The following is a 288,358-nucleotide window of genomic DNA, read 5'->3' as shown; positions in this document are numbered from 1 at the left end:
CTTTCAATGTATTAATATATACTTTTTTTTTGGTATGCAGAGCTTACAAATGTAACATTTATTTTACGGTGCTTAATATTAATAACATGGAGGTCGGAGACAATATTTTATTTTATATGTACCTATTTAATAAAATTCGCATTATCATTCATTCCTTACCACCTCTCATAATCATTCATGCCTTACCACCTCTCATAATCATTCATGCCTTACCACCTCTCATATTCATTCATTCCTTACCACCTCTCATAATCATTCATTCCTTACCACCTCTCATATTCATTCAAGGCTTATCACCCGCAGAGATATGGTTGCAAGAATTGATCATCTACAAAGATTATAGTATTCATTTGAGGCTATACTTTGCCAGACTGCATAAACTGAGCTGGCCAAGAAGAGTAAATGTCTCTTACTGACTGAGTGAGTGACTGACTACCCATTATTAAATAGCGTAGTGGTTAGAGACATGGACTGCCATGTAGGTGACCCATGTTCAAGCCTTGCCCCGGACTGAACAAATTGTGGATTTGGATTTGTTTGGGATAGACAAAAACTTTGCTGGCTACAAGCTTCAGTAGCTACATTATAGTAAGTCTAAAATAAAACTGTTTACTGTTATATTGCGACTATTTCTGGTGGAATAGCATCTGTGTATGCTTTTTGGGGTAATAAACACCACATCCCCCCAGCAGTAAAAGGGGAGGAGTTTCCACGATTCTTTCATCTTTTCACTAGATGGAAAAGTCAGTTATCATTGCCTATATTGATCGTTACTGTATCAATGTCATTCACAAATGAAAGAAAAACGAATGTTGTGGTGCCATGAAATGAAATATCTTTGGCAGTGTAAAGTTAATCTTCAGTCTTGCTAGCAATTTTTCAATTCTTATGACTATACCAAGTAGTAAGTAGATACTAGTAAGCCTATTTTTTGCTAATGAGCAGTTAAAATGGCCAGTGGCAAAAGCCACACAGTTCATAGATGCTATTTGTTGTGGAAGTAAACTTAATAAAAACTTTAGTCAGTTTAACACAATGCTTAACGGTGTCTAGCTAAATATTCATACTTGGCGTGATGTTAATACGTGACAAAATCCTCAAACGTCGAGACGCAATTTTATAACGAGGTCCCAAAACTGGCATACAATCTTACTATATACAAAACAGTACATACTTCACCAAAATCCGCAGAGTACATACTTGCAGTATGCAATATGTAATTTGATATTCAGACATCCCTTTGATTTACATAGTAGTTCACATAGCGTAGTGGTTGGCTATTTAACGCGTCCTGTTAAATAGCCAATTTAACGCGTCCTGTTATACCTATTGTTGGTTTGGATGCTATCAAATGTAGGGAACTAGCTTTGAGAACTGTGGAATTTCAACTAATTGGTTTAACAGTGCAGAAGTATACTGACACTGCAAATGTTTAGCTTAGTGGTGTAGTGGTTTAAGACACAGCCTGTCACATAGGAGACCCTGGTTCAAATTCAGCAGGCCAACAACACTTATGTCTTTTAAGCAAGGGCCTGCTGAACTAGGCTTGCCTGGTTCCTTTTCTTGTTTTTACATTTCTTTTGTTTAAAAATGATACGAGTAAAAAAAATGCATTTACTGTTGTACCCACATTGCTTCTGATGGGGTAAGGCAGTTGAAATAATGTCATTTGGCATGAGTTATATTCTTCAACAATCAAAGGGTACCTATAATTTATTTAAGTCCAAACATAAGTAACAAATGCAGATTTGCCCTTCAACACAGACCCTAAAGACCAACTCAACAATATAAGTTGTTGATTTAAAAAAAATAGGATTACACAAATTCAAGCTTTTGTCAATAGTTAGGCTTGTACTGAAATGTCAGTTACAGTGGTGTGTTTACAAAATTTGTATGTGCTTTTTTACTTTTATTCACCTTATTCAAACTGTGTCAAGACAGATCAGAGCTACAAAATGCTTTTTTGTTTGACTTGACCTGGTCTCCCACATTGAGCACAGTGCATTTCCGGAATTTACTTCAATGGTCTAATGTGGAACTGATAGATTTTGACTGGACATAGGCTTTTTGACATGGCTTTGGTTAATTCTACAGCTGCCATGCATGAATAAAAAACAATGGGTGGTTGTACATGACAAACACAATGGATGCAGCCACAATGGCTTATATTAGATCATGAATAGAAGAAAACAATGTCATGTTTTGGATTAGCTGATGTTTTAAGGTAAGTGATATTATGTTCTATTTTTTGACAGTTGATTCCACCCCCTTGATTTTAGTGCAAAATGCACAGTGAGAAAATAGTACTGCACAGACACAACGGAAGAACAATTTATTTTGTGGTTGGTCAGTCAGGGTCACAAATCAGTCCACTGCTATGAATGGTCTAGACATCTTGCTCTAGGCAAATAACATCCGTTCAAGCTTGAGAAAGCAGAACATGTTGCTGAACAAAAAGAAACTGGATTTTAAGACAGAGATTAAAGGCAAATTCTGCCAGCTCAAAAGACACTGATTTGTTGAGTTGCTGGCAAATGAAGCGGAGATTAAACAGTGCGGCAATTGCCTGGACCTGAAGAGACTTGATCGGTTAATATTTTATCAATGTGACCAGCTGATTTCAGTCACTTTAATATGTCAGCTTTTTATCTGCCACATATTACAAATCATTTCATTCTACACCTGTGGAAGGGCTGGATTGGGGAAATTCACTGAGCTGATGTATTGATTAATCATACCATTTATAGGAGAGTGAGAAATCACTATAGCTACCTCTGTGTTGATAGAGAAGTATTGAGTTCATGTATTTAGACAGTAGGAAAATGCAAGATGGCTTAACACAGAACTAAACTAATCAAAGGAACAAGACCAGGCTGAATGAGACCATAGTCATGTGTTGTTTAAAGGTCAGTAATTTTGTGAGATGTTGTCCCACCTTCTTTCCCATACAAAAGGAGGTGTTTCTGAACAGTACGACAGACAGACTGTCACTAATCTTGAGTGTCTTTCTGTCCCTCTTTGTAAATAATACTAAACTGCATTTGTGTTAAAGTGTATTTTTCTACCGTACCTGCCTTGAATAGTTCTGACTTTAGATTTCTATCACAATTTTGGGTCTCGTCGTCCGGGATCCTTATCCTGATTATCTCATGGTCTCCTCCTAAACAGGACAACCGTACACGGCTAGAGATAGTGCCTCTGGAGCCTAAGTCCTCCCCTAAACAAGCATAGGGCGCCTGGAAAGAGTAGAAATTCGTGATTGATCAGTACAGTACAAAATTTGAACTCTAAGATGAGGACACAATACATACAGGTGCTGGTCATAAAATTTGAATATCATCAAAATGTTGATTTATTTCAGTAATTCCATTCAAAAAGTGAAACTTTTATATTATATTCATTCAATATACACAGACTGATATTTCAAATGTTTATTTATTTTAATTGTGATGATTATAACTGACAACTAATGAAAATCCCAAATTCAGTATCTTCGAAAATTTGAATATTACTTAAGACCAATACAAAAAAAATATTTTTAGAAATGTTGGCCAACTGAAAAGTATTAACATGAAAAGTATGAACATGTACAGCACTCAATACTTAGTTGGGGCTCCTTTTGCCTGAATTACTGCAGCAATGCGGTGTGGCATGGAGTCGATCAGTCTGTGGCACTGCTCAGGTGTTATGAGAGCCCAGGTTGCTCAGATAGTGGCCTTCAGCTCTTCTGCATTGTTGGGTCTGGCGTATCGCATCTCCCTCTTCACAATACACCATAGATTTTCTATAGGGTTAAGGTCAGACGAGTTTGCTGGCCAATTAAGAACAGGGACACCATGGTCCTTAAACCAGGTACTGGTAGCTTTGGCACAGTGTGCAGGTGCCAAGCCCTGTTAGAAAATGAAATCTGCATCTCCATAAAGTTGGTCAGCAGCAGGAAGCATGAAGTGCTCTAAAACCTCTTGGTAGATGGCTGCGTTGACCTTGGACCTCAGAAAACACAGTGGACCAACACCAGCAGATGACATGGCACCCCAAACCATCACTGACTGTGGAAACTTTACACTGGACTTTACAACGTGGATTCTGTGCCTCTCCTTTCTTCCTCCAGACTCTGGGACCTTGATTTCCAAAGGAAATGCTAAATTTACTTAAATCAGAGAACCTAACTCAGCAGCAGTCCAGTCCTTTTTGTCTTTAGCCCAGGTGAGACGCTTCTGACGCTGTGTCTTGTTCAAGAGTGGCTTGACACAAGGAATGCGACAGCTGAAACCCATCTTGCATACGTCTGTGCGTGGTGGTTCTTAAAGCACTGACTCCTGCTGCAGTCCACTCTTTGTGAATGGGTTTTGTTTCACAATCCACTCCAGGGTGCGGTTATCCCTATTGCTTGTACACTTTTTTCTACCACATCTTTTCCTTCCTCTCTATTAATATGCTTGGACAAAGGGCTCTGTGAACAGCGAGCCTCTTTAGCTATGACCTTTTGTGTCTTGCCTTCCTTGTGCAAGGTGTCAATGGTCGTCTTTTGGACAGCTGTCAAGTCAGCAGTCTTCCCCATGATTGTGTTGCCTACAGAACTAGACTGAGAGACCATTTAAAGGCCTTTGCAGGTGTTTTGGGCTAATTAGCTGATTAGAGTGTGGCACCAGGTGTCTTAAAAATTTATCTTTTCACAATTACATTTTTTTCTGAGATACTGAATTTGGGTTTTTCATTAGTTGTCAGTTATAATCATCAAAATTAAAAGAAATAAACACTTGAAATATATCAGTCTGTGTGGAATTAATGTATACAATATACAAGTTTAACTTTTAATGGAATTACTGAAATAAATAAACTTTTTGATGATATTCTAATTTAATGACCAGCTCCTGTACAGTGGGTAACCAAAATGAACCACACAGCATGGCAAAAATCTAAGAACTTAAATAGGGTCCCCAATTGGAGGCAACGACCAACACCTGCCTCCAATTGGGGTGACCAAAAAGGTCAAAAAGCCTCTCCTGGCTATGCCCCGAGTCCAGCGCAGAGATGGCTAGGGGCATAGCCAGGACGTGACAGTACCCCCCCCCCAAAGGTGCGGGCTCCCGACAAGACTGGGACGACAACACCCGGACAGGCGGAGGCTCAGCACCCGGAGTGCCAGGAGACGGGAGAGCCGGCGGAGTGACAGGAGCCGGCGGTGGGAGAGCCGGCGGAGCAGCAGGTGCCGGCGGAGGAGCAGGAGACGGAGGAGCCGGCGGAGGGTCAGTAGCCGGCGGAGGAGCAGGAGCCGGCGGAGGAACAGGAACAGGAGCCAGGGGAGCCGGTGGAGGGTCAGGAGCCGGCAGAGGAGCCGGAGCCGGCGGAGGAGTCAGAGCCGGTGGGAGAGCTGGTGGAGGAGCAGGAGACGGGGGAGACGGGGGAGCCGGCGGAGGAGCATGAGACGGGGGAGCCGGCGGAGGAGCAGGAGCCGGTGGGAGAACCGGCTGAGGGTCAGGAGCCCTTGAGAGCCGGCGGAGCGGATGGGACAGGCTGGGGAGGCGGAGCGGCCAGGACAGGTGGGTGCGCCGCTGAGGCCGGGCCCGGAGAGGGCGCCGCTGAGGCCGGGACCGGAGAGGGCGCCGTTGAGGCCGGGACCGGAGAGGGCGGCGCTGAGGCCGTGACCGGAGAGGGCGCCGCTAAGGCCGGGACCGGAGAGGGTGTCGCGGGACGAGGCGGCGGCTCTTGGGCAGGAGAGAGCGCCGCGGGACGAGGCGGCCAGTTGTCGGTGGGCTCGGGCGGCCAGTCCTCGGCGGGCTCGGGCGGCGGTGGCCAGTCCTCGGCGAGCTCGGGCGGCCAGTCCTCGGCGGGCTCGGGCGGCCAGTCCTCGGCGGGCTCGGGCGGCGGTGGCCAGTCCTCGGCGGGTTCGGGCGGCCTGTCGGGCGGGCTCGGGCGGCCAGTCCTCGGCGGGCTCGGGCGGCCAGTCCTCGGCGGGCTCGGGCGGCGGTGGCCAGTCCTCGGCGGGCTCGGGCTCGGGTGGCCAGTCCTCGGCGGGCTCGGGCGGCCAGTCCTCGGCGGTCTTGGGCGGCGGTGGCCAGTCCTCGGCGGGCTCGGGCAGCGGCGGCGCCCTGGGTGCGGGGCGCTGGCTGCGGCTCCTGGGCAGCGCGGGGCGCTGGCAACACCCGGCGTCTTAGGGCTGGCACTGGACGTAGGCCAGGCGTTGGCCCCGCCAAGCTGGCCGGGGACTCTCCCTCAGGTGGCGAGAACCGGTCCACCAGTCCTCACTCCGCCCAACCACCGGGAAGGCCTCCGGGGGAGGCAGCCGCGCCTCAGGGAACTCGGGCTGCCCCCATAGCACCCCCCCAGAAATTCCTTGGGGCTGACTTACGGAGGTTTTGGTACGTCTCCTCCGTTGACGACTCCTCCAATACAGCTCACCATCCAAATAACACCATTCCTACAGTAAAGCATGAAGGCGGTAATATCATGTTATGGGGTTGTTTCCCCGCAGCAGGGACTGGAGCACTGCAGCAGGGGATGGGGCAAAATACTGTCAAATTCTTGAGGAAAATCTGCTGTTCTCTGGCAGAAAGTTGTCAACGGGAAGAAGATTTACAATGACCCAAAGCACACAGCAAAACTGACCACACAGTGGTTGAAGGAGAAAAAGGTGAATGTCCTTGCATGGCCTAGTCAGAGCCCGGACTTAAACCCCATTGAAAATCTGTGGAATGACTTGAAGACAGCAGTCCACAAACGGTCACCATCAAATTTAACTGAACTTGAGCAGTTCTGCAAAGAAGAGTGGTCAAATATTGCAACGTGTAGATGTGCAAAGTTATTAGAGACATATCCCAACAGACTAAAGGCTGTAATTAAAGCAAAAGGTGGTTCTACAAAATACTGACCCAAGGGGGTGATCCTTTTTCCAACTCAGTGATTATGTTTTAGAATTTTTTTCTCACATGTTGGTGTTTATCTTTCACTTGGATGTTATACGTTGCACTGAGTAAATACAGCTGAATGAAACAAAAACTGTGTCTGTTTTCATTTCAGACTGCAAAGCAACAAAATGTGATTATTTTAAAGGGGTTGATTATTTTCTATACCCACTGTATAAATAGGGTTGAAACAGTTAACAGTACAGCGGTTAGGTCCGCTGGGGGAATTCTGCAGGGCATATGTAATATAGATCCTTGTTACTGGTGTTAGGGCACGATAAGTGTAATGTAGATCTTTATTACCAGTGTTAGGGCACATAGATTGAGTGAAAGGTAAAATATATCTTGCGTTTCTCCACTTCCTTTTACTGGGGATTTAAATATGGTTATGTACGGGACTAAACCCTTTTTTGTCCCAAAATATGATGACGGACCAGCAAAAATAATGACAGATTAATATGGGGAATGGACAGTTGTGAACAGTTGAACCTTTGGAAATCTTTGGGTTTCCCAGATAATGGTCGTTTCAGCCAGAGACAACTGTAGGTTTTAAAGGAAAGGTTGGAAGAATATGAGCAAGGTGAAATAAAGAAGCTTCAAATAGGAAAGAGGAAAGTAGACTGGAAAGCTTATGGTATGTGGAAAGAAGAGACAGATAAAAGATTTAGACAGCTCGTATGTATTACTGATCAATGTGTTTTTGGCTACTCCCTGTAGGGTTGATGAAAGCCTGGACTCTCCCTCTGGCCAACCCCCTTCCTACAATGCCGTTCCTTTAGCAGCCGCAGCTGTTCCAATGCCATGTCCGAATCGTCTCACTCCCACCCGACGGCATTACCCTTCGCTCGCGGCTGACCTGGGTGTGACGTTGCTAAGACAAGGAGTGCCACACCGTCCGGGCACCCTGAAGGTCGGTTCCCAATGGTTGAAGTGGCGAATCCAGCTGCAGGAGGAGAAAACGACGCGCCCCAGACGATACTCGTCTATCGACCATGGTCGTCTGCTGACCTGAACCCAACCCAGAGAAAGAATGGGGCGTGGAATTCAACTGGAGTACTCCTCCAGATGCTTGAACAATATAAACCCGAGTGACAATGGTAATGATGAAGGCGTTACAGTTGAAATGGGGAAGTGTAAGAATAATTGGTGTGCTGCTAATGTTTTAAATTGTTTTGGTATAATCCCGAATTACTGGTGTTTCAGTAATAATGAATGCAACACCCCTTGTAGATCACCTGCCCACCATAAAGGTAGACCCGCTAAGATATATCCCATTACAGTCCCACATACTACAACAATTTCTACCCCTGTGCAACGGCATCCTAAACCAGGTAAAGTAAGAAGAGCGCTGTTAAAGCCATAAAATATAGCCCTCAGGATAATGGTGGACTAAGCAAAGCACGGTAACATGACTAATTGTTGGATTTGCCAAAACATACCAACATCCTAACGTTCCCCAATGTTAACCCCCATTTAATTTTCTGTAGTAGACTGGCAGGCGCACGATTGGGCAGAGGTGTCTGTGCAAATGGCTACAACAGATAAGGACTGATATACCCCATTTGGCAACTCCTGTCCTGCTAACTAACGTCTATATGGTGATAGCGGAGTTTAACAACCACCAGTGTCCTATGGGAATTAACATATCTACATTGTTTAGGCTAACTTACAATGAGCAGATAGGAGCACAAGGTTATACTGTAAGGATGCGAATATCCCAGGTGCAGACAGATTGTTGCATTAGGGACAGTGAAGTTACATCAGGCATAACCTGTAATCCATTACCTTCAGGTTTTTCTATTCGTAATAATACACTGGTTAACTATATCCCGTGGGCAACATACATCAACATAGATTCAATTACCATTAATTTGAATAATTGTTCCGTTCCTGACACACCAGAGAAGTTATGATTGCGTGATTGGTCATCAATTTCTGTCTATGAGCAGGGTGGGGCAGGTTACTTTTTAAATGTAATCCGTTACAGTTACATGGGCAGTTACCTGTCCACATTTGTAATCAGTAATGTAACTTTTTGATTACTCAAATTCAGAATTGCAATATTTTATTGCAATTCAACTAATCCATAAAGCCTGCGCCTCCTACCTGCTGCAGCTGGCAGGTAGGAGGCACAGGCTGCCGCTGCTGGCAGGTAGGAGGCGCAGGCTGCTGCTCCAAGGCAGCAGGGGGCGCTGACTGCCGCTGCTGGCAGGTAGGAGGCGCTGGCTGCTGCTCCCAAGCAGCGGGGGGCGCTGGCTGCCGCTTCCGGGGGGACCTCAGTCCAGGAGGGGACCACGGACCGGGCGTTGGGCACCTCGCCCTCTTCTTCCTCCGGCCTCCCCTCCTGCGTCTTGTCCGTTCTGCCTCCTGCAAGTCCTGCAGGAGGCCTTTCACCAGCTCCTCCTGTTCTTTTGTGAGGGGCTTGACCACTCCGCACTGGTCCATGCCCCACAGCGACTCCCCGAATCCGTCTTGGGGCAACCCCCAGCATTGCTCCCCAAGGGGATCCTCCTCCACTCTCCCGTAGACGGTCTCGCCATCGTCCGAGGAGAGGGAGTCAGACCCCCAATCACCCCTCCAGGTGTACATCCTCTCTGGAGGGACTGCCTGCTGGTTACAGTTGCGGTGGATCATTCTGTAATGATTTTGTGTGGTGTAGTGTTGGCAAGGAACCAGGCGCAGGCATATATCGCGTTTGTGGGTTTAATAAACAAACAAACAAACCGAACATTAACGGAAAAACTGAATGAAACAAAAGTGAGCGACAACGCTTAACAAGAAATCTTCAAACAGTAAATACATGTAACACTCACCACGAGACGAACTGACAATAACAGCAACAATGATCCTCAATGTGGGGAGCAGAGGGAAACATTTAAACACATACAAATTAGCTAACAGGGACCTGGTGTGAACAATAATTGAAGACATGTGACAAAGAACAAGTACAGGATGCATTTGTGAGTGATGAGAAATTCAGAATATATGGCACGGTGGCGTTGCTGCTCACCGCACCATGACACAAGTGGTAATTTGAGTTACTGTTGCCTTTCTATCAGCTCAAACCAGTCTGGCCATTCACCTCTGATCTCTGCCATCAACAAGACATTTCTACACAGAGAACTGCCACTCACTGGATATTGTCTGTTTTTCTGACCATTCTCTATAAACCCTAGAGACGGTTGTGCAGGAAAATCCCAGTAGAAGTAGAGGCAGGACTATCAGGGCAATTCACCTTTCATATCTGAAAGACAAATACACAATATTTCAGTGAAGTCATTCACAACCCTGAATATATGGGACAGTTCCTATTACACAGTGTTCTGAAAATTACTTTCCATAGAATGTCCTACTAGCAATGCATTGTCAGAATTTAGGAGGATGGCATTTGACCATTTTTGTACAAAAGGCTCAGATAAATTCCAATTATAACTGATATGTTTTTCAATAATATTCTAGTGTGAGAATTGTGCTTTGCTCATAGAAAAGCTGAAGCAATGTATGATGGGTTTCTCTGGATCTCTGAGTAGGAAGGAGATGAGCAGCAAATGCACATTTGAAGGCAATGAAATGTACTTATTTTTACACATAGTAGTCATGTTTTTATGAGCTCGGGTCCCAAATATTTCTTTCTCCAAATTTGGGTCCCAGGCTGAAAAGGTTTAAGAACCCTTGCTGTAGTTAATTATATGTTGCAATTTGCAATTTATACTTGGTGTACTATAAAACACTGCAGACTGTACTAGACGTTTCAATTGAAACTGCAACCATTACATTAAAACCATTACATTTTCATCACCTGAAAATGCAATTTCAGGTGATGGTGCACCCCTGTTCAACCACTGTCATCTCAGTTCAACTCAATTGATGTGAATTAGCTACATCTTGGAGTTTAGTTTGGCATATTACACCCATAAAGACAAAGGATGATAATGATAATCAAATTTAGAGACCAAAGTATCCATTCAATCTCTGAGAGAAAACATATGGTTAGAGAACTGACCATTAGTCTTTGATTCTCTCTCATACACACACACACACACACACACACACACACACACACACACACACACACACACACACACACACACACACACACACACACACACACACACACACACACACACACACACACACACACACACACACACACACACACACACACACACACACACACACATAGCCCAAACGTTGTCTCAACAGGTACTGTACAGGTATGAAAAAAAACATCTAGTCCTACAGTATTACAGTAGACATTAGAGTAACCTTACAATACTAGCTAGCTACGTAAACATAATGTTGACATACACTGTCTAACTAAATACCGACAGTAATTTTAACTAGCTACGAAATTGTGAAGTTCGAATCGACCCGTATACAGTAAATGTATTAGTGCTAGCTAGCTAAATTAAGATGAGATGGTGGAGCTATAACCTGGCCTAACTAGCGTTAGGGTTAGGGTTCACTGGTAATAATATTTATAACTAGTCCGTTACGCTAGTCTAATAGCTACTGTAGCTAGTTAAGGTTATGAAGAAAAACAGCTGGTGAACTTTACAACACGGCACAATTAGCAGTTTGTAGCTAAGATTTTGCAAATCTGGGCTACAAACCGCTAACTAAATAGGATCGCTAACTAAATTAGTTGAATAAACCACTTTCTGGATCCACATTTTAGGATAGAACTAAATACCTTTTGTTTTTTGTTGACGACGTCTTGTCCCTCCTGTCCAGTCCATAGAAAAATAAGTCACCTCAAATCCTCACGCGGTGCGGCGGGATTATTTGACCCAGCATTTGGGTAATAATTGGGCCACTGCACGTGAGCGGTAATGTTTGGCTTGCTGGTTCAATTTACAACCCAGAATTGGTTTTAAAAATCCTGCCAGAGTGAAAAGCAACCCAATATTATAAACCAATGCTGGCAAACCAGTTGTGTCATCTAAACAACCCAGCATCTTCTACAGTGTAGCCTATAAAAAGTGTAACCCCTTTTGCGGGATGAATCAATGTTACAGTTAACATAGCTGGCCAAAAACTGAATTTGCAATTTAAATTATGGGTTACGTACAGTGCCTTTGGAAAGGGTTTCTAAACCACTGCTTTCTACTTCAATATGATGAAGCTATGTCTCAAAATTACACCTGTTAGATACAGAGTTGGGGAGTAACGGATTACAAGTAATCTGCACCCAGTGAACAATCGATGGCAGCCTGCCGGTGTTTTTCTGGGGGGACAGTTATTTATCTGGGGGGACAATTATTTACTGTGTTTAAACATCGCCGTGTCCGTAAATGGCGCTGTAGCGAATGTGAATTGCACGTAAGGCAAAACAATCGCCATTTTGCAAGCTAGGAATCCCACGTTCTAGTAATGTCAAAACTGGATCATTTCAGTGACTTGGTTCTTTAAGTCTCATTCAGGAAAAGGAACAACTCTTTTTCAAAGAGTGTAATGTATAAACTTTATGCTCTGAACTGGACAATACAACATGTCACTGTTTTACTACAATTTGATCAACTCCTGAAACAAACGCAGATAGACTGAAAATTATTGAATGCTGAGTCACCTACATAGCTGTGGTGAGTTCTGTTCTGCGTTATTATAAATAACTAAGTGTTGTTAGGTTAATGAGTAAGAATGTTATGACTGTTTTAAACAATGACTGCAATATTCTATTAACATTCAAATTCTTTAGTCAAAGTCACTGGTAGCTGAACGCAAGTTCTAAACCATTAGCGGGAAAACAAATTATAGAAAGCTTGAAAAAAAACAGCTTTGGCCTGAGATGAAATACCTACAGTAACCCTTGTGTTTCTTCGTGTGTCCACAAGTTTGGTTGCTTACTATTTTTTGTTTCTTCGTTTATCCTCAAATTCAGATGTTTTGTGCTTCTTCTCATATCAACAGTTGAACAGGTATGGTAAAATTGTTAGCTAACTTGTCTAAATCGTGTTTCTAAACTTTTCAACAAGTTAAGATGTTATCATATATGTGCATATTCCTTGTAACTCATCAACTGACGTAACGTTAGCGAAATCGTGTTTCTTTGTGTAATGTTTTCCACATGTGGATAACATTACTCTTGGCAGTAACATTAAGCTAGACTAGCTAAACCTGCACTTGTTACAATTCCGTTATTGAGGTGTCTTTGTGTATCCACATTGTTCTTAGCTAGCCTGTGTGTCTCTTATGCTGCTGGTTTTAAACCTCTTTTCTAAACATTGCTTTCAGGTCATGACATTTTCTGTAGTTTTGTTCCCGGATGAGGATGACTGTATGGCAGTAGTTCCACGCCTGGGGCTCAAAGGGGAGTTTGCTACTGGCCACCACACAGCATCACCAGCAGGAAGTCCTTCAGCCACAACAAGTTTGCCAGAACTTGTACACCGCCTGAAGACACCTGGGAGGCTCTCCCTTATAAGCTCATCAAGCATGCAGGTGAATTCGTTACGTTACCAACTAAAATATTGTGATCGGATTACATATACTTTTGAAACAACGTATGATTACTTTTGGATTACTTCAATTAAAAAAGATTAGGTTCAAGAAATAATTTCAACACATTGCATGCTTGATTTTGTTTTTAAATGTGTTGAATGAAAAAAAAAATTGCGAGATTACCAGATTAGTGACCAATGAAGCGCTAGTTTAATTTTGGTTAGTTGAGTGGCTGGTAAAAACAGAGTACAGTATATCTACGATATTATTAGCCAACCCATTTAAAATGTGATTATCTACTATCAATGCATCTTTTTTAGAACAATGATAGGCGACAAGTTTTTTCAAGGTTTATTTGTCAAATACCAGGTAGAGTTGCACGAACAACTCAGACAGAAATAGTAAAATATTTGTTAAATAGCTGTAACACGATATAATAAAACATTATATGGAATTTATCATAATATTTGAGGAGATAAGGTGTGTTGGAAGCACTCTGCTGAAGGATGATTGCATTTGATGTAGCCAACTCAACTCCCTCCATACAGGTAGGCCATGCAATTCTGCCTGCTTTGCATCTCAGATAATTCATTTTTTAGCATTGGCTGCTGCTGACTTTGACATTAAGCTAAGAGTGCAGGTGTATAGTCACAGTTTATTTCTTTCATTTATGTTTTGAAAATCTATCGCTGGTAGCCCTAATAATCACAGGTTAGGTTTGCGCGAGTAAAATGTATTTGTGTGCGGGTGTTCACGATTGCAAAGCGTGTTTTCTAATGCCTTTTAATATGAAAGTCATCTACAAATTATCAGATTACGTTACTGAGTTTGAGTAATCAAAAAGTTACTGATTACAAATGTGGACAGGTAACTTGTAACTGACAACATTTAAAAAGTAACCTACCCAACCCGGGTTAGATATTCTGTCATTCCAATTAATCCAATAACCCTTGATCTTTGAGAATCTGACATTATATCTGAACATAAAACAAAATCTAAGGATGTGTTAACCCATTCTGTTATTTGTGTTTTAGTCAGGACTGAAATGAATGCGAAGCGGAAAACAGCAAAGTCGGGTCTCAGGTGGAATTTAATGAGGAACAATAATGTCACATGAAGTGCAGTCCAACTCGAGAGACACAAGACAATAACACACCAAGACTAGGGGAGCAGAGGGAAACAGCTATACTGGAGGGAATAAAGTAAAGTAAATGAGGACCAGGTGTGCGCTAAACAAGACAAACAGTGAGATGAACTGATGATATGGGCGGTGGTGTCAGAAGGCCGGTGACGTCGACCGATGTAATAAAGCAACTACGCTTTATTTCAAAGCATAGTTGAAAAATAAATGGTAATTTCCCGAAAAGGGTATTGAAATTATTGTGTATGAAAATCAGGATATCAGTAGCTTTTCGCGTGTACACTAAATCTACAGTGGTCTGATGTTTTGTTTCACAACCACCAACATTGTCAAAACGTTGCAGAAGCGATGCATTTTCAAAACCCCAATGAAAGAAAAAAATTATGATTATACACCTGCACTCTTAGCTTAAAGTCAGTGTCGTCAGCAGCCAATGATAACCAATTAACGCAATTTTCTGAGATGCAAAGCAAGCAGACCCACATGGTCTACCTATATGGAGTGGAGGTGGCTGCATCAAATGCAAATCATCATCCTTTGGCAGAGTGCTTCCCAACACACATTTTCTCCTCAAATATCCTGATTAATTCCATAATGTTTTATCTTGAAGGCAGCGCCATGTTACAGTGATCTAACATATAGCTGCCAAATTTTCTAAACAATTCCTGTCTGAAAAAGGTAGGCCTATCGCCTATCATTGTTCTGATAAAGATGCGTTGATAGTAAATAACTAAATCACATTTTAAACGGGTAGACAAATATTGTCATTGATACACTGTTTATGTGTTAAAGAGTATTTTGACCTCTACCTTACCTACCTTAAATACAATAGTTCTGACTTTAGCTTTCTATCACAGATATCACATGCAATGACAGTTTTCCTTTAATTAGATTATATGATCAATGACCTTTAGGGCTTTGCTGGATCTGTGTGTAGACAGTACCTGGTGGCTGTATTTTTCTGGTGGACATAATGACATGTTATTGCCATCAGGGACATCAGTTGCAGATCAAAAATGACCATGACTGGGACAGAATAGTTTGCTGGATAGAATGAGATGATACTTCATTTAGAAATTGTCAGTCTGATTGATTGTGCTAGTGGCATCTTCCAGCAGGATTTCAGCCAAAACTAAAAATGCTGTACAAAGCTGTGGTGTAGTGGTAACAATCCCTGGCACGAGTCACATATTATTATATTATGATATTATGAAATTATAATTATATTATGATTCTCAAGGCCAGGGGTGTCAATCTTTGCATCCACTCTTCCCAGTGTTTAACTCCTGCTTGCCTGGTTAGCCATATGACTTCCTCACAGGCTTAGTAAAAATGAATATACTCAATTAGAAAAAGAAGAAAACAAACTGAATGTATCAGACCATGACTTTGCCAGTTTCTAAAACTCCTTCGGGATACACTGTTGCACAAATCAAAACCTTCGGAAATGTTGCACTTCTGAAAGTCAATTTTGTGTGATTTATTTTACATTGGTCATCGATACAGTGATATAGCTAACTCACAATGGAACCCATCTCTGTGGATTGCCAACAGTGCCGGCAGTAGCCCTCACATTGTTTGGCAAAGTCATCCATGAACACATTTTGATTGGCTTTTCCATTGGAGAATTTGATTCCAGGAAATGGATAGATTCAGTTTTTCCCTATTTGAATGAAAATACAAAGGAACTTGAACCTTTCAAAGTATACTATTCATCCAATTGTAATGGACAGAAACCTTTTCCTGGAATTAATTTCTCCAAAAGGCTCACTCAAAGACAGGGAACAAATTCACCAGACTGTTGTTGATGGGTTGTATTTTGAGTGGGCCTCATCTAATGACGCATGATGTCTCACTGTTTCCATATTCAATCTTGTACATGGGCACACAGTGGACACCAAAATGAGTATCACTGCATGAAAATCTCAGCTACCTATGGTCTGCTAATGACCTGTCACACTATCAGACAGAGATAAATGTCACTGTAACTCACTAGATGAAACACAGGATGTTAATTGTGTCATCATGCACAAGTATCTGAAAATAGCTGGTTGAAGATTATTAAAAAGGATGCACATGTGTAACTGATTCTAAAGGTCCACCATGAAGTAACTCTGGGTGTGAAGACAAATGCAATCAAGATATTTATTTCTTACTTTAAATGTTTCCAGAAAAATAACAAACAAACTGTTGTTTATAAGGCACTGTATAATCCCTGCAGTGTTTTCTCATTCTAAGTTGTCTAAATGGGACAGTTTGTATTATGCCCTATGAAGGCAAAATACCTTGACTGAGAAAAATTACTTTAAAGTTTTGTTTTGTTGTCCAGCCAAAAGGCAGAATATTGTATATAATATTGAATATTTTTTCTACATAAAAAAGTTGAGCTCAAACTTGATTGCATATGGAAGCAGTTTGGTTTTGTTTGTGAAGTAGTAAACCTAAACAAGCTAATACTAGCTCACACTAGCTAGCTAGCTAACAAGTAATTTCAGTAGATTGCTGATCTATGTACTGTATCTTTCTCGGTGCCTAATCTTTCTTGCCTTGATCTTGGTGTCCGTGTTTCAAAGCCATTTTTATCAGAGTTGTAGTGGAGGGTAAACACCGTTTACGCACTTTATTTTGGTGAAATAGCGTTTACTCACAATTTAATTTAATTAATAATAATTTACCTACTTAATTACTATGTTCCCAGCATTGCTCAGGCACACAAAGTATGCTCGTTATGTTTGCCTGCGCATGCTTGATTTGCACTGTGCACTGATCTATCCAACAAAAAACACTGCTCATACACTGACAATGTAGTGTAGAACTACCCAACGGTTTAGAACCAGTGAGCGCTGGCGGCAACAATAGGTCTCACTCATAGGTGACAGGCATATGGAACTTTTTGAAATGTCCATTAACTCCTGCTACTTCCTTGTCTTCACCTCCCCGGAAAAAACACAAGCTCTTGATAAGGAGATGTCAAATGGTAAATAAAATATTGTAGTTTCTGATATTTCAGTTAGTGGGCTAGCCACCTACAGTAGTTAACCAAATGCAGTAGCTCTGTTTATCTAGCTAGTTATTAAACTGGCTAGCTACTGTACATGTGAGAGACAGAAAATATGGCGTTTTTGTAAATCCCCAACATCAAATAATATAATTGTCTATTTATTCAGTAACTATAATTATCATGCAAATACATTATAATTTAAAACATTGTTTCACAGAGTAAAGAAACGGGAAGAGAGAGCACAATGGGGCAGAAAGAGAGGAGAGAGATAGTTGTCCTATCTCTCTCCTAAATATTTACAGTGGGGAGAACAAGTATTTGATACACTGCCGATTTTGCAGGTTTTCCTACTTACAAAGCATGTAGAGGTATGTCATTTTCATCATAGCTACACTTCAACTGTGAGAGACGGAATCTAAAACAAAAATCCAGAAAATCACATTGTATGATTTTAAAATAATTTGTTTGCATTTTATTGCATGACATAAGTATTTGATCACCTACCAACCAGTAAGAATTCTGGCTCTCACAGACCTGTTAGTGTTTCTTTAGGAAGCCCTCCTGTTCTCCACTCATTACCTGTATTAACTGCACCTGTTTGAACTCGTTACCTGTATAAAAGACACCTGTCCACAAACTCAATCAAACAGATTTCAACCTCTCCACAATGGCCAAGACCATTGGCCAGAGAGCTGTGTAAGGACATCAGGGAGAAAATTGGAGATTCTTAAAAGCTAGATGCAACATTAGTAAAAACAACCACTGCAACACTATTGGGGTGTCTAGCTTTTGCCTTTGCATGGCAGTATTGTTCAGTGGAGTTAGGCCCAGTTGTAATTTCATAGCTCTTGAAATACTGACAATGGAGGACAAAATGTGAAGGCCACTTGGCTGTGATGAGTTTCTGTGGTTAACAATACCTGAAGTCCTTGCAAATCAATACTCACCATTCTCACCTAACATTGCTAGCTGAACTTTTAAACGTGCTTGTCCTCAAATGCACAAGCAGGTGTTGTATCTGGCATGTTTCAAGTTGCGAAGTGTAGAACATAATAGTACATAAAAAAACATAACATAAAAATAGTTACCGTAAATGGAAATAACAAGCTGTGCTTTCTTTTTGGATGTGGCTGTTAAAACAAAAACACACCCCCAACAACACTTATAATCTTTCACGTGTGTACAGTCATCCTGGAAGGGTTTTGAATTCAGAGGCTGCTAGCTAACAATAAAACAGCGGTCAGCAGTAACGCCTTATTGAAGCATTCACTCACTCAGAATAAGAAAACAAGCCTATTATCTAGTGAGGCATTGAAATATTTGAAAACCGTCCTTCGTCTGTGTGAAAACCCGCAGCTCACCCTGGACCGTAGCCTGCAGAGCCTTTATCACAGTACAGAGATGATGAAGGGGTTTATTTGGCAAAGCTCGTCTTGATACGTATTCATCGGGAAGCATAGGCAGCTCTCAACATGATTCAATCAATCATGCATGAATGTAACACGCTGTGTCACGGGCTCAGCCTGGCTCAGACAGTAGTGTTTGGTGAATCAGTGTTTGTAAACTGTCTAGGGCTGCTTTGACTGTTAGTGTTTTCTGTTTATCTGTAATCCTTTCTGAAATTAGTTGGCAGACTAGAGTGCGGCAGTCATAATGCCAGGGTGGTAGCGTTGATTCCTGGGACCACCTATATATGAAATGTGAATAAAAGCATCGGCTGAATCGAATTTGGCTAAATGTTTTTATTTTTTAAATGCTGCCTGGATAGCAACACCTGTTATACCCCATTGGCTGAATCTCTCTTATTGCCTTATCTGTGAAGCAATGATAACGGAAAGCCAGATTCAAGACAAGATCAGTCTGTGAAGGTAACATGCATCTTTCACTCGTTCATCTATCATACTAAACTTAGTATCAGAGTAAACGTACTGACATACTAATGGTCCGGAATACTATTCTTGAATGATCACCCTAAGACAAGTGTTAAAAGAGAATGTTCACGCCCATGTATCAGTCAGAAGAGGGTGTTTCGTCCTGTTTCTGCATTGGTCCCAGTCGTTAAGGACAGGGCATTGGGGAGGCACGTTTGACATCAAACATGTTAAAATAACACACTTTTTACTTACAAAATGCTCCAAAATATTTATGGAACATATAAATCATACATTGGGTCTCGATGAACGAAATACACTGCTGAAATAATATCAGGGAACAATGAAATCACACATCGGATCTCAGTGAACAAAATATAGTAACAATAAAAATCCACCTGCAAAACCATTCCCTTTCTGGGAGTTGTCTTGCTGTTGCCTCTCCAGTCACCGGTTGTCACATTCATTTGCACCAAAACAAGTGACATTGATTCACAATCTCTTATGCTTCCTAACTGGACCGATTGATATCCCTGAAGTTTAACTGACTTGGTGTTATACTATGATGATAATGCGTTCCTTTAATTTCTTTGAGCAGTGTTGTTTGTTGGTGCAATGAAATTATTTTTCCTATGCTCTTAGTAAAGGGGAATTTAGTGAAAGGTTCTTCCTAGACAGGTTTTCCCCCCAAGCCTGCAAGCACTGAAAATATATAAAATATACATTGATAAATAAAAGCCCTTAAAAGTGTAGTGCAGTACCTGGGGGACCCAAGTGGCACAGCGGTCTAAAGGACTGCATAAAGGTTCTCCTCAAAGTGCTTGTTTTTGCACTTTTGTTGGTGTAGTTGTCCACTACAGCCAGGGTTTGTGTCTTGCTTGTGCCACATACTGATATGTACCCAGGAATCCCAAAAGGCTGTGTTTTTTTTCCAGCAACACACAGTGTTGGGGGGGGGGGGCATTGCAACTGTATGTTGAAAAATTGCAGATGATACTAGTGCTTTGCAAAACCAATTAAATTCAAGAATTAGTCTAATCCTTTTAGGCAGGTTTAAGCACAGCCTTGTGCTACCAAGTAGTAAAATAAGGCAGTGTTGAAAATGAGGCTTATTATAATTACTTTAAAATGTATTATTTGTGAATAAATTACTTTAATTTGGTGGTAAATTAATTACAGTTAATATAATAACAGTCTAATGTACATTTCTTTTAACTTTTACATTTAAATTTGAAATTCAGAAGTGAACTTAACTCTTCAAGAACCTAAAAGAGTCCTGTGACAATTCAGAACTGTCACAGGGTTTACGTTCATTTCAATATACTGTAATGTGTTCAATAAGTTCAATAAGTAGTTTAAAGGTTGCTAGACTGCATCCCAGAGCCATGGACAAAAATCGATTGCTCATCCCTTAAACAAGATGTCTATCACTAATTGCTCCTGTAAGTCACTTTGGATAATAGCATCTGCCTCTTATTGACATGCTAGCTAACATTTGTATGTCACTAAAAATCATCAGGAACACAGTTACAAAACTGTGCGTGTTTCACGTATTCATGTTTGTTTGGGTTTTAATTTAATGTATTGCAACGTATTCTGTTCAGAGGAAGGGAGAGCCAGTTGTTAAATTTTTCTTTTTTAATTTAATGACTTTATTCTGAGGTGAATGGGCTAATGACTAAATCTGTTTTTGAAATGATTTAGAGAAATCTCACTTAGAAACAGAATATACTTTATATATATATATATTAATTTACTATAAACTGTATTTGACAAAGGTATTTTGGCTACATAATACAGCAGTTTTTGTGACTTTTGTTGGTGCTGAATGGATGAAGACAGAATGGACTTAATTTAGATAAAATTTAAGTCATATTAGGTCAGTGTCTAACACAGACTATGAGACAGGTATGCCTTTAGCCCACTTTGACCAAAAATAACCTTATTTTGATAGATTTTACACCCATTACTCTAAAAATACATGGTGAAAATATGTTTTGGGGAGTATGCCCAGACCCCCCAAAACAAGGTTTAACCCCCCATCCATGATTTTCTAGTGATGTCCCTGGGCCACAGCATCTCCAATCCCCCGCGTCTCAGTCCCTAGTTTTATGCTGTAGTAGTTTGTGTCAGGGGCCTGGGGTCAGTCTGGATTCTATGCTGAAGTAACCTCCTGGAACTAAGGACTGCTGTTTTTTTCTCTGTGGTCCTTTTGAATGTTCGGAGGACCTGATTCCTTGGACCATGTCTAAGGACTGCCTGGCCTTGTAACTCCTGGCTGTCCCTGTCCAATGTCCACCTGATCCTGTTGCAGATTTAGCTTCTGCCTTACAATTCCGCCTGTCACTGCCCACATCCCACCTGGTTGTCCCTTCTTGTCCATCTGGTTGTGTAGCTGATCTGAATTTTGCCTTACAAATACACAGCCCACCTGTATTTATTGACCCACTGGACTTCTGAACATGCAAAAATACTGACTTGACCCAAAAGGTCATGTACACTTGTAATCTCCACTTGGCACTGCCAGAACAGAACTGGCCACCCCTCAGAATCCGGCTCCTCTCTAAGTTCCAGTTGCACCAAGGAGTTTTCCAAACCATAAAATCAGTTTGTTTTATTGATGAAGAGAGAGACAGATACTGTTTGTACTCTCAGGCAGACTGGCAGGCGGACAGTCTTTTTATTTTTACATAACAGGTTATTGAATATTGAACAGGTTTGAATATGTTGAATACCTTTTGTCAGTACCATGTTTTTAAAATGTCATTCATGGGCTGCAAAATTACTGGAGTCCTTTTTTTATTCAAAAATAATTTACCTAGATTTTACTTTGGGTATGATTATTACATTGACTGAATCATTAACATGAATGGGATCCTTTTCTATGTCTTATGCATTTTTACTAAGCGTGATCCTGGTAGATATCTTCGGAAAAACTGGCCCCGATAAAACATTTGTTCATTCATTCACCTTGATATTGTGCCTTAGGGGAACAGGAGTAGTGGGGCATTACAACCCTGCGCAATTCAAACAAAGCACTCCATGAGAATGAAGCACATGTCTGGCTTCAGCAAAACCAGTCTGACAATCTATAAAAAATATTTTAAAAAATCTAACTATTGGGAAAAAGAAGAAAATAAAGAAGAACAATTATTTTTTGTGCTTCTGGTACCACTAAAGGCCCTATCAGTCAGGGCACTTGAATATGTGTTGCCATCCAGGCGCATGTTACAGTTCATATGACACAGAAATGATGATAAATGAATCGTCTACTCATGTTAGCATTCACCCATGTTAGCATTCACTGCATAGGGCACAGAACAATTCAACCTTTATTTTTTTTTATTGTAATTTATTTGGAAATTCACACAGAATATTTTGTTAATTAGCTCGATTCCTGTGGTTTATCAACTGCTGTGTAAGGTATGGAAACAGTTTCTTCCAGGGTATATAAAAACTGTCTCAGAATAAGGACAGAATAAGGACATAGCATTGACAATCTCAAGACTACGCGTGTATATTCAGGGACCTTGACTTTCTGTTTCCACTGTATATAATGTTATCAAGACATTTAAGGACCATTTCACTGTACAGCAGCCATATTCCCTTGATGGGGTCACAAGAGATTACCATTATAGAAGATTGCAGCAAAGGATTATTTGAATGCTGGAGAAAGCACTTTGATGTACTAAATAAATTCAAGACCTTTCTGATACTAAGAATGACCGTTTGAACTTACTCCATCTATCTTCAACTCAGTAAAAGGGGGTTTTATGGAAGGATAACCATTGCTGATAGAGAAGTGCAAAAAAGTGACTACAATTTGCACATCCATGGCTATGCACTTTATTGCAGTTATTTTGGCCAGTGGCTATGCTAAAATATTTGGGTCGAGCATGTCAACATTTGTTTGTATTGTGATTGAAAATGATGTATTAGGTTTTAAAAAAAAAAGATTCTGTAACATTTACAGGGAACATAGAGGGAAAAAGTAAAACTTGTGGAGACCAAATACTTTGGTCAATTTGAACATGTTTTCAGTTATTATAAGTTGCAAAGTTGCCAATAATTTGGGCCATAACTGTATAGTTAAATACATACAGATACAGTTAAGTCTGGAAATAATTGTACACTGACAAGATTTGTTATTTGTTAAACTGAATGAATGTGGGCTTAAAGTGCTGTCTCTCAGCTTTAATTTGAGGGTATTCACATCCAGACTGGATGAAGTGTTTAGGAATTGCAACTATTTATTATGTACCCCCTTCTTTTTCAAGGTAAATGGAAAACAGACTCAAAAGCGGTTTTATCGACAGGTGTGGGCTATTCCTTCATTATTTCTTCATCAATTAAGCAGGTAAAAGGTCTGGAGTTGATTCCAGGTGTGGCAGTCGCATTTGGAAGCTGTTGCTGTCAAAGGAGCTCTCAATGCAAAGGGAAACAGACCATATTTAGGCTGCAAAAAATAATAATCCACCAGAGAGCGAGCAGGAACATGGCCAAATCAACAGTTTGGTACATTCTGAGAAAAAAAGAATGCACTGGTGAGCTCTGCAACACAAAAAGGCCTGAACGTCCACAGAACACAACAGTGGTGAATGATTGTAAAGAAAACCCCTTCACAACATCCAGCCAAGTGAATAACACTCTCCATGAGGTAAGCATATGATTATCAAAGTCTACCATAAAGAGAAGACTTCACAAGAGCAAATACAGAGGGTTCACCACAAGGTGCAAACCAAGCCTCAAGAATAGAAAGGCCAGATTAGAATGTGCCCAAAAAACATGTAAAAAAGCCAGCCCAGTTCTGGAACACCATTCTTTAGATGAAGCTAAGATCAACGTGTACCAGAATAATGGGAAGAAACAAGTATGGAGAAGGATTGGAATGTCTCATGATTCGAAGCATACCACATCATCTGTAAAACATGGTGGAAGCAGATGGACAGTAACCCAAAACATACTATGAAAGCAACCCAGGAGTTTAAAGCAAAAAAGTGGAATATTCTGCAATGGCCGAGTCAACCCGATCGAGCAAGCATTTCACTTGAAGACAAAACTTAAAGCAGAAAGACCCACAAACAAACAACTGAAAAAAGTAGCAGTAATCCGCTGGCAAAGCATCACAAAGGAGGAAACCCAGTGTTTGGTGATGTCCATGCGTTCCAGACTTCAAGCAGTCATTGCCTACAATTAACGACTTGAGACAATTTACTGGAATGGAGGAACACACAGCACTTAAAATACTATAGTAAAATGCTTGTGGACAGGAAACCACATCAACAAAAAATGTTCTGTTCTCAAAAGGTCAAATCCCAATGCCCTAGGGTGGTAAAGGGGACATTGCCTTGCATAGGGTGCAAGGCAACCTTCCAATTCACTCATTCTTCCGCTGTCCTCCCCAGTGACAAATTAATAAATTGTAATGTACTATACCTATGCAGTAAAAAATGTATGTAAGTCAGTCTGGATGACAGCGTCAGCAAAATTACTGAATAGTAAATTGTTAATTTGTGCCACAAGAGATCAGTGTGTTCTGCCATCATTTCTGTGGGTGATATCATGGGCGACAAGGTCCACCCAAGAGTGGTGGATGAACCCGTAGAGCCTCGGCAGAGGTGCAGCCACCGTGTCAGAGAAAGCTCCAGTCTTGGCACTAGAAGCTAAATTATATCCCTAATGCCCTGCAGGATCCAGATGTCCGAAAGCCCTGCAGGAACCAGATGTCCCAATTTCATGCAAAATGTAGACGTTCTTCTGCATTCTGATGTCCAAGGCTTTAGGACTGTTACGGCTGTAGGGAGGCAGGACACGAAGCGCAGAGCAAGTGTAGGATATCATCCTTTTAATATCTTACTTCCCACTAACAAAAGTAGCATTACAACAGGGAACTGAGGCAAACAGCACTAACACTGAGCCACAAACTAAGGTAAAACAACAACTTAAATAGGGTCCCCAATCAGAAACAACAAGGTGCAGGTGCGTCTGATTAGGGAGAACAGAAACAGTAACGTGGAGATGCCTAGAGGCCCCCTTCCAGGACCTGACTTTAACCCCCCCAAGGCGTGGCCTCCCAACCACAAGACCGGAACATCCGAGGGGGGAAGTGTGGGGCGCCAGGTGGTGGCTCTGGCCCCGGAGCAGGACACAGCACCGGGACAAGAAGAGGCTCCTCCCCCAGAGTAGGTGTACCGGGCTGGGAACCAGCACTGGAGCCCCGGTGAGGGGAACCGGCTGGGGGGGAGGCCTGGCTAGGTGTTGTCTCTTCGCTCGCTGACACGTCAGGAAACCGGGGCCTCAGCCATTCCCTCCTTTTTTATTCCGCTTGTTTTTTACCCATTCAAGGAGGCCGGTGCAGATCTGGGACTTCAGATTTTTCTGTGGATTCATCAGTTTGATGTTAAACGGCCCTGCATTAAAAGTCTTTGCTGGAGCTAGCAGTATATAAAAATATTAATAAACCTTTGTGTCCCAAAACGACCACTGCATCCCAATCAATGTGTTGCCAGTCGCAAATAAATTATACAACTTCACATACCGTAGTATTTCTATAATCCTATATGTATTTTTAAATTCCTATAAGAAGAGTACTAATTTAATTGGCAACTTTTCAATTAGGGCCTAAAAGTTTCAGGAAATAACTGGTTTTATTATGCAGCTTATAAAACAATAATGCACATAATCAGAACCTCTAATGCCCACTATCTTTTCTCTGCAACAACCCCTCCCCCTTTGCTTACTCTCCTATGACCTTATTGCCTTTACTCTCTCTAAGCTGACTTGGGTTCCTGCTCATTCTGAATGTCCAGGATGTCTCTGAGACAGAGGACACTGCAGTGGTGTGCCATTATGGATGAGGAAACCATGACAGGAAGTGTAACGTGATGCCCTTGCTACAGTGCCTCATCCACAATAGTGTACCAGTGCCCAGCAATGTCCTCTCCACCCTCTATTCCTGTGCCCATTGGTGGTGTCTTCACCTACTGATAGCACAGTAAAATGTTTAGATCCTGTACAAAAAGCTGGATTGGGAATAATAATTGACTTTGAGGGCTAGTATATATTTTTTTGTCAAACAAAATGAAATACTTTTGGTCACTTTGTAAATCAATAATATGAGAGAATTGCACAGGGTTTTGAATACTTTTAAGGCAATGTACTATAATAAACTGTAGACAGCTCCGGAAAAAATGAAGAGACCACTGCACCTTTTTCTTTCCTTTCCAAAAAAGTTGAAAAGGAATGTTTTGAGTGAGGAACAGAAGCTTCAATTTACAGTGGTCTCTTAATTTTTTTGGAAAAGAAAGAAAAAGGTGCAGTGGTCCCTTAATTTTTTCAGGAGCTGTGTACACAGGTATGATATCTAAACTTCAACCAAGCAGAAAAACAAAGTCAGTATCTACTCAATATTTTATCATGGAGATATGTAATGTAAGGGATAAACACCAATGTTCTGTATATTACCTGGGAGATAATGTTCAGAGGCATAGGAAATGTACAGAATGGAGGTGTTTATCCAGCTTTTACCACAGTTGCCAACAAACAACAATATAAGCAAACATAAAAAAAAAAATTAACACAGGATTTTGTGTGAGTAGGCCTGGCTCAGAAATGCAATTTAATATCAGACCTGCCATCTTCCATATCCAGCAATTCTAGTTTAAACCAGTCAACACACACAATGCCGCATTTAGAGAGAGGAAATGCAAACGCTATTACTTATATTTATAGATTTGCTATGTGAGTAATTCTGTTGGAAACCAAGGCTCCTGGAAGGGGCAGCATTATGCTGTGTGCACACTGCCTGCTTGCTCAACTGGTAAATCACTCATTTCCGGCAAGCTGTCACTAAGCCCTTCCTTGCGTGCGCACTGCCCACTCGGGGGGGGGGGGGGTCTTCCTAATTAATGCCAGCGACAACCAGTCAACCAGTATAGGGGAAACATCAGTCTGCGCAATTATTAGTATTTATTATTTGCGTGACTCCACTACTAAAAATGTATTACATATCAACACGAAGTTACTGATTTATCAATGTTCAAATAGCAATTTACTTTAATTTTACGTTATGCATGTATCACTCATCTTTGATCCCTAGATCTCTGAAACCTTCCATGCATCCATTTTTAGAATGATATCTCTGTATGAAGCTAGAGAAGCATCATATAAAATTGGGAAAGCGGACACCGCAATTATAAGATTCTTGTCAACATCCACCCTGCCCTTGGCAGTCACTGAACTCTCTCACTGCCCGCCTGCTGGACATTAGCATAAAGTTTAACATTTCTCAACTGTCGCTGCCGCTGGGAATTTCATCTCAGATAGTTGCTCCGCCCAATGTCGCCATGATTTGATGGCTCTCATTGGAAATGAATGGAAGCGTGCCTCTTTGTAGCGCTTGCAAGCAGGCAGTGTACACAGGGCTTTAATGATTTCAATGGCCTGAGGCAGAGGCCAGTCTGATTCTCTTCACCAACCACATCCAAAATCAGTACTGTATTACTGAGCAATCTTCTTGATCTCAGACCTGTGCCTAAGGATGGACTACTACCCAAGATGCAATGCTCCTGACCTCTATCTACATGCATAACCCAGTCTATTTCAGATTAAGTCAATCATAAGTGCCACTGATTCTAGCTCAGTGTTGGGCAGGGGAAAGGTTCTACTAGTCACTTGACATCCCTAGCAATAAAATCAGCACCAGCACTGTGAGCAAAGGTCATTCTCTACGGATGTTGTAGAGCATGCACTTGCAGGAGTATGCATGTGCAGGTCTACAAACCTTCCCTATCTCTGCTGACACAGTAAGCTGAAGAATACCTATTCAGCATTCAAAAGTTTAGAATAACACTTGTTGAATGCTTGCCTCCAAACCCTGACCCCTGTGTCTGGACATCACCCTTTACAAATGGATCCTGAACTAGGGACAAACACAGAGTGTAAGGATTGGAAACCACACATTTACATTTTTAAAAATAGCAGACACTCCTATCCAGAGCGACTTAAAATAAGAGCAATCTTCTTAAGGTGTCTTGGAAAAACAATATCTGACAATCATAATAAGTACACTTTCCTTCACTGAAGCCATTACTTGGCAAAGTCAGTGCCAGAGAAATCAAAGTTAAGTGCATGTTTTTTTTTTTGGGTGGTGGAGGGATACACAAGTTAATGCAGATACTCATTAAAGAGTTCGGTTTTCAGACAGGTCCTGGTGTCAGGTCCTGGCTATGAGTAGGCTCCTAGACATCTCTACACTGGCTGGGGGCCATAGTCAGGACCTGGCAGGGAATCGATGCCTCTAGGCATCTCCGTGTTTTGTTTCAATTGTCCCCAATCAGAGGCAGCTGGCCTGCGTTACCTCTGATTGGGGACCCTATTTAAGTTGTCCTGGTTTTCAATGTGTTGTTGGTAATTGTTTGTCCTTGGGACACTGTTAGTTTGCGTGCTGTTCCGTTGTAATTTGTTGGTCCAATAGATCTGCCTTTTGATACACAACCCTGCCTGCCTTTACTTCCACCCAACAAACCAGGTTCCAAGACAGAAGAGTTTTGTCCTGGCTGAGCGGGAGCTACCCAACCATGAAGGTTGGGTGTCCAAAAGACATGAAGTGGCATATCAGCGTGCACGGGTAGGTAGGTATAAGTATAGCCTGCAGTTCCCTTTGTTGCTTAACAGGCAAGCACCATGGTCTTGTAACGGATGCAAGCTTCTACGGGAAGCAAATGGAGCTTGCAGAGGAGAGGGGTGACATGGGTGAATTTGGGAAGGTTGAACACAAGACAGGCTGCAGCGTTCTGGATAGGTTGCAGAGGCTTGATGGCACAAACAGGGAGCCCAGCCAACAGTGCATTGCGAAAGTCCAGATGGGAGATGACAAGTGACTGGATCAGAAACTGAGCTGCTTCCTGTGTAAGATTGGTGTGAGGTGCGAGGGTAGAGTCCATAAAAGTGAGGCAAAAATGGAAAGAAGAAAATGACATGAAGAACAACGTTTCTATACTTTCATCATAAATACAGACAAAGGCTGCACAGTCTCAAAAAGAACTGCACACAATTACCCGTGAGGTGCGAGTGACAAACAGAGCATAAATAACCCCATAATAACTGATGAGGGGCGGGTGTGTCAGTGGGGTGTGCTGCTGCCATCATCTCCCGGCGAGGTGGAGCACCGGAGAAGGTGTGCTGCGCCAGGCAGTGCAACTGGCACAATAGGGTGGACTTTAGCGGATGTTGTAAAGCAGAGGTCTCAAACCGGTTCCACGGAGGGCCGAGTGTCTGCAGGTTCTCTCTCTCACCTTGTACTTAACTGACTAATTAGGTCACTAATTGGTTCGTTTCTACCACCACCTGGTTGTTTAGGTCTGAACTGGGAACCAATTTAAAGGAAAACCCAAAAACCTGCAGACACATGGCCCTCCGTGGAACTGGTTTGAGACCTCTGTTGTAAAGCATTAATCTACAGGTACCCCATTTCCCCAAAAAATTTGAACTTGCATAAAATAAAAAAGAATGCAATGATGTGCAACTCATTTAAACCCTATATTCAACAAAAAATTGTACCAAGACAATACCAAAATGTTGAAACTGAGAAATTTTATTGTTTCTTGGAAAATACATGCTCACTTTGAATTTGATGCAAGCAACAAACTTCAAAAAAGCTGGGACAGAGGCATCAAAAGACTGAAACTGTTATGCAAAAAAACTAAACCTGGTGGGATATCACACAACTAATTAGGTCAACTGGCAACAGGTCAGTAACATAATTGGGTATTAAAAGATAATTTCAGAGATTATGGGCCTGTCAGAAGTGGGGATGGGGAGGAGTTCACCGCTCTGTGAAAGACTGCGTAGGCAAATAGTGCCATAATTCAAGAATAACGTATCAACGTAAAATTGCAAGGACTTTGGGGATCTCATCGTATACAGTACATAATATCATTAAAAGGGTCAGAGGATCAGGCGTAATCTCTTTACACAAGGGACGAGGGTGTAAACCAATGGATGGCCCTGATCTTTTGACCCTCAGGCAGCAATGCATTAAAAACAGTCATGATTCAGTAGAGGAAATCACTGCATGGGCTCAGAAACACTTCCAAAAACCATTGTCTGTGAACCCAGTATGTCGCAGCATCCACAAAAGCAAGTTAAAACTACCAAGCAAAGGAGAAACCATGCATAAAAACCATCCAGAAATGGTAGTGCATTCTCTGGGCCCAAGCTCTGTTTAGATGGACTGAGGCGAAGTGGACAACTGTGGTCTGACAAATCAAAATGTTGATTCTTTTAACATATGCTGCCATCCAGAAAAAGTATTTTTCAGGGAAGGCCTGCTTATTTCAGCAAGACAATGTCAAACCCCATTCTGCACGTATTATAACAGCATGGCTCCCTAGTAAAATACTCAGGTTCTAAACTGGTCTTTTTGCAGTCCAGACCTGTCACTCACTGAAAATATTTGGCGCATTATGAAACAATATGACAAAGGAGACCCCGATTTGTTGAGCAGCTGAAATCCTACATCAAGCAAGAATGGGAAAACATTTCAATTGTAAACAAACAATTGTAAACATGCCCTTGTCTCAACTATTTTTGAAACATGTTAAATTTTATAGTGCCAATTTTTTTTCTAAATTAATGCAAGAAAAAATTTAATCTATCAACATTTGATTTGTTGTCTTTGTACAACCGAAAAATCCCAACCCAAAAACATTGGGACGCTGTGTATAATAGAAATGAAAACATAATTCATCATCATCATCATTTTCTTCCGCTTATCCGGGGCCGGGTCGCGGGGGCAGCAGTCTAAGGAGGGATGCCCAGACTTACCTCTCCCTAGACACTTCCTCCAGCTCCGGGGGGACACCGAGGCGATCCCAGGCCTGCCGTGAGACATAGTCCCTCCAGTGTGTCCTAGGTCTTCCCCGGGGTCTCCTCCCGGTGGGACGGGCCCAGAACACCTTCCCAGGAAAGCATTCCGGAGGCATCCAAAACAGATGCCCAAGCCACCTCAGCTGACCCCTCTCGATGTGGAGGAGCAGCGGCTCTACTCTGAGCTCCTCCCGGGTGACCGAGCTTCTCACCCTATCTCTAAGGGATCGCCCAGCCACCCTGCGGAGAAAGCTCATTTCGGCCGCCTGTATCTGGGATCTTGTCCTTTCGGTCATGACCCAAAGCTCATGACCATAGGTGAGAGTAGGAACGTAGATTGACCGGTAAAACGACAGCTTCGCCTTGCGGCTCAGCTCTTTCTTCACCACGACAGACCGATACATCGACTGCATTACTGCAGAAGCTGCACCGATCTGTCTGTCAATCTCCCGTTCCATCCTTCCCTCACTCGTGAACAAGACCCCTAGATACTTAAACTCCTCCACTTGAGGCAGGCATTCTCCACCAACCTGAAGTGGGCAAGCCACCCTTTTCCGACTGAGGACCATGGCCTCGGATTTGGAGGTACTGATTCTCATCCCCACCGCTTCACACTCGGCTGCAAACCGTCCCAGTGCATGCTGAAGGTCCTGGTTTGAAGGGGCCAACACGACAACATCATCCGCAAAGAGCAGAGACGAAATTGTGTGGTCCCCAAACCTGACACCCTCCGGCCCCTGGCTGCGCCTAGAAATTCTGTCCATAAAAATTACGAACAGAACCGGTGACAAAGGGCAGCCCTGCCGGAGTCCAACATGCACTGGGAACAAGTCTGACTTACTGCCGGCAATGCGGACCAAGCTCCTGCTTCGGTTGTACAGGGACCTGACAGCCCTTAGCAAAGGACCCAGGACCCCATATTCCCCAAGCACCCTCCACAAGATGCTGCGAGGGACACAGTCGAATGCCTTCTCCAAATCCACAAAACACATGTGGATTGGTTGGGCAAACTCCCATGAACCCTCCAACAGCCCGTAGAGGGTATAGAGCTGGTCCAGTGTTCCACGGCCCGGACGAAAACCACACTGTTCCTCCTGAATCCGAGGTTCTACTATCGGCCGTGTTCTCCTCTCCAGAACCCTGACATAGACTTTCCCGGGGAGGCTGAGAAGTGTGATCCCCCTATAGTTGGAACACACCCTCCGGTCCCTCTTCTTAAAAAGAGGGACCACCACCCCAGTCTGCCATCCCAGAGGCACTGTCTCCGACCGCCACGCGATGTTGCACAGGCATGTCAACCAAGACAGCCCCACAACATCCAGAGATTTGAGGTACTCAGGCCGGATCTCATCCACCCCCGGTGCCTTGCCACCGAGGAGTTTCTTGACTAAATCTGTGACTTCATCCTCTGCTTCCTAAATGGAAGACGTGACGGCGGGATTGAGGAGATCCTCGAAGTACTCCTTCCTCTGCCCCGACGACATCCCCAGTTGAGCTCAACAGCTGCCCACCTCTACTGTAAACAGCGTTGGTAGGGCACTGTTTCCCTCTCCTGAGGCGCCGGACGGTTTGCCAGAATCTCTCCGAGGCCAGCTGATAGTCCTTCTCAATGGCCTCACCTGAACTCCTTTTGCCTCCACAACAACCCGGGCTGCAGTCTGCTTGGCCTGCTGGTACCCGTCAGCTGCCTCAGGAGTCCCACAAGCCAACCAGGCCTGATAGGACTCCTTCTTCAGCTTGACGGCATCCCTTACTTCCGGTGTCCACCACCGTTTTCGGGGATTGCCGCTTCGACAGGCACTGGAGACCTTACGGCCACAGCTCAGAGCGGCCGCTTCAACAATGGCGGTGGAGAACATGGTCCACTCGGACTCAATATCTCCAGCTTCCCTCGGGATCCAGTCGAAGCTCTGCCGGTGGTGGGAGTTAAAGATCTCTCTGACAGGAGACTCGGCCAGACGTTCCCAGCAGACCCTTACCCTTGGGCCTGCAGAGTCTGTCCAGCTTCCTCCCCCGCCATCGGATCCAACTCACCACCAGGTGGTGATCAGTTGACAGCTCCGCCCCTCTCTTCACCCGAGTGTCCAAGACATACGGCCGCAGGTCAGATGAAACGACAACAAAGTCGATCATCGACCTGCGGCCTAGGGTGTCCTGGTGCCATGTGCTCTGATGGACACCCTTATGCTTGAACATGGTGTTCGTTATGGACAAACTGTGAATAGCACAGAAGTCCAATAACTGAACACCGCTCGCCCCTTATGGTCCCTCCTGCAGGTGGTGATCCCCAACCCCGGCTCCAGGGTGGGGCCCCGGCTGCGCCATGCTGGGCAACGTCACATAATTCAATGATGTGCAATTATAAAGTAGAGCTGAAACGGTTCCCATGGTTCGGTACAATATGGTTCAGTGGTGTCACGGTTTGGTACAGTTTCAATTAATAAAAAAATGCCAGAGAAATATATAATTGTATTCAGCTTATTCATTTATTATAATAAACATGGGTATCTTGAAACAAAGGACAACAGCAGTGCATGCCATATAACATGATTATTATTTTTTTTTATTTAAATCAGAACTTCAACAAGAGTGCATAGTCCAGCAGCATATATCAAAATTAAGTCACATAGCAGTGCCACAAAATAGGACCACTTCCAAAGATTGTTTAACATTTTTACCTGATCATTTTCCATGGTCTGATTTCTCTCCCCAGCACAGAATAAAATATAATAGTAAAGACATTGGTCATCAGATATTGCACTTTGGTGGGCAAACCAAGTAACACTGCTACCCATATATGCCTCACAAACTGTACAGTGCCTTCCATAGTATTGTGACAGAAGAGTCAAAATTGCTATTTTAGCTGTACACTCATTGCATATGAAAATGTGATTAAACAATGAATGAGAGGCATAAGTACAGAATGTCACCTTTTATTTCTGTTCCTGTCAACATTTATACATTTTACCAATTAAGAACAACAGCACTGTCAGAGTTCCATACCCCCATTTTATGCAAGCATACACCAATCAGCCAAAACAAGACCACTGAAAGATGAAGTGAATAACACTGATAAGGACCAAATTGTGATGGCTAGACGACTGGATCAGAGCATCTCCAAAATCGCAGCCCTTGTGGGGTGTTCCTGGTCTGCAGCGGTCAGTACCTATCAAAAGTGGTCCAAGAAAGGAAAAGCGGTAAACCGGTGACAGGGTCATGGGCAGCCAAGGCTCACTGATGCATGTGGGGAGCGACGGCTTGGCCGTGTGGTTCGATCCAGACGAGCTACTGTAGCTCAAATTGCTGAAAAAGTGAATGCTGGTACTGAAAGAAAGGTCTTGTCTGATGAATCACTTTTCCTTTTATATCACATGGATGGCCGGGTGCGTGTGCATCGCTTACCCGAAGAACACATGGCACCAAGATGTACTATGGGAAGGAGGCAAGCCGGAGGAGGCAGTGTGATGCTTTGGGCAATGTTCTGTTGGGACACTTGGGTCCTGCCATTCATGTGGATGTCACTTTGACATGTTTTACCTACCTAAGCATTGCAGACCATGTGCACCCTTTCATGGCAATGGTATTCCCTGATGGCATTGGCCTCTTTCAGCAGGATAATGCGCCCTGCCACAAAGCAGGTTCAGGAATGGTTTGAGGAACACAAAAATGAGTGTTGACTTGGCGTCCAAATTTCACAGATCTCAATCCAATCGAGCATCTGTGAGATGTGCTGGACAAACAAGTCTGATCCATGGAGGCCCCACCTCGCAACCTACAGGACTTAAAGAATCTGCTGCTAACATCTTGGTGCCAGATAGCACAGCACACCTTCAGAGGTCTAGTGGAGTCCATGCCTCAATGGGTCAGGGCTGTTTTGGCGGCAGTAGGGGACCTACACAATATTAGGCAGGTGGTTATAATGTTATGGCTGATCACTAAGTATTGGGACATTTGGTTCACAGGTGTTTCTAATTGATCAGGTGTTTCCTTTTGCATTGATTGTGTGTTCTCAGTTCCATTATTTGCTTTTGCATTTTGTGTCAGTAGGCATTATCCAACATGAAGGCTAGGGAGCTGTCTATGACAGAATTGCAAGTGATTTCAATACTAATTTAGAACCATAGCTCAGAAGTTGGGCACAACCAAATCAGCAGTTCGGAACGTCCTGAAAAAGAAAAAAACTGCTGGTGTCTTCATCAGTCAGCAACAACCAGGATGTCCAAGGAACCCAGCAGCTGTTGATGACAGAAAAAAATAACAGAGCTGTGAAAAACAACCCTACAATAAGTGTCAGTAAAATCACAAATAACCTCCAGAATGCTTGTGTGAAAGTGTTACAATCTATTGTTCACACAAGACATCAGCAGCAGAATTAGTAAGGCTACACTGAAACACAAATCTCTGATTACCACCTAAAACAGTAAGGCCAGATTAAAATGTTCAAAAAATTACAGATATCAGCTAGTTAAATTTTATGGGCAGGCGAGATGAAGGTGAACCTTTATCAAAGTGTTGGGAGCTGGAACTAGAATTTGACTTGTTTGAAAGATGATTCAATAGTGTCAACAAATCAATGTAACAGGGGAATATTTAGCCTGTCATGTAATGTTAAAGAGTAGGAAAGAGAGTCTCCATTTTCCCTAATTGGTGTGCAGAATGTATATGAGTGTAGGGCGTTTTGACAAAGACCTGTTTTGGGGAGAACCCCTGCAGGAGCCAGAGACAGTGTCATGGTGATTCTTTTGTTAGTAGCTAAATTCAGTCCTCCTGCTGTGCCATTTGCCCCTATTGGAAACCTTTAGATACTCAGGCCTAGATATTCTGCCTTCTTGTCTGGGATATTACAGAAAGTGATGTGTATTTCTTTATATGGGCTCCTGCTAAGGTCCCTGCTAGGTCTATTCTTTGGACTTTGCTTTCCCCTAAATGTGTTGTTGGAGTGTGGCTGCATTGTAAGTGTGTTTACGTGTGGTGACATCAGGTCTCTTTGATCACTCTGTTCGGCTGTTTAAGTCCATTTCCAGGCTGTCCCTGTGGATTCTAGACTCCACAGAAATCACCAGTAGGCTGACTAGGGTTGCGGCTATCATACTGAGGCAGCAGAGTAGGTCACCTGATTGCCTGCCAGTTTTGTTGACTCTTGATGTATGTCCTTCTTTGCTGGAGGGTCGTGGTCCGTTCAGCAGTGGTTAGCCTGGATCCATGTTTCCTTTCCTAAGATGTTGAGCTGCCGTGTTGTTCATTGGGGCCAACTACTAAGGCCTGTTGTCAATCAGTTTTCTGTATTAATGGCATCAGTTACCTTTACCGCTGTTTTCCTGGTTGGCAGGAATTGTTTGAGCTTTCCCATGGAGTCTTTCCATTTTCATCCGGTAGAATTTTCGTTTCAGTCATTCAATGTGTCATTACCCATCCCGATTTTAACTTCACTCCCATTGGATTTTAATTTAGCTAGTATGTTCTAGTTACAAGTTACAATACTCATGTATTTGTCTTCCCTTAATAATAATAGGAAGAATGTATTAATATTAGCAATCTCTAAGGCAACATTTCCTCCTACAATGTACTAGGACAAACAAAATGTACTTCATTACGACAAATGAAAAGGTTCATAGAACTGTGGCTCCTCTCTCTTACTGATACTAGTCTAAGTGTTTACTGTTAGGGCCTACATTTAGTCCTTCCCAGTGCTCTGTCTGAAACCGAAACCTGAATGTGTAAATAAAATACGCTCTCTAAAAAATCTAAACAGAGGCTCTACTGAACAAGGCTGGGTCATAAAGACAGAAGAGAATAGGTGGAGAGGTTTTATTTTTCTCTGCACTGTTGAAGGCTAAATTATAGTAGTGGGATTAATGCAAAATTATTGATTATTGCTATCACAATGTATACTTCAACCTATAAGGACGACTGTCCTGCTTTTAGAGAGTTTAACCAAATGCATGGATCGATTGTGGCGACACCAATATGGTTAAATAAGGAAACTTTACCATCTCCGTAGCGCCTCCAATGTTGGATTGATAAGGACATCACCACAGAGATAACCACATACTGCTTCTTAAGACTATGTGTTCCTTCTAATAAGGCCATCCGCTCGTTCTAACAGTACCAGCTAACCCCTCTCCTATTCTTATAACCAGTCAGGCGCATTGGCGCCATGTGCCCTGGTGAAAAGGAGAAACTAGTCAAATGCTTCCCCGGTCCCTTCATCAGTCCGGCGCATTGGCGCCATGTGCCCTGGTGAAAAGGAGAAACTAGTCAAATGCTTCCCCGGTCCCTTCATCAGTCCGGCGCATTGGCGCCATGTGCCCTGGTGAAAACCGGTGGGGACAAACTTGTCTAACATAGGGTCTTCCAATTAAAACTTAGTCTTGGATGTTATTAGCCTCTTTTGTACATGGTGAGTCAGTGCAGGTGTGGGTGTGTATCAGGAGGTGTGTGTGGATAATACAGATGATGTTTATTAATTTGAGAGTTAATAAGAATTGTACAGGCTGTTTATTAAAATAACTTGACATATGAGAGTATTTTTAACAAAGGGCGAATCATTTTAATCTGTATACTTTCTAATTAGTTTAAACCTATTTTTTTGGGAAACATGCCGAATAGCATGTAACAAATCGCTGACCTGTATGGAGTTATTGATATGTACACCTGTGGAAGTTAAAAGCCCTTGGCGCATCCAGAGGAGGCCGAAGTCACTGGCCACACCATGTACACTGATTTCTGGGAAGCAAGAACACATGCTCTGGTTAGTGCAACAAGTTCAATTCTCTGATATTTGGCATATATATCGATGGATAAATTTGCTAAGCAAATGTCTGTTTGTATTTGGATGTTTTGGGTGTTTGGATCTATTTGTGCCCTTTTTATTTCATAGATATAAGACCCCCTGTCATGTGGGTCTTGCACTATTTTAACCCAATCGGGACCCAAATCAATGCTGTTTTTACTAGTACAAGAGTGCTTTAAGTGCTTGACCAGAGAGCTAATGACAAAGACCATATGTTTTTTTTGTGTGTGTGTTTTCAATCGATAGAGAACTGATGTAAACATGAAACAAAATAGTAATATTAATAAAACATTTAAAAAACAGTTAGCCAATAGCTATTAGTTTCTTGCCTATAGTTTACCCCAAAAGAAAAGAGTCTGTCGTCTTAACCCAAAACAAATAACCAGGACGACTGAATGGTTAGAGAACCAATAATAACCAAAAGAATCTGTGTTCTGGGTGAAAATTACCAGCATATATGGCATATGTATGGCCATACAGGTTTTCATTCGGAGGTTATAGGGAACTTAGCAGGGAGTGTAATTTGATCAATAAGGCACTTGTAAAATACAGTGGGGCAAAAAAGTATTTAGTCAGCCACCAATTGTGCAAGTTCTCCCACTTAAAAAGATGAGGCCTGTAATTTTCATCATAGGTACACTTAAACTATGAGAGACAAAATTAGAAAAAAAAATCCAGAAAATCACATTGTAGGATATTTAATGAATTAATTGGTAAATTCCTCTGTAAAATAAGTATTTGGTCACCTACAAACAAGAATTCTGGCTCTCACAGACCTGGAACTTCTTTAAGAGGCTCCTCTGTCCTCCACTTGATACCTGTATTTATAGCACCTGTTTGAACTCAGTATAAAAGACACCTGTCACACTCAAACAGTCACACTCCAAACTCTACTATGGCCAAGACCAAAGAGCTGTCAAAGGACACCAGAAATAAAATTGTAGACCTGCACCAGGCTGGGAAGACTGAATCTGCAATAGGTAAGCAGCTTGGTGTGAAGAAATCAACTGTGGGAGCAATTATAAGAAAATGGAAGACATACAAGACCACTGATAATCTCCCTCGATCCGGGGCTCCACGCAAGATTTCATCCCGTGGGGTCAAAATTATCACAAGAACGGTGAGCAAAAATCCCAGAACCACACGGGGGGAATGACCTGTAAAGAGCTGGGACCAAAGTAACAAAGGCTACCATCAGTAACACACTATGCCGCCAGGGACTCAAATCCTGCAGTGCCAGTACATGTCCAGGCCCATCTGAGGTTTGCTAGAGAGCATTTGGATGGTCCAGAAGAGGATTGGGAGAATGTCATATGGTCAGATGAAACCAAAATAGAACTTTTTGGTAAAAACTCAACTTGTCGTGTTTGGAGGAGAAAGAATGCTGAGTTGCATCCAAATGTGGCGGCACGAGAGCTGAAAAAACCAAACACAGAGAATTAGTTTGTATCACAACTTCAATATAATGCTTAGGGACACACAGGTCAGTTTACAAGAAGGCGTCAAAGACGAGGTTCAATTTTCAAAATTATACATTTTTATTACAAAATCAATAGTTAAAAACAATCTATTAAAAAATACCTTTGCACCAAATAAAAAAAAAAATAATTAGGGCTGAGGCTTACCAGTGGAGGGGGAATGGGGAACAAGGACGGGACAGGATCTCAGGAAAAGTCACCCGTGACCACGCAAACAAAATCAGTGAGAACAGCAAATGAAAACGGAGAGGCACAGCACACAGGAAGGGAGACACCACCACCTTCAGCTCTCAGCCACTAAAAATGGGGGGGGGGAATGGGAAACACACAAATAAAGAGGGTTCACTCGTCAACAATAAATTCAAAACAATATTAAACAAATGAAAAGAGCAAACTGAAAAAAAACAACTTCATCCACTCTTCATGTAGGTGGGCAAACCCACAACATTCATACACTTAAAAACTGGGACCTACATATCAACGGCCCCACAGCTACAACAGCGGATGGTTGGATCATGTGCCTCAACAATAGACCACATTTCAAATAGTAGTCTATATTAACATCATGCGGCAAAACAGACAGCTGGTGGTTGAGATGCTCGACGGCTAATAAGAATCTCCGGCAGCTTCAGTCCAAACCCTAATGTTTACAAAAAACAAAAGTTAACACCAAATAAACCTAAAGAAATAACTCACCACAGTCGCTCCAGAAGGAAGACGCTCCAAAAATGCAACTTGCACAGACAACTATCAGTGCTACTCGCTTTGCATTACTGTGTTACTTCGGCGAGGAGGGGAGGGGGGATGAACCTGCTAGCCGAAGATCTACAAACGTTTAACACAGTAAAATAACGGCCGCAAATGATTAACAAAATTGAGCGCAGAGGCAGCCAAACCACCACCTTACCAGACGCTCGAGCAGACAAATCACAGCAGTCACAAACCGCAAGTGCAGCATGCTCCAGTCACCAGCGAGCCAGAACGGCAGTGGGAGGACTACTAGCTGTTTTTATACGAGGCTCCACCATTGTGATTGGCCAAAAACGCACATGTAGTTATGAGCTAACACTCATACTGCTACACAAAGAACACCATACCTACTGTGAAGCATGGGGGTGGAAACATCATGCTTTGGGCTGTTTTTCTGCAAAGGGACCAGGACGACTGATCCGTGTAAAGGAAAGAATGAATGTATCGTGAGATTTTGAGTGAAAACCTCCTTCCATCAGCAAGGGCATTGAAGATGAATCGTTGCTGGATCTTTCAGCATGACAATGATCCCAAACACACTGCCCGGGCAACGAAGGAGTGGCTTCGTAAGAAGCATTTCAAGGTCCTGGAGTGGCCTAGCCAGTCACCAGATCTCAACCCCATAGAAAATCTTTGGAGGGAGTTGAAAGTCTGTGTTGCCCAGTGACAGCCCCAAAACATCACTGCTCTAGAGGAGATCTGCATGGGCCAAAATACCAACAACAGTGTGTGAAAATCTTGTGAAGACTTACAGAAAACTTTTGAACTCTGTCATTGCCAACAAAGGGTATATAACAAAGTATTGAGAAGAAATTTTCTTATTGACCAAATACTTATTTTCAATCATAATTTACCAATAAATTCATTAAAAATCCTACAATGTGATTTTCTCATTTTGTCTCTCATAGTTGAAGTGTACCTATGATGAAAATTACAGGCCTCTCATCTTTTTAATTGGGAGAACTTGCACAATTGGTGGCTGACAATACTTTTTTGCCCCACTGTATAACAGTTCAAGTTAGCAATTTGTCGTTCCAGTTTTAAAACATGGTTTCTAAACTTCCCTGAAATGAACACCAGATTGCGCTAAATGAAGAAATAGGGAGCCGTAATATAACCTTTAAAATAAGAATGTCTGGCTATTTCCTTATGTTATAACAAGAAAATGCGTTGAATAAAATCAGTGTGTCAGAATCAATTGTTTATAATCTAACATATGCCTGTTGCTACTGTCTTTTGTTGGAACACAGATCAAAGAAACACTAGTATGGTTGGGCATTTTAGGTAAAATTCACAATTTTAATGAGATGACACAACCCAATCATTACTATACCTGAGCACACACAGAACTGTGCTTCCGTGCTTCTCTCTCTCACACTCATTCAAACACCCATTCAATGCCGTCCATTCAAACATCAGCATAGAGATTTTCTTTTAGCCCCTCACCTTAATGCTTTAGTGGTTCTTGGGTATCCTCAACATAGGGTCTCTTGGATATAACAGATTTTAATTTGCCAATTTCTTTAATTTTGGACCTTGGCTTGGCACATAGCGGTCCATTAACCACCGCTACAGCAACCCACCTAGGGGAGTAATATGCCCCCAAAGTCCTACACCCTTGAAGAAACAATGAGTATTTCTCTGTTGTATCGAGAATCGCACACCTGTCAGAACCAGTCGGGTTCCCCCACGTGTAAAGCTTCTTGGGAATCTAATTAGATATTCTTTCACCTGTAATAGGATTTTGAACCTCGAATTGGTTAAACTACTGGCATAGATTGTGTTCTCTCTGTCAGTGATAATTTCTTTCCTATTTTTAATCTCATCTTTCTGTTTTTAACTTCTTATTGAAGGGTTTAAGTTTTAGATAAATACACGTTTACAACATTATAACAAGATAATAAAACATGTAGCTTCCATAATCAACTGTTGTTTTGCATATATAAATTGGACTTTGTCACTTCCCGCTCCGGTGCCAACAATTCAACTCTGAAAACAAACTGATATGAACTATTGCGAAAATTTCACTTACCTCTATTGGGCACGTATTTCAGTCAGCCAGAGAGAATTGAAAAGCAAACACCATTTTGGTGAAGATATTGAAGTCCCATCTGGGGTGCCAAATTGTGGAAGATGGAAAATGCTTGCAATTTATTATGCAAAGAGACTCAGACATTTGTATAACGGTTGATTATTTCTGTTAAATTACGTGGATCCACGGGAACAAATCACAATTGTTCTGATCATACATTATTGCTTTCACCGCTTTATACCCCTCCTTGGGGTATAAAATATTCTCTCTGATGCTATAAAATACATTAAAAAAAAGTATTCATACTAATTGGAAAACAAGATAGAACCCTACATTGTCATGGCAACCATAGTTCTAGGTCATAGTTAGACCTCCCTCTCCTACGCAAACAGAAGAATACAGAAGAGACACAGGCAACTTCACCTTGGAGCCAACTAAACAGGGCCATAGATAAGATAGGTTCGAGGCCTGGCGTTTTGGTTGTGGCAATAATCACTTCTAACAGGGCATGCTGACCTAGGGCTTCTATCTGTGGCATACATAAACAGTCTAAAGCAAATTCAGGCCTAGTCAAAAACAGTCCATTTATTATAGTTAATTTTCAGAATAATGGATAAATAAGGATATGGTAATAAATTAATCCTTTACAACCACAATGTCAAATTTCACTGTTATGCTGATGACACACAGCTATACCCCCAAAATTAGCTACCTTGGAAGCATGTGTTTCAGATATTAATACTAATAAACTCAAGAAAAACAGAAACGCTCGTTTTAGGACCCAAGAAACAAAGAGCTTTGTTGGCAGATCTCACTGTGAACCTCGATGGCTGCATGGTCGTATCCCAAAAAACTGTAAGAAACTTTGGCGTTTCCCTTGATCCTGACCTCTCCTTTGATGAACATATAAAATATGTCTCGAGAGAAATGTCTCAAGAGTTGCTGAAACTCATTACAACTTTTCAAGTGTCTACTAAAGACTCATCTCTACAGCATGGTCTATGATTAAGTGTAGTCTAGCCCAGGGGTGTGAAGGTGACCAGAAAGGCTTGTTACTGTCCACCCTTGCTGTCTTGCCAGGTGGGCTCTCATCGCCACTGGGATGCCCTCCCTCCAATGCCCTTTGGGGGCGGATTCACTGGCTTGTTGTTGTCTCTCTGTTGCGCACATGTGCATTCAGGGTGGTTGCGGTTGGTGGGTGTGCCTTTGGTTGATGCTTGGCAATGTGGGTGGATTGATTTCCTGCCTGTTGGGCCCTGTCCGGGGCCTCCCCCAGATAGGGCCACAGTGTCACTGGACCCCCCTGTCTCAGCCCCAAGGTCTTACACTGCTATATTATTGTGGTGGGGGAGTAGGGTCAGTTCACCTTCTCCACTATAAGTCCTTGTAGATCTAAGGAATGCATTTTCAAAATGTTCCCTGTTTCCTGCCGTTTTAAACTTAGGAGGACATGAGGTCTTGGCACATAACTGCGGAGTACCAGGCTTGAAAAACTTGTTGCTGTCCCTGTCCAAATTCCTGATTGTGTTGCAAATCAAGACCATAACTGACAATTTCAGCTGCCACTCTTCTGAACCCCCTTCTTAGGGAGTTTTTCCTAGCCACTGAAATTCAACACTACTGTTGTTTCCTCCTTGGGGTTTAGAAAGGCGGTTTCCATAACTCGCTCTGGCTTAAACCTAAACATTTAAGTCAAGAAGGTTAGATAGCTAACAAAGAAAGATCCCAGGACTAGTCCTGAAGAATACTCCCTCGTATCATCTAGGGACACATTTCAATCTATGCTTCCTGGTGCAATACCATAAAACAGAGTGGTCTAAATCATGATTCAAGCTTGGGAAATAAAGTAACATATTAACATTTAATTGATGGCTTATGACCAGACATGTGGGTCTAGGCTAGGGCAGAAACTCAGTACATATAAATAGCTACACTAAATAATAAAGTTTATTTTAATAAGTAAATGTGAAGGGCATGGGAGGGCAAACATGGAGAAAAAAGGAACTGCAAATAATCCAAAGCATACTACCTGTAAAGCATGGTGCAGGCACCGTCATGGCCTGGGCATGCATGGCTGCCTTTGGAACTTCATTGATGGTGTAATGAATGATGGCAGCAAAAGTGTTCAGAAACACACTGGCTACCAAAGTACATGAAAATGCCACTAGACTCATTGGGTGGTGCTTCACAATGCAACAGGACAATAATCCAAAACACACTGCTAACTCAACCAAGGAAGAAACAGTGAAACATTTTAGATTGGCCAAGTCAATCTTCCAATAGAAAGCCGATTGACCATGCATATCTCTTGCTGATGAGGATACTGAAGTCAGAAAATCCCAGCCAAGATGGCAACAGCTCAAGATGGCTGCAGTAAAGGTTTGGCAAAGCAACTCAAAGGAGTTTGGTCATGTCAATAAATCTCAGACATACTGCTGTTGCGTCATGCAAGGGATTTGCAACTAAATACTACCTTGTATACTTCTATATGCTTTAAGTTGATTTGTCCAAATACATATAATCACACTAAATGGGATGGAACTCTGAACTACCATTTACTAAAAATAAAATGAATACCGTTCAAAGGTTTTTGGGTCACTTAGTGTCTTAGTTTTCTATGAAAACATACATGGAATGAATTTGTAAGAAATATAACAAAATGGATTGGAAATGTGAATTGACAAAGAAATAATGATTTAGAAATAAAAATAATGAAATAAGGATTAATTGAAATACACTCCATGCTTCCTAAAGCCCATCCCAAGTTGGATTGGCTTGATGGGCACTATTAAGTTGTTGCTGTTCCCACAATAGCTCAAGAGGGTTGAGATCTGGTGACTGTGTTGGCCACTCCATTATCGACAGAATGCCAGCTGACTGCTCCTTCCCTGTATTGTTCTTGCATTGTTTCTAGCGGTGCTTTGGGTCACTGTCCTGTTGTAGGAGGAAATTGTCTCCAATCAATCATCGTCCACAGGGTATGGCATGGCATTGCAAAATGGAGTGATAGCCTACATTCTTCAAGATCCCTTTTACCCTGTTCAGATCTCCCAATTCACCACCACCAAAGCACCACCATCTCATTGCCTCCATCATGCTTAACAAATGGTTTCAAGCACTCCTCCAGCATCTTTTCATTTGGTCTGCACCTCACAAATGTTAGTCTTTGTGATCCAAACACCTCAAACTTAGATTTGTCTATTCAGTATATGTGTTCTTTTGCCCATCTTAATCCTTTTCTTTTAACTGGCCAGTCTTATTATATGGCTTTTTCTTTGCAACCTTGCTTTGAAGGTTAGCATCCTGGAGTCGCCTATTCACTTTTGACATTGAGACTGGTGTTTTGTGGGTACTATCTAATGAAGCTGCCAGTTAAGGACCTGTGAAGTGTCTGTTTCTCAAACTAGATACATAAATGTATTTGTCCTCTTGCTCAGTTGTGAACTCCTCTTTTTATTTTGGTTAGAGCCAGTTTGCACAGTTCTATTTCTTTGCAATTTCTTGAATGGAATAGCCTTCATTTCTCAGAACAAGAATAGACTGAAAAGTTATTTGTTTTTGGCCATTTTGAGCCTGAAACCCACAATCGTTGATGCTCCACATACTCAACTAGTCTGAAGGACAGTTTTATTGCTTCTTTAATCAGCATAACATTTTTCAGCTGTGCTATTTTAACTGCAAAAAGATCAATTTCAAATGATCAATTTAAAAATGTGGAACTTTAGCAAACACAACGTGCCATTGGAACACAGGACTGATGGTTGCTGATATTGGGCCTCTGTACACATACAGTATGTAGATATTCCAATAAGAAATCAGACATTTCCAGCTACAATAGTCATTTACAACACTAACAATGTCTACACTGTACTTCTAATCAATGTAATGCTATTTTAATGGACAGAAAATGTGCTTCTCTTTCAAAAGCAAGGAAATGTGTAGGTGACCACAAACCTTTGAAGAGTAGTGTGTTGAAATATCTATACATTATTGGTGACATTCTGCACTTAGTCTCGTGTATCTTTTAAATGTATTCATCTGCTTTAAGTGTACAGGGAAAATTGTGATTTTTATTTTACTGTCCTAATACTTTGAGCACACTGTATACCTTCTTGCTACACACATCGTAACTGCTGCTACCAGACTTGAACTTAGGATGATCTTGATATTTAGCAATACTAAGAGAGATAATGTGAGTTTGTCAGTGACGGAACTGGATTTTGCAAGAAAGCAAGTTTATTTATATAGCACAATTCATACTTAAAAACAATTCAATGTGCTTTACATTAAAAAGAAAAATATAAAAATGCAATAGAATAAAAAATGGTCAGGTTGTTACAATTCTCTAAACACCCTCCAGGGGGACTCCCACACCAGCCACACCCTCCCGGTAATTCAGTCCTTGCACTCCATCGACGTCTGAACAGCAGCACAAGAACTCGCATCATCCGTCATCAGCAGATTGTTACAATAACACAGGTAATTCCTCTGAAAGCATCAGAACTTGCATTACAGAAAAACAGTTATATTTTCCTATTTCATGACGATGCTAAAAAAGCTGTAAGGATGAACAGTGTTAACTTTAAGCGCTCAGTCATAGGCGTGTAAAGAGAAGTGTTTTTAACCTGGATTTAAAGTTTATTCCAGTATTGAGCAGCCTAGCTGCTAAACACAGTTTCGCCATGTTTAGTTTGGACACTGGGCTCTACTAGCTGATCTGAGTTAATAGATCTAAGAGCCCTGATCAGTTTGTAATCTTCAAACATATCAGATATGTATTCAGGTCCTAAACCATTCAGTGATTTATAGACTTAAAGCACAACTTTGTGCTCTGTTCTCTTGGTCCTGGTTAACATTCTAGCAGCAGCATTCTGAATGAGCTGTAGCTGTTATACAGTTTTTTTGGGCCTACAGTTAAGAGGCCATTACAGTAGTCAACCCTACTAGAGATAAAAGCATGGATGAGCTTCTTTTGGTCTTTTTGGGACACCAAGCCCTTGATTAGCAAACACATTAGATAAAGTATGAGTTTTTCTAAACTACTAACAATTGCTAGGTATAGCGACAATATACTCAATAGACATCGTCTATGATAAGTACATGATAATGCTTCCTGGCTTATGTGAGCTTGGCGGTGGTCAGTAGATTTCACCCGGGAATCGACCCAAAAGATTTATACAAAAGCTATACAATTTACTAGAGCTAATGGGCAATCAGATTTTGAGGGAACCATGTATTGTTAATCCTAGTATGTATGCAATGTTTCTATTTTTTGTGATTCAATTACTATATGATTGTAACTGAACAATCTACAACAAGTCAGCTGTGTGTGCCTGTTCAGCATATGGTAACTGGGTGGGACATATGGAATGGACACAGAGCCTAAATACCTCCGTTGATGAGGTCCCAATGGGAGGTGGCTGTGCAGGGGCGGGGCAGACTCTACTGGCTGCTCCTGGAAGATTCTGGAAACTGCCAACTTTGGGGGCGGTTGTGTAACACTTATATGGCAGGAGTGAGTTCTCCCCACAACAGACATTGCTTATACTATGAAGAGCTATTTATTCTGATATCCACCAGAATGACTGATTAAATAAACAGACAAACCAGTAAAGGCCTTTATTTGCATGACATGATGGTGGACTGTAGGTCTTCCATAAAGTGTTTGCCTTCTGTACATTTGGTAATTGCGGCTCACAGCTCGCACACCAGAGATTGGGGTACACACTAGGCTACTCCAAGATGAATTTGGTTCTAGATCAGATTATCTTTAGACTCAGATTGTTGCCCTGGTTTACAATTCAATTACTTTGGATGAAACAATGGACCTGATGAATTGCCTTGGTCAGAAAAGCTGCCAATGTCATCACATTGGCCCTCATTTATCATTCTTGCGTAGAAACGGGCGTATATGTTGGCACAAGATTTTGCTTACACTCCTCTCACCGCCTGATTTATGAAGCTGTGCTTACCTTTAAAACCCAGGTGTACGCAATACCTGCCCTTGATAAATGCCGCGGCTGAAAACGATCGTCATTAGAATAACACGCCCCTATATATTCAAGTCTCTGCTTCCCCCACGCCCTCATTTTACGCCATGGACACACGGAAGACGGCAAAAAAGAGAAACTTCTCTGACGTGGAGATTGAGACGAACACCAGGGAGGTAGAAAGAAATAAAATTGTTTTATTTGGCAGTTTAAAAAGTGGAATAAAAGGCGCCCACAAAAACAAAATATGGACCCAAATTACGAGTGCTGTTAATAGCGTGGGGTTGAGAAGCGCACTCCAGCAGAGGTAAGAATGTTTTAATGCTTAATACAAGCTAAACATGAGTTCTTTATTGCTTAATATAGACAAATCAAGTTAAGCATGAGTTTTTTTGTTTATTGTAGGTGGAAAAAAAGTGGTCCGATTCAAGGATCGCCATAAAGAGGAGCCAGAGTCAGACTGGGGGAGGCCCACCGGATCCAAGTCTCCAGCTGACACTGAACGAGGAGCGGGTGGCAGCCCTCATCTGAACGTTGTCTTTGGAAGGTATCACCGGTGGGGGAGATACCGACGACATTCATGGCAAGTAAACTTAAATTTGATAGACCAATAATGATTAAAAAAAAAGTCCATTGTTAACTCGTTTTATTTAAATTGTGCTCTTGTTTTGCAGATGGCACTGCAGGCCCCAGCACTCTCGAGGCATCTCCCCCTCAGCCCATCCAGGAGCCTGAGCCTATCCTTGCGCCAGAGCCTGAGCAGGTGCAAGCGGGGGAAGCCGAGTCCCGTCCACCAGCCTCCCGTGCGCCACGGCCAAGGGTCCTGACAGATGAGGTCCTGGAAAGACAGAAATTTATAGACTACTGGTCGAAATTAACCATTCATTAGTGTCAATAAATACGACATTAAAGCAAATAAATGAAAACGAAGTCTGTTATTTTTAACTTACCCTTAAAACCTCCGAACAAGGTCCCGTCTGAGCTGAATAGCTCCTAAAGCCGGTGGTGCTGCCCACTGCTGCACTGGCACTTCTGGGTCTGGGGCCAGCGCGTCAAATGGCACACGGTTTACCTCAGCCATGTTGTGCAAGACGGCACATGCCAAAATGATTTTGCACACCTTATTTGGCGAATAGAGCAACGTGCCCCCCGCATGTGCCAGGCAGAGCCATCTACCTTTTAGGAGCCCCACGCAGCGATCCACAGTGGCTCGTGTTTGTGCGTGCGCGTGGTTGAAGTTGCGCTCCTGATGTGTCACAGGATTTGGCACAGGGTGATCAAAGAGTTTAAAAGAGGATAACCCCTGTCACCTAAAGGGGAAAAGAGAGGTTAGGAAACGAATATATTTTGCAAAATAAATTTGCTCTTAGTACTCACCTAAGATAACCATGACCAATGCGCCCTCCTGCAGCCGCCTGCGCACGCTGCTGTGCTAAAAAATGAAGGCATCGTGGGTGCCTCCAGGCCATCGTGCCACAACATTTAATAGGCAGAGTCTGGCATCACAAATAATTTGCACATTGACTGAATGATAATTTTTGCGGTTGATGTATGCATAATCATTAACAGATGGTGGTTTCAGACGCACGTGGGTATAGTCAATTGCACCTATGACATTTGGAATCCCAGCAATCTCATAAAACCCCCTTTTAATCATTGTTTGCTGGGCATTGTATATTAGTGTGGAATTGTATGTAGTGTGGGATGAGAGTCCTGATGGCAGCCAGCACGGATGACAGCACGCGGCTCATGGTGGGTTGGGATATACCAGACCTGTCAGCAATCTCCTGTTGAAAGGTTCCAGTGGCCAAGAACCCCAGTGTGGAGAGAACCTGGACTGGAACAGGTAAGGCCCTTGACCGCCGGGTCTCACGTTGGAGGTAGGGCTCCAGGTTATTTCACGGCTCCAGGAGAAGATGCCTTGGAAGACGGAATCTGCTCATCAGCCATTCATCCACTACATTCAGAAGATCTCGCCTATCTTGAAATACTCTCCCTTCTCAAGGGTGCATAGGAGTCTTCTAAAACCGCCAGGTCAGCCATCATTGAGAATTGTTTTACGGTGGAAATCCAGTTTATAAAGCTGTTTGGATGAGCAAATGACCTATCACAATGCATTTTACAGCACGCGTTTGAAACAATTAGCATTTCATTTGGTATCACGTCACATGTATTGGTGTTCAATAATGATGATGATATGATGTGGAGTACCATTCATTCACATTAATAATTGCATGACAATTTGTAATATTCATCTTATTATTTTATGATTTTTATTATTAATGACGTTTATTGTTTAGAAGAAGAATGTCGTTATTATTATTATTATTATTTAAAAGAAGAAGAATGTAATTTCTATTATTTTGTCAGTCTGAATTATATTTGTCATTAAAAGCCTTTTATTACTGAACCCAGTCTGTGCGCAACTGCCAGGCCTAACCCTGAAACGTCATGTAAAGCGCCTGGCTCGCATCTGAAGGAATACATAAATCAAATGCTTTGGTAAAGTCACACAAATTAAACATTGAAGTCCATGTTGCACAAAAATAAACACTGAAGTTTATAATTGTTGTTTTTTTTACAGTGGGTCATAATATATCATATCTTTTAGTTTGTCAGTGCGACAGGATTTATTTTTCTGTGCATTTCCGCACTAACTCAAAACGGGCGTACACCACCTCCTGAGCTGGCGTAGGATTTGAGAGTGCCGTACGCCAACGTCCATATTGATAAATCTCAAAGTCACCATGGTTTTGGGTGTACGCACTTTTGATAAATGAGGGCCATTGTGAGGTGTGAATAGTGATATCAAACAAATTTGTATGTGTTGTGAAGGTCAAATAGGCGAGATAGCAGGAATTTAGAAAAATCCCAAATGTGGTGAACTTAATGTTAGACTAATAGCATGTGAAGGTATTGTGTACACAATGAGAATGTTTAAACACGGCCTGCTGGGCTGTGAACAGAAGATGTCCATTGATGAATGAAATGGAACTTTACAGGGTTTACCTGGGAATGTGGGGATAATGAATAACTGCTATTAGTCAGTCAGAATTCAAACATTACACTTTGTAATTGAACAGTAGTTTTTTGAAGAGTAATGTATTAAAATGATACATTACACTGACACTGACTGTCAGATACATTTACGATTGACTGATTATTTTTGCTAAGTGTACAGTACTTGTAGTGGTATTAGTAGATTGCTGGATGAAACCAAGGTGTGATAGACCAATAACATGAGGTTTTCAACAATGTGCCGTTAAATATATATATTTTTTTATACATGCTTCATAATGTTGAAGACTTAAGAGCATTTGGTGCAAATGCATGGGCACAATTTACAGCCAAGAACAGGTTTGTTGGACATTTCTCGCTTTACACTACCCACCCACCAACAGCTGTTCCCCTGCGGTCATCCCAGGATGACGACATGAACCCGCTTATGCATCAACACCTAGTTTATTGTCTGCCATTTTGTGGAAGCATGTTTTCCAACCAGGCCTGTGGACGTTTGATGTTCCATGGGCAATTATTGCTTGGGACAGGAGGTATGACTCCATATAAGGATCTCAATTTGCTTACTCACTGAGAAGGGAATTGTATTTTCCTTGCATCCACTCTCCTCTCTTTCTCAAAACCCATTGGATGAGAAAGGTCCCGCTGCAACCTCTTTCGATCATTTTTAAAAGGATAAGGGAAGAGACGATGTGAGGAGTATGCATTTGAGATCTTCCGTTTGTATCCTCTCCTCGGTTCTTTCTCAAATTAGAGGTGAAAGCTGGGGTCCCTCCTTTAACCTTCCAACAGGTTTGAAATGGAAGATGAGTAGGAATACACAAAACTGATATTCAGGTCTCACCCCGGTCTTCTGGAGTTATGTGTAGGAAAAGTAATATTACCTTACACACCCATTGTATAGTGCGCATATGACAAATACAATTTTTTAAAGTAAAAATTCTCCTTGGAATGTGAGTAAATTATTGTATCTGGGTTATTACTTCAAAATAAGCATCTTTACATAGTTTGTCTATTGCTGTGGTGTTATGCTGCAACATGAGTCATGCTTATATAACCATCCTTGACTATCAGTAACATTTTCTTCAGTAACTTTCTTACCCAAAACCTTTATCCTAAACTTAAATTCTTAAATTTTACCTTAAACTTCTAGCTAACCCTAACCATATCAACAGTCAAAGGTTATTGATAGTTTTACTTTCTATAGAACATCTACAAATGGAAATAGTGGAACCTAGGATTTTCACTTGCCTAGAAACGCTTGACGCATAATGACAACCTGAATGCAACTGGTGCACCAAACGTGGCAGGTAGTTGTCGTGGGGGACAATTTGTTGTTAGACTTAATTAAGCAAATGCTTTTCAGGCCTGGAATATCTGACAACTTTCATATTGTAATTATGGAAGTTTGAGATATTTTCCCCCCAGGCTTTCCGTGCATTTGGCAGGTGTCTGGGTATGAGATTAGTTAGGCTCAGAGCAGGATGGGAGGTTGAGCCATCCAAGAACGGGGACAGTGGGAGTCATTGGAGGATCAAAGTGAGGAGAGTATGGTCATAGAGGTATTGTCAGGAGGTGGAAGGGAGTTAAATTCAGCAGAAGGGGTTGGTGATACTATAGAAGAGTAGGATGTAGTTGGAGATTGGGATAGGGGCTTAGTGGGTTTTGTTAGCGGACAGATGCAGAGATAAAAAAATAACTTGCAGTGAGATTAGAATGCAAACTAACTCTGGTAAAGTTGAAATAAAGCTACTTGTGAGGGAGAGGAAACTGGGAAAGGGTGAGATCAAAGTATGCAAAGAGAAAGAAAGAGGTGGAATTTAACCAGTTGACTTGGGCCAATTGGACACTGATACCAACTCATAACCCTCTGACAGACTGATGATCCTTTGAGTTTCTCGGAGGAACAGTCAAGCAGGTTAATGTGTTTATGGCCCATGGAGGGCTAAAATCAGGAAGGACATTACAGGGCAATAGCTACTCTTTGAAAAACAGGTGTTTGAAACACAGGTAGAACAGTGTTGGCAGGTATAGAAAGGCATCAGGTCAAGACAGGGTTACTTTGAGTGTTAAATCTTTGTAGTTTGATCCTGGATGTGACACTAATACTGAATGCATACAAACTGTTAGTCTTTGCCCCCTGCTTGTCTACTCATAATGAATACAGTGATCTATGGAAGGAATTTGACAAAGTTATTTAACAGAAAAAAGATTGTGAAGTGATGTAAAAAGACCTTGATAGGGATTGTGTACACAACTAATATGACTGGATTGAAATGTGATTGATTTAAAGTAACAAAAAGATTGTATATGCTGTGGTAATAGACTTGTATGTCCCTGGCAGCACATTAACTGTCACCTGAAAATTATTGGCGCCCTCAATAAAACAAGCAGAAAGTGTTGGAAAAAAAACAATGTGAGGTTCTGTTCCCCTTTATTGGTGTTCTGTCTCTGCCTGTAGCTTGTTGTGTTTGGTTTTCTTTCGTTTCTGAATGTGTTCTATCCCTTCTGTCCTGATTGATTTCTCATTGCTCCCTATAAAGTTTGCCCTCTTTCTTTTGCTCAAGGATTGAGTAATATTTACAGTATACATTTTTCACAGCTAGTTTATAATTTGTAATGTTTTCTATACTGTATGTTGGGACCTTGTCTCCTAATGACACGGAGCATTTAAAATATATAGGAATTATTTTGGGACCACTCTTTCATACAGAATATTTTCTGTATAGTGCAACAATTTAAGAATAACGGTTTCAGTGTAAAATTGCAAAGAGTTTTGGGATCTCAATCTACAGTACATAATTAAAACATTTCAGAATGCAGAGAAATCACTTTATGCAAGGGACAAGGCCGAAAAACAGTATTGGATGGCCGTGATCTTCGGCCCTCAGGCAGCACTGCATTAAAAACAGACAATTCTGTAGTGGAAATCACTGCATTGCTCAGGAACACTTCTGAAAACCATTCTCTGCGAACACTACCTCACGGCATCCACAAATGCAAGTTAAAACTTTACCATGCATTCCTTCTCTGGGCCCAGGCTCATTTAAGATGGACTGAGAGACTGTCCTGTGGTCAAAATCTAAATGTGAAATTATTTTTGGGAATCATGGACACCGCATCCTCCAGACTAAAGAGGAGAGGAACCATCCAGCTTCTTATCAGCACACATTTCAAAAGCCAGCATCCGTGATGGTATAGGGGTGCTTTTTTTGGGGGGGGGGGGGGCAGATCAGCTGTGATACATCAGACATCAATTCTCTATTTATATATCATCACCAGTAGAATCACTTCTCCCTAACCCCTTTCATTTTCTGTATATTGCGCGAGAACTCACCCCCTTCACAATAAACACTGCACGCACATATAGACATACAGACAGTCAACCTCACAGAACGCACACACTCATCATTGGACAGCTCCACAAGGGCAATAGATAAATTTTGGTCCCTGGAATCACACTCAAGCGGAGGACCAATCATTGGGCCGTGGCACATTTTTCACTACAACACTGATTACTCATTATTTCAACAATCTGTGTTCTATGATTCAGCAAACTGTACTTGTATGCTGTGCCAATCTTAGGTTGTCCTGTTGTCAATGTGGGATTGTACCAGTCCTTGGCTATCCAGCCCTCTTCACTGTCCATGTTTTCGATGCTGCACACAGAGATAGATTGAGGTACCTTAAGTGTGAATAGTATGTGTAGATTAATAATACCATATTTCCACCCTCTGAATCCTCAGTGATATCAATTCCAGTGTCCCGCCAATTTGAGTTCTCAAGTATGAAACTAGTGACCACCAGGGACCCTTGAGCCACAGCCAGAGCCATCCACACCCATACTGTATGCACATACTCTATCCACAGACACACATTCTTTCAGACAAGATGCACATTTCAGTATATACTTCTGTGCAACCTGCTCATCTCTCCATACCTACCGGAACATGTGATCCAAAGCTAGACCCAGAACATACACTACACCCTCACTATGAAATAGGGGTCGACCATTTATCAGCCTGGCCCATAACTGGATCCCATATTCAAACTTTTTCAAAATGTGTCTGATACAACTGCTGATAAAATACTTTAACACCTAGTTTTGAATGTGCTTCCCTGGTATCTGCATCTTTGTGACAGACATGGAGGATAAAAATGCAGACAGATGCATGGTGGAGAGATAAGAATGCAGACAGATGCATGGTGGAGAGATAAGAATGCAGACAGATGCATGGTGGAGAGATAAGAATGCAGACAGATGCATGGTGGAGAGATAAGAATGCTGACGTTGCTATAAACATCACAAAAATCTAAACTGACACTGAAACAAACATTACCCTCATTATGATCTATGATGACAATACCCAGTCAAATTTTTGGGGGACTAACATTACTCCACCGAAAATGCCTGAACTAATGTGCAAATACCCCAGGATCACTTCACTATATTACAGTCCAATCTAATGTCTGCAACAAGCATTTGACCAAAGACCAGCTAGTTCAGGGCTGCCCAACCCTGTTTCTGGAGATCCGCTGTCCTGTAATTGCGCAGTAAAAGAGGGGTTTCCACGATTCTCATCTTTTCACTTGATGAAAGTCAGTTCTCTTTATCTACATTGACAGTTGTTGTATCCATGTCCGTGAGATATCACGATATTCTGTACAGTGTTTGTCATGTAACTCACTGTGTTCTGTAGTGTTTTTTCGCTTGTGATTTAGGACCTGTATCGTGAATTAAGACACATTTAACAACAAAACTTCAAGGAAATGTATTTATTCTCATTATACAAATCCTTTTGTGATCAGTGCGCCTAATAGCAAAATATGTACTTAAAATGTTCATTTTTACTGGAAATGTATCTCGGTTCCAAATATTGGTCACCAGTCTCCTTGATCACTAATAATCGATATCGGAATCGTATATGAAAAAAACATATCGGTCAATCCCTGCTATGAAACCTGTTTTCCTATTTCAAATCCTTCATAAATGTAGACAACATCCCTGAAACCTTTTATAAATCCAGCAACCCATTCCCAACTGCCAAAGCAGCACGAAAGCCCCACTCTCTTCCTACCAACTAGAGCTACAAAAAATAAAAAAATAAACCCATGAACAAAATATACCAATACATAAACAATTATAACAATTTAGAGTCAGGTTGTTTTAGCTCCATTCCCACAGAGATTTAACCATATATCCCAATACACTACCAAGCTTTCATTTCCATCTGCAATATCACTGTCTTACTCAGATTCTTTACAAGGAATTTGAATTTCTCTAGTTGTAGCATTTTAGATCTATAAACTTATATTTTGATGACCCTGTAAACAGCACTGAACATTAATCCAGAAATCTGCGGCCATTGGACAGTACCAAAACAGATGATCTATTGATTCTGTTTCTATATGACAAAACCTGCGCAGTGCTGAGTGTTCAATTCCTCATATATGAATCATTTTCTTGATTTTACATAATGTTTATATAGTTTGATACTATCAACTCTAAGCATCTCTTTCCACAGTAAACAGTTCCCTCCTGCCAACGTCCCTTCAGACCCTCCACCGAACTGGGCAGTATAAGTGTTCCTCTAAGATTCATGACATCCACCAGCACATACTTAATCACAGTACTCTAGTCCATGACCTTTCCTACATGACCACCATACAGGGTAAGGCTTACACTACTTTACATCCAAGACTTGTACAAAAATCCAAATCCACTTCAATTGTATTCAGTGCCCACCAATCTCAAAGTCTGCCTGCCTTCTATCTCTCCCTTAATCACTAATATGGTTAACTCCTCCCTCTCCACTGGCATTGTACCATCCCCTCCCAAGATTGCTGCAGTCACCCCTATACCCAAAAAGCCCAATACTGATCTTGAGGACCTGAGTAACTTTCCCCATTTCAAACCTCCTATTTGTCGCCAAAATACTGAGTGGGTGGTGGCTAATCAACTTGAGCACCATCTTGACTGCAATAATCTATGAACAATTCCAGTCCAGTTTCCAATCTAAACACAGCACTTAAACAGCATTGGTCAAAATCACTAATGACCTGCTCCATACCACTGACTCAGGTCTTTTGTCAATCCTCATCTTACTTTACCTCAGCGCAGCTTTTGATACCATCTCACATCAACTTCTCATAACGTCTGCCAGGTATCGGTATCACGTGTATGGCCCTCTCCTGGTTTTCCTGTTTCCCTTTTTTATTCTCTGAAGTGAAAAGCCTCGGTGTAACTCCAGATAGTTCCCTTTCATTTGAATCACACAAAACCAATTACCCAGACCTCATTTTCTCCTATGCAACATCTCCAGGCTCAGACCCTCTGTCACACGCCAGCACTAAAACACTCATACATGTCCTTGTCACTTCTCAACGCAATTACTGCAACTGTACACACCGGTATACCCCAAAAACTCACCAACAGCCAGAATCCTCACAAAAATCTGAACACATTACACCCATTCTTATCAGTCTTTACTGGCTTCCTGTGCTCTACAGAGTTGAATTTAAGACCTTACTCCTTACCCACAAAGCCCCCCATAAGCTTGCATCTACTTACCTCTCTGACCTCCTCCCCTCTCGCTCCCGCCACTCTGCCTCTGCTGGTTCTCTTGTCATTTAAAACAGTGTTGTAGTCTACTACTATAAGGATATAATAATTTTCAGCTTTTAAATTTAAGAGATTATTATACATGTTTTTAAAAGAAAATGGTGGATCATCCCTGTTTGTGCCATAGACACTAATAATACAACATTTTGGTTGATCATTATCCTCACTCTGAATTTCTTAGGCCATGACAGAAATATGTCTCCCCCCCACTCTTTTCCATCTAAACTCCATTATTGCAGAATGGGTTTCCTGTGAACAATATATGCTATATTTCTTTTCTTGTAGCCTGGTACAAACTGCTGTTCTTTTTTTAGTCTCTACTAAGCCATTACAGTTGTAACTTGCTATACTAATATCACCAACTACCATAATATCATTCTTTACCTATTTATTTTATTCCAAAGCACTTTTTCTAGAATAGTTACAGCCATGGGGGGGATGTGTTGCATTAGTGCACATTGGATGGGTGACTTGCGCATCTGTGATTTAATGCTGAGCAATATATACAGGTTTTGGAGCGACATATGCTGTCATCCAGACAACATTATTTTCAAAGAAGGCCTTGCTTATTTCAGCAAGACAATGTCAAACCGCATTCTGCACGTATTACAACAGCATGGCTCCATAGTAAAAGAGTCCAGGTGCTAAACTGGCCTGCCTGCAGTCCAGACCTGTCACCCATTGAAAACATTTGACACATTAAAACGTAAAATACGAAAAAGGAGACCTCGAACTGGTGAGCAGCTGAAATCCTCTATCAAGCAAGAATGGGAATACATTATAAACATGCTTTTTTGAAAACATGTGGCATATATTAACAGTAAACAGTGTTATAAAACCATTCTGTAGTTCATAGGCAACTGTTACTATTAGCATTAAGTGGATATAAGGATATTAAGGTTATGTTGACAGAAACAGGTTATAGGTACAAACATCATTTTCTGTTACTTCCACCATGCCATTGGCATGGAATCAAGAGGTAAACATAATCAATTGGTTGCTGCCATTAAAATGGTAATGAGAATGGTAATTAGAACAAACACAATCTTCAGTCAGCTACTTGCCAGTAAATCACAAAGTAAACACAATAAATGCAATTGCTACAATTTTTCTTTTTCCACTTAGAAACAAAACTAACATGTTTGTATTTGCATTGTTGTTTCCTTGTCTTCTTAAATATATTTTTATAGTGCTGTAAAACAATTCAAATAATTAATTGTTGGCCTGGTGTGGTCCCGCTGCCTTCAGCGCATGTTCTGTTGCAGCGTGGGTACACATTTGACATACTGTTCTTTCTCCAAAAACTCTCTCCTTTATCTTTCACTAGTTTCCTGTGCAATAAAGCATAAAATGCCCTAAAAAGTGCTATAGTGTGTGGGTGTGTGTGTGTGTGTGTGGGGGGGGTGAATGAAGTTTAACTCCAGGGTCACCGTAGCCATAGAAACAAGAACCCATGGAAACAAGAACAGATCTCAACATTCTCCAACCTCTCAAGATTTAAAACTTCAAGGATGCTTGCAAACATCAATGGCCACGTGTATGGACAGACACAGGTACGCGTGTACTCAGAAACACACAAAGTGCCACTGAATAAAAGCATGCACGTGTCCACTTACATTACATTTCCCATGGTTACAAAGATCACTGAGTCATTGAAATGTTGCTCTTTCAAACAAAACATGCTGTTGACCAGGACTCCACTGTATACACACTCAAAGACAAACGCATTCATTCAACTCATCACTGACTTCTGCTCTGAGATTAATGATAGCAAATGTGACAGCTGAGCTGATGCCAAACTAAGAGGCGGTGAAGTTTATGTCACAGTAGGAACGACTATGAACCCCTCAGGTAACACTTAGCCCCACTTATCACCTAATTTCATGTGGCAATGACAAGGAGTTCCAGGCCATTGATGGATGATCACTTGAGTGAAAAGGGACAGGTTGTTGCCATTTCTGTAAAGGGCCGAGATAAACTTGATGATTTGCCTATGGTCGGATTTTTTGAAGAACTTGATTTATGAGACCTAACCATCTCATAATAATTCCCTATCCTCCTCACAGCCCTAATCACACTCCCACTGGAATAACAATGAATAGCTTGAGGAAAGGATTTAGACCCGCTCCCATATTTGACATGTTTCCCTGGCTTGAGGGGGATTTGATTCCCCAGATGTTGGAGGAAAAACAAAAGCAGTGTTTGTGTGTGTTTGAGCATGTGAGGGGGGAAGATAGTTAGAGATTAAACGTAATGCTTCGAATACTGGAGTGTATTCCTAGAACAAACATTGTCAAATAATATTATATTTAAAGATTTAGAACACTGAAATCACATGTGTTCTGAGAAAGAGCTGTCCTTAAGAGAACCGTTTGATGGATTATTGATGTTCCAGAGTATATGCTTCTGAGCATACAGTGCTCAGATATATTTGTGCTATGTTTCTTAAATCTAGTTAATGTGTGTGTTACATCTACTCATTTACAGTCTATATTTATCATATAACACCTGAATTGGAGGAGATAAACAGCTACACTGAATGCTGTTTGTGTGAGAATCCCAGTTCTCTGTGTGGGCCTGGGTTAAAATGGCATCAGCTTCTCCAAGCACAGCACAAATCATTTCATTGGGCCCTTGACATTTTTGAACACTCCAAAAACAAGAGACAAGATAATTAATACGGGATTTTAACAAACCTTACATGAATTTGAACAAAAATTTAAAGCCAAATCCATTTAGTTCCAGTACACAGCCTTAAACGATATGATAATAACAAGCATTTTGCATTTGAATTATTCTATTGGACCCTTATTATTTGAGCTTTGCTCCAGCCGTGTACGTGGTGAAGAGTGTGTGATGACTGGGTAATGTTAGAGCCTTCTGGGTAATATTAAGGCTCCCACTGCTCAGCCTTTCCCAGACCTCCTGTGGTGTGAAGTCAAAGATGTTTGCGCATGAGAATGTGGCACTTGGAGGCAACGCCTGCTGCGATGGAATGAAGTCCTGCTGAGACTGGGTAACCTGGTCTCTGGGGATTACACAGACTTCTTATCTTATGTAAATCTTTGACAGCCGAATTCATAAGATATATTACATTAAATAAAGTAATGTCAGAGTAATAATCCAGAAATGTTTCAAACTTGGTCCTTCTGCTCTGCAGACAGATGCTCTACCCACTGCTCGAAACAGGAACTTCCTGTAATAGGAGGTGAGTAGTGGTGTTACAACATCAGTATGTTATGAGTGAGTTTCTTTCTAACCCAAACCTTACCCCTAACCTTAAACCTAGTGCTGTGTTACCTAACCTTACATCAAACTCTAACCTGAACCCCAGTGCTGTAATACCTAACCCTAACCAAACCTTAACCTAACCTTTTTTGTTTTCTAACCTTACCCCAAACCTTAACCCTAAGCTTAACACCAGCGCTGTGATAACTCACATTAACCCTAACCTTAACCACATTGCTCTGATAACTCACATTAACCCTAAGCTTAACCCCAGCGCTGTGATAACTCACATTAACCCTAACCTTAACCACATTGCTCTGATAACTCACATTAACCTACAGTGGGGAGAACAAGTATTTGATACACTGACGATTTTGCAGATTTTCCCACTTACAAAGCATGTAGAAGTCTGTAATTTTTATCATAGGTACTCTTCAACTGTGAGTGACAGAATCTAAAACAAAATTCCTGAAAATCACATTGTATGATTTTTAAGTAATTCATTAGTATTTGTAGTATCAGAAAAGAAGAAATTAATATTTGGTACAGAAACCTTTTTTTGCAATTACAGAGATCATATGTTTCCTGTAGTTCTTGACCAGGTTTGCACACACTGCAGCAGGGACTTTGGCCTACTCCTCCATACAGAGCTTCTCCAGATCCTTCAGGTTTTGGGCTGTCGCTGCGCAATACGGATTTTCAGCTCCTTCCAAAGATTTTCTATTGGGTTCAGGTCTGGAGACTGGCTAGGCCACTCCAGGACCTTGAGATGCTTCTTACAGAGCCATAGTTGCCCTGGCTGTGTGTTTCGGGTCATTGTCATGCTGGAAGACCCAGCCACGACCCATCTTCAATGCTCTTACTGAGGGAAGGAGGTTGTTGGCCAAGATCTTTCAATACATGGCCCCATCCATCCTCCCCTCAATACGGTGCAGTCATCCTGTCCACTTTGCAGAAAAGCATCCCCAAAGAATGATGTTTCCACCTCCATGCTTCACGGTTGGGATGGTGTTCTTGGGGTTGTACTCATCCTTCTTCTTCCTCCAAACACGGCGAGTGGAGTTTAGACCAAAAAGCTCTATTTTTGTCTCATCAGACCACATGACCTTCTCCCATTCCTCCTCTGGATCATCCAGATGGTCATTGAAAAACTTCAGACGGGCCTGGACATGTGCTGGCTTGAGCCGGGGGACCTTGCGTGCGCTGCAGGATTTTAATCCATGATGGCGTAGTGTGTTACTAATGGTTTTCTTTGAGACTGTGGTCCTAGCTCTCTTCAGGTCATTGACCAAGTCTTGCAGTGTAGTTCTGGGTCGATCCCTCACCTTCCTCGTGATCATTGATGCCCCACGAGGTGAGATCTTGCATGGAGCCCCAGACCGAGGGAGATTGACCATCATCTTGAACTTCTTCCATTTTCTAATAATTGCGCCAACAGTTGTTGCCTTCTCACCAAGCTGCTTGCCTATTGTCCTGTAGCTCATCCCAGCCTTGTGCAGATCTACAATTGTATCCCTGATGTCCTTACACAGCTCTCTGGTCTTGGCAATTGTGGAGAAGTTGGATTCTGTTTAATTGAGTGTGTGGACAGGTGTCTTTTATACAGGTAACCAGTTCAAACAGATGCAGTTAATACAGGTAATGAGTGGAGAGCAGGAGGGCTTCTTAAAGAAAAACTAACAGGTCTGTGAGAGCCAGAATTCTTACTGGTGGGAAGGTGATCAAATACTTATGTCATGCAATAAAATGCAAATTGATTATTTAAAAACCATACAATGTGATTTTCTGGATTTTTTTTTTTTATTCCATCTCTCACAGTTGAAGTGTACCTATGATAAAAATTACAGACCTCTACAATTTTTGTAAGTAGGAAAACCTGCAAAACCTGCAGTATATCAAACACTTGTTCTCCGCACTGTAACTGTAACGTTAAAATGCATTTATTACATAATGTTGCGATCTTGTTAAGGCCATTATATGTCCCTTAATATCCATAAGCCCTGTGTGGAGCAATGTGTAGGGTGTCTGCCTTCAGATCTGAAAGCTGATATGAGACACAGCTTGTTCATTTTGTGCAAATTCGTAATGAATGATACGTTTTTGTACCGTTCGTAAAATATGATACGTTGATAATGTTACGTTTTAGCCAATTTGTTATGTATTACACATTTTGGTAGCGCATTGTAATGTAACCTAACATAACATAACATATCATATGAAATTGGGTGACATGGATTTATGTAAAATAGTCTGATATTAGGACAGGCATGGCAATGGTATAATGGTGTAATCAACGATAACAGACAAAGATCGTAATGAATAAATCAATGATTTTATCTGTATTCACACAGTTTGTACTTCAAATAACAAAATAAGGTGCAGTGGTCTCTTAATTTTTTCCGGAACTATATATAAAAATATATTTGGAGGTAATGGCATTGTCTGTCTGAACTTCTGTGGAGGGAGGGAACTTCGTAATCAGGCTATACCAAGTGCCTGACTAAGAGCTATATTTCTTAACTGCATACTGTACTGTCTTCACAACCTTGTCTCACTGTAAAAATTGTAAATAAGCAATTGCTTCATGAAAATGTTTTCAGCAATTAGCCTCTCATATTAAAGAGATAACAAGAGGGTTGTAGAATTGGTATTCTTTTGAGTTTCATTTAAATTCCTTTGACAAACTTGTTTTTCATCCACACATTTCAATTACTTGAACCATATATAGAACCATATATGCTAGGAACTTTCTACCCCCGATTCTGTTGAAAAGAATGACATATGGCACATCTTTGAATGAAAATGACAGCCAGAGATATTCAACCCCTGAGCCACCCAATCACCCCCGCCTCTCCAATGGCCCCCTAACACTGTTATACTCATTCTCATGATCTCCTGGGCAATTCCAATGTGATGTCTATACTCCAGAATGTTATGGCTTTACATTTTTTTATTAAACATGTTTTTTTAACAAATGTCCATCATGTCACACTATAGCTTATATAGGTGTCTGACTAGGTTAGTTCATACATTCCATTCTACTATAAAGGAAGACAATTTTGAAGTCAAAATGTCCAAAATAGTGCCAGATGGAATTTAAAAAAACTTTTACCTTTAGGGGGTTGTAATTGTTCACTGACAAGATGTCATGCATGCTCTGTGCATTACTGTCTCAAATGAACAAAAATGAAACACTGTCTAATTGGAACATAGGCACATGCCCTTTGAATATTCACTGTTTGCTGGGTAGTTATCAGTCGAATATGCTGTTTATGACTTTCAAAAATATTTTTGGGGGGCTGAATGTGTAATATGTTTTTTTGTGTTTGCATGCTCAATAAATATAATCACTATCATACCTGAGATAGCCCTGACATTCCAGGCAATTGGTTTTGATGACCTGGTGTACATAAATGACATACATCACTTCACAACCAGCATTTTTAACTGGACTGTTCAAGTATAATTTCATTGATGTTTAAGTGTTAATTTGCTTTTCAATATAGTTGTCTTGGTGTGGGAAAAAATTATAATTTTAATGTCAGTACTGTATTAACATTGTTGAGCCCTGCCACTTAACAGATTGAATTTTGCCGTCCAGCTTTTAAAATCCAATGAACATTAAGAACCTAAAAAGGAATACATAGACAATAGCTGACATTAGTGGGAGCTGTAACTTAAAGGAAGAGTGAATTCTGACTGATCAGACATCAAAATCCAACCAACGTTAGGGATTGAGAGTCGATGGAAGTGACCGGGGGCAGTGCAAATAGATGTCACTCTAACCAAATGACAGTAGCATCGACTGTACACTCTAAACTCAGTGTTCATTTAGGAAGCTCTGCTGAAAAATATATATCCTGAGAGCTTACAGGAGTGCTATTGACATTGCAGTGCATGCAGTACAGCATGTGTATACAGTGATAGATCAGAAATGTGTTTTATTTTATTACCCCAATCCTCCACAGCCCAGATTCATTTTAACGCCTAAATGACACCATTTCCTGCCATGATTAAAGGACTCCTTGGGGTAATCAACATGTCTCTGTCTGGTGCTGTATCTGAGTGCTTTACGGCCAACCACTAAGTGGAGCTGACTTAAACCCAAATCAGTCCAGTTTCATCGCTACTGTAGCTGACTTTGCTGTATTATGCTGATAACAACATGCATCATTCATTCATCATCTCTTTTGCCTTTGACAAATTTAGCTAAATTTTGTCTTCAACAACAATGCTTTCATCAATTTATAAATGTCTAGATCAATTAATGTTCATGTACCCTTTTCCAAAACGTCTAATAGTGGTGGATGATGATATTTGTCCCTATTTCACATAATCTGCAATGAGTACTATGGGAAAGTATTTTGTTTCTGCCATCATACTCTCCCTGAGACACCCTCTGCGAGGGCATCCACAACTGGTTCCTCAGAGTGTGTGCCAACCAGCTTGTGGGCATCTTCACAGACCCCTTCAACTGCTCCCTGTCCGAAACTGTAGCCTCTACATCATCATCCCAGTGCACCAAGGTAACTTATGACTATGCCCCTGGTGCAAAGGTAGTTTGCCTGGAGGAGTGGACTGCAATTTGCCTACAACCACACAGTAGCAGGATCTACACAGAATGCCTTCTATTGCTATTCACACAGCCCGGAGTAAATGGAATGTATTTCGGCATTCCATCTTCACAGAGGTGAAGGGTGGAGAATAGTATTGAATTATGGTCTCTGGCATGGGGCATCATATGTGCATGGAGCTGGGAGTGTTCCCCCTTGACCACGGCTCCACACCCCCAGAATTGTTTTGCAAGTTGACATTTGTGCAGCTTGGGTGGTATCAATTAGACAAGTACTTTATGTCCACGATGTGTGCTTTGTTTTAATTGCACCCAACCTGTTTCCTGCAGGGTAACATGAAACGGTAACGGAGCACCACCTGTTTCCTGCAGGGTAACATGAAATGGTAACGGAGCACCACCTGTTTCCTGCAGGGTAACATGAAATGGTAACGGAGCACCACCTGTTTCCTGCAGGGTAACATGAAACGGTAGCGGAGCACCACCTGTTTCCTGCAGGGTAACATGAAACGGTAGCGGAACACCACCTGTTTCCTGCAGGGTAACATGAAACAGTAGCGGAGCACCTTCTGTTTCCTGCAGGGTAACATGAAATGGTAACGGAGCACCACCTGTTTCGTGCAGGGTAACATGAAACGGTAGCGGAGCACCACCTGTTTCCTGAAGGGTAACATGAAACGGTAGCGGAGCACCACCTGTTTCCTGCAGGGTAACATGAAACGGTAATGGAGCACCACCTGTTTCCTGCAGGGTAACATGAAACAGCAGTGGTGCGGAACAGCAGCTTTATTCCCTGAAGTGACTAAAGGAGTTGGGAATGCCAACCTGGGTCCTATAAAAATAGAACCACTGCTCCATTGAGAGCATCCTGACTGGCTGCATTCGGCCTGGTATGGGAACTGCTCCACACGGTTCTACAGCGCCCTACAGCAGGTAGTTAAGATAGCCCAATACATCACCAGGGCCAAGCTTCCACCCATCCAGGATTAACTATCCGAAGCTGTGCCTGATGAAGGCCCAAGGTTTATCAGGGATCCCACACACCCCAGCCATGTGCTGTTCATCCTCTTATCATCGAACATATGGGGTCTGTATCAAAGCATGAGACCCCATACCGACAGGCTCAGAGTCAGTTTCTATTTGCCAGTCATTAAACTGTCAAACACAAACAAGATTGGCAAAACACAAGCACTCACCAGGACACACATATAGTCCTGTCACAAGCACACTTCATAACTGCTTCTGACAGTCTCCTTTTTACTATTTACAAATGCACAATTTAAAAAATCCCCACTCCCCTGCTTAATACACATATAAATACTGTAGTCGCCACTTTACTCTTAACCTTACCATCATTCACATTATTATGTTTATAAGTTGTGGCCATTTTACATTTCTCTTTTAATTACTCTTCATTTACTCTCCTTTTTAGTTGCACTGTTGTGAAGAAACCGGCATGTAAGCATTTAGTTTAATGGTCCATACAGTGGGTATCCTGTTCATTTTGAAATAACATTTGAAAGCTGTGAGTGATGGGTGTGCTTTTTGAAGTACTCAGACCACTCTGAACACAGAAAATAATCTTAGAATTCCATTGTTTATGCCCTGACAAATGTGTTTTCTGGTTCTGTAAAGTGATTTCCCTCCTCCTGTATTGACTGGCTGATTTGCATTACATGCGCTTGATCTCCTTGTCCCTGAAAAACAATGGCACTCACAGGTTCTTTGTCTGCATGAACAATTGGCCTTTCTGCTCATTTCTTCCACCCGCTCTGACATTTAAGAACCGTACGCTTTGCTCAAAAGCGGCAGGTTCAGTGTTCATCATTCAGTCTAGCGGAGGTTCCCAAAATATTGCGTAAACTATTGAAAAATCCTTCACTTAAACGGCATTCTTCTAATACCATTCATCAGACTATTATCCCATGTTACTTACTTAGTACAGTATGTGCATTCATTAAATAAAATGGATGCTGATTGGATAAAACATCCTGGCATTACAGGTACGGCACAAACATGTTTTCTGTTTCATAAAAATATCATTATAGATACATTGAAATAAGAAAAAACCATGTGAGTGTTTAATAGTAAACAGCTAATACACCACTGTGGTATATTGATCATGTACCACAACCCTCCAGGCCCTATTGATTACATAAACAATGTGGCCTCTATTGCTTTATGTCAGTTATGTCAGTTAATATTATTCCAACACAACACCAATCCTTTCAAATTATTGTGCTGTATATACTACGTTTCTACAAAATATTTACTAACAAATAGAATGATTGAAATAATATTTTGCCCATTTTCACAAGACACTTTAACCACTCAGTGCATAAGGAATCGTCACTTTATCTGAATTAAGACATTAATGTGGCCTCACCAGGATGTGAACCAATGACCAAGAGGCAGATTTTCAAGTTATCAAACTGTATTACACCCAGTGGATAGGAAAACACGCATAGAAACAATTAATAGAACAGCAGTCAGCATTCAAGACAATGACAAGTACTTTCTAGTAATTCTGTTTCTTCACATTTAATTCCATTTGTACATTTTGGGTAGAAGACTTGAAAAACTCACCTTCACTACAGTATAATGGACAGTGTTTAGAGCAACAGTGCCCTCTCATGGAATGGTAGCAGAATTACAGAACAGATCTATTTTACTGAACTCACTTTTGGAGCTTGTAACAGCTCCATATTTTGATACAGTCCTACTTATGAAATTATTGTTATAAGACTGCCATTGCATTGTTGCATAGTGAGAAAATCTAAAGAAAAATGCATTGCCATTTGGGTTTAATCCCAGAAAGAAATTAAGGTACAGTTAATAATTCCCCTCATACACAAATTATACACTAACTCATACATTTTTCCAGAAAAGGAATGTATTCCTTAGACATTATTATAAAATGTATTATTTGCTTTATACATTTCCTTAAAAACATACATACATAAATCATTACATCAAACTTAATTTTTCCACATAGACCTAAAATTGCAGTATTCCAGTTATAATGAGTTTAGTTAATTAAGACAGCAAAACAAATGTATATATGGAAAAATATTCTTCTCAAGTTCTAGAGGGACATTTTTCCAGATTATATATCTCACATTTTCCAGAAAACCTTGATATCCAGCCCCCTGGTTCTGTCATGATGAAATAAACAACTTTAAGTAATCCGGTTGGATGTACTGCCAAATTCTCTGAAACACCTTCGGAGATGGCTTATGGTAGAGAAATGAACATTCAATTCACAGGCAACAGCTCTGGACATTCCTGCAGTCAGCATGCCAATTGCACACTTCCTCAAAACTTGCGACATCTATGGCATTGTGCTGTGTGATGGAACTGCACATTTTATTGTGCCAGCCTAAGGCCCACCTGTGCAATAATCATGCTGTCTAATCAGCATATTGATATGCCACACCTGTGAGGTGGATGGATCATCTCGGCAAAGGAGAAGTGCTCACTAACACAGATTTAGACAGATTTGTGAACAATATTTGAGAGAAATAGGCCTTTTGTGTACACAGAGAAAGTCTTAGATCTTTGAGTTCAGCTCATGATAAATGGGGGCAAAAGAAGTGTTGCGTTTATAATTTAGTTCAGTATACACACACACACACACACACACACACACACACACACACACACACACACACGATTTAAATGAACTAATGTAAAAGGTGTGCAGAAATGTAAAAAAATTAAACACTTTACATAGTTTAATTTTAAACACAGTATTTTCAATATAGTAATGTATTAGTGGTGCTATTGAGCAGATTTTGTGCTCTGAAATGAGCAAGCATATCAAACATCTTTATCAAGAACATGAACAATATTTAATTTTTTTTAATAATTAACAGCGGCATGATGTTCTCTCAATATACATTAATGGCTACATCTACTGTCAATGTAGCAGAACTTGCTTTCCAAATAGCATTTAGGCAATAAAAACTGTGAAAAGTTGTGATGGAGACAACCTGGTTCAATTTGGGGCCTGAGGCAAAATAGTAGCAAAACATGTTTCTACAGAAAGCACAAACAGTTGTCAGGTTGTGGTTTGCTTCTTCTGTATGTTTTCTTCCATCTGGTTCTTACTGAATATATTGGTTTGAACTGTAAAGTCTTCAAGATGCCAGTCCCTTGGCTCAGTCATCAGATTCAGTAACACACTGCTCCACAATGTCCCGCAGGTTGGGGTTCTCCATGGCAGCTGCTACTCTCTCCTTGTCATTGATCTGTTTGTTAACTAGAGGCAAACAGTTCATCACAGTTTCAAACACTGGTCGTGTGTACTCCACAAGTCGTGTTATGCCACTGAACTAAAGCCTGAAGGTTTGTAATATATGTGACCAAAAGGCAAGAAAATGGGTCTCAGAAGTACCAGTTTCAAAAGTTACATTTTTGTGGAGCTTGTACCAGGAGATTAAATCTATCCATGTCTACATTTAACCTTTTTTTAAATAGCATGGAGATGTGGACAGTGTTTTCGTGGGTAGTAACACTTACTATCTTCCTCTGTAGAATGGGTTCCTTCAGAAATGTAAATTTCCAACTGTGGAATAAGAACAGATAAAGTAAACATTAAAAGAACAATGAACTTGATTGTGAAAACAAACTTGGTGTGAGTGTGTTCCCAAAGACAGATCTAATCAGGAAGAAAGGCTGGAGGTTAGCGCATCACAGCCAGAGCCAGCAAACCACCAGACAATGCATTCTCATAGAGCTGGATCTGTTCCAGAGGCATCTCATTATAAACAATGTTTTCCATTTCATTGTGGGCTTCAGAGACAAGGCTTGAATTAAATTGACACACAGCACTATGACATCAAAGGTTTGAAAGGCAGGAAATATTTGAGAACTATATAATTGGATAGAAAAAAACATTTCCAATTAATGCACACATTTACATTAACGTATTAAACTCTGATTTAAGGACTGACAGGATGATAACGTTGATATTCTGAAAAGACTAGTCCCCGAAGGCTTACCTTGTGTTTAAATGGCAAGCATCTCTCCAGTTTAACTTGTAAGCATAGGCCTGAAACACACATTGCAAATTACCTTTACATTAAAGTCATTGAGCAGTAGTTCTTATCCAGAAATACTTACAGTCAGTGTATACATCTTCATAAAGCCAGGTAGAATAACATCAGTAGTATGTACATTCAACACTTTTTTAGTTAATGTCAGAAGCTTGAGGTGAAGAGAATATACATAATAAACATAGTAGGTGTTAGTTCATGATGGCCAAGCAGTAATTTTAGGTAGTCTTTGAAAAGGTAGGGGAATGCTGATTTTATATTGAACTCTGAAGTAGACAGTTTGTAAATGCATACAACATCTGCAGAACACAAACCTCACTGGAATAATACCTCTCTCTACAGAAAAAAATCAATTTGAAAGAAGCACAATGAAACATGTGGGTTTTTCTGAGACTGGCAGTTATTATAAGCCCCCTTCTGAGTATGGTTGGGAATGTGTGTAGACAAAGTATTTCTTAGCAGATCAATGCAACGTTAAGTTACTTGACAACTTTGTGGAAGTACTGAAACACTCTGAAGTAGAAATGCTAAGTCAGTTACATTTCACACAAGCATTTAAATTGCAGAGCATGTATCTGCTGGATAAAGTTTGGACAGTGCCTACTTTTGTGCTTCACACAGCATCTCTTTCAAAGACCACCAATGCCATTCAACATTATCATAGTATTTTAAAATGTCCTATTTAGCCCTATTAAAAGAATAGGAGCTTTGATATAGACAATGTTCTAGAGATACTCTTAGCCTGACTGCTTGTGAGGCTATGAGTGTCATTATTTGGTTTTACAATGACTGGAATCGAGCTGTAATGAGCACTAAGTGTTCTGGGACCAGGCTATGAGTATGCCACTAGGGCATTCCAAAAAACATTGTATCAGTAGTCATGATGTTTTAGTCAGTTATGAACTGTGGTTTCTTATCAGGTGAATCGCACCGATTAGTGTTGCCAGAGAACAATGTGGGACAGTTGGAGAGAACTTAATAATGACAAGGTATTCGTCTTCTCCAAGCTCTTGGACCTCAACACATTTCTCCGTTACAACATCCAGTTCCTCTAGCGTGTTAGGCTTCTCAGGGTCCCGGATAGTACGAATAACATCTGGGGAACGAAACAGGGGTTACATTGAGGTGAAAAGGCAATACATTTAAACATTCAAATTAGCTTTCTGACTGACACCTTGTTAGATTAAGTTTACATATAAAACCAAGAGTACCCAGACTTTTGAAATCTGATGTACGGCGCCTTATCCACCCTGGTGCCAGTTTACAGTACATCGGGATTAAACTAAAATCATTCTACCTTGTGACTCAAACTTTCTCCCACTCAAAGCTTCCTGGTCCTCATTGTCTTAAAACAGCACTTAACCTAACAAACCCAGCTAGCTGACGTAAAGTATCAGTCTTTTCAAGATACAAATACATATATTTACCGTATACTTCTAATGCTTTCTCCTCCATGTTTTTGGTCCTTGGTGCATTGTCTGACAATCCGAGAACTTCAAAACCTATCCTTGGTGACTGAGACAGTTTAAGAACAATTATAAAAGCGTTATAATACTGGTTATGTGAGTGTGTTTGACATCAGTGAATTCACACGCGGCTAAACTGGACCGTGTTTGTAAAGCCTAATAAAAATGCTAGCACATAGATCGCCTCACTAATATGTGTTTTACTTGGAAAATGAGAACGAAGAGAGTCTTCAGTACAAGTCTGCGTTAGCTGGTCACTTCCTCCTTTTCCGTTAAGACAAAAGCAATCGCAGCAAGATCCACTTTGGATATATTGCTTTGAAAAGAAGGATTACATTATTATTTAATGCATCCATAAAATAACATTATTTGGAAATATCAAGATTTCAACATTAAAAATGTGTTTGTTGACAAGCATTTCTACAGATTTTCAATGATTTCTTTTTTTACTCCTTCCTCTATTGGGCAATCGCTAATCAGCTGATACAGAGAAATATGATGTCATGTGATGTTGTGTCAGGAAGCGCTTGGTTAGAATATTTTTATGATGGAAGGTGTTAGTGTTTGCTTTTTATTGTTTTCCCGGCAATTCGACAGATGAGTATGTTGCAAACTGCTAATTGTAAAATACAGATTAGGTAGTAAAAATATTTGCAACAAGTTCGACATGATAAAGATGTTACACAGATCTGAAACTCGAGATAACTGTGCATTAGAAGTTGCTCTCATCCCGGAGGGTAACCTCTCTAAAAATGTTGTGGACGCAGCAAAAGCCAAAATGGCTCAAGGATGCACCTTGCTCTGCTACTTGAGTGGTACTGGCGAGATGATTGTCGGCGACATTTCAAAGAGCAAAGCACCGGGAAAAACAGTGAAGGGCAAATATACGGAGTGAGTAAATGAAACTAAAAGACAAAACTGTCATGCGTTTATGTGCACATTAATGATAGTAGTAGTAGTTCACACTGTGTGTGTGTGTGTGTGTGTGTGTGTGTGTGTATTCAGTTAACTGTTCATTAACTGAATACATTCTTCCTTGTCTGTAGTTTCACTTGGGAAGAGGTGACGTCTCACAATGGAGCCTGTGGTAGCTCTAGACTGCTGGCTGTTACCTCAGAGTGTGAGCTGACACTGTATGAGCTGGAAGCAGAGGGCCCCTCCTCCACCACATTTGTCTCTGCCTCTGAGTTTTCATTAGAGAATCTAATGCAGCTGGTCAAGGAAAAAGACCTGGGTATGTCACCCTAATGTATTTGTCATTATCTGTTGAATTCATATTAGTGAATAATGTTTCACTTTTGGACCACATTACATATGGAGGAATGACCTAAAGTTATACTATCTTTGTAATTGTTCTGCATTTACATCAAGTCCCATTTCATTCTATCTGCTTGAATTTATAATCCATACTAAATTCCTTTTCAAAAAGCTATATATTGATCAATGGGTACGTTTTTATTTAGACCATAGTTATTTAGCAGACACTTATCCAGAGTGTATTCCCTCTTCACTTTTCTCAACATGAGTGCATACATTTTCTCAATTTACTTATCATCGGTTTTACAGTATAGGTTACAAAATCTGACATTTGGATATAATGCATGTTAGAGAAAGATCTAAAAATTCTACATTTCAGTAATTCAACAGACACTTTTATCCAGAGCAACTTACAGTAAATGTTTGTACTTGGGGCCCCCCATGGGTATTAACGCTGCAACCCTAATCAATGCAGCCCCATATTGCACCAACTAAGCTGTGCAGGACATAATAACCTAAAGAAGCTGAATGTAATTATCGCTGCACTTGTACGCGGTCTTGTATAAAGTGTTTTGTGCAAGCTATGTGGGTGACGACTGTGCTTGCACTAACTTGCACCAATGCCATTTCGATTGTGCAGGTGTGTCTGAGGTGCTGTCCCTGAGGATATTGTCCTTGGTGGATGCCAGGTGTTTCCTCCTGCTCAACTCCAGTGCTGTGGTGCAGCTGCGGTGGATACAGGGGGCGGAACCAGAGGTCCTGTCCTGCTCGAGCATTGCTCTGCCTCCCGAGGTACCACTGGACCAATGTGCTAACTACCAGCTCTGCAGAGGCACCCTCTTTGTGCTGACCACAGCTGGAGTCATATGTATCCTTCATCTGACCTCTGATCAATGGTTCAGCTATTCGGCTCATTTTACAACAGTCGCTTTGATTGATTTTGCGTGGATTATTTTCGTGTGCGACACGGAGAGCAGTGTCGGTGGTGTTGCACTGGTGCTGAGCAGTGAGTTGTCGTTCGACAATCAGGAACCAGGTAGACATTTTCTGTCATCTCTCAGGACTGAGTGGAAATATCTTACTCTGTCCACGGTTGTCATTAAGTCAAATCTTTAATTCACTGCTCCAGATGTGTTTGACAGTGCTGAGGGTAAGCAGCTGGCCACGGTCGACTTGCCCTCATATCACACAGCTTGTCTGGGGGAAGATGAGCCGGTCCCTTTGCTGGAGTCCTTTGGCTTTTTCCATGTGTCCCCTGACCTTTGTACTGTTGTTGCTGCCACTCAGTCCAACACTGCCTTGGCTGTTGACCTCAACCACTACTTCAGGTAACTAACAGGAAACTTGGAAGAACAACCATCAAAATCGACCAAATGGTTTTACTTGTGATTTGACCTGTTCAGTTCGGCTTGGTAACCAACATTGTGTCTTTTCTTCGCTAGTCATTTCGTTTTCTCTTTCCTTGTCACCTTCACAAGAGCATTCAGCTAGAGGTTCTCTCGCCACTTCTTATTCAAAGCGTTCGAAGAAGGCAAGGAGAGCGGGTGTGAGCAGTTGAGAAACAGGGAAAGGGTTTTAGATAAGGCCTGTTCTCTTCCGACTGACAGATGTTGTTGTTGCTCTTTCATGTTCTGGTAGGATGTACCCAGCGCATCTTTTGTGTAGGCTGGTCCCCAGTCGTCCTCCATTCAAGCCCCAGGAACCCTGGAATCAGGACAGCTTATTAAGCTCCACCTACAGCCACACAGTGCTAGGCACCTCCTTCAGCACTGACTGGTATGAGGAACTAAATTGAATACAACTTATTTTCAATGATAATACAAAAACAGTAAAGTAACAGTAGAGTAGCATTTTATGTTTTTATCTTCGTAGACCTGAAAGGCCTTTTTGGGTTCTTTAATCTGTCTTACTCCTGCTTATCTCTAGGTCCTGGGAAGCTCGGCTGACTTCCCTGTATAAGAAGGCTAAGGCTTCACCTTCCTCATCACCTCAGACTCTGGGGAGCCCTTGGTTTAAGGACTTCCCCCACTTTGAGTGTACACAGGCAGCCGCTGCTGCCAAGACCTCTAAGAGCAGTGTCCCATCAGGGGGTCTCACCATGCACTTTTCTGTCCCAAACAACGCTGCCCCAGTGCTGCTTTCTGTCTCTGAGTTCTCCACTGTGGTAACCTTTGTCTGCCCCGGGAACGGCGAGACTGCTGTGGCCTTCTGGGATCTGCAGTCCCAGACCGTGACCTACCACCGACCCACCTCTCCCAGCGTGCCTGTCCAGCGTACTGCAGAGGAGCAGCTCTGCCTCTTTCTCAAGAGTGAGTCTGTTATTGTATACAGAAATGAGGTCATACATGTTTATGCACTTTCTATAAATGTGTTGGCAGTATTTTGAGGGGTTCTAAAAAGTAATCCACTGAAAAACATTCATATGACATACATGGCTAAATAATGCTAATACCTACTATATGTTGCCGTCTTTTCTGCAGTTTGTAATAGGCAGTATTATGTTTTTTGATGAAATCGGTTGAGACTCAAGTTAACTATAAAACCCACAATGCAACGCTCTCTCTAGGTAGGCTGGCATATTACACTAATTTATAGGTATGTTGAAAACATAGAAATCTACGCAATATTGCCAAAGTGAAGGTCTGCCTGGGAAGTATTGTTACAGTAGTAAAACCTCATAAGCAAAATGCAGTTTTGTACCATGTCGATTTGGTGATCTGAAGTATGTAATTGTTAGGAATTGTAAGCAAATGTGATAGAAGACATTACTGACGCATTGCTACTGGTTTTCCTTGTCTCAGAGAAACTTCTTTTTTGTTTCTGTAGGTGGATTACCCCTTCATAGTTCCTTCATACAATTTAGCACTTAGTAAATATACAGTGCCTAGTTGGTTATGTAGATTTAATTTTAAGGTAGGAACAAAAATATAAAATGGTGCTTAGGGGTGTGTATGCTTTTATTTGACACTATGCTTTTGTTATTTCCGCGTGTGTGCGCACTAGTTTGTGTGGATATTGACGTAAGGCTTTGTATATTGCAGCGTCAGGCCTATACCTGGTGCTGTTTGCTGTGTCACAGGAAGAGCTGCTCAACCGACTTATGGTGTTTGGCAGCGCAAGCACTGTTGACTCTCTGTGCCACCTGAATGAATGGGGCCGATGCTCCATCCCTATTCACGCCCTGCAGGTCGGAGATCTGTGACTTGTTCAGTATTTTTTCCCTATAAATAGTTTGCTTGATTTTAAAGATGGAACAACACATCTTTCTCTTGTATCTGCAGGCTGGTCTGAAGAACCACCAGTTGGACACAGTGGACTTTTTCCTGAAGAGCAAAAAGAACATCCTGAGTCCCCCTACGGGTTACACTCTGTCTGACCAGCCAGCTGCTGTCTCAACCCAAAGCCAGCTGAAGAGTGAGGCATTTACAAAACATAATGCTTTTCACGTACGGTAGAATTCTATTATGTATGCTTAGTATTGTCATGGTAATAGGACCCTGTTTTCAAAAACATTGGGACAGTGTGTAAAATGCATATAAATACAGAATGCAATGATGTGCAAATCATTTATCATACAAAGTACAAGCCAGTAATACAAAGACAACATATCAAATTCTGAATCCGAGAAATGTTATTGTTTTTGGAAAAATACATGCCCATTTTGAATTTAATGGTTTAAAAAAAAAGTTTTTTCTTCTTTTAACAATACTCTGGAAGTGTGTGGGAACTGAGGAGACCAATTGCTGTAGTTTTGAAAGTGAAATATATTCCCATACTTGCTTGATATACCTGCTCAACAGTAATACATACTTTGTTGTATTATTCGTTTCGTAACGCGCCAAATGTTTTCAATGGGTGACTGGTCTGGACTGCAGGCAGTTTTACTATGGAGCCATGCTGTTGTAATATGTGCAGAATGTGGTTTGGCATTGTGCTGAAATAAGCACGGCCTTCCCTTAAGACTAGAACCACTAGGCCTTTCAGACCCCCAGTATCCGCCAGAGCCAAATGCCGTTCGGCTTCATTAGCATACTAATCGTCCCTGTTAGCATACACATTCTCCTCTGCACCATCCAGCCAGAGCATCAGTTAATCAACTGGGTCGTTATCAAACTATATAGAATACAAAAAAAGGAAAGTTTATTAGGCCCTACAAATGTAGAAAATGAAAATTACACAGCTAATCTATAGGTGACATAAGTTATCTAAAAACCAAGTTATTAGAAAAAGATGACATCCAAAGTGAATAGGCTATGTGAAGTAATTACATTTTTGAATGGTCATGGAAATCCTGTATTTCATTTGTAAGTTTTGAATTGAATTCAACCAATTGACCTAAATAGTTGTGTGATATTCCACCAGGTTTAGTTTTTTAGCATTACATAACTTTTCCAGTCTTTTGGTGTCTCTGTCCCAACTTTCTTTCAAAGTGTTGCTGGCATCAAATTTAAAGTGGGCATATATTTTCCAAGAAACAATAAAATGGCTCAGTTTCAACATTTGATGTTGTTGTTATACTATTTTCTATTGAATAAAAGGTTTAAATGATTTGCACATCATTGCATTCTGGTTTTATTTACATTTTATGCCATGTCCCAACTTTTTTGATAACGGGGTTGTAGAATGGCATAGTAATTTAAGTACCGTACCAGTTAAAAGTTTGGTCACACCCATTCACTTGAAATTATTGGAATAACCGTGGATGAATTTCACACTGGTTCGTTTAGTTCACATTAAGTTCCCTAGTCGTCACAAGCATAGCATACATTGTCTGTGGTACGTTTAGCTACGTGTGCAGTTATGTTATCTCTAACCTAATGCAGCCTGTAGGATGAAATGTGTGAATACTTCTTGATTTTATGATATACATTGGTAAAAGTAATGAAAGGTATTGGCATTGATAATGCGTGCTGGACATACGTGAATGTTATTATTCCTGTGTGTGTTGTGGATGCATCGTCATACTATATTGCCTTTAGTGGGTTGTTGATGTCATGCTTGGTTTTGGACTTTTTAATATTGATATTATTTTTCACATCCTTTATTTTACCAGTTAAGTTGACTGAGAACACGTCTTTTATAACTATGACCTTGAAACAATTACCTTTAACCGGCTTTGCTTCATTATATTTTTTTAACGGCTCATTGATTCGATCTAGCAACCGTTTAGTTGCAGGTCAAATGCTCGAACAGCTAGGCCTCCTGTTGCCTCAAAACCTTGGATATGCAAACGCTAACACCTCTTTCATCATATAAGTTTGTTACATTATTACCTGCAAGGATTTTCATAGGTATAATGTATCTCTTGACCATACTGGTAATATGAACCTAACATACTGCACACTGCACAATAATCTGCTCAAGATTTGACAGTTTGATTGATTGTTTTTCTCTGTTCCTCTAGATATCCAGGATTTAATTCCGTCTTTGGACCTTCTGCGTTGTGCCATTAAAGAGACCCACATAGAGGCCCAGAGCCGACAGTTCTCAGAGCAGCTTCTCAGCATCACCCTGGCCTTCCTCAACACACAAGTCAGGGTCGTCCTATCAGCCACAGAGGGTAAGACACTACCCTCGCCACTTTCCCCATTGCTTTACAATTAATTGCTACATAGTTCAATACGATCCTGGAGGTTGCTAGAGTTAAAAATAAAATTTGTAAAGTAAAAAAATAAAATTTTGTGGTAACATTTGTGTAAAGAAAACATTCATGGGACCTCCCAGCCTTTATATCTCTGAAATGCAGCTGCTCTATCAGGAGTGATGCACTAAGGCTGCCTCACATCAGAGTGGTGGGGGCTCAAGTACTGTAACCACAGAGAGACTGGGCTTCAATCCTTTTGTCCATGTGGGCTGCCATGCATCTTCCTAATCCATTTTCCACTTCTGTTTCTCAGCTCTCTGAAAATGAATGCACTAAACTCTCAAATCCCTTCTGTTCTTTTAAAGAAAAAAAATAGACTCTTGTAAAAAGCAATCAGGCGTGGCTGCCATGAAAACACCTGAGGGATATTATATCAACCTACATAGTTGCCAACTGTAGAGAAAAGAATAAAGGATCTGATTGCGGCTTCAGTCTCTTGGCATGTTATTTAGGTCTATAGTAATAGAAATGGAAACTCCAGTGCACTGGTGACCTTAGAAATTTAGTAGATCTTACATTTTGGCCAAAATAAACTAGGGGTTTTCAATAGGTACTGCAGGTTATCCGCAATTGCTAGTATTATAATTTTTTAACCATTGCCAATATTAATATCTGATGTATATTTTGACACTGCAGATAGTCCCAATAATATTGGCTTTCATCGATTACTTTCACTGATACAGTGTAGATATGTTTTGTTAAACATATTCCCTGTCTCTGCTTAAGTGGTCTCTGGAATAATATGTTTTGGTAACTGTTGAAATAAACCACCATTGTGGATCTTGTACTGTTTTGTGTTATCTACAGTATCTCACAAGAGTACACCCCTCACATTTTTGTAAATATTTCATTATATCTTTTCATGTGACAACACTGGGGAAATTACACTTTGCTACAATGTAAATTAGTGAGTGTACAGCTTGTCTAACAGTGTAAATTTGCTGTCCCCTCAAAATAACGCAACACACAGCCATTAATGTCTAAACCTCTGGCAACAAAAGTGAGTACACCACTAAGAGAACATTTCCAAATTGGGCCCAAAGTGTCAATATTTTGTGTGGCCACCATTATATTTCAGCACTGCATTAACCCTCTTGGGCATGGAGTTCACCAGAGCTTCACAGGTTGCCACTGGAGTTCTCTTCCACTCCTCCATGACAACATCATGGAGCTGGTGGATGTTAGAGACCTTGCACTCCTCCATCTTCAGTTTAAGGATGCCCCACAGATGCTCAATAGGGTTTAGGTCTGGAGACATGCTTGGCCAGTCCATCACCTTTACCCTCAGCTTCTTTAGCTAGGAAGTGGTCGTCTTGGAGGTGTGTTTGGGGTCGTTATCATGTTGGAATACTGCCCTGCAGCCCAGTCTCCGAAGGATCATGCTCTGTTCAGTATGTCACAGTACATGTTGGCATTCATGGCTCCCTCAATGAACTGTAGCTCCCCAGCACTCATGCAGCCCCAGACAATGACACTCCCACCACCATGTTTGACTGTAGGCAAGACACACTTGTCTTTGTACTCCTCCCCTGGTTGCCGCCACACATGCTTGACACCATCTAAACCAAATAAGTTTATCTTGGTCTCATCAGACCACAGGACATGGTTCCGGTAATCCATGTCCATAGTCTGCTTGTCTTCAGCAATCTGTTTGCGGGCTTTCTTGTGCATCATCTTTAGAAGAGGCTTCCTTCTGGGATGACAGCCATTCAGACTAATTTGATGCAGTGTGTAGCGTATGGTCGGAGCACTGACAGGCTGACCCACCCACCCCTTCAACCTAAGCAAATATTGAAATGTGAGGGGTGTACTCACTTTTGTGAGATACTGTATGCGAAATGATGATATGGTCTGTATTTCCAAGCGTACAATAACACTTGTCATATTTTCAACTTTTCCGCTCTACAGAGCTGGATGAGAACCTGCGGGAGTGTGTGGCTATATTGGATCGTTACATCTCGGACCTGCGAACATTCATGAAGAGGTACCCTTGGCAAACAGGGCCCGACACCTCCACCCCGATCCCATCTCCCACACCTGCACCCGAGGAGTTGGAGTACGAGGACTGGAAGTCCCTCTCTATGGAGGTCCGGTGAATTGCAAATGCCTTTTCTTATTACTTTTTTAAAGACCCACGGTTACAAACTCACTCCCTTTTTCACAAACACAGCACAACTCCAAACAACACTAGAATGAAAGTGGCTAATATTTACTCCACAACACTACTTGCATCCAAGCACTTTACGCGTTGTGCGTTCAACAGGAGGTGGTTCAGCGGGCAGTGCTCACCAAGCAGATCCCGAGGGCCCAGGCCTACCTGCGGAGCCGGAGTCATCCAGAACAGCAGCTGGAGGCGTTGAGGAGCACAGGGTTGCGTCTGGCCTTCTCCTGCCTCACACGCAGAGACCTGGAGCAGGCCACAGCACTGCTCAGGAACATGGTGAGACAATGGCTCTTGTCAGTTCACTTTCACCCATCCAGCCATGTCAGATTGGTGTTTACCTTTAGGAAGAGAGAGAGTCTTTTACCAGGGCCTGTCTTGAAAAACAAAATGTCATAAATGTAACCAGACAAAATCAGATAATGATGAGTAGTGAGTGGTTGGACAATATAAGAATACTTCAGCCAACTGGACAGAGACAGTTTTCTGTTATTGTGCTCACTTGCATTCCCTGAGCAAACAAGAATATTACAATGGCTAAATTTGGATTTATGTGTCTAAAATGGGGCGGAGTATTCTTGAGTTTTTATCTACTGTGTGAATAAACCAAAGTTGACCTTGGACAAAAATTGGAAGTAAGGCTCCATACTGTGGTTAACAGACCCTAATGCCAGACTTTTTTTTTTTTTTACAGGGTTTCAATGTAAAGAAGCAACTTCATAACATATGCCTCTACACAGACGACCGGGACCTTAGGGACTTTGTAGTAAGACAACACTTTTGACCAAATGCAATATTACGTCTAACACTGGGATTTTTCTGTTTGATGTCTTTGATTCAAAAAAGAAAAAAAAAAATCTCCCGGGGACCCCACTGAGGCTGGTTCACTTGGCCAGCACCATCTGGGTTTGGGGTTTTGTAACTGAATATAGTTGCTTTGCCTGCTTCCGGCATATACAGAGTTTCTGCAATGAAGTGGTAAATCACAAATATTATATCACAAAATTGGGGAGGAAGATGGGGTAAAAGATGAAAATGACTGGGGAGAAAAGTGGGGTAAAATATGAAAATGATCTTAATGATGATGATTGATGAATTTCAACGGGCTCCCGAATGGCATAGGTGTCTAAAGCATTACATCACAGTGGAGTTGTGTGCTTTTAACCCGTGTTATACTGATCATGCCCAGAAGCCCTGTAAAGGGCAGCGCAAATTAGTCTTTTTGTGGGAGGGAAAGTAAAATGGGATTCCACATCATGCATTGTGAATGTCTTGTTTCCTCCTGGTCCTCTGGTACTGTAGAAGCAAGACCATAATTAGAACTCGGACACCACGAAATTGTTTGAGAAGGTAAAATTGGGAGGGGAAGAAAGCGCCACTCACAGAAGTGGCTACACTGCATTGCGTTTCAACATCTACTTATGCTATCAACTTAACTCTGTAAACTTAACTCAGTACCTTTTGACTGCTTCAAATGTTTCATTATTCATGTGTACAGGTGGAGGAGTTGTCACAGCAAAGCTATTTGTCTGATGAAGAGGCGCAGAGGGTGGACTTCATCAGACAAATTGAGGGTTTGTGTGCTATACCTCAGACTCGCTGTACAGACCCTGTGGGAAGCAGACAACGGTATGAGATAAAACTATATTTTCTACTTCATTTGTAGAGTTTATTTCCAAAATGACATATCCATTTTCAGTAGTGTATGTCAATTGTCTATAATTATATAAAATACACATTTTGAAAGAAAGAGCTTTCTTATTTTTTTCACCTAGCCTTGACATGGTTTACTTTAGTAATAAGACAAACATTATTTTGTTTAAAATATATTAAAAGGTCATTTTATTTTAGAGAGCATGTTTAATCATATTTTTTGGCAATATCTTTTTAGCTGCAGCCACCTCAAATAAAAGAACTCCAATAGAAAATGTACCCTGGTTGATTTAAAAAAAAAAAAGATACATATTAAATAAGAATAAAGATTCAATAATTAAGACTTAACTATGCCCATTTCATCATAGGGTGAACCAAGAAAAAAATCATTTTTTGTTGTTGTTATTTTTATGTATGATAAATCAATGGGGTGTTTTGGATTTGAATATATTAATATTCAATACCTATAAAACTCTACATTCCCTTAATTTTTTCTTCACATTTTCTTGTCTCTGGGCCGTATACATTTAACAAAATATCACAATATAAGGCAAATCTTTTTAATATTGTGAAATGGCATTATCTATTACAAATACAAAGCTACAATATTGTTAGTCACCAATGTCCTTCGTTAACTTTGGCAATTGTTATCAAATCAAATTGATTTTAGAAAGCCCTTTTTACATAAGCAGTGGCCACTAGTGATTTTACAGATACCTAGCCTGAAACCTCAAAGAGCAGGCAACAAGAATTAATGCACAGTGGCTAGGAAAAACTCCCCAGTAGGGGCCAAACTTAAGAAGAAACCTAAGAGGAACCAGACTCCCAGGAGTGGCCAGTCGTTGGCTATGCCGGTTGAAGTTTATAGAGTTTTTTGGAGTACATGACCTTTAGGGACGTAATTACAGTCTCTACCAGAAGTGCGCCCACTTAACACGATTTTGTGACTACCATGCTTCACAGTAGGGATAGTGATCTTTGGGTACTGAGCCTTTAAAAGCTTCTAGCCTAGGCTAAGTTGCCATTAAAGCCTCCTTTCTTTTCTAATCTGTCTTCTACTTGCTCATTCATCCAGTTTGGAGAGACCAGCTGATATAGAGAGTTTTATGGTGGTTACATAAACCTTTCATTTCTTAATAATTGCCCAGCGCTTTGAAATCATTTCATCCCCATCCCCTGATGTCTTACCACATCTTTGTCCCATAGTTTATTCCAACAGAAACCGTTAAATCATTCTGAAGTCATGTGAAACACCACAATTTAACTCGATAGTGCCTAGAAACCGTTAAATCATTCTGAAGTCATGTGAAACACCACAAGTTAATTCGATAGTAACAGATAGTGCCTATTAGTTTCAGATTCCAGAGATTAGTTTAATGTCTTGCAATATTGTTTTTCTTTGCCAACAGTCTTACAATAACACCATTTATCACAGTAAACATGTTTTTATTTAAATGTTGCTCTACGTCAGTGTTCTTCATGTTTATAAGTAGTATACTTTACTGTGCATTTGGTCTTTTTTTGCACGCAGGGTTCCTCAGATGGCCCAGACAGAACCAGGTTCTACGAGCCTCTTGGAAGAGCTGGTAGGCCAGAGAGGCTCCCGGTCGGAACAGCCACTTTGGAGCTTGCTGCGTCTAGACTGGGCCCGACAATGGGATCACAACACCCAGAAAGTTATTGTGCTTTCACGTCTACAAGACTCAGGTAGGATTTTTTTTTTCTGCGCATGAGCTTTACTAGTTAATCCTGCCATGATAATACCTTCTGGGTTAATCAGTGATTTTTATTGGAGAAGCAGTTTCTTGCATTGTTGATAAAACATTGTGTTTATGTTTGACCAACAGCTGTGAGTTCCTCTGATCCTGGGGTCCTGTGGTCGTACCTCACCTCCCTCCATGATGAGCAAAGGGTCACCAAGTGGATCGAAACCCTGGCCACTCAGAATGGAGACCCATCCAGCACCACCCAGTGGCCCACCCTTGCCGCAAACGTGGTCAACAACAACACCCATTGCAGCGCCCACATGAGGGACCACATACTGCACATGTTGGCCAGGTATATCCTGTTCTGGGATCAGCTTTGTAATTTTCATAGAAAATTTGCAATCTATCCATCTTTCTAGGAAAATCCCAAATGCAAGGCTGGCTGAAGGTCAAATCTGACCCTGGAACTGGTATTGAGATGGTCACCACTCAGATAGGGCTTCTCCAGAGTCAGTATGCTGCTAGCTTGTGAGCTGCTAAGCTACAAAGTTAGTGTTAATCTTATGGGGACTGCTTGTAGAAGAAGACTACTGAAGCCAAAACATGAACATAAAAATAAGTTTTATATACGTGCTTGGTTCTTGACTAAGCTTATTTGGCAGATGTATCTTCAACAATACAAACCCACCATAGTTGAACAGAGTAGCAACCTCCCCACTTGAATAAAATCGAATGGTATGGTTATTGCACCCTTAACTCTGCTTATTGGTTATAATATGATTAATATGCAAAAATTGCCAGAATGTGCTTGTCACATTAGAAAGCTGTGTTAGTCGCTAATCTCCATAACCCACCACTCTCGTTTCAGGAGAGGATTATTCACTCAGGCTGAAATAGCTGACTTTGAGCAGTTGTTGTGGAGGCTAGGCCAGGCAGGTGGGGTAATGCAGGCCAACCCACCGGTGCCCCACTATCGCTCACCACAGGGACATGACTTTCACACACGCTTCATCCACCACTGCCTGGACAACAGCCTTCACTACCTCCTCTACACATACCTGGAGCACTACAGGTAAATTGACTTAAAGCAACCAATCAATATGTCATGAATATTTGCCAGGAGAATGTCTCTGGTGTTGTAGATTGTGGTGTATAATTGACCCCAAATGGGTAGATTCCTCAAATTCCTCAAATCCATCCTGGTAATTTAAAAACCATGGAAATCATTACCAGTGTAGGCTACTGATTAACCTAGAATTATTTGATTATTCAAGATTGTCAGATCCTTATGCAATGGTAATCAATTACCCACTTTACTTGGGGTGTATGAAAACCGATATGTACCTGTACTGCAGCAAATTCTACAGTTTGGTCCATTTTATCAAAGTCATAGATGTGTATCAATCCCATGGCATGCATTTTGAGAGTAAGGTTGTCAGCCCATTGTCCTAGGCTGGCTACATTTTCAATTTGTGCCTATTCCCATCATGGCCACCCTCCACATCAGAGATGTCAAGAAGTATTTAGAATGTTCCTTAAGCAAAGGGAGAGTGATGGTCTTGGTTTTGAAAGTTGGAAAACAGCAAACCTAATGATTTTCTTAGCAAGTTAGCAGCCATTGTCAAGTAGCAAATGTTAGTTTGCCACAGTTTACCTGACTATGGAAAACAGCAAACCTAATGATTTTCTTAGCAAGTTAGCAGTCATTGTCAAGTAGCAAATGTTAGTTAGCCACAGTTTACCTGACTTGCTAGCTTAAAGTTTGGTTATTTTCTGTTTTTAATTCCTATTTACAAACTATTTACAGTTGAATGCTAAAGTAGGTGTCTAGTTAGTTCTCCAGGAATGTTTTGTAGGCTGATTGAGTCTTTTACTGAGTGTCTTATTACTAATATCCATTGCTAAATTGTCCGTCATCTACATGTTTTTATTGTTAATGCAGCTGGCTCTCAAACATTCCAAGAGATGCAGTTTTGTTGATAAAACATTACATTGTTGCCACTGGCACATTGTCGACATATGACTACAGTTTGCATTGAATTGTGGGTGATATCACCCCGCAAATGAACAAAGTTGTTCACTTGTCCCCTCAAGCTAAATAAAGGGCTTTGGTAAATTTGACTGCCACTTGAGATGGCAATCAACCTGCATTCTGTTTCAACATGGAATCTCCAAAGGGAAAAATGTGATTACACTGCAGCCCTAATCATCCCTGGCATCCAACTGCCTGATTCATCCTCTCTCCTACCCTGTACATTCTATTACAAATGCAATTAATAATGTATGTAGGATGCTCTGGATCAGAACATCAGCTAAATTCATATTTTTTTTACTCTCTATCAGGTTAACACCCAGGAATTGCCTTGCTCTAGCTGATAAGAGTCTGTATGAAAGTCAACCGTGGTTTGAAATGATGGTGAAAATTCAGGAGATTACCAGAGACCTATCAGGTATTTCAGTTTTTTCAAAAAATGTAAAGAAACAACAAGTGATGTTTTTAAAAATATATTTACAGTACAATTCAAACGTTTGGACGCACCCATTTAATTGACCCATTGACATTGTAGATATGGAATCATATACAGTGGGGAGAACATGTATTTGATACACTGCCGATTTTGCAGGTTTTCCTGCTTACAAAGCATGTAGAAGTCTGTAATTTTTATCATAGGTACTCTTCAACTGTGAGTGACGGGATCTAAAACAAAAATCCAGAGCATTGTATGATTTTTAAGTAATTCATTTGCATTTTATTGCATGACGTAAGTATTTCATACATCAGAAAAGCAAAACTTAATATTTGGTACAGAAATCTTTGTTTGCAATTACAGAGATCATACGTTTCCTGTAGTTCTTGACCAGGTTTGCACACACTGCAGCAGGGATTTTGGCCCACTCCTCCATACAGACCTTCTCCAGATCCTTCAGGTTTCAGGGCTGTCGCTGGGCAATACGGACTTTCAGCTCCCTCCAAAGATTTTCTATTGGGTTCAGGTCTGAAGACTGGCTAGGCCACTCCAGGACCTTGAGATGCTTCTTACGGAGCCACTCCTTACTTGCCCTGGCTGTGTGTTTTCAGGTCGTTGTCAATCCATCTTCAATGCTCTTACTGAGGGAAGGAGGTTGTTGGCCAAGATCTCGCGATACATGGCCCCATCCATCCTCCCCTCAATACGATGCAATCATCCTGTCCCCTTTGCAGAAAAGCATCCCCAAAGAAATATGTTTCCACCTCCATGCTTCACGGTTGGGATGGTGTTCTTGGGGTTGTACTCATCCTTCTTCTTCCTCCAAACACAGCGAGTGGAGTTTAGACCAAAATGCTCTATTTTTGTCTCATCAGATCACATGACCTTCTCCCATTCCTCCTCTGGATCATCCAGATGGTCATTGGCAAACTTCAGACGGGCCTGGACATGCGCTGTCTTGAGCCGGGGGACCTTGCGTGCGTGGTGTGTTACTAATGGTTTTCTTTGAGACTGTGGTCCCAGCTCTCTTCAGGTTATTGACCAGGTCCTGCCTGGTTCTGGGCTGATCCCTCACCTTCCTCATGATCTTTGATGCCCCACGAGGTGAGATGTTGCATGGAGCCCCAGACCGAGGGAGATTGACCGTCATCTTGAACTTCTTCCATTTTCTAATAATTGCGCCAACAGTTGTTGCCTTCTCACCAAGCTGCTTGCCTATTGTCCTGTAGCCCATCCCAGCCTTGTGCAGGTCTACAATTTTATCCCTGATGTCCTTACACAGCTCTCTGGTCTTGGCCATTGTGGAGAGGTTGGAGTCTGTTTGATTGTTTGTGGACAGGTGTCTTTTATACAGGTAACGTGTTCAAACAGGTGCAGTTAATACAGGTAATGAGTGGGGAACAGGAGGGCTTCTTAAAGAATAACTAACAGGTCTGTGAGAGCCGGAGTTCTTACTGGTTGGTAGGTGATCAAATACTTATGTAATGCAATAAAATGCAAATAAATTATTTAAAAATCATACAATGTGATTTTCTGGATTTTTTAAAATATATTCCGTCTCTCACAGTAGAAGTGTACCTATGATAAAAATGACAGACTTTTACATGCTTTGTAAGTAGGAAAACCTGCAAAATCGGCAGTGTATCAAATACTTGTTCTCCCCACTGTGTGTGTGTGTGTGTGTGTGTGTGTGTGTGTGTGTGTGTGTGTGTGTGTGTGTGTGTGTGTGTGTGTGTGTGTATTGACGTATGGATGCATGTATGCATGTATGTATGGATGTGTGTATTGATGTATGGATGCATATATGTATGGATGTGTGTATTGACATGGATGCATATATGTATGGATGCATATATGTATGGATGTGTGTATGTATGGATGTGTGTATGTACAGCTCTGGATTAAAAAAGTTCAAAGACCACTGCACCTTTTTTCTTTCCTTTCCAAAAAAGTTGAAAAGGAAGGTTGTGAGTGTGGAACAGAAGGATTAAAATAAAGAGACCAATGCAAATTGAACACTTCTGTTCCTCACTCAAAACTTTTCTTTTAAATGTTTTTGGACAGGAAAGAAAAAGGTGCATCGGTCTCTTAATTGTTTCCAGAGATGTATGTATGGATGTGTGTATGTATGCATGTGTACAGTACAGTGGATATAAAGTCTACACACCCCTGTTAAAATGCCAGGTTCTTGTGATGTAAAGGATGAGACAAAGATACACTCACCTAAAGGATTATTAGGAACAAATGTCTCATTAATGCAATTATCTAATCAACCAATCACATGGCAGTTGCTTCAATGCATTTGGGGGTGTGGTCCTGGTCAAGACAATCTCCTGAACTCCAAACTGAAAGAAAGGTGATTTAAGCAATTTTGAGCATGGCATGGTTGTTGGTGCCAGACGGGCCAGTCTGAGTATTTCACAATCTGCTCAGTTACTGGGATTTTCACGCACCACCATTTCTAGGGTATACAAAGAATGGTGTGAAAATGGAAAAACATCCAGTATGCAGCAGTCCTGTTGGCAAAAATGCCTTGTTGATGCTAGAGGTCAGAGGAGAATGGGCCGACTGATTCAAGCTGATAGAAAAGCAACTTTGACTGAAATAACCTCTCGTTACAACCGAGGTATGCAGCAAAGCATTTGTGAAGCCACAACATGGACAACCTTAGGGCGGATGGGCTACAACAGCAGAAGACCCCACCGGGTACCACTCATCTCCACTACAAATAGGAAAAAGAGGCTACAATTTGCACAAGCTCACCAAAATTGTACAGTTGAAGACTGGAAGAATGTTGCCTGGTCTGATGAGTCTCGATTTCTGTTGAGACATTCAGATGGTAGAGTCAGAATTTGGCGTAAACAGAATGAGAACATGGATCCATCATTCCTTGTTACCACTGTGCAGGCTGGTGGTGGTGGTGTAATGGTGTGTTTTCTTGGCACACTTTAGGCCCCTTAGTGCCATTTGGGCATCGTTTAAATGCCACGGCCTACTGACCATGTCCATCCCTTTATGACCACCATGTACCCATCCTCTGATGGCTACTTCCAGTAGGATAATGCACCATGTCACAAAGCTCGAATCATTTCAAATTGGTTTCTTGTCTGAACTTTTTCCACCTTTAATGTGACCTATAATGTCCATCCATCCATCTTCTTCCGCTTATCTGGGGCCGGGTCGCGGGGGCAGCAGTCTAAGCAGGGATGCCCAGACTTCCCTCTCCCCAGACACTTCCTCTAGCTCTTCCGGGGGGACACTGAGGCGTTCCCAGGCCAGCCGGGAGACATAGTCCCTCCAGCATGTCCTAGGTCTTCCCCGGGGAAGGCGTTCCGGAGGCATCCGAAACAGATGCCCACGCCACCTCAGCTGACCCCTCTCGATGTGGAGGAGCAGAGGCTCTACTCTGAGCTCCTCCCGGGTGACCAAGCTTCAACATCATCTGCAAAGAGCAGAGACGAAATCGTGTGGTCCCCAAATCTGACACCCTCCGGCCCCTGACTGCGCCTAGAAATTCTGTCCATAAAAATTACGAACAGAACCGGTGACAAAGGGCAGCCCTGCCGGAGTCCAACATGCACTGGGAACAAGTCTGAATTACTGCCGGCAATGCGGACCAAGCTCCTGCTTCGGTTGTACAGGGACCTGACAGCCCTTAGCAAAGGACCCAGGACCCCATATTCCCGAAGCACCCTCCACAAGATGCCACGAGGGACACAGTCGAATGCCTTCTCCAAATCCACAAAACACATGTGGATTGGTTGGGCAAACTCCCATGAACCCTCCAACAGCCCGTAGAGGGTATAGAGCTGGTCCAGTGTTCCACGGCCCGGACGAAAACCACACTGTTCCTCCTGAATCTGAGGTTCTACTATCGGCCGTATTCTCCTCTCCAGAACCCTGGCATGACCTATAATGTGAACAATTCAATTGAAAAACTGAAATCTTTGAGAAAACAAATTAACTCACATTAACCTGGTTGCATAAGTGTGCACACCCTTAAACTAATACATTGTTGAAGCACCTTTTGATTTTATTACAGCACTTAGTCTTTTTGGGTAGGAGTCTATTAGCATGGCACATCTTGACGTGGCAATATTTGCCCACTCTTCTTTGCAAAAGCACTCCAAATCTGTCAGATTGCGAGGACATCTCCTGTGCACAGCCCTCTTCAGATCACCCCACAGATGTTCAATTGGTTTCATGTCTGGGCTCTGGCTAAGCCATTCCAAAACATTAATCTTCTGGTGAAGCCATGCTTTTGTGGATTTGGATGTGTGCTTTGGGTCGTTGTCATGCTGAAAGCTGAACATCCTCTTCATCTTTAGCCTTCTAACGGACGCCTGAAGGTTTTGTGCCACAATTGCCTGATATTTGGAACTGTTCATAATTCCCTCCTCCCTGACTAAGGCCCCGGTTCCAGCTGAAGAAAAACAGCCCCAAAGTATGATGCTGCCACCACCATGCTTCACTGTGTGTATGATGTTTTTTGGGTGATGTGCAGTGACCAAGATCAACGTATTTGGTTCAGATGATGACACACAGCGTGTGTGGCGGCAACCAGGTGAGGAGTACAAAGACAAGTGTCTTGCCTACAGTCAAGCATGTTGGTTGGAGTGTCATGGTCTGGGGCTGCATGAGTGCTGCCAGCACTGGGGAGCTACAGTTCATTGAGGGAACCATGAATGCCAACATGTACTGTGACATACTGACGCAAAGCATGATCCCCTCCCTTCAGAGACTGGGCTGCAGGGCAGTATTCCAACATGATAACGAACCACAAACACCCCTCCAAGACAACCACTGCCTTGCTGAAGAAGCTGAGGATAAAGGTGATGGTCTGGCCAAGCATTTTTCCAGACCAAAACACTTTTGAGCATCTGTGGGGCATCCTCAAATGGAAGGTGGAGGAGTGCATGGTCTCTAACATCCACCAGCTCTGTTATGTTGTCATGGAGGAGTGGAAGAGGACTCCAGTGGCAACCTGTTAAGCTCTGGTGAACTCCATGCCCAAGAGGGTTAAGGCAGTGCTGAAATATTATGGTGGCCACACAAAATATTGACACTTTGGGCCCAATTTGGACATTTTCACTTAGTGGTGTACTCACTTTTTTTTACCAGCAGTTTAGACATTAATGGCTGTGTGTTGTGATATTTTGAGGGGACAGCTGTTTACAAGCTGTACACTCACTACTTTAGGTTGTAGCAAAGTGTCTTTCTTCAGTGTTGTCACATGAAAAGATATAATGAAATATATGCAAAAATGTAAGGGGCGCACTCTCTTTTGTGAGATTTTGTATGTGTATATGCATGTGTGAGTGTGTGTGTGTGTGTGTGTGTGTGTGTGTGTGTGTGTGTGTGTGTGTGTGTGTGTGTCTATAATAAATAAATATATAATGTAGTGGTAAAATAAATGTGTCCCTCTCCTGTAGATCCAAATCGTGTGTTCCAGGCCAGTCTGACAAGTGCCCAGGTCCTCATCCAAGGCAGCCAGGCCACAGTTAGCAGCATGCTCTTGGAGGGACACAGCCTCCTGGCCCTCGCCACCATCATGTTTGCCCCAGGTGGCATCGACCAGGTCTGGATTTTTCTCTAAAGCCTTGTTTTGTAAATACTTTTCGAATTGCACCAGAGAATGTAATTACTTGTTGCCAAATCATAGGATTCAATTAAAGTTAAATGCTCGGATTCAGCTATGTCCAAGGAAGTAGCAACTGTGGAATAGACTTTTCATGCATGATTTAAGTTAATTGCATTTCCCTGTGCCATTTTTGGAATGCACTGATCAGGCTGGTTCCACTAGTGACTAGAATAATGGCCACAAGGCTAACTGCTCTATCAATGCCAAGTAAAATCCTGTATTAATGAGTTTCACTTCCATCATTTTGTCATGTCATTGCCGCTGTTATCAATATTCTACAGATGCCTAAGGCATGTTAATGCCAAATCGATTAAATGTCCGGTCTTTCGTAATGGGGGTTTTCAACTCTTTCTATATTATACTATTGTGGCTTGGAAAAATAATTACATATTTTTGCAGCTAATAACTAGCAGTACAAAATTATATAATAATATTTTCCTTAAGTTTAATTTTAGGCCAGATGCACTTTATGGTCTAACCAATCCAGGGAATCAATTTATGTTATATTTTGGCGGTAAGAAAACATACCTGTATACATACAGTAGGGTGGTGTTGCTCACCAATGATAACGTTGTCATTCATTGAATTCTCCTTGCCAATGCAAATGATCTCGTTTTAACATGCCAGAAATTTAGCTAACATCGATTTTACTGTTTCTGGCGTTGTCCGGTCTTTTTAAAAAAAATAGTTCAGTATATTTCTTTTATCTTTTTTGCTAACTACTGATGTGCCGTGTTTGCTAGTACTGTCCTTCCATGTTTTTCACTGCGCGGGGATTCACTGCTGTAGCTGTTTTTTGACAGTTGCCGTGGGTGATTATTTATGTGTGAGATCGAAGTATTATTCATATTAATGAGGATTAAGTACACCCCAAATATCGGCTGAAATGTGCACGGAGACTCAGTGCTTTCCAAATTATTCAAACCATTGACCAATTCTATCATATTACTGAATTGTAAATGGTGCTATATATTGACATGTTGTTCTGTTTGATATTATATTTTAAAACACTGACACTCAAAATCTGTTCTTGTTTGGTGACATTGGTTAATGTTGGCATGGGTTATGTTTGGTTTGCTCTACATGCTTTCAGTTTTTGCCTAAGTGTCTTGAATTCATCTGAACCCACAACCTTTTACAACATCGCTGTTGTGTCACTCATGCATTCAGATGGGACTTTTTGAGTAATGGCATTTTTCTTTCCAACCTCTACTTGGGGCTAGTTTTACGCAGAGCTATTGACATAAACATTGCTCCACTCCCAGCCAGTAAATGATGTAATGTATCTCCTTCAAAATGATTTTGTATCTCTGTGGCTTCTCTAACAAATCTTCCTGTTTGAGCACTGAGTTTTGCTTGCTTTTTGTTGGCAGTACCTGGGTGCTGTGATAGCTTCCACATCCTGATTATTGACCCAGCAGCTCAGCGGGATATCCAAGCACTTGGATATTATGTTGTACCCTTTTCCTTTTCTATGTGTTTTTAAAACATTTTGATGAATACAAAATCTCTGTTTCATGCCGCGCTTATGGTAATTCACCCTTTATTCTTTCTAATACAGTCAGGGTAATTTTTAATATCACATGATATATCCAACTTTGGGTCTTGCTAAGATAGTGACAAACCTCCTTGTTCTTATTAGTGTGAATAATTGAGATTTTATTCCTCAGAGGTGAAATATTGACCTGGTGTGACGACACTGTCACAATTCACTTAATTTGTGCAAACCCATTTGAGAGTTTCTGTCTTTTATTGTTTAGGTGGTCAGTCCGGAGGAGAGGGCTGGGAGCTCTGTCTCTAAGGTTGACCTCCAGCTACTAAAGATGGCTCTAAGCCCCTACCCCAAACTCAAGGCAGCACTCTTCCCAGTGAGCGGACTCAGAGGGACACCCGCCACCACCTCCGATGTCTCTGTCTATCACCTCATGCAGGTACCCCGTCCCTACAGTCCTGCGTATCCAGCCCTGTTTGCTAAATGTCTTTCATGCATGCCTAATGGCTCTCAGAGTAACTCACCACATGCATTATGGAGCTGAATAAACAGGCTTGGGTACTGTGTACACATTAGTGTTCAGCTCATCACTGATCACACAAAGGCCTGGAGTTGTAATAATAGCATTACAGAGAACCGCGCTGCCGCTCTGCATTCACGACATGGCACTCAACACACTACCCTGCTTCTGTGGTCAGTCTTTGTCAGATTTGAACCTAAACAGTGCATTTGACAGGTAGCTTGTTCCTGGTCTTGCTCCCACTTAGTTGCTGCGTTTAAGTAATTGCTTTTGCCCCAATCCTCCAATCTTTTCTATATTGATTTGGAACCATCCTTAAAAAAAATCTTAAAGGTGCACTGTGTGTTTACTTCAGGAAAGCATCTGAATTTTTTTTAAATTGAAAGTGGAGGTCTAGGTCTGTTGAACTTAGCGAGCGATAAAGCTCTTAAACACTAAACAGCTACCACTTGGACAGCTAGCTACCCCTCAGGCTACATATATTTAATGATGGATGTGCCTGCATCAGTTGTTTTCCTCTTGAGATATAAACCTACAATTATTTTTTTGCATTAAACTACATTGAGTACTGTGAGTCAGTCCATTCAATTTCCAGGTAAACTCTGTATTAGAGTCCATTACAAGTCAAGTTGATTTCATTTCCTCCTACCATTTCAAGAGGAAAGAGGCTGGTGGAATTACTGAGCCATGCACTTATTAATGGCAGTATTGTATGTCAAAAACAGAATATTTTGACCACATTTGTTGTGGACTATGCACGAATAGGAATGTAAATGAAGATTTCATACACAGCTGAAGTACTTCCATTACTTCTCTGTCATTGCAGTCTTTACATCCCTTGGATCTGTCTCGACTTTTCGGATGGCAGTCTGCCAACACGCTTGGCTCCACCGGTAGGTATAGGTTTTCTTGGCAGGTTTTCTATTTCACGTGTTTGTTAGTCCAACAAAAAGCTGAAGTAACTCAGTTCTTGAAAAAAGTGAATGTCAATTACATTCTTATGTGTGTATGTTAAAGGAACCTAGGAGCTCGCTATGGCTATGGATAGTTTTGGTAGTACTTTGTGTGTTTGATGAATTGTGTGATGTCATGTGAATACCCCTTTTATTCCTGTTAGAGACCTCAGTGGAGCTGCCTCATTTCTCCAGCCCACAGCTCGTTGGCAAATATGCCCTCATCGAGAACCTCAACTTCCTGTACTATCTGCGTCATGGGCGGCCGTCCTTTGCCTACGGGACATTTCTTGTCCAACATTTAGCAAACTCCAATGATGTGAAGTCACAGTGAGTATATCAGACTCTGTTAGGATATGTAAATTGATGTCAAAGTGACCTACAGATTGATCTAGAAAGCACAGGCTGCAAAGGCAATTAGTTTGGGATGGCTACTTAAAAATGTCTTGAGGATAGAATGATGGTCCCAGAAAATGATTTGATGTTTGCAATGATCTTAATAGTTAATTATGGGGCAAACTAACAAATGGCTTCCTTTGTGCCTTTAAGACACAACACAGGGTAATTAGAATCCGCTTGAAATAGTACATTGAGCATGAGAACTAGAAGCTTTTTTTATGCAAGCGCTTAGTTTTGCATTTCTTATCAGATTCACTCTGTTCTCATTCAGCCTGTAAGGTTTTTGCTTTATGTTATACAAGTTTGGACAACAGTATATTTAATTGTAATTTGTGGTGTCTTTTCTCCCTGGTTCAGGCTGAGCCTCGCTGCGGAGCAGGCCTACAGCCTGGCGATGATGCATTTCAGCGTTCCCTCTGTGGCCGCTGCTTGTGTTTGTTTCTGCGAACTCCTGGGCGTGTGTAGCCTCAAGCTGCGAGTGGACATCAAAGTCCTCAATCTGATTCTCAGACACTGGAGTCAAGGGCCTGGAGTGACCGGCACATTCTCCCTCAAACAATCATTAGGTACAGTCATGGCCAAAAGTATTTGCACTCTTATAATACAATCCATTTATTAATTTTTTTTCAAAAAAGTTGGGACGCTGGGTAAAATGTAAAGAAAACAAAATGCAATGATGTGCATATCATGTAAACCCTACACTGATCAGCCATAAGTGTGACCACTGACAGGTGAAGTGAATAACACTGATAATCATGGCACCGGTCAGTGGGTGGGATATATTAGGCAGCAGGTGAACATTCTGTGCTCAAAGTTGATGTGTTAGAAGCAGGAGAAATGGGCAAGTGTAAGGATCTGAGCGACTTTGACAAAGGCCAAATTGTGATGGCTAGACGACTGGGTCAGAGCATCTCCAAAACTGCAGCCCAGTTTTGGAGATGAAGGCAAGTTGGTGGTGACAGTGTGATGCTTTGGGCAATGTTCTGCTGGGAAACCTTGGGTCCTGCCATTCATGTCGCTGTTACTTTGACAAGTACCACCTACCGAAGCATTGTTGCAGGCCATGTGCACCCTTTCATGGCATCGTTATTCCTTAATTGCATTTGCCTCTGTCAGCAGGATAATGCGCCCTGCCATAAAGCAGGGTCAGGATCGGTGTGTATTCAATAGAAAATAGTACAAGACAACACATCAAATATTGAAACTCAGAAATGTTTTTGTTTCTTGAAAATTACATGGCCACTTTTAATTTGATGCCAGCAACACGTTTCAAAAAAGATGGGACAGGAGCAACAAAAGACTGGAACATTTGACTGGATCTGTTTTTTGGAATACAAAAAACAGATCAGAAACATGATTGGGTATAAAAAGATGATGGGTCTTTCAGAAGTTATGATACATCATTACCACATCATTATTAATGCAACAATTTAAGAATAATTATTCTCAATATAAAATGTCAAAGAGTTTGGGGATCTCATCATCTATGTTATGTAATATCATTAAAAGGTTTAGAGAATCCGGAGAAATCTCTGTACACAAGGGACAAAGCCGAAAACCAATATTGGATGGCCGTGATCTTCAGACACGATTCTGTAGTGGAAATCATTGCATGGGCTCAGGAACAATTCCAAAAACCATTGTCTGTGAACACAGTATGTTGTTGCATTCACAAATGCAAGTTAAAACTGTACCATGCCATGAAGAAGACATTGCCAAACCACATTCTGCATGTATTACAACAGCATGGCTCCATAGCAAAAGACTGGCCTGCCTGCAGTCCAGACCTGTCACTCATTGAAAATATTTGGTGCATTATGAAACAAAAGAATAGGACAAAAGAGATCCAAGAACTGTTGTGCAGCTGAAATCCTATATCAAGCCAGAATGGGAATACATTTCACTTTCAAAACTACAGCAATTGTTCGATAATGACTTTTGTAACTCCAGTTCTATGAGTGGAGCGTCGCCACATGACAGGGAATCACCGATGACTGCATATCTAAACCTTTCTCGTGAGGAAAAAAGGGAGACAGAGCAGAGTATGACAACCTCTTTTATAGCCATGGGGTAGATGGCCATGAGAAGTGTGATTTGCATATTAAAATTTTCAGTGACTGCAGAGGGGTAAACCAATAAGAGCGAAGCCCCGATGGGCAAAGCTTCACGATATAGAACTCCTCAGTTCCCAAAAGCTTGCCAAGTGTTGTTAAAAGAAGAGGTGATTCAACACACTGGTAAACATGCCACTGTCCCAACTTTTTTGAAACGTGTTGCTGGAATCAAATTCAAAATGTTTTTTTTTTTTTCCCAAAACAATAAAATGGCACAGGCTGCAATGCTGGTGACTGGTGTTTGAGCCTCGCCACATTAAAAACAAATTTATGCATAGGGATTTTTTCAGGATAGACAAAAACTTTTCTGGCTACAACCTTCAGTAGCTACATTAAAGTGAGCCTAAAATAAAACTGTTTACGTTTATATTGCGACTGTTTCTTGTGGATTTCTGAAGTACGCATCCATGCATGCTTTTTGGGGTAATATACAGTAGATAACACCAGCAAAAAGTAGGTGTTTCCACCATTCTCTCGTCTTTTCACTTGACGGAAAAGTCAGTTATCACCTATATTGATAGTTATTGTAACAATGTCATTCAAGAATGAAAGAAAAACTAATGTTGTTGTGCTATGAAATTAAATGGCTTTGGTGGTGTAATATTCATCTTCAGTATCGCTAACAGTTGCTCAATTCTTATGACTATTCCAAGTAGTAAGTTAGTAGATACTAGTAAGGCTATTACCGGCTAATAAACACTTAAAACTGCCATACAGTTTATTGATGCTATTTGTGGTGGAAGTAAACCTAATGAGAAACGTTAGCCAGTCTTATCTTGAGACACGATTCCGACACTCAGCGCACGTATAGCTTAGTGGGGTAGTGGTTAACACTAGAACCGCCAGGCCTTTTTGACCCCCAGTATCCGCCCGAGCCAGACGCCGTTTGGCATTATTAGCATACGAATCGTCATGGATTCGTATGCATGGATACTCTCCTCCACAGCACCAAATTCCAGCCAGAGCATCAGTTTATCTACTAGGTTGTCATCAAACTATATAGAAGTAAAAAAATAATGAATTACAGAATTTGTTTTAAATGGTTAATTAATTTGAAAAATACATGAATGTCTAGTTTTTCCTCTAAAAAAAGAATAAATAGAAAAAGTCAAGGTCCGAAATGAATAGGCTGTGAATGACATGTCTTTGCAGGTCTCTCCCGGGAGTTGTAGTGGGGCTATCAAAATGACTTCAAGACCAATGGATATATCTAGTATCCTAGATTGCTGGCATTTAAGATTTTTCTATAGGTGACATGGTTATCGAAAAACCGAGAGGAATTATTCGAAAATAGATGAGGTGCGAAAACACATTTAAATTATTTAGCCTAATACATTTGTAGAATATTACACTTCAGTAAAATTAGCCGAGAAAATTCAAAGAGAGACGATAGGATGTGTGTGCGATTTAGCTTCTCTTTCCCTCCTGAATTAATGTAGATTTAAATTTTTTATTTACATTTAGTGAATTAGCCTACACAATAAGCTGAATCTCCTATTGAAAAACGATAATGTGTGATAAGTAGCTTTGTATTATGTTTCAATAATAGCCTAATAAAGTTTTTGAATCCAGCGAGGGCAACAACATTAATCACTTCTTTTGTAACTTTGTGTATTGTCTGATAAACAAAATTTGGGAGGCAGAATTAAAATCTATGAGTACTGGAGTGGTATGTAGGAGCGGATCGAAACTGCCAGTGCAAAAGTGCAGTCTCATCCATGGCTATAGAAGTCTTTTGATTACAGTTATTTTGGCCAAAGACTGTGCTTCAAAATAACAAGTCTGGGGTATCAATAATTTTGGCAATGCTCTTCCTCTACACACATCATGCTTACATTGTGTTGTTCTTTCTTTGTCGTCAGCTGCTAAAGGCAGTAAGCTTGTGGAGGTTGAGAGGGAGGCTGAGGAGGAGCTTCTTGTTTACTTGGAGACAGCAGTGAAGGATGGTGTGGAGAAGAAGGGCATCGGCAGGTTAGTTATGTCCCTAATCGACCATGGAGACCAACACTGTTGGATCTGAGAGCAGCTGATGGATTGAAGGAACATGGTGAAACTTCAATCAAGCCTATCAGAAGGAAATGTTAAGCTATGGTAAATAGCTTAACATTACCCTCTGAAATACGCAGGTCTCAAAAGGTAATTCAGATATTTTGTGAAAGTTTTGAGACCTGCATATTTCTTTCGGATCTCTAAAAGAATCTGTGTCCATGGCATTCCAGATCACTTTTTTTTTTTTAAACATCTGGTTCAGAAATATTTAAACATTATTTAAAAAATTTAATCATATGTATCATTATTCTATTAAAATGTTATGTATGAATTGGCTTTTTACAGGAGGCTATGCAGTAAGACCTTTACATTTCCACTTGACATTTCCCTACCAAGAGTTTTTCTTTTAAATGTATACGACCGTTTAAATGTTTGGGGTCAGCTAGAAATATATTAGTTTTCAATAGAAAAGCAATTTTGTTTGTCCATTAAAATAACATTAAATAACATTTATAACGTTAATGTTCTAAATGACTATTGTAGCTGGAAACGGCAGATTTAAAAAATAAATAAATGTACAGAGGCCCATTATCAGCAACCATTAGTCCTCTGTTCCAATGGCGCTTTGTATTTGCTAATCCATGTTTATTATTTTAAAAGGCTATGTGATCATTAGAAAACCGTTTAGGAATTTTGGTAGCGCAGCTGAAAACTGTTGTGTTGATTAAGGAAGCGGTAAAACCGGCCTTCTTCAGACTAGTTGAGGATTTAGAGCATCAGCAATTGTGGGTTTGATTACAGGCTGAAACAAAGAACTTTGTCCATGTGAGAAATTGCCAAGAAACTGAATATCTCATACAACGTTGAGTACCACTCCCTTCAAAGTTTGAGAAACCGATGCCTCACAGGTCCTCAGATGGCAGCTTCATTAAATAGTACCCAGCAAACACCAGTCTCAACATCAAAAGTAAGGAGGCGACTCCAGGATGCTGGCCTAGGCAGAGTTGCAAAAAAACCAGCCATATCTCAGAATGGCTAGTAAAAAGAATAGATTAATATGTGTAAAAGAACACAGAAACTGGACAGAGGAAGATGGATAAAAAGGAGGTTCTCCTCTCTTCCTTCAAGCAATGCTCAAACCATACATCCCTACCCAGGCTATCACATGGCAGTTGCTTCAATGCATTTAGGGGTGTGGTCCTGGTCAAGACAATCTCCTGAACTCCAAACTAAATGTCAGAATGGGAAAGAAAGGTGATTTAAGCAATTTTGAGCGTGGCATGGTTGTTGGTGCCAGACGGGCCGGTCTGAGTATTTCACAATCTGCTCAGTTACTGGGATTTTCACACACAACCATTTCTAGGGTTTACAAAGAATGGTGTGAAAAGGGAAAAACATCCAGTATGCGGCAGTCCTGTGGGCGAAAATGCCTTGTTGATGCTAGAGGTCAGAGGAAAATGGGCCTACTGATTCAAGCTGATAGAAGAGCAACTTTGACTGAAATAACCACTCGTTACAACCGAGGTATGCAGCAAAGCATTTGTGAAGCCACAACACGCACAACCTTGAGGCGGATGGGCTACAACAGCAGAAGACCCCACCGGGTACCACTCATTTCCACTACTAATAGGAAAAAGAGGCTACAATTTGCACGAGCTCACCAAAATTGTACAGTTGAAGACTGGAAGGTGGTGGTGGTGGTGTAATGGTGTGGGGGATGTTTTCTTGGCACATTTTAGGCCCCTTAGTGCCAATTGGGCATTGTTTAAATGCCACGGCCTACCTGAGCATTGTTTCTGACCATGTCCATCCCTTTATGACCACCATGTACCCATCCTCTGAAGCTCGAATCATTTCCAATTGGTTTCTTGAACATGAACAATGAGTTCACTGTACTGAAATGGCCCCCACAGTCACATTCTAAAGAATGCTTTCAGCACCTTGTTGAATTAATGCCACGTGGAATTAAGGCAGTTCTGAAGGCGAAAGTGGGTCAAACACAGTATTAGTATTGTGTTCCTAATAATCCTTTAGGTGAGTGTATAATATTAATACGCTTTGGCACTTGTAAAGCTACAAGTGCCTTTTGGAGAAGGCCTTTTTATGGCTTTTGTTAAAATTTAGTAAAATGTCTTGACAAAGCGGAATTATTTCTTTTAACATGAACTCACTCATAAAATTAGCAGGTCTCACTTTTCGTGAGAAGTCTTTCTCCTGTCATGTCTTTTAGGTGTTTTGAAATCTCACAGTTACAGCTTTTGCTGTGCTTGTAAGATAGTTTGTTAAACTCCATTTACCCTGTGTTCAACTATCCAGGTCATCCTTCGAGGCAGGTCAGGAGTGGGCTCTACCGGTCCAGTTTTGCCAGCAGCATGCCCTGCCCCTGAGCAGTGTCTACCCGCTTGACTGTGCAGCTGACGGCCAGTGGCTACACTTCCTACTTTTTGTTCAGCTGCATAGCTACCCACCTCAGCAGGTACATCTCTGCCTCTACTTCCAAATACACTATTTATTATTATCATTACTATAATTAATAATTTCACCGCTTTATGACCTCAAATTCATTATCTTCAGCACTGTACCCGTATCCACGATTCTATGTTTAATAGTTACAAAATATTTTTGTGAACATTTTGAAGATTTGTGCCATGTTTTGAAAATGATTCTTAAGGAACTTTGAGTAGCATTTTGTATGGTCTCATTTCTGTCTATTAAGTGCAGGTACATGTCATTGTCCCGTGTATATGGTAACAGTAGTATGGTGCTGGATATTCTAAATCTAAGTGGAAAGGTGGTGGCATTTCCATTTAAGTGTCAGGCAAAAACTACTGTGAAATGGAATGAAAACTGCCCTGTGGTTTTATTTGTCTGTTAACTTTGTCTTTTGTCAAGTTCCCTGTCAGGAACATGTATTATTTTAATTGAGTCATATAGCTACAGGGGCCTAACTGATTGTAATCTTTAGATGACTGTTTCCCTAGTCTGTGTTTCTGTAGCTACATTGAGTTCTTCCCTCCTTCAATTCTTTTGATTGACAGGTGAGGACTCTGGTGGCCCAGTTTAACCGGGCCCTCCAGGCCCACCTGACCCTGGCCTTCCACGACCTACAATTTAGTTCTCCGTGGAGTTCGGGGGAGGTGGAGGACCAGCAGGCCCAGGGTCAGATCACCGTATCCAGTGAGGAGGTCCCCGACCCCCCCAGAGAGCTGTTCCAGGTGCTGCTGCAGAGTCAAGAGCAGGCCAGTCCCTGGAGATACCTGCTGGGGAAAGCCCTGGGTCAGCACTGCCCAATGCTCACCATACTAGCTGCCTGTCATCAGGTGGGGTTCTACCTATGAGGATTTGTGTTTAAGGAATTAGCATAAGAATCTGTAGGCAAAGATCAGAGGTGTATTGACTTTTGCATTGCTATTTGTCATCCATAAAATGTATGTGTGTTAAGTTTCCCTTTACATAAACTTGTATTTTTTGTTTTTTTATTGACCTAACTGTGGATGTGCGTTTGTGTGTTTTTCTATACGGTCTGGCGTGGATTTGACTGTCAGGACGCCGACTTGCTTCAGTGTCTCTGCGTCTGGGTCCTGACCTCAGTGAATGAGGTCATTTCCACAGAGGCTACCACCCACCTGGATGAGAGCCTGCAGCATCAAAAGTGGAACCTTCACGACCTGTCAGTCATCTGGAAGACAATGCTGAAGAAATGCAGGATCAGGCCTCTCATACGAGGCTTCCAGCTCTTCCAAAGGGTAAGCCAATAGAATGTGATGATGATGATACAGTGTGTCATTGTACTCCTGGTATTTGTTGACAATGAACTTTGAAAAACAATGAAAACAACTGTGTACAGCTTTCTGTATAGTTTTAAATGCCTTCTAAATTTATTCAGAGCTTTTCCCTTTCTTCACATTTTGCTGTGGTATGGAATTCATTCATAATTGATCAAATATGTTTACATCAGTCTACACACAATACCCCCCATTGACGAAGTGAAAATATATTTTTTTAAATATAAATATTCAGACCCTTTCCCATGTCATTCCCAATTAATTTCAGATGCATGCTGTGTCTTTTGATCAACCTTCACATGTGTCTGGATTAGAGTGTACCTGTGGCAAAATCAAATTATTGGACATGATTTTGATCTTAGGCCTGTGGCATACACCTGTCCACACACCAAGACAGGAACTCCCAAAAACTCTTCTTAGAGCTTACTGACCGGCCAAACATACCGTAAATCCCTGTTTATAACCCGCACCACGTCTTAACCACACCATTAATTTTATATCTTTGTGTGTACACAAACCCAAGTATTAACCACACTATGATACAGCTCTGGAAAAAATGAAGAGACCACTGCACCTTTTTCTTTCACAAGTTTAAATCTTTCACAGGTGATTGCTTGATGACGTACGTCTCGATCATAGCAAATATGATACAATTGACGTTAAATGGTTTTCAAAAACACATTTTATTCTCCAACAAATGAATTTGGTAGCACCCTATGACAGATTTTTAATATTAATGTGCAATATATGAATGAGTCATCATTGACCTTTTGCAAAAGCCACACCTATTTTAATTACTGTTGCTACGCCTGTCAGGCTGCGCTTCTTTGTAACCGACAACTACTGTAAACTGCCAAGCACAGAGGGGAATAGTAGCATATTACCGGCCAGTGTAAGTTATTCTTTTTGGAGTAATATCCTCCAGATCTGTGATATCCTCCAGATCGAGGCATTGCAATATGCAATCAAGGGATTGCAATATGCAGTGGAAGGATATGTTCACAATATTCAGATAGAAACGGAAGGGGACACAATAACTAAAACAACAATACAGAACTCAATCAAAGAATGAGAAACCCCATGCCATGAACTCAAATGCGACCAGCACAGCCTTGTTAACCAGTCATGCTCTTGCCCTGCCAAGTAAGTTCTGTTTATACAGCTATTATTGAACTCTTATCCTATCAACTCCTGCAAAAAGTCACATGTTAAAGTTAAGCCTATGAGGGCCCTGACGTAACAAGCTAATAGAGGTAGCTAGCTGTCTAGCTAACGTAGTAGTAGCAAGAAAGACATATGGTGACGATAGCACAAATTACTGTAACGTCTGCATTAGATAACATTGTTGTTTAATGAATAATGATGTATAAATGTTGACTTAAGCATTTCACAACCCAAGAAAAGTCACTTTAAATGACTCCTCCTTCTAAACTTTTCGGGTACCTGCTGTCGGATTTGCTGCAGGTCCCATAGCGAAGGCACACCGTTTCAGTATTTTGAGCCTTAACAACGAAAGCTTAACGGACCTTATTCAAAAAGTTGGAAAGGAAGGTTTTGAGTGAGGAACAGAAGCATTTAATGTGCAGTGGTCTCTTAATTTTAACCCTTCTGTTCCTCACTCAAAACCTTCCTTTCCAATTTTTTTGCAAAGGAAAGACAAAGGTGCAGTGGTCTCTCCATTTTTTCCAGAGCTGTATATACTGCATTTGCCCAGAGAATTGACCTTTTGCAAAACCCCTCCCCCAAACAGTCCTTGTCCAATCCTGGGCAACTCGTTGCTCCTTGAATAAGGTCTAAGCAAAAATTTAAACTTGTGTATTAGCCACACACATGTATTAACTGCTATGGTTGAAAATGTGCGACTTATACACTGTAGTAATTGGGCAAGAAGAGCCTTGGTCAGGGAGGGGACGAAGAACCCAGTGGCCACTAACAGATCTTCAGAGTTTTACTGCAGAGATGAGAGAACCTGCCAGAAGGACAACCATCTCTGCGGCAGTTCATCATTGTAGAGTGACTAGATGGAAAGCCCTCCTGATTAAAAGGCTTACTGATAGTATGAGGAAAGAGATCCTCTGGTTGGATGAGATCACAATAGAAATGTTAGGCCTAATTGCCAAGCACTATGCCTGGTGAACACAAGGTACTGCTCATTACATGAAGCATACTGATGCGAGCATCATGCTATGGGGATGCTTCTTATCAGCAGTGACTGGGAGATTGATTGAGATTGAGGGAAGGATGAATGTAGCAAAATAGAAAGTACCTGATCCATAGCACACAGGACCTCAGACTGGGTTGAAGATTCATCTTTCATCACTACAATTTTTTTAGTTTTTTTTTTAGTTGGCTTGGCAATAACCACTCCCTGCAGCAGCAGACAAACCCAGGAGCAGAGGTGTGGAGAAAATACATGACTGAGAAAACAAACAATTATTTATTGTATTCACAGAACGCAATGAAAGAATAGCTATACTTTCAAAGAATTATTGAAACTCTTTGTTGGATTCATTTCACTGTCCAATAACTGTCACACAAAATGCCTGGACCTGTTAGAGCCCTATCAACAGTGCAATGTTTGGATTCCAGGTGAACCATTATGTCTTTACTTCTGTCATGCCCATTGCACATTTTCTTCAAAGTGTTCACTTTTATTGTCACCAAGGTTCTGCATATGCTTATATTTCTTCTGCCAGAAAGATGTAAATTTTTCTCTATTTGTACAGACCAATTCCCCTGAGGGTAGCGGGTTAATTTCATTCAAGCCATTAAATGCACGCAGATGGTTTCTTGGCTATCCAGTCTCTTATTATTTGGCATTATTTATTTGTTTCCATCAAGCCCAGTCCTTAGTGTCAGGTTTCATTACAACCCCGTTTCCAAAGATGTTGAGGCATTGCGTGAAATGCAAGTAAAAACAGAATGCAATGATGTGCAAATCATTGAATCCCTATATTTAGTTCTAAATCGTACACAAATAACAATTGTTGAACCAGAGACATTTTGTAGTTTTGGGGAAAACATATGCTAATTTTGAATTTGATGTCAGCAACATGTTTCAAAAAAGCTGGTACAGAGGCATGTTTATTACTGTGTTCTGTCCCCTCTTCTTTTAATAATACTCTAGGTGTTTGGGAACTGAGGAGAGCAATTGCTGTAGTTCTGAAAGTGAAACGTTTTCCCATTTTTGCTTGATATAGGATTTCAGCTGCTCAACAGTTCAGGGTCTCCTTTGTTGGGTTTCGTTTCATAATGCACCAAATGTTTTCATTTGGGGGACAGGTCTACACTGCAGGCAGGGCAGTTAAGCACCTGGACTGTTGTACTGCGGAGCCATGCTGTTGTAATACGTGCAGAATCTGGTTTGGCAATGTCTTGCGGAAATAAGCAAGGCCTTCTCTGAAAAAGACAGCATATGTTGCTCCAAAGCCAGTTTATATTGTTCAGCATTAACTGACTGTGTTCTGTGATGGTAATTCCATTGATAGACACTCTTAAAGGAGTAAGTACTTACACAAAATTCTCTTGGCACAATTAACAGTTTATTTGGAAATAGAGAGACGCATCAAAAGCTTACAGAATAATTGTTTTGCGCTATTTGCCTGCAGGGTTTTTCACAGAATTGTGCATTAAACATTTCCAGTCTTTTTCTTATCATTACACGTTTCCAGTCTTTCTTAACATTGCACGTTTCCAGTCTTTTTCTTAACATTACACGTTTCCAGTCTTTTTCTTAACACTACACTTTGCAGTCTTTTTCTTAACACTACACGTTTCCAGTCTTTTTCTTAACATTACACGTTTACAGTCTTTTTCTTAACATTACACGTTTCCAGTCTTTTTCTTAACACTACACGTTTCCAGTCTTTTTCTTAACATTACACGTTTACAGTCTTTTTCTTAACATTACACGTTTACAGTCTTTTGGTGTCTCTGTCCCAGCTTTTTTGAAACGTGTTGCTGGCGTCTAATTCAAAGTGGGCATATAATTTTCAAGAAACAGTAACATTTCTCAGTTTCAACATTTGATATTTTGTCATTGTACTATTGTCTATTGAAAATAGGGTGTAAATGATTTGCACATCATTGCGTTCTATTTTTCTTTACATTGTACCACAGCGTCACAACATTTTGGGAAATAGGGTGGTACATTACTAGTACTTGCATTGCAGCATCCCCCATTTGAAGTGACCCGGATAAAATGTCCTTGGCGGTATGCATAATCTTCAAACAGCTAACAGGCCAAATCATGGGAGGGCAGTATTTGACAGTTCTGCTTCATCTATTATGTCTGTCACGTCTGCCTCTGCATTCGTTTGGTTGGTCTTTTATCTTCCTTTGTCATTACTCTCCCTTTCCCCCTCTTCCTCTCCGTCTGTCTGACAGGACTCCCCCCTGATCCATGTGCTGCTCATGTACGAGCTGTGTTACGACTACAAAAACTACCCTGAGGCCAAGAAGAAACTTATTGAGTTCCAGAAGTGCCTGATCAATGTAAGCTCCTTCGCCTCTCTGTCTCATTCTCTCCTACCGTCTCTCACACTTAGTAGCTCTCCCCAAAAAGACTCCAACTGACTCTAAAGGTCTTTGAAAATCTAAAGCCACCAGCCTTGGAACTTGGGCATGATCTAGGGGTTTGACAACTTTGAATTTGGCCGCGAACCAATTCATGTTTTCTTAATGGAAATGAAAATGGGTTGTGTGCATTGTGCTGTAACTTAAAGGGATTTTTATGACCTACGTCTCTGCTGACTTTCTCTAGAAATGTAGGATGTTTCCATGTCAAGCCCCTTTAAGTCTGACATGTTGGTTAAAGAGGGAAATGGATGCCCCTCCATTGTCAGGGCGTGGGGAGTAATGATGTGTGTCTGACCGAGCCACTGGGTCCACAACGCCGATTATATTGAGTCATATTATTAAGTGTCTCACCCCTTGTACAATACAGGATATGCTTTACTTTTTGATAAGGTGTGTGTATTCTGACATGTTGCCTAATCTCCATTCTCTTCATTCTTTCATCTCTCCCTTTGCCTCTCTTTCGTTCTAAACCTGCAACCCCACCTCCACCTGTCAGATGAGGAGTAGTGTCAAGGCGCCAGCAGGCATCCCTCTCCAGTGGGTGGAGTGCCAGGCCTCGGTCCTCCTGTTGACCATGATGCAACAGTGCGCCACACCGTACGAGCTACGCCAGCTACTGCAACTCCTCGCCGACATGGAGCGCCTGCTAAAATCTAACGGTGAGACCTCCACTCTGGTAAAATCAAGTCCTCAGTTTAGCTAATTAGCAGTGAATTTGGAAAGATTTCCCCTTAATGACTTTAACAAGAGGTTAGTCAATACTACCACACTGTTGTGTTGTGTATTATTGGTCTGGCTGGATTTATTTTCTTGAGCAACAATCTGTTTTTTGTAAACCTTGTTTCTCTTCATAAAACTTCATAAACAAAGTGTTGCATAACCAAACTGAAACCGACAGACCATGTGATTACCACTGACTCCTACAGGTATGGTTGATGTGGCTGTGTGTAATGATTTCACGCTACGGATTTGAATCACTGTCTTATGCTTGTGTGAGATGTTCAGCCTTGTATAATATTTTCTATTGCATGTTTCTGACTCAGGCACCTGCTTCCTTAAGGAGCTGTGAATGCAATATGATAAACTGTCTTTTTGAGTCTTTGTGCACTTGGTGCCTGACCACTCTACGGTGTGTTTCTTTTCCTGTGTTTTGACAGGCCCGGATTTCAAGAAGCTCAGCCTTCTCAGCAAGGTGCTCCAGGATACGTCAGTGTCCCTTCCTCCCAGGCTGCTGGAGAACTATTCCCCTGATGTCCTGCGGAGCGAATGCCAAAGCATGCTTGAGCAGCTGCAGGCCCGCGGCCTGTTCCCCCCGGCCCGCCAGGTGGCTGAACTGGCAGGGTTACCCATCGATGGCCTGGTCATTAGTGAGGTAAGGCCATGGGTCCTCATCCAGGCACAGGTGTCTGTGTAGTCACCCTTTGTCTCATACCATTTTTTGTTGACAAATTGTTGATGACAGGAACAATTTGATTGTGGCAACAACATTTGTGATGTGACTGGATTTGATATCTCTCTTTTGATAAAGTTACTCCAGGACCTCAGTGCCCTGAAAGCCAAACGACAGTGGGAAAGGAGGGAGACGCGTGTGTCCTTCTGGAGAAAATGCCACGAACAGTTCCGAGCTAGCAGTACTGATCCCGAGGCCAGCTCCGAGTTCTTCATGGCCCAGGCAGTTGTGGCGGAGCCTCCCCGGGGATCTGTGGCCGAGACTGAGATGCTGTGTGTCCAGGAGAGGTGCCTCCTCCTCAGCCTGGCCGGATACTGGCTCTCACGTCTGGACCCAGTCCCCTTGCCGCGTCTGGAGGACCTGGAGAAGCAGCTGTGGACCACATGTGTGCGTCAGCAGGTCCTACTCACTGCCATGGAGAAAGAGAGCATGTTCGCCCTGCCAGCATCCACCATGGCCCCTGAAGAGAACTCCTACGAGGCCCTGGTCAGGGAATTCTCTTTTTCCAAAATGGTAATACTCAACGAACCCAGGTACCTGAGCTTAGATGGCCTTCCCAGCTCCTCGTCTGAAGGGGAGAAGACTAAGTCTGAGGAGCAAGGGGCTCTAGCAACCCTGGTGGGGCAGCTGTTGGATGAGGGCTGTATCCACGAGGCTAGCCGTGTTTGTCGCTATTTCTCTTTCTACCACCGTGACATGTGGGTGGTGCTGCGTTGCCGAAGCCTGGCATCAGGTGAGCTCCAGGCCGGGCTACAAGACAGGATCACCTCTGACATCAAGCCCAAGAAAAGCTTTCCCAGTTGTAAGCCCCTTACATCTTTACTAGATACTCCCAAGAGACACATTGCACACATTAAAGGTCACACGTTAGCACATTTCACTATATCAACATTTCAACTGAAATGTACTACAACTTTAAACAACATGTCAGTGATTCTGATGCATTCCATTTCACTGGGATGCTGCGCTAAAGGAAACATGAAAAAAATTACTTGCCGAGAAGCAATTTGTAGATGCCAATACATTTCATGTTTAAATTTCCTTGGTGGGTAAAGAATACAAATATTCAGGAAGCCCCTTTTATTTTACTGTTTACCTTTTTCCTATGGGAACAAATGTTTCCAGAAGAAACACTCACTAACATGAACCCAAACAACACGTAAACAATAAGTCAGTCACAGTCACAACACCAGCTTAGTTTGTGTCTGGCCTTGTGCATAATTAACAAACTCTTTGAACTGTGTCCACCTGTGAACACCCCCATTCCAGCCGCCAGTTTCAGCAGCCTTTCCTCATTCGTGGTAGTCCCCTCCCCTGAGGACCAGACGGTGACTCAGCTTCAGATGTTGGTGGATGAGTCTCGTCACGGAAAGAGCTACTGCAAGCAGGTCCTAAGTCTCTATGAGCTCTCTAAGGTAGGCTCTAAAAAAAAAATGTATGACCAGGCATAGTCTGAATAGTCTAAAAGGTCAGCAGCTTTGATTTTTTTAGCAACTTCCCCATACTGAAAATGGCTGACTTTAACAACAATTTTGTTCAATGTAAGGAAAGTGAGGTCGTGTGGAGTGTCTCCGTGCGTTATTGTTTAGGAGATTTTCATGATGTGCAGGGGGTGGACAAAATAACAGAAACAACACATGGAAAATAACTGTTACTTTGAGGTAACTAAATCACAATTACAAACGCAGCAGAATAGGTCTGACAATGACCATTTTGATATTAGGGTTTTCAAAGGAACATGAGGCAACTAACAAAGTTCCAAAGAGGCCTAATAGTCTGATCCAAAATTGCAGGTGCATCGGTCACAAGAATTGCTAAATTATTTAATGTGTCTAGGGGTATAGTTTTCAGAAATCAAGATAGCATATGCATAACATGGACAAATCGCATCACCAAATAGACAGTGGTCACAACTGGAAGCTGATCAACATGGATAGACCGACACTTGACAGGAAAGTGCCGCAACTCCCAAAGACGCATAACTGGATAGTAAGGAGCATAAACCAAAAGGCCTCATTTATCAATATTGTGTAAAATCTATCCTAAAATCTAATAATGAATTTAAGAAGGTGCGTATGCATAAAAGAAATGGCATTTATCAAACAAGGTTACGTCAGACTCAGTGCTTGTTCAAAATCATGACTATTTGCATTTCCCTAATTACCCATATGTGGTCAACATCATCCCTTCAAGCCTGTGGGAAACACCATCCTGAACATGAAATACAACGATGCAACCCAAAATATATTTTTGGGCTTACAAGTATACTGTAAATGCTTAAGTGTCACATTGAATGCACACCACAATTACTTTTTTGCTTCACGTTGTTTCTCTCTTGACTGGGACAACAAAGATAGGACTGTTAGGTCAATGTAACTTTATTCAGCATTGGGAAATATGTTGTTCTTAAATTTGTGTTCAACAATCACCAAGAATCCTCCCATCCATAGCAGTTCACTCCAGTATCCTATACAAATGCCCTCATTGTAGTTCTGGAGTTTGAACATCTGTTCCACTTGCTGCCTTCACTTTCAATAGCCCCTTCTGTTCACATACTATTTTTGGGAGGGATCTTTTTTGTCGATCTCAGTGCCGTCTGTTCCCCCAATAGTTTTAAAAAGTGATAAATATCAGATAAACCAATAGACTCCTTGAGTTTAAACCTATTGAGCGACTGTTCAAGGAAACTGTATGAAACAATGTTTTTTTTCCTTCCATCTGTTAGTTGCCTCATTCTTGGTGAGATTCCAATTAACAAGATACTATTGAAAAGTATTTAACATTTTCTCTGTCTGTTATAATAATTCAACAATGGTTTTACATGAGGATTCTGGTCTCATGTTAAACCATTTCACAAATGACTACTTTATATGGATTTGCTGGTGTGGTCAAATGACATGCAATATCGTTGCCTGTTAAGTGACATTGCTTAAAAGGTGCAGTGAAAAAACAGGGTAATAGATTTTTTTTCACAAAGTTTAATTCACACATTTCAAAAGTATATTCCACATTAACTACAGAACTTCTCAGAAGTTCCCTTATTCTACCACTTGGCACTGCGTACCCCTGGTCAGAGCGGTAAGTAAATGTATGAACATTCTCAAGCAAACCTTCCTATTGATAAATGCCACATTTCCATATTAATGATCACTCGCTTGGTTTACCCACTGATTTGTGCTTACGTACGCTTAAAGAATAAATAAACCTGCAGGACCGCTGATTTATGGAAAAAGTTATATGGTCTGATGTAATATGATCATTTCTACCCTATTTCCGACATCCAGACGGGTTTTCTTTCGGAAAAAAACCAAAGGATGCCCTCAACCCATAATGTCTGCTGCCAACACATGGTGGGGAATCCATGATGGTATTGGTGGCGACCTCGTGGGACTCAATGGGACCAATAACTGCTATCATTTTATAGGACAAGGTGCACCTCATGGTGCAAACAAAGTTGTGTCATGATGTTCCAATATTGCAGGATGAAAATGCCCCCATACACAAAAAATTGTTTCATGAACACCAGGATGACGTCAAACAACTTATATGTACTCTCCAGATCATTGAACTTCATTTAAACTTTATGGAAAGTAGCGTTCCACCTTCATCGCTCAGAGAAATTTAGGCTTTTCTCCTTGAAAATGTTGACACTACACACAGTTCAGAACTTGTAGGACAACATTCCAAGATGTTTGGGGCTGTTCTGAAGGCAAAGGCCATTGATATTAATATATTGCTAGGTGTTTCTGTTTTTTTGTCCACACCTGTTATTCATGTGAAAATAATATGTATTGTAATTACTAATATTTATCATGCATATTTGTATCTTGTGTTTTGTTTTCTTTGTATTCCTGACACCCAAATTATTTTTTTTACGTTTTGGAAAAATAACATCTGCTAATCTTATTAGACAAGAAACTGTTAGTTCCTTCCTGTTTTGTTTTGTTTTGTGAACATACAGTAACATACAGTAACTCTGATCACGGCAACCATTTGACCTTGTTACCTAGGAGCTGCAGTGTTCCTACAGTGAGATCTCCGCTGAGGAGCCCCAGGCTGTTCTGTGTAAGGTGCTCCTGTCCCAGCAGCCAGAGCGCTACAAGAAGGCCCTGGCCTTCATCAGTGTGCAGGGCCTGCAGCCAGACACCGTTGCCCAGCTGGTCTCTACCGCTGTGCTCCAGGGCCTGCTGCTTTCCACACAGGGTGGAGAGACTGGTGAGAGGCCAGAATATTTTTTCAGTCACTGACATGTTATGCTTTATTGGACAGAAAAGTGATACAAATGTGATAGTTTTTTTGCTTAAAGAACAGTAGCTTGGACTCAAAACCACACTGTAGCACGTTCACCACAGGCAGCAGACTAGGCAATGATCAGACTGAGTTTTAGCCTTGTGTTTGAGGAGATTTATAATCATAACTCCGATATTTTGTGACAGAGCCAATTATATGATATCTTTGCATTAGGACTTAACATTTTTTTATATTACTGTAATATTGAACCCAGAGTCAGACTACAGTAATTGTTGCATTTCCACACCAGAGAAGCTCATTTTCAGTCCGGATGATGGGAAAGAGTCCTTCCTGCAGCTGGCCAAATTGTGTGGGGACCCCAACCTGGTGGGCATCAAGCTCCTGGACCAAATCCCCACTGTGCCACTGGGAGAACTGCGCTGCAGTAAGATTAACTCAGATCATTAGCATTGACAGCAAATGGAAAATATATAGGCTATAAAAATAGACTAGACTATAAAATAGACTATGTCATCAAAGAAAGTGAGAAATTCATGTTTATTTAGTTAGCGTGGTAAAAAACAGTGTAAAGAATGTTTTTACCAGACCGCGTAAGAGGAGGCGGCCAAGTAGAGCGAGTGTCTCTTACTGAGCAAGCGAGCTATAGGTCCCGCGATCGAATCTCCACAGTCAAAACAAAGCACGCATTTGGATTTGTTCCCGATAGACAAAAATGATGCTGGCTATAACCTTCAGTATCTACATTATAGTAAGCCTAAATTGTTTACGCTTATATTGTGACTGTTTCAGGTACGTTTTCGAATTGCGCATCCGTGCATACTTTTTGGGTCTGGATAGACAAACACTTTATAGTAAGCCTTAACACTGTTTACGGTTATACACAGAGGCGTCGCTAGGATCACAGTACATTCGGGGCTTAGTCCACCGCCCTGCCCGGGACAGAAAATACAGAGTTTTGTCAAATAATTCTGCGACTCACAAAGTTAATTTGTGTCAGGGCCGGCATTTGAATACGCTTGTATCCAAGGCCTATGAACAGAGATGCATTAATTTGGTGTAAGGAGCGCATAACCTTGACCCCTGAGCAACAAATAAAATGCCGTAATACAGTCTGATGCATCCTCTTTCACTCTAAACATTAACACCTGGTTTCATGTTATAATTAACCCCTTTTCAAAAAACTAAAACAAATTGCTATTCCTGAGTTGAGTAAACTTTAATTTAAATAACGTTTTAATTTATGTCTGCAGAGATTTGTTTTTGTATTATTTTATCACTGATACTTGAGAGTGAGGACAAAACATTATTTATTATCTCAGCTATCAATTTAATAAGGAGTAACATTTTCTTTGAAAATTAAAGGGATAGTTCGTCCCAAAAACCATATTTCGGTGACAGTCCCCTTACTACCAGTTGGTCCTTCAGGCACTTAGAGTCATTTTTGCCGAACCACGTAAGCAGAGCCGGCCAAGAAGAGGGAATGTCTCTTACTGAGTGAGCAACTGACTACCCCTTGTTAAATAGCATAGTGGTTAGGGACATGGCCTACTATGCAGGGGATTGACGTTCAAGCCTCACAGCAGACAAATCAAATTACGCATTGGATTTGTTCAGGATAGACAAAAACTTTGGTGGCTACAACCTTCAGTAGCTGTGTTATAGTAAACCTAAAATAAAACTGTTGAAGGTTATATAGTGACTATTGCTGGCATCAATGCATGCTTTTTGGGGTAATACACAATAGATCAAAACCCCTTGTGCAGCAAAAAAGTAGGTGTTTCCACAATTCTCCCGTCTTTACACTTAATAGTTATCTTCACCTATATTGATTGATAGTTTTTGTATCAATGTCATACACGAATGAAAGAAAAATGTATGTTGTGCCATGAAATGAAATAACTTTGACAGAGTAAAGTTCATCTTCATTCTCGCTTGCAATTGCTCAATTCTTATGACTTTTCCAATTAGTAAGTAGATACTAGTAGGCCTATTACTAGCTAATAAAAGCCATACAGTTCAAAGATGCTATTTGTGATGGAAGTAAACTTAATAACAAATGTTAGTCAGTTTTTCACACAATGATTAATGGTCTAGCTATATATTCAAACTTGGCGTGATGTTAATTTGTGACAAAATGATCGAATGTTGGAAGTAATTTTTTTGACATGGTAGTATGTCACAATCGGTCACAATACTGGCATTACTAGCTTAATATATACAAATCAGTACGTACTTCACAATCGTCCGCGAAGTTCGTACTTAAATTGCGATTTGAGATTCAGCCAATGCTTTCAATGTCCTTGTGGTTCACATAGCGTAGCGGTTAGCTATTCAACTGTTATTGTATGGACTATCATCTACAGTGATCTTTGTACAGGAGTACATTTTATTTCTGTTGCTAACGTTATTTCAGCAAGAATGTTATTTCTGGGATAAAAGTTGCATTTGGAGACGATACGGAGGAGGACTGAATACTAGTAAACCCTGTGGTCTTGTGGGATCATCCTTGACCTTCAATGTTTTGACCCCGGTTCAATTCCTCTCTCAGATGTTCCAATTTTTGTCTCACAGAAATATTTATCCACTCTGCCATGAATCTCATATTTAAGAGAATAATTGTATTACGTGACCCTTATATACTCATGTACTTGTTTTCTAATTAAATGAACCAGCCATGGAGTGATTGGAGTCATTGTTTTCGTTAAAAGTAGGCTGTATAGCTATTAGTTAGCCATCTACAGTAATATTTGTACAAGAGTACACTTTAGTTCCGTTAATTTACATTCTGTTGCTCACATTATTTCAGCAAATAATGAAATGGCTGAGGTAAAAGTTCGATTTTAGAGACGATACAGAGCTGAACTGAATACCAGCAAGCTGTGTGGTCTTCTGGGATCATCCCCTACCTAGCTTCATGGTTAAAGGCTTAACAACAGTAGGCTTGCCTAGTTCCTTTTCTGGTTCCAGTTTGTTTAGCTAGTTAGTCTTATGTTTCTATGTCTCTAACGGTAGAAATTGTTCACGCCAACAAGTAAACAGTCTGTCAATGATGTCTTGGTGTCTTTTTACCAAATATGGACCTCACTTTCCTGACGTCCTTTTGCTGTTCAGCGGTGGAGTTGTTGATTCTGGCGCACGACTGCTTCAGTCTGACCTGCAACATGGAGGGTATTGTGAGGGTGCTGCAAGCTGCACGCCACCTCAGCCATGCGCACCTAGCCCACAGCGACCACTACAGTTTACTGGTGAGTCATTTGGCCTAGTCACACAGGGCCTACTTGCCTACCATAATATTTGCAGTGACATCATATTATACTGTATAATACCATTGGAACTCATCTTTAGTTTTTTTTATTGATTTCCCAGTGAGATTTTATATCTATCATTATTATTATTATTATCATTATTGTTGTTGTTATTCTATCTATATGAATGTGTCAAAATTGAAGGACTGAAAACATGGTTGCATTGTGATTACTGTTTTTCTGTTGTGTGTGTTGCTCACTTCAGGTGCGCCTCCTAACCGGTATAGGCAGGTACACTGACATGACTTACATCTTTGACCTGCTCAACCAAAACCACCGCTTCGAGATGCTCCTCAGGAAGAAAGTGGAGTCGGTAAGAGGCACAAACACATATAGCGATATCTCACCTGACAACAAGCATTCCCAAAGCCAGATCTGTTAAAATGAACCAAGTCTGGCAGAACACCAACTGCTAAAAACAGACACTAGAAACCTGCCAGACAGAGGGTTCTTCTAGTTGTTGTATTTCAGTAGAGATGGGATTGCAGCGCCTCACAAGGTTCATCTAGGCCTACGGTTTTCTGGCACCATCACGCATATGACGTGTGCAGCTGTAGCCGTAAAATTAGACCCCCTTGGACTTAAGTAGCTCCCTATTTATGAATAAATAATAAAGGAAACATTTTAGCCCAGATCCAAATCACATCCCAAACTTATTGCGGGATCTGCAAAATGCTGTTGCTGAAGGGCACCTCTCAAACATTGAGGTATTACAACAGTATGCTCTTGAAAATGGGCTATTTTGTGAGTAGATACAGTAAGCTCATTAATGTCTGCAGTCAATAGCTGAAGGCTGTGGAACTAGCTCAGAGTTTGATTTTGTCAGTGTAATTTTTTTCTTTTGTATACTAACATCTTTATATGAATTGTTAAAGAATTGCTTTGTTGTACATTTAATAGTATTCTAGAAGAAACAAAAATTATTTAAAAGAAGTGAAGAATGTGAGGATGAAGACTACTAACTTTGAGTGTTAGAGTCTCATAGTACCAGAATGAATGCAAGATATTTTCCTTTCATATTATGCTCTCCAGCAAAGCTGTGTACCCGTCTGATACAGCCCCCTTTGATTCAATTGGCATCAGTAATTTGTGCTAGTCCACTTGTGTATACACATACCTGTATTTAAATGTCTTGTGTGCTTTCATTCTTTACAGAACTCCAGGTTGAAGACGGCCCTGCTAGACTACATTAAGCGTTGTCTGCCAGCGGACAGTGAGAAGTACAACATGGTGGCCCTGTGCTTCAGCATGTGCAGAGAGATCGGAGAGAACCTTGAGGGAGCCGCCCGCGCCCAGCTCAAACTCATCGAATCCCAGCCATGGGGTGAGTTAGTCGGATGGGTTGGGATGTCTTCCAGAACCGTTTGGTTCTAGGGTTGGGGTGGATTCAGTTTTCAATTCAGGAATTGAATTGGAGTTGATTTTATGTTTTTTTTTTTCCTGAACCATAGGCCATTTTTCTTTTTGATTTAATTTGTTTTTAATCAAGAACTGCACTTCAACTGGCTTGGGTTGAGCACCAACCCTCTTAAGGATTGTGTTCTTCAAGGATTTTGTGTCTGTCATGGTGAACAGAGGACAACTTCTGTAAATTGATTTTTGCAAAGTTTTGTTGGTTGCCTATCTTCATTCATCATCACCTTAACATACCTGTTTGAGTCATAGACACAAAAAAAAGTGAAGGGCTATGGGGCTGCTCTTCTGTCTTGACACATTTGTGGACGTGCAGTGTTTTCACTCCCTGTTTATCCCTAAACAGCTGTGACCCCTGAACTGAAAAGTTCCTTGATAAAGGTTCTTACTCTCCTGAAGGATGCTGCAGAGAGTTATTCCAAGGTATTGTTAGTCCTTCTCCAGTGAAACACAGGGCATTGTTTTTGTGTTCCATAAATATGAAGGATATCCTGAAGTGGAGATCCAGACCCACTGAGCATGCGCGTGTGTTTTCCCCTTAAGGACTCCTGTGTTCGCCAGGCGGCACGATGTGTCAAACTGGCGAAGCTGGTTACACTCCAGCTGTACTTCCTGAACCACGAGCAGGACCAACGCGTCATCAACTTGCACCAATCAGATCTCATTGGTGTCATAGTGGCTCTGCCTCGTTGTTACCAGGTAACAGGACTAAACATTACCTCGATGGACCAAATCAGTTAATGTTAGCCTCGAGAAACCAGTAGTTGTCAAGAAGAAAGCGTTGTGGAAGGTTGTACTTAAATATAAATGTATTGACATTGCAGGTCCCAGTGTCTAATGAGATTGTATGAGATTTAGCAAAGATAAGCGACATATAGCCTGTTTTTTACCATCCACGTCTAGGCTTTTGTGCTGTCAGAAGCCTACGACTACAGTCCCGATTGGGCCGAGGTATTGTACCAGAAGGTCATCCTCAGTGGAGACTTTGCTTACCTAGACGAGTTCCGACTACACAGGACCCTCCCTGCGTCCCTGTTTGAAGAAATATCGATCAAGTAAGCCACCACATTGACAAACTTTTGTTGTTTGTTTTCTGTAAGTAATAAGATGATGTCAGTTGAAGGTCAGGCACCAAAATGGCTGGTCATCCCAGAAATAGTAGAGTGCCAGCAGGTTTTTTGTGTCATCCATAGCAAAACGGTGAGCTAGTTGTATGTGTTTTCATGTATTATTTTATTAAATGTATCTATGTGCTTCCGAGTTCCATTTTTGCCGTTCACAGGTTTGTCCAAAGCTGCTTAAAAAATATCAGGAATAAGGAGATCAGAAGCATTAAGGGAGTTGTCTAAGTTAAAATGATGAAACCAGTATCTCAGAGAAATCAGGAATTTTGAAGCCAAATCGTCGGGTTTCTTCTGCCTGATGTTTATAATTGATCTGATCCTACCTTTCAGATTGACTCACAACACTCCTCCAAGCAGTGCGGGACAAAACCTGAAGAGGCTGCTGCAACACTGTGAGGACGTTTACACCTACTACAAGCTTGCCTACGAGCACAAGTTCTTCGACGTGGCTAACATGTTACTGCAGGACTCCAAAACTAGCAGTTACCTAAATGACAGGCTAGGTACTAGGTAGCTGATTAAATCAGTACCGACGCTGCCAAAGTCCTGCAGACACACATACGGGGAGTTGTGTAATAAATATTTCCTATGATGTCTTCCTTGGAAATAGATAGTTTCCCAAAATCATTTATATTTTCTCCACCCAAAATCATTAACTGAATAAATCTTGATTTATTTGAAGTTACTGACTTCTGTTTTCACTCAAGTCATCCATTATATAGTCATCCATAGAGGTTATGTTCTTGATTGCAAAGCAAGTTTGTTTGTATAGCACATTTCATACAAATCAAGGGCAAACCAGACCAGACCCTGATGACCTGAGGGGTCTAGAGGGTTCATACTGAAATAGAAGGTCAGAGATAATTTGGCTCTGAAGCATTCCCTGATTTATAGATGAGTAGTAAAAAAAAGGGTTTATCCACTAAAACAAACTAGTCAGTTTATTGTAAGTCTATACATTATAAGTCCTGCTTTTGCCACCAAAACAGCCCTGACCCATCCAGCGTGGACTACACTAGACCTGTCGTTTCTGGCACCAAGATTAGCAGCAGATCCTTTAAATCCTGTAAGTTGTGAGGTGGGGCCTCCATGTACTGGCAAAATCCCACAAATGCTCGATTGGATTGAGATCTGGGGAAGACCTTGAACTTGTTGTATTCTTCAAACCGTTCCTGAGCCTGCTTTGTGGCAGGGCGCGTTATCCTGCTGAAAGGGGCCAATGCCATCAGGGAGTACCGTTGTCATGAAAGGGTGTGCATGTTCTGCACCAATGCTTTGGTATGTGGGACATGTCAAATAAACATCCACATGAATGACAGGACCCAAGGTTTCCCAGCCGAACAATGCCCGAAGCATTACACTGCCTCCGCCGGCTTGCCTGCTTCCAATAGTGCATCCTGGTGCCATGTGTTCTCCAGGTAAGAGACGTGCACACAACCGGCCATCCACGTGGTGCAAAAAACATGATTCCTCAGTCACCTTCTTCCATTGCTCCATGGCCCAGTTCTGATGCCATTGTAGGCACATTCGACAGTGGACGGGTCAGCATGGGCACCCTGACTGGTCTGCAGCTTAGCAGCCTCATACGCAACAATGTGATGCACTGTGTGTTCTGACACCTTTCCGTCAGTACCAGCATTAACTTGGACCACTTTTGATTGCTACTGACCACTGCAGACCGGGAACCTCCAACAAGGGCTGCAGTTTTGGAGATGGTTTGACCCAGTCTTCTAGTCATCACAATCTGGCCCTTGTCAAAGTTGCTCAGATCCTTGCGCTTGCCTATTTTTCCTGCTTCTAACACATCAACTTTGAGGACAGAATGTTCACTTGCTGCCTAATATATTCCACCCACTGAGAGGTGCCATGATAACGAGATTATCAGTGTTATTCACTTTACCTGTCAGTGGTCATAATGTTATGGCTGATCAGTGTCTATCAGTGGAAGTAACCTTTTCACCATTATTTAACTTCTAAGTGGCCCATCTGCCAATCTTAATTGTTGTCCTATGTGCTTCATTTAACTAGGTATATCATGGGAATGTGAGGATTACTACTTTTAAAACCGATTTTGCCATGTATCATCGCTGATGTAACCTAACTACACAAAATCAATAACCAAACTACTGACTTGGTAAGAATGCAGAGTCACACTTTGAATTACCAGTATTGCCTTGGACTCATATTGGCATTCTTCAAAATCAATGGATCCTGCAAAACATGCATGTATGTTATCCAGTGGTGTTAGACACACCGCCTTTGTTGACACATTGCCTTTGTGGTACTCTACTCTTGACCAGAGCCCTGGGAGTAAGTAGTGTTCTGTAGGGAATGGCTTGTATTTGGATGAACCTCTGATCTCCCCCAGTGAGGCATGGATAATTCCCCACATGGCATTTGGTGTATGACATCTCTATGGCCAAAAGACCATCATGAATAAACATGGCGTGTCTTCTCTCGAGACTGCTTCGTCATTGAGAAAACTAATATAAACGAAGTCAGTGTGCTGCCAGTGACTAATCCTGCAAGGTTGGAAGAAGTCAGTTCCTATTTTGATTAATAATGACCATTAATGGGGGTGGATTCTGCAGTACTCGTCCTGGTCACTAGGTGCCACTCTGGTGGAGTCGTAGCTCAAAGCAGGGAGTTCCAACTGTTCACACCAATACTGTCATCAATGATGGTTTTATTATTGATAAACAGTTTTGGTGCATTACATTGTATTTCAATGGATTAAAATGCACTGATGTTGTGTTCTTTTTTTTTTTTAACAGAGTGAGTCTGTCTCACATATTTTTGTTGATTAGACAAAGGTAAGATTGTAAGAGAGAGACGAGACTGCTCTAATAGCAGTAGGCTGTGCTTTGAACACACGCCTAAACAGAATACATTCTCTGGAATCTGCCTTGACTCTTAGAATACACTTGTGAATGCATTTGCAACTGTTCTATGATCATACTTAGTACACTTTTTGTCACTATAATAACAAATTACATTCTGTTGGTTTATTGATCTCAGCCTTACATGAGATGGAAATTATATAAAAGGAGTACATACTGTAGGGTTAAACAAGCTTATTCTTTGACACTGCGTGTTTACAATTAAAATGCTTAATCATTAAGAAGATAATTGACACTGATTCTGTTATTTATCACACATACTTTATTAATATGTTTGCACCAGGAGGACTCATTTAATCCAACCTTTAATCTGTTGCTTAGCAACACTTTGACAATATCAGCCTACATGCCGTTGCTTAAACTTTCCTTTGCAGGTTTGTTGAAGAGCCTGGCGTTGTGGCAAGAGAGTATAACTGAAGGATTTTTTTTTTTCTCTTTGTGTTTCAGAAGATATAGACCTTGTTACATTTTTTTCTGCGCCAGATAGACCAATTGTCTGAGGATCAAACATCAAGGTTTATTTATTTATTGTTATGCAGAAGACTACTTTATACAAGCAGCAACATCCTTCCACTTTGGTTGCAAACACATTTGAATTGAAATAACTGTAAACTTAAACTGTCCAAAATATGTTTAGCATTAAGTAATTAGCATCCAGTATATTAACTGTGTTAAAGAGGCACTATTAATGTGTAGGTTTTCTTGAATAGACCTGTCTAAAATTATCTTATTACTTAATTTTTTCTGCACATGGTTATTTTTATTATATTAAATTGGAATTAAATTCATGCTTAAGCACTTTTTTCATCACAGCAGCCGCAAGACAATCAATCACATCTCGCCAAACCATTTTGCTGTGGGCCCACCAAAATGACTTGCTAGAGCCCCACCTGACAAGATGAACATTTCTGTCAATCCTGCCACCAAACCCGGACTGTGGTTAGCACATTTACTGACCTCTGGGACACCCAGGATGAGAACCTATTTCGCTATGACAAAGCGGAACTGGGTGGCATTTACCGCTGACTTCACCACTGTACAAGTGACCGCAAGATTATTAAATTCAGGCTAGTCAATTGTTATGACCAAAGAACTCAAAAGACAATAGTTCAACTCAGATAATTGTTTATTATATATTTTCTCCCAATTTTTTATCAAAGGTGCCAATCATATTTTAGAACGCTATGTGCATGAGGCTTTGTAGATGTGTTGATTTTACTATAATGTACTGCATGTTTAGTTAACTATTGGGGACATTACAAAAGAAGAACTTGTGAGCACAGCAATGCTAAATGTTTGGTATACCTAGGAATACCTCTGGATTTCTCACCGTAATAATGTACATTTAAAAATAATTCTAACATCAGCTACATTCTCCAGGAAGTACACTAGAGTGTCAGACCCTACTATTTGCAGAGGACGTCACCAGCCAAACTACAGAAGCTATTTTATTAATGGAAAAAAAACGGGTTTTAAAAACTCAATAGTGGGTGGTTTTAAAATAACTAAGGTAGATAAGTTATACAGGGTGGTCAAAAAGAATAATTTGGCAAATAGAAATTATTTGCAAATATATGAATAATGTATTGTGTCCTTATGTAGGGCATTTTAACATATAAAAATAATACAATATGCACTACCATTCAAAGGTTTGAGGTCACATAGAAATGTCCTGGAAAACATACAGTATTTCATGACATTTCTAAATTTATGTGGATGCTACCATTATTACAGATAATCCTGAAGGAATCATGAACAACATATAACAGTTGCATTCAGGCATTTTAATGAGAGAATAATTTAATGAACGCAAAGTACAATCATTCAGTGTCATTTGTAAAATTAGGTTAGGTTTATTTGTCAACAGTTTCAAACTGTTACAGATGCATACTGTATGTCAAAAAATTATAATAAAGACAACTTTCTATGGGGTGTACTTACTTTTTCCACATGAATGTACAGTGGGGAGAACAAGTATTTGATACACTGCCAATTTTGCAGGTTTTTCTACTTACAAAGCATGTAGACGTCTGTAATTTTTATCTTAGGTACACATCAACTGTGAGAGACATTTTTTTATAATTAATTTGCATTTTTTTGCATGACATAAGTATTTGATCACCTACCAACTAGTAAGAATTCCAGCTCTCACAGACCTGTTCATTTTTAAGAAGCCCTCCTGTTCTCCACTCATTACCTGTATTAACTGCACCTGTTTGAACTGGTTACCTGTATAAAAGACACCTGTCCACACACTCAATCAAACAGACTCCAACCTCGCCACAATGGCCAAGACCAGAGAGCTGTGTTAGGACATCAGGGATAAAATTGTAGACCTGCACAAGGCTGGGATGAGCTACAGGACAATAGGCAAGCAGCTTGGTGAGAAGGCAACAACTGTTGGCACAATTCTTAGAAAAAGGTAGAAGTTCAAAATGACAGTCAATCTACCTCGGTCTGGGGCTCCATGCAAGATCTCACCTCGTGGGGCATCAATGATCATGAGGAAGGTGAGGGATCAGCCCAGAACTACACGGCAGGATCTGATCAATGACCTGAAGAGAGCTGGGACCACAGTCTCAAAGAAAACCATTAGTAACACACTACGCCGTCATGGATTAAAATCCTGCAGCGCACGCAAGGTCCCCCTGCTCAAGCCAGCGCATGTCCAGGCACGTCTGAAGTTTGCCAATGACCATCTGGATGATCCAGAGGAGGAATGGGAGAAGGTCAACTAAGGAGTGGCTCCGTAAGAAGCATCTCAAGGTCCTGGAGGGGCCTAGCCAGTCTCCAGACCTGAACCCAATAGAAAATCTTTGGAGGGAGCTGAAAGTCTGTATTGCCCAGCGACAGCCCCAAAACCTGAAGGATCTGGAGAAGGTCTGTATGGAGGAGTGGGCCAAAATCCCTGCTGCTGTGTGTGCAAACCTGATCAAGAACTACAGGAAACGTATGATCTCTGTAATTGCAAACAAAGGTTTCTGTACCAAATATTAAGTTCTGCTTTTCTGATGTATCAAATACTTATGTCATGCAATAAAATGCAAATTAATTACTTAAAAATCATATGATGTGATTTTCTGGATTTTTGTTTTAGATTACTTATGATAAGAATTACATTGTAAATGAATTGAAAAATTCTACATGCTTTGTAAGTGGGAAAACCTGCAAAATCGGCAGTGTATCAAATACGTTCTCCCCACTGTATCTTTTAAGATTTCAAATGGTCATTTCTAACTTGAATGGTTTCAAAAGGTTATTTTGCAACATTAGAGAAACAATACATACAAGTTTCATTGATACATTATAATTGTATTGCTACTTGGTTATCTCAACTAGCCGCATATTACTTGTGCAGAGAAAGAAGCCAACCAAGCTAAATATTTTTACAACTTATTTTCCATGCAGGAGCTGGAAAACACTATCCTGTCCCCACGTACAACACCTACTCCATCTATTCTTCAATGCAGTGACTCAGCCTTCGAAGAAACATTACAGTTGGTTCAAGCTAAATTGCAAGACCTAGAAAACATCATATACAGAAGCCAACTGTTTGGGGTAATTGTAATTATTTCACAATTTTTCCTTCACTCGATGACCTTTCCTCTTTTCTTGTCCACTTTCCATCCTTCCTCACCTTGCTCATATGATCAAAAATGTCTGGTGTGATATTATAAACAGTTTTCACTCCTTTAATAAACTACTCATCTCATCTTTCAAAAGCCCTTTTACCTTTAGCTGAATTCCTAGATCAGCTGGAGTATTGCCAGCACTTAGATGGAAGAGCTATGTCCGTAAATGCATGCCTTCAAGAACATGGGTGGAACAACTGGGACCTCTGAATTAACAATTTGTATCTACCAATTTTACATTAACATTGTAATTTTATTGACACAAATGATTTAGCTGTCTATTTAGCAGACACTTTTGAAGATAATTTGTTTTTAAATCAACACTACTGTTTCATTTACACTTGTATTCTCATTTACCTTAGGTGTTCAGATGAGAGAATAAATGTACATTTCTTTCTGATTATAAAGATGTTTGTTTGCATTACTTTATCTCAATGCAATGAGTACATTACACAATTAACTCAATATTAAACTGCTTATTGCAGTAAGCATAGTATGATATTAGTTATGTTAACACATTTCTTTGCTTGTCTTAATCAGGGTAAGATCATTATAAAGGTAAGCATACACTGATTTAAAACCCCTGATTCTCTTAGCATATCTTTCTAATTATTATGTAAACAATTTAATCCGATTTCCAGCTGTGTATTGGGTCTGCGCATGCACCAGCAGCACACCTCCCTTGCATACATAAGTGAATGGAGTCTGGAAAAAGTGGATATATGCATCTTACAATTTTTATTCACATTAACAAAGTCCCATTGCAGATGTGTCCACGTAAACAGGATCAGTTCTTCACACAGCTTGTAAATGTTTTTATCTGACTACCCACAAATATTTGGGGTAAGCAGTCTACACAATGCTGTCTACGGTCTTGTCTTGAGTTGTTTTCTTCTTGTCACGTCTTCCATGGCACACTTCCGGGGACAGGAGATGATGTCCCTGAGCTTGCCTCTTTTGCCATCCTTGGATCTTGGACACTGTTGTTGCCTGCCATGTCTCCTCCATTCTGTAGGTTGCTAGGAGGGAGGAGTGTGCCAGTAAAATAAATCAGTCAATCTTACGTTTGGTTCATGAGCTTCATCCTTGGGGAAAAGGTGGTTGTGGGAGGCCAAACATGACTTCACAATATCTTCAACATTCTCTGAGGTACAATCGATAGGCTGACTAAGAATCCTCATCGTTGCCGACATGATGCCCGAAAGCTTTCTCAATGACTGCGGCATTGACAGTGGCAGTAGTTGTAGGTACGGAAGGATTCATTTTGATGTACACTTGTAAATGAGCGGTGATAGAGAATATATGTCAGATATACAATGTAGCATACTTGGCCAACAAAAAAACACTAAACATTTAATATCAGCATATGGGCGCATGGATATGGGCACATCAGGCTCATATTTTGGGGGAAAGTTGCATTTCACAGGAAAACAAAAGAGCTTCAATATCATTGAAATGGCAAGCTGACATCCTGAAGTAGACAAAATGCTTTTCCTCATCGTTGTGCATTTATGGGACCACAACTGCATATCATTGTTCTTTGTTGAGTGCTCACACTGACCATCTTCTCTGTGTCTCTATACATCAACTTGCTGTGCAAACAATTTTATTCTCCCAATTGTCTCTTCCTTGTATTCATGTATTTACTTGTATGGTGTGCCCTCATTTCCAAGTATACTTTTATCAATAATGGCTAAACATTAGCAATTATATTTTTTGTAGAGTTGATTGGAGAAATATGTTGATTAAATTTATAGGGTTATCAAAAAGCTGAGGTAAGCCTAAACGAAACACAGACCTTATTTGAAGCATTCTAAAATTACTTATGGGAATAATAAATGGTGAACTGCAAAAACTACCAGTTTCAAATTTTGCTGCTAAGTTTCACAGGAATTATGGACTATTTTAGTTTATTCCCTGTTGCAGATTTACGTATACTAAATTACGTATTCCCCCGAGACTAGGTTGATTATTCATGATTTATTCATGTGTCCATGGTAGCGTTCTGAAAGTATTATATTTTTATTTAAAATATAACATCTACAAAAAAAGATTTTAATACGCATATTGTGATTTTTTAAAATAGTTTTTAGTCAATGAATTGAATGACTTTACAAAAACTTTGTAATAATTAATCTAATGTAGTTTAAAATCCGCCAAATAAAATATACCCTTTTATTTAAGATGACGGTACAGGCCTACGTAAATAACCACATGAAAAAATTTATTTGCACTGTCCAAATATTTTTGGACCTAACGGTATAATTGTGTACGCTTCCAGAGCAGTCGTTATCCTAATTATTAACACTGAGGGTAAAATCACTTTTTATGCAGGAAATATGTGTGGTTGTTATTCAATGAGGTGCCTGCCGCTCTAAGCACAGCATGACTAGTTTATGTCACAGTGAGACATGTGAGTTCAGTGCTGCGAATCCCATTTTCATTTTGGAGGGCTTCAGGGAGGAGCACCCGACAACCCCCCGAGCACAGTACAAATCCGTTTCTTCGCCCGTCAGTCTTCGTTATCAACTGTTTCAACCAGTGTGCGGTTTATTGTCCGTGACTCGCAGTGACTTTTTGGCGTGTTTTTAATTTACCTGTGACTGTCCAATATAACGGGGGTCTTGGAACTGTCACTGGGTATCTTAGGAGGAATTTCTGGTCTGTCATGCGATGGAGGCTCGGATTTTTACCTTGTACTTATTAACCATCGCCTGCCTGCTCCAAGGTACGTTGTGCATGCGCTTTAATGTTATTTTAACAGAGCGATTTTGGAACCTTAAGGTCAGGTGTTCTCTGACAATTTTTCAACAGACAGGGCTTGCTGTTATTGGTAGTGTGAGAAACTTAGTGTAGAATACTTTTGTTTTATTCTAAAATAATCAACATAAGTTAAGCATGTGATCAGTGGTTGGCCATCCGCAATTTGACAATTAACCTAATCCAACATCAACGTTCTTCACCTGTGCGCACCATTTACCTCCAATGCCCTTGCCATTTAGAAAATGTTAAATATACATTTTCTTTGGCTATTGTTTTAACTTTTCATTTGCTACTACATTGATTGTAGCTGTGTGTAAGGAGAATATTTGGAGTGTTCCCTTTTCATAGTCATGAGGCTTACACTTTCATCAAGTTTAAAAAAGAAATATATTTTTAACATCAGTTTAGATTAGAACATAATTAATTGACTGTATGATCAATGGAAGATTCTTAAATAATTGTATGCTTATTGATTGTACCCAGGCCAATGGCCTTCACTTTGAACAATTTCGTTTTGGCAAGTCATTGTTTAACAGGCTTGTAGTGATGTCAAAAATGATGCTTAATTTGCATAAAACACTTGTCTAAAGACACTTGGGTTTTCTTAAACTATTTAGAATGGTTGAAAGGGAAGAAAAAAATTTAATAGTGAAAACATGAGGACTGTTTATGAGGAACAGTCAATTTGCTTTACAAATGGGGAAACCAACTCAACAAAAACATACCTTGGCTTAGAAAGTTTATTTGTATCTGAAGAGACACTTGTATTGTTCACATGGGCTCCTGTGGTATTAGCAGTTTGACATCTTTATCTCTAGACACCTCAATCACTCACTCATCAAACTGTCTTTACTCTGTCTGTCCTCCCACACCCACTCCCCTCCTTCCCAGTTCCACTTTTAGATTTCTTGGTCAGCACTATTTCTATCTCATCACCATCTATATTGGTTGGTTGTAAAGTTGGATGACGTAATTCAAGTAAAACTGAAGCCTTGGATGTTACAGTTTGCATGAATCTGTGCAGATTTTTCTACATAGAGCATCTCAGCATCTCAAGAGGAAACAGGGCTGTATAAAGTGAGAACCACATAAATGTTAATGATTTGTTGTGACCTTTGATGATTGACACTTGACCTATTATAGCCATACCTAAACAAGGCTTTCTATGTATGCTTCCAGTAAATGCATTAATGCAAATTGTTAAACCTATTTTACTCTTTGCTAAGCCCACTTGTGCTGACTTGTACTCTGTCCTGATGATTGAGCTTAGTTTTCTACTGAAAAAGTCACCAGTACACCTCAACCTACCCTTCAGTGACACCACTGCAGATCAGCGTAGCCAACCCAAGTTCCCATTACCCTCACTTGTAGAGAAACAAATGCTGTCACTACCTCACTTTCAAACCTAAGTGAATAAACAATGGAGCAAACTGAGGAGAAAGACATTCACCAACTCCTCTTGACTCAGCGGACGTTTGGTTGAAGAAACAGTTCCAGTGTATCAAATAGCACCACTAGGACCACTGAGATGTTTACATCTAACAGGCATCCAAGTCATGAAAGTGGCAGCAATGTCTGCTGTGGGTCTATTTTCTGTCATTTTAGTAACGAGAGAGGGAATAACAAGCACTACAGGTGTCTGTGTGAGGCAGGTATGTGAAAAAACCTTACAGCTCTCAAGCCTTATTCCTTAAATACACCAAATATCTGAATCATCTCCTGTTGTGTCCAACCTGTCCTCATCTTTTCCTTTATTCCAGAGTCTACTATCTCTCTGATTTAACAATGACACAATGCCCTGAGGATGTTAAAACAATGCCCTGAGGTTTCTATATATTCACTTACTTTTGCACCTTTTCTCTGTTGTGCAAAAATTACCCAACGCCATAAGGACAGGATTAAATGCATAGAAATAGAATGAAGTGGAGTAACTATTCAAGTTAATGATGTCTTCCTTTCTGTTACTTATTTCTATGTATTTAGCCCTAATAAATTTTTTTTGAAAAACCGACCACTGAGAATATTTACACTCTCTCCATCACTCCCTTGTGATTAAAACTGACAAGTGCTCACAGCCTTCCCTAGTGGTTCGCATGTATCCAATACCTGCAAGGTTCTCACTTTGTTCCATGACATGTTATGAGCAGCATACTAACTTGGTAAAATAATAGTAAGATTTTCTTACTCCTCTTAGAGCAATCAATGTAAAAGTTGGTGATCGTCTTACCAATAAAGTGTGAAATTCCCATCCAATGCTATATGTTGTTGTTATTATTAATAAATCTTTCATTAGCTTTCTGTTTCAAAATGTCTGTGTGTGATTGTGTGTGTGTGTGCGCATGAATGGCCGCTAGTATCTCTGCAGGGACAGCACCAGCGCAAATTGTACAAGGATCTGATGCGGAACTACAACCCGCTGGAGCGTCCTGTTTTCAATGACTCCCATTCACTCACTGTCCACTTCAGCTTCAGCCTCATGCAGATCATGGATGTGGTGAGTCTGATCTTATAGCATTTTTCCATTAAAATAGTTTTTTCTAGGTTAATGAAACTACATTTATTTGAAAGTTCAAACTGTGAAAATGCAATTGTTGCACACAACCTAGGGAGGTACATGGGAGCCCTTTCCAACCGATACTCACCACGGCTACTGAGGTCTAAAGATGATGTCTCGCTCATTGTGTACAGTAGTGAACTGAGCGGTGACATAGCGAGTCTGGTTCGATAAGTCCTTCCAGCTTCATAAACATAAACAGCTTCAGAATCAGAACATTGGGAAGCAACTAAAACATCACACACTGGTGCCGAATTAATTCTGTTATCATCATCCACAGCGCTGGATGTTATGTTATTTGCCAGGTAAAGAACACTGTCAGTGAGTTTACACGCCTTCCAGGTCAGTGGTCTGGCCAAAGCACTGTGTGCCCATGTGTTTTTCCTTGTGGCGAACATTTTTATATTATATTACTGTTATTTAAATGAAAATGTTTTCACTAGAATTGATGTAGTCTAACTCTCTCGGCGCTAACTCTCTCGACGCTAACTCTCTCGGCGCTAACTCTCTCGGCGCTAACTCTCTCGGCACTAACTCTCTCGGCGCTAACTCTCTCGGCGCTAACTCTCTCTGCGCTAACTCTCTCGGCGCTAACTCTCTCGGCGCTAACTTTGTCACTCTACTTCACAATTCAACAGTATATCACTAGTATTCTTTCTCACTATCTTCAATATCACTTGATCTCTCTTTCAGTCTTCCTCACTCTTTCTCACGTTCTCACTCTCTCTCACATACATATGCACACATGCACATACCCCCAAGCACACACAATAGTCACTCACTACAAGTAACACTGACAATATCATAAAACAGCCACCCAGAGAGTCCTACTATCTCCTTGTTAAAGGAGGCTCTGCTAGTAACATTAACACAGCCCCCTACCTGGTCTGCACTTAGCTCACCCACAGTGCTGCTGTGAGAGGCAGCAGGCAATTTAACAGGGGTGTGTCTGATGCACTCTCCCCTGCCTGGGCGCTGCCAGCAGGGGTGTTGGACAAATCAGCTCTCATCTCTTCAGAATCACACACAGTCTCTGAAAACACTACACCCTGTAGGCATGCAGCATACGAAATAATGTTTTTATACTACAGTCATTTTATGTAGATAAATGAGATTTGATGCCAGATTGACATCAGAGAACTTTTTTTAATAGTTTAAATGCGTTTAAGTCAATTGTTGCACGTTACCCTGCGAGGTACTGTAAGGTAGGATACTTTTCTGACAGATACTCTCTATGGATACTGAGGTCTAAAGAGGATGTCTTGCTCAAAACAAATATTGTTGGGAGACAATTAAAAACATCACTGCCACCGAAACAATTCAACTATCACTAACAACAGCACTTGTGAGTTGTAAAGCACCATGTTTGTTACCAGTTAAGCATCAAGAGTTTCCAATTGCTAGTGTACATTGAAAATGTTATGTATATATAATGAGTATGTATTTATTAATTTTAACATTTGATGTAGTTTAAATAGACACAAAAATACATTTTCGTTCTTGATAAAATACCAGAAAAGTACATGTAAGAATAGTTCAGAGATTTTAATAATCTCATTAACATGCAAACAGCCACCCAAAATGAAAAAAAAAAAATTAATAAATGATTTGTTGTGGTCATAGTGGTCCAGCATTCAATAGCGCTGCCAAATAAATGATTTGTTGTGGTCATAGTGGTCCAGCATTCAATAGCGCTGCCAAAGGTGCTGCAATGTTGTGGGTTTAAATCCAGCACACTACTCTTTCAGCAAAATGCTCAATGTATATTTTCCACAATATCTATCTAATAAACAAAAAAATTGCTAAAATCTCTCTTGTAAAGAATACACAGTAAACATATATCGTGTGGGAAACATAACGGGAACACTACATGGAAAGGACTGTTACTTTGAAGTAGCTCAATCACAACCTCAGCTGCAGAGGTGACATTAAATGCCAGTTGGCATTCAATTTGTCAGCTATGAAAGAGGTCTCAAAAATCATGACAGCATATGTTGAATATTGATAAATTGCTTTGGCAACGGGGAACAGTGGTTGCAAGTCGAAATTGACCAACTGGTTTAGATAGAGCAACCATCCTTTTAAGTGTCAATGTCCAAAAAGCAGAATCTTGAAAATTATCAAAGAATTTAATCATCAACTCTGAGACTCAGTCTCAACAAAAACTGTAAATTCTGAGACTCACAAAGTTGTGTCAGGGCCGGCATTTGGAAACACTTGTATCCTAGGCCTTTATTTTAAATAGTGTTTTTATTTATAACTGCAGAGATTCATTTTTGTATAAATTTATCACTGATACTTGAGAGTGGGGACAAAGCATCTCCGCTATCAATTTAATAAGGAGTAACATTTTCTTTGAAAATGAAAGGGATATATTTCGAAAGGGATCATATTTTGGTGACAGTTCCCTTACTACCAGTTGGTCCTTCAGGCACTTAGAGTCATTTTTGCCGGAGCGTGTAAGCAGAGCCGGCCAAGAAAAGGGAACTTCTTTTACTTAGTGAGTGAGCGACTGACTGGCCTACTACCTCGTTAAATAGCGCAGTGGTTAGAGACACGGACTGCCACGCATGTGACCCGTGTTCGATCCTTGCCACAGTCAAAACAAATAATGCATTAGGATTTGTTCAGCATAGACAAAAACTGGCTACATCCTTCACTAGCTACGTTATAGTAGCCTAAAATGAAACTCTGTTGTATTGCGACTATTTCTGGTGACTATTTCGAAATATGCTACAGTAGATCAACCCCTTGTGCAGTAAAAGAGGGTTTTCCCTGATTTTCATCTTTTTATTTGACAAAAATCAGTTATCGTCAGCTATATTGATAGTTATTGTATCAATGTCATTCACAAATGAAAGAAAAATGTATGTGGTTGTACGATTAAATGAAATAGCACAAAACAAATTATGCATTACAATTTGTTTAGGATAGATATAAACTTTGCTTATTCTCTCATATTTCCCTTTATGAAAAAGTCAGTAATCTTCACCTATATTGATATTTATTGTATCAATGTCATTCACAAAATAAAGATAAACAACCTTTGTTGTGCCATGAAAATGAAATAGCTTTGGCAGCGTAAAGTTGATCATCAGTCTCACAAGCAACTGCTCAATTCTTATGACTATTCCAAGTAGTAAGTTAGTAGATCCTAGTAAGCCTAGTACTGGCTAATAAGCTGTTTAAATGGCTAGTGACAAAAGCCATACATTTCATAAATGCTATAAGTTAACTTTAGTAAACGTTTAACACAATGCTTAATGGTATTTAACGAAATATTCAAATTTGGAGTGATGTTAATGCGTGACAAAATGATCTAATGTCAAAACGCTATACCGACACTCAGCACACATATAGCTTAGTGGGGTACTGGTTAAAAACACAGCATATCACATGGCAGACCGTGGTTTGAATCCAGCGAGGGAAACAATATTCATCCCTAGGCTTGCCTGGTTCCTTTTCTTGTTTAAAACAATCCATTATTCAGCTCTGTCTTAGTCAGTAATAAATGTTATTAGCATCGTACAAATTCATTAATGGAAACCATACATACCTTTATCGCAAAGCTGCATTGCAAGCGGAAAATTATTCTAAAAGTGGTGTTGTTTACCTCAAAGAACATTGCAATGTTGTATTCCTCTAAATAAAGTTTTAATTTTCGCAATACAATTCTCATTTCAAATAAATGGGTAATTCCTGTGTTTTTTCTGATCAGTTTTGTTCACAGTTGTATCAGTCCATGCATTTGTTTGGAAAGAGTTAGTGTATACACAGTAAATGAAAGTTAGTATTCGCTAGCTAGAAAATTACCTATTTTGTCCTCGGTTAGTACCTTGGCGATGGTAAACACGTTAATCCCCAACCCTTCCCCAGAATATCCGGAGGCAATGTGTACTTTGTGTATTATAACATAGCAATCGGAGGTATTACTAACAATCAGTCTTGTCTCCACAGGTTGAACTGGGTAACTTGGTGGAATTGTATTTGCCTTTATTCCTCTTCTAAGTGAACGGGGATCACGATCCTCTGTATTTAAATGTTTCTCGCAAAAATTGTATGTCTCGTTGGTGAAGTTGATCCATTGATTCTCCCCCAATACGACTCGGGAAAGACAGAGGTATTGTCCCAATTGCATTGCGGTTAATTAACTCAAATATCCACAAGCAGGCAAATGAAATGCACCAAATAACACAGCATCATCCTGCACAATGAAATTCTTGTGACATGGCACACGACATATACATAGTAAAAATTAAGAAATATATGAAGGAAAAATACACTGATCAGCCATAACATTATGACCACCTGCCTAATTGTGTTGGTCCCCTTTTGCCACCAGAACAGCCCTGACCTGTCGAGGCATGGAATCCACTAGACCTCTGAAGGTGTGCTGTGGTATCTGGCACCGAGATGTTAGCAGCAGATCCTTTGTGTCCTGTACGTTGAGAGGTGGGACCTCCATGGATCGGATATGTTTGTCCAGCACATCCCACAGACGCTCGATTGGATTGAGATCTGTGGAATTTGGAGGCCAAGTCAACACCTTGAACTCGTTGTTGTGTTCCTCAAACCATTCCTGAACCATTTTTGCTTTGTGGCAGGGTGCATTATCTGCTTATAAGCCAAAGCCATGAAAGGGTGCACATGGTCTGCAAACCCAAGGTTTCCCAGCAGAACATTGCCCAAAGCCTCACACTGCCTCTGGCAGCTTGCCTTCTTCCCATAGTGCATCCTGGTGCCATGTGTTCTCCAGGTAAGCAATGCACACGCACCTGGCCATCCATGTGATGTAAAAGAAAACATGATTCATCAGACCAGCCCACCTTCTTCCATTGCTCCGTGGTCCAGTTCTGATGCTCAAATGCCCATTGTAGGCACTTTCGCCAGTGGACAGGGGTCAGCATGGGCACCCTGACTGGTCTGCAGCTATGCAGCCCCACACGCAACATACTGCGATGCACTGTGTGTTCTGACACCTCTCTATCAGTACCAGCTTCAACTTCTTCAGCAGTTTTAGCTACAGTAGCTCGTCTGTTGGATTGGACCACACGGCCCAGCCTTCACTCCACATGTGCATCAGTGAGCCTTGACCACCCATTACCCTGTCACCGGTTCACCACTTTTCCTTTCTTTTGATAGGTACTGACCACTGCAGAATAGGAACACCCCACAAGGGCTGTAGTTTTGGAGATGGTCTGACCTAGTTGTCTAGCCATCACAATTTGGCCCTTGTCAAAGGGTCACTTGCTGCCTAATATTTCCCACCCACTGACAGTTGATTATGAGATTATCAGTGTTATTCACTTGTCAATGGTCATAATGTTATGGCTGATCGGTGTATAGCAATAATATACCTACGTGGAAACTAGCAGCAATTTTAAAAAGCTAGGCGAAGCAACTTATCTTCACATATCTTGTTGAGGTTAAAGTTCACGCTCACCTCGATGACATCACTGCCGAAGAACAGAAGCTGTGTATGGTGGCTATAGGAAATAGTTGACTAGTGCCAGTTTGAATGCAGCCTGTTTCGACGGTAGAGTTGAAAAAAAATCAATGTTACCGCACAGATTACTGAATGCAGGTGTTTTGGAGTAGTTTTCCGCTTGCAATGCAGCCTTGCAATAAAAGTACAAGCTGTTTCCCTTCATGAATTTGGATAATGCTAATAACGGTAATTACGGTAATTATGGATCTTTTGAAAAAGTGATTCTATGGGTCTTCTGGAATATCTATTGGTAAGTGAAATTTCAGCAAAAGGTGCTTTTTGGATGAGCTATCCTCTTTACCAAAGTCTCATCTGATGGTGTTAATAAAACTGACGGAGGTGATGAAAGATTACGAAAACAGGCAAAATGCATTAAGAAACTCAAAATTGTATTCCACCATTTGGAACACATGGACAATATTTAATCCAATATAAAACAACAGAATATTGAACAAATAAGTATGTAATCTATATTCCATTATATCTGGATAGCCTTTTGCTTGCATTAAGGACTGTGCATAGAACATTCTCACTGAAGATTAAATTAAAAGAAAAAATCTGAACATTTAACATTTTAAGACACATATAACATGAGGTTGCCTTTTGGATCGGTGTGAAATACTTACTGAATTTATATAAGAACAAAATATCCCGATAGTAATATTATATCCTTCTCATTTGATGCACTTTGCATGTTTGCAGGGCAGGTTATTGGAGCTTTCATTGCTCTTATCCATGTAACTTGTCTGGTTTGAGCTCCTACTGAACTTGCATCATTATTTCAATTGGCTGTTTTCTGCGGTAGCAGAAAAAGTAGCCTATTTCGAAACGATTTCAGTTGAGGTATGCAAACAGATACTTTTATGTTAAGAAGCTTGGTGGTTAAGACCAGCACTTGACATTCACTTTTTGTCTCATCAGCCATTGTGGCTAGTGGTTTTCCAAAGTGATTAGCCACTCAGCATTTTCACTAGCCACCATTTTGTTGTTGGGAAATTGTTTTATTTGTTTATCAGTGCTACAGTGTAGCCTGTCTAGTTCACACAGTTGGTCACTGGCATGCAATATGCCTAACACAAATGGCCCCGAATCAAACACTGTATGTAGGTAGTGCTCATGGGAGTTGTAGGGACATAGGTCCTAATGTCACCCTCATGGCAATGAGATTACAGTTTCAAAAAAAGTGAGTGTGTATATACAGACATGCTCAAATTTGTTGGTACCCCTACAGCTCATTGAAATAATGCTTAATTCCTCCTGAAAAGTGATGAAATTGAATGCTATTTTATCATGTATACTTGCATGCCTTTGGTATGTCATAGAATAAAGCAAAGAAGCTGTGAAAAGAGATGAATTATTGCTTATTCTACAAAGATATTCTAAAATGGCCTAGACACATTTGTTGGTACCCCTTAGAAAAGATAATAAATAACTGGATCATAGTTATATATCAAACTAATTAGTTTCTTTAATTAGTATCACACATGTCTCCAATCTTGTAATCAGTCATTCAGCCTATTTAAATGGAGAAAAGTTGTCACTGTGCTGTTTGGTATCATTGTGTGCACCATACTGAACATGGAACAGAGAAAGCAAAGGAGAGAGTTGTCTGAGGAGATCAGAAAGAAAATAATAGACAAGCATGGTAAAGGTAAAGGCTACACGACCATTTCCAAGCAGCTTGATGTACCTGTGACAACAGTTGCAAATATTATTAAGAAGTTTAAGGTCCATGAAACTGTAGCCAACCTCCCTGGGCGCGGCCGCAAGAGGAGATGCAAGCTGAACTCCAAGGTGAAGGTATGTCAGTTTCTGATCACACCATCCGTCGCTTTTTGAGCGAAAGTGGGCTCCATGGAAGAAGACCCAGGAGGACTCCACTTTTGAAAGAAAAACATAAAAAAGCCAGACTGGAATTTGCTAAAATGCATATTGACAGGCCACAATCCTTCTGGGAGAATGTCCTTTGGACAGATGAGTCAAAACTGGAGCTTTTTGGCAAGTCACATCAGCTCTATGTTCACAGACGAAAAAATGAAGCTTTCAAAGAGAAGAACACCATACCTACAGTTAAACATGGCTTGGTTATTATTTGGGCCTGGCACAGGGTGCCTTGAATCTGTGCAGGGCACAATGAAATCTCAAGACTATCAAGGCATTCTGGAGCAAAACGTACTGCCCAGTGTCAGAAAGCTTGGTCTCAGTCGCAGGTCATGGATCCTCCAACAGGATAATGACCCAAAACACACAGCTAAAAGCACCCAAGAATGGATAAAAACATTGGACTATTCTGAAGTGGCCTATGAGTCCTGATCTGAATCCTATCGAACATCTATGGAAAGAGCTGAAACTTGCAGTCTGGAGAAGGCACCCATCAAACCTGAGACAGCTGGAGCAGTTTGCTTGGGAGGAGTGGGCCAAACTACCTGTTAACAGGTGCAGAAGTCTCATTGAGAGCTACAGAAAATGTTTGATTGCAGTGATTGCCTCTAAAGTTTGTGCAACGGAATATTGGGTTAGTGGTCCCATCATTTTTGTCCATGCCATTTTCATTTGTTTTCTTATTTACAATATTATGTTGAATAAAAAATTAAAAAGGCAAAGTCTGATTTCTATTAAATATGTAATAAACAATGGTGGATGCCAATTACTTTTGTCAGTTTCAAGTTATTTCAGGGAAAATTGTGCATTCTTCATTTTTTGTGGAGGGTTACCAACAAATTTGAACACGTCTGTATATATATTGCACATACAAACACACACACAGGTTTTCCTTGCTCAAAATTAGTCAAAGGTGGTACCCCAACCCTTGCACTCTACTGAAATACTTTATATAATGTGTGGCTACACACTTGAAAAAGACTATTAAAAAACTATTAAATCTGTCTTGTGTTGAATCTGCCCTGGTGTCCATGTCCAAGTGAGCAGCTAATGCATGCTGCAATGTCCTCCCTAATACCAACAAAAAAATATAAGCAATATATTTATTATTAACATAGAAATATTAGCATGTTATTTAAAAAGAAATATGAAATCACTCATCAGTTATGTAGCAGCCAATATTCTTGTTAATATAGACTTGCATGAAAACGAAACATAGCTGTATATATTACTGCCTTGTCACGTAATTTTTTTCCTCCATCCTTGCCTTGACGCCACATCGTTAATCTCCCCCTCTCTCAACCTCCTTCATCTGTATTAGGCTCTGCTGTTGTCGCTGATCCAAAGTCTTCTTCACGTTCATATATTTATATTCATAGTGACTTAGTATACAGTGGGGAGAACACGTATTTGATACACTGCCAATTTTGCAGGTTTTCCAACTTACAAAGCATGTAGAAGTCTGTAATTTTTATCATAGGTACTCTTCAACTGTGAGTGATGGAATCTAAAACAAAAATCCAGAAAATCACATGTATGATTTTTAAGTAATTAATTTGCATTTTATTGCATGACATGAGTATTTGATACATCAGAAAAGCAGAACTTAATATTTGGTACAGAAACCTTTGTTTGCAATTACAGAGATCATACGTTTCCTGTAGTTCTTGACCAGGTTTGCACACACTGCAGCAGGGATTTTGGCCCACTCCTCCATACAGACCTTCTCCAGATCCTTCAGGTTTCAGGGCTGTCGCTGGGCAATACAGACTTTCAGCTTTCTCCAAAGATTTTCTATTGGGTTCAGGTCTGGAGACTGGCTAGGCCACTCCAGGACCTTGAGATGCTTCTTACGGAGCCACTCCTTAGTTGCCCTGGCTGTGTGTTTTGGGTCGTTGTCATGCTGGAAGACCCAGCGACGACCCATCTTCAATGCTCTTACTGAGGGTAGGAGGTTGTTGGCCAAGATCTCACGATACATGGCCCCATCCATCCTCCCCTCAATACGGTGCAGTCGTCCTGTTCCCTTTGCAGAAAAGCATCCCCAAAGAATGATGTTTCCACCTCCATGCTTCACGGTTGGGATGGTGTTCTTGGGGTTGTACTCATCCTTCTTCTTCCTCATAATACGGCGAGTGGAGTTTAGACCAAAAAGCTCTATTTTTGTCTCATCAGACCACATGACCTTCTCCCATTCCTCCTCTGGATCGTCCAGATGGTCATTGGCAAACTTCAGACGGGCCTGGACATGTGCTGGCTTGAGCAGGGGGACCTTGGGTGCGCTGCAGGATTTTAATCCATGAAAGTGTAGTGTGTTACTAATGGTTTTCTTTGAGACTGTGGTCCCAGCTCTCTTCAGGTCATTCACCATGTCCGGCCGTATAGTTCTGGGCTGATCCCTCACCTTCCTCATGATCATTGTTGCCCCACGAGGTGAGATCTTGCATGGAGCCCCAGACTGAGGGAGATTGACGTCATCTTGAACTTCTTCCATTTTCTAATAATTGCGCCAACGGTTGTTGTCTTCTCACCAAGGTGCTTGCCTATTGTCCTGTAGCTCATCCCAGCCTTGTGCAGGTCTACAATTTTATCCCTGATGTCCTTACACAGCTCTCTGGTTTTGGCCATTGTGGAGAGGTTGGAGTCTTTTTGATTGTGTGTGGACAGGTGTCTTTTATACAGGTAACGAGTTCAAACAGGTGCAGTTAATACAGGTAATGAGTGGAGAACAGGAGGGCTTCTTAAAGAAAAACTAACAGGTCTGTGAGAGCCGGAATACTTACTGGTTGGTAGGTGATCAAATACTTATGTCATGCAATCAAATGCAAATTAATTATAAAAAAATCATACAATGTGATTTTCTGGATTTTTACATGGACCTCTACATGCTTTGTATGTAGGAAAACCTGCAAAATCGGAATTGTATCAAATACTTGTTCTCCCCACTGTGTGTGAATGTATATATATATATGTGTATATGTGTATGTGTATGTATATGTGTGTGTGTTTTTTGAAAATATATTTCCGAACACATTTTGAAAATATATTCCTGAATACATTTGGTAAATATATGTAAAAAATGTTTGAAATTGGCCGCATAAATATATTTGTAAAAACATATTTTAAAAGCATGTCTGAATATATCATTTGGTGGTGTCTTGAACCTGTAACCTTATGTCTGACAGTTAGGCAGGCTAACCCCTACTCCAAACAGGAGTAGGTTAAAAGGCAAGGCAAGTAGTGGTATTACCAAGATTAAACGTATTTAGGTAATGTTCACATCTATAAAATGTGTTTCAAACCTAAATGTAATATAATGAGTAATTACATTTCATCTTTTTACTTTCACAGGACCTGAAAAATGCATTTTAATACGGGCTTCAAAAAACATTTTGTAATGTATTTTCTATAATTGCAAAAATATATTTATTTTCCATATGGCATGAGTTGCCCCCTGGTCTGAAAAGTCGTCTCATTTCACTTTCTGCCGTGCTGTGAACAACGTTAGGTGCAGATGAGCATGTCCTTTGCTGCTCAATGGAAGAAATAGTATCAGAGCATCTTAAAATAGTTCTTAAAACTCCAATGGCTCGCTGCAAAGCGTTCGTCTCATCTCCGTCCATGCTGATCGCGACCTGAACAAGACTCTGCTCGAGTTTCTCAGCCAATTACAGGGTGAGGTTGACAGCCAATCACAGTGCGAGAAATGTTCTGCCATCCGTTTCCACTAAACTTTGTCTCTCACACACATACATTCTTCTCTCACATACATATATTTTCTTTACACATGCATACATTTTCTGCTTATATACATATATTATTTAAAATTATGACTGCATGTGCATGAGATCAAAAATGTATGAATATGTATGTTAAATTTAGAAATATGAAAGTAAAATGTATGTGAAAGTAAAATGTATGTATGTATGTGTGAGAGTGGAAAATATGCGTGTGAAAGGAGAATGTATGTATGTGTGAGAGTGAAAAGATATGCATGTCAAAGGAGAATGTATGTATGTGTGAGAGTGAAAATATATGCATGTGAAAGGAGAATGTATGTATGTATATGAGAGTGAAAATATATGTATGTGAGAGGGAAAATATATGTATGTGAAAGGAGAATGTGTGTATGTGAGAGTGAAAATATATGTATGTGAAAGGAGAATGTATGTATGTGAGAGTACCAGAATGAATAATGTCTTATACGGCCCCTCATATGTGTGTGTGTGTGTATATATATATATGTGTATATATGTATGTATATATGTGTGTGTGTTAATTGTATATACTTTTTTACTGTATATTGCATATAAAGCCCAATGTTTTTGGTGACAGTACACACCCTAATCTGATTATCTTTTCACCAGTCATTTGTCTCGCGATTTCTTTTTAAATATATCTGTAATTGTAGGCTATACTAGAAGTCACCTGAAAAGTTTTAAAAAATGTATGCGGCTTGGATGTAGTTTGAGGTTATTACGTTTTATTGAAATATTTTGACATGCTTGGGTGTAAAAGATAACTGAGATGCACTTCTAGTTCTGACGTTACTCATCCCTGCAATGTCAGGACCTGTGTGGTCCTGTATGCAAGGTTGCCAGATTTTATTGACAGTACGTATGTTCTCCCGCCCAAAATCATGTTTTACCATGCCAACACCCAGAGGCGGTACGAGATTTTGGTTGGAGTTTTGAAAGCTGGAAAAACCTTGTGTATAGATATAGAATGCCACCCGCCAATGTGGCTAGTAAGATTGACTGCGTTACCCGCAACGGCCGAATTCCACCCGCATTTGGCGGGTGGGCGTGTGCCAATGTCAAGCCCTGGTAAAGACTGTTGTAAGTGAATTCGAAATATATTATTTGCAATCGCAATGGATAGCATCAAACACTGACTTTCTGTGTGGTGTTGAACAAAAATAAATACATCAGAAGCTCTGCAGCTCTTGAGGACTGTTCATGTAATTATTCTAATCTTGTAAAAGACATCCCACATGCACTTTTATTGACCTACATTTTTGCACAAGCCATCATCTGCTCAACTATTTAACAAATAAATAAAAGCGTACGAAAAACAGAGTGCATTTTGGAGAGATGCATAGTATGTGAAGAACAAGGGAAAGCACTGTCTTAGCCAGAGCATACCTCTTCAAATGACCATTACTAGTGCAAGTGCATCAGTAGATGCTATGACTGTTTTTACTGAAGCATTACATACAGGGAGAATCTTTGGCCAAAAATGAGAGCAGCCTAGGTCAAACTCGGCAACCCTGTGTGACTATTATTATACCGTTGCAATAGCTTACATTTACACTCTCGAATGGGAATTTTCGGCATTCAGATTATGATATTCCAAACAATGAGCTATCGTGATGAAATATAGCCATAAATAATGTCAGCACCTATTAGCCTCTTCATCTAGCTACTATCACTGTATCTATATTCTGTTTACACTTGAAATGTAAATGCTTTGATAACAAATTGTGCAATGTTGTGTTGCATCATTACAAAATGTACTGTTATATCATGTTAAATTGTTGTTTTATTCATTCACATTAATAATAATAATAATGTAGTACAATTATATACAAGTGCTTTACACACAATAGAAATATAAATGCATTAAAATAAAAATATTTATAAAACCTATATAAAGTAAAAAGAATAAACAAAATATAAAATCACAATGATAAGATATTCGTAAAAGCCATATTATAAAAATTAGTTTCAGATAAGATTTAAAAGAATGCAATGAAGTAGCATCTCTGACATTCTGTGGTACTGTTGACTGTTTCAGAGTCTAGGGGCCCATATAGCAAAGGCCCTGTTCGCTTTTGTTTTCATTGTAGACTCTGGGACAGCCAGAAGTCCTTTTTCAGCTGATCTGAGCGGCCTAACAGTGCAGTATTGTTTGAGCATGTCACTAATGTAATTAGGTGCCAGACCATGTTGTGCCTTAAAAGTGTTACGTTGAATTTTTAAATCTACTCTTAAATTCACCGGTAACCAATATAGAGCTGCCAGCACTGAGGTTATATTAGATCTAGAGCTGAATTTTGTACAACTTGGAGTTTACTTAGGGACTTATTGAGGCATGTAAACAAAGCATTACAGTAGTCTCGACGTGATGAAATGAAAGCATGTATAATTTTCTCAGTGACCTCAAAAGATATAACCAATCTTTTTTGGCAATGTTTCTGAGTTGGTAAAGGCATGACGGCACCAGTTGTTTTGTGTTATATTAAAATTATAAGTCTGGATCAAAGAAAAAACCCAGCTTTCTGGCCACAGGCACAATATTTTTTGCTAGGAAACCTAGAGCCAACCAAACTTCATCCAAAATAGATGGGGGGGCCAATAATTTAAACTTTGGTTTGTCAGTGTTTAACTCAAGAAAATGACTGGACATCCATGTCTTCAAGGCAATTATGCTGAACACACAACTTGCTCAGATCATTTGACTTAACCGACAAATCTGCATAGCAATGAAAATAAATGTCAGTTTTTACAGTACACAGAGAAAACAGGATTGGCCCCAGGTTAGAACCCAGTGGAACACCACATATGACAGGAATCAAGGAAGACATAATTATTAATTGACACTACAAATGCTCTATTTGACAGATACGTCTTGAACCAATCTAGTGCAATCCCAGATATCCCAACCCAATTTCTAAGTCTGTTAATTAAAATGTTGTGGTCTATGGTGTCGAAAGCTGCACTAAGATCCAGTAAAAACAAGATTGAACATTCACCAGAGTCAGCATCCAACTACAAGACATTTGTAACCTTAACAAGAGCAGTTTCAGTACTGTGTTTCTGATGAAAGCCTGACTGGAATTTCTCAGAAATAAGATTGTGTTCCACCACTTGTAAAAGTTGCTTTGCTACAATTTTCTCAAAAATGTTGGTTAAGAAGGGTAGCTTGGAAATTGGCCTGTAGTTGTTAAAAACAGAGGTGTCGAGATTTTTTCTTTTTTTAAGAAGAGGCTGAACACATGCTGACTTTAAATAGTCAGGGACACAACCTGTGTGGAGAGAACTGTTTATAATGGAGAGTATTTCAGGGCCTACTGCTCCAATAATTTATTTAAGAAGTCTGGGTGGTATAATGTTGAGAGGGCAAAAGAAGGGCTTTAAATGAGATGTGATATCTAAAAGGTATTCTAAAACAATTGCTGTAAAAGAGTTAAATATATTTAGAGAGGGGTAAGGAACGTCAATACGGGCAGAGTATGGTTTATTCTAGATGTAATATTAGCAATTTTCTGATTAAAAAAGGTTAAGAACTTTTCACAGTCTGCAGCAGTTTAAGCCATGGCCTGACTGGTGCTGGATTAACAACAAGGTCAGTAGTTCTAAATAAGAACTTTGGCTTGTGACAGTTTGCTGCCATTAGTTCAGAAAAATACTCACCCTTCACATCCTAAAAGGCCTTATTGTAACATAACAGCTCCTTCACATAGATGTAATAGACATGTAGTTTAGTCATTTTCCATTTCTACATGTCTTCTTAAGGTTTTGTTTCTTCTCATCTAACCAAGGGTAAATCAATCAAATGGATTTATAAAGCCCTTTTTACATAAGCAGTTTTCACAAAGTTTTTTACAAAACACCCAGACGGAAACCCAGAGGAGCAAGCAACAACAATGTTGAAGCACAGCGCTAGAAATAGCTCCCTACAAGGGGCTGAAATTTAAGAAAAAACCTAGAGGGCAACCAGGCTCGGAGGGGTGAATATTCCTCTTCTGGCTGTGCCGGGGGAACATTTTAAGAGTACAAGTTGTAATAATTAGTAAATGCATTTGGCTTGTGTCCAGAGTCTATAAAACCTAATCCAGGTTGGAAGCATGACCAGATGGACAAGGACAACTGGGTGGAGTGGGGACCAGGGGGGTGGTTATCAGACTGCCAGCTGGAATTGTCAGGTATCATCTTGATCTGCAACACAGCCAGGAGGACTTTGGACAGTGGCAGCAATGAGTCTTTAGAACCTGGTACTTGGGAGGTGTGGGCCAAGGTCTCATGTCCTCCTAAGTTTGAACGGAGCAAGAAACTAGAAAATTTAGAGAGTGCATTCCTTAGGTTTACAAGGTTTTACAATGGAGAAGGAGAACTGGCCCTACTCCCCCAGCACAATAATATAGCTGTGTAAAACCTTGGAGTGGAGACGGGGGGTCCAGTGACACTCTGGCCCTATCCTGGGGGAGGCCCCACACAAGCATCAACCAAAGGGACCCCAACCAACCACAACCATCCTGAAATGAGGGCAAAGTATTGCCAGCATAGTTCACCCCAACTGCACAATGGGCGCAATGGATAGACAACAACAAGCCAGTGACTCCGCCCCCAAATGGCATTGGAGAGAGAGGGCATCCCAGTGGCGATGAGAGCCCACCTGGCCAGACAGCATGGGTGGACAGTATCAAGCCTTTCCGTTCACCTTCACACCACTAGGCCAGACTGCACTTAATCATAGACCATGCTGTAGAGATGAGTCTTTAGTAGACACTTGAAAGTTTGCATACACACTCAGTCTGCATTTCTAACTTTAATTGGCAGATCATTCCACATTAGTGGAGCTCTATGAAAGAAAGCCTTGCCTCCAGCTGTTTGTTTAGAAATTCTAGGTACAAATAGAAGACCTGAATCCTGCAATCTAAGGTTACGTGTAGGTATGTATGGCTGGATCATTTCAGTGAGGTAATTAGGAGCAATTCCATGTATTAAAACCAGCCCTAGCCTTAACAAGCAGCCAGTGTAAATATGCTAGTACTGGAGTAATGTGTTCAAATGTTTTAGTTAATACTAAGATGATCAGACAAAAAATCTCTTCCTTTACAAGATTATTCAGGGTAAGACCAAGAGTAAAAGCCAAATCCAATGTGTGGTCATGACTGTGGGTCTGAGCAGAGACATGCTGTGTCATGTTTAATGATTCAGTTAGACTTTCTTTCTGATGATAAAATCGTAAAACACAGAATTCAGATTAATTAGAATGGAAATAATTGATTTCATAGGGCCCCGCAAATAGGACAGTAGATTTAACCTTTTCATAGTCCTGCTGTCTGTATTGCTAAAAGACGAGTAAACATCCTGAGCTTTACCAGTCAAAACACACAGTAGCATCAATGTACAGTCTGCATCAGGCAAAGCTGGAGAGTCTTCTACACATTCAAACAGTGTGAAAAATAAGTCTGAATCCGTTTCATTAAATTTAGGCAACAACTGGGGATTATCAGGAACATCAAAAGGGGGCAAACAACTAAAGAAGAAACAACCCATCAGGGAGCCTGAATAGTCTTCCTCAAGTGAAACCTCAACTGACAGCTTTCCTTCCCTAACCGCTCACGCTACAATTTAGCTTGTTCCATATCCTGCTTCAACTTTTCCAAATCAAGTTATTTTTGTTATTTCAACCTATCCTTTTCTCTCTCTGTAACACCCGCTGTCACGAAGAAGGAACCAGCTCACTGGCAGTGTACCCAGAACCACTGCAGTGTTCCCCAGACAAGCGCTCTAATCGCTATCACCACACAAAGACAACAAACGTTCAGTGTGCGCCCCAATGCGAACACAGTGCGATATCCAACAGGGGAGGGAACATCAGCTCAATAGTTATCGGCCCACAAACCTCTTACTGTCACACACCACAAAAATCAACTCACCTCAATCCCATGGCCCAGAATGCACATGAAAAGAGACTTTGTGTTCCTGTCCTCACCTTAACACCAAACCAAACCATTGTGTGATCAAACACAAGCTACCAAATAAGTCAACATAGAACTCCTGATGTACAATAACACAAACATAGCCAAACAGCCCAACAAACCTCTGGGACAATACTACAGCCCTGTTTCTAAAAAGGTTGGGACCGAATAAAAACAGAATGCAAAGATATATACAAATTATTTAAACCCTATAGTCAGTAGAAAATAGTACAAAACATCAAATGTTGAAACTGATAATGTTTATTGTGCCTTGAAGAATACATGCCCGCTTTGAATTTGATGCCAGCAACAAATTCCAAGCCAAGTTCAGCTGACCCATGGTCAGAAGGGATGAATGTTATTGCTCTCGCTGGATTCAAACCAAGGTATCCCGTGTAAGAGGCTTTATCTTTAACCACTCTGCCACAAAGCTATACGTATGCTGCATGTTGGTATAACGTTACATCATTTTGTCACGCATTAACATCACGCCAAGTTCGAATATTTCACTAGACAACATTAAATAGAATATATGAACTATATGGCTTTTGCCACTGGCCGATTTAACAGCTTATTAGCCAGTAATAGGGTTACTAGTAGGCCTATCTATTAACTTACTACTTGGAAAAGTCAAGAATTGAGCAATTGCTAGCGAGAATGAAGATTAACTTTATCCTGCAAAAGCTATTTCATTTCATGGCACAACAATACTCATTTTCTTTCGTCCATGAATGACATTGATACAATAAATATAAATATAGGTGACGATAATTGACTTTTTTGTCAAGTGAAAAGACGAGAGAATTGTGGAAACCCCTCCTCTTTTACTCCCCATAGGGTTGTGATTTAGCCAATTTCCCCACAAATAATTCATGGATGCCTACTTCGAAAATCCACCAAAAATAGTTGCAATATAACTCTAAACAATTTTAGTTTAGGTTTACTATAACGTAGCTTCTGAAGGTTGTGGCTATTTTTTGTCCATCCCAAACAAATCCTAAGGCATAATTTCCTTTGACTGCAGAGAGGCTTGAACACTGGTCCCCTGCATGAGCGTCCGCATCTCTAATCACTACGCCATTTAGCAAGGTTCGGTTGGTCTGTCAGTCAAGAGCCTGGTGGAACATCTCACAACTAATTAGGTTAATTGGCAACATGCCTGTAACATGATTAGGTTTAAAAAGTGCATCCCAGAGAGGCTGAGTCTTTCAGAAGTTAACATGGGGAGGGGTTCACCACTCTGTGAAAGACTGTGTAGGCAAATAGTGCAACAATTTAACCAAGCATGTTTATTTATATAGCACAATTCATACATAGAAGCAATTCAATGTGCTTTACAATGAAAAGAAAATATAAAAATGCAATATAGGTAAAAATAGTCAGTTTGCTTCAATTCTCTAACCACCCACCAGGGGGACTCTCCACCCCGGTATCTCAGTGCTTGCACTCCATTGCTAGGATGAACCCGTCAGTCCCTTCGTGAGATAATCTCTGCATCAATGTCTTACCCGGCTGTCTCCAGGGGGACATTTATGCAATGTCTGTACATGCATTTTTTATTCATCCTCAATGAAATACAGTTCCCAGAAATGTTAACTGAACCACCCCGGTATCTCAATCCTTGTGCTCCAGCGCTTGGATAAACTTGTCAGTCCTTTTGTGAGATAATACCCTACATCAACGTCTAAACAGCATCACAAGAACTTGCACAGAGGTTATTCCTCTGAATGCACCAGAACTTGCATTACAGAAAAGCTATTGGTAAAACATAGCAAAATAGAATAGCAATGAAAAAATAAAAAATTTATTAGAAAGAGAAAAATATAAAAGTACATCATAATAATAAAATAAGGAAGCTATAAACACTGTAAGGCTAAACAGTGTTGTTAAGTTTAAGCTTAAAGAAGTGTTTTTAACCTGGATTTAAAAATGTATACATTTGGGGCACGTCTAAGATCTTTTGGTATTGATTTCAGTTTTGAGAAGCATAGTATCTAAACGCAGCTTCTTTGCCATGCTTAGTTTGGACTCTGGGCTCTACTAGCTGACCTGAGTTCATGGATCTAAGAGCTCTGCTCTATTTGTAATCTTCAAATATATCAGAAATGTATTTGGGGCCTAAACCATTCAGTGATTTATAGACTAAATGCACCTCTTAAAAATCTATTCTGTAACTGACTGGAAGCCAGTGCAAAGATTTAAGAACCAGAGTGATGTGCACTGTTCTCTTGGTCCTGGTTAACATTCTAGCAGCAGCATTCTGAATGAGCTGCAGCAGTTTTATAGTCTTTTTGGGGAGTCCAGTTAAGAGGCCATTACAGTAGTCAACCCTACTAGAGATAAAAGCATGGATGAGCTTCTCTTGGTCTTTTTGGGACACCAAGCCTTTGATTCTGTCTATATTTTAAGATGATAGAATGCTGTTTTGGTGACGGCCTAGATGTGACTGTTGAACGTGAGAAAACCAAGATAATGCGCTTGGTCTCTTACCTTTGTTGCCAGACACAAATATCTCTGTTTTATCTTGGTTTAATTGTAGACAATTTTGATTCATCCAGGTATTTACAGATGTTGCTAATTTTATTCCAGTTTTCTTACCATGGTAAGATCAGGTAGATTGTGTCAAACTGTGATCGCACTATTCCAAACACCTGGGGGAGCTCGAACGCTGAACATGCTATTTGTTCTCGAAATTCATTTTCTAAACGACTGTACACACAATGTTCACAATGTTCTTCTAACATAACAGGTTATAATGAATTAAAAGCGAATTTTTTCTAGTTGCAACTTCATCACTGATATGTTATAATAAAGAAATAGCCCATATAGCCTACACAGAAATAAATACTATTTATTTAAGCATTCAAATTGTCTCAAGAAATACAAAGCAGAATTATTTGTTACGATCATAGTTTTGAAGTACGGCATGGTAGAAAAACATCTTAATACAGTTGGTGAATAGGCTGTCAGAGTTTACACTAATACTGTATTTAACAGAGAAACGCTTATTTGTTGCATCAACTCATCAACTCTTCTTCTCAACAGCAAGCCCAAAATCATGACAAGCGAATCGTGCAGTTCACCTGCCAGACACCAACCTTTATGCTAATGTGAATTACTATTTTTAAGTAGGCAAACGGATTTTAAAATCAACTCCTAATAAATTGTTTACAAATAAAAATATGATATCGCACTAGTAAAAATTATCAATTAGCATAAAAATAAAAAGCCAAAATCGCAGCTATCAAATTACAATTCCAGATTATTAGTTGAAAGGTTAGAGTCTGGCAGGCGAACGACACAATCGTGTCAGTCTACAGTACACAATCCATGTGCTTTTACAACACATTTTCCCCTACCTTTTGCTATTTTAAGACAATAAAGATTTACAATTCAAATGTCCAGCTGTACTTCTCAAATCGGTCAATCAAACATTGTTCTGTTCATGCCTCTCACTTGTCCCAATGTATTAAAAGTGAGTTAAAGTGAGTTTTCTTAAAACATTCCAATTCCGTGATGACTCTGTAACTAACAAAATATCCACAACCCAATTAAGTAATAACATGTGCGGATCGGGGAAACGATACTAGCTGTGCTGGTACTCATAACATCAAATTAACCAGTCAGAAACATGAAGATACAGCGTAGAGCCCACTGCGAAAGAATAGTGCAGAGTAGGGCTTGCTGTTAAGGAGGGGAAGAGGATCAATTAAGAAAATGATCCCATGTTCACAGGGAGCATGATGTCAATTTCCATAGGATGTCAGAGTGTTCTGCCAAAGAGTAGAACTAATTAATTTGATCAGGGCCCGGTTTCCCGAAGCACAAAGATGATCGTAAGATGCACGTACGTGCCTCGTTATTTTATCAGTGCGTAACATTGCTCGTTAATTAGTGCTCCAGACTCGTTAGTCCATCTTAACAGATCTTAACAGGCACTTCTCTGTTTTTGTGAAATAGCGCCTCCTTCAACATGAGAGGAGTGATCGCAAGTAGTTAATATCAAAGCAAAAGAACAAATAAAACGTATCCAAACGTATCCAGACACATTTATTTAGACAAATTAGATAATAATTGCGTGACTGGATGTAAATGTAACTGAATGCAATTGGTCAACTGAGGATGAAGAAACATTTACGTAAAACAAGAAATAAGCTGATTAAGAAAGTGTTCTAACTTAACCGTTCGGGTCTGAAAACCTGCATCGTACTGCTACTATTATCTGATGTTAAACCATCCTAAGTGCTACGCTATCGGGAAACCGGGCCCAGGTTTATTTCTATTTGAAAACATTTTGCCTTTTTGCTACTCACAAACACGAATCTTTCAATACATTATATTTTTGATTATATGATATCTGTATGTAATTATATTTATTGTACACATGAATTCAGTTAAAATGTTTTTCTCATGTGTCTAATAGTTCATTTTAATCATAATGTAGTGTCCCACTTTACCTTACAAAGTGCTGAAATAAGTCTATGATTCCACATGTTTTTCTAAGTTTTTTTTTAAAATTAGGCCTACATTAGTTTCTAACATCCGGAAATCTTGCATTACATTGTAAGTACATTCAACCAAAGCTCTATCATTCACATGTGTATCACACATTCATCCATTGACCTCATGCATTCAGTGAGGGGTAATTAGCATCTGGATACCATTAGCGGCTGCCTGAGTTGGCTGTCGGACAATTAACACTAGAACCGGCAGGCCTTTTTTACCCCCATTATCCGCCCGAGCTGAACGCCGTTTGGCATAATTAGTATACCAATCGTCCCAATTAGCATGGACATTTTCCTCAGCAGCATCACCATCTAGCCATGCTTTTTGTGGTTAAATGTGCATTAACTTAACAATTTGAGATTCGGGGCTGTTCATAAAAAATCTGGGGCTATAGCCCTGAATGCCCAGGCCTAACGACGCCACTGTTGATCAATATTGATCACATGCAGAAGGACAAGTTATTTTTTACCGATAAACTTAAACACTTATTTATCAATGCAGTTGATTTGGAAAATACAGTTTTGAAGGATACACCCTCTTCCTTACATGACTTCCTAAATAGGTTTGTATAGCCTTAGTAATAAAATCAAATTTATAAAATTACTGTTTTATACAGTATCTCACATAAGTGAGTACACCCCTCACATTTTTGCAAATATTTGATCGTATCTTTTCATGTGACAACACTGATGAAATGAAACCCGGAAAGTATTGTTTTCCTAGCAACGCCTCTGACGACAGCTAGGATCTGTGAACTGATCTTCACAATCAGTTTACAGATTGTGAAGAGTTAATTCTGCTGACTAATGTAAGTAAAAATATTTGTTGGATCATAGAGTTTGTGATTTATTGCTGTTTAAATGTAAGTTCTTTTACAGTATGGCTATTTAAAACATATGTCTGGAACTCTGGAATTTTAACATTCATATTGGCCAACTTGATAAGACAAATAAGCGACTGAAACGCGCTTGTCTTTTAAATAATAATGTTGCGAAATTAGGCTACATTATGGGGCATTATTTAAAAATTGTTTTGTACATCTGGATTTTTATATTGCTTTTTTGTCATTATTTCAGCAAAACAAAATTGTCAGGCCTACTGTACCCTGACTGTTGTAGTCTAACTTTTATTTGTATGTCAATGCAATTGATTTGGAAAATACAATTTTGAAAGCTACACCCTCCTTCATGTAAACGGGTTACGCTATATTAAACATTTGAATTATATGTTCGTTTGGGTCTAGTGTGGCATATTTATCAAAGAAATCTGGTGGGAAAAGTAATTTATTTTTTATTTTAATAAGTTTTTATTGATAGAAACAGATGCAGTTTTCAGGAAATATTAATACAAAAAAGTAGCATCAATGACGCAATAAGTAATGTTGGCTCAGTAAAAGTCTGCAATAAGCCTATATAAATGTTAACTTAAGCGTTGTAATCAACTGCTCAATTTGTATTTCAGTTAAAATAATTACAATCAATGAAATGAAAGAGCCGCAAGACGAGGCTCTCGATTTACCGGTCAAGCTAAGTACAGGAACAGGCTTGAATAACAGCCGTTTCAGGTGGGTATCGACGTTCTCTATCCAGTGACACTGTGAGTCTATTGAGCTGTTGTCATACGGTTCGAGAGCCATATACACTCACCTAAAGGATTATTAGGAACACCATACTAATACTGTGTTTGACCCCCTTTCACCTTCAGAACTGCCTTAATTCTATGTGGCATTGATTCAACAAGGTGCTGAAAGCATTCTTTAGAAATGTTGGCCCATATTGATAGGATAGCATCTTGCAGTCGATGGAGATATGTGGGATGCACATCCAGGTCACGAAGCTCCCGTTCCACCACATCCCAAAGATGCTCTATTGGGTTGAGATCTGGTGACTGTGGGGGCCATTTCAGTACAGTGAACTCATTGTCATGTTCAAGAAACTAATTTGAAATGATTCGAGCTTTGTGACATGGTGCATTATCCTGCTGGAAGTAGCCATCAGAGGATGGGTACATGGTGGTCATAAAGGGATGGACATGGTCAGAAACAATGCTCAGGTAGGCCGTGGGATTTAAACGATGCCCAATTGGCACTAAGGGGCCTAAAGTGTGCCAAGAAAACATCCCCCACACCATTACACCAACAGCCTGCCCAGTGGTAACAAGGCATGATGGATCCATGTTCTCATTCTGTTTACGCCAAATTTTGACTCTACCATCTGAAAGTCTCAACAGAAATCGAGACTCATCAGACCAGGCAACATTCTTTCAGTCTTCAACTGTCCAATTTTGATGAGCAAATTGTAGCCTCTTTTTCCTATTTGTATTTAGAAATAGAAAAAACTGCATCAGTGCCACCAGGAAGAAACCATATTTTTTTTAGCCCCCCGGCACAGCTCCTGCAGCCGGGCAATAACTTTCACTTGGTCGCTGGGAAGAAATGCCTACGACCAGTTAAACCTGAGTCGTTGCTAAATCCAACTGAGACTTTCAACAGGTTTCCCCCACTGGAGTCGGAGTCAAGGCCCGAGCCGTCTTCGGAGGGGAATGATCGGCAGGCATGTTCTACCGGTGGCCTTGAAAAACTAAAAACTTTACTCATCGGCGATTCCATTACACGCAGTATTAGACTAAAGAATCAGCCGACGATCGTACATTGTTTACCGAGGGGCAGAGCCACCGACGTAGCCGCAAATCTGTGGCTGGTGCTAGCGAAGTCTAAAACTGGCAAGTATAGAGAGTACAGAGATATTGTTTTTCACATTGTCACCAACGACGTTAGGATGAAACAGTCAGAGGTTACGAAGCAGAACATAGCATCAGCGTGTAAACTAGCTAGAAAGATGTGTCGGCATCAAGTAATTGTCTCTGGCCCCCTCCCAGCTAGGGGTGATGACGAGCTCTACAGCAGACTTGCGCAACTCAATCGCTGGCTGAAAACGGAGTTCTGCCCATTGCAGGAGGTAGAGTTTGTAGAATACTGGCTTTCTTTTTGGGACTCTCCCAGTAATAGGTCCAGGCCTGATCTGCTGAGGAGCGACGGACTCCATCCTAGCTGGAGTGGTGCTCTTCTTTTATCTAGGAACATTGACAGGAGTCTCACTCCTATAGCCTTAACATGAGATAGGGTGCAGGTCAGGCTGCAGGCTGTTAGCCAGCCTGCTAGCATCTGTCAATAGCATAGCCAGAGTAGTTAGTACAGCTTTACCTATTGCCACTGTGACTCGTTCCAGGCTGAGAAAAGTTAAACAAGATAGTGCTAACAAAAACAATCTTATTAAGATAATGCCTTCCTCCACCTCGGTCACAAATAAAAATAAAAATGATTGCATCATTTCGCATCTCAAAATGGGAGTCCTAAATGTTAGATTCCTTGCTCCAAAGGCAGTTGCAGTAAATGAATTAATCTCTGATCATAAACTAGATGTTTTTGGTTTATGTGAAACGTGGCTAAAGCCTAATGAATTAATTGCCTTAAATGAGGCCTCTCATCCTGGTTATACTAGTGATCATATCCCTTGTGTATTCCGAAAAGTAGGGGGTGTTGCTAATATTTATGACAGTAAATATAAATTTACTCTCAATCATATCACTGAGTTTCATTCTTTTGAAGTTTTACTCATGAAGGTTAACCAGGCCGATAAATCGTTTTACATAGCTATTATTTATAGGCCCCCTGGGCCATACACAATGTTCCTCAATGAGTTTCCAGAATTCTTGTCTAACCTTTTAGTCATGACAGATAGTATTCACATTTTTGGAGATTTCAATATTCATATGGAAAAGTCCAATGATTCTCTTCAAAAAGCCTTTGAAGCCATAATTGACTCAATGGGTTTATCCAACATGTGTCAGGTCCAACACATTGGCACAATCACACCTTAGATTTAGTCCTGTCACGAGAAATAGATATTGTAGATCTAATAATTTCCCCCCCAAATCCTGGATTATCTTATTACATTTACCGTTAAAACAAGAAATCCGCTTGCTCTGCAAACAATGAGTTTCGAAAGCCGTACTATAAAATCTCGGACTACCAATAAATTCCTTGATATTCCTTGATAAGTTCGCTCATTAACAACACTGTAAATAAATCTGTAAACGATCAAATCGAGGATCTAAACTCAATACTGCAAAATACATTAGACACAGTTGCACCACTAAAAACTAAAGAAATATGCAACAAGAAACTTTCTCCCTGGTACACAGACAATACTAGAGCACTTAAGCAAGCCTCCAGAAAATTGGAGCGAAAGAGGCGCTTCACCAAGTTGGAAGTATTTAGACTAGCCTGGATAGACCGTACACTACAATACCGAAAATCACTCACGTCTGCTCGATCAGCTTATTTCTCCAACCTGATTGAGGTGAACAAAAACAATCCACAATTTCTCTTTAATATAGTTGCAAAGTTAACAAAAAAGCAAAGCTTAGCAAGTGAAGTGGGTCTTCACATAAGTTGTAATGAATACATGAATTACTTTGATGAAAAGATCATCACCATTAGAAAAACAAATAACTGACTCCTTAAATAGTTATGGTCCTCAAAATCTCAGTTATCCAAAAAATGTCCTGAACCTCCCAGACCAGGTGTCAATGGGGACACTTGAATTATTTGATACCGTGTCGCTCGACACATTTACTAAATTTGTAATGAGTTCTAAACCCACAAACTCTCAGCTAGACCTGATTCCAACAACATTACTTAAGGAGCTATTTCCTGTGCTAGGTCAGCCAATGCTGAACATAATAGATTGCTCCCTTTTCATCCGGATGTGTACCAAACTCAATAAAAATAACGGAAATTAAGGCTCTTAAAAAAAATCTAATCGGGATCCCGACATATTAAACAATTAAAGGCCAATATCGAACCTCCCGTTCCTCTCAAAAATCTTAGAATTTTTTTTCCCCAACAACTGAATGCCTTCCTAAAGACAAATAACATTTATGAAATACTCCAGTCCGGTTTCAGATCCCATCATAGTACTGAGACTGCACTCGTGAAGGTAACAAATGACCTTCTAATGGCCTCAGACAAAGGTTCCGCATCCATCCTGTTGCTTCTTGATCTTAGTGCTGCTTTTGACACTATTGATCACTCCCTTCTCTTAGAGAGACTGGAAACCCATATTGGGCTACGTGGACATGTTCTAGCCTGGTTTAAATCTTATTTATCTGAAAGATATCAGTTTGTTTGTGTGGATGGCATATCCTCTCAAATGGTGTTCCTCAAGGCTTGGTTCTGGGCCCATTATTGTTCTCACTATATATACTCCCTCTGGGCGATGTAATCCAAAATCACAATGTAAACTTTCACTGTTATGCTGATGACACCCAGTTATATATTTCAATGAAGCATGGAGAAGCCCCTAAATTAGCAACTTTGGAAGCATGCGTTTCAGATATTAGGAAGTGGATGACAGAAATGTCTTGCTATTAAACTCAAGGAAAACAGAAATGCTCGTTTTAGGACCCAAAAAACAAAGATTGTTGTTAGCAGATCTCACTGTGAACCTTGACGGCTGCATGGTCGTATCTCAAAAAATTGTAAATAACCTTGGCGTTTCCCTTGACCCTGACCTCTCCTTTGAGGGAACATATAAAATATGTCTCAAGAGTTGCTTATTTTCATCTTCGAATCATTGCAAAAATGAGAAACTTTCTATCAAAAACTGATGCAGAAAAATGTATCCATGCTTTTGTTCCATGCTTCTAGACTAGATTACTGCAATGCTCTTCTCTCTGGTTATCCAGACAAATTAATAAATAAACTTCAATTAGTGCTGCACACAGCAGCTAGAATCCTAACTAGAACAAAAAAAATTGAACACATTACTCCTGTCCTAGCGTCCTTACACTGGCTGCCTGTTAGGGTTAGGGCTGATTTTAAGGTTTTACTCTTAACCTATAAATCAATACATGGACTTGCTCCTACTTACCTTGCTGAAATGATCCAGCCATACATACCTACACGTAACCTACGATTGCAAGATGCAGGCCTTTTAATTGTACCTAGAATTTCTAAACAAACAGCTGGCGGCAGGGCCTTTTCTCAGTGCAAACTTTCAAGTGTCTACTAAAAACTTATCTCTACAGCACGGTTTATAATTAGGTGTTGCCTGGCCCGGGGGCGTGAAGGTGACCAGTAGGCTTGATACTGTCCACCCTTGCTGTCTTGCCAGGTGGGCTCTCGTCGCCACTGGGATGCCCTCCCTCCAATGCCTTTCGGGGGAAGAGTCACTGGCTTGTTGTTGTCTCTCTGTTGCGCACTTGTGCAATTGGGCTGTAGGCTGCTGGCAATACTCGGCCCTCATTCAGGGGGTTGCGTTTGGTGGGTGTCCCTTTGGTTGATGCCTGGCAATGTGGGTGGATTGATTTCCTGCCTGTTAGGCCCTGTCCGGGGGCTCCCCCGGACAGTGTCACCAGACCCCCCCTCTCAGTTCCAAGGTGTTACACTGCTATATTATTGTGCTGGGGGAAATGAGGAATGCACTTTCTAACTTTTCTCAGTCTCCTCCAGTTTTAAATTTTAGGAGGAGATGAGGTCCTGGTCCACACCTGCGGATTACCTGGTTTGGGGGGCCCGTTGCTGTCCCTGTCCTTGTCCACCTGGTCATACTTCTGACCTAGTCTAAAATCAAATAGGTTCTGGATTTAGCCCAGAGAAATGTATTTATTATTCCAAATGGACTCTTAATATCTCACCCGGCACAGCCAGAAGAGGACTGGTCACCCCTCTGAGCCTGGGTCCTCTCTAGGTTTCTTCCTAAAATTCGATCTTCTTAGGGAGTTTTTCCTAGCCACTGAAATTCAACACTACTGTTGTTTGCTCCTTGGGGTTTAAGGCCGGGTGTCTCTGTAAAGCACTTTGTGACAACTGCTGTTGTAAAAAGGGCTTTATAAATACATTTTATTTGATTTGAATTGCGACATAATAATTGAGTTATGTCTTGGTGGTCGTAGTGACGGACAGTGTCATTGTTTGACTCTGTAGTTCTGATGGTCCGTATAATACTTAAAATGTTTTCACTAAAGAAACATGCAAATTCATTGCACAGTGGACATGAGTTCTGATGCTATCTGCTTTATTGGGTTTGTAAGCTTGTCGACCATGGCAAATAGTGTGGGTATTGTTGATATTCTTGTTGATCATTCCTGATAAATGTTGCAGTCTGGCCCTGTGTAACTCGCTTGTTTATAGATGTCATAGTGGATTTGAAGTTTAGTTTTCCGCCACTTACGTTCCGCTTTCCTACATTCACTTTTCAGGGCGCTTACCATCATGGTGGTTCTCCATGGTGCTTTCTGTTTGCTCATAGTTTTCTTTACCGGTTCAACGCGATCCATGACATTTAATATTTTGGTGTTAAAATTATCCAGGAGTACATCAACTGACTCAGGACTTATTGTTGGAGAGATAGCTAGGGCTTCCATAAACTGAGCATTAGTACTTGCATTAAAGTACCTTTTCTTAACAGAAACCAAGTTTACTTGAACATCCAGGGTGATGAGTGATTCAAGAAAGACACAGAAATGATCAGACAGGGCCAACAGATGAAATATCGAGACCTTTGGAGAATAAAGTTTCTCAACATACATTTGCAAATAGTTTGATGATATCAATCTACGGTACATAGTATAATTAAAAGATTCAGAGAATCCAGAAAAATCTTTGTACGCAAGGGTCAAAGCCGGAAACCAATATTGGATGGTCATGATCTTCGGGCCCTCAGACGGCACTGCAAAAAAATTTACACAATTCTGTAGTGGACGTCATTGAATTGGCTCAGGAACACTTCCGAAAACGATTGTCTGTGAACATGTGCTCTCATTCAGACAACAACTTTTTCAGGGAATGTCTTGCTTATTGATGTAAGACAATGCCAAACCACATTCTGCATGTATTACAACAGCATGACTCCGTAGTTGAGCTGCTCAAATCCAGTATCAAGCGAAAATGGGAAAACATTTCGCTTTCCAAACTACAGTAATTGGTCTCCTCAGTTTCCAAATGCTTACAGAGTGTTGTGAAAACAAGAGGAGATGCAACACACTAATAAACATTCCCCTGTCCCAACATTTTTGAAACGTGTTGCTGGCATCAAATTCAAAACGAAGGGTTCAACATTGATATGTTTTTCTGTAGTAATCTCTACAAGAAGCAGCAGATGGGCCGAGAGGGCCATAACAGGTTTCTCATTTGCTTGTGCCCCTCTGACAATTTTAAACCAACCATCCATTCTACTTTTTTGGTATTTGCTGTTACTGATCCAATGAAAAGTTTGTTGTCTGAGTCACAGTCTTCATCTTCAGCTGTGTGCGCTTTGATTTGCACATCTTAGAAAAGTGATACATTCTATCACAATTTTTACATAGTTTACCAACAGCTGGATAACTTTTTTGTAGATGTTCCAATTCCCGTCTGTTGCATTTCAACTTTTTTGTACCTCCAGTTTTTTTTTCCTTTTCCTAATTTTATGTTGTTTTTAGTGGTTTCTTTTTATCGTGTCTACTTGCTTGTTTGCACGTTTTCTTGTCCTCAGTCATCTGTTTAATTTGACCTTTTGTCTTCTCGAAAGCTCAGCATATACTTACCTCAAGTGTCCGATCAACTTCTATCTAATGCTGTTTCCTCAGACTATCAACTACACCCCCTCAAATTATTCTCGCATTAGCTCATCCTCTAGTTCTCCAAATTCATGACATAGACCATGTCCTCACCTCTTTGGGTTACAGTAGCTGTCAAACTTTTATTTTCCAATGGTTGACTTCTGACACCATTTCTCGTTTTTCATTAAACCAAGCAGATGCCACCTTGAGTCAACTCACATTAACACTTGGATTCACAAAATAATCAACCCTTTATTATGACACCATCAACTTGTTAAATTCTCCAACTGTGATCTTTTAACCATGCTCCACTGTGATGAACCTTCCTGAAAGAGTGGCAACTTATCTCCGTAGTTTCAGGTGAAGTTATTTTTATTCTTTTATCCTTTTTTTGTATGAATGCATTTTAATAGGTGTAATCCCTGGTAGTTGTATAAGACCTCTATCCCACTGTTTTATCAGAAGAATTAACCACTTGCACCCTGTTGCTAATAAACTAACTATGCAGAAAGGTCTGGAATCTTGAACTATAGATTTGAAGAAAGCACAGCGAGAGAACATTCTATGTACTGACATGGTCACTTAAGGAATGTCACAGGTGTTGACATCATGGTATTGAGCAAATCTAAGACAGAGCATTATGATAAATGTGGCATCTTTCTTGCAGTTCCACCCATTTATACTGATTCTGACACCGCTAGACTGAACTAGCTAATTGTACCAAACACGAGGATGGTAGGTACCGTAAAGGCTTGTTTACATCACGCAACATTTTTGGTAACATTTGAAGAAGACTCGAGACGCTAGATTCTTGTTGTGTAAACTTGCAGATATCGATAGCTCGAGACACCACCTTCCGAGGTAGTGTGAACCACATTTTTGAAAGGGCCCCCCAGAGGTATGCAGGTCTGAAGAAAATTGTGTTGGATCTGCTTACATTTTGGCAGATTTTTCCCTCGATTGATGAGCACAATCCTGCATTGTACATCTGTAAATAAGCCCTAAGTCTTAGAGAAGCAAACAGTTTGTTAATGTTTCCCTCCAGTCTCAAATAAACCTTATTGTTATCTACTAATTACTGTAGTTTAATTAGATTTGTATGTTGTGGGCTGGAACAAATTGCCCTCAGGAACAGTTGCCTCACCTTGGTACAAAACTACACTGGCTATTCCACTCCTTTCTAAATTGTTCTACAGCTTCACCGTTTCTACACTCAGCTGTTGGTGGAGATTGTGTTTGTGTGACCGCAGCTGTGTGCTGCACTGGGATTAAATGAGCTCCTTTTTTGCACAGTGAGAAACACATGCGACAGTTCACCACTTGTCCTGGCTGCCATCTACTGTAAGCTAATCACATTTTAGGGCACACAGCTCATTACATCCACACTTATACAATATTACAAGGACAATTATGCTCAATAAAAGAAGCCTTCATAATATTAGTCTTGAGACAGTGAGCATGAGAGTCTGTTTTGATGTATGTTTGAAGTTTGCGGCAGTGTTCAATGTTCCAGTCACAGGCAAAACTTTTGGAGAACTCCAGTGCCAACAGCTAGCGTCTAATTGCTGCTGCGGGTTTTGGCAACAATCAGAAAAAACTCACACATTCCCTGATGCCGCATTGCCCACGATCACTGCCATGGACAAATAACCTTCCACTTTTTATATACACCACTACCATTTCCTCACACGACCTCAGGTCTGCACACCGCAAGCGTTGTTTTGGAGCGCCTTGTGCCTTTTAATAGAATAGCTTGGCTAGAGTTGTTATGCAGATGAAGTAGCCCCTTTCTTTCCTGTCTGCTTGTGAGAAGATCTAAAATTGTGGGCATTTGTCAAAGTGACATTATTCATAGTCATTTACCCTTCATTTGGCAGGCGGCCACATTCAAGACAAATTACAGCCAGCAAAAAGTCCTGTTCCAGGAATACTTTTATTAAGTCTGGCTGTTAGAGCGACAAATAACAATCTTTTCCGGCATTAGGTCATGGCAGACATTGATCATGCTTTTGTGTATTTTTATAGGACGAGAAGAACCAGGTCCTGACGACCAACATGTGGTTGCAGCTGGTGAGTTCTTTTCTAATTAAAACCATGAGTCATTGAGTGTTTGGCATGTGAGAATATCCATCAAAAAGACAACAGTTATCATAAAGACACCTGTCCTTGAGTCCTTCCTTCATGAATCTAGTCTGACCGCTGGAACCACCAATATGTTCATAAATGCTCCCCAATCACTGGCACAAGTGAGAGTTGCAGAGTTTTGAGTGCCGTGCTCAAGAACATCCTTCACAGATGGCTGCTCCTCCCAACAACCTTGATTGATGTGTCGGCCAGCTCTGTCCCTTATTCAAAAAGCCCCACCTACATCCCTGCATCCCATTTCATTCATCCTTGACGAATCACATTGCCTTTCTATCCTCACTGGGATAGAGAGTGCCACTATATTGAGAATATTAAACTGTGCTCACAGTACATAGACATCATAGATTGACCCAGATGGGCTGGCGAGGGCCAAAAGGGAAACATCTGTATACACTCAGAGGAAAACTGTGAATTATACATCAACATTTTATGCAAAGAATGTAGTCCATTTGGCCGCACAATGGTCTCAGTCAGGGATGGGTAACTCTGTTTCTGGAGGACCTGAAAATGTCTGTTTTTTTATCCTCTTCTATCGGGGACTACTGTAGTTCAGACCTGGGACCAGGTAAGCTATCTAGCTGATAGGAAGAAAATACCTGAGGTGTTTTGTCCCTGTAAGACAGAAGTCATTTACCCCTGCTATAAATGAATTGGCTTCTCCCAACTGAAGTATTTGACCCAGATACATTGGTGTTGAGGGTAAAGCTCCAACAGAGAAACGGGACCCACAATGCATCTCTGCTTCAACACGTATTGCGTTTCCATTCTAGACACTCGGGTGTGGAGTTGAAAGGCTCTCGGGGCTTGTCTGTCAATACAGTGTCAGTTTGAATACCACTTTGAAGTAAGACAGTAGTAACCTCTCTTTTCGCACTCACATTTAATGTGCAACACTACCCCACTCACATCTTTTGTGACCTTTAATCCAATTTGAAATGAAGGGGTGCTTCATAACCCCATTTTATGCAGCTCCTCAAATTTGATTTGCTTTCTTAACAGTGTGCAATCCCAGAATTCCCACGCTCTTACAGGAGTTATGTTTAAAAAGTGGAGTAGCAACTAATCCCTTTTTAAGCTCTAACTCACACTGCTCTGACAGTTAGAAAGGTTGTTTTATCCCCTCAGGTTCAGTTTTACCTTTCTCCACCCCTTTCTGTTGGCAGAATTTGCCTCGAGTGCGAAGTAGTCTTTTGGCCTAATGTGATTGTAAGCTCAAGCATATTGCCTCACTCACTCTTGGAATGTTTTGGATCCATCCAGGCATTGATGCCGGAAGTCGGTATTTTCAGGAGAGAGTGATGTCGCTATGCCCAGAGCTGTGGGTATTTTTCAAATGTCAACATCTGTTACTGCTGCTCTTTAAAGGTTTCCTGCTGGCAGCGGGAAGGATTTGACTTGCCAGGGTAATAAAATAAGAATCATAAATTGCCCACAAGGGCAAAACCATATCTACAGCTTGTATTCCCATCCCCAGCAGATGCCTGTAATATACAGAGCATATTTAGTGTGAGATATTTTTCTGACAGCATAACATGTATTATTATGGGGGAGTTAAGGAACACCTTTTTTGTGAACAAAGTTTATTTACTCAGATGTTTTCATTTTTTTGTTTTGTTTTTGGGAATACACTCTATGTACATTTTGAATTCAGTATTCCTGAAACTGCTTAGCCATGGTGATATCCGTTCCATCTGCCAGAGGAAAAGCTTATTGAAATGACCCCCCTCTCAACGTAATTACATTTGGTCTGCTTGTCCTCTCTTACAAAGTCAATTAGGCATACCTGACCATTGCCCGGGAATAGTAATGACGATGATTTCATTGTCAGAAGGTAATTACAGAGATAGACATAATAACTTGAGAGAGTTGGTGAGCCTTGGTTTACACAAAGATATGCTCGCCAGAGCGGGGTTGTGACGTGCTGCTCAGGAAAATTAACTCAATTTGGAAAGGAGGAGGCCGGAGTTATAGGCTTGTCTTCTGTGTGAGGTCATTGGGTAGAAATACGAGGTCTGGGCAGACCGCTCAGGTCTGATATACCGTGCCTGAGCAGCAGTTTAGACTACAATGTTTGACATTGAGGTTTCACAGACATCCCCTCTCTGTTCCTCATAGGTAACCTTTTAGAGTTACCCTGTGGAAACGTAATGAGGACTAGATATATTGACTGGACTAAAGAATGTTGAACGAGTTAAAGAACATAACAGATTATAACATTATAACCAGGGGCCAGTTTGTCAAAGGTTATCCACACACTGGAATACAACACATTAGTATTTGGTTTTATTGCCTTTCTCCAGTGTGTTTCCCAACCCTGTCTGTGTGGTCTCCTAGTATTGGTATGACTACTACCTGCAGTGGAACACCACAGACTACCCTGGAGTGACCAATGTCCGGTTCCCTGACAACCAGATCTGGAGGCCTGATATTCTGCTCTACAACAGGTATGTAACTGCTCATAGGCTACAACACAGCCCTGTATCAGGGGATACATAATAATAATAAGTAGATAATAAGTAAAATTTCACTCTTTTTCCAACTTTGTTATATGTTTCTTTGAAGTCTGTGTATCTAGAGGCACTATATTGGTTCAGTTTTCATTAAGAAATCATTGCAAATTTTTAATATGCCCCATTACTTTCTTTTTTGCTAGCTGTGACTATGTTTTGCAATGGCTGTTTTAAGTAAGCGGAACCATGGATTAAAGATTGTCTTAGCCCATTATACACATATTTCTGGATGAGAAACCACCTAAAATCTATATTCTCCTTTAAGCACTTTCATTTTATTTTAAAATCTCTAATAAATGTTTGCTCATTTATTTAAAATCAAAAATAGCTTTTGAATCTATTTCCCTGAGCCCACTATGGCTCATATGATTGTCTAAACCCGGCCCTCTTACCTAGATGATTGGTCATTGGTTTGCCATAGTCACATCAAATTGAAAGGTCATGACAAAAAGGTGAAATTCCAATAATTCTCATAATTTCACAATTTTAGCGTGTTATTTGAAGTTTGAGCACATCAAAAAGAGAGCTTCAATTCCTCTCCTGATTTATTTTACTTTATTAAAGACATCAATGTAATGAGTGCCTTAAAATAAAATTCTCAGTAGGAGGGACTCAGATAAACTAGTAGCTACCTGTCTCAAAGGAGAGTCTGGATATGGTATTCTGTGTGAATTGTGAAGAGTGTTATCTCCTCATTAAGCATATACAATCCTATACAGGAATGGAACAAAAGCTCCATTTGCATTTTGAGGAGGAGGCCTGATCAAAGATGGGCTCCAACAACATGTCCAAAGTATTGATGTCATAAGTAGATGTCAGTATTGAGCGGGGGCAGTCGTGCAGGCAGAGCCTGTACCTCAAGCTGAGAGCAGTTATTATGGAACTTTTTTGAAAATAATATTTTCTTCAGCTTCAGTAAGAAATCCAATTATTTTCATGGTTACAAAAATTGTGCCAAACAGGACCATATAGGATTCCCATAGTATTTCCAAGAGGGATCACTTTTTGGTGCCAAGTAGAAATATTTGAAGAGCTTTATGATTTATGATACAATACATTATGTTCTGTATGTCATAAAGCCTTTCCTTGAGAGCCACATCAGCCCTTTAAGTCAAGGTATGTTGGCTTGTAAAGTGATGTATAATTCCAATTGGTATCTAAACAAAACTAAGATTGATAACGTGTAATTACAGTAGTTCTTCATAGAGAACCCTTTTGGAACCCATATTTCTAAGTGTTATCTCATATTTACATATACATTTTGTAGATAAGACATATTTAAAATGAACAATTAAATGGGTAGTTCATGCCTGAGTCAGATGCCAGTGGTTTTATCCATTTCATGAACAGATACCATCATCTGTATTGTTGGAGATTACTATCATGCACTGACATGGCTGGCTAGAGTAACACACATTCATTTTGCTGAGGAGCACAGACTAAGACATTATTGGAGCTTGCCACTTGTTTTGTCTGTCTGTATAGTATTATTATTATAGTTCCTCACAAGTACAGGAACCCATGACAAATCTGGTGAGGATATTTCGACGGAAATACAGAAATTCTGTTTTAGGCTTGGGTTGAAGGTTAGGGTTGATTAGTTAATTAAGGTTACAATTAGGGTTATGGGGTTGATGGATAGGTTTAGATTTAGCTTCAAGTGTTAAGGTTAGGTTTAAATGTTGGGTTAAGATTTTGGGGTAGGTTTTGGGTTAGGGGTTATTTATTTGTATTTTTTCATACATTTTGGTCCTCATACATTCCTCTGAAGTATAGTAAAACAAGTGTGTTTTACTGTCTGTGTGTTTGTGGGTGTGGGTGTTCTGAATAACTCTGATTTATGCAGCCCATGCTCTGACAGTGATAGCTCAGCTACGCTATAGCACTTTACAGTCCTGTTTTCCCACTAAAACTACAAGGTTCATTTTAATGAGCAAATAAAGTGTTGATGGACTCTAACTGCTTTGTCCAATGCTTAGCGCTGATGAGAGGTTTGATGCTACGTTCCACACCAACGTCCTTGTCAACTACACAGGCTACTGCCAGTACCTGCCTCCAGGTAAGACCCTCCTATCCTAATGTATCTTAAATCGTATCCTAAATCCCAGTTGAGGTACATTGTCCCTATTCCCCCTTCAAAAGCCCCATCTGATATATGTTGCATGGCGTGGAACGGATGTTGAAATAGTGTATAGTGATTACCTAATTGTAAAGTGGTCATTCTGAAAATACAGCAGAAAAAATTAAGAGACCACTGCACCTTTTTTTTCCCTTTCCAAAAAGGTTTTAAATGAGGAACAGAATGGTTAAAATTAAGGGACCACTGGAAATTGAACTCTTCTGTTCCTCACTCAAATACTCAATCAAATACTCCTTTTCAACTTTTTGTGCAGTGGTCTCTTAATTTTTTCCGGAGCTGTATATGTATGTGTGTGTATGTAAACAGTGGATCTAAAAAGTCTACACACCCTAGTTAAAATGCCAGGTTCTTGTGATGTAAAAGAATGAGACAAAGAGAAATCATGTCAGAACTTTTCCCACTTTTAATATGACCTATAATGTGAACAATTTAATTGAAAAACAAACTGAAATATTTGAGGAGGAAAAATGAAAAATAACCAATAACCAATAACCTGGTTGCATAAATGTGCACACCCTTAACCTAATACTTTGTTGAAGCACCTTTTGATTTCATTACAGCACTCAGTCTTTTTGGGTAGGAGACTATTAGCATGGCACATCTTGACGTGGCAATATTTGCCCAATCTTTGACATCTCCTGTGCACACTTCATATGTTTGCATATGTTTGTTCAGCTCCCAAAAAGGTGTGCCTGTAAGGATGAACCTCTCATATCTAATGGATAAAGTCATGGAGCGCTGATAAAGATGAACTGGTTACAGCCCAACGTTGTGACAGTGTACAAACGTCATCGCCTCACCAACTGAAGCCCCAGAGTTTGCATAGTTGGGGGTTGGGTATGAAGTGTGGTGTAGTCAAATAGCTCCCTATCTCCGAACCAGTCTCTAAAGCAGCTCTATGACCTTTAGAACGTTACGGTGGGCAACGGGGGAATTATGGGAAAGGCGGTGATGTGGGAATTGGATGCGTGGGGTTAATCAGCGGCCAGAACCTTCTCCATGTCTCTACCTAGTATGATGCGGTCTCTGACCCATTAATGCCACTATCTGGATAAAGTCCCATCGACACAGGACCAAAGAGACCAAGCTGTCAGGAAGGTGATCGCAAAGGTCACCTCGTCTGAATTCCGCTCCCTCCAGCTGACTGTGTAGGAATTAGACAACAAACATAAAGATCTGCACAAATCAATACAGCGACGACCAGCTGCATTACAATGATCAGCTGCATTACAACGACCAGCTGCATTACAACGACCAGCTGCATTACAACGACCAGCTGCATTACAACGTCAAGCTGCATTACAACGACCAGCTGCATTACAACGTCAAGCTGCATTACAACGACCAGCTGCATTACAACGACCAGCTGCATTACAACGTCAAGCTGCATTACAACGACCAGCTGCATTACAACGACCAGCTGCATTACAACGTCAAGCTGCATTACAACGACCAGCTGCATTACAACGTCAAGCTGCATTACAACGACCAGCTGCATTACAACATCAAGCTGCATTACAACGTCAAGCTGCATTACAACGACCAGCTGCATTACAACAACCAGCTGCATTACAACGTCAAGCTGCATTACAACAACCAACTGCATTACAACGACCAGCTGCATTACAACGACCAGCTGCATTACAACGACCAGCTGCATTACAACATCAAGCTTCATTACAACGTCAAGCTGCATGGACGTTGAGAGGGGGTTATGCAAAGCATGGCAGTCGACATGCTATCAGCGCCTAATGAATTCCATCAAATAGGCCATTCTCGAATGTCCACTGAGACCCGTATTGCTTGGATAAGCTATCCAACATGGGCAGAATGGCTGTGGCTATGAAAGAGGAGATGGGCAGAAGCCCTTCACAGACGCTTAGTGATTGGGAACCAATTTAATTTGTCTGCCATTTGTCTTGTGGGGGGAATGTGAATCAAAGAGCCTCGTCCCAATCTATCCAGCTCAGTATAATTTGAAACTAGCTTTTTCTTCCCCTCTCTGTTTTAGACTTGCCTAGCACACTGTTGTCAGCCTGGTTTTAATGAAAGCATCTGTAAATACAGCTCCGGACCACTGCACCTTTCCAAAAAGGTTTAAAAAGGAAGGTTTTGACTGAGGAACTGAAGGGTTAAAATTAAGAGACCACTGCACCTTTTTCTTTCCTTTCCAAGAAGGTCGAAAAGAGAGGTTTTGAGTGAGGAACTGAAGAGTTAAAATTAAGAGACCACTGCAAATTGAACGCTTCTGTTCCTCACTCAAAACTTTCCTTTTCAACATTTTTGGTAAGGAAAGAAAAAGGTGCAGTGGTCTCTTCATTTTTTCCGGAGCTGTATGTCTGAAACAACACCACCGTTCAGTTGACCATTTATCAAAGTATTCCATAGGGTACCAGTTCCTGAGAAAGATATACAAACTTCCATTCCTCACAATCACTTTTCAGGAATCTTCAAGAGCACGTGCTACATCGACGTGCGCTGGTTCCCCTTTGATGTCCAGCGTTGTGACCTGAAGTTTGGTTCATGGACATATGGGGGCTGGTCTTTGGATCTGCAGATGAAAGAGGTAGACATGACTGGATACATCGCCAATGGAGAGTGGGACCTTGTGGGTAAGTTCTGCCCAGAATGTTATCCATCGAAGTACAAAGCTTGAGGTCTTACTCACAGCTAGTCTCTTAAAGTGAGAAGGGTAACAAACTAATGGTGTAAAGCAGTCTGGTTTTGTTATATGTTTACTACTGAATATGCCAGCACCTGTTATCTTATTGTAAGCGCTATACCAAACGTAGTATGTTAACTACTGCTAACTACGCCAGCTCTGAGTTTCCACATTGAAAATAAGATTGTTCACAGCCATGAGGGGACACATTTTTGAAAGGCCAATGACTCTGGTGCCTGGAAATGCATGTGGATGTCGAGGGACGGAGCTGTATGTACATGAAAAACATTATATATTCCTACATTTATTTAACAGCAACGAAAACTGGCGTGCTGTTATTTTGTGAAGCCCCTGAGTTTGGCCCCTGTAGGGGAAGATACTTCCACAGAGTTGGTTTCACCTTGGGTTTGGGAAGGGGTTTGTCTGACTGTCTCCAGGCACTGTTGGCCCAATCAAGCGTTTTAAATTGCTCTATTACACAACAAAGCATGACGGGCAGTGTGACATTTCGGCTTTCTCAATTCCCTTCCCTTTTTAAAGCTGAATTGTATATCAACAAACCAAATGTCGGATTTTGAAGGACTTTACTGTCCTGCCAACTGTAAAAATTCCCTTCTGGGTATACATTTTTTTAATTAATTAGGTGATGTTACATTTTGTAGGTATATTCATGAGTTTTGTAATGACAGTTGGGAAACCAGAGCTCAGATCTCATGTTACTGTATAAAAATAAAAGAATAATGTATAACTTGCAGTACTACTTTATTCCCAGAGAGTAAAGTATCTAGGCATATCTTGTTTTGCAGCTAAGCAGAATTGTTCGTTTTTTAAATTAAACCATCTACTGTGCTTTTCAAACAAATGTTATGATGCACCTGTCATTTTACAACCCGATGCCATGATTAGATGGGGAAAAGACAGAGCTCTATTCCCTCTGCTCCATAAGCGAAAGAGCACAGACCAATAGACCTCGGCTTCTTCTATTTTTACGCTGTCGGAGTCCTGTTACGGGCTAATGATCAATGAAGGCCTGTTCATCTCTCCCTGGGGAGCGCCACGGAGTGCGTAAAAAAACCCAGAAGTAAAGTAATAGAGCAAGATGAAGAGGAAGAAAGATGGATAAGTAGATATATAGGTAGAGGGAGAGAGGAAAGGGAGAATCTGTCCTTAGGAGACCAGCCAATGGAGCATTGATGCCCCATGTAATTGAAAATTGCAGGAAGCAGTCTGTCCATTTTATCATTAGCATGCTCGCTGTTTCTCTCCTATGGGCATATACACAATCAAAACCAATGTACTGAGGAGTGTACTTGTAGTGAAGCCAGAGGTCCATTCTCTTTATTCACTCTCTAATATACTTTCCTGAGAGGCTTGTAGTTAGTCTTTTTTGGGGATTTGTTCTTACTGCAATTAGGAGAATACATTATATGTACTGCATGTGTAAACCTCCAAGGACCAGTGTGTGTGTGTGTGTGTGTGTGTGTACCTGCATGCCCTGCAGAGGTCCCTGGGCGGAGAAACGAGCGCTTCTACGACTGCTGCAAGGAGCCGTATCCTGACGTGACCTTCACGGTGGTGATGCGCCGGCGAACCCTCTACTACGGCCTCAACCTGCTCATCCCCTGCGTCCTCATCTCCACCCTGGCCCTGCTCGTCTTCCTGCTGCCCGCCGACTCCGGGGAGAAGATCTCACTCGGTAAGACTGTTGGGAGGGTGCGGACAAGCGCCCTTAGTTTAGTGAGGACTGTATTTCAGTGGTGGGGAGATAGTTACTTATAAATGAAAAGTCAGTTATTGTCCCCACAAATGTGTGTTTCGGTTCTGTTGCTTTCAATCACAAATGCACGTTTGGTTTGTTTGTTGAATGTGTGATGTGGCTTGACATTTGGGCTGAGATTAGTTCATGGCTGTGTGTGAGCGAGGGGAGTGTGTGCGCGCGAGGGGAGTGTGTGCGCGCGCGAGGGGAGTGCTCTTCACCGGCACTCTTGACCAGCATTCATTCTATGCTCGCCCGGTCTGACTGTCAGACCGAAACCCTAAATGTCCGAAAACCTTGACACTTTCTTCATATTTCATACTGTATGAATATACTGTTATTTTTTTTTTTTTCAAAAAAGGTATGCCTTTCATATTAAGTCAGTTCACTTGCGTGAGATGGGTTTCATTAATTCTGTGTTTATTCAGTCAGGTAGACTGGCTCTACACAGATCTCTACCTACAGTGGTTAACACAAACACACTACCAGCAAAGATGAAAGAGCATTCGTTATTACACAGAGAGAGCTTGTGACAAGCTTAAGTTGCACCTACTGTATATGCTAGCTAGCTACGGTTTTTATTTTATTGAAAGGACAGGAGTTGGTAAGGGATAAACCCTACCAACTCCTGTAGGGAGGAAATGAGGAAGTGAGGGGTAAACCAAAAAACAAATCACTCTCCTGGGGTGATTATATCTTCTCAGGAGTGACCTCACGGTGGAGGTTTTGGAGGAATGGGTTCTTAGACGGCCTTTCAACCCTTCTAGCTCTCCTTTGAGCTACAGCATTTTAGTCACTACTCCCACAACCTGCTCTACAGGGGCAACGTTATACAGTGGGGAGAACCAGTATTTGATTCACTGCCAATTTTGCAGGATTTCCTACTTACAAAGCATGTAGAGGTCTGGAATTTTTATCATAGGTACTCGTCAACTGTGAGAGATGGAAACTAAAACAAAAATCCAGAATATCACATTGTATGATTTTTAAATAATTAATTTGCATCTTTTGCACGATATAAGTATTTGATCACCTACCAACCAGTAAGAAATCCGGCTCTCACAGACCTGTTCGTTTTTCTATAAGAAGCCCTCCTGTTCTCCACTCATTACCTGTATTAACTGCACCTGTTTGAACTGGTTACCTGTATTAAAGACACCTGTCCACACACTCATTCAAAGAGACTCCAACCTCTCCACAATGGCCAAGACCAGAGAGCTGTGTAAGGACATCAGGGATACAATTGTAGACCTGCACAAGGCTGGGATGAGCTACAGGACAATAGGCAAGCACCTTGGTGAGAAGGCAACAACTGTTGGCGCAATTATTAGAAAATGGAAGAAGTTCAAGATGATTGTCAATCTCACCTCTTGGGGCATCAATGATCATGAGGAAGGTGAGGGATCAGCCCAGAACTACACGGCAGGACCTGGTCAATGACCTGAAGAGAGCTGGGACCACAGTCTCAAAGAAAACCATTAGTAACACACTACGCCATCATGGATTAAATTCCTCCAGCGCCCGCGAGGTCCCCCTACTCAAGCCAGCGCATGTCCAGGCCCGTCTGAAGTTTGCCAGTGACCATCTGGATGATCCAGAGGAGGAACGAGAGAAGGTCATGTGGTCTGATGAGACAAAAATAGAGCTTTTTGGTCTAAAGTCCACTCGCCGGAGGAAGAAGAAGGATGAGTACAACCCCATGAACACCATCCCAACCGTGAAGCATGGAGGTGGAAACATCATTCTTTGGGGATGCTTTTCTGCAAAGGGGACAGGACGACTGCACCGTATTGAGGGGAGGATGGATGGGGCCATGTAGCGCGAGATCTTGGCCTTCCCTTAGTAAGAGCATTGAAGATGGGTCGTGGCTGGGTCTTCCAGCATGACAACGACCCGAAACACACAGCCAGGGCACTGGGCACTCAGGGCACTCTGCTTTTCTGATGTATCAAATACTTATGTCATGCAATAAAATGCTAATTAATTACTTAAAATCATACAATGTGATTTTCTGGATTTTTGTTTTTGATTCCGTCACTCACAGTTAAAGAGTACCTATGATAAAAATTACAGACTTCTACATGGTTTGTAAGTAGGAAAACCTGCAAAATCTTGTTCCGCCCACTGTACCTCCCATGTGGAGGTCCCAGTGAGGGGCTGGTATGCATGGGTGGGTCTGGCTAGAAGATCCTGCCAGCTTGTTCCTTTGGTGGCGTTGGTTTGACACTGATGTCCAGTTGGGGGCATGTGTTTATACAGTACATTATATACACTTTTACACACCTTATATATAAAATATACAGATTTTTGTAAACTACTGTACGTATACTACACTAGTGTATTCTATGAGACTCGGTTCTTTATATACATGGTCGTGTAGATATCACCATTGTACACATCAAAAGTTTCATTAACATGACTGTGCAGATCATATACATTGTTAAATGATCTGGCATATTCAGAATGCTTCCCCCTTAATGAATCATCATCAAGTATTAAATCATTTTTCTAGATTCTTCTTTGCGGAACCTTAGCCATGGCTGCCAACTCCTCATCCCATCTCCTGAATCACTGGATCAATATCAGCCAACTATGAGCTGACCACAAAGTGAAAGTCAAAACTGTGATTAACATTTACCAAGGGACACGAAAATATTTAGGTTTAGAGTCTATGGAGATAATTCTTCAGGAGTTCTTTTGTCTTGGAAGGATCAAATGTGAATGTTAGGGTCTGCTGTGTTATGTGTCGGTGTGTGTCATTTTGTGTGCAAGCATGCACTGGTTTTTCCGCTTGTGTCCGTATGAAAATGTATTGACTGGAAGGCGTTGGGGAATACCGTAGAGGCTAATGAGGGGAAAGCACTCTATCCGTCTTGATCCTGGGACAGCCTGGGTTTATTGATCCTCAGAGTTCATTAGGAAACTTTGGGAAGCGTTCCGGTGGTGACTCAGCTCAGAATAGGGTGAAGGAGTTCGCTGCTCTGCCTCTGCAATATCTAAGTATATTCAGAATAGGGTGATGATTATTAGGGCAAATGCAGAATTGTAGATAACAGATTTGTTTCAAGATTTTACTCACGTGTCCTTGATAGTAGGAACATTTTGCTGTAGTTCGTCTATCAGTGTGGATGCTAAAGTAGATATTCACCCTTTTTCTAGAAGAAATGTGTAATTCATATACAGATAATTAGTACAACATGACAACATAACGATACATAGGATATAGTACTGAAAGAGCAGTAAGAAGGATGGTATTTCTAAAGTAAGCAGTCTAGACAGCTAGACCCCCCCCTCCCCCAAATACCCCACTAGTTCTATCTTTTAATAGTCCTTCCTTCTGTTTGTTTGTCTGTCTTTCCTCAGGTATTACTGTCCTGCTTTCACTGACCGTCTTCATGCTCCTGGTCGCTGAGATCATGCCAGCCACGTCCGACTCTGTTCCTCTCATAGGCGAGTGCCTGCCTTCATCCTCTCCCTAACTTCTTCATCCATCCATCGCTTCATCCATCCTTATTCTCCAGCTATCAATTCATCCTGTCGTCCGTTAATTCCTCTTAGCTATCCATCTCAACTCTGTGTCACCGCGTCTGCAATGATGACCGAGGTAGAAAGAGCTGACTGGGCAGAAAAGGTGACACATGCACATGCACTCTTTCAGAACAAAACGGGGCGGCTCTTTAAACTTAATTTGTCACTTACAATGGAAGTAAGTCATTTTTCGATGGGTCTGATGTGAGATACAGTAAGTTTGATCCCTAAATCATGGAAAACTGCTTGAAACGGACTGATTTTGTCCATGAATAAATGTCTGACTTACTTTCCCATTGCAAGAGTGTTTAGCTACGTTGTGCAGTGCTCTAACGAATATAACAACCCTGTCTAATTTGCATAAGAGACCTTCGCACTCAGGTGGCAGGCAGTTAGTTTAGGGGCATAAAACAATTTCACCCCTAAAGCTGTTTATTTTATGCACTGAACATTCTATTCAACTCTACCAACATTTTCTAATTAGGTACACGGTAAATTAAGATGGAGTTGACTTACTCTCTGGCAAGCAAATAGGTCAAAGGAAATTATAGAGTCACTGGAGGAATGTTACCAGCAATCAACGCATTGCTGCATGGGGATATCCTGTGTATGGCAGTAAGCTTGGATTGCAATCTTTATATATCATGATTAATGCTTTTTTTTTGTGTTCAGCAGTGCTAAATGCAATACATGTGCATGTTTAATCTTTTCTGCTAATGAATCTGCTGTTCAATCCCTTTCCCTGTCATATTTGAACAATTGATGTATATTTATATTTTTTACGTATTGACATCCTCATCTCAGCCAATTCTCTTCCGGCAAAATAATAAAGAGCAGCCAAATCAGCCTAACAAAGTTAAATTAGTCTATGGCTTGGGGAACACATTCAACATGCAAACCATTTTTTTGGTTTCCTATGGAAACTCTTATGGAGGAGTAACTAGCAAGTTAAACCAAATGACTTGCCAATAGCTCCATGTTCTTCAGTTGTGATATTCAATCATGCAGGGGATTTGACCAGTTGCAAGGGATTTTCTTGGCAACTATATAAGGTCACAGTAACAGTTTCAAAAAAAAGGAGAGAAAACCCACATCAGATTAAATGAAAAAGTATTTACCAGTTGATTGCAGGACTTTAAGTAAAAATCAGCTATAGTTACAACCACTGATGTAGTGGTTAAAAAAGATTTGTGTAAACTATGAACTCCTCTACATGAACAATCATTGATGCAAACAATTTTGAGTTTTCAATTGTATAATTTTATTGCTTTTCTGTAAACAGGGAAGGCATAGTATAATGTTCTATAACCTAGACAAAATCAGGTCATTCCTCTCAAAATAGATTGTTTGGACTGGATACCCATTACCCATTTTAAAAGAAAAAAATGTTCAGATTGAAATGTTGTCTTTTTAATCACGTAGACATTCATTATCTCATATGAGCTGCACTGTAAATAGGTGTTGTGAACTGCTGAAGATCCACAGCCAGTGTGGATATACATAATGTGATGATAAACAATTTATGAACGTAAAAAATTGTGATATGAAATCAGTAACAACCAATATTCAATCAATATACCAATACTCTCTGTGAAGCAAGGTTTGAAAGTGTCCTTATTTGACTAAAATACTTTTATTAACTCAATTAAATTGATTAGGCAAACATGTACTGTAGGCCTGTATTATCAACTAAGTCTATGAATTGCACTGCCAAATCACTAACCTCTCCTCTTTCTGTCTCTTCCTGAATTGCAGCCTGCCTTGGCACCACTGTGTACCATATCTCTGTGTTCTTTATCTCTGTAAAGCAAAGTGTGAAATTATAAGCTTATTTGCGTGAGGATACATTATTTTTGTATTTAACTGCACTTATTTAAGATATTGATTAAATTGATACAATTATCTACTTATTGGGTTTTACCCAGACAGCTCAGACCATCTACAATACGTAGCTGTCAGAGCTATAGTTAGGACAATTTATAATTGCCTGGTTATATTTAGGAAGCTAGCCAGTAATAAAGTTGCTGTTCACAGCAGCCAACTCTGTATCTAGTTATGTAACCAGAGTTATTGCATTAAGCTAATTAGCTGGCTGGCTAGCTGCTCCAGTTAGGTAGCCAGCCAACTCACTGAAATATTGAGGTATTTTATTTACCATTTGACCAGTCATTTTCCAACAGTCTGGGTTTTGCGGAAACCTGTTTTGGAGAACTTTGTTTGCTCAGGGATTTTATCAAGCAACCATTTGGTTACTGATCAGATGCACTAACCGCTATTTTATTTACACTCACCTAAAGGATTATTAGGAACACCATACTAATACTGTGTTTGACCCCCTTTCGCCTTCAGAACTGCCTTAATTCTAAGTGGCATTGATTCAACAAGGTGCTGAAAGCATTCTTTAGAAATGTTGGCCCATATTGATAGGATAGCATCTTGCAGTTGATGGAGATTTGTGGGATGCACATCCAGGGCACGAAGCTCCCGTTCCACCACATCCCAAAGATGCTCTATTTGGTTGAGATCTGGTGACTGTGGGGGCCATTTCAGTGCAGTGAACTCATTGTGATGTTCAAGAAACCCATTTGAAATGATTCGAGCTTTGTGACATGGCGCATTATCCTGCAGGAAGTAGCCATCAGAGGATGGGTACATGGTGGTCATAAAGGGATGGACATGGTCAGAAACAATGCTCAGGTAGGCCGTGGCATTTAAACGATGCCCAATTGGCACTAAGGGGCCTAAAGTGCGCAAAAAAAACACCACCACCAGCAGCCTGCACAGTGGTAACAAGGCATGATGGATCCATGTTCTCATTCTGTTTACGCCAAATTCTGACTCTACCATCTGAATGGTAGAGTCAGACTCATCAGACTCATCAGACCAGGCAACATTCTTCCAGTCTTCAACTGTCCAATTTTGGTGAGCTTGTGCAAATTGTAGCCTCTTTTTCCTATTTGTAGTGGAGATGAGTGGTACCCGGTGGGGTCTTCTGCTGTTGTAGCCCATCCGCCTCAAGGTTGTGCGTGTTGTGGCTTCACAAATGCTTTGCTGCATACCTCGATTGTAACGAGTGGTTATTTCAGTCAAAGTTGCTCTTCTATCAGCTTGAATCAGTTGGCCCATTCTCCTCTGACCTCCAGCATCAACAAGGCATTTTCGCCCACAAGACTGCCGCATACTGGATGTTTTTCCCTTTTCACACCATTCTTTGTAAACCCTAGAAATGGTTATGCGTGAAAATCCCAGTAACTGAGCATATTGTGAAATACTCAGACCGACCCGTCTGGCACCAACAACCATGCCATGCTCAAAATTGCTTAATCACCTTTCTTTCCCATTCTGACATTCAGTTTGGAGTTCAGGAGATTGTCTTGACCAGGACCACACCCCTAAATGCATTGAAGCAACTGCCAAGTGATTGTTTGATTAGATAATTGCATTAATGAGAAATTGAACAGGTGTTCCTAATAATCCTTTAGGTGAATGTATATCCTAGTATATCGCCCAAACCTAATGTCTGTTCCCTTGATCAAGACACATAAACATATTTGCTCTTGTTAGTTTCTCTGGACAAGAGCTCCTGCTAAATCACTATAATGTACTGAATATGCCCTCTGTCTCTAGCTACACAGTATTGCTTTCCATCTCTTTGTATTCCTCTGAGGTAAGTCCTGCCTCTTCCTCTGCATCTCTTTGTCTTCCAGCCCAGTACTTTGCCACCACCATGGTGATTGTAGGCCTGTCTGTCATCGCCACCGTCCTGGTCCTTCAGTACCACCACCACGACCCGGATGGAGCTAAAATGCCAAAGTGGGTGAGTGTGCATCCATCTTCTGATTGCAGCCAGTTCACGCATTCTGAATTCACTCAGAATGTACTTGGAATTTCAGAATGCTGAAATTGCATTACCGTAGAATTGGACCTAAAGGTTATGGGTTCTACCTCAGTGGATGTAGCTCCGAGGTGAGTTTTGGTCAGGGTTAGTGGGCAGTTTGAGTTTTTAGCACTTGGTGTGCGAGGAATACCAATGTGGTTCAGGAGGAAAGAGGGCAGGCTGCTAGCTGAAGGCTTGAAGGGCCAATAGAAGCATTTCGGAATCTGCAAAAACCCTTGGAAGTTGCTTGCAGGCATAATACATGATGATGCAATTACCAGCCATATTAGAAATGATAAATGATCGTACATACTGTACTTAACAAGATACAAACCATTACATATCGGCTGGTTTTTAATTAAAGTACTTTACCACAGGTTATTAAAAAATAAATCTGAAGCAAAAAATATATCTGGAGCACAAAAGCTCATTTAAGATGTAAAATGTTAAATATATATATATATGGCACAGTGGAAAAGTCACTTACAGCTGTGTTATTGGGAGGCCAAGGTTTTAATTCTAATTTGCTCCAAGGTATATGGTGCAAATGGCCAGCACTGTCCTCCTTTTGGGGGTTTAGTAATCGAATATGATTGCCTTGCCTCATGACGCCTTGGGCACCTGTGACATCAACTGAGGTATAAGGCTAGAGAATGCGTTCCTTCTGTTGAGTAAGGATTCTGGAATAGGCCTCCTAGTTGAGCGAACAGTGTGATAGGAACCAGAATGGCACCGGATGTACTACGGGAGACATGTCTCAACATCATCTCAATTAAATATATACCATATAAATAAAATTATGCCCACTTTTCATTTTCCTCTCAGAAACATAGCTACAGGATACAAAGACCATCAGAGTCTGTGTTAGGACTGGGTGCTAATGCAACATAGTTGCATAGCGAGCTGCTGTTCATGTTTCTCTCTGTTGTTGAGAATCTATTCTTGTCCGCCCCCCCCCCACCCCGCATCCCCCTAACCCCCTCCCGGTGTACACACACAAACCCACCCACACACAAGTGCTTGCTTGGTTTCCCACTCTTTCACCTCTCTCCTTTCTCTTCCTCTCTGACACACTTTCCCTCTCTCACTTATTTACACACTGTCTCTCACGCCCCACACATCCTATTCAAGACACGAGTAGTGCTCCTGAACTGGTGTGCCTGGTTCCTGCGCATGAAGCGGCCCGGCGAGGAGCGTGTGCGTCTGGCCTGCCACAACAAGCATCGGCGCAACAGTCTCTCCAGCGTGGAGCTCAGCATGAGCCAGGGTACGCTCCAGCCCACCAATGGCAACATGCTCTACATTGGCTTCCGGGGCATGGAGGGCATGCACTACACCACTACCCCCGACTCAGGCGTAATCTGCTCCAGGCTGGTGGGGCCGGGAGAAGACGAGGTCCTGCTACCCGGGGCCGGGGTGTCCAACTTGGGAAGCTCGGCAGGCGGCACAGGGGTGGGGATGGGAATAGGGAGCCATGCGGAGACAGACTTGACCAAAATTCTGGAAGAGGTACGCTACATTGCTGAGCGCTTCCGAGGCCAGGACGAGAACGAGTCGCTGTGCAACGAGTGGAAGTTTGCGGCGTCCGTGATTGACCGGCTGTGCCTGATGGCGTTCTCCGTGTTCACCATCCTCTGCACCATTGGCATCCTTATGTCAGCGCCCAACTTTGTGGAAGCCATCTCTAAAGACTTCTTCACCTGATCAGGCTGTTTATGTTGGCGGGGGGGGGGGCACACTCACAATAGAGCAAATACATACATAGGCACACAATCATGTATTGAAGACTGTTAATGTCCCAAACACAGTTTATAAACATTACCTATGCCCCTCTTAGTATTATCACATTTTCAACAATGTTATTTAGTGTGGCTATTAGGACTATGGTTATTAGAATTCATAGCAATACAAATGTTTTCGTCATAGTATGTGGTGTTAATCTGTGGTAAATGGAGGTCTTTATCGACAATGTCTGCATACTAAGCAACGCATGAGCTCTCTTCCAGAATGCTCCATTAATGAGTTAGCGAGCTACTGTTACTGTTCTAAATATTCTGAAATGAATCCGTATTTTGGGCAACATAATACACTTGAAATTGAAGTGATATAAATGGTTCAACAGAAAAAATGATTCAAAAATTTAAAAAGCATATTTAAGATGCATCTTCTTAATTCAAGATCTTTCTATATTTGTTAATCAAAGTTAACTGAATAAATCAATGTCCTTGCTTTCTGCAATACCCCAATTAAGTATGTGTTAGTAGAATTTTATTGAGATTACAGCAGAAAGAATACAGCAGTCGTGTTCCAAATGGTGTTGGCATTTTTATCTTTATTCATGTACACTACATGTAAAATGGAAAGGGTCATTTCAAATGTTGTTTTCAAATGTACCTTCTGAAGAAAAACTCATTGAAATACTTCACAGAAAGTTTCCTTGAGTGAATTTAACACACAGCTTGCTCCAATTGCAAAATGTTTTTTTCTTGCTGTATTAGAGGTCCAATGCCTATACTGGACCTGCCATGTCAATAGTAACTGAAGGTAGAATACCTGAGCTAACAATTAGGAGTAGGGTGTTTCATGTAATATATTGTAACATTGCAGTATGGATTTGTGAATTTTGTGCTTTTTTTAAAATTAATTTTTACTTTGTCACTGACTAATTTTACATGCATTGAAGCTGTATCATTTGACTTAGTGTTTGGGCAAAAATCTTACAATGGGGAAGTTAAGGATCTTATAAAAGAGCTAAGATGTCACCACAGACCCACTGGCAAGGTTTAGAGGTGTATTCCTTACAAACCAGACATGACTAAACATGGTAAGATTTACCTACATTAGTGTTATACAAACTCTTTAAAAGAAAAATCCTAATCTCTGTATCAAAAGTAGAGGCTAGATGGAAATTAAAGGTTAAAAGTAGGGGCTAGATGGAACCTTTTTATTTACTTAGTGAATACAATTTTGAAATGTTTCATGTTTCATAAAAAAAAATATGTTCAATTAAAAAAATGTAAAATTGACCTGGCCAAGATACTCATACATACACAACAGTAAAAAAAACACATGCAAACATAAAACACAAAGTGCTTCAATTGAAAATGTTAAGTTATATGAAAGGCAAGAGATGAATTGGAGAGGTGTGGCGCATTAAGGAGTCCAAACAGCGACAACCCACCACTTCACTGTCCATCATAGTTTTAATGTTGAAATCATGCAGAGACAGACTCCTACAATTTCCTGGCATGTTGCGGGTTAGTTCCATGTGGTAGGGACAGAGAACTGGAACGCCTTTTTACTGTACATGCCTTAGGCACATTCACATCGTAGACAGTGTAGGTGCACAGGTAAAACAAGAGCTTTCTCTGATTGAATAAATACACCCCAGGTGGCACATCCATCTGTTTCGGAAGGGTTTCATACTTTCTGAATATCACTCAGGTTTAGGTTTCCATGGTCCTCTCCTATTTCTCTGTCTGTAAAAGCAATATGGGAGCCTACTGCTCTGCCTGTTCACTGTTGCCCTTGAACCTTTGTCTTTTATGTGCACTCATGCCAAGCTCAAATGTAGATTCATGCACACAAATAAATGTATTTTTCTAGATGTCACATTTGTCTGTGGGTGAATCATGCCTTCCGTTATTCCTGTTTGTATGGATGGAGTCTCAAAATGGAAGATTCATGTTTTTAGGATTTTAGCAGTGTATGTTTCAGTGTCCGCTGTGGAATATTAAAGTGCAAATTCATGTGAGATGGTAAGGCACAGAAAGGTAAATCCTGGTAGAATTCCAATGGCACTGATATACACCGTTCCATGTAATTCCATGACAGCCGTGCTACAACAAGCAACACTGTATGCTCTCACCCCTCAACCGTGTGATGTAGTTGTAACATTTGGTTCATTTGAAATAAAATAACAATATCCAACCTTTGATTAAAGTAAAACAGTTGAAAGAAAAAATACATTCTTATCATAAAACAAATATTTTTCTCACATATATTTGTACCACAATTATTTGCGCCACAATTATTTGCGCCACATTATTTAATACTTTGTGAAACCTCCCTTTGCCAAGTTAACAGCTCTGTGTCTTCTCTTATAATGCGTAATGAGGTTGGAAAACACATGACAAGGGATCTGAGACCATTCCTCCATACAGAAACTCTACAGATCCTTCAGATTCTGAGGTCCATGGTTGGAGACTCTTTTTCAGTTCATCTCACAGGTTTCTGATGGTGTTTAGGTAAGGGCGCTGGAATGGCCATGGCAATGTCTTGATTCTCTGGTCAGTAAAAAAAATATTTGTTGATTTTGAGGTGTGCTTTGGATAATTGTCCTGCTGGAACACCCAACCATGGCCCAGGTTAAGCTTTGTGGCAGAGGATAAACAGCAAATAATTTTTTTCACAACCCATTTTGCTCATATTTACTAAGGGTGACAATATAGGTGAAGGGCAATGTAATTCTGGGGAAGTCCAATTTGTCTGTCCAATTTCTCTCAGTGTTGCCACTGCTGAAACCCTGAAATGCTGCTTGCAGCTTTTGTATTGAAATATTTTTGTTTATGGATTTTATTGGACAAGAGAGATATTGGGAAAGATTGACCTAGATTAGCGCAGGGGTCTAACTCACCGGCTCCCGGATTTGTTGTGGCATTACGACCAGGGCATGCTCTAGCAACTCCTTCCCATGGGTCGGGCATGTGCAACCTCTGTTGTGGTTGATGGGGAAGGCTTTCACCTCCAGTGCATGTGTTCTGGAGGAAATGTGTTGGTTGAGTGAGCAGTGTGATAAGAAGTAAAACATCTTGGCTAGATGTGGTTTGGAGGCAACGTTTAAATGCAGCAAGGCCATGAATGTCAACTTGGTATCACAAAAATGGGAGGGGAGAAAATCGAGTATGAAAATAAAATTAAAACATTGGCAGAGAGTGTGCAACATGGACAGTGGTAGCTGTTGATAGCTATTTGGTAGCTATTGCAGTGTGTTTGGGGTCATTGTCCTACTGAATGTTGAAGCGCTATCCATAGAGTTTAGATGCATTCGGTTATATCTGAGCAGACAAAAGGTTTCTGTACACATAATTTATTCTGTTGCTGCTGTCAGCAGTTGCATCTTCCGTAAAGATAAGGGAGCCAGTTGCACTGGCAGCCATACATGCCCAAAATGTTACAGCCCCTCCTCCATATTCCTCATGAGGTGGTATGTCAGTCCCTTTTTTCTCCAGACTTTCCTCTTGCTGTTACTCTGCTACATCTTTGTCTAATCTGTCCACAAAACAATTTCCAGAATGCTGCAGGCTCTTTTAGTTACTTTTTAGACCATCCTACTTTTGTGTTTTGGCACATTGCAGTCCATCCTCTGTAGCTTTAGCTGGATTTGTCTTTAGTGGATGGTAGGGGGCTAACACATCCAATGCCTATCTCATGAAGGTTGTTCTTCCTCTGATGGACAGTTGTTTTCTTCTTTGTCTTTATAGTGACTATTATTTTGTCATCCCCTGAATTGGTCACCCTTTTAAACTAGGTTGTTTGCCATTCCTGAGCTCAAGTGCTTTCTTTTCTCTTTTTAATGTACCAAACAGTAAGTTTTGGGATGCCTGTTTTTTCACTATCCCTGATTGATTTATTCTTATTTATCTACCTCATGATGTTTAGCTTGACTTCTGGCCTCATCGAGACTCCCCTGGTCCTCATGTCTTCAGGCTGCACATTGAAATGCAAGGCCTACATTTTAGACTACTGTCGACACTGATAGCTCTTGTGCTGCCAACACAATTAATTAATAAGAAACAGATTAATAAGAAACAGCTGTGTAGCCAAATTATCACAACACTTCTGACACTGGAAAATGGGGGGACTAAGTACAAAATGTGCTGTAATTTCAAAATGGTTAATATGAAATGATAAAAATAACCTCAAAAGCTGACAGTCTGCACTTTAACCCCATAATCATTTTAGCATTTAAAACACAAAGGGCTTGAATACAGGGCCAAAGATAGTGTTATTGTCGAAATACTTTTGAATTTGACTATAAATAGGATCATATATAATGTACTGTATGGCACCCACAGAACAATGAAGTTAGGAATAGAATTATCTGTTTTTGGGCATAAGTGGATGCGTGCACGTATGTTAGTTCAGAAAGTAATACAGTCTTCTAATACCACCACTGTAACATACTGCATTAAAACATTGATCTGTCGTAATACAAACAGTGTAAACCTGTTCCATATTTAATCCCATATTTAATCATTAATGCCTTGAAGTAGAAGAATTCCTGCATACTTACGTATCAAGTTTTTTTCTTGCACTGTTTAGGTACACATAGAAACAAGAATTATTGGTGAGAACCATGAGTGCCAGACACAGGAAACTCTCGTGAAAAGTAATTACAAAACTGTGGTGAGAGAGAGAACGTCTCAGTCAAGCAGAGAGAGGAGCTGATTGTAAATATCGTTTTTTTTAAAGGTGTACTCTGGTCACATGATCACCCCACTAAAATTGCCAAGGTCTCCAAAAACCTGTTTTAAAAAGTGACCTTAACCAGTCTTAGACATGTAACCACCCATCACAGTTTTAATGAAAATCAGGTTCTGATCAGCAGCAGGCTGTTTCGGGATGGGGACACACTGCTTTCTTTTTTTAATTAGCTAGAATCAAATTATTTTGTCTTCTAATGGATTGATCTGTATGCCAGGTGGGACTTTCAGCTGAAGAACTATCATTTTCCCAGCTGAAAGTCCATTTTAATGTCAGATGGATGATAGTGTGACCAGGTACAACTATAAGCCTCACCAGCCAACTTAGAGAAAGGGATAGAGTTGTACCCTACTCTTCTTTCACTAATGTGCACGGCCGAACCAAACTGCCAACGCTGATATTTTATTTCCACTTCTTCCTTTTGAGCATGTTTCCTGTAACTATTGTGGATGAGTAACCGGGCCAGAACAGTAGTCTCCCCAGAACAGATTCAAAAGGAACCTGTTCTTTTGAATATATGCATCTCTCCTTGGTGATTGTCTATCACAGTTGTAAGCATATCAAACAAAAATACACACACTCCCTAGCAATTACAATCTCTGTGAGGGCCCATGAGGACTGAAAATGAATGTGGAGAGAAAAGCACATCATCCCTAAGCCTTGGGACCATAAAAATTAGAAAGGGTAACTTCAAGCAGACATTTTGCCCGGAGACATTTTGGAGTACTCGCTACTTCAAGCTTCATTGCTGCTATTTTACCAATAAATAATGCCTGTGTTTTTCCGAACAGTCCTTCCAGTCATTTCTGTTGCGCTAAAAATGTAGGCACTGTCAATTAATGTCCATTTACCCCATCTCTAAAACTGTCATATATATTTGTTGAATGACAAAAGAAAAATAAGGGTCCAGACTAATAGTCAGGTCCTTCACTATAATTTTTTTTGTGAGATGACTGTATTAGCAATAGACCACAAACCTGTAACATTATCTGGTTACCAATGCATTAAAACAGTTAAACGTTTTGTGATGTCATCCCCATGCATAGTATACAACCTCATTTAGCATTTTCAGCTGATCAGCATTCAGGATTTAGAGATATTCCAATATATCTGCTGATAGGGCCCTGTCTAGTCAATCTGCTATCGGCTGCGTTCTATCGGCCTCTAAGAGCACCCTCTATTGTTGATTGAAAAACGTTGCTGCCGTCCACCAGAAAGATCCATCAGGACATTTGAATGCTTTTGCTCAACTCTCCCACGGTAAGAGTACTGTACTGAAAAACGAATGAGTTGCCACAAAGACCAAAATGTTACTCCTTTAACAAATATTAGTGGAATTTCTTTTACTAGTAATGTGCCTGGGCCTGCATGCAATAAGTAAGCTAGCTAGTCACTAAATAGAGACGCTAACTAGCTAGCCAATAATTTAGCTAGTTGTTTCGATCGTGATAACGTGCCCAGACATGTGTGCAACAAGTTAGCAAGCAGGTAGCAGCTAGAAAAGAAAGCCGATAGCTAATAGGATCATTAACACTAGGACTGGCAAATGCCTATGAGAATTAACGTTTGAGTTTGTGTGATCAGTATGATCATGGATCAGTGTTGCTGGTTAAGAAGCCTTGTGGCCTGAGGGAAAAACAGTTTTTGAGTCTGGAAGTGTGTGCTCCGGTTACAGTGTGAACACACCATAGCTTGGGTGGCTGTGATCTTTGATGATGTTCCGTGCATTCCTCAGGCATCATGTATGGTAGATCCCTTGCACGGAGGGGAGATGGCAACAGATGATGCTCTCCGCAGACTTTACCACCCTCTGGAGGGACTTGTGGTCTGCAGCAGAGCAGCTGACGTACCAGGCAGTAATGCAGCCTGAGAGGATGCTTTCAATGGTGCATCTGTAGAAGTTGGTGAGAGTTTTTACTGACATGCCAAATTTCTTGAATCTCCTCAGGAAGTACATTTGTTTTTGGACAGTTTTCTCTGCTCAGTTCACTTGTCTGGACCAAGTGAGATCGTCTTTGATGAACACACCGAGAAACTTGAATTCAGAGACTCTCCACTCTCCACTGCGCTCCATCGAAGTGTTTGGGGGCATGACACCCCCTCTGCCACTTCCTGAAAATCACGATCATCTCTTCAGTCTCACAGACATTGAGAGAGGGGTAATTGTCATGGCACCATGTAGCCTGGTTATTTTCCTCCTCTCTGTAAGCGGTCTCATCGTTTTTGGAGATGAGACCCAGGATGGTTGTGTGCTCCGCAAATTTAAGGATGATGTTGGATTTGTGTGTGGCCACGCAGTCATCCGTGAACAGGGAGTACAGGAGGGGACTGAGTACTGTGATAGAAATCTAATGTCAGAACTCTTTAAGGTAATGTAGAGATCAAAATGCTCTTTAAGATAAATACAGTTTATTAATATTTGCAAATAGAGATAGAAAGACACTAACACAAGATCAGTGACAGTCTGTCTGTTGTACAATTCAGAAACACCTCCTTATGTATGGGCAAGAAGGTGAGACAACATCTCACAAAATAACTGACCTTAGAGTAACATATGACTATGGTTTCAATCAGCCTAGTCTTCTTTCTTTGATTAGCTTAGCTCTGTATTAGTAAACCTTGCATTTTCCTAGTGTTTAAACTTCACTATCAACACAGTAGGTAGCTAGTGATTTTTCACTCTCCTATATAATGGTATAATTAATCAATACATCAGTACATTTCTACAATAGTATGCAGCTCTGTGGGGCTCCAGTGCTCAGGGTCAGTGCAGAGGAAGTGAGGTTGCCCATTCTCACCACCAGGGGTCTGCCTGTAAGGAAGACCAGGATCCAGTTGCAGAGGGTGGTGTTAAGTCCCAGGGTCCTGCGCTTAAGAACAAGCTCAGTGGGCACAATAGTGTTGAGGTCAGTGCTACAGGGCGGTAGTCATTCAGGCAGGTGATGGAACTGTATATGTAAACTGTTAATAGTTGGATAAGATGATTAGTAAAAATGTATAGTAATATATATAGTAATCCAAAATACCTCAATAACGTTTGACAAAAATTGCTCATAAATTGTGTGTGCGATGTTTGCACGTGAAGTTGTTGGACATTTGTGTTTGAAGTTGTAACACATACGCTAGTAAAGATAATCGCTAGCTATTATGAGTCAGATTTTTGTATTAAAACGCTCTGGATAAAAGAGTCTGCTAATCAGCTAATGGACTAAAACATGTTTAAAACTGTGGCGCAACGAAGACAGCAGCATGTCACTGAAAGTGATGAGTAAAGTCGTCAACAGCTAATCCACCCATGTCTTGACAGACAGCTCAAGTAGCCCATCCATCCATCCATCATCTTCCGCTTATCTGGGGCCGGGTTGCGGGGGCAGCAGTCTAAACAGGGATGCCCAGACATAGTCCCTCCAGCGTGTACTAGGTCTTCCCCGGGGTCTCCTCCCGGTGGGACGGGCCCGGAACACCTTCCCAGGAAGGCGTTCCGGGAGGCATCCGAACCAGATGCCCAAGCCACCTCAGCTGACCCCTGTCGATGTGGAGGAGCAGCGGCTCTACTCTGAGCTCCTCCCGGGTGACCGAGCTTCTCACCCTATCTCTAAGGGATCGCCCAGCCACCCTGCGGAGAAAGCTCATTTCGGCCGCCTGTATCCGGGATCTTGTCCTTTCGGTCATGACCCAAAGCTCATGACCATAGGTGAGAGTAGGAACGTAGATTGACTGGTAAATCGAGAGCTTCGCCTTGCGGCTCAGCTCTTTCTTCACCACGATAGACTGATACGTCGACCGCATTACTGCAGAAGCTGCACCGATCTGTCTGTCAATCTCCCGTTCCATCCTTCCCTCACTCGTGAACAGGACCCCTAGATACTTAAACTCCTCCACTTGAGGCAGGCACTCTCCACCAACCTGAAGTGGGCAAGCCACCCTTTTCCGACTGAGGACCATGGCCTCGGATTTGGAGGTACTGATTTTCATCCCCACCGCTTCACACTCAGCTGCAAACCGTCCAAGTGCATGCTGAAGGTCCTGGCTTGAAGGGGCCAACACGACAACATCATCCGCAAAGAGCAGAGACGAAATCGTGTGGTCCCCAAACCTGACACCCTCCGGCCCCTGGCTGCGCCTAGAAATTCTGTCCATAAAATTTACGAACAGGACCGGTGACAAAGGGCAGCCCTACCGGAGTCCAACATGCACAGGGAACAAGTCTGACTTACTGCTGGCAATGCGGACCAAGCTCCTGCTTCAGTCGTACAGGGACCTGACAGCCCTTAGCAAAGGACCCAGGACCCCATATTCCCGAAGCACCCTCCACAGGATGCCGCGAGGGACACAGTCGAATGCCTTCTCCAAATCCACAAAACACATGTGGATTGGTTGGGCAAACTCCCATGAACCCTCCATCACCCTGTAGAGGGTATAGAGCTGGTCCAGTGTTCCACGGCCTGGACGAAAACCACACTGTTCCTCCTGAATCCGAGGTTCTACTATCGGCCGTATTCTTCTCTCCAGAACCCTGGCATAGACTTTCCCGGGGAGGCTGAGAAGTGTGATCCCCCTATAGTTGGAACACACCCTCCGGTCCCCCTTCTTAAAAAGAGGGACCACCACCCCGGTCTGTCATCCCAGAGGCACTGTCCCCGACTGCCACGCGATGTTGCACAGGCGTGTCAGCCAAGACAGCCCCACAACATCCAGAGACTTGAGGTACTCAGGGCGGATCTCATCCACCCCCGGTGCCTTGCCACCGAGGAGTTTCTTAACCACCTCTGTGACTTCAGCCCGGGTGATGGACGAGTCCACCTCTGAGCCCTCATCCTCTGCTTCCTCAATGGAAGACGTGACGGCAGGATTGAGGAGATCCTCGAAGTACTCCTTCCACCACCCAACGACATCCCCAGTTGAGGTCAACAGCTGCCCACCTCTACTGTAAACAGCGTTGGTAGGGCACTGTTTCCCTCTCCTGAGGCGCCGGATGGTTTGCCAGAATCTCTTCGAGGCCAGCCGATAGTCCTTTTCCATGGCCTCACCGAACTCCTCCCAGGAGTTTTTGCCTCCACAACCACCCGGGCTGCAGTCCGCTTGGCCTGCCGGTACCCGTCGGCTGCCTCAGGAGTCCCACAAGCCAACCAGGCCTGATAGGACTCCTTCTTCAGCTTGACAGCATCCCTTACTTCCGGTGTCCACCACCGGGTTCGGGGATTGCCGCCTCGACAAGCACCGGAGACCTTACGGCCACAGCTCCGAGCGGCCGCTTCGACAATGGCGGTGGAGAACATGGTCCACTCGGACTCAATATCTCCAGCCTCCCTCGGGATCCAATCGAAGCTCTGCCGGAGGTGGGAGTTAAAGATCTCTCTGACAGGAGACTCGGCCAGACGTTCCCAGCAGACCCTTACAGTACACTTGGGCCTGCCGAGTCTGTCCAGCTTCCTCCCCCGCCATCGGATCCAACTCACAACCAGGTGGTGATCAGTTGACAGCTCCGCCCCTCTCTTCACCCGAGTGTCCAAGACATGTGGCCGCAGGTCAGATGAAACGACAACAAAGTCGATCATCGACTTACGGCTAGGGTGTCCTGGTGCCACGTGCCCTGATGGACACCCTTATGCTTGAACATGTCACTGTCGTTGCCCACGTGGGCATTGAAGTCCCCCAGTAGAACGATGGAGTCCCCAGTCGGAGCACTTTCCAGCACCCCTCCCAGAGACTCCAAGAAGGTCGGGTACTCTGCACTGCCATTCGGCCCGTAGGCAAAAACAACAGTGAGAGACCTATCCCCGACCCGTAGACGCAGGGAAACGACCCTCTCGTTCACCGGGGTAAACTCCAACACATGGCGGCAGAGCTGGGGAGCTATAAGCAAACCTACACCAGCCCGCCGCCTCTCACCATGGGCAACTCCAGAGTGGTGAAGAGTCCATCCTCTCTCAAGGAGTGTGGTTCCAGAGCCCAAGCCGTGCGTAGAGGTGATCCCGACTACCTCTAGTCGGAACCTCTCAACCTCACGCACGATCTCAGGCTCCTTCCCCGTCATTTGACATTGTAGATTATTTTAGGCATGAGATGCTGGAATGGTTATAAATAGCTTTGACTTGACCAACTTGTTTTTATTTGCTGTGGATTCTTAGTAAAAGACACATGCATACAAACAAATATTGAAGGATGCCTTAACTGTGTGTGGAAGTTGAAATTGCCCTGTTTATTTGCCAAGTTTAACAAATGTGTGTTAATTAAATGAATTGTTAAATCACATTTCCAGTTTTTATAACTAAAAAGACTACTTAATTTATAGAATGGTTTATGTAATTGTCCTGAATTATTATTCTTAGGCCTCCACATTTGAAAATGTCATGATATTATCATGTTAAATAGAAACCATCGTCCCCCCAAAACATCCACAATCAGCATCACCACAAAAAAATCTGGATCGGTCAATCTTTATTTCAAACCACACATTTTATATTCTACAATTTAAACCAGGTGCTTTGAATCCTAAATCAACCATAAAGATATCTAGCAAATATTGTATAAAATAGCTAGCTAGGCGCTAGCTAGCTCATGGTAAGTGTTGGCGTTTATAAACTAGACATATTCCTTTGTAGAAGGAAAAAGATGAGGATTGATATCATTTCTAAAGAAAACTGGAAGATAAACATGGGAAAGCTTCCGTGGATTTGAAAATGATATTTTATTGCAAAACTCAACATCTTCTTTAAGGTAAATGACACCAGAAGTAAAGAATGGATTATGATACGTATGCCTTCAGACACAACTCATGGGGAATGTAAGGAGATTTTCAACAAACTATTGCTTTAATAACAGTTCCTTGAATGTTTATGGATTGATGGACTTTTTAAAAAAAATACAAATTTGTTTGCTTTACCTCACTCTTTACGTTGGTATCAATAGGAGCTCTCAGTTTTGGAGATGGTTAACATCTCTGTCCCCTATGCTTCCGGCTGTAGATATTTTCATTTAGCTCCACTGTTTAAAAAAAAACAGTGGACCTTATCTGTAGAAAATGGGTTCCTGTGTGGATGGCTGTTTTCTTATTTTGTGCTTTGGATTTTTTCAGTTTTCCTGGCACATGCCTCTTTGTGTTACCTTAAACATGTGAATAATTGATAATTCAAAGGAAAAAAAGCCCATTGTGCTTGTTGTGAAGATGCTGGGTGTTTGTGCTTAACTAGCCTGGTGGTGCAGGTCCCGAAGAACATTCATATTTTTGTTAGGTTTAGGGGGAAGTTAAAATTAAGTCTAGGGTTAGACTTAGGTTTAGTATTTAAGTTTAGGATAAGGTTAGGTTTTTGGGGTTAAGGTTAGGGCAAATTAGATTTTGAAAAGTAATGCATTTGTCCCTATGAGGACAGACTTTCCTAAACTATGCGTCCGTCCGTAGCCAGCACTGTGCGTGTTTGGAGAATTATAGGAATCCACAAAACAACAGACTGGTCTGTCTGTGTGGTACAGGAGATCTTGGTAGCTCTTGGTGAGCTAATAGCGTCTGGTAAAAAAAAGAAAAAGTGGGTAAATAAAAGTAAACCTTTAATACCTTTTCTAAAGGAAGGGTTAACTGGAATCCAGGGTCACAGATTGGAAAATGTCTGCCAAGATGGCTTTGTGTTCAAAGGCAGTTGAAAAAAATATTGTAGAATGTGTTGAAAGCTAATGGAACTAAAATGTTTAAGGACAATGGTTCTATCACAAAACTAATAGTTCCATGGTTCATATGATGATGTGGTTGTTCCAGATATACTGTCTTCCAAAACAAAATTCAAGCTTGAGGATATTTCAGAGGTCCTAGAATTCAATCAACCAATTGAAACTGAACTGAATTCCTAAATTTGAGAAAGCATTTGACACGGAGAACATTGATAGAGAGAACCCGGATTCTAATAATGAGTTTTGGCCTGGGGTGTTATCTAACACATGTTACTTCTACAGCAATCTTGTTAAAATTCTAAGATCAATAACTAACTAATAGGAGCCAAATGGACTGAAATGACCTCTCATTTGTTACCGCATGTCTGGATCTTAATGTTTCCACTCGACTGTTGGCAAGAACAGTCATTTGTCTTATGACAGGTGATATGGACCCTCTCCCCTGTCTCTCCTTTTCTCTTTCTTTCTCTTTGTCTCCCTATACTTCTACTTTAGGAATGATCCCTTGCGTAAACTGCTCTCATCAAGACTCATACATTTGCTGCCATCTAGTGGGAGAGCAGAGTGATGTTAACGTGGTTGCGTACCATCCAGGAATGAGGTTTGCCTTAGAACCAACCTAGGATCAGCTTCCCTTCTGTAATTCAAACAGTGACCATTAGTGGCCAAATGCATTGCTGGCCCAAGATCATTGATCACCTTCCACAACCCTCAAGGACACTAAATGACAAAGCATTTAACACATAGCACCTGTTTATTAAATCATGAATTGATAGTATTAAATAATAATAAAAAAAGTATATTTCATCATTCAGTAGGGGTGTGTATGTGTTCTTCGATTTCCTTTTGGTCTTCCTCAACCTCCCCCTCTTCCTCCTCCTGGACCATGTTGGTCTCACTGTGGCTGTTCCTTTCGGAAGCACTTGGCTCTGAATTGCTGCCGGCAAACGTCACCCTCCTTTTAGATTTCTGCACATAAGAGAAAGGGGTCATTAGAACAATTATACCGTTGGTACTTTCCTCTGAGTTTGTAAATGTATGTACTCTATCTGTGCTTTAGAACCAACCTGCCTGTGTTCTTAAATGCAAAACCTTTGTATTTTATTGGACTTTACAACTTTTCAATGTACAGTGTATTATCTAAACATCTGAATTGTAAAAATTCTAAACAGAAAATAAATAATGTTCAAATATGTAAAGTATGATGTGAAACTGGCCAAGACCAAGAAAAATACATTAGCCTAAATCAAAAGATGGCATGGTCCATGTTCATTAGCTGTTCTCTATTGAAAGTTAAAGATAGAAATGCCATGATTCCTTATTCTACAAGTGAGGCATGTTCTACATGTTAACAATGTTAACTACAATGATAACTAAAAGAGAGCACACCCCTTTGATCGGGCATTGCAGAACAATCTTACAACACATGGATACATCTTATGGATTTGTGTAATTCAGCAGATGCTCTAATTCAACCTGTCAGCTATGCACATTGTATTTCACAGCAATCTGACAGTCAATGAGTCAATGATGTGGCACAACTATTTGTTGATGCATGCAAAGTCTGAGCAGGGGAATGCGCCCATAGTTTCTCTAATATATATATTTTTTTACATTCATTGATATTGTAACCTATTATATTAATTCTTTATGTAATATTTATGTTGTTAAATAACAAGATGCATTTTTATGATTTTTCTCCCATCTCTAAAAATGTAAACTTTGGCCTCAGGGCCGGAGCTTATCAGAATAATTGCACCCAAGAAATTGATCTTGGTCTAAAACTAAAGCTACTCAGGTGTTGCCCCTGGAGCACGAATGCGTGTTAGCCTGTAGGCTGAGGTATGAAAAGCATGTGTCTGATAATAGGGTGCCTCAGGAAGAGTTAGTGGGATATGCAAGTAATACATTTCCAGATTCACATATGCATACAAATAAAAAAATGTGTGAGTCAAATAGGACTAAGCACTCAGCAAATTATTGTTTGTTGAATTATTATTTGTATGGTATAATCCTAATGTAATTAACTTGCTAAAGAATTATGAAATAAAGCCTCTATGCTGGAGGTGTAAACATTAAAATGAAACCCATGTACACAATATGGTCTTGAAAAAAGCTGACTGTATTCTGGGAAAGTGTATGTCCTTTTATCTCAAAATGCCTGCAGCTTAATACCGGCCTCCCCATTATTCTTTGCTTTGAAATGTTAATAATGATTATCAGAAGAAAATGTGTAACCTAGTACTTATAGCAGCTCAGTGCTATTATTTGGAAGGCTACCCTCCCATAATGTCACAATGTTTAGCAGAAATGTTAAGTTATATAGCTGTATTTCATTTATTGTAAGACTCAGGTTATCACAGACGGACTTTCATAAGATCTGTCTGTACCTTGTTAAATACTTTAAAACAAAAGAAGTCACTATTAAAAAGGAAATTAAATTGGAGGCTGTGCTGTGTGTGTATGCGTCATGTACTCTATGCGTGGGTTAAATGTGTGTGTGGTTAAATACTTCTTTCAAACCTATCCAATATCAAATACGAATTGATAAACCAAACAGTTCTAAGCTAATGTGGTTAGCTTTCACTTACTAAGGATTCGACCGGTATGTAGAGAACCTGAAGCACTAATTACAGCTGTACTAATACAAAGACGAACTCAGGTTACCTGAATCACTGAACGCATGACATTTTTGCTTCCCATTCCTGGCCAAAGAGAGAGAAACAATGTCCCCTTAATGGATACTTTGATGGTTAATTCTCCCTAGACTAGACAAAGGAAAAATTCCAGACTGATGGAGCGCTAAAGCGGTTTTCCCTTTGGCTTCTAAATTGGATTTGTGAGCGTACATTCAGCTACAGGAGGAAATGAAAGACTTTGAAGAGGGATGCATTGGCGCATCCCTTTTCCCTTTCAGGAATTAGAGTTTTAAGGGGAATTACATGATATATTGAAAATGTGTCTAGGTTCATAAATTCCTCTAACTCAATGTTTGTCAAGGCCTACAGCTCTTTCACCCAGGCAGATCAAAATATCAGTGGGGCCAGTGTGTTTGAAACTTACAGGCTCCAAAAACACCTCCATCCAAAGGTTTTAATTTATCAGCGTTACAACATATAACCAAATCCTTTTGTTACTTAATGTTTAATCCTTTATGAAATGCATTCTGGATATATAAAACATTAAAATCACATTTCTAATTATAAAAACTTATAAAAAGATAACAGGGCTTTGTTGCCCCTTTTGTTCTCGGGACCATTCCCCTGGTTGGACATTTGTTTTCTCTGTGCTGTTACTGTTTTTATTCTGTTTTGTACCTTGTTTTGCAGTGTTGCTATGTTGCTATGTTGTGCCTTTCCCCTTATTTTGTATATTGTTGTCACCTGTGTTTCTGATCACTTGTGTTCAATCAAGCCTATGTAGTTTTGTTCTGATTGAGTAGCCTTTGTGAGTTATTGTTTGTCATTCGCCATTCATTACTGAGTCTTGATTAAAGTTATTCTTGCGATCTCATCTACTGATGACCTTAGATTTGGAAACTAGACCCCGATTTCCAGCCCTGTGATTTTTCCTTGTTTGCTGCTCGAATTGATTCCTGGTTTTGTCCATTGCCTGCCTGTCTGCTTCTGCCTTCTCATTTTGTTGGAACTGAACCACCAAATAAAATCCATAATCTCTGACTCCATCATTACAATTAGACTTTTAAACAAAACACTAACTCATTTATCCCCGGGGAACAAGGTGAACGGCTGGTCCGTCACACAATGGGCATCTGCATGTGAATTCCTGACCAGTACGGTCAAGGGCCCTGAAGACGGATTATCAGCCTTCCACTTGGCAGTCATGCAGACCAGGTGGTGTTTGCTATTGGCATGGCAGTCAAGGACCGTTTGCGAAAGTTGTCAAAGCCTTTGTAAAAAGATCAAACATTATCCTTTGCTGCCTTCTTCACTTGAGTGACTCATGCAAGTTTTTAGATGTTTTATTGAAAAACAATACCAGACAGCCATGCATCACATCACTTTTCAACTCTTGATTGGCCTAACAGCGTGTGCAAAGAGCTGCAAGGTAGTTATATGTGCCAGATTACAAAACTGGAGGATGTAAAGTTTATAATGCAATTATTATTTCTTTCAATCAATTCTTTTTTGCAATAGTCTGATTATTTGTCTGACTTGACTTTACTGGCCCGGGGGCATCGGGCCATTGTTATTGTCGAGCCCTGATCTAGAAAATAATTTAGGTAACAGGATGGAACGTTGAGATTGACATTCACAAAAAAAAAAATCTAAAGGATTCTCATCATATTTCATATTTTCATTTTGTGTTATAAAAATGGGATAAAATCTTATTTTTTCAGCTTTCTAGGTACACTGCTCAAAACAACTAAGGGAACACAATCATTACAGTATAACACCAAATTAGTTCAACAACAGGGATGAAAGTGACAACAGGGGCACTGGAGAGACAACAGCAAGACAACCCCCAAAAAGGGAATGGTTTTGCAGGTAGTGGCCACAGACAATTCCTCTCTCCTTATCCTTCCTGGCTGATTCTTCTCTAGTTTAGCGTTTTGCTAGTTTCCTTGTCACTACTGGTAACATGAGTACCTGCAGCACATTCAGGTTGCACAGGTAGTCCAGCTCTTCCAGGATGGCACATCCATACGTGCTGTTGCAAGAAGGTTTGCTGTGTCTCCCAGTACACTCTCAAGCAGAGATGGGGACAAGTCACACATGGTCAAGTCCAAGCAAGTCTCAAGTCTTAACCATCAAGTCTCGAGTCAAGTCTCAAGTCACAGTTCAGATAAATCAAGCAAGTCAAGTCAAGTCAAGGGTTCACCCTAAGCAAGTCAAGTCGAGTCCTTAAAAGTTTCAAGTCAAGTCAAGTCACAGTACTAAAGAGACGAACACACACACACACACACACTGTCCTCTGTTTCTGACGTGCGCTCGGTGCGAACCTCGATTTCAAAATCAAATATTTTTCTCTTCCGCGGTCCAATTTTGTGGGGGGACGAAGCGGAGGGATCTTGAATCAGCCTGAAGGGGTTGTATTCGCTATAACAACCACCTCGCTATACCTTATCCCGCTTATTACATGGCTACCTACCAAATAAATCAATAATTGGCACAAAATATTAGAATCCTGCTGCGTCCATAGCAACGCGCTGTTTTTCATGGCAACGGTCTGTTATCAAGAAATAACACGCATTCTGCACTGGAATTCAGCCAATCCATGTAATAAGGGCTAATAATAACAACCTTATAAACTAATTATTGTGATTGAAAAACTGCCTAATATGTAATTACGCTGTAATTATTCTTGTCTGTATGAGTAAAAAAAAAACTCTTCGAAATGTTTAGGTGCTAGTAATCACATCGGCGCCTCCATGTTAGCCTTTCATGCAGTAAAGTTAACTGTTATGGTGTAAGCACATTGCTTTTAAGTTTCCAAATGCAGTCCACAAACACTTGAAAATGCGCACATTTAATACAGACATTATAGCCTACGTGTAATATACATGCCCGCTCATTTTAAGATGCCCATCAACATTAAAATTCAGGCTATGCCACTGTTATAGTCAAATTCCCTTACATCTATTTACCAGACGTATTCAGTAATGATAATGGTCACATTTCTAACAAGAAAAAAAAACAAACATAAAATGCAACCAAGGCCAAATTCTGACAAACAAAAGATTAATTCATTACATTAGTAACTTAATCGTTATAGATATTAGTGAAACTGAATATAAAGAGATTACCTTCTTACCTTTCCTTGTGGTTCTTAAAATGACGAATGAAATTTGACGTTGTTGCATATTTTGCATCTGGCAAATCTTTTTTTATTCAATCCAGTTTAAAGTCCTTGTATCCAAATTATACTATTTGTGGAGCTGGACTAACGTTACTGTCTGCCATGTTTGGCGCGGTTTGAATTGTGCAGCGTTAAAGGCACATACGCTGATTAGTAGTGCTGATGTCACAACATATAGAATTATTTTATTGCTGTTTGTTTATTATAAGTTCAAGTCATTGTCGAGTCTTCCACTTCAAATCAAGTCAAGTCTCAAGCAACTTGTTCTCAAGTCAAAGTCAAGTCAAGTCATTTTCATACTTTAATCAAGCAAGTCACAAGTCCTGAAAATTGTGACTCCAGTCAGACTCGAGTCAAGTCATGTGACTCGAGTCCCCCACCTCTGCTCTCAAGAGCATGGAAGAGATACCAGGAGTCAGGCCATTACATGAGGAGAGCTGGACAGGGCTGTAGAAGGGCATCAACCCAGCAGTAGGACTGGAATCTGCTCCTTTGTGCAAGGAGAAACAGGAGGAGCACTGCCAGAGTCCTACAAAAAGTCTCTTCACAGATGAGAGCAAGTTCACACTGAGCACATCTGACAGATGTGAAAGAGTCTGGGGACACCGTGGTGAACGTTATGCTGCCTACATCATCCAGCATGACCGGTTTGGCGGTGGGTCAGTGATGGTCTCGGGAAGCATATCTTTGATTCTGATTCTGATCCGTGGAGGGTCGCTCAGACCTCCACGTGCTACCTAACAGTACCCTGACTGCTGTTAGGTACCAGGATGAAATCCTAAGACCCATTGTCAGAACTTACGTTAGTGCAGTGGACCCTGGGTTCCTCCTGGTGCAGGACAAAACCTGGACTCATGTGGCCAGAGTGTGTACATGTAGGCAGTTCCTGGATGACGAAGCCATTGATGCCATTGACTGGCCCTCATGTTCCCCAGACCTGAATTCAATTGAGAACCTCTGGGACGTTATGTAACGGTGCATCCAACGCCACCAAACAGTGCCACAGACTGGCCAGGAGCTCAATGATGCCTTGATCCAGGTCTGGGAGGAGATCCCCCAGGACACCAACGGCCGTCTCATCAAGAGCATGCCCAGATGTTGACAGGAGTGCATACAGGCATGTGGGGGCCATACACACTACAGAGTCACATTGTGAGTTGCCGTGATGAAATTCACTCAAGTTGGAACAGTCTGATTTAAATTGTTTACTTTGAATTTTTGGTGTGAGTTTTCTGACATCTGATGTCAAACAATCGTATATTTTAGACACATATTGTTTTAATTTAATGACAGCTTTAGAGTCATAAAAACTGTGAATGTTAACTTGGATACTGATCAAACTTGCTCATAAATTGTCAGAGGGAGCTGACGAGTTTGATAGCCTGACGACATTAAATTCTTCCATTGCTCCGTCATTCTGGCTCTGACCCAACCCATCGGTCTCTGCACGATACTGAAAAGAACTATATTCAATGTAATAAGCAAGCTAGCAATAAATAACACCAGTATATTACACCATCTTATGTGATACATACACTCAATTGCTACTCAAAGCCTGAATTCTTTGTGGCACGTATTAGTGTGCTAGAGACATGAATTAGGGATGTTGGTCTATGCTGACTCGATTACATCACACAGTCCCTGCTGTGTTTTCACACACACATCCATGCTGTGAACCTTCTTTTCCACCTCATCCCAAAGGTGAACTGGAGACAGTGCAGGTCATTGGAGGTCATTCATTACTGGAGTAGCCAATGTCATATTTGTTATGCATGCTTAGTCTTGCTCGAAGTATCTATTTAATCTGAAAATGGGTGAACTGTAGCCATAAGTGGATAAACATGGTGAACAATGCTGTGAGATGCAAATTATGCTCAATTGGTTTTACAGGGCTTTATTTGTGCCAAGAAAGCATTCCCACAACATTACACCACCACCACCAGCCTGTACTGTTGACACAAGGCCGGATGGATCCATGGATTCATGTGGACATTCTGACCATACCCTCTGCATGTGACAGCAGAAGATGGCATTTGTCAGACCATGCAAAGTATGTTTCTATCTTTAATCGGCCAGTGCATGTGCCTACTGTTGCCTCATCTTGCTGTTCTTAGCTGTGAAAAGTGGAACCTGGCTTGGTCTTCAGCTGTGGTAGTCTATCCCCTTCAAGGTTTAATGCGTTGTGTATTCAGAGATGCCCCTCTGCACATCACCACTGTGATGAGTGGCTATATGAAAATGTGTTGCCATTCTGTTAGTTTGAACAAGTCTGGCATCCTTTAACCTCTCTCATTATAACAAGGTGTTTTTGCAAATAGAACTACTGCTCACTGGAAGTTTTTTTTGTTCATTGCACCATTGTCTCTAACCTCTAGAGACTGTAGAGCATTAAGTCAGCTGTTTATACAGTGGGGAGAACAAGTATTTGATACACTGCCGATTTTACAGGTTTTCCCACTTACAAAGCATGTCATTTTTATCATAGGTACTCTTCAACTGTGAGTGACGGAATCTAAAACAAAATCCAGATAATCAAATTGTATAATTTTTAAGTAATTAATTTGCATTTTATTGCATGACATAAGTATCTGATACATCCGAAAAGTAGAACTTAATATTTGGTACAGAGTCCTTTGTTTGCAATTACAGAGATCATACGTTTCCTGTAGTTGTTGACCAGGTTTTCACACACTGCAGCAGGGCTTTTTGGCCCATACGGACCTTCTCCAGATCCTTCTGGTTTCGGGGCTGTCGCTGGGCCAATACGGACTTTCAGCTCCCTCCAAAGATTTTCTATTGGGTTCAGGTCTAGAGACTGGCTAGGCCACTCCAGGACCTTGATATACTTCTTACGGAGTCACTCCTTAGTTGCCCTGGCAGTGTGTTTTGGGTCGTTGTCATGCTGGAAGACCCAGCCACGACCCATCTTCAATGCTCTTACTGAGGGAAGGAGGTTGTTGGCCAAGATCTCACGATCTTGCCCCATCCATCATCCCCTCAATAGGGTGCAGTCATCCCCTTTGCAGAAAAGCTTCCCCAAAGAATGATGTTTCCACCTCCATGCTTCATGATTAGGGTGGTGTTCTTGGGGTTGTACTCATCCTTCTTCTTCCTCCAAACACGGTGAGTGGAGTTTAGACAAAAAAGCTATATTTTTCTCTCATCAGACCACATGACCTTCTCCCATTCCTCCTCTGGATCAACCAGATGGTCATTGGCAAACTTCAGATGGGCCTGGACATGCGCTGGCTTGAGCAGGGGGACCTTGCGTGCGCTGCAGGATTTTAATCCATGACTGCGTAGTGTGTTACTAATGGTTTTCTTTGAGACTGTGGTCCCAGCTCTCTTCAGGTCATTGACCAGGTCCTGCCGTGTAGTTCTGGGCTGATTCCCCACGAGGTGAGATCTTGCATGGAGCCCCAGACAGAGGGAGATTGACCGTCATCTTGAACTTCTTCCATTTTCTAACAATTGCGCCAACAGTTGTTGCCTTCTCACCAAGCTGCTTGCCTATTGTCCTCTAGCCCATCCCAGCCTTGTACAGGTCTACAATTTTATCCCTGATGTCCTTACACAGCTCTCTGATCTTGGCCATTGTGGAGAGGTTGGAGTCTGTTTGATTGAGTGTGTGGACAGGTGTCTTTTATACAGGTAACAAGTTCAAACAGGTGCAGTTAATACAGGTAATGATCGGTGAAAAGGAGGGCTTCTTATATAAAAACTAATAGGTCTGTGAGAGATGGAATTCTTACTGGTTGGTAGATGATCAAATACTTATGTCATGCAATAAAATGCAAATGAATTATTTAAAAATCATACAATGTGATTTTGTGGATTTTTGTTTTAGATTCCATCTCTCACAGTTGAAGTGTACCTATGATAAAAATTCCAGACCTCTACATGCTTTGTAAGTAGGAAAACCTGCGAAATCGGCAGTGTATCAAATACTTGTTCTCCCCACTATACGGATAGATAATGTGCAGGTTTCTCAACATATGAGGAAATATCAGCTGCAAATTCACCTGTTTGTTGGCGACTCCACGAGGGTAGCGAGCGATATCATCACGTCTGCGTTCCACTCTCTCCCAGTCATCCACCCACAGCTGGCGCCGGTAGTCAGACTGGCAGGCTGTAATTCGCTGGTAGATGGCCTGGTTCTGACGAGTCACCTGCAGCAGCTCATCCCTCCTCTTATCAGCGTTCAGACTACAGGTCAAAAGAAGACAGAAATGTTTTTTTCTGTCTTCCACCCATGTTCAAAGTAACCTAGCATCATCTAAATTATGACTTGAGCTAAAGGATATGTTTCCATCATCCCCAGGCTATTGTATACAAGCACATATGAGCCTGGAACACCTTCCATTCAACGTTAGCCTTGTTGGAGGACTCATTTAAGTTAATAACAATACTGCAAGGAGGTGCTCCAATGGAAGCAGGATTGGTGATGTGTATTTGCAAAAGCTTTCCCAAAAAAGCCCTTCTTTCCAGCTACTTCATTAGCAAATCACATTATCTGAGCTAGAACGCTAATGGCCTCCCCAAGAAGAAAGACTACCCACTTGCCATACCAATAAGGTGTTAGCTAAGTTGCTAAAATAAGATTGCTGTGGTGTTCACCGAATTTGAGCAAGCCACTGTCTTCTGTCTAAATAATTCTAATGACATGTTAATGAACGCAATGTTGTTTCACCCAATTTGGCAATGTCAGTGTTTCCCAGCTCTAGTTTAATTTAGATGAAACAGTAATTAGCCCCTGTTTAAAGTCGTTAGCCCCATACGTGCAATCAAATTACAGAGCTGCAATTCATGAATTATGAGGCAAACTTTCTCAAACAAATACCTTTTATTGACATAATTCCATAAAAAACATCTCATGAAAAGTCCATGTTTATTAAAAGTAAATCCAACAACAATATTTGGGGATTATATACAGTGGCATACAAGACACACACGGGTGAGGAAATAGTGAGAGACCAAATGTAGTGTATTGGTTATTTACATTTACGGATTGAGACAATGGCTGTATTGGCAGATTTCTGGTAGTGTTCTAATAGTCTACAAAGGCCTCATCTGAAGCGAAGATCCACCAGACCTTCTGCAAATTGGGGAGGAAGTGTCTAGGAATGAGATTAAAGGTTATGAGCTGTTGGAATTAAGCTCCAAAAACAGACCTGGGCAGGACCACCACTAGGGAAATTACATTCTGAGAGACAACTACCTGTTGCTCTACAGTTAAGACTATAACTATAATCTGGCTGATATGGAATCATTTCTGGGTAAACTATCTTTCCCAACAAAACCTGTGGGAGACAGAATTGACATTCAAGGAGATAAGAAATACAGGAAGCAATTAAAATCCTTCAAAATAAAAAATCCCTAGGTCCTAATAGGTATTGATCAGTTTTAGTAGAAGTACCAAAAATATTTCCTAATGAAACCCCGACTAAGAATGTGTACTGACTCCTTTGCCAGCCTCCCACACCCATGCATATCTTTCTCAAATTAGCTCGAGCTTCAGGCCTGTTTCTCCTATTAAAAGGACATTATGTAAATAAAAAAAGTAATATAAGAAAATGGTGATAATGCTGTTTATCTGCAGTAATAGTGGAATGATGGGGTTTTACAATATTTATTATTGAAATGTTATTATTTCAGGTGCATACAAAAGGCGCACAGGCTTCTGTTGTCATATTGAAAATGAGCACCTTCTCTCTCATCTGGGACGAGCAAATATCTGTCCTCAAACAAGCGATGGCAAATGGCTTTAAGCAAAATCCCTCAGTCATTTCTTTGTTGCCATAATTCTACATAATTCCCTCAACTTCTTTTGATGTGAGAGAACAACAACTGAATGGTGTGTGGAATCATTGTGCAATGAAAATCACTTTTTTAAATGTTTACAAATATACCAAAATATTGTGACTGGGTATGTGCAGGTTATAGCAAGTAAAATGTAAGACTTTTTAAGACTCTTTTAATGCCCCTACGCAGTGCGTGGTGCTCAATCTCATGAGCGATCTCGCTTTCTGTGTACGCTTGCTCGCGTGTTGAGCATGCATGCTTGCGGGTTGAGTATGTGTGCACTAGAGTTAAACATTTAAAAAAGTTGAGCTGCCGCTGCCCATGTCAACCAGCGAACAGTGTTTATCTTGTCAACCAATCAAATCATTGACAACATCGATATTCAAGCGTAAAAATGAAGGAGAAATTAATTATTGATCACACTGAACAGAGAAATGCTGGGCATTCATTGGAGGCTTTTCGCAGTGTTTTTGTTCTTTTTGTGTTTCTCACACTTCATGGGATTCCACAAATTTAATTCCCATGGTGCCAAGTTGGAAAGACTTCTTTCAAAAAACACAGTGGTCTTTGTTTTCTTTCCCTTCTAATTTGCTGTTGTCCAACAACTTGTGATTTAACCCTTGTGCGCCCCTCGGGCATTTTTGTAAATTTTTCTCCATTTTTTTTATTTATTTGGGGATCATTTTGTCTGTGTTGCAGCTAGGGGCATGATTTTTTGTTAAATTTTTTTAATCCAATGTCTTGAACTCTTTCATGCGGAAGAGGATTAGTGCCAATCAATAATAAAAAATAAAAAAAAACATCATGACATTAAAGTAATTATAATGTGAGATTAAACTCGTTAAATTTTGAGAAAAAAAGTCTAAATACAATCTTGAGAATAAACTAATTAAATATTGAGAATAAAGTCGTTGTGTTTCGAGAAAAAACTTGTTATATTTCGAGAAAAAAGTCTAAATACAATCTTGAGAATAAACTCATTAAATATCGAGAATAAAAATCTAAATTAAATGTAGAGAATAACGCATTCGATCAGTGTGCATTGCATAGCTTACTGATAGAGGACAGGGCAAAGTTGGATCAATTAGTCAAGGTATATTATAGACTTTCTTTCAGTAACAAAGAAATACTATCAACTTTAGCTAATTATGACAGAATTATAATTAGCATACAAACTTTAAAGAGAATTTTCAAGCGGCTAGGTCTTTTTAGAAGAAGAAATCAGTCCAATTTGCACGATGTACTCGCTTTTTGTCCAACATGAATTGACCAGTGGACAAATGCAAGTTCATCGCTGGCTTCACCTACGTGCGATTCATCGAGGATACCATAAAACGGATTATTAAACTTTATTCTCGATATTTATTCTTAAGATTTTATTTAGACTTTTTTCTCAAAATGTAACGAGTTTAATCTCGCATTATAATGACTTTAATCAATAGATGGTTTTATTATTTTTTATGTTTACTTGGCACTAATCCTCTTCCGTACTTTCATGTCTTTCATACTCTGTTTATGAATTTTGCACCCTCTTGACACCTTCGTGGACAAAAATGTCCCATTGACTTCCATAAAAAAAAAAAAAAAAGTATCTCACTGCCATTAGAGTATAAAACCATGCATTCTGTAATGTAAGCATTCCATTTTGAAGAAAAGTAGTGATATTTGAAATTTTTACTGTATTCCACCACACACACATGCAAACACACACACACCCACACAATAATTTCTTCCATTGGCCTACAATGGGAAAATGGTTGAATCTGGTAGAAGAGTTTTTGTGTGCACGTGTGTGTGTGCGCGTGCATGTGTATGTGCGCGCGCGCGCGCGTGTGTGTGTGTGCACGTGTGTGTGATGGAATACAGTCAAAATTTAATCAAAATGAAATGCTTACATTACAGAATGCATGGTTTTATACTCTAATGGCAGTGAGATAAAAAATGTGTTTTTAATGGAAGTCAATGGGACATTTTTGTCCACGAAGGTGTACAGAGGGAGTATCTGGCACTACATAAAATATACTAATGCAATCAAATCAATTTTGTTGCAAATCTTTGACATATCCAAGACTCTAATCACCACCAAAGCCCCATGCCCCTACTATTTATAATTTTTTTAATAAATAATGAGGTAATTCAAACAATCAAGCTAGCATTTAAAGGGTTCAAATCCAGAAAATGATTGAATGTTTGGTTGTTTTGAGCAGGTTTCAAGTTGTTTAAGAGATTTATGAAAAAAAAGGCTTGAAAAAATATTAATGTATAAATATTTTATGTCCGTTTATTGTACGTGTAAATTTTTGTCCACGAAGGTGTCCAAAGGGTAGTACATTTGAGGGGCGCACAAGGGTTAAATGTGCAATTTCCCATGGTACATGCAGGACGTTTAACAGCCAATGTCTACTATGTAGCTAGTTAAATTACCTAGCTTGGTTTTAGCTAGCTATCTACCTCATAAACAACGGTGTTGGGAGAAAAGCAGCCAACCGTCATGAATGTCTTGCGGACATGTAACATTTTGACAGAAATGGTTCCTCTTTGTGCGTGACCAGAACTATAATGCGTTTGCAAACCACAAATTATTTCTTGCATCCCTTCTTCACAATGATAACAAACCGTAATAAATACTTTTGTAAGACCTCGAAAAAGACGAAATAAGACTATTTATGACTTTTCATATTTTTTGGGAATTATTAAAGTTTTGATTTCAGATTTTTTTAAAGGAAGCCTCTCTGGGCTACAATGGAAGTGAACGAGGCAACCGATATTGGGTTCACAAATATATGATGTATTTGGTTTTCCAAAAAAGGCCAGGGTATATTGATAAAGGTGTCCGTCTCCGAATAGAATCTGTCATGAGGATTAATCTGGCAACTGGCTTTGTTTACAAAACTGCAGCCCACGTTAGCTAGTATAAACTACTAGCTCAAAGACAAATGCCAACAAGTTGTATTAGCTGCTGGTAAACTGACACAAATCTGTCTGCGAGGAAAATCTGTCCAGCAATCGGCTTTTTTTACAAAACTGTAGCTCACGTTAGGATTGGGATTCATTGCTACTTAATGCCATCGAGAACCTTGATGTGTCCATGGATGATGCTGAATCGGCTCCAGAGTGTGCAACAGCTGGCATTAACTTTCACGCTCTTATCTACCGGGCAGTTTTGGAAACTTTAATTCTATGGTAAGTCCTGTTCTGCAGGAATAGTATGGGGAGGTACTGAAATTATGGGGCATTGGCCCAATTTTGATACTGTTGGAAACGGCCATGTCACTTATTTTCCCTGACTGATAACATTCCGGAATGACAGCCTGTCTTTTAGACAATTGGCTAGATTCCATATTATTAACACAATAGGGGACTGCACATTCTCAAAACATTTAGATAAATATCTGCACATTTTGCTTGTTGCTAGTATTCCTCAATGAGGTCAACCCTGTAGTTCAGCTATTTTGAAACAGCACCGGGCTATAAGCTTGAGTGCAGACTTTTACAGATGTTGTGATGTAGTGCATTGTTTACGAAAAAGAAAATCTGTTTCATGTAGAACATAACCATTGATACAATGCTCATTTTGTACATACACAGTGGCCTTTCCATTTTGGAATACCGAATGTTTTACAAATTTTTTTTCTGTATGAACTAGGATCATGCTAGATGATCTGTAAATAGGCACCAGTTTCAAAAAAGCTAACTTTTCCTTTATCTTAGTATTTGACAAGAAGTTTTACTTTATGTTAGGTAGCTACAGATGTTGATGTCTGGCAGCATGTCATCTTTTCGTTGTTGTCAGTGGTTACTAGAAGGGGATGAGCCAAGATGGGGAGATGCAAATTTAATGTGAAGTGGTTGGAGGAGGATATGTTTTGGATGTGGTTGGCGCCCGCAGAAAATGAGTACAAGGTGTTCTGTCATCAGAATTATTTAGAATTTAGTTCATTCAAAAAAGAGAAATGTTTGATATAAGTTAATTTCACGTGTTAAACTTAATTCTGTTGTAAATTATATTTAGGAATGGTTTGCAAGGAACCTTTATTTTGAAATACATGGCACGTAACGTGTTTACATTTCCCTAACTAGTTGCAGAAGTAGAAGAAGTAGGCTAGACGAAACATGGTGAATCTCCGAGTTGGGCTATTGATTTTTCCCATGCCAGCATTGTCTGTAAGTTTAGTAAATCTTTCTGTCATCACTTAACCTGCATGTTAGCTGTCGCGTTTGTACGCTAGCAATGCTATTCTGAGGTTAATACAGCCTGTAATGTGTAAATTGGCAGTTAGCACATTGTTCACGTGTTGTATATGAATAGTTAAAGATAGCTTAGCAACTTGCTGTACAAGAGACTAAGTATCTGTCTTTTCCTTTCTGTTTAGTTTTCACTCGTCAATTTCACCTGCCTGAAGTAAATAAAAGGAGCAAGGCGCTCATCGTCCTGGCTCGTGAATTCGAGTTTGGCTTGCTGTTAAACTGTGTCAACGTACTGGAAGTGCACAACACATGGGGAGAACAGTATACAGGCAAGATGCAATTTATGCTGAAAGACGCTCAGGTTAGGGACCATGGGGGGTGAAAGCTGTTGAATCTCACATGAAATGTCAAATTCACAGTACGCAGCAGCAACTAGTGGGGCTGTGTAAATGCCTGTATTATTTGCACATAGCAACCCTGAATGTTCAGACTCCCTAGCAACTTCTCAGCAGTCAGCTTTGAGCAGCATTGTGTCACCGCCAAGACACAAAGGGCTGAGGTGCTGTGGGTTCTCCACACAGTGAGCAGACACCATTCAAATCGAATGATGACATACATAGTGGCTTTGCTCCTATGTTCTCTGATTCGGAATAAATCAGAATATGAAAATACAACCGCCAAATATGGCAGTGCCTCGTTCATTAAAAGAGCTCTATTGCACAGTGTTAGTAAGAAACCCTATGTGATAATGTTTGATGAGTGCATGAATATAATTACAAAGAGCAAGCAAATGGATCTCCAACTGAGGTACTGGACCACTCATGAGAAGGGCACCCATGTGATCTCCCGCTATTACACATCGCAATTTATGGGTTGGATCATTTCCATGTAAGTAAAGTCTCTCAAATTGTTATATCTATACATGGATACTTGACACATTACATTTATATTTTTTTCAAATGTGCAGGAAGTTACAACAGAGCTGGATCTGAGCAACATGCTCCCTCTGTCAGTGGATGGGCCCAGTGTTAACTGGAAGTTTCTTGAGCACTTGCAGGAGGAACACAGAGAGCAGTGTGGAGGAGATTACAGATTGTTAGTTGTTGGGGCCTTCACATGATGCACAACTCGCTCAAGAATGGCTTTGCAGTGTAACAAATTGAGAAGGTCCTCAGAACCCTGCACTACCTGTTTAATTGTGCACCTGCAAGGAGGGAAGACTTCAGGTTGCTGACCAAGTGTGATACATTTCCTCATTCATTTTGTGGGCATTGTTGACTGAAAAACCTGCCAGCAGTGAAAAGGTCAAAGCCAAGAAGTTCCCTAACCCAAGTTTGTCATCATATGAATTCCATTATCCTCCTTAACATGTGGTAACGCCTCATTCCCTACCCGGAGAAGGCACTCCATCGGTTTCCTGCTGAGAACCATGGCCTTAGATTTAGAGGTGCTAATCCTCATCCCAAACGCTTCGCACTCGGCTGCAAACCGGTCCAGTGAGTGCTGAAGGTCACAGACCATTGATTGCCATCCGGACCACATCATCCGCAAAAAGCAGCGAGGAGATCTCCAGGGCACCGAACTGCAACCCCACCCCAACCCGACTACGCCTCGATATCATGTCCATAAAAGTTACAAACAGGATTGGTGACAAAGCGCAGCCCTGGCGGAGGCCAACCCCCACCTGGAACGAGTCCGACTTACTACCGAGAACCCGAACACAGCTCTCACTTTGGACGTACAGGGATTGGAAAGCCCTCAAAAGGGACCTCCTCACCCCATACTCCCGCAGCACCTCCCACAGTATCTCCCGGGGACCCGGTCTTACGCCTTCTCCAGATCCACAAAACACATTTAGACAGGATGGGCATATTCCCAGGCCCCCTCCAGGATCCTTGCAAGAGTGAAGAGCTGGACGGAATCCGCATTGTTCCTCTTCAATCTGAGGTTCGACTATCTGCCAAACCCTACTTTCCAGTACCTTTAAGTAGACTTTCCCAGGGAGGCTAAGAAGTGTGATACCCCTGTAATTGGCACACACCCTCTGGTCCCCCTTTTTGAACAGGGGAACCACCACCCCGGTCCGCCACTCCTTAGGAACTTTCCCCGACTTCCACGCAATGTTGAAGAGGCATGTCATCTAAGACATCCCCTCCACACCCAAAGCTTTCAACATTTCGGGACGGATCTCGTCAATCCCCGGAGCTTTGCCACTGTGGAGTTGTTTGACTACCTCAGTGACTTCTGCCATGGAGATTGACGATGCTTCCCCATCAGCCTCCAGCTCTGCCTCCACTAAAGAGGGTGTGTTAGTGGGATTTAGGAGTTCCTCAGTGTTCCTTCCATCGCCCAATTACCTCCTCAGTTGAGGTTAACAGTGTCCCATCCTTACTGTACACAGCTTGGATAGTTCCCCGTTTTCCCCTCCTGAGGTGGCGGACGGTTTTCCAGAAACACCTTGGTGCCGACCGAAAGTCCTTCTCCATGGCTTCCCCAAACTCCTCCCACACCCACTGTTTTGCCTCTTTCACAGCAGAGGTCGCAGCCCTTCGGGTCTGTCGGTACACTGCAACTGTCTCCGGAATCCTCCAGGATAACATATCCCGGAAGGCCTCCTTCTTCAGTTAGACGTCTTCCTTGACCACCGGTGTACACCAGGGTGTTCGAGGGTTACCGCCCCTTGATGCACCTAAGACCTTTAGACCACAGCTCCCCGCCGCAGCTTCGGCAATGGAGGTTTTGAACATCGAACACTCAGGTTCAATGCCCCCAACCTCCACAGGGATGTGAGTTGAGGTGTGAGTTGAAGATCTTTCGGACAGGGGCCTCCTCCAGAGGTTCCGCACCACCCGTTTTGGTTTTCCCGGTCTGTCCAGAGTCTTCCCCCACCCCCTGACCCAACTCACCACCAGATGGTGATCGGTTGACAGCTCCGCCCCTCTCTTTACCTGAGTGTCCAAAACATGCTGTCTCAGATCCGATGACACGATCACAAAATCAATCATCGACCTTCGGCCTAGGGTGCTCTGGTACCACGTACACTTATCAGCATCCTTATGTTCGAACATGGTGTTCGTTATAGATAATCCATGACTAGCACAGAACTCTAACAACAAACGACCACAAGGCCATGTTTTTCCACTGTGTGGCATCCCCTCTTCTTTTTATAACAGACTGCAAACGTCTGGGGACTGAGGGGACAAGTTGCTCAAGTTTATGAATAGGAATGTTTCTTTCTTGTCTAATACAGGCTTCTAGTTGCTCAACTGTCTTAGGTCTTCTTTGTCGCATCTTCCTCTTTATGATGCGCCAAATGTTTTCAATGGGTGAAAGATCTGGACAGCAGGCTGGCCATTTCAGTACCTGGATCCTTCTTCTATGCAGCCATGACATTGTAATTGATGCAGTATGTGGTCTGGCATTGTCATGTTGGAAAATGCAGGGTCTTCCCTGAAAGAGACAACATCTGGATGGGAGCATATGTTGTTCTAGAACTTTCCAAATGTGTAGGCTGCCCATGCCACACACACTCATGCAATCCAATGAGGAATGCACTACTAACTTTTCTCAGTCTCCTCCAGTTTTACATTTTAGGAGGAGATGAGGTCCTGGTCCACACCTGCGGATTACCTGGTTTGGGGGGCCCGTTGCTGTCCCTGTCCTTGTCCACCTGGTCATACTTCTGACCTAGTCTAAAATCAAATAGACTCTGGATTTAGCCCAGAGAAATGTATTTATTATTCCAATTGGACTCTTAAAATCTCACCCGGCACAGCCAGAAGAGGACTGGTCACCCCTCTGAGCCTGGGTCCTCTCTAGGTTTCTTCCTAAAATTCGACCTTCTTAGGGAGCCACTGAAATTCAACACGACTGTTGTTTGCTCCTTGGGGTTTAAGGCCGGGTGTCTCTGTAAAGCACTTTGGGACAACTGCTGTTGTAAAAAGGGCTTTATAAATAAATTTGATTGATTGATGCAACCCCATACCATCAGAGATGCAGGCTTCTGAACTGAGCGCTGATAACAACTTGGGTTGTCCTTGTCCTCTTTAGTCCGGATGACATGGCGTCCCAGTTTTCCAAAATTAACTTCAAATTTTGATTTGTCTGACCACAGAACACTTTTCCACTTTGCCACAGTCCATTTTAAATTATCATTGGCCCAGAGAAAACGCCTGCGCTTCTGGATCCTGTTAAGATGTGGCTTCTTTTTTGACCTATAGAGTTTAAGCCGGCAACGGCGAATGGCATGGTAGATTGTGTTCACCGACAATGTTTTCTGGAAGTATTCCTGAGCCCATGTTGTGATTTCCATTACAGTATCATTCCTGTATGTGATGCAGTGCTGTCTAGGGCCCGAAGATCACGGGCATCCAGTATGGTTTTCCGGCCTTGACCCTTACGCACAGAGATTTTTCCAGATTCTCTGAATCTTTAGATGATATTATGCACTGTAGATTATGATAACTTCAAACTCTTTGCAATTTTTCTCTGAGAAACTCCTTTCTGATATTGCTCCACTATTTTTCGCCGCAGCATTGGGGGAATTGGTGATCCTCTGCCCATCTTGACTTCTGAGAGATACTGCCACTCTTTTTATACCCAATCATGTTGTCAATTGACATAAGTTGCAAATTGGTCCTCCAGCTGTTCCTCATCTGTACATTTAACTTTTCCGGCCTCTTATTGCTACCTGTCCCAACTTTTTGGGAATGAAAATCCAAAATGAGCCAATATTTGGCATGACATTACAAAATGTCTCACTTTCAACATTTAATATGTTATCTATATTCTATTGTGAATAAAATATAAGTTTGAGATTTGTGAATTATTCCATTCCTTTTTTACTCACAATTTCTACAGTGTCCCAACTTTTTTGGAATCAGGTTTGTATAAGAAAGGTTCTCTACATTAAATTACTTAAGCTCTAACCATTTCTCAATGTGCACCACCTTATAATATTCTCTTGATTGGTTGAAACAAAAACCTGCAGGTCCACGGCCCTTTATGGAATAGTTTGGACATGCCTGGCATAGGGAATCTTTGGGCACCTTCTCGAAATGTTATCTCACTGCTCTCCTCAATGTCTTTGACTGAGGCACCTTCTCTAAATGTTATTGACCTGCTTTGCTCAATGTCATTTTTAACTAACAAATTTCCATATTTTAGATGTCAAGTTATACTATCCTGTTATTTTGCAGTTGAGCGTTTTATAAGTGTTGTATTTTTTCATTGAAAACAGCCTAGCTTAAGTCATAACAAATGTCTGTAGGCCTAATATTTTTTGGACTAAATAATTGAAATGTGTCTCTTGATTTTCACATGATATAATTTTACAAATAATGTATTTATCTAATTTCAGGGGATGAGATTGCACAACTATTTCAGAATTGTCTAAGCTCTCAGTGAGGCTAGAGGAGGGGAATTCATGGCCTTCAGTGTGTTGGTTGGAAAATTTAGTGACATCTTACTGCACAAGGCCATGTATGAATGGATATGCAGATCTTTGGAGCTTTGTGGAAAAGCTGTTGCTTCTATCCCATGGACAAGCTACTGTGGAGCATGGATTCTCCATGAAAAAGGAGGTGGAAATGTGCAATATGAGAGACTAATATGCAACAACGTGAGTGTGCGGTGGAGTGGTGAAGGTGCCATTAAATAAAGATCTGCTAAATGAGTGTGTGACTGCATGCAACCGGTATAGGATCCACATGGAAGATGAAAGGAAGGAAAAGGGAAAGACAGAACAGATGGGCAAGAGGAAAAGGGCTGAAGATGAGATTCAAGAGCTACGCAAGTAAAGAAGCACTCTATAAAAGGATGCAGACTGCCTTGCAGAGAATGCTGAGAATACAGCAGGAACCAAGATGGCAGACCTCATCACTAAACCAACTCCATGAGAAAAGGACAAGAGAGCGGTGTTGATGGACCTAGACCATGCATTTGGGAAGAGAGCAGCAGAGCTACACCACGTCTTGAGGAGAGTTTGGGGTGGTGTTCTGAAATAATGGTGGGGGGATGTTAAAATGTGATCCACTCAACATTTGTGGGGTTTTTTTTCAAACTAAGTCATGTACATACATCTTTTTACTTTTTGGCTTGGGACTGGCTGTTTGGAGGACTTTTATTATTAAAGTTTATTAACACTAGATCCACCAGGCCTTTCAGACCCCCAGTATATGCCAAACAATGTTTGGCGTCATTAGCATATGAATCGCCCCTATTAACATACACATTCTCCTCTGTAGCATCACCATCCAGCCAGAGCATCTGATCCATTGGGTCTTCATCAAACTATATAGAATAGTCAAAAAAATTATGAATTGTTTGTTTAAAATAGTTAAAGAATTTGAAGAATACAAGAATGTGTTTGTATTGAAGGTCTTATCATACAAAAAAACGATTAAGAAAATAATACAAAGAACGATTATTTCTAGGAACACAGGTTATAGTATTTTCATTCTTTATTAGGACCTACAAACGTACAAAATGAAAATTACACAGCCAATCTATAGGTGACATGAATTGTCTGTAGGTGATACATACATACATCTTCTTCCGCTTCATCCGGGGCCGGGTCGCGGGGGCAGCAGTCTAAGCAGAGATGCCCAGACTTCCCTTTCCCCAGACACTTCCTCCAGCTCTTCCGGGGTGACACCGAGGCGCTCCCAGGCCAGCCGTGAGACATAGTCCCTCCAGCGTGTCCTAGGTCTTCCCCGGGGTCTCCTCCCGGTGGGACGGGACCGGAACACCTTCCCAGGAAGGCGTTCCGGAGGCATCCGAAACAGATGCCCAAGCCACCTCAGCTGACCCCTCCCAATGTGGAGGAGCAGCGGCTCTACTCTGAGCTCCTCCCGGGTGACCGAGCTTCTCATCTCTAAGGGATCGCCCAGCCACCCTGCGGAGAAAGCTTATTTCGGCCGCCTGTATCCGGGATCTTGTCCTTTCGGTAATGACCCAAAGCTCATGACCATAGGTGAGAGTAGGAACGTAGATTGATCGGTAAATCGAGAGCTTCCTCTTTCGGCTCAGCTCTTTCTTCACCACGACAGACCGATACATCGACCGCATTACTGCAGAAGCTGCACTGATCCGTCTGTCAATCTCCCGTTCCATCCTTCCCTCACTCGTGAACAAGACCCCTAGATACTTAAACTCCTCCACTTGAGGCAGGCACTCTCCACCAACCTGAAGTGGGCAAGCCACCCTTTTCCGACTGAGGACCATGGCCTCGGATTTGGAGGTACTGATTCTCATCCCCACCGCTTCACACTTGGCTGCAAACCGTCCCAGTGCATGCTGAAGGTCCTGGTTTGAAGGGGCCAACACGACAACATCATCCGCAAAGAGCAGAGACGAAATTGTGTGGTCCCCAAACCTGACACCCTCCGGCCCCTGGTTGCGCCTAGAAATTCTGTCCATAAAAATTACGAACAGAACCGGCGACGAAGGGCAGCCCTGCCGGAGTCCAACATGCACTGGGAACAAGTCTGACTTACTGCCGGCAATGCGGACCAAGCTCCTGCTTCGGTCGTACAGGGACCTGACAGCCCTTAGCAAAGGACCCAGGACCCCATATTCCCGAAGCACCTTCCACAGGATGCCGCGAGGGGCACAGTCGAATGCCTTCTCCAAATCCACAAAACACATGTGGACTGGTTGGGCAAACTCCCATGAACCCTCCAGCACCCCGTAGAGGGTATAGAGCTGGTCCAGTGTTCCACGGCCCGGATGAAAACCACACTGTTCCTCCTGAATCCAAGGTTCTACTATCGGCCGTATTCTCCTCTCCAGTACTCTCAGGAGTCCCACAAGCCAACCAGGCCTGATAGGACTCCTTCTTCAGCTTGACGGCATCCCTTACTTCCGGTGTCCACCACCGGGTTCGGGGATTGCCTCCTCGACAGGCACCGGAGACCTTACGGCCACAGCTCCGAGCGGCCGCTTCGACAATGGCGGTGGAGAACATGGTCCACTCGGACTCAATAACTCCAGCCTCCCTTGGAATCCAGTTGAATCTCTGCTGGAGGTGGGAGTTAAAGATCTCTCTGACAGGAGACTCGGCCAGACGTTCCCAGCAGACCCTTACAGTACGCTTGGGCCTGCCGAGTCTGTCCAGCTTCCTCCCCCGCCATCGGATCCAACTCACCACCAGGTGGTGATCAGTCGACAGCTCCGCCCCTCTCTTCACCCGAGTGTCCAAGACATACGGCCGCAGGTCAGATGAAACAACAAAGTGTCTGTAGGTGATATGAATACATTATTGAAAAACCGAGGAGTGAATTTTTCCATTTCTCCTAGTGGGGCTATCAAGTTGATTTCAACACCAAGTTAGCTCTAGTCTCGTAGATTACTTACATACACTGAAAAAATGTATCAACGCAACACTTTTGTTCATGAGCTGAACTCAAAGATCTAAGACTTTCTCTATGTACACAAAAGGCCTATTTCTCTCAAATATTGTTCACAAATCTGTCTAAATTTGTGTTAGTGAGCACTTCTCCTTTGCCGAGATAATCCATCTACCTCACAGGTTTGGCATATCAAGATGCTGATTAGACATCATGATTGTTGGACAGGTGTGCCTTAGCATGGTCACAATAAAAGGCCACTCTAAAATCTGCAGTTCCATCACACAGCACAATGTCACAGATGTCGCAAGTTTTGAGGGAGCGTGCCATTGGCATGCTGACTGCAGGAATGTCCACCAGATCTGTTGCCCATGAATTGAATGTTAATTTCTCTACAATAAACCGTCTCCAAAGGTGTTTCACAGATTTTGGCCGTACATCCAACTGGCCTCACAACCGTAGACCACATGTAACCACACCAGCCCAGGACCTCCACATCCAGCATCTTCACCTCCAAGATCGTCTGAGACCAGCTACCCGGACAGCTGCTGCAACAATCGCTTTGAATGTCTGCACAAACTGTCAGAAACTGTCTCAGGGAAGCTCATCTGCATGCTCGTCGTCCTCATCGGGGTCTCGACCTGACTGCACTGTATAGTGTTGTGTGGGTGAGCGGTTTGCTGGCATCAACGTTGTGGATCGAATGGCCAAGGTGGCGGTGGGGTTATGGTATGGGCAGGCGTGTGTTAAGGACAACGAACACAAGTGCATTTTATTGATGGCATTTTGAATGCACAGAGATACCGTGATGAGATCCTGAGGCCCATGGTTCTGCCATTCATCCACGACCATCACCAGCTGATGAGAAATGGGGGCAAAAACAAAAGTGTTGCATTTAATACAACGTATTATATGCACATTGTTTGGGTCATAAATTATATTTGTTGAGGTCTTACAAAGCATTTTGGCTTTAGAAATAGTGCAAGAACCCTGTTTAAGACTTTTTAAGAACCCGCGGCACAGGGATATCTCCTTTGTGGACAGTAAGACCATATGTACCATATTTCCCCATTTATAACCTGCACTGTGTATAAACTGCACCAATCATTTTATAGCTTTGTGTGTATACAAATCTGAATATTAACCACAATATATATATAAACCGCATTTGCCTGGAGAATTATGACTCATACATATATTGTATACATAATGTGGTCGATGTATCGGTCTGTCGTGGTGAAGAAAGAGCTGAGCCGCAAGGCGAAGCTCTCGATTTACCGGTCAATCTACGTTCCTACTCTCACCTATGGTCATGAGCTTTGGATGCGGTGTCCGCATCCATAAACAAGCTATCTGATTGGCTGAGGACCATGCCAGTGGGTCCACACTCTTCCCTGATGTGGCGCGTTGACATCAAACATTCGCCTCCTGGACCGGCCAGTTTAAAAACAGCTCACACACACACACACACACACACACACACAGGGTAACCTTAGAAGAGCCAAGATCCCGGATACAGGCGGCCGAAATGAGCTTTCTCCGCAGGGTAGCTGGGCGATCCCTTAGAGATAGGGTGAGAAGCTCGGTCACCCGGGAGGAGCTCAGAGTAGAGCCGCTGCTCCTCCACATTGAGAGGGGTCAGCGGAGGTGGCTTGGGCATCTGTTTCGGATGCCTCCGGAACGCCTTCCTGGGAAGGTGTTCCGGTCCTGTCCCACCGGGAGCAGACCCCGGGGAAGACCTAGGACACGCTGGAGGGACTATGTCTCACGGCTGGCCTGGGAACGCCTCGGTGTCCCCCCGGAAGAGCTGGAGGAAGTGTCTAGGGAGAGGGAAGTCTGGGAATCTCTGCTTAGACTGCTGCCCCAGCGACCCAGCCCCGGATAAGCGCAAGATAATGATGATGACATACATTGTACATTAATATTAAACATCTGTCATAGGGCGCTAACAAAATGTATTTGTTGAAGAATAAAATAAATTTTTGAAAACCCTGTAACGCCTGTTGTATCAAATTGGCTACCTGAGATTCTGAAACCTCTACGTCATCAAGTAATCATCTTTGAAAAAGTGATATTTATAATTCAAAAAAATTTGTAAACTGTTTATTGGATAGAAAAGAGACAATTTATTGAGTCCTACACAAAAGTACTCAGCTGCTTTGAACTGGGAAATCATTTAATTCACTGGATAAAGGTGATAAAATATCTCCCTGGCTGCTGGGATAACTAATGGAATGCCGTCACCCACCTTTTTCCATAGGGGACATGCCAGAGTTGCCCTTTGTTGCCAAATTTATTTGCTTTGATTTTAGAACCCATACTGTAGAAGAGAGTATATACACAACCAGGAATGTCTTAAGGGTGTTAATATCATCATACATACATTTACACTACCATTCAAAAGTTAGGGGTCACTTAGAAATGTCCTTGTGTTCCATGAAATAAATAGGTCTTGAAAAATAATGATTTTTAATTGAAATAATAATTTTGTCCTTCAAACATTCGTCAGTCAGTCAGGCTTTCGTCAAATAATCCTCCATCTGCAGCAATTATAGCCTTGCACACCTTTGGCATTCTAGTTGTCAATTTGTTGAGGTAATCTAAATAGATTTCATCCCATGGTTCCTAGTGCTCCTCCCACAAGATGCATTGGCTTGATGGGCACTTCTTTCGCCTCATCAAAACTCCACTGCATATACAAAATGGTAGAAGATTGAGACATGTTTTCTCTAAGTGCACTGAAAGAACTTAATAAATATTCAATATATAATGTATATAATCCTTTCTCTAAATGGGTCACTAATGACTCCTGCTTTACATACCCGTATTCATTCATCAGGAACTCTATAAGCAAAGTAAAATATAACTTACTTTTTGACAATTACTTTTGAAATCTGGAAAGATATTTTAAAACCTTTGGGAGACAGGATCTCTTATCTGCTCTGCTCTCCTTATTATTAACCAGGCCCTGGCGTTTCTAAGAGCATTAACAAAATCACTCGAAGTACAAGGTCGATGAGTCATGTAGAAGTTGATACACTGCAATCATTTCACTAAATCCCCACCCAGAAATTGCTCGCCACACAGACTGAAAGTAGGACATTCTATAAATTACAAGATGTTCTAATGTTTTAAATAATTGGTGTGCACTGATTAGGCTTTAGGAAAAAGTGTTTAGGAGCTAGAAAGGATTTAGGGGTAGGATCCACATTATCCCTTTTGATGCTTCCTTGGAACCACACAAAACATCAAACATGAAATGAAACAGAAATGACAGATTAAGTACAAACACCAAAACTACATACATTTAATAACAACAGCTGTTGTTCTATTGAGATGTTAAATGCAAAAAGAACACAGCACAATAAAGGAAAGAACTTAACAGGCAAATATACTATATAGACAGAGCTACATACATCAGTACAAAACTATTAATTTTTCTGAGCATGCCCTGAAATCCTAATCTCATAGCACTCTTCTGCAAGCCTCACATTGATTATCCCCTACCCTACTTTTTGATATCATTACCTTGGATACGATCATAAAAGGGAGTTTATGTCGATTATTTTACCATATGGAAGCTAGGTAAATGGTACCATGTTTGCTAACTTTCTCTCAGTACCAGGAAATTACAGACTGAATGTGCTTGTCCAAGTCATTATTTGTTGATTAGCTGCTGTTGGGTTGAAAGACATTATGCTTCATCCATGCCCTCATCTCTTCAAGGCAGGTGTTCATATGGGCACATTCAAACAACTGGGTGTCAGTATAGTAGTGACAGTAAATGAAAACAAGCATGCCGGTTGGTATCACAACAGAGTGGGAGCATTTACATAACTCACACTTAAGTCCTAGACTGTATCCTTGTTAGACACTGAAGGTGAAAAGGAGGATCTGGCACCTTGACCTATCAAGCAATGCATACTTAGTATGAATGGCAGGGTTTTCCAATGACCAGGCCCCGGATTGGTACTCGGCCATGGAGAGAATGGTCATCATGTTTCTGATATTCTAATCCCCACTCCCTAGGCTATCGACACAGTGAGTGGAAGTGTTAATGAAGATCGTTCTGCCTAAAACTTTTGAAGAACATTTGATTTGTTTGAGATTTGTTTTACTTAGGGAAATCAGATACTGTAATTATATTCACTAGCATAAATCACATTATACATTTTATTACTAACTGAAGACAAAAAAAAAAAGTTTGATAATACCAGACCTGTTTGAATTTAAGACCTTTAAGTTTGACAGGTGCTGCTGGTTGTTTGAGCAAGACAATCACGACTGGAGAAAAAAAATATGCTTGGGTCCTTAAAATTAAGTGACTGCCTCGCAGTTCAATGTGTCATAGAGAGACCAGAGTTTGAATCTTGCTCACAGCTTATCAAAGAGGTCCTATGGAGTGAAGTGGAATTGGCCTGTACCGTCTGGGTTTTGGGGGTTAGTACTCAAATTTAGCTACCTTGACTCGTTGAGCTTAGGGGGCGTCTTGTTAAGGCTTAGGCATCGGTGAGCTCAATCACAGTAGAAAGCCACAGGGTGCGTTCCTTCCTTCGAATACAGATTTGGTTGGGAATCCCCAGATGACTGAACAGTGTGATAGGAACCAAAATGGCATTTGATTTACTTAGGAAGTGATGTCTTGCAACATTTACTCTCCCCAATTCACTGGGAATTGCTGTGATGAAGCAAAGCTTTAATCATGAATTGGATATCATGAAGGTTGTGAGAAAAATGGGTCTTAAAGAAAAAAGTTTATCCTTTGGTTTATAACCTATTTATTGTGACAACGAATTGAACTTCACTAAATACATTGTTGGCATTATAGATCGCAAGTCAGCATTCCACACTTCCAACAGAGTAAATGAGAAAATAAGAGTATTCTCTTACTGATATCTTGGAATTAGTTTTGCAGAAAAAGACTAAAACACCATAGATCCGATGGGGTCTATAAAATCAATAGTGTCAAACTTTTCACTGTGAAAAAAGGTTAGGAAACTGTACTTTATGTACAATATAACACTAAGGCAGTATAAATGAGCTTGTAATGACTTATATTACATTTTTCATAGTAATACTCTTGCAGGAAATAGAAAGTCTGTCCAAATGAGTCAGCCAGGCCAAAAATCCAAAGCATCTGCAGCTGAATAATTTAAACAAGGGGCCATGTCATGAAAAGGGACATTAATGATTTAATGAGGCAACAGACGAGTATGGTGATAAAACAGTGAAAACACAGTAACAGCATGGCACACTGCCAGCCCTAATTGGTGTTGTCTACAACAATACCACTCTAAACCAAACACTTAAGAAGACTAAAAAGCCCAAATATGTAAGGTGAATTACTGTAAACTCTACCTAATGGTAATATTATGGTGCAATTCATCTGATAATTAATTATATTGTATTGTTAATTACAACTCTTCCGATCCAATAAAAAATTACACATACATAATAAGGCACTGTCTACAAAGAAAATTAGAAAACAAAGAAAACAAGACCTACAAATATTATCAAATAACACCCCCCACAAGACTTTCTGTCCATAGATAGTTAATACTTATTGAAACGGGCACTTCACCCTTAGGGGACCATAGGTTTTGGGTTTCATGTTTGAGAGATTTCTAGGGTAGTGTTATTTGTTTCACACGTAATTGACAAGATGGATTTCAGGAATGTTTTTTAATGTGTGACATTGCTCCCAACGTCACACATTAGTACACTATATGGCCAAAAGTATGTGGACAGCCGAACATTACACCTATGTGAGCTTGTTGCACATCCCATTCAAAAACCATGGGCATTAATATGGAGTCTGCCCCCCCCCCCCACCCCCTTTTGCCACTATAACAACCGTCACTCATCTGGGAAGGATTTCCACAAGATTTTGGAATCTCTCTGTAGGAATTTGTCCCCATTCAGCCAAGAGAACATTTGTTAGGTCAGGCACTGATGTTGGATAAGAAGGCCTCGCAATCACCATTCCATTTCATCCCAAAGGTGTTCAATGGGGTAGAGGTCAGGGCTCTGTGCAGGCCACTTGAGTTCCTGAAACAGGAAAGGGCCTTCCCCAAACTGTTACCACAAATGTGGATGCACCCAATGGTCTAAAATGTATTTGTATTCGGTAGAATTAAGGTGACCCTTCACTGGAACTAAGGGTCCTAGCCCAAACCCTGGAACACAGCCCCAGACCATTATCCCTCCTCCACCGAACTTTACAGTAGGTACTATGCATTCCAATAGGTAGCATTCTCCTGGCACCTGCCACACCCAGATTCATCCATCAGACTTCTAAATAGTGAAACGTGCTGGATTTTAGTAGGGGTGTCCACATACTACAAGCCATACAGTGTATGTCACAGTGTGAATTGTGCGATCGAGGTCTGAAAAACAAATGTAGTCATGTTTTGTTGCATTTAACATCCATGTTATACCGATCACACAATTGTGTGTAGTAGTGGATGCTTTGTACCGTTGTGCTCATAAGTTTGCATACCCTGGCAGAAATTGTGAAATTATGGCATTGATTTTGAAAATATGACTGATCATGCAAAAAAAAAAAAAAAAAATATTTAAGGATAGTGATCATATGAAGCCATTAATTATCACATAGTTTGGCTCCTTTTTAAATCATAATGATAACAGAAATCATCGAAATGGCCCTGATTAAAAGTGTACATACCCTTGAATGTTTGGCCTTGTTACAGCCACACAAGATGACACACACAGGTAAAAATGGCAATTAAAGGTGAATATCCCACACCTGTGTCTTTTTAAATTGCAATTAGTGTCTGTGAAATAATATTCAATGAGTTTGTTAACTCTCACGTGGATGCACTGTGCAGGCTAGATACTGAGCCATGGGAAGCAGAAAAGACCTGTGTAACAAGGTAATGGAACTTTATAAAGATGGGAAAGGACATAAAAAGATATCCAAAGCCTTGCAAATGCCTGTCAGTACTGTTCAATCTCTTATTAAGAAGTGGAAAATTCAAGGATTTCTTGATATTCTGCACATTTTATTGATGACTTTGCTGAACTACTCTCTGTAGGGGAGAGGGGATTTTAACATCCACATAGATAATAGCACAGACAATAATGCCAAATAACGTTTTGCAATACTTGACACTTTTGATCTCACTCAACATGTGAAAGAGCGTGCACACACTCAAGCCACATTCTAGATCTGGTTATCTCTAAAGGTCTCCATATTTCCTCTGTCATGGTTAAAGACTTGGCCCTGTCTGATCATTTCTGTGTCTTTTTTGAATTACTTATCACCCCGAATGTTCCAGTAAACTCTGTTTCTGTTAAGAAAAGATACATTAATTAGAGTACCAATGCTCAGTTTATGGAAGCCATAGTTATCTCTTCAACAATAAGTGCTGAGTCAGTTGATGTACTCCTGGATAATTTTTATGCCAAAATATTGAATGTCATGGATCGTGTTGAACCGCTAAAGGTAAAGAAAACTATGAGAGAACATAGGAAACCAGAATGTAAGTGGAGGAAAACGAAACTTCTAATTTACTATGACATTTATAAACAAAGCCTTGGTAGCTTCAACAATGAGTTACACAGGGTCAGACAGAAACATTTATCGGGAATGATCAACAAGAATATCAACAATACCCGCACTCTATTTGTCATGGTCGACAAGCTTACAAACCCAATAAAGCAGATAACATCAGAACTCATGTCCACTGTGAAATGTAATGAATTGGCATGTTTCTTTAGTGAAAACCTTTAAAGTATTAGAAGGAACATTAGAACTACACAGTCTAACAATGACTCTGTCCCGTCACCACAACCACCAAGGCATAACTTAGTTATTATGTCGCAATTTAATACAATTTTAACTCTATAACAATGGACATACAGCAAATAGTTAATAGCTCTGCAATCAGGCATTTTCCCAACTTCTCTGAAAGATCACTGTATAGAGCACATAAATACCTGGATGAACCAAAATTGTCTACAATTAAACCAAGATAAAACAGAGATTATTGTGTTTGGCAACCAAAATAAAAGAACAAATATTAGTAAAGAGCTGGATTCTCGGGTCCTTAAAACCAGGGATCAAGTGCGTAATCTTGGGGTTCTGACTCAGACTTCACATTTAACAATCATATCAAAGCAGTCACGAACACAGCATTCTATCATCTTAAAAACATAGCCAGAATCGAAGGTTTGGTGTCCCAAAAAGACCAAGAGAAGCTCATCCATGCTTTAATCTCTAGTAGGGTTGACTACTGTTAACTGGACTCCCTAAAAAGAATGTAAAACAGCTGCAGCTCATTCAGAATGCTGCTGCTAGAATGTTAACCAGGACCAAGGGAACAGAGCACATCACTCTGGTTCTTAAATCTTTGCATTGGCTTCCAGTCAGTTACAGAATAGATTTTAAAGTGGTGCTTTTAGTTTATACATTTCTGAATGGTCTAGGACCCGAATACATTTCTGATATGTTTGAAGAATATAAACCAAGCAGGGCTCTTATGGCGCTTTTCCACTGCATGGTACCGGCTCGACTCAACTCGCCTAGACTCTACCCGCTTTGGGAGCTTTTCCACTGCATGGGACCAGCTCGACTCGGCTTGACTGGCATCTTTTGCTTTTCCACTGGCCAAAAGTTGGGATAGTACCTGGTACCAGATACTTTTTTAGTACCTGCTTCGTCGAGGTTCCAACCGAGCAGAGGCGATAACAAAAGCTGATGTGAAAACACGGAAGACTTCTGATTGGACAAGAATGACTCAAGGCATGTTAGCTGTCCAGTGTCAGAGAATGGTTATGACGAGACCGGCGTCTCTTTGCGCGTCTGTGCCAGGAGTCCTTGCATTGAAATGGGTTCATTTCAGTGCCAAAGCATAGGACCAGACTCATAATTTAAGCGATCGTATTTTCCCAAAACTCCTCTCGATTTGGACCTACACACTGTGAGACCCATAAGACGCGTTGATTTTGTAACCTACAAAAAGACCTAGTCTTTTTCCTCCTCTGGGTTTTTCTATAAGCTAACTGGCATAGATTGCATTGGTCAAAGTAGTAATGTCAAGCCAAACAGAAGCAGCCTACCAAGCTTTCTAACTATTTTTGCAGTCTGCAGTGTATGAAGACCGAAGTTACTGCTCACGCGTGCTTCTTCACCACTCCAGTATAAACACTGCCTTGTGTAGCCTACTGTAGGCTACTCTTGAGTCAGTCGGCGTGGTATTAAAGACAATGTAAAAGAAAACTGATATAATTCATTCAATAGATTTTTCTGTTCACTGCAGGGTTTACGTTAGTTGGCAAATGTTGGCCTTTCGCCGGTATTAGGTGTATGATATCTCAGTTTTTGTTCCTGTGTGTGTCGCGTTGGAGGTGGAGTCATGGAAGTTTTCCTGGGATGTCACTATGGGCGGGGACAGGGTACTATCTGCAGTGGAAAACCAACAGAGGCGAGCCATGCATTTTTGCCAACTTAGCGACTTTGTCGCTAGATTTAGCGACTTTTCAGACCCCCTTAGCGACTTTTTTGGAGACTTGATTCTTACTCTTCTCAACGAGAAGCGGGTGCCGCCGTGGGCCCCTCCCCCATCTGAAAGCACTCATAGGCGGTCCAGTCCTCGCACAGCAGTTCCTCCGAGCTGCAGTCAGAGCAGGTGATGTTAACTCCTCCGTGTCCAGACTGAAAATGAATCGCGCAAGTGTCTCTTTTGGGTAACTTTTGCTGGTCCCAAGCCCGGCTAAAGGAGGAGGGTTGGTTTAAAAAACAAACAAGAATCGACAGAAGAAAGTTAATTTGTAGTTCTAAACTTTTTGTCTCTCCTACGACGTTATTCCTCTCCTACAGGCAGCATCCATCACGTGCAGTTGGTGCAGTTCTCTTAATCCATGACATTGATGATATCTCCCCTTGTGTGTCGCTCTAAATGTAAAAAAAAATAATTGAGCCTTTTGATTTTGACTTAAATTGCTTTGTTCTTAGTTTTTTTGCTCAGGTGATTATTTCTTGTACATGGACAACATTTGTAAATACGCATGTATATTATTTTCCCCAACAAGAGTTTTGTATGTTTTGCATAAAAAAATCCATTCATGATGCTGATGGGAAATTATGCAAATTAGGCAATGACGTCATTTAGCGACTTCTAGGACAGCCAATAGCGACTTTCCTTACTGAGGCGTTGGCAACACTGGAGCCATGTACAGCAGTCGAGCTGGTACCATGATGGAAAAGCTCCCTAAGTGTCGAGGCGATACCATGCAGTGAAAAAGCGCCATTAGATCCATGATCACAGGTCAGCTAGTAGAGACCAGAATCCAAACTAAACATGGAGAAGCTGCGGTTAGCAGTTATGCTGTACACAACTGGAATAAACTACCAGAAGATCTTAGACTTGCCACAAACATATACATTTTTTAATCCAGGTTAAAAACACTTCTCTTTTCATGCGCCTATGACTGAGCAATTAACGTCCCTGTTTAGCCTTACAGCTTTTATAGCTTACAATGTTTTTATTCCATTTTTATTCTTTTTCTATTTTCTTATTAATTTTTTTCTTATTATGATGTTGTTCTGATGTTTTCATTTGAGTATTTGTTTTTATGCTATTTTATTTTTTATTTGTAAAGCACATTGAATTGCTTCTATGTATGAATTGTGCTATATAAATAAACGTGCTTGCTTGATACCAAGCCAGGGTCAGGTAGATCAAGATTTCAGCCAAAACTGCCAAAAGAATTGTTCGGGATACAAAGAAAAACCCACAGGTAACCTCAGGAGAAATACAGGCTGCTCTGGAAAAAGACGGTGTGGTTGTTTCAAGGAGCACAATACGACGATACTTGAACAAGAATTAGCTGCATGGTCAAGCTGCCTGAAAGAAGCATTTACTGCGCCAGTGCCACAAAAAAGCCTGGTTACAATATACCCAACAACACCTTGACATGCCTCACAGCTTCTGGCACTCTGTAATTTGGAGTGATGAGACCAAAATAGAGTTTTATGGTAACAAAAAGAAAGAGGTCAACAAGGCCTAAAGTGAACAGAATACCATCCTCACTGTGAAGCATGTTGGTGGCTCACTGATGTTTTGGGGTGTGTGAGCTCTAAAGGCCCAGGGAATCTTGAGAAAATTTATGACAAGATGAATGTGTGTTATCAGAAAATACAGGAAATACAGGACAATTTGCATTCTTCTGCACGAAATCTGCGCATTAAAACGCTCTTGGACTTTCCAGCAAGACAATGACCCTAAGCATAAGGCCAAGTTGATCCTCCAGTGGTAACAGCAGAAATAGGTAAAGGTTCTGGAGTGGCCATCACAGTCTCCTGACCTTAATATCATCAAGCCACTCTGAAGAGATCTCAAATGTGCGGTTCATGCAAGGCGACCAACGAATTTGCATGACCTGGAGGGATTTTGCTCTACCTCCTGCAAGATTTGGGGGCCTAATAGAAATCTATTACAAAAGACTGCACACTGTCATTGATGCTAAAAGGAGCAATACACAGTATTAAAAACTAAAGGTATACAGAAAATTAAACAGGGGTCAGTTGATTTTTTTCTTTGTTGCCATGTTTTGTTTTATGATTGTGCCGTTCTGTTATGACCTACAGTTGAATGTGAATCCCATAAGAAATAAAATACTTGTCTTTTGACCGTTCACTCATATTTTATTTACAAATGGTACATAACATGTACATTACCAATTCTCCAAGGTTATGCAAACTTTTGAGCACAACTGTATGTCTTTCAGCCCTGTTCCTATCAACAGATATATTGATAAATGTACAAGGTTTCAACACTTTATCCTCTTTCTAAAAGACTACTTTCCTGTGGAGACGGTACTTCCTGCTTTGGCACTGACAAGGTACAACGGGGGACTCAAATGCATGACTCAGAGGGTAACAGTCTTTATTGTTCCAAGAACAAAATGCAGGCAGAGTTACAAAAACGGCAGGCAAAAAATCGTGGTAGAGAACCGAAGCAAGAGGTCTAGTAACACGGGACAACAAACACTGGAGAAAAACGCTGGAGAGAGTGACATAAGTACAACTACAATCTGGCACTGGGAAGTGGGACTGGTGAGTATTTATGAGTGGGGAAGCTGAAAACAAACAGGTGAAACACATTAGGGGCGGGGACAGTAATCAAACAGGCGGGACAGCAAACGATGGGAGGAAGACGAGTGATAAGAGCGACTAATGATGTCAAAATAAAACAGGAAGTGCAAATGAACAAAACAACACACAATAAAAGCAGGAACCTGACAGGCACGTCCTTCCCCCTGAAGCTGGCTACACGCTTCAGTGGGTGTACATGCTATAATATAGTAACTAAGCTATAATAGCTACTTTAATCTGTAGCTATAGCAATCATTATGTAAAAAACACAGGCACTCTTTTTAGATATGGCTATCATTAAAACTGCAAGTTGTCTACATGATTGGAGCCTACATATAATTGCAGCGTTTTCTTACCAAGGTAAGATTAGGTAGATTGCGTCATTAGGTAGATTTTAGTACCCAAAAAACTTTTTCTTAACAATAGTAGCACACAATGTTTTCAATGCTCCTAACATTACAGCTCCTAAAATAAAAGGTTTAATTTAAAAGCGAAAGGCAAAGTGTAAAAACAAGCAAATGATATAGAAGCAAAACATATTATAATGTATTTTCTTCTTCATAATCTAAACTATATTTTACAAAATAAGATTTTAACATAACCAAATCTAACATTTACTCTAGTCTACAAACGACATGCCTTTCAGACCCCTAGTATCCGTGCTGTTTAGCATCGTTAGTATTCAATAGTCTAAAAAAGGATTACAGGATTTGTTTGTTTTATACGGAAGAGGATTAGTGCCAAGCAATAATAAAAAAAATTAACCATCTCGACATTAAAGTCATTATAATGCGAGACTAAACTCGTTAAATTTCGAGAAAAAAAGTCGAAATACATTCTTGAGAATAAACTCATTAAATATCGAGAATAAAGTCGTTGTGTTTCGAGAAAAAACTCTTTATATTTCGAGAAAAAAGTCTAAATACAATCTTGAGAAAAAACTCATTAAATATCGGGAATAAAAGTCAAAATTATATGTAGAGAATAACGCATTCGATCAGTGTGCATTGCATAGCCTACTGATAGAGAACATGGCTGAGTTGGATCAATTAGTCAAGCTATATTATAGAGTTTCTTTCAGTAACAAATAAATACTTTCAACTTTAGCTAATTATGACAGAATTATAATTAGCATACTAACTTTAAACAGAATTTGCAAGCGGCTAGGTCTTTTTATAAGAAAAAATCAGTCCAATTTGCGCGATGTACTGACAACATGAATTGACAACCAGTGGACAAATGCAAGGTTATCGCTGGCTTCACCTACGCGCGCTATTCATCGAGGTTTCGTGGTTTCCCAGGATACCATAAAACGGATTATTAAACTTTATTCTCGATATTTAATGAGTTTTTTCTCAAAATGTAACGAGTTTCATCTCGCATTATAATGACTTTAATCTCGAGATTGTTTTATTTATTTTTATTTTGCTTGGCACTAATCCTCTTCCGTAGTTTTAGATGTCAAATGAATTTGAGGAATAAAAGAAAAAATATAGAAATGTATAGAATTTATAATCTTACATTTTAGTCACTAAACTACAGAGGTAAGATATTGTATTTTGTGATTGCTAAAGTTGTTGCAGGCCTTTATCGTCAGCTTCTTGAGCCAAGGCGTTATGATGGCGATAACAAGCTAAACTTGCGCCGCTTACGTTTAAATGTTTTCAGATCATTCCAAATATTTTCTGTCATGTTCAAATCTTGGTCTTGACTATATTTGCTGGATATGACTTGATTTGCTTTAATCTAGGTCTTGACTTGGTCTCGCTTCAGGTAGTGTCGGACACAGCTCTGGCTATTTGTATAGGCCTATGCAATCAAAATGTCGATGTCCTGTGTAATTCATTAATCTAGCCTAAACATGGTTTTGAAATCAAATAGCTTCACACTAACAAAAAAATCTGACTTGTGCTGTACCAGTAATTTTTGCCGGTCCACATTCCAGCGAATGTCTCTTACTGAGTGAGTGACTACCACTTGTTAAATAGAGTAATGGTAAGAGACACGGACTGCCATGTGGGTAACCACTGTTCGATCCTTGCCACGTACGTGAATGTACCGTTAGAATCTCGTCACAGTCAAAGCAAATTATGCATTAAGATTTGTTCAGTATAGACAAAATCTTCACTGGTTACATGCTTCAGTAACTATGTAATAGTAAGCCTAAAATAAAACTGTTCAGTTATATTGTAACTATTTCAGGTAATATAGACCACAACCCCTTGCGCAGTGAAAGAACGGGTTTCCATGATTCTCTTGTCTTTTCACTTGACAAAAAAGTCAGTTATCATCACCTATATTGATAGTTTTTGTATCAATGTAATTCACCAATGAAAGATAAAAACTAAGATTGTTGTGCCATGAAATGAAATGGCTTTGGCAGTGTAAAGTTCATCTTCAGTCTCAGTAGCAATTGCTAAATTCTTATGACTTTCCAAGAAGTAAGTAGAAACTAGTAGGCCAATTACTGGCTAATCAGCTGTAAAAATGGCCAGTGGTAAAAGCCATACAGTTCATATATGCTATTTGTGGTGGAAGTAAACTTAATTAGAAACATTATGCAGTTTGACACAATGATTAATGGTTTCTAGCTAAATATTCAAACTTGGCGTGATGTTAATGCGTGACAAAATGATCAAATGTCGAGACACACGAGGTAGTATGTCCCAATTAGTCCCAATACTGGTTTACTAGTTTACTATATACAAAATAGTACGTACTTCACCATCATCCGCGAAGAACGTACTTGTTGAATTGAGTCCAGACCAAGCTAGTAGCTAGCCATTTACAGTAAACTATTTCTAATTAGTAGTGTAGGGGGACCACATTTTCAAACCCACAAACCGGGACACTTGGTAGTGAATCTCGGAAACCAGGACATTTTAGTGTTTTACAGATATTTGTTGGGACCTGGGACACCCAGCTTGAAACCAGGACAATTCCGGGCAAATCGGGATGTCTGGTCACCCTAATGTAGTGTAGCGACCTTGTTAACCCTTGGTAGCCTATGGGGCTTTCGGCCGGATTTCACTAGTGGGACATTTTGGGTCCTAGATTCATTTCTGTAACAGATACAACCTATTATGATGTATCCTTTTAATAGCAACCCCTCTGGCTACAATAAAAACACATAAAAACAGACTTCTGGGTCAATATTTATAAAACTCATCTGTTTGACAGGCAAAAAAAATGTTTTCGGAAAACATTTCTGCCATTCAGCATCAAGATTTTTTTTTAAAGCATTATTAGATTTTGTGTCAATGGTATTTCCTCATACTTTCATGCCTTTACTATCAAATTACACTGTAATTGGGTTGAAAATAATGAAAAATAATATAATAGAAGGTAAAAAATATAAGCACCCCCAAAAAATGTGGTTCTTCTACCTAGAAATAAAACATTATGAAATAAATAAGATTGAATGTAAAATCCCATGTAATAGGTGTAATGACTCAAAACGGCCAGCAGATGGCAGCACTAGATCGCTAGTTACGTTTGGACTTATATATTTTATAAACTCAGAAAAATTACCAACTTCTTCCCAAAAACTCAAGAACATCCCCATACTATTTTGACTAAATATTAATTTTTATATCTTATATATAATACAAACGATGTATTATGGTTAAAAACATCATATATAGTGATGTACACGCTTGTAATATTTATACTGATGTACAAATGAGCCTTTCTAAGATGAATAGGCAATGTCGTTGCCTGGTGAAAAGTTCTCATAGCAACCCAAACTATACAACTATACAACCCATATTATACACGGAAAACCCCAATTATACACGGAACGCTTCAGGAAAGTGGCTACAAATAATATACCATTGGAATCGGACGATTATGGAGAATCTATTTTTCGAAATATTTATGCAAATTAGCACTGTCCGCGGGATCGCGGACGTCGACCATGATTAAACCTGTTGTTGGTTTGGATGATAGCTAATTTAGGGAACTAGTTTCAAGGTCGGGGAGTTTCGACTAATTGGTTTAACAATGCAGAACTAGACTGATACCACACCTATGCACATGAAAAGCTTAGTGGTGTAGTGGTTAAAGACAGTCTGTCACATGGGAGACCCTGGCTTGAATCCATGGAGGGCGACATCATTCATCCCTTTTAATCGCGGGCCGGCTGAGCTAGGCTTGCCTGGTTCCTTTTCTTGTTAAGTATGGTAGAAGCACGCACATCTTAAACACATCTCAAAGTATACAAAACGCTGGGCAGATGTTTGTACCCAGCCAGGTGCTAATCACTCTGAATAGTCGATACCCCCAGATAAAAGATCATGCTCCTTGTGGTTAGTATTGCAATCTTATTCATGAAATACATTTTTTTATTAGGAGAGAAACAAACCATGCAACATTTAATCTGTCTGAATATATATAATTCTGCTGATTAGAACCATGAAGATGATCAAGCTTCCTATGTAATTCATCAAAGGTTTTACAGTAATACATTTTTTGTGAAACAAAAAAATATATATATTCTTGAGTGTTATATAACTATTTTATATTAGGTTAGCTTTATGCAAATATGTTTGTCTGTATTGGGCCTAGAAATCAAAAATTCTGATTGATATATCAAGAATTTAAATGTGGTGAATTTTCATTTTATAGATGTGTAACGGTGGTGGGGGAGAGGGACCAGGCGCAGGCGGATTGCATTTGAATGTTGACTTTAATTGAAAACAAACACTGAATACAAAATAAACTTAAAGAAAGTAAATTGCTGAATTAGCAGCAAGAACGAAACACTCACCCGCTACGTGCAACATATAGGCAACAATGATGGACAAGTGAGGGGAGCAGAGGAGAAACATTAAAACACATACTGATGACATAATTGGGACATGGTGTGCGTGATGATGGGAGACAAGACAATGAATGAATCCGGGGTGAGTTTGTGGAGTGACGGGACCTGGGAGTGCACGGTACGATGGCGCTGATCCTCACCATACAGTGACGATGTTTAGAGCCTTATTAAACAAACAAAAATACTATAGCCTGTGTTCTTTGAACCAGTCATTCTTTTTTATTCTTATGTTTTATAAAACCTTAAATTAAAAAACAATGAAATTCTTCATATTATTTGTCTATAAGCCCTGGCTGTTCTAGAGTTAATAACTGATTAGGCATGTGACAGTGCGTTGTCTCACCCGTCTCTCTCCTTGGGTTAATGTGGGGTCATCATCATCATTTTCTTTTGCTTATCCGGGGCCGGGTCGCGGGGGCAGCAGTCTAAGCAGAGATGCCCAGACTTCCCTCTCCCTAGACAATTCCTCCAACTCTTCTGGGGAGACACCGAGGCGTTCCCAGGCCAGCCGGGAGACATAGTCCCTCCAGCGTGTCCTAGGTCTTCCCCGGTCTTCCCAGGAAGGCGTTCCGGAGGCATCCGAAACAGATGCCCAAGCCACCTCAACTGACCCCTCTCGATGTGGAGGAGCAGCGGCTCTACTCTGAGCTCCTCCCGGGTGACCGACCGATACATTGACCGCATTACTGCAGAAGCTGCACCGATCCGTCTGTCAATCTCCCGTTCCATCCTTCCCTCACTCGTGAACAAGACCCCTAGATACTTAAAATCCTCCACTTGAGGCAGGCACTCTCCACCAACCTGAAGTGGGCAAGCCACCCTTTTCCGACTGAGGACCATGGACTTGGATTTGGAGGTACTGATTCTTATCCCCACCGCTTCACACTCGACTGCAAACCGTCCCAGTGCATGCTGAAGGTCCTGGCTTGAAGGGGCCAACACGACAACATCATCCGCAAAGAGCAGAGACGAAATCGTGCGGTCCCCAAACCTGACACCCTCCGGCCCCTGGCTGCGCCTAGAAATTCTGTCCATAAAATGTACGAACAGAACCGGCGACAAAGGGCAGCCCTGCCGGAGTCCAACATGCACAGGGAACAAGTCTGACTTACTGCCGGCAATGCGGACCGAGCTCCTGCTTCGGTCGTACAGGGACCTGACAGCCCTTAGCAAAGGACCCAGGACCCCATATTCCCGAAGCACTATCCACAGGATGCCGCGAGGGACACAGTCGAATGCCTTCTCCAAATCCACATATCACATATGGATTGGTTAGGCAAACTCCCATGAACCCTCCAGCACCCCGTAGAGGGTATAGAGCTGGTCCAGTGTTCCACAGCCCGGACGAAAACCACACTATTCCTCCTGAATCCGAGGTTCTACTATCGGCTGTATTCTCCTCTCCAGTTCCCTGGCATAGACTTTCCCGGGGAGGCTGAGAAGTGTGATCCCCTATAGTTGGAACACACCCTCCGGTCCCCCTTCTTAAAAAGAGGGACCACCACCCCGGTCTGCCATCCCAGAGGCACTGTCCCCGACCGCCACGCGAGGCGCACAGGCGTGTCAACCAAGACAGCCCCACAACATCCAGAGACTTGAGGTACTCAGGGCGGATCTCATCCACCTCCGTTTCCTTGCCACCGAGGAGTTTCTTGACTACCTCTGTGACTTCAGCCCGGGTGATGGACGAGTCCACCTCTGAGCCCTCATCCTCTGCTTCCTCAATGGAAGATGTGATGGCGGGATTGAGGAGATCCTCGAAGTACTCCTTCCACCGCCCAACGACATCCCCAGTTGAGGTCAACAGCTGCCCACCTCTACTGTAAACAGCATTGGTAGGGCACTGTTTCCCTCTCCTGAGGCGCCGGACGGTTTGCCAGAATCTCTTCGAGGCCAGCCGATAGTCCTTCTCCATGGCCTCACCGAACTTCTCCCAGGCCCGAGTTTTTGCCTCCACAACCACCCGGGCTGCCGTCCGCTTGGACTGCCAGTACCCGTCAGCTGCCTCAGGAGTCCCACAAGCCAACCAGGCCTGATAGGACTCCTTCTTCAGCTTGACGGCATCCCTTACTTCCGGTGTCCACCACCGGGTTCGGGGATTGCCGCCTCGACAGGCACCGGAGACCTTACGGCCACAGCTCCGAGCGGCCGCTTCGACTATGGCGGTGGAGAACATGGTCCACTCGGACTCAATATCTCCAGCCTCCCTCGGGATCCAGTCGAAGCTCTGCCGGAGGTGGGAGTTAAAGATCTCTCTGACAGGAGACTCGGCCAGACGTTCCCAGCAGACCCTTACAGTACGCTTGGGTCTGCCGAGTCTGTCCAGCTTCCTCCCCCGCCATCGGATCCAACTCAACACCAGGTGGTGATCAGTTGACAGCTCCGCCCCTCTCTTCACCCGAGTGTCCAAGACATACGGCCGCAGGTCAGATGAAACGACAACAAAGTCGATCATCGACCTACAGCCTAGGGTGTCCTGGTGCCACGTGCACTGATGGACACCTGTATGCTTGAACATGGTGTTCGTTATGGACAAACTGTGACTAGCACAATAGCACAAAAAGTCCAATAACTGAACACCGCTCGGGTTCAGATCAGGGGGGCCGTTCCTCCCAATCACGCCCCTCCAGGTGTCACTGTCGTTGCCCACGTGGGCGTTGAAGTCCCCCAGTAGAACGATAGAGTCCCCAGTCGGAGCACTTTCCAGCACCCCTCCCAGAGACTCCAAGAAGGTTGGGTACTCTGCACTGCCGTTCGGCCCGTAGGCACAAACAACAGTGAGAGACCTATCCCCGACCCGTAGGCGCAGGGAAACGACCCTCTCGTTCACCGGGGTAAACTCCAACACATGGCGGCAGAGCTGGGGAGCTATAAGCAAACCCACACCAGTCCGCCACCTCTCACCATGGGCAACTCCAGAGTGGTGAAGAGTCCATCCTCTCTCAAGGAGTGTGGTTCCAGAGCCCAAGCCGTGCTTAGAGGTGATCCCGGCTACCTCTAGTCGGAACCTCTCAACCTCACGCACGATCTCAGGCTCCTTCCCCGCCAGCGAGGTGACGTTCCACGTCCCTAGAGCTAGTTTCCGTGTCCAGGGATCGGGTTGTCTAGGCCCCCCCCCTTCGACTGCCGCCCAATCCTCTCCGCACCGGCCCCTTATGGTCCCTCCCGCAGGTGGTGAGCCCACGGGAAGGCAGCCCCACGTCGCTCCATGAGGCCCGGCCACGAGGCGCTCGCATACGAGCCCCAACCCCGGGCCTGGCTCCAGGGTGGGGCCCCGGCTGCGCAATAACGGGCGATGTCACGGACCTCAAGATTTTTCTCATCATTAATACTAGTATCTTACAACTTGGAATAGTCATTAGGAACGAGCCCATGCAAGCGAAACTGAATGCAACCGTCACGGTCGTGGTAGCAGTAGGACACAGGCGCAGAGACTGAATAGTGGAAGTCATCCATGTTTAATCAAAAGAAAGACTCAAACAAAAACAAAAGCTGCAACCAGTGACATCGGGTATCCAGAAGGAACAACAAAACCAAAATGAACCACACTGGTGTGGCAAAACAGGCAGCCGGGACAGGCCGGGGAGGGACCGGAGAGGGCGCCACTGAGGCCGGGACCAGAGAGGGCGCCGCTGAGGCCAGGACCAGAGAGGGCGCCGCTGAGGCCGGGACCAGAGAGGGCGCCACGGGGCGAGGCGGTGGCTGCAGGGCAGGAGAGGGCGCCACGGGTCAAGGCGGCGGCACCAGGGCAGGGTAGGGCGCCGCGGGACAAGGCGGCGGCTCCAGGGCAGGAGACGGCGGCCAGTCATTGGCGGGCTCGGGCGACGGCGGCCAGTCCACGGCGGGCTCAGGCGGTGGCGGCCTCGGGCGGCGGCGGCCAGTCCACGGCGGGCCCGAGCGGCGACCAGTCCTCGGTGGGTTCTGGCGGCGGCGGCCACTGGGCAGCGGGAGGAGCTGGCGGCTGCGGCTCCTGGGCAGCGGGAGGAGCTGGCGGCTGCGGCTCCTGGGCAGCGGGAGGAGCTGGCGGCTGCAGCTCCTGGGCAGCACGGGGAGCTGGCTGCGGCTCCTGGGCAGCACGGGGCTCTGGCTGCGGCTCCTGGGCAACACAGGGGGCTGGCTGCTGCTCCTGGGTAGCACGGGGCGCTGGCTGCTGCTCCTGGGCAGCATGGGGCGCTGGCTGCTGCTCCTGGGCAGCACAGGGCGCTGGCTGTGGCTCCTGGGCAGGAGGGGGCGCTGGCTGCGGCTCCTGGGCAGGAGGGGCCGCAGGGAACGCCTTGGGGCTGGCACCGGACGTAGGCCAGGCGTTGGCCGCACCAAGCTGGCCGGGGTGGTAGTGGTAGTGGTAGGACACAAGCACAGAGATGGCTAGGGGCATAGCCAGGACGTGACAACATTTTCACTGCCAAAACTATTTAATTTCATGGCACAAAGTACATTTTTCTTTCTTACGTAAATGACATTGATGCAATAACTATCAATATAGGTGACGATTTTCGTCAAGTGAAAAGATGAGAGAATCTTGGAAACCCCTCCTCTTTTACTGCACAAGGGGTTGTGGTCTATATTACCCCAAGAAAACTTGCATGGATGCATACTTCAAAAATCCACCACAAATAGTAGACCAACCGGGAACTTTTGGCATACTATATACAGCGTACCAGGGATGTCGTTAGGTCTATTTTTGGGGGGGCTTTCTTTTTTTCTGTAAATCGTTCCATCACATCTAAACCTCTTACAAATTGTGTAGACATTTTATAGAATCGTGTTCATTTGGCAGCATATTTGATTGATACAGATTTTCAGCTCCCTCCAAAGATTTTCTATTGGGTTCAGGTCCGGAGACTGGTTACGCCACTCCAGGACCTTGAGATGCTTCTTACGGAGCCACTCGTTAGTTGCCCTGGCTGTGTGTTTCGGGTCGTTGTCATGCTGGAAGACCCAGCCACGACCCATCTTCAATGTTCTTACTGAGGGAAGGAGGTTGTTGGCCAAGATCTCGCGATACATGGCCCCATCCATCCTCCCCTCAATACGGTGCAGTCGTCCTGTCCCCTTTGCAGAAGAGCATCCCCAAAGAATGATGTTTCCACCTCCATGCTTCACGGTTGGGATGATGTTCTTGGGGTTGTACTCATCCTTCTTCTTCCTCCAAACACGGCGAGTGGAGTTTAGACAAAAAGCTATATTTTTGTCTCATCAGACCACATGACCTTCTCCCATTCTTCCTCTGGATCATACAGGTGGTCATTGGCACACTTCAGACGGGCCTGGACATGCGCTGGCTTGAGCAGGGGGACCTTGCGTGCGCTGCAGGATTTTAATCCATGACGGGGTGGTGTGTAACTAATGGTTTTCTTTGAGACTGTGGTCCCAGCTCTCTTCAGGTCAATGACCAGATCCTGTCGTGTAGTTCTGGGCTGATCCCTCACCTTCCTCATGATCATTGATGCCCAACGAGGTGAGATATTGCATGGAGCCCCAGACTGAGGGAGAATGACCGTCATTTTGAACTTCTACCTTTTTCTAATAATTGCACCAACAGTTGTTGCCTTCTCACCAAGCTGATTGCCTATTGTCCTGTAGCCCATCCCAGCCTTGTGCAGGTCTACAATTTTATCCCTGATGTCCTTACACAGCTCTCTGGTCTTGGCCATTGTGGAGAGGTTGGAGTCTGTTTGATTGAGTGTGTGGACAGGTGTCTTTTATACAGGTACTGAGTTCAAACAGGTGCAGTTAATACAGGTAATAAGAACAGGCGGGCTTCTTAAAGAAAAACTAACAGGTCCGTGAGAGCCGGAATTCTTCCTGGTTGGTAGGTGATCAAATACTTATGTCATGCAATAAAATACAAATTAATTACTTAAAAATCATAAAATTTTTGTTTTAGATTCTGCCTCTCACAGTTGAAGTGTACCTATGATAAAAAATTACAGACCACTACATGCTTTGTAAGTAGGAAAACCTGAAAAACCGGCAGTATATCAAATACTTGTTCTCCCCACTGTATATCGGATCCACAATCAGAGGCAATAGGAAGCAGCTGCCTCTGATTGGGGATAATTGAACAGTAGTGCACATAGAGATGCTAAGAGGCACCCCAGCCAGGATCTGACACAGAGTAGCTAAAAGTGTCTCAAAGCATAGAACATTTCTTATATGTGCCTCATCGTTTTATGGCCTAAAAATATTAAAATTATTACTTGATGGGTTTCACTTCTATGATAGCAAATGCAACAGAAGTTACATCTGACAATGTAATACATTTAAACATAGTAGTCATTCTAATCCAAACTACTGGAACAAATAATAAATGTGGTCTGACCCAAACAAGTTCCTCATACTCAGTAAGATCAAAGTGGTTAATTTGAAGGTTTGGCATAGGTATTATCCTTGCAATTCTTTTTTTATTAAATGAATTTCCTGATTTCATGAATGAGTGTCTAACACTAAACCAACTCTTCTATATAAAACCTCAGACTCTTCCTAGGTCTTTGTAAATACTATCACATAAAAAAGCCATCTCGACCTCAGAAAATTACAAAATAATCCCAGTGATAAGATATTAAATGGTTTAATCCCCTTTTCTTGTTTGTTTTTGCTTTTCATGCTTTTTTGTATTGATAAGCCCCCTGTACACTGTTTTCTCCTTTTCCTTCTTTGTTTAATTTCCCTTTTGTTTTTAGGCAGTGTTCAATAAAAACTGATTATGAATGGGAATGTACTTTAGGCACTTAGGTAATGTATATTCTTGTATCAGTTTTGTGTGTTGAAAATTACATTGTATAGTTGTTATATTTTTGTTTTGTCCTTTTGTTCTTGTGCACCTGTAAATATTCCACACCATAATAGTTCCACTTGCCGCTTTCCACGTAAACAAGTCGCAATTTGAGAAATATGCTGCTAACAATATGAAGGACCCAAGTGGCATTTGGAAAGACAAATGCCCGAAATATGAGTGTGATGAATACAAGGTTGATTCCAATAGTGGTATCCATTGTGGATGTTGTGGTTGCACACCTGGAGCCTATGTCAATAGGGGGAAAGACAGTCATCATATTTCTCTTCTCCCACAACATCAACAAGCACATTTAAGTTACAGGTACAATATGACCATCAGTTTTTGTGTATAAACATGTGCATACATACAATATAACCTATTCATTTTTGTATTTTTGGTTTCATGGAATCAATACAAACATTAACTGTATCCGACACTGGCACTTTATTGCACTGGGGGATGGGCAATTCCACTGCAAAACATCCTCAAACGTTACATAAATGTATACAGCAAACATTATTCCTGTTATAAATGGTGGAGAGGTATATTTGTACTACATAGCATTTTTCTCACTGAATCTGACAATGTCACAGGAAGTACCAAAAATGAAAATGTCAGGGGAAGAAATTTATAAATCAAATGGAGCAAAATAAAAAGTAAAAAAACACTCCCAGGCTATGTTTAAGTTTTGTTTGAATGCTGAAACTTGTGGTATTTTATAAACAGGCGAATACAAAAGAAGTTGATTCTGCAGTGAAATTTAAGTTGGCTTGTTCAAGATTTCGTTGAGATGTTGTATTTTATCACAAGAATTTATCTTTGCCAACATCAGTAATTAATACATTAATTGAGCTTTGGTTCAATTCCACTTTAAATAATGCAATTTGACCAGAGCATTATCTTCCTTAAGGAGGAAGATTCATAGAATAGTGTCTGAAGTGAGTAACTCTTACCTCTTTTCTGGATAATGGTTTATGTGGTCGACCAGACCTTTGGACCGCACAATGTCACACAGCTTGGAGGACAAGAGATGGTTGTCTTTCTCAATGATGGCCATCCTCTCATCTTGTAACTGACCAATAAAGATACTTTATAATGATACAGTGCCTTCGGGAAAGTATTCAGGCCCCTTCATGTTCTCCACATTCTGTGTTATAGACTTAATTTTTAATCAACATAATGTATTTCTTTGCCACCAATCTACAACCCATAGTCAATAATTACAAAGCGAAAATACATTTTAGAAAAATGCCAATACTTCTTGGTATGACAATCTAATATATTCAGACTCTTTGTTATGTCATTCAAAATGTTGCTCAGATTCATCTTGCATCCTTTGATCATCCTTGAGATTATCTCTAGAACAAATTCAATTGATTGGACATGATTTACAATGGCAGTGAAAGGCAGAGCAGAAAGTAATTAAGTCCAAGGAACTCTGTAGACCTCCAAGATAGAATTGTGTTGAAGGGGAAAGTTACAAAAACAATTCTGAAACATTGTTCTAAGTTACATCCCTGTTTTAAAAAAAACACTAAAATGCTAATAAAAACAGAATGCAATGATATGCAAGTCATTTATCCCTATACTAAGTTAAAAATAGAAAAAGACAACATATATAATGGTGAAACTAAGAAATTTATGTTTTTTTGAAAAATACATGCCCATTTTGAATATTATGTCAGCAAAATGTTTCAAAATAGTTGGGACAGGGACATGTTGTGTTGCATCACCTATTCTATACTCTGGAAGTGTTTGGGAACTGAGGAGACCAATTATAGTAGTTTTGAAAGTGAAATGGTTTCCCATACTTGCTTGATATAAGATTTCAGCTGCTCAACAGTTCAGGATGTCCTTTGTCTTTTTGTTTCATAATGCATTGTCTTGCAGTAATGAGCAAGGCCTTCCATGAAAAAGATTGTCTGGGTTTCCACATATGTTGCTCCAAAACCTGTATATATTTTTCAAATTTAATGGTACCCTCACAGATGTGCAAGTCACCCATGCCATGTTGTACCCTCATATCATCATATCACCATATATCATGTATGTCTTGCATTTGAACTGTGCCCCGATAACAAGATGGATTGTCCCTCTACTCTTTAGCTCGGAAGGCACAGTGACACAGCGTACATGATTCCCAAAAATAATTTCAAATTTAGATTTGTCAGACCACAGGACAGTTTTCCCCTTCACCTCACCTTAAACGAGTTTGGGCCCAGAGAACGTGACAGCGTTTCTGGATCTTGTTTATATATGGTCTTTGTATGGTAGAGTATTAACTTGTATTTTTGGATTCCGCGACATACTGTGTTCCCAGACAATGGTTTTCGGAAGTGTTCATGAGAGTAGTAAATGTAGGGTATATTGTGCTAGATTGGTGATTTATGACCCTAGTGGGCAGGGCTTCCAGATTGATTTGACAGGCTGGTGGAACATCCAGTTTGGAGGGTGGGACTTCATGTATGACGTGTGTTAGGGCGGAACTTCTGGAATGACATATGCATGTTCGGTGACTCTGTAATTTTTGTTTACATTGATGTGTCCATGTTTGATGTTTTACAACGACTGGTGAGCACCCCGGACGAGTGTTTAACAGATGCAATATGTTTGATGCTTAACAAATGGGTCTTAGGGTTCCGGAATGTTAAATTCCCAGGCACTAAATAAGTGTTATATCAGCAGCAAGATGTTTGTTGTTTAACAAATGGGGGTTCAGCAATGCTATAAAACCCCCAGCATTTTGTCATACAACCAGGGGGTGATAACCTTCCATGTTTTACAATGAGCATGTACCATAATTACACGTGGGAAACATGCTTCTTTTGTGTAAGATATAAAGAAGGGGTTGGGACTTTTGATTTTGGAGAGTTTCTGCCCATTTTTCTTATTTTAACAAAAGATGGTCCTTAAGTTCAGGTCTGCCCATAATAGAAACTGTAGTATATGCAGGTTGAAAATCATCCCGCATTTCATGGTTTATATTCCAACAAAGCACTACAGTAAACAAACACTGCATGAGCAATGCTATTATTAAGAAAGAACAGTCATGGCCTGGGCCGACCACACGTTATGCCTAGGTTGTTTGTGTCGTGGTTGGGTTCAAAATATTGTTAAAAATAAAAACAATGATTTTGGTACATGGGTATGTATGATGGTGATTTTTGTAATAATTTTTTTTGTTTTAAGTCAACATTAACTTTTAAGTTGCATTATATGGCAAAACGTTACAAAGTTACCCGGTAGGTAGCGTATACATTTGCATGAACAACGGTGAATCGTTGACAGGTCAAGATATGTTATTTCAAGTAATCAAAACATTTGTAAAGATGTCTTATGAAATTGTACAAAGGAGATCAACGCGAGATTGTTTTCTTCACATTGGTAGAAATGTTTAACAGGCAAAGATTGTTACAAAGTGTGGTATTTGCGAGTTTGAGAATACCGGTCGGTGTGAGTGTGGGCGGATGCTGGGACCTCCGTGTAAGATATGCTGCATTCTCGTTATGACCAACTCATGAAATCAGATTTTTTATTGCTGTATTATGGTCTTGTGTTTGTTAAATGTTGAAGAGATTAATGGCGATAGGGTGACAATAGCCAGCGTTTATATGTAAGTAGATGAGTTTGTCGTTGATAGATCAAATTAAATGACGTGATGTCACGGCTGAGCCGCAATAAATAACGAGAAGGGCGTTTCTACCGGACAGGAAGTATCAATATATTTGGTTGTCAAACATCAACAACCATCTGAACTAGTTAGTTTAGCTTCATACACAATTTTAATCTAACGTGAAGAATGATGACATGTAACCAATGTTAAGAGGCGTGACCAGCTGGAGGCGCCCCGGCTGCGATGTAAAGACAATATTAAACCCAGCTGCTTCCACAGAAGTCAGCTTTTTGTATCCACTGCGGAGTACGGAGTACGCCATTTAAGTTATTTTATTTGAAGTAATTTATTTGAATTGTGTTGCAATTACAAACGCTAACAAACAACACGTTTGAACATTTCAAGAATGTGTAAATACATTTTACGATTGAGCAATCCATGCGCTTTTATCTGTCTTTCATATTGTCTGTTTAAATCTCTGGTTTAGGTTGAGCGGAATTGGAGAACACACAATGTTGTAAATCATTGAAATCATGTATGGTAGTTGTTTTGAACTGTTCTCACAGGTTTGCAGAAAGGCACTGAATATGTCAAATCCGGGGGGTTTCCAAAACTATCATAAAACCTTCCAGTGCCATAGTCTGTTATGTAAATAGTCAGCCAGTGCTCCCCGGTGTGATTGCTTGGATGTGTATTAACAATCATCATTGATGCAACTGGATAAAATGCATCTCAGACTGGTCCACTAGGTAGTTGGTCGCATGCCAGCACACCATAGAAATGGGTCCTAGATGAAAATTGGTTCACCACACCGGTCAACTCTGCGGTATTCATTTCCACACCGTTTTCCTAATAGTAGTCAACCATGACTTGTCGCCGGTTTGACACATCGGTAATAGAGTCAAAGATTGAATAAACAACCAAATTAATTGTGTGGGGTAGTGGCTGTCTGAAGGTCATCTCAAGTCGTACATTCCCTGACTTGATCAAGGATAGGTGCTGACCACATTCCGCGCGCAGTTGAATGCATAAAGGGCATTACCGTGTAAGAAGTCCGACCTGTCCATAGCCAAGGCTTGGCCCTTTAGGTGTTTTCCTGAAGCTAAGGCCAATTGGTAAAATGAATGCACTGCCGACCCTGTTGTGTAATTTGGTTGGAATGGTTTTCTAGGAAATTGCTGACCATCTACATACATAGCCATAAACTCCAAATTATAATGTTTGAAATTAAATGGATTCTTTGTGTAACTTCCGGTAAAACTGTCATTGTCCACCAATCCGATTACAATACATTTTGGCAGAGGTCCTAAAAATAGGTTTTCCTGGTTGCAAACGCGACCCCCAGCCGGTAAACCAAATGTCTTCATACACACTCTTTCAATTGGGTACTTGGCTTCAGTTGGCATAATTCCGAATGCTCTCTATAATGACTCTGTAGGGGTATGTGTTGCTACTCTGGCTAGTTAAACGATCACCCAAGGAGACATCCACTTGTGAAAATAGGGTGGCTATCGGGTAGTTGATAACCCCAACACGTGCTCCGGCATCAATATTAGTTCCATCCAGTTTTAGTGACGTAGGTACAACAAAGTATTGTTTAGATCAACGTAGTGTAGGAGTGCCATCTTTCTAAAATGTGTTCTTAATCAACTTTGCGGTGTTCCCTTTGAGTGTCCTCCGAGCTGTATGTCTTCTTTTAACCCTGGCTCTTGTTTTTGTCTCATTCTTGCGTTTTTTTCTCTTTGGTAGGCTCCTCCTACCAGGTGGTCTCGTTCTAACACCTCGACTCATAACCCTCAATCCTGATCCGTCCTGCTGTTTTGTTTGTCGTGAAATAACACTGCTGACAACATCGCCAACTATATTTCTCGCCGCATTTTTCAGATTTGCTATTGAGAACCCACGCTTCAACAAAGGTACTGCCAACAGGAAAACAGGCCCCCTAGAACAGCCCTATACATTGCAGCGCGACCATGATAAACCGTTACCGGCCTGTGTTGTGTAGTATTCAACATACCTTTGAGAATGTCTGTGGGGAATGACCCGTACCATGGGGCGTACCACCGATCGCCTGGTTTTAAGCCCAATATATGTTCCTGTTTTGCACAAAATTTTAAACTGAAATGGGGCTCGCCTTTTAGAAACATTCTATTTTTTAATTCATCATACCCCGCCCATACACCATGTGGTTTTATATAACTGTTGATCTCTGCCACTAGTTTTCCTATGCCGTTGTAATAACCAGTGTTGAGTTCATACTTCCAAGTTTTGTTGTGTTTCGAGTCATGTAGTTCAAATGCGTTTTCACCCCATGTAAAAGTCTTCCACGTATGCAGGTATTGGAATTCTATCAAAGATACTTTCCAATCACCTTTCAAATCTATACCTTTGGAAAATGTTGTGGTATAGCTCGAACTCGAATAGAAAGCACCGTCACCCATGCTGTTCGCAGTCTATGTAAATGACGTGAAGTTTTATCCAGTTTCTAGGTCAAGGACTTGTTCTGATGGTATCCAGCGGTTGAATTTCTCAGGCCAACCAAGCCCTTTCTGTACTTTCTCAACCAAAACTGCTTCCACTTCAAAAGTTTTATCCTTAGCCACGATTATTTTCAGTAATTCCTGTTCATAAAAGGTCTCAACTATCACATAACATTCATTATCTTTTATTCTATATACAGGTCTCATCCTGCTGAATGCATTCTGTTATTGTAAAATATTAATCTGTGTACCCTTTTTCATAGCCTTTTGTAAAAAGGTCACAGTATCCCCAACCCAAAACTTGTAGCTTTGATTACCATTTCTCATTATTCTTGCACCATACAGGTTCTTGAGATCTAGTCTAACATTTTCTTCACAAACGTCAGCAGGCTTCATATTAATAGACCTATGGTTGCTATGGTTGTATCCATGAACTAAATCTTGAATAACCTCAACATAGCGATGAGTGTTGGCAGCTGTGAGATACCTCCACATTTGTGATTTAACTGTTTTATAAAATCTTTTAACGATACTCACTTCGACATTATTTCCTTTAGCAAAATGTTTAATGTTGTAGTTTTTCATATTTTTTTTTTTGGTGTTTTACCTTCTTTTAATGTCTTCAAATGCTTGCTTTACCTCAATAGTGCCTTTATTTCTAAGCACACAAATCCATGTGTATTTGCTTAATACATCTATGCATGTTAACATACATTCATGTTATCGTTTTCCACTCTATAAGCACTCATGTCAACCAAATCCAGATGAAATTGAACAATGTATAGCTACAGTCCAGTGTAGCGTGTATGTATCCTGGGCGAGTAGCCAGTGCCTCGCCATTTTTAAGGATCTCCCCGGTTTTCTCTAAGTATGCTCTTTTCAATCCCTCTCTACCCACATAAGCACCAGGGTTTGCTGGGTTGTAGTAAATACTTTTCATAACCTGTTCAGACATTGTAGAGCATTTGGGCAATAATGAGAAGTAATACATGTTTAACAATGTTTTATTTGAGTTTTTGAAATTACACGTCATCCAAGAAATTCAGAAAAGTTACACAAACATTCAGATTTCTGCTGCTTAGAAAATCTGTAAACAATTTAGAAATATATTCTACATCCACAGCATAATTACTCAACAATTTTACCATACAAACATCTGTTACATATGTAAACAGCCATAACAGGTGCCCAATTTTAAAGTCTTTGTTATTAGCATGTGAAAATGTTAGAAGTTTATACATTAAGTTGTTTAGGGCCGTTGATTCAACACCGTTTGACAAGAAATGCTGCCAATCATCAGATGTGTTCCTGACCATTTCCATATGTTTGTTCAGATTATTAAAACATTTTATTACTGACATGGTCACGGTTATTAAAAGGTTTACAAACATCAATACCGCTCTTGATAGCTTTGTGCATCAACTGTTAAATCGCTAAACCCACATAGGATTTAGATACTCGTAAACACGAGAACTGAAGTTTCCCATCCTTAGACAACAGACTCTTTACCAAGATGCCACTGTGAACATCAGTCATCGGTGCATGAAACCCTGATGTGTTCAAAGCCTTGACCAACACATGTTTCAGTCGCGGTGTTAAAACTGTCTCTGCGATGTCATCATAATGGGTCTCAAAAATATTATCAGGCGGATCAAGACAAGAATGTCTTCTCTGGCTCGGGTGGTCCACTTCACATCCGATGCATGCTTTGTGAAGAATAGCCCCAACAACGTTTTCCAGAATCATACCCAATGTTTCTTTGATGATCTTTAAAGCTTATGGTGCAAGACATTTGTCCATTTTGTGATAACTCTTGTCAACATTTGAAAGGTATGACAGATTAAGAGGACCAAGCTGATCACCAAACCGGTCAAGCCAATTGTAGCTTCTTGTTGTGTATACCTGAGGAATCGAGTTGTCGGGGTCTGGCGTTGTCAGCCATGGCGTCACACAGCCAGGCCTAAACTTTGTGGAGTTCAAGCTTCAGTTGATTGTATTCTTGAGACATGTTTTGCTAATTCTTCCGACTTGAATTAGCTTGATAGTCACAGGCGGTATGTCTGTTTTTAGGCTGTGTTGAGGACTGTGTTAGCTTAAGGCGGGGCTTCAGGGTCTTATGTAAGTCGAACAATCCGCAGTTGCAGTCACAATCTAACCTGCTGAAATTTTCATACTGCTTAATTCCCTCGACAACTGCTTAATTCCTTTGACAACTTTAAACAGTGTCCCCTGTTTTGGCCCCAAAAAAATCCCTTTCCGAAAGGTGTTCCATAAACCGGCATTAAAAACCACTTGATTTGTCACACCAGCCTTAAACTCTTGGCCTTCAGGTAATTCATAAAATGCAACCTTCAGTATCTCTGGGTTGAAAATGTATCCACCGATCCGACGGTTGTCCAACTTCCATTCCCGTGCCACCATATCCCGGTGTAGATGATGCATCCAGGATTAACTGTGTATCCGTTTCTTCAGTGCTGTCATGTCGATTGCATCTTTGCTCTCCCTTTGTAATCTGTCGCCGACTCGCTGAGCAGTGGTTAAGCTGTTAGGTTTCAATGGTGTTTCATCCAAAATGCTGATCGCTGCACAATCCGCCATGGTTTGTATTGTGTATGTAAGTTTACTCAGGCAATACTGAATGACAATCACAGGGGTCTGCGTGGTTTAAATACACAGACCATGGCAACCATCTCATAAAATATGAAAGGTTACCACCCACTTGTATGACATCTGTTGTACCACTTGTCAGAACATAAAATGCCAGGATGTTTATAGCATTGCTGAACCCCCATTTGTTAAACACCAAACATTTTGCCGCTGATATAACACTTATTTATTGCCTGGGAATTTAACATTCCGGAACCCTAAGACCCCTTTGTTAAGCATCAAACAAATCGCACCTGTTATAACACTTGTCCGGGGTGCTCTGCCACTAGTCAATCTGGAAGCCCTGCCCACCAGGGTCATAAATCACCAATCTGACACAGTATACCCTACACTTACTACTCATGAGCCCTTGTGGTGATGTCCAATAGAGAATCATATTTTTAATGTGGGCCCTAAGATCACAGTCATCCAATATTGTTTTTCAGCCTTGTCCCTTGGATGCAGAGATTTCTCCTGATTCACTGAACCTTCTAATGATATTATGTACTGTAGATGATGAGATCCCCAAACTCTTTGCAGTTTTACGTTGTGATGCGTTATCCCTATTGTTGCACTATATGCCTGCGCAGTTTTTCACTGAGTTGTGAAACCCTCCCCATCTTTACTTCTGAAAGACTCATCTTCTGTGGGATGCTCTTTTTATACCCACTCAACGTGGGCATATACAGTGGATATAAAAAGTCTACACACCCTTGTTAAAATGCCAGGTTCTTGTGATGTAAAAGAATGAGACAAAGATAAATCATATCAAAACTTTTTGCACCTTTAATGTGACCTATAACATGAATATTTAAATTGAAAAACAAACTGAAATCTTTGAGGGAAAGTAAATAATAACCTGGTTGCATAAGTGTGCACACCCTTCAACTTTGTTGAAGCACCTTTTGATTTTATTACAGCACTCAGTCTTTTTGTGTAGGAGTCTGTTAGCATGGCACATCTTGAAGTGGCAGTATTTGCCCACTCTTCTTTGCAAAAGCGTTCTAAATCTGTCAGATAGCGAGGACATCTCCTATGCACAGCCCTCTTCAGATCACCCTACAGATGTTCAATTGGATTCAGGTCTGGGCTCTGGCTGGGCCATTCCAAAACCTTAATCTTCTTCTGGTAAAGCCATACTTTTGTGGATTTGGATGTGTGCTTTGGGTCATTGTCATGCTGAAAGGTGAACTTCATCTTCAGCTTTTTAACGGACACCTGAAGGTTTTGTGCCAATATTGCCTGGTATTTGGAACTTTTCATAATTCCTTCCACCCTGACTAAGGGCTAGGTTCCAGCTGAGGAAAAACAGTCCCAAAGCATGATGCTGCCACCACCATGCTTCACTGTGGGTATGGTGTTCTTTGGGTGATGTGCAGTGTTGTTTTTGCGCCAAAAATACCTTTTGGAATTATAGCCACAAAGTTCAACCTTGGTTTAATCAGACCATTACACATTTTCCCACATGCTTTTGGGGAACTTGATTTTTGTTTTTGAAAACTTCATCCGGGCTTGGATGTTTTTCTTTGTAAGAAAAGGCTTCTGTCTTGCCAGCCTACTCCATAGCCCATTCATATGAAGAAAACGGGAGATTGTTGTCACATGTAGCACACAACCATTACTTGTCAGAAATTCCTGCAGTTCCTTTAATGTTGCTGTAGGCCTTTTGGAAGCCTCCCTGACCAGTTTTCTTCTCGTCTTTTCATCAATTTTGTAGGGAAGTCCAGTTCTTGGTAATATCTCTGTTGTGCCATATTTGCTCCACTTGATGATGACTGTCTTCACTGTGTTCCATGGTATATCTAATGCTTTGGAAATTCTTTTGTACACTTCTCCCGACTGATATCTTTCAACAACGAGATCCCTCTGATGCTTTGCAAGCTCTCTGCGGACCATGGCTTTTGCCCTGTGATGCAACTAAGGAAAATCCTACTAGAACCGCTGAACTGTATTTGTGATTAATCAGAGTCACTTTAAATGATGGAAGTGTAATGTGTAATGAATTCTATTTAACATAGGTTTGAATGTGATTGGTTAATTCTGAACACAGCCACATCCCCAGTTATAAGAGGGTGTGCACACTTATGCAACCAGGTTATTTTAAGGTTTTATTTTGCCTTTTTCCCGCTCGATGATTTCAGTTTGTTTTTCAACTAAATTGTTCACATAATAGGTCACATTAAAATTGGAAAAAGTTCTGACAAGATTTATCTAAATCTTTGTATCTTTGTCTCATTCTTTTACATGACAAAAACCTGGCATTTTCATAGGAGTTTTAGTTTTTGCCCTAGTACTCACACACTTGATTTAAACTAAAGGCTTGATGATAGGTTGATTACGTCAATCAAGTGTGTAGGTGGTATGGCAAGATTTTAAACAGGTGTGTGAATGCTAGGGCAAGAGCAAAAACGTGCACCCCTTTGGGTTCCGAGGTCCTAGATTAAGAGACACTGATCTAAACTAACTGAGTGACCATGCAAGAATGGCCTTGATCAGGGAGGTGACCAAGAACCCAATGGCCCCTCAAACAGAGCTTCAGAGTTTCTCTGCAGAGATTAGACAATGTGTCAGAAAGACAACCAGACTAGACAACCTTAATTATTAAGTAATTTAAATATTTCAATAAATTGTGAAACATTTCTAAAAATGAGTTTTTCAGCTTTATCATTATAGGTTATTGTGTGTAGATTAATGGCAAAATAAATTAAACGGTCGCTCATGAGCTAAGTCAACAAATTGTGGGGAAAGTGAAGGAATTCTGAATACTTTCCGAAGGCAATCTATCTCATTTGAAATATACGTCAGATATTGACTATTGGTATTTAACTATAGTTACATGTAACTTAAAGTGACATAATGTAAAATGCACTGTCATGATACAATATTTTTACATTCTGAGACGTTTTTGATGAGCACTGTGCTTCTGTATCAACAGACATGTTTGAGTTATCTATGGTGTTCTGTACATTTTTACAATAGAAAGAAAATAATTTCAATGAGCTGTACATTATGAATCAAATCAAATGCATTTTATAGAGCCATCAGCAATCACAAAGTGCTTTTACACTTACCCAGCCTGAAACACCAAAGAGCAAGCAACATAAGGGTTGATACACAGTGGCTGGGATTATGCTACAATTCTCATTGCTCTTTAATAAAATTGTAATTCCTAGTAACTGTCTGTACCTTTAATCAAAATAGTAAAGTCCTCCAAAAATGTCAAAACCACTTCAATGTTTTTTAAGCCTCATTTGAAACAGGGTTTTGATACTGAGTCATATCATACAGCTCTGGAAAAAATTAAGTTTTGAATGAGGAACAGAAGCGTTCAATTTGCCATGTTCTCTTAATTTGAACCCTTCTGTTCCTCACTCAAAACCTTTCTTTTCGACTTTTTTGGAAAGGAAAGAAAAAGGTGCAGTGGTCTCTTAATTTTTTCTGGAGCTGTATGTGTGGGCATGTACCACAACTTATAGCGCTTTAGTGATTTGTATTGTAATGAGACAGTAGTAGTTGCACTTATACCCTTGTCTATGGCCATTTATATTGCTATGTTACTGTAGCTGATTATCTGCTTACAGTATATCTGGATTCAGTGCTTAACCTTATCTACTGTATGTATCTTTAATTTGATTACACTAAATGTTCTACTGCAATACTTTTTACTACCCAGATTATAGTGACAATAACAGTGTGGTAATGTTTTATTGGTGCTTTTTAGATCCCAAGGGGCACTCACTCTACTTTATAGAACAACCCATTATATTACACTTCATTTTCAACCACATCCTCAGCCCATTCTAACCTGTGTGTGTGTGTGAGTGTGTGTGTATGTCTGCGTCAGCTGACCTGGAGTTTCTTGAGTTTCAGTTGAATGTGCGCTGGAGTTCTCATGCCCTTTGTGTCCACCATTGGCCTGGCTGTGCTCACCTGTAGGTGATGTAAGGCAGATATTGTTGTTAGCTTTAGATGAGAGTCAATGATGTAACTCACTGTTGATTCATGCCATTCATCTGATGTGTAGTCCCTATAAAGGATGTCCAGGATGCAAAGCCTGATTATCAAGCATGTTAGAATGTGCTTTTATTAAGGAACCTCTGAGTATACACATATATGTAATTATCTATGCATACACGTTAACATAAATAACCTAACCTGTGTGCATTAACTTACCCTAGTCCTTACACTCATACTAACCCATAATGCTTGAACTTAATTCTAACAAGTTTTCCTTAAACCCAGGCTAGAGGCCCACATATTCCTAGTTGGGACTTGCCCAAAAATGTTGCGGGGATCAATTTGTCAGGTTTTACTTTTGGACTATGGGACTTAGGGTCCGAACAGGTACACACATAACTGGATCACACACATATCTCATACCTTATTTCTATGATGCTCATATCTCGTCTCATCCCACTTCTTTTGCAGGTACTTGTTCGTTGCTGGTTTCAGTGGTTGGTATGCCTTATGCATGTTTTGACTGTGTGCCTCTAGCTTTTCTGGTACAACAGGAGACCTGATCAGTACCCCCGCAAACACATACACACACCCTCTCCCTGTAGGAGGGCCAGCTATGGTTCGCTCGCTCCGTCTGTTACCATGGAGCCATGACTGTATCTTTATCTGTATCTTTCCCCCTGCTACTGTTTCTAATGTGGGCAGATTGGATGTCCATTAATTATTAGTGGACTCTCCTCCTTCCACTGACTTCAATAGAGGGATATTCAAATCTAGAAACACATGCCCTAAAGGCCAGGGCTTCCATTAACATCAATGACTGTTTTCACACACTCGTGTTCAAACATGGGGCTTCAGTTTGCATAACATGTCTACTGATGCTTTCAATTTTATTAATGAATTATGCAGCTCAAAACACGATGGAAATTGTTCCCAATCTTGATTGCTTGTTAGCATGTTAATAATATTTTTATTCCTGAGTCATTATTGTAAGAATATAGATTCTATAGCAGTTCTTCTTGAGGTTTTTCTATCAAATCATATACCATCTATATACACTCACCTAAAGGATTATTAGGAACACCATACTTATACTGTGTTTGACTTCCTTTCGCCTTCAGAACTGCCTTAATTCTACGTGGCATTGATTCAACAAGGTGCTGAAAGCATTCTTTAGAAACGTTGGCCCATATTGATAGGATAGCATCTTGCAGTTGATGGAGATTTGTGGGATGCACATCCAGGGCACGAAGCTCCCGTTCCACCACATCCCAAAGATGCTCTATTGGGTTGAGATCTGGTGACTGTGGGGGCCATTTCAGTACAGTGAACTCATTGTCATGTTCAAGAAACCAATTTGAAATGATTCGAGCTTTGTGACATGGTGCATTATCCTGCTGGAAGTAGCCATCAGAGGATGGGTACATGGTGGTCATAAAGGGATGGACATGGTCAGAAACAATGCTCAGGTAGGCCGTGGCATTTAAACAATGCCCAATTGGCACTAAGGGGCCTAAAGTGTGCCAAGAAAACATCCCCCACATCATTACACCACCACCAGCCTGCACAGTGGTAACAAGGCATGATGGATCCATGTTCTCATTCTGTTTACGCCAAATTCTGACTCTACCATCTGAACGTCTCAACAGAAATCAAGACTCATCAGACCAGGCAACATTCTTCCAGTCTTCAACTGTCCAATTTTGGTGAGCTCGTGCAAATTGTAGCCTCTTTTTCCTATTTGTAGTGGAGATGAGTGTTACCTGGTGGGGCCTTCTGCTGTTGTAGCCCATCCGCCTCAAGGTTGTGCGTGTTGTGGCTTCACAAATGCTTTGCTGCATACCTCGGTTGTAACAAGTAGTTATTTCAGTCACAGTTGCTCTTCTATCAGCTTGAATCAGTCGGCCCATTCTCCTCTGACCTCTAGCATCAACAAGGCATTTTCGCCCACAGGACTGCCGCATACTGGATGTTTTTTCCTTTTCACACCATTCTTTGTAAACCCTAGAAATGGCTGTGCCTGAAAATCCCAGTAACTGAGCAGATTGTGAAATACTCAGACCGGCCGTCTGGCACCAACAACCATGCCACGCTCAAAATTGCTTAAATCACCTTTCTTTCCCATTCTGACATTAATTTAGGAGTTCAGGAGATTGTCTTGACCAGGACCACACCCCTAAATGCATTGAAGCAACTGCCATGTGATTGGTTGATTAGATAATTTCCGTTTCGTAATACAACATTTTTATTCCTTTGAAAGCTGTACTGTTATTTATGAGTTATTATGAAAGTCAAGTCCATCAATATAAACTCATCATATATATCGTCAATGCAATTTTTATGCACGCTGTGGAATAGGTAGGCCCAAGATGTTTATCGACCACAATCTGCATTACGCTTCCATTATTGTAAGCTACATTCCACCCCAAGGTGGCAGCAGCCTCTGCCAGCAGGTTCTGAAGACCATGAAAATGGTCTAAGAAGAAGTTTACAGGATTGAGTGAGGATCAGCAGGTAAATGAGAAGTGTACCATGTTATCCTACTTCCTAATGTGGTCTTCTTGTTGTTGTTTTAAAGAGGCACCCAGAAGTTCCTTAATATATTTTTGGGACCTGTGAGGACAAATATTTAATGAGGATTAGGAGCATAGTTTTATTGTTTTACCCAAGGGGAAAAGTGTACATATTTTACCCAATTGCATCACACTATGTTTTATTTTTTTTTATTTTTTTTTGGCAGAAATGGCCTGTTTGGACGCGTTGTTATTGATGATGATTTGCGTTTTAATTTATGGGGGCATTTGTTTCATTCTTTTGATCCAATAGACCAGATGTAGCAGAACTAAGCCTATTGCCTGAAGGTAGGAGAGGGGAAATTCCCCTTGCTGCTCCATAGGCTACCACCATGTTTTTGTACATGCAAACTTCAACTGGAAGGCAGTGGAGTGAGTGGAACAACAGGCTGAGATGGAAGTATTTTGGAAGGTTGAGGATGTGGTTTATATAGGAATCTACAGTAGTGGAGAGCCTTGAACCAAGCCCTGGAGAACATCAGTAATGAGAGCTTGTTGGAGCAGACACTGATCTTTTGTGTCCTGCAAAGCTACAAAAGTGTGCAACGCCTGTGATGATGTATCCTGGGTGGATATAAAGGAGGATCTGATGGTTGGTTGTCAGTAGATAGCGTGGATCTATGAGGATGAGAATAGAGAATCAGCTTGAGCAGTGCGATGAGCTTCTGTAACGTAGTCTTGGTTACGTGACCCATAAAGCCTGAATCGGTTAATGTTAGAGTTAAAAACCTTTTTTAGATGTGTTTTTGAAAGACTACATTCCTGTAGCCCTCACCTAGGTCATAATGAAAACATTTGAGCACCTAGTTGTTTAACATCTCAAAACCGTTACTTATCTCCATCGAGCCACTGCCGTTTGCCAACACATTTGGATTTAATAACTTTAATAAATTCTTCCTCTGGGACTGCGGACCTGCAATTGATTTAATATTACTTTATTTTATTATTAATATCAGACTCTTCCTCTCCATTATGATTGTAACATATGTTTATCGGAATCTGTTTCTTCATTACTGGACTGTGATCTCAGATGGAAGAAGAGTCTGTAAATGAAATGTTTGTACATTCTACCTCCATCTGTGATTGCGATCCTGTAATGACATTACTGGGTTCAATGAACACATATCATATTGAAATCATTATACCATGGAAGAGTCTAGATGTGTATAAGATTTTATTATCAATCCACGCAACACTTAAAGTACACAGAGGAGGAATGCCCCCTACTTTTCCCTCCAGTCAATGCTGACTTGGTGATTTGGGTCAGTGTCTGGCCAATGCAAAAGCAAACTGCAACGCACTGTACCGTCCGTAGAAAGGGTCATCGTCTTCCACCTGCCCTCATGGAACTGCATGACTAGAGCTAGAAAGGTCATTGCTGACCCCTCCTACTCAGGTCAACCACTTTTAACCACATTATCCTCTGGCAGGCAGAGGGAAAACAGGCAGTCAGTCAGGACCAAAAACAGTTTCGTTTCCTCTGCTGTGGCCCATAGCAACCGGATGGAAGATCCGATAGGAAATAAATCTGTGAAATAAATAAGTAATATTTTTTTTACAAAATGTGCATATTCTTATACATAACATGTATAGTATATACAATATACAAATGAAAGGATGTCCCATAGGGTGCAATTTGGCAAGTATGAAACAAACTGGGCCAAAATTGCAGAATCTTAGTAACGCATCCTTTACAATTCAGAGAAATATTTTGCCTGTCCATACCCATAGAGCTGATAACATGAGCAACAGACACCAAATATAAAGATACCAATCTCACCAACTTGTGAAGAAAAAAATGGTACGACCTGCTGGGTTAGGGGGAAGCTGTCGTTGTGCATAAGCCATCATAGCAAAGCCAGTTTCTCTGTGCTTACTGGTTGAAATGCCTCTCATGGTTCTGCATTTAAGTGCAGGTTTTGTTGATGTATTGTTTGAAATAGGATAAGCAGAAAGGAATTTTATTAACAAGTCTATATAGAGTATTATATGTTGTATTGGATTTGTATGTTGAAAGCAGCTAAGGCATTGTGAAAACAGTAGATATGTTTATCTGGTACATTTCAACCATAACTTCTGGACAGCATGAACGGAGCATGAGCCACGTTATCCAGATTTTTTTCAAAAGTTAGTTAGAAAAGCTTAGCAGTAGATCGCAGAGCAGCTACACCTACATCCAGATTGCTTTCGAAATGTACAGGAGTTATATACAAAAAATCTTCCTGTGCGGCTGTGCAGTTATCAGTACTAAATGCACAAAGGCCTCTAATGATTCTGACAATAACATGCAAGTGTGCATTAAGGTGTTATCAAGAGTGTGTTCCCCCCTAAGGCACATTTGACAATAACCTTCCGAATTATCCTAGGCTAATTACTGTTTCAGCTGAAGGTGATGCTGACGGTGCGTGCTGAGTGTTTTTCTTTCAGCTTCTGACATATTATCATCAGCAAGTAACACCCTGATAGCAGTTTGTTTGTGTGTGTGTTTGTGTGTGTGAGTGTGGGCGTTTACAGAAGATCCAAGCTGTTCTGACAGGCAATGGAAAATCTCTCTGCAGGCAGAGAGTCAAAATGGAAGTCTCAGGACAAAATCTCCCACACCTCAACATATATTTTCTAATTTACTACGAAAACATTCTGCTTGGCTGAATGAATACCCCTGACAGTTAAGTGTGTGTGTGTGTTTGTTTGTGTGTGTGTGTGTGTGTTTGTTTGTGTGTGTGTGTGTGTGTGTTTGTTTGTGTGTGTGTGCGGGTGCGTGTGCATATGTGTGAGCGTATGCGTGTGCTCGTCTCACAAAACAGCAGCATTGAAGCAGTAAATTAGTTTTGACTCCTGCAGAGGTGCCAACTAGTTCATACAATATATTTCATGTCATATTTTGGAAGATGTCAGCTGTGTTTTGCTGTGTTTCCGCTGTTATAATCAGTTTCTATTCAACAATGCTAAGAGGGAAAACGTATGTAGCTGTATAGTTGACACGGAGAAGGCAGGTTAAGGTTTAAATCATCGCAGTGTGTGAACCTTTCAGCATTTTAAGACTTGTTTCATTCTTTAGATCCTTGGCAAATTCTATTCCATGCATGTTTTTTTAATTTTACATAAAATGTTATGAATCATATTTCAAATTACATTTTAATTTGAGCCAATTAGGAGACACCCTTACCCAGAGCAAATTACAGGAAGAATTAGGGTTAAGTAGGTTGCTCTAGGGCAGAACAGATTTTCTTTGACCTAGTCAGCTCGAGAATTACAGTTAGCAACCATTCACTTGTTATTCTAATCCAAACTTGCTGCCCACATCTGTGGTATACAATGTGGTGACGATTATCTTTTGTCAATCAACATCCATATTGTTAAATGGAACTTGCATGTTGACAGATGCTATTCACTGCATGGCCCATAGAGGGTGCAATCCACCATCCATTTCAGTCAAAAACATTTTACGGCTGGATGAATAGGAAAGCCTTTACTGGCCAACCATTGAACAACACTTTAATTCACTGACCTGCTGCTATCTTCTGTTGCTTCAGGTTGATTTCTCTAGACCAGGGTATTCAACACTGGTCCTTGAACTCAGTTTCACGCAATTATTTTCATTGCAACCCCCTAATCAAGGACCTATTTTGACCTGAGACACTAGGTAGGTGCAAGTAAGTATGAGGTAGAACAGAAAACCAGCAAGTTCTGGCTCTCGTGGGGTAAGAGTTGTCTCTCCAGTGATTTCCTCTAACTTTGTTGTGGATTTGTAGCAGGCAGCTTAGCATTTAGGGCGTTTAGTCAGTGACAAAACTGTTGCTGGTTCAAGCACTGGGCCAACAAGGTGACATAATTTCAGCAAGGCATTTAACCCTAATTGCTGGGTTTGTCTCTGAGGAAGATGAGATATGCAAAACAAAATTACATGCATATTAATAACCTACAGAAGCCCTTAAGGGACCTGAAGAAGCAATAAATTGCAGAAGAAAGTAGACTCAAGGAGAGAAAAAAAGTAATTATTTTGTCCAGGCTGTAAGTTATTTATAAAAATTCTAGCAGGTGTCATGCCTGCTAGCTATACCATCAACCTGATTCAGGAAAGAAATAACCTTGTCTTGTAACATATGGATCATTACTTAATGCAATTGGTAGTTGTGATCCAAACAGAATGAACAGAGACTTTGTAGGCGTGGAGAGACTTTGTAGGCGTGGAGAAGAGTGACCGCAAACGGATTGCTATGCGATGACCTCATAGCAGGGTCGTGTTAATGCAGGGGATCACTGGGGCTGAATCCTTTATGGGGCCCAAAAGGCAGGAAAAAAATATATGTTTAAGACTGCACACGAACCATACAAGTCAAATATAGAACTGCAGGCTCTTTGCTTTGTGAACATAGACATATAATGAAATCCATGGAAGTCTTTGCGTTTAAAATGGTTTTGATCCCAAATTGACTGTTAAACTGCTGCCAGTCAAGACTTAAATGGAAGCTGACATTTGAGGGACAAACTAGGTATTGTATTTCTATGGTTGGTTGAAGCTGTCAGTTTATCTTTCCCAAATTCCAAACTACAATTGCAAGAAAAAACATTGAAAAGAGTTTAGAAAGCAAACTGTTGAGAAGGGAAGACTAATCTTTCTGTAGAAACAAAAACAAAGACACCACCTGAGAAGGTGGCAACAAACACTTAGTTGCCTACTGTTCTATATACAGTACATTTAATTTTTTCTAATATTGGTGTAATATCACTTAACTGGCCTGGGCTATGGTTTGCATTATTCTGTCATGTATAGTAAATTACATAAAATTGCATAAAACATTTTGTTAAAGAAAAATTGCATGCTAATACACACCAATCTATATGAAGTATGTAGGCTGGCTGGATTAGCACAGTTCATGTATTGCATGTTGTATGTAATTTGCAAGAGATTTGAGAATCTAGTCTCTTTTTTACAATTATACTGTAAAGCTGAAGTAGAGTGCATTTTCTTGGAATTTCTCATACTTCTCTTAACCTATCTCTGTAGGATTTAAAACAAAATCAATCATAACAAACAGAATAGCAAAATCAGGATTTGCAACAGTGAAAGACAGAGAAAGAGTTTGGATGTCTATCCTTGGATAATAATCAGTTAAGTGGAGCTGTGTGGCTTCAACCTGTGTTTGGTTCATTCTACTGTAAAGCATAACGTCTGTGTGGCTTCAACCTGTTTTGGGTTCATTCTACTGTGAAGCATAACGTCTGTGTGGCTTCAACCTGTGTTTGGTTCATTCTACTGTAAAGCATAATGTCTGTGTGGCTTCAACCTGTGTTTGGTTCATTCTACTGTAAAGCATAACGTCTGTGTGGCTTCAACCTGTGTTTGGTTCATTCTACTGTAAAGCATAACGTCTGTGTGGCTTCAACCTGTGTTTGGTTCATTCTACTGTAAAGCATAACGTCTGTGTGGCTTCAACCTGTGTTTGGTTCATTCTGCTGTAAAGCATAACGCCTGTGTGGCTTCAACCTGTTTTGGGTTCATTCTACTGTGAAGCATAACGTCTGTGTGGCTTCAACCTTTGTTTGGTTCATTCTACTGTAAAGCATAATGTCTGTGTGGCTTCAACCTGTGTTTGGTTCATTCTACTGTAAAGCATAACGTCTGTGTGGCTTCAACCTGTGTTTGGTTCATTCTACTGTAAAGCATAATGTCTGTGTGGCTTCAACCTGTGTTTGGTTCATTCTACTGTAAAGCATAACGTCTGTGTGGCTTCAACCTGTGTTTGGTTCATTCTACTGTAAAGCATAACGTCTGTGTGGCTTCAACCTGTGTTTGGTTCATTCTACTGTAAAGCATAACATCCACTTAGACGTGCACATACACAAAAGCCTCAATATATTTTCCAACATAAATGAACTAGAGTGCAGTCCCTGGATGCAGTACTTGTGTAGGCTAACCTGTTTTTTTATGTGACTTTGTTTGTCAAAAAGATGAAAACAAATTCAAAGGAAACGTCTCTTACTTTTGAAATTATCCTCCTTTACAGGCCTATGTGCATGCACACATGGGAGAAATCATAAAAATAATGCACACTGTAAGTCGGTTATTGTTTCTGAACAGGAAACGTTTCTTTTTAAATAGCCAGAGAGTGTCTTTATAAAGGGCCAATGTGTCTTGTTTCCTTTGCAGTTGGCTTTCAAAGAGAAATAAGAGAATATGCGGTTAGGACAGTTCAGAAATCTGCTACCACCACATGAAAACCCACCCCTCCCCCACTTGCATCCTCTGTCTTTTTCCCTCTCTGACACAGTAGACTTAATGACATATTGACCCAGACTAAGGTATTTAAATACTGCACAGTGATTTTCTGCCTAAGGGATAAATAGGTCTCGTTTCAGCGTAATTACTCCTTTTACATAGCGGCCACGATGATTCTGGGGGCGGAAAGACACATCTCTCTAGCTAGCATTCTGCCGCTCATACATAAAACAGACACAATTACTGCACAGCTTTTATGATACCATGGTCACATTGGTTGCTGATCATATAGTTTAAAATACCTTTCACTCATTTACAATTAGCAATAAGAGACAGGATTTCATTAAGTTGTAGTCTGATAATCTGACTACTGACATCATATACACTCACCTAAAGGATTATTAGGAACACCATACTAATACTGTGTTTGACCCCCTTTCACCTTCAGAACTGCCTTAATTCTACGTGGCATTGATTCAACAAGGTGTTGAAAGCATTCTTTAGAAATGTTGGCCCATATTGATAGGATAGCATCTTGCAGTTGATGGAGATTTGTGGGATGCACATCCAGGGCACGAAGCTCCCGTTCCACCACATCCCAAAGATGCTCTATTGGGTTGAGATCTGGTGACTGTGGGGGTCATTTCAGTACAGTGAACTCATTGTCATGTTCAAGAAACCAATTTGAAATGATTCGAGCTTTGTGACATGGTGCATTATCCTGCTGGAAGTAGCCATCAGAGAATGGGTACATGGTGGTCATAAAGGGATGGACATGGTCAGAAACAATGCTCAGGTAGGCCGTGGCATTTAAACAATGCCCAATTGGCACTAAGGGGCCTAAAGTGTGCCAAGAAAACATCCCCCACACCATTACACCACCACCACCAGCCAGCACAGTGGTAACAAGGCATGATGGATCCATGTTCTCATTCTGTTTACGCCAAATTCTGACTCTACCATCTGAATGTCTCAACAGAAATCGAGACTCATCAGACCAGGCAACATTCTTCCATTCTTCAACTGTCCAATTTTGGTGAGCTCGTGCAAATTGTAGCCTCTTTTTCCTATTTGTAGTGGAGATGAGTGGTACCCGGTGTGGTCTTCTGCTGTTGTAGCCCATCCGCCTCAAGGTTGTGCGTGTTGTGGCTTCACAAATGCTTTGCTGCATACCTCGGTTGTAACGAGTGGTTATTTCAGTCACAGTTGCTCTTCTATCAGCTTGAATCCGTCGGCCCATTCTCCCCTGACCTCTAGCATCAACAAGGCATTTTCGCCCACAGGACTGCCGCATACTGGATGTTTTTCCCTTTTCACACCATTCTTTGTAAACCCTAGAAATGGTTGTGCGTGAAAATCCCAGTAACTGAGCAGATTGTGAAAATGGCCCGCCTGGCACCAACAACTATGCCACGCTCAAAATTGCTTAAATCACCTTTCTTTCCCATTCTGACATTCAGTTTGGAGTTCAGGAGATTGTCTTGACCAGGACCAGACTCCTAAATGCATTGAAGCAACTGCCATGTGATTGGTTGATTAGATAATTGCATTAATGAGAAATTGAACAGGTGTTCCTAATAATCCTTTAGGTGAGTGTACACTGATAAGCCAAAACATTATGACCACTCACAGGTGAAGCGAATAACGTTGATCATCTCCTAACAAGGGCACCTGTCAAGACCTGGATAGATTCTTTGCTTACCATTTAATCAGTTCTCGTAGTTACAGTTGTGCTCATAAGTTTACATACCCTGGCAGAAATTGTGAAGTTTTTGCACTGATTTTGAAAATTTTACTGATCATGCAAACAAACTGTCTTTTAAGGATAGTGATCATATGAATCTATTTATTATCACATAGTTGTTTGGCTCCTTTTTTAATCATAATGATAACATAAATAACCCAAATGGCCCTGATCAAAAGTTTACATACCCTTGAATATTTGGCCTTGGAACAGACACACAAGGTGACACACACAGGTGAAAATGGCAATTAAAGGTGAATTTCCCACACCTGTGACTTTTTAAATTGCAATTAGTGTCAGTGTATAAATAGTCAATGAGTTCGTTAGCTCTCACATGGATGCACTGAGCAGGCTAGATACTGAGCCATGGGGAGCAGAAAAAAACTGTCAAAAGACCTGCGTAACAAGTTCATGGAACTTCATAAAGATGGAAAAGAATATAAAAAGATACCCAAATGCCAGTCAGTATTGTTCAATCACTTACTGTATTAAGAAGTGGAATATTCTGGGCTCTCTTGATACCAAGCCAAGGTCAGGTTGACCAAGAAAGATTTCAGCCAAAATTGCCAGAAGAATTGTTTGGGATACAAAGAAAAACCCACAGGTAACCTCAAAAGAAATATAGGTTGTGATGGAAAAAGACGGAGTGATTGTTTCAAGGAGCACAATACAACAATACTTGAACAAAAATTTGCTGCATGGTTGAGTTGTCAGAAAGACTTTACTGCGCCAATGCCACAAAAAAGCCTGGTTACAGTATGCCTGACAACACCTTGACACGCCTCACAGCTTCTGGCACACTGTAATTTGGAGTGATGAGATCAAAATAGAGCTTTAAGGTCACAACCATAAGCATTATGTTTGGAGAGGAGTCAACAAGGCCTATAATGAACAGAATACCATCCCCACTCTGAAGCATGGTTGTGGCTCACTGATGTTTTTGCTCTAAAGGCACGGGGAACCTTGTGAAAATTGATGGCAAGATGAATGCAGCATGTTATCAGAAAATGCTGGCAGACAATTTGCATTCTTCTGCACAAAAGCTGCACACGGGACACTCTTGGACTTTTCAGCATGACAATGAACTTAAGCACATGGCCAAGCTGACCCTCCAGTGGTTACAGCAGAAAAAGGTGATGGTTCTGGAGTGGCCATCACAGTCTCCTGACCTTAAGCCACTCTGAGGAGATCTCAAATGTGTGGTTCATGCAAGATGACCAAAGACTTTGCATGACCTGGAGGCGTTTTGCCAAGACGAATGTACAGCTATACCTCCCGCAAGAATTCAAGGCCTCATAGACAACTATTAAAGAAGACTACACGCTGCCATTGACGCTAAAGGGGGTAACAGTTTTCTTTTACATCACGTGGATGGTCATATGTATGTGCAGTTTACCTGGGGAAGTGATGGCACTAGGATGCACTGTGGGAAGACGACAACCCAGAGGAGGGAGTGTTATGCTCCTGGCAATGTTCTGCTGGGAAACCTCTGGGTCCAGACATTCATGTGGACGTCAATTTGACACGTCACCTACCTTGTGTTTTTGAGTTGCCACAGCATGCAATAGACATGGCATGTCTTACGGTCAATATTAGGTCAAAAATGGCAAAAAATAAACAGCTTTCTCTAGAAACCTGCCGGTCAGTCAATGTTATGACAAATGAAGGCTATACAGTGATAAATATTTCTGAGAGACAAACATTTTAATGTCTGAGAGGAGAATGAAACCGGGGTTAAAACATTGTCAGTCAGGGATGATCCCACAGGGCTTACTAGTAGGCTGTCCACGTCTGTAAGGTCTCCAAATGCCACTTTTATCCCAGCCATAAAATTTTTGTTGAAATAACGTGGGCAACAGAACGTTTATTAACGGAACTAAAGTGTACTCTTGTACAAAGACTACTCTAGACGGTTGTCCATACAATAACAGTTGAATAGCATTACCACTGTGCTATGTGAACTATGAGGAAATCTCAAATCACATACTACATACTAAGTACTACAAGTATATACTTCACGGATGATGGGGAAGTACTTACTGTTTTGTATATAGTAAGCTAGTATGCCAGTATTGGGACCGATTGGGACATACTACATCATCAGAACATTTTGCTAAACACCAATAATCACTGTGTTAAACTGACTAATGTTTCTTATTAAGTTTACTTCCATCACAAATAGCATCTATGAACTGTATGGCTTTTATTAGTTAGTAATAGGCCTACTAGTATCAACTTATTACTTGGAATAGTCATAAGAATTGAGCAAGTGCTAGCGAGACTGAAGATTAACTTTATACTGCCAAAGCTATTTCAAATCAAGGCACAACATTTGCTTTTCTTTAATTCGTGAATGTTATTGATATAAGGACTATAAATATAGGTGAAGATAACTGACTATTTCGTCAAGTGAAAAGAGAGAATTGTGGAAACCCCTCTTTTACGGTGCAAGGGGTTGTGATCTGTAGGCTCTTACCCCACAAAGCATGCATGGATGCGTACTTCGAAAGTCCACCTGAAATAGTCACAATATAACCGTGAACAGTTTTATTTTAGGCTTACTATAACGTAGTTACTGTATCTTGTAGCCAGCGAAGTTTGTGTCTATCCTGAAAAAATCCTAATGTGTCATTTGTTATGTTTGCGGCGAGACTCGAACACCTCGTGTGGAAGTCTGCGTCTCTAACCACTAGGTGAAGTGAAAAACAGTCCTGTGATCTGACACATCAAATTCTGAAATTATTTCTGGGAATCATGAACGCTGCATCCTCTTGATTACAGAGGAGAGGGACCATCCGGCTTCTTATCAGGACACAGTTCATATGACAGCATCCGTGACGGTATGGGGGTGCATTAGTGCACATGACATGAGTGATCGCACATCTGTGAAGGCACCATTAATGCTGAACATTGTGTTCAGGAGCAACATATCCTGCCATCCAACAACTTTTTCAGAGAAAGCCTTTCTTATTTCAGTAAGACAATGCCAAACCACATTCTGCACATATAACAACAGTCTGGGAGCTTAACTGGCCTGCCTGCAGACCAGACCTGTCACCCACTATATAAAGCATGAATGGCAATACATTTCAATTTCTAAGCAATAGCAATTGGTCTGTTAAGTTCTAAAACACTTACAGAGTATTGTTAAAAGAAGAGGTGATGCAGCACAGTGGTAAACATGCTCTTGTCCCAACTTTTTGGAACATATTGCTGGCATCAAATTCAAAGATTCCAAATACAAGAAACCAATTTTCTCAGTTTCAGCATTTGATAAGTTATGTTTTTTATATTTTAAACTCAATATACACTCACCTAAAGGATTATTAAGAACACCTGTTCAATTTCTCATTAATCAATTATCTAATCAACCAATCACATGGCAGTTGCTTCAATGCATTTAGGTGTCTGGTCCTGGTCAAGACAATCTCCTGAACTCCAAACTGAATGTCAGAATGGGAAAGAAAGGTGATTTAAGCAATTTTGAGCGTGGCATGGTTGTTGGTGCCAGACGGGCCAGTCTGAGTATTTCACAATCTGCTCAGTTACTGGGATTTTCACGCACAACCATTTCTAGGGTTTACAAAGAATGGTGTGAAAAGGGAAAAACATCCAGTATGCGGCAGTCCTGTGGGCGAAAATGCCTTGTTGATGCTAGAGGTCAGAGGAGAATGGGCCGACTGATTCAAGCTGATAGAAGAGCAACTTTGACTGAAATAACCACTCGTTACAACCGAGGTATGCAGCAAAGCATTTGTGAAGCCACAACACGCACAACCTTGAGGCGGATGGGTTACAACAGCAGAAGACCCCACCGGGTACCACTCATCTCCACTACAAATAGGAAAAGAGGCTACAATTTGCACAAGCTCACCAAAATTGGACAGTTGAAGACTGGAAGAATGTTGCCTGGTCTGATGAGTCTCGATTTCTGTTGAGACATTCAGATGGTAGAGTCAGAATTTGGCGTAAACAGAATGAGAACATGGATCCATCATGCCTTGTTACCACTGTGCAGGCTGGTGGTGGTGGTGTAATGGTGTGGGGGATGTTTTCTTGGCACACTTTAGGCCCCTTAGTGCCAATTGGGCATCGTTTAAATGCCACGGCCTACCTGAGCATTGTTTCTGACCATGTCCATCCCTTTATGACCACCATGTACCCATCCTCTGATGGCTACTTCCAGCAGGATAATGCACCATGTCACAAAGCTTGAATCATTTCAAATTGGTTTCTTGAACATGACAATGAGTTCACTGTACTGAAATGGCCCCCACAGTCACCAGATCTCAACCCAATAGAGCATCTTTGGGATGTGGTGGAACGGGAGCTTCGTGCCCTGGATGTGCATCCCACAAATCTCCATCAACTGCAAGATGCTATCCTATCAATATGGGCCAACATTTCTAAAGAATGCTTTCAGCACCTTGTTGAATCAATGCCATGTAGAATTTAGGCAGTTCTGAAGGCGAAAGAGGGTCAAACACAGTATTAGTATGGTGTTCCCAATAATCCTTTAGGTGAGTGTACAGCTCTGGGAAAAATTAAGAGACCATTACATTCCTTTCCAAAAAAGTTGAGAAGGAAAGTTTTGAGTGAGGATCAGAAGCGTTCACTTTTCAGTGGTCTCTTAATTTAAACCTTTTTGACTTTTTTGGAAAGGAAAGAAAAAGGTGCAGTTGTCTCTTAATTTTTTCTGAAGCTGTAGGTATAAATAAATTTGCACGTCCTTGCATTCTGTTTTTTTTTGTATTTCCATTTTATGGAGCATCCCTGTTTCAGAAACATGACATCTTTATGTGGTTGTGAAATAGACCAGTTTGTTGTTATTTAGCTAGATTCCGTATTTTCTGTCTGTATAAAGCAGTCGCACATTGTACGGGGGGGATAGAACCGTCTCTATATGTTTGTATTTGCAGCAGAAAACTCACAATTATGATCTGTAAATACAAAGCATACAACCCAAAAAAATAAACTGTGATCTATGAATACACAGTATCAGACACGTACAGACCCGATTCCAAAAAAGTTGGGACACTGTACAATTGTGAATAAAAACAGAATGCAATGATGTGGAAGTTTCAAATTTCAATATCTTATTCAGAATACAACATAGATAACATATCAAATGTTTAAACTGAGAAAATGTATCTTAAGAGAAAGTTGTACTGAGAAAGTTGATTTAAAATTTCATGGCATCAACACATCTCAAAAAAGTTGGGACAAGGCCATGTTTACCACTGTGTGGCATTACTTCTTCTTTTTAAAACAGACTGCAAACGTCTGGGGACTGAGGAGACAAGTTGCTCAAGTTTATGAATAGGAATGTTGTCCCAATCTTGTCTAATACAGGCTTCTAGCTGCTCAACTGTCTTAGGTCTTCTTTGTCGCACCTTCCTCTTTATGATGCACCAAATGTTTTCTATGAGTGAAAGATCTGGACTGCAGGCTGGCCATTTCAGTACCCGGAACCTTCTTCTATGCAGCCATGACATTGTAATTGATGCAGTATGTGGTCTGGCATTGTCATGTTGGAAAATGCAAAGTCTTCCCTGAAAGAGACAACGTCTGAATGGTAGCATATGTTGTTCTAGAACTTGGATATAACTGTCAGCATTGATGGTGCCTTTCCAGATGTGTAGGCTGCCCATGCCACACGCACTCATGCAACCCCATACCATCAGAGATGCAGGCTTTTGAACTGAGCGCTGATAACAACTTGGGTTGTCCTTGTCCTCTTTAGTCCGGATGACATGGCGTCCCAGTTTTCCAAAATTAACTTCAAATTTTGATTCGTCTGACCACAGAACAATTTTCCACTTTGCCACAGTCCATTTTAAATTATCCTTGGCCCAGAGAAAACGCCTGCGCTTCTGGATCCTGTTAAGATATGGCTTATTTTTTGACCTATAGAGTTTTAGCCGGCAACGGCGATTGGCACGGTGGATTGTGTTCACCGACAATGTTTTCTGGAAGTATTCCTGAGCCCATGTTGTGATTTCCATTACAGTATCATTCCTGTATGTGATGCAGTGCCGTCTGAGGGCCCGAAGATCACGGGCATCCAGTATGGTTTTCCGGCCTTGACCCTTACGCACAGAGATTGTTCCAGATTCTCTGAATCTTTGGATGATATTATGCACTGTAGATGATGATAACTTCAAACTCTTTGTAATTTTTCTCTGAGAAACTCCTTTCTGATATTGCTCCACTATTTTTCGCCGCAGCATTGGGGGAATAGGTGATCCTCTGCCCATCTTGACTTCTGAGAGACACTGCCACTCTGAGAGACTCTATTTATACCCAATCATGACATAATAAGTTGCAAATTGGTCCTCCAGCTGTTCCTTATCTGTACCTTTAACTTTTCCGGCCTCTTATTGCTACCTGTCCCAGCTTTTTTGGAATGTGTAGCTCTCATGAAATCCAAAATGAGCCAGTATTTGGCATGACATTACAAAATGTCTCACTTTCAACATTCGATATGTTATCTATATTCTATTGTGAATTAAATATACGTTCATGAGATTTGTAAATTATTCCATTCCTTTGTTACTCACAATTTATAGTGTCCCAACTTTTTTGGAATCGGGTTTGTAAATGGAAACTGTGATCCATAAAGACACAACAGAAAACCCACAAATCTACTGTATATCCTGACACTTAACAAATCAAGAGAGAAAAACTAGGTAAGCCTAGTTCAGCCAGATCATGGGTTGAAGTGAGTGTGGTGAACCAGGCAGCTTTTTATTTTCCTTTTGCTATATTAATTCTAGCTTGATTTACTGCTACAGTATAGGTGGTTTCAAACAGCAAGTAGTGGATGATTGCTATAGCCAAATAATGATGTTTCCACCTCCATGCTTCATGGTTGGGATGGTGTTCTTGGGGTTGTACTCATCCTTCTTCTTCCTCCAAACACTGCAAGTGGAGTTTAGACCAAAAAGCTCTATTTTTGTCTCATCAGACCACATGACTTTCTCCCATTCCTCCTCTGGATCATCCAGATGGTCATTGGCAAACCAGATGGGCCTGGACATGAGCTGGCTTGAGCAGGGAGACCTTGCGTGCACAACAGGATTTTAATCCATGACGGTGTAGTGTGTTACTAATGGTTTTCTTTGAGACAGTGGTCCCAGCTCTCTTCGGGTCACTGACCAGGTCCTGCCGTGTAGTTCTGGGCCGATCCCTCACCTTCCTCATGATCATTGCCCCAATCATTGATTGAGTGTGTGGACATGTCATGGTCATGGTCGAGGTTGTGGTAGGACACAGGCGAAGAGTCGAAGAAATGTAGATATCCATGTTTATCTACAGACAGGACAGGTGTCTTTTATACAGGTAACGAGTTCAAACAGGTGCAGTTAATACAGGTAATGAGTGGTGAACAGGAAGGCTTCTTAAAAAAAAATAACAGGTCCGATAGAGCCGGAAATCTTACTGGTTGGTAGGTGATTTTCTGAGTCTGTCTCTCACAGTTGAAGTGTACCTATGATAAAAATGACAGACCTCTACATGCTTTGTAAGTAGGAAAACCTGCAAAATCGGCAGTGTATCAAATACTTGTTCTCCCCACTGTATATTTCTTCACACCCAGGTCTTTCCTTTGTCTTCTGTGCAGGTGGGGCTACATTGATGCCATACCTCTTGGTTCTGCAGCTCTGCCCCGAAAGAGGAAAAAGGTGTAATTTATACAAGATAAAAATGTCCTATTGAGTTGCAACTTCAGACATTTCCCTTTCAGAGGGCTAGTTTACACTATGCTGCCTTTACTGACACTTCATATCAAACAAGGCTCAACACTCTAGATTATTTTGTTGTGGAAACTTGCAAATATCAATAGCTTGCGCTGCCACCTTCTGAGATAGCGTGCACCACGTTTTCGATAGTCCCCAATAGTTTCTGTGCAGTGCGCATGCATATCGCTTGATTTACCCAAACGCTATGGAAACGGTTACACAACATAAAGGATTGTTTACATTACGAGAGTGAATAAAACGCTAAATTGACTTATCTTGATTATGTGTAGTCATTTCCAAGTTTGAACAAGATTCCCCCTTTCCATGACAAAAGATCAGTCCATTGTCGCCAGTATAATGCTATCTTACTATTTTCTCTTCAGCCAGTGAATCCATCTGAAATTAATCAGCTTGCTAGATTAAGATGTCTCTCATAATTTACAGCAGCAACGCACCATAACTGTACAGCTCTGATATAAGTTGTGGTAGTGGTTGCGTGCCGATGGGACTTGCAATGTTTTTTTGGAAAGGCCTGATAACATAACATATCACTGAGTGTGAATAGATAGCATTTGCCTTGTTTCTGATTGCTTTTAGACTTGACTGACTTTAGAAGTTGCAATAATATAGGCTAATTTGTTAACATTTGTCATTTAGAAGAAATTATCATAATATGGTTTCACAGTTGTTTTTTTTACCAGCTCACTTGCTGCTAGCTGTCTATGGAAATAATAGTATGTGGCCATGCGAAACTGACACTGTTGCATTCAAACTGGCTTGTTGAACTTGATAATTTATGCAATGGGAGCTAATAGTAGTACATTTCAATTTGAAAATGTTTTGTACTGTCATGATTGGGCTTACTGGGTTATTACATCCAGGGAATAGAATGGAATGTTTTTATTTATGTTACTATTCATTTAGTATTTGTTTCTCATCCTGGTATATCTGTTTGTGTAAAATACCTAGCCAACGTGTAGTGTATCTGGTCACTGTCTCATTGTAACTCTAGCTGTCACATCCTTTATGAGCCTTGTGTGCTGCCTCTAGTCACATTATTCTGAGCCAGTTGGCTACAGGGGTCTAGCTGCCCAAAGCTCAGGCCATAGTGTGTATAGGTTAACTGTCTCTACTCCCACTCATCACTCACTGAACACTCCTGTCCATGTGATCGTTAGCCTCCATTTTCCTGCTCTGCTAAAAATCATTTAATGCTCGCTCCATTTGCTCTATACATTAAAAAAAAAAAAATTAAAAACAATACTGCTACTTCTGTACTTATCTAGGCTACTGTTTGCTTTTGAAGTATGTTGTCTGAGTAGAAGAATTTCAACAGCATGTCGTAGGTTATCTCAAAATTGAGAAAGGTGATAAAAGAATAGACCGCTTTGCGCTAAACGACACACACTCCACTGCGCTTATATTCTGACTCAGGTCTGTTTGACTCTCGCTTGTACCTTCCTCTACCTCAGCTGAAACCTCAAGTGACCTTCAAACATCTAAAATGTCACAGCTGGTGTCTGTTTGGGACTCAAACTTATCACAACCCGATCAATCAGAACCTTAAAAAAAACTGGAGCATCTGGGAGTTTTTTTTAGGACAGCACATGGCAGGACATAGATGGAAACTTAGTCTGCCATAGATTGTGCAGATAAACTAGACTGCAGAACAGATGTAATTAGCATTTTGTGTTCCTGAAAGCCTCTCAGGTCGATTGCCCCTAAATGCATAATCAAAATTATGCATTTAGGTCTGAGAAAGTGAAAACTGCTGTGACTATTGAGTTTATTGTTATAATTTCTTATTCTTGTATGGCAAACCAAGAGCATGGTCGAAAACCAAGAAAACACTTGGTAAATTTTTAACCACTTCTGCTAGACAAATGTGGAGGCCTTGGGCTGCCATTGTTTCACCTGGTTTTCGGGTATGACACTGGTTGGACTTACTGCCAAGTTCTCTAAGACAACATTGGAGGTGGCATAAGGTAAAGAAACTCACATTAGGCAACAGGTCTGGTGGACGTTCTTACAGACAGCCTGCCAACTGCACACTCGTAAAACTTAAGACATCTGAGGCATTGGGTTTTATTATAATACTGCACACTTTAGAGGGGTCTTTTATTGTCCTGAATGCAAGGTGCACTAATGTAATGATCATGTTGTTTAATTAGCTTCTTCCATATACCACCTTGGATAGATTATCATATGGATTATCACATCCTTTCAAGCTTCCCAACCACATCAACCATGCCCCCATTATCCAGAGTATTGATCCACAGTTGTGCTCAAAACTATGCATACCTTTGGAGAATTGGTAATACAGTGTGGAGAACAAATATTTGATACACTGACGATTTTGCAGATTTAACTACTTACAAAGCATGTAGAGGTCTGTCATTTTTATCATAGGTACACTTCTACTGTGAGAGACGGAATCTAAAACAAAAATCCAGAAAATCACATTGTATGATTTTTAAATAATTAATTTGCATTTTATTGCATGACATAAGTATTTGATCACCTACCAACCAGTAAGAATTCCGGCTCTCACAGACCTGTTCATTTTTAAGAAGCCCTCCTGTTCTCCACTCATTACCTGTATTAACTGCACCTATTTGAACTGGTTACCTGTATAAAAGACACCTGTCCACACACTCAATCAAACAGACTCTAACCTCTCCACAATGACAAAGACCAGAGAGCTGTGTAAGGACATCAGGGATAAAATTGTAGACCTGCACAAGGCTGGGATGGGCTAGAGGACAATAGGCAAGCAGCTTGGTGAGAAGGCAACAACTGTTGGCGCAATTATTAGAAAATGGAAGAAGTTCAAGATGACGGTCAATCTCCCTCGGTCTGGGGCTCCATGCAAGATCTCACCTCGTTGGGCATCAATGATCATGAGGAAGGTGAGGGATCAGCCCAGAACTACATGGCAGGACCTGGTCAATGACCTGAAGAGAGCTGGGACCACAGTCTCAAAGAAAACCATTAGTAACACACTACGCTGTCATGGATTAAAATCCTGGAGCGCACGCAAGGTCCCCCTGCTCAAGCCAGCGCATGTCCAGGCCCGTCTGAAGTTTGCCAATGACCATCTGGATGATCCAGAGGAGGAATGGGAGAAGGTCATGTGGTCTGATGAGACAAAAATAGAGATTTTTGGTCCAAACTCCACTCGCCGTGTTTGGAGGAAGAAGAAGGATGAGTACAACCCCATGAACATCATCCCAACCGTGAAGCTTGGACGTGGAAACATTATTCTTTGGGGATGATTTTCTGCAAAGGGGACAGGACAACTGTAACGTATTGAGGGGAAGATGGATGGGACCATGTATCGCGAGATCTTGGCCAACAACCTCCTTCCCTCAGTAAGAGCATTGAAGATGGGTCGTGGCTGGGTCTTCCAACATGACAACAATCCAAAACACACAGCCAGGGCAACTAAGGAGTGGCTCTGTAAGAAGCATCTCAAGGTCCTGGAGTGGCCTAGCCTGTCTCCAGACTTGAACCCAATAGAAAATCTTTGGAGGGAGCTGAAAGTCTGTATTGCCCACCGACAGCCCCGAAACATGAAGGATCTGGAGAAGGTCTGTATGGAGGAGTGGGCCAAAATCACTACTGCAGTGTGTGCAAACCTGGTCAAGAACTACAGGAAATGTATGATCTCTGTAATTGCAAACAAAGATTTCTGTACCAAATATTAAGTTTTGCTTTTCTGATGTATCAAATACTTATGTCATGCAATAAAATGCAAATTAATTACTTAAAAATCATACAATGTGATTTTCTGGATTTTTGTTATAGATTCCGTCACTCAGAGTTGAAGAGAACCTATGATAAAAATTACAGACTTCTACATGCTTTGTAAGTGGGAAAACCTGCAGAATCAGCAGTGTATCAAATACTTGTATATATACCATTTGTAAAGAAAACATGAATGAGCAGGCAAAACACATGCCTTTTATTTCTTATAGCATTCACATTGAACTGTAGGTCATAACAGAATGGCACAACAAAACATGGCAACAAATAAAATAATTAACGGACCCCTGTCTAAAAGTCTGCATACCCTTAGTTCTGAATACTGTCTATTGTCCCTTTATCATTAATGACAGTGTGCAGTCTTTTGTAATAGTTGTCTATGAGGCTCCATATTCTTGCAGGTGGCATAGCTACCTATTCGTCTTGGCAAAATGCCTCCAGGTCATGCAAAGTCTTTGGTTGTCTTGCATGAACCACACGTTTGAGAGTGGCTTGATGATATTAAGATCAGGAGACTGTGATGGTCCCTCCAGAACCTTCCCCTGTTTCTGTTGTTGCCACTGGAGGGTCAACTTGGCCTTGTGCTTAGGGTCATTGTTGTGCTGGAAAGTCCAAGAGCATCCCATGCGCAGCATTTGTGCAGAAAAATTCAAATTTTCTGCCCGCTCACACATCCCCAAAACACCAGTGAGCCACCACCATGCTTTACAGTGGGGATGGTGTTCTGTTCACTGTAGGCCATTTTGAGCCATCTCCAAACATAGCGCTTATGGTTGTGACCATGAAGCTCTATTTTGGTTTCGTCACTCCAAATTACAGTGTGCCTGAAGCTGTGAGGCGTGTCAAGGTGTTGTCGGGCATATTGTAACCGGGCATTTTTGTGGCATTGGCGCAGTGAAGTCTTCTTTCTGGTAACTCAACCATGCAGCTCATTTTTGTTCAAGTATTGTCGTATTGTGGTCCTTGAAACAACCACACAGTCTTTATCCAGAGCAGCCTGTATTTCTCCTGAGGTTACCTGTGGGTTTTTCTTTGCATCCCAAACAATTCTTCTGGCAGTTTTGGCTGAAATCTTTCTTGTTCTACCTGACATTGGCTTGGTATCAAGAGATCTCAGAATTTTCCACTTCTTAATATGTGATTGAACAGTACTGTTTGGCATTTGCAAGGCTTTGGATATCTTTTTATATCCTTTTCCATTTTTATAAAGTTCCATTACCTTGTTACGCAGGCTTTTTTCTAAGTTATTTTCTGCTCCCCAATTGTTCAGTATCCAGCCTCAGTGCATCCACATGAGAGCAAACAAACTCATTGACTATTTATACGCAGACAGTTTCTTTGCATCATCAATCATATTTTCAAAATCAATGCCAAAATTTCACAATTTCTGCCAGAGTATGCAAACTTATGAGCACAACTGTACTTCCGGGACGGGCTTGGTAGTTGCGATGTATTGTTTGTTTAATCAACTTGCCGAGGGTTTATTCTGTATACCCTTTTGTCTAGTCATCCTCAGTCTCATTTTGTGACCACACTTATTTTCTTGCCTTACGACTTTGTACTTTTGCTTCATTCTTTGGATAGCCCGTGTTTTTGACCTTTCTGCCTTCCCTGTGACTTTGGTTTTTGTCCTTTCTGCCTGGCCTGTGTGTTTACGTTTTGTATAATTAACCTTGGTGGTCTGCACGTGAATCTACCTATTGTGTCTGGAGATTCGTGACAGATACATTCTAAATGATATGGAGGTTCAGTGTATAAATAAATCATATTTTGGAATTTCCATTTTGCCATTTACATATTCTTTCTAAAATATGTTTAAATAGTAAATACAAATAAATGCAAATAGTTTTAAAAAGGTTGTAAAAAAGCAAATCCAATTGTGAAGCATTCCATGTTATGAACATTGTATAGCAGTATACTGTCCCTACTGAGAGTATCAAGAACCTTGACATTTTTCACATTTTGTTGTTTCAGTGACTCAGAGCATCATCCATTTGAATTGATTTTCCATCTAATCTACATACTCCACACTTACAGAGAATTTGCGAGGAAAATAGGCGCTGTATTACAGTACAATTACTAATAGTAATTGAAGGGACAATACTTTTGAGGGTAAACATCCAGAAAATGACATAAGGCAGGCTTTCATTGATTGAAAGTTACTGTGTTAACAACAATGCCATTTTTTCATATACTTTTTTGCTCATCTTTACCAACGGGGTCAATAACTATAGATGGTCAATAACTTTTTTTCTCAAAATAAAATAGTGTTGTCTCACATCCGCTATGTATCATTGATTATATTTCTGATCTAGTAAAAGGCTGTCAAAATCTGTCTTTTGCTTGTGTTGCTTACAGTAAGCGATTGTTTTGTTCATCCTTGAATATTATTGTGTCCAGAAAATGACATAGTCACCAAAAAGTAGAACCAAGGCTTGTCATCCAAGACAGGCAATTGTCATCCTTAGTTTCTTTGTACATTCACAATGTTTGACAAAAAAGATCTCTGTATCCGTTAAAACAATCCTACTGTCATTGAGAACACACAAAAACATTGTTACTGCATAATCTTGGCTGTTATCTAAAATAAATAACATTAGTTTTCCTCACAATCTCGGCTGCTTTCCCAAAAACAATAACCCCAATATCAGTTTCAATAGTTAACTGCTTGAAGTTGCAGTTGACTGAAAGACTTTAAAGGAGATTAGATTTATGTGAAAATGCATTTGTAATTTCTGATGGCATAATATTTGAATCGTGTTATTAGAAGAGGGGAGCTCTGCTGAGCTTTTCAACACGTTCCAAAGGCCAGTGTTTCTCCTTCTTATGTTTTTTTAATTCCAGGCACAACATTTATTGTTTAACTCCAGCTGCTTTGTTATTGTTTGTGTTTGAGTGTGTGTGTTAGTGATGCCCAGGTTGACACATAACTCACTGTCTACACCATTATCTCCCAGCTGTGGGGAAGGGGGTTTTGTGTCACGAAGTGCTGGAAGGGTGGTGGACTGGTTGAATTACAGAAGTAGACCGTTTTTCTTTTTAATAAAACTTGAATTAAAAATGATGGCGAGGTGCTATTTGCTTCAATAGTTTTTCTACAGTTTGTGCAACAAACTGTAGATAGGACCACAACAGGACCACTGCAACAGGACTATAACAAGACATTGTGTTATTACTAAAACAAAAATAATGTGTAATTACACACTTGGAATAACATTCTACAGAATGTTTTGTAATTACCTCGTTTGTCAACTTAGCAGTTAAATTGATTTAGGTCATTAGACAGTGAGGGGCCACTGCATGTTGGGAAGCCTTTGGTTTGTGGTTTGTAATCTGTCTAATGCCTTTCCAGACAGATGAGCAGTAATTGCTGGAAAATTAAATAGCTTTCTCCAGTCTGGGTTTAAACTCATGTTTTGCTGACTTATTTTTCTGATTTAAGACTTTCTGTAGAGGGATCTATACCTGTGGGTTTCCTTTTTGTCACAGCGGTGGCCCTTAAGCTCACCAGTAAATCAATGCCTGGTCACTGCTGTGTGAAGCAAAAATGTTTGATGGTACACTGAATTCCTCCCATAAATTGATGTAAGATGTTACCCTATCATATCATCCTATGTTTATGTTTGCATTCTTTTCCTTGAATATTTAATTATATCTGGTGTCAAGAAGGTCCCTTAGCTCCCTAATGGCCTTGTTATTCCTTTCCATATATTTGACAGGCTTTGCAACTTTAATGACCCAGGTGCACAAGGACAACTAGGTGGGATGAGGGCAGTGACAACCAGGTGGACAATAACAACTAGGTGGGATGAGGGCAGTGACAACCAGGTGGGATGTGGGCAATGACATCCAGGTGGACAAGGACAGGGATAACCAGGTGGGATGTGGGCAGTGAAAACCAGGTGGACAAGGACAACCAGGTGGGATGAGGCCACTGAGCACATTTCAATAAAAAGAAGACCGCAGTATTTGGATGCAAATAGGTGGTTTTGGTGCAACCCTACATGTAATGCTTTGTATGATAACAGTAAAACATTAAAATCAGCCCCATTCTTAACAGGCAGCTATTGTAGAGTAGCAAATACTGCAATAATGTGGTCATGTTTTTGTTCTTAGCAGATGTTTTACCACTAATTTAAGTGTGTATAGAGTCTTATCAGGGTAACCTGAGAGAATAGCATTGCATTAGTCTTGTCTTGAAGTAACAAAAGCATGGATTAGCTGCTTCACTTTGTTGACAAAAAGTTTCAAAAAATAGTTTCAAATTAACAGATTAATTGATTTAGAAATATTGTATGTGTCATGATGCAAGGAGGGAGACAGAGGCAAGTGCAGAGATTAAGGCGTCTTTAATGAAAACATGAGAGAAACAAAACAGAGTGCCGTGCACTACAAAATACTCAGAACCGTGACACGCACAGAATGACCGACCAGGACAGGGAGAAAATGGCTGAACTAAATACACAGACTAACAAGGAGAACAGAAACAGGTGGGGGCTAAACACAGGTGAAAGGAATAGACTGATAAACTGAAACAAGAACAGGAAAGAACATACAAGGACAAGACAAGTCAAGGACAAACAGAAAACACGGTCCCATTAGGCTGGGACTGTTACTATATGTTAATCAAAAGAGAGGTTAAGGTCCAGAGTAACACCTATTTGACAGGATATTTTCAGAATAGTTTTGTGGGACCAAAAATGAAGTGACCAAAAATGGGAGTATTTTTTGCCATGACTTCAAGGTCCGAAAATAATTCTGTGAACTCATGTAGGAATACTCTGCAGGCTCTTTTTTTGGCCCATCTCGTTTTCAAGACTAACTCATGTTTACACCTTGCAGTCAAGTAGTGTAGTTTGGCTGATGAAATCTTCAGCTATTAGTAGTGGCTGACTTATCCGATCCCTCTTCCTGGAGGGGGTTCCTGATGTTTCTAACAGGCAATTTGCCATTGCTGAGCTAATCAATGCACAGAAACTTGATACAGTTCTGACAGAATTGTCTTCCCACTTGCAAAGCTCTGGGGGGCTCTATCACAAATTTGGTGCGCACTACCTCGGAAGGAAACACCTTGTGCTATCCATTTCTGGAAGTTTACATAAGAAAATAATCTAGTGTCTCGAGTCGTGTTTGAAATTTCTAGGACAGTGTATTGTAATATAATATATTGTCAATTTTGAGGGCCAGCTTGACTTGCTTTGACACTTTCTTGTCCTTGGTTTGTCAGACAACAACAACTGATTCTACAAATGCAAAACCTAGAATTAAGACTGGACATGACAACTCTTTTGTGCATGCAAGAAGGATGCAAACAAACACAACTGCTTACCTGTTTTGTGCTGAGACAGCTATGAAGCCAATTGTCAATGAAGCAGACAGTCTGTACTTTAACACAATAATCATTGTATTGTTTCAAATCACAAGTGCCGGAGTACAAATGTAAAACTACAAAATCTGTGTCACTGTCCAAATACTTAAAGACTGTACATTATAAGTACATATGTGTACCACTGGTGGTTGGTGATTTAAAAGTAAGCAGGTTGGGAGGTGCATGTGTCAAGATGGCTATTCTTTGGTGCTCATCCATTAAGCCACGGGGCACCAGGTAGTCCCCCTGTCCTCCCTGGCATAGTAAGCCTCCAACTGGGCCAGGAGAGAAGAGGACACCTACTCCCTCCGTCATCCCTAGATCTCTAATAATAATAACTAAGCATGATGAAAGGAGTAGTGGGTGAGGAAGGGAAGTGAAAGATTACTGTTAACTTTAATTTTTTCTGTATGAATAATTTGACAATATACAGATTTCCTCCATTATTGCAAATTTGTCACACTGAATGGTTTCGGAGTTTCATACTAAATCTAATATAAAATAAAGAGATCCAGCGCAAACACAAAATTCAGTGTTTCAATTATAATTGTGTTTATTGATCGAACTACACTAAATGGCCCTGTGTTAAAATTGTATTGCTCCCTTAGTTACTCAATCAACCCATTAACCAAATTCAATTGATCATTAGATTCAATCAGACCAGACACGCTCAGGTTCGATTACTGACAGCCCTGTTCCTTCTAAATATGACATATATACAACCTCCCTGTCAATGTGAAGTAGGTCTACAATGTCAACAAGCAGCACTCAATCAAAAGAAAATCCAGAAGACACAAGAAAAAAAAAAAATCAGTATCTCACGAAAGTATGTACACCCCTCTTATTTACACATATTTGATTATATCTGTTGATGTGACAACACTGAAGAAATGACACTTTGCTACAATGTAAAGTAGTGAGTTTACAGCTTGTATAACAGTGTAAATTTGCTGTCCCCTCAAAATAACACAACACACAGTCATTAATGTCTAAACCGCTGGCAACAAAAGTGAGTACACCCCTAAGTGAAAATGTCAGGTGAACCAAGAAAGATTTCAGCCAAAATTGCCAGAAGAATTGTTTGGGATACAAAGAAAAACCCACAGGTAACCTCAGGAGAAATATAGGCTGCTCTGGAAAAAGACGGTGTGGTTGTTTCAAGGAGAACAATATGACGATACTCGAACAAAAATTAGCTGCATGGTCGAGTTGCCAGAAAGAAGCCTTCACTGCGCCAATGCCACAAAAAAGCCTGGTTACAATATTCCCAACAACACCTTGACACGCCTCAAAACTTCTGGCACAATGTAATTTGGAGTGACAAGACCAAAATAGAGCTCTATGGTCACAACCAGAAGTGCTATGTTTGGAGAAAGGTCAACAAGGCCTATAGTGAACAGAATACCATTCCCACTGTGAAGTATGGTGGTGGCTCACTGATGTTTTGGGTGTGTGTGAGCTCTAATGGCATGGGAAACCTTGTGGAAATTGATGGCCAGATGAATGCAGCATGTTATCAGAAAATGCAGACAATTTGCATTCTTCTGCACAAAAGCTGCGCATGGGACACTCTTGGACTTTCCAGCACGACAATGACCCCAAGCACAAGGTCAAGTTGACCCTCCAGTGGTTACAGCAGAAAAAGGTGAAGGTTCTGGATTGGCCATCACAGTCTCCTGACCTTAACATCATCGAGCCACTCTGGGGAGATCTCAAATGTACGGTTCATGCAAGATGACCCAAGACTTTGCATGACCTGGAGGCATTTTGCCAAGACGAATGGGCAGCTATACCACCTGCAACAATTCAGGGCCTCATAGACAACTATTATAAAAGACTGCACACTGTCATTGATGCTAAAGGGGGCAATACACAGTATTAAGAACTAAAGGTATGCAGACTTTTGAAGAGGGGTCAGTTCATTTATTTCTTTGTTGCCATGTTTTGTTTTATTATTGGGCCATTTTGTTATGACCTACAATTGAATGTGAATCCCATAAGAAATATAAGACATGTGTCTTGCCTGCAAATTCATGTTTTCTTTACAAATGGTACTTGTATAACCAATTCTCCCAGGGTATGCAAACTTTTGAGCACAACTGTATATCAGTCTGGAAAAGGTTACAAAGCCCTGGGACTCCAGCAAACCAGAGGAAGAGCCATTACCTTCAAAGAGGAATCTCCCAGGAGCGTCTGGCCAGGAAGTCCCAAAAACACCATGGCCAACATCTAAGGAACTGCATGCCTCTCTAGCCTCAGCAAAGGTCAGCATTAATGATTCAACAATAAGAGACTGGGCAAAAATGGAATTCGTGGGATAATTGCAATCCACTGCGTACTAAGAGCGTGCTTACTAAGAGAGTGCTCATCTCACTTTTATGAAAAAACACTTTGATGACCCCCAATTTGTTTGGGATAATGTTCCTTGGACAGACAGGTGAAAAGGGAACATTTTGGAAGACACGGATCACGTTATGTCTGACCTACAGCATTTCACAACAAGAACATTATCGCAACAGTTAAACGTGGTACTGGTAGTGTGATACTGTGTGGATGCTTTGCTGCCTCAGGAATTGGAAGACTTGCCATCATTGATAGAACCAGGAACTGTGCTGAGGATGAAAAGGAGAAAAGAACTAGACAGAGAGAATCGATAATAGGCCAGGATAAAGGAATGAAACAGAGATTGGAGAGGTAGGAGAGAAAAAATGAAGAGGCATGAGAAAAGAGAAATGAGGAGAATGATAAATAGATTTGGGGGGGGAAAGTACATGTGTACCATTTACACACCTTACTGTGGGATCATTATGAAAGCTGAGACCAAACACTGGGTGAATCAATGACGTGCGAGGGTTTTGGACATAACAGTGATATGCAAAATACAACTTTGATGTCTCACAAACAAAACAAAAATAACATTGTTGAGTGTGGGAATTATATAGTATATATATTATGTATAACTATATATAATATATTGTGTATATATAATATATAGTTAGTACACATTTTTGCCGGACCTCGTAAGCACACCCACCACCATCATTTATGTCTCTGACTGACCGACTGACTACCCCTTGTTAAATAGCGTAGTGGTTAGAGATGTGGACTACCAACCACAGAACAACAGGTCCTGTGTTCAACTCCCGTCACAGTTGAAACAAATTATGCATTAGGATTTGTTCTGTATAGTTATAAAATGTGCTGGCTATAACCTTTACTATCTACGTTATAGTAAGCCTAAAATAAAACAGTTAGCGGTAATGTTGCGACTATTTCTGGTGGATTTTCAAAGTGCGCATTCGTGCATGATCTTTGGATAATAAAGGCTAGATCAAAACCCCTTGGGGAGTAAAAGAGTAGGGGTTTCCACAATGCTCTCCTCTTTTCACTTGACAAAAAGTCAGCTATCGTCACCTATATTGATAGTTATTGTATCAATGTGATTCACGAATGAAAGAAAAATGTATGCTTTTGTGCCATGAAATAGCTTTGGCTGTGTTAAGTTCAAGTAGTAAGTTAGATACTAGTAACCCTATTACTGGCTAATAAGCTGTTAAAATGACTAGTGGCAAAAGGCATCCAGTGAGGGTAACAACATTTATCACTCTTAAAGCGCCCATATTATGACTGCTTTTCAACAAGTTAAAATAGGTCTAAGTTCCATAAAACATGTTTCTGAAGTTGTTTGCTGGAAATAGCTTGTAGGAAAAGATTCTTACCTCCCTCTATTACCCTCTGTTTCAGTCCCTTTCAAAGTTTTGTTGCTCATTGCATATTCATTAGCTGCTGCTCCTTTGCCCACGCCCACTCTAACTGTTACCATGGTAGCGGGGACAGCGTAGTAGCGGTTAGCGTTACCTTGTACGATGTGGCAAAACACTAGCAAGCTAAAATGTTAGTTTGCCAAAACACTTCTTGGTTAGTTTGTGTAGAATTGCAAAATAAAGACAGCTAATTGTATAGAACTACTTACATGTCCCTAGTCTGCAGGTATTCCACGCAAAGTTGGAATTGCGCACTCTTTCAGCAAAAGTTTCTTGGCTAATCCTGTCTTGTACTGACCGAAGTTGGAGAAACAGCCCGTCTCAAAGTGGTTAGCACAAACCAACAATTTTTTGACAACTGTAGCAGAGACATTGCCTTCAAAAATGAATTCAAGCCATGCCGCTCTTCTGTCCTCTGCGGCTGGGATGCGATGGAGTGTTTTGTGCTCCTCTTTACAGCCAACAACAGCACAGTTTAAGTGGTGCTTCGACATGGTGCTTCTGAATCAGTAACAACATGGAGGATATCAGAGAAGTTACTGCTGTATCTGGTGGGTGGAGCCTATAGACGGTGGAGACATTAGGTATGCTCTGTTGGGAGGGGGTGGAGGGTGGGAATATTCAAATTTTTCGGACTGTGACGTCACAGTCCGAGGAGTTTTCTAACAGCTCACCCAGAGACTGAAGACAGAGGACATTCAGAAAACCATATCTCACTCAAAATAGCATGGATGTTTTTTTTTTCAAAGTTTGTATGCGTGTGGCACCAGACACACAAAAGAACACCCCATAATATGGGCACTTTAATTGCGGGCCAGCTGAACTAGGCTTGTCTGGTTCCTATTCAGCTTTTTCTACTATTAGATATTAGAAATATGAACTAAGTGTAAGTATTATGGATGTTAAATTTCATTAAATGGGGTAAGATTTTTTGGAAGACTGAGGGTCACGCAGTCACGGATTAAGTCTACTCTAGGACAAAAAAATCGAATTCAATGGAAAACTCCATTTAGCTTGTTATTTTAGTCTCAGACTAGTCTTCATCTGTGTCTATGAAACTGGCCCTGAATGTTTGTGATCTTGCAAGTCTTAGGTTGAAACATGGACTTCCATTTTGAGGAAAAGGTGTTGCTTGTCAGGTTTTGCCTATTGGGCTGCCCCCAGCCATCTCTATGTTGCTCTAGGTATGATAGTCAGGGCCTGACAGTAGGGAGGCCTCTAGGCATCTCTGCGTTTTGGTTTTGTTGATCCCCAATTAGAGGCAGCTGCCCTGCGTTGACTGTAATTGGGCATCTTATTTAAGTTCCATTGTTTCCAGCCAGCGTGGTTCATTGTGTGTATTAAGTTTTGCACTTAGTTCACAGTTGTGCGCACGCCTTTGTTTTGGATAAATTAAAGGAATATATTACAACTCTTCACCATGTGTCCTGCCTCACCACCAGTGAAACATTGCTCAACACAAAAATACCTTCAATGGCAATTACAGATAAAAATACCAAAATGAATAGTTTTTTATTGATTGTAAACAAAAATGTATAATATTTTTGAAATGTCAGTAGTATTACTATAAAAACCATACAAATTACACCATATACACTCACCTAAAGGATTTTTAGGAACACCTGTTCAATTTCTCATTAATGCAATTATCTAATCAACCAATCACATGG

At 41.0% G+C, this 288,358-nt stretch overlaps 3 protein-coding genes and 1 long non-coding RNA gene across 4 annotated transcripts; 3 read left to right on the top strand and 1 right to left on the bottom strand.

The window, feature by feature from the left end:
• Positions 1–69,539: 69,539 nt before the first annotated feature.
• Positions 69,540–72,598, bottom strand: ciao2a (cytosolic iron-sulfur assembly component 2A). Its single transcript, XM_010904551.5, has 6 exons — positions 72,439–72,598; positions 72,196–72,283; positions 71,700–71,864; positions 70,715–70,764; positions 70,233–70,278; positions 69,540–69,972 (listed from the first exon to the last, which is right to left on the bottom strand). Exons 2-6 carry the CDS (start codon positions 72,221–72,223, stop codon positions 69,872–69,874), a joined length of 390 nt encoding a protein of 129 aa, XP_010902853.1. The 5' UTR covers positions 72,224–72,283; positions 72,439–72,598; the 3' UTR covers positions 69,540–69,871.
• Positions 72,599–72,745: 147 nt separating this feature from the next.
• Positions 72,746–120,818, top strand: spg11 (SPG11 vesicle trafficking associated, spatacsin). Its single transcript, XM_010904547.3, has 40 exons — positions 72,746–73,125; positions 73,281–73,468; positions 74,132–74,359; positions 74,621–74,819; positions 75,130–75,267; positions 75,418–75,800; positions 76,533–76,678; positions 76,773–76,905; positions 78,896–79,051; positions 81,044–81,222; positions 81,399–81,575; positions 81,991–82,062; positions 82,795–82,925; positions 84,481–84,656; positions 84,797–85,007; positions 85,524–85,727; positions 86,999–87,105; positions 92,556–92,701; positions 94,525–94,695; positions 95,603–95,669; positions 95,894–96,059; positions 96,486–96,694; positions 100,105–100,213; positions 102,548–102,707; positions 103,270–103,551; positions 103,777–103,977; positions 108,403–108,510; positions 109,091–109,253; positions 109,752–109,966; positions 110,123–110,846; positions 111,314–111,459; positions 114,055–114,259; positions 114,585–114,719; positions 117,407–117,540; positions 117,806–117,913; positions 118,756–118,924; positions 119,360–119,436; positions 119,557–119,712; positions 119,917–120,068; positions 120,468–120,818. Exons 1-40 carry the CDS (start codon positions 72,902–72,904, stop codon positions 120,649–120,651), a joined length of 7,239 nt encoding a protein of 2,412 aa, XP_010902849.2. The 5' UTR covers positions 72,746–72,901; the 3' UTR covers positions 120,652–120,818.
• Positions 120,819–129,089: 8,271 nt separating this feature from the next.
• Positions 129,090–184,391, top strand: LOC105008418 (neuronal acetylcholine receptor subunit alpha-7). The gene is made up of 10 exons (XM_013139073.4): positions 129,090–129,397; positions 131,787–131,926; positions 164,200–164,244; positions 166,654–166,763; positions 168,809–168,888; positions 171,414–171,581; positions 173,133–173,327; positions 176,751–176,837; positions 180,623–180,732; positions 181,924–184,391. The coding sequence occupies exons 1-10, from the start codon at positions 129,343–129,345 to the stop codon at positions 182,494–182,496; spliced, it is 1,563 nt and encodes a 520-aa protein (XP_012994527.1). The 5' UTR covers positions 129,090–129,342; the 3' UTR covers positions 182,497–184,391.
• Positions 184,392–210,653: 26,262 nt separating this feature from the next.
• On the top strand, positions 210,654–212,098 carry LOC109616945. The gene is made up of 3 exons (XR_002198234.2): positions 210,654–210,729; positions 210,939–211,641; positions 211,721–212,098. It is a non-coding gene; the product is annotated as an uncharacterized LOC109616945 (long non-coding RNA).
• Positions 212,099–288,358: the final 76,260 nt, after the last annotated feature.

Source organism: Esox lucius, chromosome 19 (assembly GCF_011004845.1).
Source record: "Esox lucius isolate fEsoLuc1 chromosome 19, fEsoLuc1.pri, whole genome shotgun sequence".
Classification (NCBI taxonomy): domain Eukaryota; kingdom Metazoa; phylum Chordata; class Actinopteri; order Esociformes; family Esocidae; genus Esox; species Esox lucius.
This window is presented reverse-complemented; position numbering and strand designations above follow the sequence as displayed.

Excerpts from the sequence above, each read along its gene's own strand:
- ciao2a (XM_010904551.5), bottom strand. The coding sequence starts at position 72,223 with ATGGAGGAGAAAGCATTAGAAGTATACG. Across the intron at positions 71,865-72,195 it reads GAAAGCATTAGAAGTATACG|ATGTTATTCGTACTATCCGG; the intron begins GTAAATATATGT and ends TTCGTTCCCCAG. Across the intron at positions 70,279-70,714 it reads GCTTGCCATTTAAACACAAG|TTGGAAATTTACATTTCTGA; the intron begins GTAAGCCTTCGG and ends CTTATTCCACAG.
- spg11 (XM_010904547.3), top strand. The coding sequence starts at position 72,902 with ATGATAAAGATGTTACACAGATCTGAAACTCGAGATAACTGTGCATTA. Across the intron at positions 73,126-73,280 it reads GTGAAGGGCAAATATACGGA|TTTCACTTGGGAAGAGGTGA; the intron begins GTGAGTAAATGA and ends CCTTGTCTGTAG. Across the intron at positions 103,978-108,402 it reads GCTTCCAGCTCTTCCAAAGG|GACTCCCCCCTGATCCATGT; the intron begins GTAAGCCAATAG and ends TCTGTCTGACAG.
- LOC105008418 (XM_013139073.4), top strand. The coding sequence starts at position 129,343 with ATGGAGGCTCGGATTTTTACCTTGTACTTATTAACCATCGCCTGCCTG. Across the intron at positions 131,927-164,199 it reads TCATGCAGATCATGGATGTG|GACGAGAAGAACCAGGTCCT; the intron begins GTGAGTCTGATC and ends GTATTTTTATAG. Across the intron at positions 176,838-180,622 it reads CGACTCTGTTCCTCTCATAG|CCCAGTACTTTGCCACCACC; the intron begins GCGAGTGCCTGC and ends TTTGTCTTCCAG.